General features: G+C 43.7%; 1 protein-coding gene, 1 non-coding gene and 1 pseudogene across 2 annotated transcripts; 2 read left to right on the forward strand and 1 right to left on the reverse strand.

Annotated features, from left to right (window-relative positions):
* Positions 1-39828: 39828 nt before the first annotated feature.
* On the reverse strand, positions 39829-188851 carry LOC124805395 (myrosinase 1-like). The gene is made up of 11 exons (XM_047265957.1): positions 188719-188851; positions 161869-162002; positions 154224-154358; positions 146961-147083; positions 146694-146877; positions 112240-112334; positions 105312-105459; positions 74993-75108; positions 66567-66701; positions 55967-56073; positions 39829-39964 (listed from the first exon to the last, which is right to left on the reverse strand). Exons 1-11 carry the CDS (start codon positions 188849-188851, stop codon positions 39829-39831), a joined length of 1446 nt encoding a protein of 481 aa, XP_047121913.1.
* Positions 69319-69393, forward strand: Trnat-ugu. Its single transcript has one exon. It is a non-coding gene; the product is annotated as a tRNA-Thr (tRNA).
* Positions 188852-262976: 74125 nt separating the features above from the next.
* On the forward strand, positions 262977-263094 carry LOC124709504 (annotated as a pseudogene).
* The last annotated feature ends 25264 nt before the right edge of the window (positions 263095-288358 follow it).

A 288358-nucleotide genomic window follows, 5' to 3' on the forward strand; every position in this document is an offset into this window, starting at 1 on the left:
CGGCAAGCCGTGTTTTACCCAGTCGTACTATATATTTATTTCTTTTTTATGTACACTAGACAACGAAAGGTACTGTACGTAATCACACTCATAAATCTTAAGTTCATATCTCGATTCGTAGTGCTTACGGTACGCGGGAATAATCTGTAGATCGTTGAATGTGAAAATCATCGGAATGCGGGACAAATTAGGCATTTTGTGAGACACTTTTATTAAGTCTTCCAGTGCGGGACGCTACGGCAGAATTCGGGACGGTCCCACAGAGTCTGGGACTGTTGGCAGCCTTAAGAAATGAGAAATATAAAACCACGTCACAAACAGTGCGACTGCACCGCCATTTACTGACACCGAGTTCACATGTTCCTCATCTTCCCCTTCCTCAGAGAGCGGTGTGGCGGTTCACCGGGCACGGCCCGCAGCCCAAATCTCATAATGAAGGTAATATAATGCAGCGTTCCATCGCCCCGTTAATGATCTACATCTACATCTACATGATTACTCTGCAATTCACATTTAAGTGCTTGGCAGAAGATTCATCGAACCACAATCATACTACATCTACATCTGCATCTACATCCATACTCCGCAAGCCACCTGACGTTGTGTGGCGGAGGGTACCCTGAGTACCTCTATCGGTTCTCCCTTCTATTCCAGTCTCGTATTGTACGTGGAAAGAAGGATTGTCGGTATGCTTCTGTGTGGGCTCTAATCTCTCTGATTTTATACTCATGGTCTCTTCGCGAGATATACGTAGGAGGGAGCAATATACTGCATGACTCTTCGGTGAAGGTGTGTTTTCGAAACTTTAACAAAAGCCCGTACCGAGCTACTGAGCGTCTCTTCTGCAGAGTCTTCCACTGGAGTTTATCTACGATCTCCGTAACGCTTTCGCGATTACTAAATGATCCTGTAACGAAGCGCGCTGCTCTCCGTTGGATCTTCTCTATCTCTTCTATCAACCCTATCTGTTACGGAGCCCACACTGCTGAGCAGTATTCAAGCAGTGGGCGAACAAGCGTACTGTAACCTACTTCCTTTGTTTTCGGATTGCATTTCCTTAGGATTCTTCCAATGAATCTCAGTCTGGCATCTGCTTTACCGACGATCAACTTTATATGATCATTCCATTTTAAATCACTCCTAATGCGTACTCCCAAATAATTTATGGAATTAACTGCTTCCAGTTGCTGACCTGCTATTTCGTAGCTAAATGATAAGGGATCTATCTTTCTATGTATTCGCAGCACATTCAACTTGTCTACATTGAGATTCAATTGCCATTCCCTGCACCATGCGTCAATTCGCTGCAGATCCTTCTGCATTTCTGTACAATTGTCCATTGTTACAACCTCTCGATACACCACAGCATCATCTGCAAAAAGCCTCAGTGAACTTCCGATGTTATCTGTCTCTCTACCATTCCACTCCCGAAGAGCGCGCGGGAAAAACGAACACCTAAACCTTTCTGTTCGAGCTCTCATTTCTCTTATTTTATTTTGATGATCATTCCTACCTATGTAGGTTGGGCTCAACAAAATATTTTCGCATTCGGAAGAGAAAGTTGGTGACTGAAATTTCGTAAATAGATCTCGCCGCGACGAAAATCGTCCTTGCATTAATGACTTCCATCCCAGCTCGCGTATCATATCTGCCACACTCTCTCCCCTATTATGTGATAATACAAAACGAGCTGACCTTTTTTGCACCCTTTCGATGTCCTCCGACAATCCCACCTGGTAAGGATCCCACACCGCGCAGCAATATTCTAACAGAGGACGAACGAGTGTAGTGTAAGCTGTCTCTTTAATGGACTTGTTGCATCTTCTAAGTGTCCTGCCAATGAAACACAACCTTTGGCTCGCCTCCCCACAATATTATCTATGTGGTCTTTCCAACTGAAGTTGTTCGCAATTTTAACATCCAGGTACTTAGTGGAATTGACAGCCTTGAGAATTGTACTATTTATCGAGTAATCGAATTACAACGGATTTATTTTGGAACTCATGTGGATCACCTCACACTTTCCGTTATTTAGCGTCAACTGCTGCCTGCCACACCATACAGCAATCTTTTCTAAATCGCTTTGCAACTGATACTGGTCTTCGGATGACCTTACTAGACGGTAAATTACAGCATCATCTGCGAAAAACCTAAGAGAACTGCTCAGATTGTCACCCAGGTCATTTATATAGATCAGGAACAGCAGAGGTCCCAGGACGCTTCCCTGGGGAACACCTGATATTACTTCAGTTTTACTCGATGATTGGCCGTCTTTTACTACGAACTGCGACCTTCCTGACAGGAAATCACGAATCCAGTCGCACAACGGAGAAGATACCCCATAGGCCCGCAGCTTGATTAGAAGTCGCTTGTGAGGAACGGTGTCAAAAGCTTTCCGGAAATCTAGAAATACGGAATCAACTTGAGTTCCTTTGTCGATAGCGGCTATTACTTCGTGCGTTGCACAAGAACGATGTTTTCTGAAACCATGCTGATTACGTATCAATAGATCGTTCCCTTCGAGGTGATTCATAATGTTTGAATACAGTATATGCTCCAAAACCCTACTGCAAACCGACGTCAAGTGATATAGGTCTGTAGTTCGATGGATTACTCCTACTACCCTTCTTAAACACTGGTGCGACCTGCGCAATTTTCCAATTTGTAGGTACAGATCTATCGGTGAGCGAGTGGTTGTATATGCTTGCTAAGTAGGGAGCTATTGTATCAGCGTAATCTGAAAGGAACCTAATCGGTATACGGTCTGGACCTGAAGACTTGCCCGTATCAAGGGATTTGAGTTGCTTCGCAACCCCTAAGGTATCTACTTCTAAGAAACTCATGCTAGCAGCTGTTCGTGTTTCAAATTCTGGAATATTCCATTCGTCTTCCCTGGTGAATGAATTTCAGAAAACTGCATTCAATAACTCCGCTTTAGCGGCACAGTCGTCGGTAACAGTACCATCGGCACTGCGCAGCGAAGGTATCGACTGCGTGCATCAATAATGTGTGATGTGCGATGCGTGTGAAGCAAAGCTGCCATAGTGCTCAGAGCCATTTGAAGCAAAGCTGAGAGGTCACTGGCATGGCCACAGATAGTAGGATTCAACACTGGGGACATATAGTACAATGATGTCGTATTGCAGTTGTTTTTTATTTTTCACTTTCTAATTTCCCTCACGTTCTTAAAAACTGTTGATCCTTGTTTAGCACTATTTGCAACTGCCGCAAGTATCTGCCGTGATGGTTTTTCAGATCTTTTTTACTAACACATAAATGATAGTGTGACACGTGTTTTCTCAGTTAGATATAACTCTCTTCTTATCTGAAATTGTCGTCCTCCAGCCCCAATTGTTGTTCTCGGTGGCATAGTTGATTAGTTGATGATTCAGTGCTGCGAGTGGTTTGTAAAGTTCACATTTTTGACAGATATTTTCATAGACGAAATGTTATGCCGTTTATTTCTCTGGACTTTGGTACTTGCGCACAGTTCTTCGCACATCTCCTCTGGTGGGAGTTGAAAACGGAACTGCCCCGAAAAAGTTAAATGTAGCGAGAGCTAATGGCACTGCCAACAAGTTGAACAGATGATAACTTAATTATATTCCAATACAAACATAGAGACAACGATTGTATATGTAACAGTTTTGACTCGAGTGGCTCCAATTCCAACATACGAGTAAATTAATAAAAAAATGTTTGAAAATCAACAATGGCATGCAATTCATTGTACTGATTGTATGACGTTCAGAGTGTTTTCTTTAATTTACTGTAGAAACGTTATTTTCAAATCTCACAAAGTGCATATAATTACGATTTCGTTTAAAATAAAACACAATTTTTAATTAAACATACCGATTAATTAAGGTCTCTAAAATTTACATCTATTACGTCAAAAAGACACAAATGTTGTTATTCAGGCAATGTTAGATTTGGATCTCTTGAGAGTTTGTGAAAAACTTTTGCTATACCCGCTGTATACAAAATTATCACTAATTCGTGAGCAAATAAAAAAACGATTACTGGGTGGAGATGAAAAGTGACATAGTACTCCAAAACCAATACTATTTAAACTAATTTATTTATTTCTTCCTTTGCAGCCTGTGACTTTAATTAAAACACAGGTTGTATTCTTAAACAAATTACGCAATATACTTTATTACATCCTACACAATACACACACATTTAAGCAAATCTAGTTCAAGGTCCACTTTCATTACAATAGCAGTGAACTGGAATATTATACCATAATGCAACTCATTGTTCTTAAAGTTCATATCCGACGGCATTACAGTCAAAGACTGTGAAGATTTATAAGAGTCTGTTTCATATTTTCAACAAAGATTAGGCTGCTCGCCTGAAACCTGGTCCCACTCCTCTTGAAGCTCTGGCCGGCCGATGTAGCCGTGCGGTTCTAGGCGCTTCAGTCTGGAACCGCGTGACCGCTACGATCGCAGGTTCGAATCCTGCCTCGGGCATGGATGTGTGATGTCCTTAGGTTAGTTAGGTTTAAGTAGTTCTAAGTTCTAGGGGACTGATGACCACAGATGTTAAGTCCCATAGTGCTCAGAGCCATTTGAACCATCCTCTTGAAGATGGTCGACGCGAATTACATTCCAAAACTACAGTGACTGACGAAAAAAGTGGAACACTCAGAAGACGGAATCAGGTGGTGGTGATGTGGTCTTTAGTCCGAAGACTGGTCTGATGCATCTCTCCATGCTATTCTATCCTGTGCAAGCCTCTTCATCTCCGAATAACTACTGCAACCTACATCCTTCTGAATCTGCTTACTGTGTTCATCTCTTGGTCACCCTCTACGATTTTTACCACCCCCCCCCCCCTCCCAACACTTCCCTCCAATACTAAATTTGTGGTACCTTGACGACTCAAAATGTGTGCTATCAACCGATTTCTTCTTTGGGTTAAGTTGTGCCACAAATTTCTTCTCTCCCCAATTCTATTCAATACCTTCTTATTAGTTACGTGATCGACCTTCTAATCTTCAACACCCTCTGCAGGACCACATTTCGAAAGCTTCTATTCTCGTTTAATCTAAACTGTTTATCGTCCACATTTCACTTCCATACGTGGCAACACCCCGTACAAATACCTTCACAAATGACTTCCTAACAATTCTATCTATATCTGATGTTAAGAAATTTCTCTTCTTCAGAAATGCTTTTCTTGTCGTTGCCAGTCTACAGTTTATATCCTTTCTACTTTGGCTATCATCAGTTATTTTTCTGCCCAAATAGCAAAGATCACCTACTACTTTAAGAGTCTCGTTTCCTAATCTAATTCCTCAGCATCCTCTGATTTAATTCGACTACATTCCATTATTCTTGTTTTGCTTTTGTTGATGTTCATCTTATATTTCCCTTTCAAGACAATGTCCATTCCGATCAACTGCCCTACCAAATCCTTTGCTGTCCCTGCTAGAATTACCATGTCATCGGGAAACCTTAAAGTTTTTATTTGTTCTCCCTGAACATTAATTCCTCCTCCAAATTATTGTTTGGCTTCTTTTACTGCTTGTTCAATGTAAAAATTGAATAACACCGAGGATAGGCTACAACCCTGCCTCACTCCCTTCTCGATCACTGCTTCCCTTTCAAGCCCCTCGACTCTTATTAGTGGTGTCTGGTTTCTGTACAAATTGTAAATAGCCTTTCGTTTCCTGTGGTTTGCACCTGCTACCTTCAGAATTTCGAAGACAGTGATCCATTCAGCATCGTCAAAAGGTTTCTCTAACTCTACAAACGCTATAAACGTAGATTTGTCTTTCCTTATCCTATCTTCTAAGGTAATTCGCTGTGTCAGTATCGCCTCGCGTGTCCTTAAATTTCTCCGGAATCCAAACTGATGTTCTCCGAGGCCGGCTTCCCCCAGTTTTTCTATTCTTCTGTACAGAATTCGTGTTAGCATTTTGGAACACTGGCTTATTAAATTGACAGTTCGGTAGTTTTACACCTGTCAGCAACTGCTTTCTTTGGAACTGGTATTACCATATTCTTCTTGAAGTCTGAGGATACTTCGCCTGTCTCATACATCTTGCTCAGCAGATGGAAGAGTTTTGCCATGGCTGGGTCTTCCAAAGCTATTAGCAGTTTTAACGGAATATAGTGTATCCCCGGGACCTCGTTTCGACATAGAACTTTGAGAGCTCTCAGATTCTTGCAGTATCATATCTCCCATCTCATCATCATTTACGTCCACTTCCCTTTCTATAATACTGCCTTTATCATCCTTGTATAGACACTCTATATACTCCTTCCACCCTTTAGTCTTCCCCTCTTCACGTAGGACAGGATTTCCTTCTGAGCTCTTAATATTCATACAGTTTTGTCTTTTTCCCAAAGGCATTTTTAATTACCCTGTAGGCAGTATCTATCTTTCCGCTAGTGAAATATGCTTCTAAATCTTTCCATTTGTCCTCTGGCCATTCCTGTTTAGCGTTTTTGCACTTCCTGTCAAACTCAATTTTTAAACGTTTGTATTCCCTTTTGCCTGCTTCATTTACTGCATTTTTAAATTTTCTTCTTTCATCAACTATCTCTTCTTGTTATCCGAGAATTTCTAATAGCCCTCGTCTTTTTACCTATTTGATCCTCTGCTGCCGCCGCTATTTCATCTCGTAAAACTACACATTCGTCCGCTACTGTATTCCTTTTCCATGTTCTAGCCAGGTGTTGCCTAATGCTCCTTCTGAAACTCTCAACAGCCTCTGGTTCTCTCACCCAGGCCCCTCTCCTTAGTTTGCTACCTTTTCCCAGTTTCTTCAGTTTTAATCTACAGGTAATAATAAATTGTGGTCAAAATCCACATCTGCATCTGGAAACGTGTTACTGTTTGAAACTGATTCCTAAATCTCTGTCTATCCATTATACAATCGATCTGAAACCTTCCAGTGTCTCCAGGTCTCTTCCATGTGTACAACCTTCTTTTAAGATTCTTAAACTAAGTGTTAGCGATGATTAAAATACGCTCTGTGCAAAGTTGTACCAGGCAGCTTCCTCTTTCATTCCTTTCCCTCAGTCCTTATTCAGCTGCTACATTTCCTTCTGCCCCTTTTCCTACAATTGAATTCGAGTTTCCCATCACTTTCTAAATTTTTGGATCCCTTAACCACGGGAATAATTTTTTTTGTCTCGTCGCACATTTCTTCAGTCTCTTCATTATCTGCGGAGCTAGTTGGCACATGAACGTGTACTAGTATGGTGGGTGTGGGTTTCCTGTCTATCTTGAGTGCAATAATGAGTTCACTATGCTGCACATGGTAGCTTTCCCACATTCCTATTTTCCTATTCATTCTTAAACCTAACCCTGCGTTACCCCTATCTGACTATGTATTTTGTAACTCTGTGTTCACCTTACCAGAACTCCTGTTCCTCCTGCCACCGAACTTTACTAATTCCCACTACATCTACCATTAACCTATCCATTTCCCCTTCTAAATTTTCTAACTTACCTGCCAGATTAAGGTATCTAAGGCTCCACGCACCGATCCGTAGGATGGCAGTTTTGTTTCTCCTGATAACGACATGTTCCTGCCTGGAGATCCGAATGGTGGAGTATTTTACCTCTGGAATATTTTACGCAAGAGGACGCCATCATCATTTAACCACAAAGTATGTCCTCGGCAGAAATTACGGTTGTAGTTTCCTTCAGCTATGACGTCAGTTATGAATGTAATTTCAAACATCGTCAGATGTTGAGTGATCACTGTGAAATACATAGAGATGCTGTGTATGAGAGAATGTTATCAGCACCTGACCGAATTTGAAAGAAGCCTAAATAAGGATCTCCATTTGGCCGACTGGTCGAATCGTGCAGTATCCTGCTCTCTGGTGCAATCGGGTGTGACAGTGGCCCAGTGTTGCACTGCATGGCGGCGTGCGGGGGACCACTCTGGCCTCCAGAAGGGTCAGTCGCTATACGGTTACACGCACATCGTAACACTTTTATATCTGAGTCTATTACCTGCAACCACAGTTGAACCTCGGACTAAACAGACTCTTTGATGTCAATTGAAGACATAAAGTCTGAAATTGAGTCCGTGATCATATATTTTGCACTTTATTTTAGAGGTTCATCTTGATCACACAATCTTTTACATTTCACTATTACCGGTTTCGGCTACTACAATCTTCAGATCTGTTACAAACAAAAACAGCGTGTAACCAACTAAGTTCAGTTTGCTTACGATAAATCTATGAAAGTTCTGGTGCTATACGAGAAAGATACCAGCCATACATACCACAAAATATTCTGATGTGGTGTCAATGTAAACTAAACATGTATTTACATATTAAGTGGTAATTAACAGCGAAACTGAGGCCAGCAGAGCGTACTATAGCTAGGGCACATGATTAACCAGTATCGCAAATGTAATGGTTAAAATGCGGTGTGGATAGTCATCAGTAAAATTACTTCACATGGAAAAAACGAGCGTCTGAAAATAAAACATGTACTGACATACTATACGTGGAGTTGGATCCATACTTAAAATCAACATAAAATTGATTGGCGTGCGGTAGTGTGCGCCGGCCTTCGGCGACGAGGAGACTGGGCCTTCCCCCTCAAGTTCCGCCGCAGGAAAACAACAATGTCATACAGAGAAGCCACGACGTGCCGCCATTGAGACCACACTCTGGATGTATTATCGATTATCGATTTTTTAACTTTTACTTAATAATCACTGTTTCGTAATTACCTTACAATTACGACGGTAATTGATCTGTCAGGTGGAAGAGTTTACTCTATAGATGTTTTTAATCTTATACTTTTTATACTGGCTTTTATACAATTGCATGTTTTACCTTGCTAGACTAGGGGCTTCACATTATTAGTATTTGCACTTTTTATGAGGATTTTAGGTATGGATCCAATTCCACGTATAGTATGTCAGTACGTGTTTTATTGTCAGACGCTCGTTTTGCCATGTGAAGTAATCTTAATTAACGACTATACATACCGCATTTTAACCATTACATTTGCGATACTGGTTAATCATGTGCCCTAGCTGTAGTACGCTCTGCTGGCCTCAGTTTCCCTGTATGAATACCAGACGCATTCTGATCATCACCAGCACTTATTATGTACCTACATGTTTAGTTGACGTTGACACGACATCAGAATATCTTGTGGTGTGTATGGCTGGTATACATGGCTGTTAATCATGTAAACACTTTTTATCTTTCTTACATTGCACCAGAGCTTTTATAGATTTTTCGTAAGCAAATTGAACTTAGTTGGTTACACGCTGTTTTTGTTTGTAACTGATCTGAAGGTGGCAGTAGCCGATACTGGTAATAGCGAATTGTAAAAGTTTGTGTGATCCAGACGGACCTGTAAAATATAGAGTCTTTGATGACATATTAGAGGTCAACGATTCCATCAAAAGCATGTTAATTATAATACAGTCAAACAAACTATCGTGCGTATCAGACAGAAGCAACCTGGTCAGCCTTTGTTAATATGGCTAACAGCCATTGCGCTGTAATACCCTCACAAACCCCACACGAGTGTCCGCTGTTGCTGCTACTATTTCCTCCAGGTCACCGTTAGTGCTATATTCTAAGTAGCTAGCGGGGCTGTTTCTGCTGCTCCGCCTACTATTAGTCCCTCATCCTCTACAACAAAATCTCTGCACAGTTCTCCCACACTCTCCGTTCCCTGGCCAAACTTGACACAAGGTTTCAGGAAGCTTGTGAGCGAGTGTCCTAGTCAGAGCTTTTATTGTGGAATTTGGCCAACACAGCTCCCATGATTGCTGCCACGCAGTAAGACTCTTTTCTTTCGACGTGGCTGTCGTCCCTAAGAGTCTACTGCAGTCTACTTTACTCAAAAAATAGTTGTTGCTATTCTCCTGTTCCAGGTAAAAAGTCAAATGATAGGTCTCCTGAAACGTGATTTCTGAGGTTTTCTCCTGTTGCCTATTGCTTATCGTCTTCTTACAGTTCCCACGATCTCTTTCCGTCTTCAACCTATCTAATTCAAAATACGCCATTCCTAATCATGCCTGAAGGCCACAAATCCTTCGACTCTGTTCCACACTTCCATTGTCTCGACTACATACTACGGGACCAATCCGAAGATTCAGTTTTGCCAAGAAGGAGGGAGAAGGTGGAAGGCTAAGTTTTCTTGATGAACTTGTTTTCAAGAAAGAAGATGATAGCTTGGGCCACACAGTCTACCAAAAACCCATTCACACAGACCGTTACCTACTCCGGGATTCGAACCACCACCCACAACAAAAGCGAGGCGTCATAAAAACGTTGGCTGATAGAGCAGGGAAAATCTTTGAACCAGAGCTGCTTGACACATAATTAAAACATCTCACCAGTGCATCGCTCAAGAATGGTTATTCTTTCGCTGAGGCGAAAAGAGAGTTAAGACCACCGCGTAGAAATCATAGTGATGCTCACGCGCCGGTGGAATCGGAAGTTTTCCTGCCATTGATTAAGGACGTGACTGACTGCATAGGAAAATTCTTGAGAAAGCGGAATATTGCGGTAGTTTACACACCCAGTCGGAAGATACAAGATGTAGATGTAGATCATCTAAAAGCGGCTAAGGTTGCTCGCCAGCCCCTGGAAAAAGCTGCAATTTATAGGATTCTGTGAAGTTGTGGAGAGCTGTACATGGATACTACAAAAAGAACTGATAAAAAACGACTCTAAGAGCACAAGGACAATTGCAGAAGAGGGCAGATTGACGGATCAGCCGTTGCGGAACTTGCCTCATTGCCAGGAGACCACCACATTCATTTTGACTGGGCTCAAGTATTGGCAGGCACAAGCGGATACGACGAAAGGATATACAGAGAGGTCGTAGGGATTGGGAAACATAACAGGAATGCAGTAGGAAGCAGAAGGGCGTGAAATGGAATGAAATTTGGATTTCGGTTCTGAAGAAGATTTGTACCGGTGTTTCACCATGGTATGACAGTAACAGCGGACGACGGCAGTCGACAACGGCCAGTTGTGTTCGCGTATTCAAAACACTTGACGTCACGCCACTGCGCGGAAGCGGAATTTTGCTGTTGTCACTAGCAAGCCAGGGTGTGAATCGGACTTCACCAAGCTACGATCCCCCTTGAAAATGTCATCCGAAACGTCGGGTTTTAAAGTGAAATCTCTTCCACCACGGCATAATAGCTCCAATTTTTTTATTAATTGTAGCCTCAGTATTTGCCTCACATGATGCTACTCTTTTCAATAAACTATAAAGTACTGCAACACATTTAAAGTGTAGTAAAGTAATAATTAGTAAAAACTTATGTTGTGAGCGTGTGGGGTTGCTATTCTGTCATTCTGCGCAACGGATTAATCTGAGATGTACCCTTTACCCTGTGCCTCCTGCAAGATCCAATTTCCACCGCCACACTACTACAGAAGTCAGACAGACGCTCCTAACGTTCTAAAGAGAAATGCCTGAAAAACTTTCAGCAATAAGTATCTTCTGGAGTCGTCTTCTGTAAGGAAATGACACAAAAATTCACAAAATTTCTTACGTAACTAGTGGGATACTTGGGTACTGGCGTAGAGCTAGTTAGTGTAAGAAAAACATGAAACTAACGAAAATTATTATTTATTTTGCAAAAATTCTGAGAAATCACAATGGCACTTAGTTATGAACTGAACAAGTTATTTCCGGGCTTTTTTCAGAATGTGAAGTTACCTCTTAAGGATAGGATTCGCTAATGAAATTTCTATACAAAGTTTAAGATTGTTATTTACTTGGCAGAATGGCTGAGAGCCACACCTAATCAACTTGAATAATTATCCGTTCGAATGTTGCTAGGTACGGTAGAGGCTGTCGCATGTGAAATACAGTGATGTGTACTGTTGTGGAGGAAATATGGAGCTCGCAAGAGCTGTAGCGCACAATACCGTAAGCTGTGATGACTGCTGTCTCCGCCGCTCGCTGCTGACAAATAGGATAACTCTCGTTCTATCTGGATTGACCTTCGCCAATCAAACTCTCCCTACGCCTTGATGAAGTCAAGGACTACTATACGCCCATAGTCTAACTATTGGCGTGGTACACCGGTCAGATAACCAGTCCACCGCGATGCCACTCAAAAATTCGCTCGCAGGCGTTTAACTATAACTCTGTCCGTTCACACCACACAATAAGTGTGGTGGCCAACACAGTGAACAAAGCTTAATCACAAGGACTCAGTATAGAGTCGCACTTCGATTCGCTCTCGACAGAGGTGCTCTCCCAGTGAAGTACTGAGGAGAGACTTGTTCCTCACTCTCTCGAGTACACGTACGAGCGTGCACGCTCTCGTTACATGTCCCCGCTCCAAAAGCGACAACACAACAGTCCCTCTCCACACCAGACGTGAAAGGGGTACATCTTTCGTTCTCTTCCATTACTCCTTCAGCTCAAGGCATCAGAAATATCGTCTGCCAATCAGCATTGCCCTTCTAAAACGGGAGGAGGACGTTTCGTTTAAGGTGACCAATCCGGAAATCTGTAGCATCGGCGTTTGGCGTTTGCTGTCTCCCTGTGAAAATCTCTGAAAGTGTGTGCTATGTGTAAAGAATGCATAGGCTGGCCGCTCCCACAGAATGTAGCGGAATTTGCTTTTAAGCTGAACACGGGGTCATTCCTCCTTTCACTCGGACAAACGCTGTCCGCTGCACGGGCAGCCACCGGCCGACATAGATAGGTTGGGACCAGCCTCCTGGCATGCGGTTACTCTCCCGATCTAAAAGCTCCTGTGACCATCGTGCCTGGAATGTGTGTGTGTATGCCAGCCTCGAGTATTTCAACCACGGTGCGCTTACTTGTTATTTGCATATCGTTGACATGAATTCATATAACATTGACTTTATCGAGTTTGGGTTCGAACGAATCGTCTTGATGCGCGGAATATGATTGTGAGGGCGGAATATGTAAGCAATGAAGGTCAGGAGACCACGACGTCTTACAAACTTGTGGGCGGATGGTTGTGTGATGGAGGGGTGGGGGGGTGATGTGGCATATTGTTAGCTGGGAGTCATGCAGGTTCTACGTGCCTTACATAGGTTTGTGTGGTGATGGTCTTGAAAATGGAAGGGATGAATGTGACATCATCAGTTGCTACTGTTGCTCAGTGGGTTGTTACTGGAGCGGCAGAGATAGATGTGGGGACATGGTTGAGAGAGGAATGGGAGATGTGGGAGGAATAAAGGTGCACATGTTGGTATTGTGATGGGGTAGAGTACTGTAGATAGAAAGAAAATGTGTAGGGTTGTGGACTGGATGACGTTCTCGTCGTGATGAGTGTGGGAGCTGGACATGAGGAGGTGTAGATGATGGACGTTGTGGGATGATCCGTGACGGCGGACAGTAATGAGAGGCGCTGATTGGTGTGGGCAGCCGCTGGAGGGACGCTGAGGATGATGGTGAAGAGCTGTGGTGGAACGTAAGTCGGTGGCTGACGACGGAATGTCTCTGATGTAACAAGGGAGATAGCAGCGATGTCCAGGATGATGTGATGGTGATGAAATACAGAGGAACTGGCAGTAGTGATGAAGACAAAGTGACGAGATGGAGGCTGAAATGATGAGTATGATCAACACACATGCACGCTTAGGAAAAACTAGATGATACAGATGAACCGTACGTACTAATGAAAGTGTAGGAGAGTCTGCCCTGGACTGAAAGGTGAGGTGAGCATGTGCGAACTATTGACACAGTACTAGGAAGTTCCTTAGCCAGGTTATGCCAATAACTGCAGGGAATGAGCGATTCCAAATCAAGCCCAAACTATTTACCAAAGTCATAGCCGCAACAAGGGGCCTCATTCTTCCACTGTTTTGGAGAGGACACAGGTGTTATTACTGGCTTTATGGTGTGGGGAGCCAGCGGGTACAGGGCACGGATGGTAGCGACTGAGGGAACACTGATGGCACAACGGTACATCGTGAACTTCCTGCTTCCTCATGTGTTACCTCTTATGTTACAGTATTGGGCTGCCATTTTCCAACAGGACAATGCCCGCCCACATGCGGTACGTCTCCCTATGAACTGTGTGCGTGATGACATGGGCCAGATAGCTTCATGAGAGGATAAAGCGGCTTTATAACACCCTTTCCAACCGAATCACTGCATAGATCCCTGCCAGACTGAGTGAGAATCGTACTGGTAAGTTTGCTCATACGGCCAGATTCTTTGTAAATTTGATTAGTTTTTGTAATCGCAGAAATATTACGAGATAACCTGTCATCGCGTTAATTTCCTTAGCTCGTAGCCCTGTATACTTCACTTGTTTTTATCAGCCAGTCGGATGATTTTTGGGTTTGACATGCGCCAAAGCATAATAGAAGTTAAATATTATATACTACTGGCCATTAAAATTGCTACACGAAGAAGAAATGCAGATGATAAATGGGTATTCATTGGACAAATATATTACACTAGAACCGACATGTGATTACATTTTCACTCAGTTTGGGTGCATAGATCTTGAGAAATCAGTACCCAGAACAAATACCTCTGGCAGTAATAACGGTCTTGATACGCCTGGGCATTGAGTCAAACAGAGCTTGGATGGCGTGTACAGGTACAGCTGCCCACGCAGCTTCAACACGATACCACAGTTCATCAAGAGTAGTGACTGGCGTATTGTGACGAGCCAGTTGCTCGGCCACCATTGACTAGACGTTTACAATTGGTGAGAGATCTGGAGAATTTGCTGATCAGGGCAGGTTATCCAGAAAGGCCTATACGGGACCTGCAACATGCGGTCGTGCATTATCCTGCTGAAATGTAGGGTTTCGCAGGGATCGAATGAAGGGTAGAGCCACGGGTCGTAACACATATGAAATGTAACGTCCACTGTTCAAAGTGCCGTCAATGCGAACAAGAGGTGACCGAAGCGTGTAACCAATGGCACCCCATACCATCACGCCGGGGATACGCCAGTATGCCGATGACGAATACACGCTTCCAATGTGCGTTCACCGCGATGTCGCCAATCACGGATGCGACCATCATGATGCTGTAAACAGAACCTGGATTTCTCCGAAAAAATGACGTTTTGCCATTCGTGCACCCAGGTTCGTCGTTGAGTACACCATCGTAGGCACTCCTGTCTGTGACGCAGCGACCAAGGGTAACCGCAGCCATGGCCTCCGAGCTGATAATCCCTGCTGCTGCAAACGTCGTCGAACTGTTCGAGTAGATGGTTGTTGTCTTGCAAACGTCCCCATCTGTTAACTCAGGGATCCAGATGTGGCTGCACGGTCCGTTACAGCCATGCGAATAAGATGCCTGTCATCTCAACTGATAGTGATACGAGGCCTTTAGGATCCAGCACGGCGTACCATATTACCCTCCTGAACCCACCGATTCCATATTCTGCTAACAGTTATTGGATCTCGACCAACGAGAGCAGCAATGTCGCGATACGATAACCGCAATCGCGATAGGCTACAATCCGACCTTTATGAAAGTTGGAAACGTGATGGTACGCATTTCTCATCCTTTCACGAGGCATCACAACAACGTTTCACCAGGCAACGCCGGTCAGCTGCTGTTTGTGTATGAGTAATCGGTTGGAAACTTTCCTCATGTCAGTACGTTGTAGGTGTCGCCACCGGCGCCAACCTTGTGTGAATACTCTGAAAAGCTAATAATTTGCATATCACAGCATCTTCTTCCTGTCGGTTAAATTTCGCGTCTGTAGCACGTCATCTTCGTGGTGTAGCAATTTTAATCGCCATTAGTGTAATTTTAAAATTTTATTTTATTGTGTAACTTTAATTTTTATTTTTATGAGTACTGCTCGTGTACATTTAGTATTCATATGTTTGCTGCTAAAAGCCCTGCGCCATATATTGATATTCATGGCATGCACTGCACATTATTTAAGTAATGACTAATGTAATATGGTGACTTAAACCGTTCTTATACTTATCCGTGAAGATGGACCGAAACGTGTTGATATTTTGGTTTGAAATAAAAGCAGCTGATGGTTCAAATATGGATTTTATAAACTTTCATTTGGAATGGTATAATGTGAATGCCGTTCTATGTATTCGTTCTGCTTTTATATTTTGCAGCATTTCCATTTAACAGTGGCCACTCTGTCGAGTGTTGCACAAACAAATAATTTTGCAGTGAAAAGGCCTCAATGATAACATTTACACTTTCTGCTGGCACACATTTGTATAACAGTAACTTTCTCGACTGACGTGCTTTATTTTCATTGTTCTAACATAAACTGGTCACAGATTCTTCTTTGGTTCGTGTGTCATATCATAGTCAATGAGGAATCATGGAACAAGCGTTTCAAACGTGTTTATTGTGTTAATTCCATGTTTTTCGTTGTAGTTAGCCACGAGATCTAACGCAGTGGCTTGGAGCAGCTGTTGTGGCAGCTTTACCCTCGCTCATTTGCGGGACACTCGAAGGCCTTGAGAATGACATCTGCCACCTGCGCTAATCCATTGGTTTAAAGCTTTTTCACTTTGCCTGTAACTCAGTAATGTCAACAGTAAGAGCGCTACGTTATAGTATCAGGTGCAATACTGTGACGGAGGAAGTCCGATTACCAAACTAGCCTCTAATACAAAGAAAACGACGCTCCAGGAAGGCTATGGTATGAATGGGACTGAAGTTGATAGATGTAATACACATGCTGTGACAAACAAAGGATTACAATACTTTTCAGCAGAAATTGATGATTTATCCAAGAGAAATTACTTCAAAAATTGAGCACGTCAATGACGCGATGGTCCACCTCTGGCCCATGTGCAAACAGTTAGTCTGCTTGGTACTGATCGTCAGAGTTGTTGAGTATACTCCTGAGCGACATCGTGTCATATTCTAAGCAACTGGCGCGTTAGATTGTCAACATCCCGAGCTGGTTTCACGGCCCTCCCGATAACGATGCAAAAGTTCTCAATTGGGGAGAGATCAGGCAATCTTGCTGGCCAAAGTAGGCTTTGGAAAGCACGAAGACAAGAAGTGGGAACTCTCGCCGTGTGCGGGCAGCCGTTATCTTGCTGAACTTTGAGCCCATGGTGACTTGATACGAAGAGCAACAAAAAGGGGGCGTATAACATCGTCGATGTCCCACTGTGCTGCAAGGTTGGACAACCAACGGGGTCCTGTTGTGAAATGCAATGTCACCCCCGACCACCACCACTGCTGGTTGTCGACCTGTGCGGCAGGTGATGGTCAGGTTGGTATCCTGTTCGCTAGTCTTAGGTGCTGAGTTCGAAGTGAGGCTCATTAATTCTGCCCTAGTCAATGAGATTCCACGCCGAAGATGTGTTTGGAGTCCCCCGGACAGCGATGGAGTACAAACATGACTGTCTCCCGTCATACAACCCGACAGAAAGGAGAGATGGTCTGGGGTCCTGTCTCACTTTGTAACAGAACCCCTTTTGTTATCATCCGCGGCACCCTTCAAACACAACGGTCTGTTGGCGATATTCCACGCCTCGTTTTGTTGCCCTTCATGGCAAGCCTTCGTGGGATTACACTTCACGCCCGCCCACGGCGAGAGTTTCTACTATTTATCTTCGTTCTTGCCAAATCCTACTTTGGCCAGTAAGTTTGTCGGATCTCTTCCCAATTGTGAACGTTTGGAGCAGTTTGGTCAGGGCCTACAACCAGCTCGGGATTTTGACGATTTAAGGGGCTAATTGAATAGAATTCGGCACTGTGTCCCTCAGCAGGACATTCAACAACAGTATCGATCAGTGCCAAGCTGAATAATTGTTTGCGTAAGGGCCAGAGGTGGACCGATGCGTTATTGACGTGCTCACTTTGTGAACCTATTTCTCTTGAAAAAGTCAGACAACTTTTCTGAAACTGTGATCATTTGTTTGTCTGTGCGTCTCATCAACTGATATCCGTCGCTTTTGGATAATTCATTCGTGGTGCGTCGTTTTTTCATTTATTTATTTTTCTTTTGTCTTAGAGTGTATTTTTGCAATGGTGAATAAAGTATAATTTTAACTTCAAAAAACAGAAAGAAGTCACGGTACTCGTTGTGCTGACAGGACGCTATTTTACAGCAGAAGTTAAGTGAAAGGCTTTTTGCCTCTCGGAGGGGTACCCTTCGATGTCACAGTTACCTTCGATCGGCAAGTTAGCTGAGTCATATACTGCTTTGTCTAAGTTCTGATCTTTTCTACAACGAAGTTTTTGTTGCTTTTACAACAAAGACCTTGAGTTGTGTCCAACTTATTTTCGTAGCGATAAAATGGCTGTGTTATTATATTTTTCTGGAAACCCTATAATCATTATATGGAAATGATAACTTCCAGCGCTTTTGAGGTTTCAAGAACTTCACCTTCCTTACTGTCTGGAACATTTCGTTCGAGACGTATTGACAGCCAATTATTCGGCTCTTTTGCTTACTTTCGTCTGCCTTTTACTGTAATATTGTAATGATCTGGGACATTATCCATAGTAAATACACATAGCCTGTTCATGTTTTGCATAAGTTATCCCTTGAACAATTATGAAAAGTCTCTTGTTTCAACTCTTAATTATTGTCACTTGATCATACGAGGCAGCTTTCATGGCCAATATTTGCATCCTTGTTGTTTTTAATTATTCAGGACTTAGACCGTGGTCTGGTCCGTTAATCTCCTTACGAGTTGTATTCGAAACCGAGGGTTCTGATACGAGGAAAGCGTTAATCAGTAGCGTAGCGCCGTTGTCTCTTTTCTAAAGAACGCTACAATCGACATGCCTGCGCACGATGAAAATGAACAGCCAGGTGAACTTTACGTTTGGCACCTGGCTTACTTCCTTATATTTGCTGATCTCTGCAGAGACTCGGGTTCGTAAGAGATGTACATCATACAGGGACAGAAAGCTCACAATGAAAAAGAATCACAACAATTATGAAAAGTGTGGCCAATGTTTAGCCAGCAAAAATGTATTCCCTGGAAGAAGCGTGAAAGCAATACTGCCAAGTCGTTGTGCTCTCCCTTATTGGCCTCAATTTGTTTGGGAGTCCAGGGCAAATCATTCCGAGTTACAGGCACCCAACAACTGATGGTGAAGAGTTGACTGAAGGTCCAGTTTTGGGACCTCCATTTCCAAAATCGGCAAAATAGCCAATTATTCCGTGGTCAGCACTTTCATTCCCTGAGGTTCCAACATGTCGAGGGGGCCCATACAACGACGACTGGCCGTCCAGCTTAATGTCGGTCAGAAAGAAGATCCTAGATAGTCGTGACTTATGGATGACGAGTGCAGTAGAATTCTATAGCCTGAAGGCTGGTCAAGGAGTCGCTTCAGATTTGAATCATCATGCCTGTGCAAGAACGAGCATCATAGGAGTTCGTTTGATGGTCATCAATTCATCAGTGAAGACATTGCATCCATTCAACAAGGAGTGTGGTTCACTGCATTTTGCAATCGGTTTGAACATCAACCATTGATCTGTCAGTGTATGCCACTTCCGAACCTGGAAATGCATCAAGGACAGCCATAAACAGGTGGTGAAACACCAGGGGGTCAATTGAATCTTTCAGTCCAGAGGATAAATCGAGACAGATCCAAGATCGAGGTACACGCCATTGGGGCGTACACAATTGCTCCCTGACAAGAGATAACAGTGGAGAAACTGGAGTTCAGAGCAGAGACACAGCAGTCGAGTTGCAATTGTGGCTCCAGTTCTGGGTCTCTGTTATGGGAGGTGGACTTCCGTATTAGGAAAAGGACGCAGTACTTTGCATGCTTAGGGGAGCTGCGAACATGTATAGCATAACTGAGTAGCTGTTGTTGGCACCTGATCCATCGTGGAGCGATCTCAGCCTCTAAGAGAGGACTGTTCACAGGACTAGTTCGAAAGGCTCATGTAGCATGTCAGGTCCCGCCATCGCGTATCGGGTCCAGTGACTGCAATGCCGAGGGTGATGCTGAACCATATGCCGAACTCCCATAATTAACACAGAACAGGATTAGTGCTTTCTAAAGCTGCAGAATGATAGTGCAGACTGCATCCCAGCTGGTGTTACTGAGGTAGCGAACTGTATTAAGGTGCAGCCAGCATCTTTGCTTAAGCTGGAAAAGATAGGGAAGCCACATCAGCCCAGCATCGAAGAAGAGTCCCAAACAGCGATAGGTCTCCACGACATTGAGTAGCAGGCTGTGAAGGTAAAGTTCTAGTTGTGGATGAACAGTACGACACTGACAGAAGTACGTGGCATGAGTCTTGGTGGCGAAAAACTGAAAGTCGTGGGTGAGGGACCATGACTGCGTCTTTTGAATGGCACCCTGCATTCGCTGTTCAGCAGCACCCACACCAGAGGAGGGATAGTAAAAGCAAAAATCGTCAGCATACAAGGAGGGTGATATTGAAGATCCCACAGCTTCTGCTAGACCCCATTCTCTTGGGTATGGGAGGTACTGTGGGCAACACCAACTCGAACGTGGGAAGTATGGTACAACAAGAAGTTCTGGACAGAAATCGGAAGTGAGTCTCGGATACCCCATGCATATAATGTAGCTAGGATGTGGTGTTTCCACGTGATGTCGGAAGTGTTTTGCAGGTCGAAGGAGGCATCAAGAAGGCGTTGATGTCGGTCAAAAGCTGTCCAGATGTCAGACTCCAGGCAAACCAAATTATCAGCAGTGGAATGGCCTTGGTGAAAACCGCCCTGGGACAGAGCCACAAGGCCCCAACAATCAAGGAGCCATCACAGCCACTGGCTTACCATGCGTTCAAGCAACTTGCCGAGAACATTGATGTAACTAATTGTGCGATAGCTGTCCATCTCTAGGGATGCTTAGCTGGTTTCAGTACCTGGATGCTATTGAGATGGGAGCTCACGCTCACTCCAGATACAGTTGAAGAGGGCAGGATTTCACGCAGATAATCCACTGCTAGGTGTTTGAGCATTTTCTGGTGGATGTGATCTGGTCCTGGGGTTGTATCAGAGCAAAGGGCTGGGGCACTGAAGAATTTCACTTACTGACCATTGCAGTGTTCAAGGTGGTATGTAGTGAAAGATAAGTGCAATCTGCTGTTTAAGGACATGGAAGGCAGGTTGATAGTTTTCAGATGAAGAGGCCCAAGCATAACTGAGCCGTGACGGACTGGCGCCAGCACGGGGTACGCACCTTATATCGTTAGATCGATTTTGGAGGGTACATGAGATCTCTGCATATCGTGTGGCTTTCTTCCGGGTTGGCGGGCTTCAAGAGTCGGCCGTTAGCTTTCAAAAGGAAAACGTAGAGAGACGTGGGACGTCTCCGGAGAGAGGTGTGTCGACTGCGACCGGGTGTGCCCTATCAGCATGATATACCGCGCAATTGTATTGGTCGGCAAGTCTGTGTTTTGGGGCAGCTCGGAGATCCAAGTTTCGTGATTTCTATGAAGGGAAAGGTCCCTGAAGGAATGTGGTTAAGTTGTTTGAGCCGCTGTGTTGTGCTGTGTGCAAACATCAAGTACGTTGGCCGTTAGTGTATGTGGCTGAGCGACGCGTTGAGAGGCGTTTCACTCGCTAGATGATTGTGGAACTTACACAGCCGTTAATTGAAAAGTATGTGGATGAACTCCGTGTGAGCTGGTAAAATGTCGGCTTCGCAGTGAAGTCTTAGTTATAACTGTATTAAGTGATTGAGAAGTGCACCTAAGTGATATTATTATTGTTGGTGAACCGTCCTCGTTTCAATTTAAAGGTCGTTGGTTACTGTGGACGGAATATTTTGTAGACTGATGCACGTATGTCTGATGCAAGGATTCTTCCCTGTATTTTGTGAGTGTTTCAGAGAGTTGCAGTTGTCCTGTGTTTGTCAAAAGCTGCTGTAAGTGCCAACGCCTTGGCGGGGAGTGAGGTGTAGCCCGCAGCCTAGGTCCTGCTGTGTTTACGTAACCCTGCCACGGCCGGATTGCTTTAGGCGAAGACCCCAAACAAAAGGATTAGTATATCTTTTCCTTCCACCAAAGCGGGTAAAACGCGTTTTGTAATTTGTGATTTTCTGATGTTTAAACAAATAGACCTGCAACTAAGTGTAATCTGGGTTTGTTTCACGGCAATCTTTCTTGGTTCTGTTACATATCTATGTTTCAAGGAAGTATGGTTAACCACATGAGGGGAAGTTGTCTGGGCAATGTAGGGCCGTGTAGCGTTCAAATGCAATTAAGTGGCTGGCCCACTCCGATAGGAACTGTACTGTCAGTTGTAAGCTTTCGTTAAGTGTGGCGAAGCCACGGCAATACTGTGTTTGCTAGTTGTTTCTGAACTGTTTTACATGCATTTTATGGTTATACTTGTATGTGTCAATAAGAACTTTTACCAAGTAACTGCTGCTTGTGGTGAATATTGTGGGGAATGATCTGCAGGAACCTTATGTTAATAAATTAAGTATGTGTAAACCAAAGTACGACTACCAACCATGATTCTCCATCCCATTTCCCGTCCTAATAATAGTTGTGGTATGGATTGTGCAAGGTCATATTAAAGGGGCCACGCACCAATAATGCAGACCCAAATGTTCGGCTATGGCTTCTGGGTCAGTGAAAACAGCACGATTCAAGGAAATACCCAGTACACCTGCAGAGGGCAGGTATCCAATGAGGTGTCTGATCTTCACCCAAACCTGCGAAAGGGGTATACGTGGTCCAATGATTGAAATATACCATTCAAAGCACTCTTGCTTCTGCTTGCTTGCAGACCCGGCCACAGAGCCATTTAAAGCCAATGAGGAGCTCCACTGATGTATGACACTTACACCGTTGAATATCCTGCCTGCAATCTGTAATGGCCTTGGAGTCTTCCAAGGCCCATCAAGGTAATACTATCCGATGGGGGAGTCCTGAAGAATAAGGGATCGCTAATTCAGCTGTCAATAAAATGGCTGATGTGGCATTCTGGACAACCCCATCAATGCCTCTATTTCATATGGAGCTCAGAACAGCAGTAGAGGTGGAAGCATCCCAGTCATCATTGTGTAGTGCTCATCTAGGAGGGTGCCCAGGGGAATAACGCTTAGGGAAGGACGGGAGGATTGGGATGTGGCCGCTCCCACACAGGTTGTCATCGACCCTCCAGTGGATGAATGGGAGGAAACCAGGACTGCAAGTAGAAAGATCAATGGTTGAGTAACTTCCATGTGCCACGCTGAAGTCAGTGGAGTCACCAGTATTCAAGAGACAAAGGTCGAGATCTACCAGTAAGTTTTTGATGTCTTCACTGTAGCCAGTGATCATAGTTACACTTCAAAAAGTGTTATGGGCATTGAAGTCGCCAATGATTAGGAAAGGTAATGGGAACTGAAAAACCAAGGCAGATAATATGTGCCGAGTCACAGCACTATCCACTGGAAGGGAGGTAAACATTATAGATGGTAAAATCCTGAAATGCCCCTACCTGAACAACCACTGCCTCCAAAATTGTATCAAGAGGCAAAAATTCGCTACACACGTAGTTCAGAACATACGTGCAAACCCCACCTGGCAATCTATCATAATCAGCAAAATTCTTAAAATAACCCCAGTAGCCACATGTTTCATGAAAAACAATGCAGAAAGTAGGGAAGGAACTTAAGAGATGTCGTACCTCGGTCAGGTGGTGGAAAACAACACTACAATTCCACTGCAGAATCGCGCCGTGAGGGTGGGAAGGGAGCAAGGAATTATGTTATGTCCCGCGATCAGCTGCTGCCACTGGTTGAGAGCACATGGTATCAAGGTGCATAGGTTCTGAGACACGTTTTGTGGTGCAGTATGAAGTCTCAGGGGCCACTGGAATCGCCGTCGCAGCCACAGAAGCAGAAGCAGAAGATATCCAGTGGCGCGGGGGCTACCGGAAATTTTCTTCGTCTTGGAAGGCTTCTTTTTGTCTTTTTTTCTATATGGGATTTCAATGACTGGGACGGCTTCCTTGAATTAGTTTCAGGGACTGAAGAAGATCATGAAGCCCTACTTCCAGCAGCTTGTGGCTGCTTCAGCCACTGGCTGGTATCCAGTTGCAGATCAGCAGAAATGTTGCAGGGGAGTATCCTCAGGAGGGACCCCTAGCTGGCATGAGAAACTCGACAAGGATGATGCATCTCCAGCTGGGAGATGGGGACTGGCGTACCTGGTGCTTGAGGAGCCATTACTCGCAAAGTCGGTGTGGGGGGAAGCAGACTCGGTTGGGTGCAGCCTGTTAAATGGGGAGAATGGTGCTCTCCATAGCTGACAGAGAGGAGCACAAGTAACATTCAGGTGAAACGGTTGTCCACAGCCCCTACAGACTGAGTTTGCGCTGCAATGCGAAGACATGAGCCCAAATTTCATACACTTGAAGGACTGAATTTGAGGTGGGAGTGGGACACATCGTTTCAGGTCACATTGGTACAGCATCACCTTCACTGTCTCAAGCAACGCATTGCCCTTAAAGGCCAAGATGAGGGCCCCAGTAGTAACCTTGTTTTTCTTTGCCCCCTAAGGAAACAATAGCGAAGACTGTAGCCTGTCGCTTCAAGACAGTGCGTAGCTCATTATCGTATGGCAAGAGGATGACGCAATGAAAAATGTTTCCTTGTACCATGATTAGATTATTAAGAGGGGGGGTGATAGTCACAAGAATACTACCCAGCTTGTTACAAGCAAGCAACGACCGTTCTGGATAGGGGATACTGTTTTAATCAAAATTTTGAAGATGGTTGCAACTTCCCAAAACTTGTCCTCAGTAGTCTCTACAAATAATAAAGGCTATCTGGCCCAAAAATAATCTCCATCCGTCCTTGTGCAAATCAGGTATTGGGCGGAGTATTTCTCTCCTTGTCACTTAGCCTGACATTCCTCTCACAGTGTAGCCAGCGAAGGAAACATTTTACGGTCATACGTTGAAAGAGCTCTTTCCTTCTGCTGAAGAGATTGCTTGGGGCCATATGAACCAGCAGTAGAAAGATTCGTCCGCTTCATATGTAAGTCATTCCCCACAGTGCCACACCTCCGTACAGGGGCTCTCCCCATGGACGCCACCCAGCCTGAGCATCAGCTGCCTGGCCAGTAATCCAGTTCTCACCGTCCCTGTGCCCCAGTCATGGTGAGCACATACTCATCGGGAGGTATCAGTCCGGGCAGCAACAGTGCGATCCCTGTGTGATCAGGAGGCTACTACTGTGCAGGTACTCGACAACCCTCCCACATCGGGATGGTTGCCGTACTGGGTTTTGGGTGCACTACCCTTTTGGAAAGGAAGGTGCTAGGGTGACAAGACACAAAGATGGAACAGACACCGCACTGAGTGACCTTCCTTGCACTATCCGCACTTCTGAAAAAAATTTGGAAAAGTGGTGGCAGGTCAAACCCAACAATGGAGACCGCGTATTTATTAATGAAAAGATGCAGAGAGCGCCAGAAGTGAAATGGAAAACTGGGTACTAAATCATGTACCAAGTTGGGTGTACACCACAAAGACGATCTGATGGAAAAGCACAGGGGGAAGGGGATAATGGAAGTATAGACTTGCAGCACACAAAGTGAAGTAGTGCTGCACAGGTTGGGGTCCCGTGGTAGCCAAGTGGGTTGCTGAGGGCTGCATTTGGTCCATATACCACCAGAGTTTCGCGGCGAATATGTAATTCACACGTTTTGCTCACAAGAATCATATTGAGCCGCGTACTTTAACTTTGGAATATGTTTCCAGTTACTGCAAAATTTCAATCTTACATTGTGATGCACTTGTTATCCACACCTCAACAGGATTATGTCTGCAGGAAACTGGGAATATGTGCACTAGTCTGACAATGCTCCACTCTTGTTTCACTACAGTCCTAGAGTAGAACTACATGTGTAACTTACTTTCTAAAGTTCCTAAGTTGTTTCCAACAAAGAAACTTTGTGAATTGTCTCAAAACCCAGAGAAAGTAGATCCGAAGGTTGAAATGGTAATATTATTTGATTTAAAAATAGAACTGGCTAAATTCTGTGTATTTGGCTTATCCTTGTTGCTACTGATTAGAAATTGGTCAAGTATCAAACCGAAAGACCTGTTATCGTCGTGACTACCACCCAATAGGCACACAGAATTACAGGAAATGGTGAATAAGGTGCTTCATAAATGTATTAACTGATTTTCTACAAATGAGTTTCGCCTTAGACAAGAAAATCGCAGAATATGCAGTTCTGCTTATTAAAGGCTACGGCGCCAGTGAGACACTTAAATCTTGGTCTTATTTTCATTCAACAATGTCAAATCAAATTATTTTCAGGATCTGGAGTAATTCTGGGACGTTTTCAGGCCACTAAAGTAGAAGTGAACATATATGGATTGCAGGTAAAGGTAGAGTGGAATATGTGAACTTTAATGATGATTGTATAATTTATTATCATAAATAAAGAAAAGAAAAAAGATTCAGAAGTGGAATTAAAATTCTAGATGAAAGAATATCAATGATACGATTCGCTGATGACATTGCGATCCTGAGTGAAAGCGAAGAAGAATTACATGATCTGCTGAATGGAAAGAACAGTCTAATGAGTACAGAATCTGGATTGAGAGTAAATCGAAAAAAGACGGAAGTAATGAGATGTAGCAGAAATGAGAACAGTGGAAAACTTAATATCAGGATTAATGGTCCCGAAGTAGACGAAATTAACGAATTCTGCTATCTAGGCAGAAAAACAGCCAGCGACGGACGGAGCAAGGAGGACATCAAAAGTAGACTAGCACTGGCAAAAAGAGCATTCCTGACCATCAGAAGTCTGCTAGTATCAAACACAGGTCTTAATTTGAGGAAGACATTTCTGAGAATGTACATTTGGAGCACAGCATTGTATGGCAGTGAAACATGGACTGTGGGAAAACCGGAACAGAATAGAATCCAAGCATTTCAGATGTCGTGCTACAGAGGAATGTTGAAAATGAGTGAGGATGTTCTGCGCAGCATCGGAGAGGAAAAGAATATGTGGAAACACTGACAAAGAGAAGGGACAGGATGATAGGACATCTGTTAATTCATCAGCGAATAACTTTCATGGTAGTAGAGGGAGCTGTAAAGGGCAAAAACTGTAGAAGAAGACAAGAGATTGGAATACATCGAGAAAATAGTTGAGGACGTAGTTTGCAAGTGCTACTCTGAGATGAAGCTGGCACAGGAAAGGAATTCGTGGCGGACCGCGTCAAACCAGCCAGAAGACTGATGTCTCAAACAAGAAAAAAGTGCGTCCCAAGAAACACTCATTCGGCCGGAAAATACTTGCTTGAGGAGCTATGTGTTGTTTGTATGAACTTTCAGTAATTAAATTTGTTTTAAGTGCACAATAATGACACCAATATTTACAGTACGAGTTGGAAAAATCAATTTCATACTTTGTAACAAAATAGACTTCAATTCAGAAAAATCTTCATACACTAACCAATGATGTTAAGCAACTGATAGACAGCATTGCTAGATCTAGAAATAAACTACAATACCTTCTTCCTTGATAACTAATTCTATTCAAAATCTGAATTTTTATTCAGATACTTGCAGCTAATTTAGATCAAAAACATTATATAGATATTTGTATATTCGCATAAATATTCTTTTGTGTGAGGTAACCTCATATTTAAATGGTGAACATGCAACTATATTTAAAAATAAATTTAGTCGATCATTAAAATCATTCACTGGGAACATGTAACTAACAAAAGCTAAAAATTGGCGGTGACGTGTTGTAACGTCTTCCTCTGGAGTTATCGCACCATTTTATTATTTACTTATGTGGACCAGAGATGACTTTTTTTTTGTCGACATTTTGACATAAGAATACTTGACTTCTGTACCTCTCGAGTATTTTAATCTACTGTCCAAAAGTCATGAAAAATTCATTCAGTTTAACTGATCTTGTATCCGTTTAACTGATTTTATCATTAGTTTTGTTGTTATTGTAAACAAGGTGAAGTATTTAAGTTCTTGCAGGATTGACTCGTGAAGTGTGCAGATAACGCAAGTCGAAGATAACGAAAGGCTATCATATGTGTAATATGGACGTGGTCATCGAGATAAGCATTTAATGAAGTAACAGTATAAAGGACCACTACAATTTGAAACATTCAGTATTTGACATATCTCGCTTTCTGGGAAACGCCCTTCCGTCCACCTGAAGAGAAAACTAAGTTAGCAATCGGTTTGGTCACGATAGCCTGCAAAATACCTCTAAATATACCAAGTACCTTTGTTTACTATGTCCAATAGTCTTTCCCTTACGAGCCGTAAAGCTCTTTACATAAAGATTTCTGCAGAAACAGTTGGAATGTCAGGCCAACTGAAGTAATGAACTGATTAAAGCTTACTCAACGGTATATGATTGTAAATGCTCGAAATATATTAAGGATAAAGTCTTTTATTCTGGACCTCATTTAACGTTTTGATAAGAATGAAAAAATCTTCAGTCTTCATTTTTTAATATGTTAACTTTTAGGAAGAACTACTACAGACTGCCTCTCCCTTCCCACCCTCATTCTCCTCCTCCACTTATCAACAGTCGAAGCAGATGAATATCTTGGCTTGTATGTTTAACTGCGCTTCTTAGGGAATTCCCGTGCTGCATCAGTCAGCAGTGAAAGATATGGGGCCATGGTGATACAGATTAACAGTTGATATACGAAAAAATATGCGTAGTTCTTCTACTGGAATTATACCCTGAGTAAAACGTCTCACAGAATCTGAAGTCGCCGTTACGGTGCCCAGACCTGACATAGTTGCCCTTTTTGTTCATCTCTTCCACCAAAGACACTCGTCTCTGAAAATAGAACGCACACATTTCTGCCTAGTTTAACTTATCCATATTACTTATTAAAGCTCTTTTAGTCTTCAAAGACAGTGCCTAATCCACTATTCAAATAAGACATACTTTTAGCATTCATATCATTCATTTTATTAAATCATCATCATAACCCCGTGCTAACTCCTAGAGGCGAGCTTTTGTTTTTCCGGAAACTCGACGTTCTTCATTCCTCTCTTAGCCATTCTTTTAGTTTCGCAGTGTAAAGACTGTAGGCTGATATTATCCATTAGGTGGTATTTTCTACGTCGCTGTTGTGTACATACTGTAGTTCTGTGTAGTCAGCGCGTACACAACTTTCCCAATAGAGCGCGCCCCGCTACATCTACATCTACATCTACATTGATACTCCGCAAGCCACCCAACGGTGTGTGGCGGAGGGCACTTTACGTGCCACTGTCATTACCTCCCTTTCCTGTTCCAGTCGCGTATGGTTCGCGGGAAGAACGACTGTCTGAAAGCCTCCGTGCGCGCTCTAATCTCTCTAATTTTACATTCGTGATCTCCTCGGGAAGTATAAGTAGGGGGAAGCAATATATTCGATACCTCATCCAGAAACGCACCCTCTCGAAACCTGGCGAGCAAGCTACACCGCGATGCAGAGCGCCTAACTTGCAGAGTCTGCCACTTGAGTTTATTAAACATCTCCGTAACGCTATCACGGTTACCAAATAACCCAGTGACGAAACGCGTCGCTCTTCTTTGGATCTTCTCTATCTCCTCCGTCAACCCGACCTGGTACGGATCCCACACTGATGAGCAATACTCAAGTATAGGTCGAACGAGTGTTTTGTAAGCCACCTCCTTTGTTGATGGACTACATTTTCTAAGCACTCTCCCAATGAATCTCAACCTGGTACCCGCCTTACCAACAATTAGTTTTATATGATCATTCCACTTCAAATCGTTCCGTACGCATACTCCCAGATATTTTACAGAAGAAACTGCTACCAGTGTTTGTTCCGCTATCATATAATCATACAATAAAGGATCCTTCTTTCTATGTATTCGAAATACATTACATTTGTCTATGTTAAGGGTCAGTTGCCACTCCCTGCACCAAGTGCCTATCCGCTGCAGATCTTCCTGTATTTCGCTACAATTTTCTAATGCAGCAACTTCTCTGTATACTACAGCATCATCCGCGAAAAGCCGCATGGAACTTCCGACACTATCTACTAAGCACAACAGCGCAGGCGCAGCGCTCGTCCGTCTCCGCACCACGAGATGGTGCTGTCTTTGAGACGGACCAAATTCTGCTTCCGTCGATCCGCATATTAATATTTAATGCAGCCAATGAGATTGCTGCTAACGCAGAACCTTTTCTCCTCGCGGATCACACTCGCGCAGTGATACCTGAACGCACGAGGTATTATAAAGAGGGTACAGACCTCCGATTAGTCAGTCTGCAATAGTCTGCATTAGTCTTCATCAGTCTGTAGTCAAGTTTAAGTCTGCGCCTAATAAGATTATCATATTCCTGTACATAGCCATGAAGATAAATGAATAGACACTTTGTCAAGTATCAGAGATATGTGAGAATAAGATTAACGTACCAAGACCAAAGTAACTTCAGAATGTCAATTGTAAATAGCATCCAGAACCAAGTTAAGTTATTTTTATGCTTGTTATTATTTTAATAAATGTGTGTGAAAATTAATCAAGTTCTGTTTAAAGTTGGTCACCGTCAATCTGCTACTCTAAGCGTGCAAGTGGCATTTCTGTCGTCTGACCTAACGGCAGAAGATAAACACGCCACGATAAGACCACGAGACATATTGCTGACACTCGCCTACTTCGCTAGAGCGACATGTCAAATAATCTGATGGTAAGTGTACCGAAGGTCTTACAGTACGCACACCACAGTCGCTTTGTCCATTTACACTTCAGTCTGTAGCAATCTTAGTTTTCCGAGATCTATTCACGCTGGATGACCCAACCATTTTTTTCAATCCTTTTTGTGATTTGCAACTGCCTGCTAATAATCCCTCTTTTTAATATGTCCATATACCCTCTTATGTCTCTCAATTTCACCTTCTCTGTCTCCTCTGATCCAAATTCCGAAATCGTCTAAATGTGCTCTTGTCATTCTCGCAGTGCTCGAATTCCAGCGCCGAAGAATTCTAATTTCAGTTTCCTTTGTCTTGTGTCGTTGCATACTGTTGCTTATGAAGAACACTCAGAAAATACTTTGTTCATGATGCGAAATGTATTTATCTATAGTTGCTCTCGTCTACACATTTTCTATGCATTACTAATTGCTACTTATTCTGCCATCAAACAATTAAATCTTGATTCTTCTTTTACCATATCTTTCATATTTATTTATTTCGCGTTGGAAGACACCATCATCTTAGCGTTTTTAAGATTTATCTTCATAGCACATTGTTCACGGCTATTCTTCAGTGCATCCAAACTGGTGCTAGCAATATTCATATCTTCAGCCAGCAAAGCTATGTCATCATCAAAACCTTATCTTTGTTTCATCTATTACTACTAATTATTCTCCCTACTGATAGTTCTCAATTCTTACCGACACAGAATGAGTTCACTGATAAACATCAGACTCTTTCCGTTGGAGATTCTTGTTCCTTTTCTTATTTCTGTTGCCTGATCCACCTTTCATTCCAATTACATATTTTTACATGTCCATTACGGGAGAGTTCTTTGGTATATCTTCCCACAGTTTGCTGGTCCCTTACGATATCTGCCTGCTACTTCGGAAGTGTTTACTTTTCACTACGGATCTTTGGAGTGAGGAACGCTTAGGGCGCGGTGGTGTCACGTAAGTGCGTTGTGTTTGAAGGAAGGACAGGGGGCAGTTGCAATGCGGCTTTTTTGAAGAGTCCGTTGTATGGATGGAGTTGAACGTGGCGGCCAGCCCACTGTCAAATGTGTGCAGTCCTCAGTGGACCCTACCATTTAGCGCAGCACACGCTGTTAAGTGTAGGCGGTGCCGAGCCGTTTTGTGCTTGAGGTACATGTCATTGTGAGTTGATGCGAGGAGCCAGTGCTGAGCCGAAGAGGCTGGTTGACAGTTTCCTGTATCGGACAAGCTGTCACCTGATAATTCTGTTGCCACTCGGTTGAAGGGAAGGAGTGCATGATATTACACTGTTGTTGTTGTTGTTGTGGTCTTCAGTCCTGAGACTGGTTTGATGCAGCTCTCCATGCTACTCTATCCTGTGCAAGTGTCTTCATCTCCCAATACCTACTGCAGCCTACATCCTTCTGAATCTGCTTAGTGTACTCATCTCTTGGTCTCCCTCTACGATTTTTACCCTCCATTCTGCCCTCCAATGCTAAATTTGTGATCCCTTGATGCCTCAGAACATGTCCTACCAAGCGGTCCCTTCTTCTCGTCAAGTTGTGCCACAAACTCCTCTTCTCCCCAATTCTATTCAGTACCTCCTCATTAGTTATGTGATCTACCCATCTGATCTTCAGCATTCTTCTGTAGCACCACTGTTCGAAAGTTTCTATTCTCTTTCTGTCTAAACTATTTATCGTCCACGTTTCACTCCATACAAACACTTTCAGAAACGACTTCCTAACACTTAAATAAATACTCGATGTTAACAAATTTCTCTTCTTCAGAAACGCTTTCGTTGCCATTGCCAGTCTACATTTAATATCCTCTCTACTTCGACCATCATCAGTTATTTTCCTCCCCAAATAGCAAAACTCCTTTACTACTTTAAGTGTCTCATTTCCTAATCTAATTCCCTCAGCATCACCCGACTTAATTCGACTACATTCCGTTATCCTCGTTTTTCTTTTGTTGATGTTCATCTTATATCCTCCTTTCGTGACACTGTCCATTCCGTTCAACTGCTCTTCCTAGTCCTTTGCTGTTTCTGACAGAATTACAATGTCATCGGCGAACCTCCAAGTTTTTATTTCTTCTCCATGGATATTAATACCTACTCCGAACTTTTCTTTTGTTTCCTTTAGTGCTTGCTCAATATAGAGATTGAATAGCATCGGGGAGAGGCTACAACCCTGTCTCGCTCCCTTCCCAACCACTGCTTCCTTTTGATGTCCCTCGACTCTTATAACTGCCACCTGGTATCTGTACAAATTGTAAATAGTATTTCGCTCCCTGTATTTTACCCCTGCCACCTTCAGAATTTGAAAGAGAGTATTCCAGTCAACATTGTCAAAAGCTTTCTCTAAGTCTACAAATGCTAGAAACTTAGGTTTGCCTTTCCTTAATCTATTTTCTAAGATAAGTCGTAGGGTCAGTATTGCCTCACGTGTTCCAACATTTCTATGGAATCAGAGCAGATCTTCCCCAAGGTCGGCTTCTACCAGTTTTTCCATTCGTCTGTAAAGAATTCGCGTTAGTATTTTGCAGCTGTGACTTATTAAACTGATAGTTCGGTAATTTTCGCATCTGTCAACTCCTGCTCTCTTTGGGATTGGAATTACACTGAGGTGAAGAAAGTCACGCAATACCTGCCAATATCGTGTCCTTAAGGCCGGCGTAGTGCAGCAGCTCCTCGTAGCAAGTCGTTGGAAGTCCCCTGCAGAAATACTTGCTTCTCTGGTCGACCGTAACAGGGAAAGCACTGCCGGTACAGGAATTTGTGCACGAGGTAACCTCTCGATGATGTCCTATAAATGTTCGACGGGGCTCAAGTCGGGAGATCTGAGTGGCCAAACCGTTCGCTCCATTTGTCCAGAACTTCTTTGAACCAGTTGTCAGATATCGTGCGCCTGTGATATGGCGCATTGTCATTCCATCGTTGTTTGGGAACATGAAGTCCAGGAATGCCTGCAATTGGCCTTCAAGTACTCGAAGATCCAGAAGACCGTGCCCATTCCACGTAAGCACAGCCCACACCGTTATGGAGTCAACACCATCTTACACAGCGCCTTATCGACAACTTGCATCCATGGTTTCGTAGGGTTTACGCCACACTCGAACCCTACCATAAGATCTTTTTTTTTTTTTTTTTTCATCAGTCTACTGACTGGTTTGATGCGGCCCGCCACGAATTCCTTTCCTGTGCTAACCTCTTCATCTCAGAGTAGCACTTGCAACTTACGTCCTCAATTATTTGCTTGACGTATTCCAATCTCTGTCTTCCTCTACAGTTTTTGTCCTCTACAGCTCCCTCTAGCACCATGGAAGTCATTCCCTCATGTCTTAGCAGATGACCTATCATCCTGTCCCTTCTCCTTATCAGTGTTTTCCACACATTCCTTTCCTCTCCGATTCTGCGTAGAACCTCCTCATTCCCTACCTTATCAGTCCACCTAATTTTCAACATTTGTCTGTAGCACCACGTCTCAAATGCTTCGATTCTTTTCTGTTCCGGTTTTCCCACAGTCCATACAATGCTGTACTCCAGACGTACATCCTCAGAAATTTCTTCCTCAAATTAAGGCCGGTATTTGATATTAGTAGACTTCTCTTGGCCAGAAATGCTTTTTTTGCCATAGCGAGTCTGCTTTCGATGTCCTCCTTGCTCCGTCCGTCATTGGTTATTTTACTGCCTAGGTAGCAGAATTCCTTAACTTCATTGACTTCGTGACCATCAATCCTGATGTTAAGTTTCTCGCTGTTCTCATTTCTACTAATTCTCATTACCTTCGTCTTTCTCCGATTTACTCTCAAACCATACTGTGTACTCATTAGACTGTTCATTCCGTTCAGCAGATCATTTAATTCTTCTTCACTTTCACTCAGGATAGCAATGTCATCAGTGAATCGTATCATTGATATCCTTTCACCTTGTATTTTAATTCCACTCCTGAACCTTTCTTTTATTTCCATCATTGCTTCCTCGATGTACAGATTGAAGAGTAGGGGCGAAAGGCTACAGCTTTGTCTTACACCCTTCTTAATACGAGCACTTCGTTCTTGATCGTCCACTCTTATTATTCCCTCTTGGTTGTTGTACATATTGTATATGACTCGCCTCTCCCTATAGCTTACCCCTACTTTTTTCAGAATTTCGAAGAGCTTGCACCATTTTATATTGTCGAACGCTTTTTCCAGGTCGACAAATCCTATGAAAGTGTCTTGATTTTTCTTTAGCCTTGCTTCCACTATTAGCCGTAACGTAAGAATTGCCTCTCTCGTCCCTTTACTTTTCCTAAAGCCAAACTGAACGTCACCAAACGCATTCTCAATTTTCTTTTCCATTCTTCTGTATATTATTCTTGTAAGCAGCTTCGATGCATGAGCTGTTAAGCTGATTGTGCGATAATTCTCGCTTTTGTCAGCTCCTGCCGTCTTCGGAATTGTGTGGATGATGCTTTTCCGAAAGTCAGATGGTATACCGCCAGACTCATATATTCTACACACCAACGTGAGTAGTCGTGTTATTGCCACTTCCCCCAATGATTTTAGAAATTCTGATGGAATGTTATCTATCCGTTCTGCCTTATTTGACCGTAAGTTCTCCAAAGCTCTTTTAAATTCCGATTCTAATACTGGATCCCCCTTCTCTTCTAAATCGACTCCTGTTTCTTCTTCTATCACATCAGACAAATCTTTACCCTCATAGAGGCTTTCAATGTATTCTTTCCACCTATCTGCTCTCTCCTCTGCATCTAACAGTGGAATTCCCGTTGCACTCTTAATGTTACCACCGTTGCTTTTAATGTCACCAAAAGTTGTTTTGACTTTCCTGTAGGCTGAGTCTGTCCATCCGACAATCATATCTTTTTCGATGTCTTCACATTTTTCCTGCAGCCATTTCGTCTTAGCTTCCCTGCACTTCCTATTTATTTCATTCCTCAGCGACTTGTATTTCTGTATTCCTGATTTTCCCGGAACATGTTTGTACTTCCTCCTTTCATCAATCAACTGAAGTATTTCTTCTGTTACCCATGGTTTCTTCGCAGCTACCTTCTTTGTACCTGTGTTTTCCTTCCCAACTTTTGTGATGGCCCTTTTTAGAGATGTCCATTCCTCTTCAACTGTACTGCCTACTGCGCTATTCCTTATTGCTGTATCTATAGCGTTAGAGAACTTCAAACGTATCTCGTCATTCCTTAGTACTTCCGTATCTTAATAACTGAAATCGGGACGCATCTGACTAGGCCACCGTTTTCCAATCGTCTGTGGCCCAACTGATATGATCACCAGCCCAGGCGATGTCGTGCTGTTGACAATGGCACTCGCGTCGGTCGTCTGCTGTCGTGTCCCATTAACGCCAAATTTTGTGTCGCTGTCCTAACCGTTACGTTCGTGGTACGTCCCACATTGATTTCACGCAGTGTTGCTAATCTGTTAGCTCTGACAAACCTACGCAAACGCCGCTGGTCTCGGTCGTTAAGTGAAGGCCGTCGGCCATTGCATTGTCCGTGGTGAAAGGTAATCCTTGACTCTGTGGATCGTGGGATACTGAATTTCCTAACGATTTCCGAAACGGAATGTGTCATGCGCCTATCTCCAACGATCATTTCGCGTTCAGAGTCTGTTAACGCCGTCGTGTGTCAACAATCACGTCGGGAACCTTTTCACACGAATCACCCGAGTACAAATGACAGCTTCGCCAATGCACGACCCTTTTGTACCTTGAGCACGTGACGCTACCGCCATCTGTATACGTGCATATCGCTGTCCCATGACATGTGTCACCTTAGAGTAGTATTGGTACAGAAGGTGGCTGCAGTATTAGTTTTGAGAGAGCAAGGTATGTTTTCTGAATTGATTCTCCCTACGTACTCTGCGAAGGATCCGTAGTAAGGTGTTACCACTTTCTTTTCTAGCGTCTTCGAATGTATCTGGTGGCAAAATGACTGAATTGGTTTTGTTGGTGAACCATGCAACAGAGTGACGATTACGCCGAATATTCAGTATTGGTTACTTTGATATTTAACCCGCGATAGGCAGTTTTCATTCACCATACATATGGGAAATATTACTTTATTTTGAAACTTCCGGGCTGATTAAACCTGTGTGCTGGACCGAGACTCGAACTCGGGACCTTTGCCTTTCGCAGGAAAAGTGCTCTACCATCTGAGCTACCCAAGCATGACTCACTCCCCGTCCCCACAGCTTTACTTCCGCCAGTACCCCGTCTCCTACTTTCCAAGCTTCACAGAAGCTCTCCTGCAAACCTTGCAGAACTAGCAGTCCTGGAAGAAAGGATATTGCGGAGACATGGCTTAGCCACAGCCTGGGGGATGTTTTCAGAATGAGATATTTACTCTGCAGCGGAGTGTGTGCTGATATGAAACTTCCTGGCAGATTAAAACCGTGTGTTGGACAGAGACTCGAACTCGGGACCTTTGTCTTTCGCGAGCAAATGCTCTATCATCCTTTCTTCCAGGAGTGATAGTTCTGCAAGGTTCGCACGAGAGATTCTGTTAAGTTTGGGAAGTAGGAGATGAGGTACTGCCGGAAGTAAAGCTGAGAGGACGGGGCGTGCGTCGTGCTTGGGTAGCTCAGTTGGTAGAGCACTTGCCCACGAAAGGCAAAGGTCCCGAGTTCGAATCTAGGTCCAGCACACAGTTTTAATCTGCCAGGAAGTTTCATATCAGCGCACACTCCGTTGCAGAGTGAAAATCTGATTCTGATTACTTTATTTTATTAATATTGCCGATTTTTGACAGGAGCGAAATGTAATTGTATTAAGTGTTCAATATGCTGTGTGTTGTACTAATTTATGCGATTGTTTGTTGTAGTAATTACTCTAATAAACCGTAATTTATTTGAATCTTTCCAGTTTCTTTACTTTGGTCGGACTAATACTCGTACCTCATGCTCTTTATGAAGTAATAATGAATGACTATCTTGTCACTAATGTTAGTGTGGATTATTAACTTTTAGTATGACAGAACAATATCTATGAGGAATCACAGTTGTATGTTAGGGTCAATTTTATATAAGTCCGCTAAGTCACGCTGCGGAACAGCGAAGTTGTGCCTGCCGAGTTCTTATCATATTGTTTTCAGATGGTGTGGCGTTGTCATTCCATGTATGATTAATCGTATCCGTGATTTAATTTTTTATTTTCATCCTCAAGGACAGGAACTGCCTACAGAAGTTGTTTATTAATCGAGTCATACCAGAATATCTCTAAAATACTGACAGATTGTTCCGTTGTGCAGTTCGTGTATTGGTTTCTGTCGAACCGCGTTTCGATTTAGTCGGCTTCTCATGTTGGATACAGTTTTCTGTTTTTAACAGACGCCGTACAAATTAACACTTTAATGTGTTGCATCAGATCAACATTTCTTGATAGCATTCTTCCTTTAGAGTCCGCAGTTAGCTTTTTCTGAATCTTCGTAAATTTTGTTCGTTTCACTCAGCGGGATTCTTTTTCCAGAATCAAAAATGTAATGTTCACTTCACTTAATGTGCCAAACTACAAAACTTTATCTTGAAAGAAATATTTTATTTTGCTTGAATAAAGAGTGTACCTTGTAGGGAAAGACATGGAAGCAAGAAGGACCATAATGGAACTAGTTTTCCAGAAAACCATAAACATGTACAGTAGGAATGCTCTCTCTTGGAACACTAAAATAAGGCATTATAGCACAATAATTAAGACGGAAACACTCCATGCAGCAGATACTCTAGTCATGGAAAGGGAAACGCAAATGGAGAAACTGGAAATCGAGGAGAGGAAAATTTTGAGGAAGATTATGGGTCCCAAATTCCAGAATGACAAAGACGTTTTCTGTAGAAACGAAGCCTTCTATGCAAAGTCGGACAGACTCTCGGAAACCGTGAGGAAATGGAGGATGGATTTCTATGGACACATACTCCGAATGAATCTCGAGAGACTAACTAAACAAATCTTTGATTTCTTTTACAAAAAAAAAAGACTAAACCCAAATGGTTTAAGGCAGTGGAAAAGGATTTGAGAGAACTCCAGATTACCGACGTCATGTTAAAGAACCAGGACCGTGACCAAAGACAAAACTAAGAGGTTCCAAGTTAAGATCACCACCAGGAAACCAATTCAGATATCAGAGGAAGAAAGAAATAAGAGATCAGATAGAACGAACAACTATGGGGAGTAAAGAGAGCACAAGCATCTAAGAAGTGATTGATCTGACTTCCCCAAAGATGGGTGATTCGAAGTAAAAAAAAAGAGTGTACAACGCGTGGTTTTATCTACAACGGTAAACTCTCGTCAACTGAGTTGAAAATTTTAGTCAGCATGCATGACGTAATGTGTGAACTCATTACCATACATATTGTGGTGTCACCGCCAGACACCACACTTGCTAGGTGGTAGCCTTTAAATCGGCCGCGGTCCATTAGTATATGTCGGACTCGCGTGTCGCCACTGTCAGTGATTGCAGACCGAGCGCCGCCACACGGCAGGTCTACAGAGACTTACTAGCACTCGCCTCAGTTGTACAACCGACTTTGCTAGCGAAGCTACACTGACCGATACGCTCTCATTTGCCGAGACGATAGTTAGCATAGCCTTCAGCTACGTCATTTGCTACGACCTAGCAAGGCGCCATAGCATTTGATATTTATCTTAAAGCATGTACAGTCAAGAGAGATGTTCTACAATTGTGGATTAAAGTTAAGTATTACAGCAACTGCGTCCGTTTTCTACGTTCTCATTTGCTTGTAATGTTCCAGATCTCACGCCAGCCTGCGTGAGCTTAACGCATGCCTTTCGGCTACCTCCGAGTGGCTTGGCTGTCTTGCCACGCCACTACACATATCTCACCCGTGATGAGAGGTGTTTCAATTGTTATTGAGACATCTGAACTGACTCATTATTTAAGGACAAGCTGTTAACACCCAAGCAAAATATTTTATTCTGAACGAAGCGCTGTTGTTGTTTCCAAGCCTGTTCGGTAATAATTTAGTACGTTGCGTGTGCTCAGTATCGCATACTAAGAATCTGAAATTCAGGAAGATTACACCATTTTGATTTACGAGAGACGACACCAGATTAACAACAAAGGAAGTACTTTATTGCAGGAGGATAGGGAGCAATCAACGAATAAAATGATACCTACGAGTACAGTATGATGACTTATTAACTCACACTTCGACTTTCACATTTTTACACGGGTGGAGGAAACATCAAAAGCGAAGATCAGAATGGGGTTCTGGCGTACTGTCAGGGCATGGAGAACTATAACAGTTTCACAGAGATTTACACAAAAGATCGCAAGAAGTCGGTAGGTAGCTGTTTGGTCCTGAAAATATCGCCCATCACGCCAGCGGATGCCTTTGGTGTCCTTGGCAAGTCTGGGTCGTCGAAGTCCACTTCGTACAGCCCGAACTTCACACTGTGTAAACAAAAAAAAGACAAAATTAGGTTTCATAGTGTTTACTATAGGCAGATGTGTTTAATAACGTAGCATTACACATATGTACATTGATTTGTATCTATAAGGGGCGGCCAAAAAGTTTTGCGTTAGAAGGCCGCGTGTCCAGATTCGGTATACAGATCAGGCAAAATTGTCGTGAGCATTGAGGTAATCATCGTATCGACGCCGCAGGCTAAAAATACCCGTTTGGTAAAACACTGTGTCCTGCTGCGTGAACGTTCGGAGCCGCCTGCTGGATATGCTCCTCCGACAACTATTCCACACAATATTCCTTCCAATGTTGCCAGCTAAACGTCCTGCAAAACGAAAGGAAAAGCTATACGTCACCTTCAAGAACTATTTTCCAACTTCATTCGTATTACTACACGAGAATTTCTATTTACGAGACTTGAAAAAATAAAAAAAAGAAGCGTCATGAAGAAATTATCCGAATGGGGCGGAAATCAGTAGATCTACAGACAAACAAATGATTACAATTTTAGAAAAATTGGACGATTTTTTGAACTGAAACAGCTTCACAATTTGAGCGAGTCAATAACGCATTGCTTCACCTCTGTCACTTATGCAAGCAGTTATTCGGCTTAGCATTGATCGACTGAGTCTTTGGATGTCCACCTGAGGGATATCGCGCCAACTTCTACCCAGTTCGTGCGTAGGATCGTCAAAATCCTGAGGTGATTGAAGGGCCCTACCCATAATGTTCCAAATGTGGTCAACTGGGCTATCTTGTTGGTCAAGATACGGTTTGGCAAGCACGAAGACAGGCGGTGGAAACTCTCGACCTGTGCGGGAGGGCATTGCCTTACTGAAGTGTAAGCCCAGTACGGCTTGCCAGGAAGAGTAACAAAATGGGGCGTAGAATATCGCTGACGTACCGTTGTGGTCTAAAGGTGCCACGGACGACAACCAAAGGGGTCCTGCTATGAAATGAAATGTCACCGCAGACCATCACCCCTTGCTGCCGGGCTGTACGGCTGGCGGCAATGAGGTTGGCATGCCACCACTGTCTGGGGAGCCACCGGGGCTCAATTCGAAGCGGGACACACCGTTGAAGACAATCCTACTCCAGTCAATGAGATTCCAGACGTGACTGGAGACGCCCAGGACAGCTTTGGATTGCCAACATAACTACCGCCCACCATACAACCCGACAACCAGCAGTGATGGTCTCAGTGCCACTTCTTTCCATAGCAGGACCCCATAGATGTTATCCACGACATCCTTACAGAACAGCGGTACGGCAGCGATATTTCACGCCCTGTTTTGTTGCTCTGCGCAGCAAACTATGCTGGGCTTACACTTCAGCAATATACTGCCTGCCCGTACGCGGCGAGAGTTTCTACGGCTTGTTTTCGTGCGTGTGAAATCCTACCTTGGCATGCGAGATCGCCTAAACTCTCTCCAGTGTTCCACATTCGGAACATTACTGGTAGGGCCCTCCAGTTAGCTCGGGATTCTGACGATACAACGCGCCAATTGGACATAATTGGACGCGATACCAGTCAGGATGACATCCAACAACTCGGTATATCAATGCCAAGCTGGATAACTGGTTGTTTAAGGGTCAGAGGCGATGCAACACTTTACTGACTCGCTCAAATTGTGAAGCTGTTTCTCTCGAATAAATCTTCCAGTTTTTCTGAAATTCTCAGCACTGCTTCGTCCGTATGTGCACATCACACGTACCGATTTTAGTCCCATTCGAATAACTTCTTCGTGGTGCTTTTTTTTTTAAAAAAAAAAAGAGTTCTTGGAGTGTAGAAAGGTCGAAAGAGTATATAGAGGGTCTATACAAGGGAGATGAATTTGCAGACAATATCATAGACATGGGAGATGACGTAGATGAAGAGGAGATGTGAGAAATGAGAACAATTTACAGAGCACTGAAATATAGCCTTGGGAGAGCCAGCCACGACAATATTCTTCCATCTGGTATGCAAGATACGTAAGACAGGAGAAATACCGTCAAACTTCAAAAAGAATGTGGTAGTTCCAATACCAAAGGAAGCAAGTGCTGACAGGTGTAAATATTACCGAAACATCAATTTAATATGTCATAGTTGTAAAGTACTAACACGAATGCCTTACAAAAGAACGGAAAAATTGATAGAAGCCGACCTCGGGGAAGATCAGTTTGGATTTCGCAGAAATGTAGGAACCCGTGAGGCAATACTGACCTTAAGACTTAGAGAATAGGGTGCTGAAAGGCGAACCCCCGTTTATAGCATTTGTAGACTTAGAGAAAGCTTTTGTCAATGTTGATTAGAATACTCTCTTTGAAATTCAGGAGGTAGCATGGGTAAAATACAGGAGCTGATCGGCTATTTACAACTGTTAATTAAATTTTGTTTGCCTCCTGCACAGTTATCAGGCACTGCAGTATAGTTAGCTGCTCGAAATTGCTCTTAGTAGACCATCTTCTCGAATCGTTTGATCCACTGGCTGAGGAAGATCGTTGGTTAGCACTTGTTCCCTTCGCTGACCGCCTGCATAGTGGAGCTCTGTACGTCCCGCTTCATAGTTAGTGCCCCACTGCCGCACATCACTCTCATGCAGCGGCGGATTTTCACTACTGGCCATTAAAATTGCTACACCAAGAAGAAATGCAGATGATAAACGGGTATTCATTGGACAAATATATTATACTAGAACTGACATGTGATTACGTTTTCACGCAGTTTGGGTGCATAGATCCTGAGAAATCAGTATCCAGAACCACCACCTCTGGCTGTAATAACGGCCTTGATACGCCTGGGCATTGAGTCAAACAGAGCTTGGATGGCGTGTACAGGTACAGCTGCCCATGCAGCTTCAACACGATACCACAGTTCATTAAGAGTAGTGACTGGCGTATTGTGACAAGCCAGTTGCTCGACCACCATTGACCAGACGTTTTCAATTGGTGAGAGATCTGGAGAATGTGCTGGCCAGGGCAGCAGTCGAACATTCTCTGTATCCAGAAAGGCCCGTACAGGACCTGCAACATGCGGTCGTGCATTATCCTGCTGAAATGTAGGGTTTCGCAGGGATCGAATGAAGAGTAGACCCACGGGTCGTAACACATCTGAAATGTAACGTCCACTGTTTAAAATGCCGCCAATGCCAAGAAGAGGTGACCGAGACGTGTAACCAATGGCACCCCATAACATCACGCCGGGGATACGCCAGTATGCCGATGACGAATACACGCATCCAATGTGCGTTCACCGCGATGTCGCCAATCACGGATGCGACCATCATGATGCTGTAAACAGAACCTGGATTCATCCGAAAAAATGACGTTTTGCCATTCGTGCAACCAGGTTCGTCGTTGAGTACACCATCGCAGGCGGTCCTGTCTGTGATGCAGCTTCAAGGGTAATCGCAGCCATGGTCTCCGAGCTGATAGTCCATGCTGCTGCAAACGTCGTCGAACTGTTCGTGCAGATGGTTGTTGTCTTGCAAACGTCCCCATCTGTTGACTCAGGGATCGAGACGTGGCTGCACGATACGTTACAGCCATGTGGATAAGATGCCTGTCATCTCGACTGCTAGTGATACGAGGCCGTTGGGATCCAGCACGGCGTTCCATACTACCCTCCTGAACCCACCGATTCAATATTCTGCTAACAGACATTGGATCTCGACTAAGGCGAGCAGCAATGTCGCAATACGATAAACCGCAATTGCGATAGGCTACAATCCGACCTTTATCGAAGTCGGAAACGTGATGGTACGCATTTCTCATCCTTGCACGAGCCATCACAACAACGTTTCACGTGGCAACGCCGGTCAACTGCTGTTTGTGTATGAGAAATCGGTTGGAAACTTTCCTCATGTCAGCACGTTGTAAATGTCGCCACCGGCGCCAACCTTGTGTGAATGCTCTGAAAAGCTAATCATTTGCATATCACAGCATTTTCTTCCTGTCGGTTAAATTTCGCGTCTGTAACACGTCATCTTCGTGGTGTAGCAATTTTAATGGCCAGTAGTGTACATATAGGCCCGCAGGCACGGGCATAGGGACCGGCATTTTTTGCTCTCTACTCATTTTAACCTTTTACGTTTTAAAATAACTGCGTTTACAAATGACTAATTTTTTTAATATTGTTAAACAGCTTGCTACTTTAAATAAGCCTTAAGAACAAAATTCGGCAGTACAAGCTTGGAAATATACATAGTTTACTTGGTGATGGAATGTAAATTTAACATTGGGTTTCTATCTTGTGTCATGTTCATGATTGTTCAAAGTATTTTGAAGTAAGCTGTCTGGACGGCAAACAATGTTTGAAACGTTGTTATTATTCCGAGAATGTTGTCGACTTCTGCTTAACCCTACCGTATTTTCCCCGTGAAAATACCAGGACCCCGTGAAAGCTGTGATAATCAACAATTTCTTAAATACTGTAACATGTGTGGGTCTCAGTATGTAAAACCCATCTCTACTTAAATTTCCTGTAGAAATTACGGGAAAGTATCAAGTCAACCCTCCATGACTGTAATTAATGTGAAACTCTGTGGTCTTCAAAACATGTTGATACTGGGAATGTTTTACATTTTTAAACATATGTTTATACGAAAAGAACATAAGCAGAATATCTGATAATGTGTGAAATACACTTCACAACAGTTTAAAAATTGTATTTATTTACTTACTTACTTTTTTTGGCGAAGAAAGAAGAAGAAACCAACTTTCGTTTGTCTCATTTATTGTGCTGCAGCATGCACGATATAAAAGTTCCCACTCTGTGGTATCGAATAGTATGTGGCATTGCGAATTTTATATTAAACTTCTTAACTAACTTTTTTCCATCGAGGAAAGGTTATTTTTATTTTATGTTGGAACAAAAGGTGCGTATGCGCGTAAACATAACAGCAATGTTCATACAAATGGCAACACACAACATCAACTGCCAACAACACTACTTAAACTTTATAGTCTGTCTTCTATGCCCACAGAAACCGCTAAAAAGTTATAAGAATAAGTGTAATATGAGTCGATCCAGCACACCTCACAGCAAGAAATTGCAAAAATTATTTGCTTTTTAAATTAGAAAGACAGCGTCAAGGATATTCAGAACATACTTGCGTCCCAGATAAAATTCCGGCGACGCGGGAAACAGAAGCCAAAAAAAGGGACCCGTTTTCTTTACGAGACGAATTCCAGCCGGCAGCTGTATTTCTACTGTTCACTGACAACGGAGAAACGGGCGACAATGAATCTTTGTGCTCGTGTACCGTATTTACAGTAAAAAGCTTTGTGCTCATGTGCAGTGTAGTACGACTGGAAGTGGCTACAGTCGTTCTTTCTTTCCTTTTACAATTTTTTTCTTTTGTTTTGACTGTTGGAGAGAAAAAAGCGAATATGTAAAATTAAGTGGGGCGGCATTTTGGAAATTGTCGAAGGAAAGGCGAGAACGAGAAGCAAATGTTCTAAAAACGCTTGGCAGAGTAGATAAATTTTTCGCAAAAAATGTTGCTGGTTCGACTTAGATTTCAAGTAGTACGGATGATATTTCTGGCACTGCAGCTGTTGTAAAAGAAGTAAATAGAAACGAAACAAAAGTGTCAAGTCAGACGTAAAAAGAAATAACGTCGTTAGTGATGATCCTGCAGTATGGTGTGAAAAAAAAACAAAAAAAAAACAAAGAAAACCACTCCGTCTACAGGCCGCAAGTGGTGGCCCATCGGGACTATCCGACCGCCGTGTCATCCTCGGTGGAGGATGCGGATAGGAAGGGCGTGGGGTCAGCACACCGCTCTCCCGGTCGTCATGATGGTATTCTTGACCGAAGCCGCTACTGTTCGCTCGAGTAGCTCCTCAATTGGCATGACGAATAATACTGAAAACGTCCACACAAACTTATAGGAAGAGCGAGGATGAACAGTCTACAAGTAACATGGGAGTTATTTCGCCTTTGGTGACTATAGAAATTCTTATTAGGATCAGACGCATTTGGCTCTATTTAAAGAGTCTCCAGTGGTTACTGTAAATATTCTAGACTCGTTTACAAAGTAATCGAGGAGAATGGGGATACATAATATATGAAAACGTGAAAATATTATTTATTAGTTTGTCGCAGTGCCTTAAAAATAGAATGTTGGTTTGTTGAAGAATGCACCGAGATAAAAACCTGAGTTGTAAAAAAAAAAAAAAAAGCAATTTTGAACTTGAGAAGAGTTTATGATCTAGGTACACTGATTTTTAAACAAAATCAAAATTATCAGAGCGACCGCGTAAACACAGTGTTCAAATAGTTCAAATGGCTCTGAGCACTATGGGACTTAACATCTGAGGTCATCAGTCCCCTAGAACTTAGAACTACTTAAACCTAACTAACCTAAGAACATCACACACATCCGTGCCCGAGGCAGGATTCGAACCTGCGACCGTAGCAGTCGCGCGGTTCCGGACTGCGCACTTAGAACCGCTAGACCACCGCGGCCGGCAAACACAGTGTAATGAGTCTCGTGCACGTAGGACTTTTCACAGTTCAGATGATGGAATAACCACGGTATCATTTGTTAAACTGTGACTGCAGAAGAGAAGTATCAAAAACAAAAGGAGGTGTAACAAACATCCTAATGCATATACAAAAATCATAACATTACATTTACCCTCACTTCGATCTACCATAGTTGACAACTCATCGCGAAGGCAGTGATACGCGCTGTCCATGCTGTCTTGCCTTCCAGTTTCGACAGTTCAGTGTTCGTGGTCATGTAAAGAATGTAGGACTCCGTGTTCTTGTTCATCGATCAGATCTCTCTCCCAGATTACATTATACATTTTCATGATCACAATTAAATATAAATTTGTATAAGAATACCGTTCGTAATTCTCCTGACACAATAAAACACTTAAGAAACGTACGAACGCCTCGTACACTTCATTCACTTGGACTCACACCAGTGAGATGGTTACATGGTAAACATTCAACAGGGAAGTAACCGATTTTGTGAAATTTTACGAACTCCTAACCAGAAGCGAATGATATAGTTTCATCTTTGTGGTTTGGTAGTCTAATTTTTGAATTTCTATGTGTTACTTTAATATTTACCATATTCCGTTCATAATAAGAGTAAACCTCATGTAAACATTGCACTGTGCATTCTTCCGCGTTTCTGGGACCTCACTGGGTCCCGATTCACGTGGCGCAGAAGCCAAGCTGTCTCGAGTACAGTCAAGTACGATAATAAGAATACGTTTTGTGCTGTGCATTACGCGTATACCTATTCAGCGACGATACGGGGCAATAACTTCACGGCTCTGAGCACTATGGGACTTAACATCTGTGGTCATCAGTCCCCTAGAACTTAGAACTACTTAAACCTAACTAACCGAAGGACATCACACACATCCATGCGACCTGCGACCGTAGCGGTCACGCGGTTCCAAACTGAAGCGCTTAGAACCGCACGGCCACACCGGCCGGCCGGCAATAACTTCACCGGCGCCTTTAACTTGGACAGCACTGGCCAGGCAAGTGACCCAACGAAACTGCAGTGAAGTGAACAGTTGCAGTAAAGACGTAAAAAGAGACGAGCAGAGAAACTATATAGCTTTGAATGTCATTCATTTTTTAAACAGGAGGAAATAATATATGGCAAAACTAAGGAGATACGCTTCTCAGGTAACCGTACGGAAAACATGACATGCTCTCGATTTTAGCTAACACAGTACTGTAATGAAAAACTAGAGTGATGAAAATTCCCGACTTTAACAAAGGTAATTTTTCTGCATGAGCTCTGTGGGGCGTAAAAGCGCACTGCTGATTTTCCATGTAGTTAAATATTGAAGCCTCTGAAGGTATTACTGTCATTCGTCTGGTAATCTCTGAACTCCTTTCATATCGGACACTGAGGAATACACTTCAGTACTGCTACGTTGATAACGAGGCGATCGGCAACAGAATCGCAAGCCACCAAAAAAAAAAAAAAAAAAAAAAATCCGCATTTCCTCCTCCTCCTTTATGATATGCTGTTCTGCATTTCGTCATCATTCGGCAGCGACGTGTCACGAAGCTTCGTGCATTACTTACAGCACGTTTGACGGCTTAAATGTCTCGTTACTTTTGGCGGCAAATACTTTAGCTTTGCTGCAGATCTGTTGGGTTCAGATTGCAGTGTGAAGATGACAACCGTGAAAATGAGGCGTTTGTACAGTGTACTCGGCGCCGTGGAAATTATTGTTTTCCGTGTTTCTACGACGCTTATCACTCTATGGGACTACATCTGTCCTACAAAACAAGGGGTATATTCAAATAAAGTATATCTGATTTTTCATTTTTCCCCAAAAAATTTAATTGTCTAATGTTTTCTTAACTTCAACAATCTTACATAAAATATCGATAATTAAAAATGTGTATTTGCAATGAAAACCAGAATTTTACGTGCTAATATAAGTAGAAACTAGGAAGACGTGCATTTTTGTTGAAAAATTATGGTTAAGTATGCGTTAATTAAAATATATATTTCATGAATTTCATATTTAAGTGATTGACATATACAAACCGAACAAAAAAAGCTGTACTCACAATGTGTTTCGAACCGCCGCCTACTTGCATACACGAGTGTCATTCCACGACGCTACAGTATACGGTATGCATACAATCACATCAGCTTTCTTAAATTTATTATATAGTCCACTAAATACGTCTAAGCTGGTTTTTCTCTGTAATATTGTGATAAACATTAAGAAAAACTTCTTTCTCGCCATTAAGAGTGTTTCACTACGAAGCAGGAAGCAGTGTCATCCATTTTCACGGTACGTATTAATTAACAGCGAGACAATCAGAGCACAAGTAGAGATTACAGAGACTGACGATTTTTGAAACAAAAATTATGTAAGCTAAGTACGATTAAGAAAGACTTTAGTGGCTGATAATACATCAGAATGTCTTAAAGTTTCATTTAGAGTGGCATAGTAATAAGATATCCAATACATAAGTTGGACCTACTTCCAAGAGCGGAACAACACCAGTGTACGAGAGCTACGGCTGCTTGACCAAACATCGCGTTTGTATTTATTTGCATCAGGTTTATTCTTATGATGAACGAGGTATAGACACAGTTCTCGCAATTTCGTTTGTGTCTGAAATATTTATGATTTTTACAAGTTCCTAACCAGGAGCGAATTATTTAGTCTCATCTGTGTGCTTTGGCAGTTTAGCTTTTGCATTTCTGCGTATCTATTTTAATTTACTATCCACAGTTCTTATGTTTGTTAGTGTCAAAAACAGAGATCGGCAGCGCGTGTTATAGTCGTTTGTTTGTTTAGTGTAGTTTTCCCCTGTCTTTAGTATGAATACGAACTGTGATTGCTGTGTGCAAATGCGAACTGCGTTGGTGACACTTTGCTGTCAGCCCCAGGCTGTGATGGCTTCTGTTACACAGCTTGAGGTTGTAGTGGACATGCATCACAGTTGGGGATCGAGCGTGGTGATCCTACGGACATCCAGCACTACCCACGAGTCCACTGATCGGTGTGCACTGGTGGCCAGCCCTGTACTGCTCTCACTGAGGTTGACCCCTCACCTGTGGTCGGGTAGGAGGTCACCACGCGGCATCGCAGGCTGCAAGAGACTTCCTGGTCGACTGTTAGCGCGGTTAGTCTAACTAACAGGTTCCATGTGCTATCTGTGCCTGACAGTGTCTCTCATCCAGATACAGTTGTTTCAGAAATCTCTCAGCCTGCAATATCTGGGCAGTCCCAGAGGGTGGGATTATTAGCAGTTGGGACCTGCAATTTCAGGCATGTTACGGCGCTTCTTAGGGACACGGCTGCCAAGGAGGGGAAGAAAGCCAATGTGCACTCCGCTTGCGTACCAGGTGGAATCATTCCAGACGTGGAACGGGTCTTTCCGGATCCCATGAAGAACGTAGAGTGTAGCCAACTGCAGCTGGTGGATCTCGTCGGAACCAATGCTGTGTGTTACTTTGGACTGGAAGGGATTACCTCTGGTTTCGAGCGGCTATCTGAAATGGTAAAGGTTGCCTGTCGGGCTTGTGAGACAAAATAGCTCACCATTTGCAAAACAGTCGACAGAACCGATTGTGAAAACTGCTACAGAGCAGAGTGAAGGGTCTGAATCAGAGGGTCAGACGGTTTTCTGACCGTGTAGGATGCAAATACGTAAACTTGAGCCACAGGGTGGTGGGGTTTCGGATTCTGCTAAATACGTCAGGAGACCATTACACGCAGAAGTCAGCTACATGGGTAGCTACATGGGTGTGGATTGGGCGGTTTCTTAGGTTAAAGTGTCTCGGGGAAACACAAAAAGTGCTTCAGTCTCAAAAGGTGCAGATCGAACACAAGAAGAACGTACATCTAGCTACCATCGGCATAACAGTTGTAAATTATCATAGCTGTGTTGGGAAAGTACCACAGCTCCAAGCGAAAATAGAAATCACTGACGCTCAAATCGTTATAGGCACTGAAAGCTGACCAAACCCAAAGACAAGTTCAGACGAAATTTTTACGAAGGAGCTAAAGGTGTTCAGCAAGGATAGGCTAAATACAGTTGGGCGGTGCAGTGTTTGTTGCTGTGAGAAGAAGTTTATATTGTAGCGAAATTGAACTAAATAGTTCCTATGAGTTAGCATGGGTAGAGGCCATTCTTGACAACCGGAATAAAATGATTGGATTCTTTTACCGACCGGATGATACAACTGCTGCAATGTTCAAAGAAAACCTGAGTCTAATTTCAGTGACTTAAACTGTCTCACACAATTATAGTTGGTGGTGACTTCAATCTCGATATCCTGGAGAAAATACATGTTTAAATCCGGTGGTACACGTAAAATATCATCCAAGATTATGCTAAGCGCATTCTCTGATAGTTATTTCGAGCAATTAGTTCATGATCCCACTCGAAAAGTAAACGGCTGTGAAACCACACTTGATTTCTTAGCGACAAATAATCCTGAGCTGATAACGAGCATCAGAACGGATACAGGTATGGGGTTGTCGTAGCGAGACTGAATACCGTAACTCCCAAATCCACCAACAATAAACGAAAGATGTATCTATTCAAAAAGCAAATAAAAATTTGCTGGATACCTTCCTGAAAGACAATCTCCTCTCCTAAATTAACAGTGTAGTTGTATATCGGATGTGACTTGAATTAAAAAAAATAGTATCAACAGCAATTGAGAGGTTTATACCAAATAAATTAACAAAGGACGGAGTTGATCCTCCATACTGCGCAAAACAGGTCCTAGTAAATAACTATGAATTACAATTACGAACAACTTAAACTGGAAAGGACACATTGAAAGTGTTGTGGGGAAGGCGAACCAAAAACTGCTTTTTATTGGCAGGACGCTTTGAAGATGCAAAAAATCTCCTAACGAGAATGTCTACACTACCCTTGTCGGTCCTCTTTTGAAGCACTTCTGCCGCATGTGGGATCGTTACCAGACAGGTTTAACGGAGTGCATCGAGATAGTTGAAAGAAGGGCAGCTCGTCTCGTACTATCGAGAAATAGGGGAGAGGGTGTCGCGGACATGATACGTGATCTGGGGTTTCTTGTTGCTGCCAGATCTAGGGAGAAACGGTCATCATAATAAAATAAGGGAAATCAGAGCTCGCAGGAAAAGATACAGGTGTTCGTTTTCTTTTCGCGCGCTCTTCTAGAGTTGATATGAAGGTAGTTCAATGAACACTTTATCAGAGTGCAAGTGTGATTTACAGAATAGCCGTATAGATACAGATGTATATTGCACAATAGTAGTCCATTCAGCACTGAATTCTGGGGTATTACTTTTGAAAACTATCAACATGTGAACCAATGTTGATGCACTGAAGGGAAATGTATTTTTTGCAACATTCTGGCGACAAATTGTATTGATTCTATCACTTACACCTAAGAACGGATGACTTACTGAAATGAAATTAACCATTATAGTGACTCTTCTGTTTATAGAAAAACATAAATAAATACCGGGTGATCAAAAAGTCAGTATAAATTTGAAAACTTAATAAACCACGGACTAATGTAGATAGAGTGGTAAAAATTAACACACGTGCATGGAATGACATGGGGTTTTATTAGAACAAAAAAAAAAGTTCACAAAGTGTTCGACAGGTGCGCGTCGTTTGGTGATGATCGCTTGCTCAGCCGCCACTTTCGTCATGCTTGGCCTCCCAGGTCCCCACACCTCAGTCCGTGCGATTATTGGCTTTGGGGTTACCTGAAGTCGCAAGTGTATCGTGATCGACCGACATCTCTAGGGACGCTGAAAGACAACATACGACGCCAATCCATAACTCCGGACATGCTTTACAGTGCTGTTCACAACATTATTCCTCGACTATAGCCATTGTTGAGGAATGATGGTGGACATATTGAACATTTCCTGTGAAGTACATCATCTTTGCTTTGTCTTACTTTGTTCTACATCTACATCTACATGATTACTCTCCAATTCACATTTAAGTGCTTGGCAGAGTCGTCATCGAGCCACAATCATACTATCTTTCTACCATTCCACTCCCGAACAGCGCGCTTTGATTTCTCTTATTTTATTTTGATGATCATTCCTACCGATGTGGGTTGGCCTCAACAAAATATTTTCGCATTTCGTAAATAGATCTCGCCGGGACGAAAACGTCTTTGCTTTAATGACTTCCATCCCAACTCGCGTATCATATCTGCCACACTCTCTCCCCTGTTACGTGATAATACAAAACGAGCTGCCCTTTTTTGCACCCTTTGGATGTCCTCCGTCAATCCTACCTGGTAAGGATCCCACACCGCGCAGCAATATTCTAACAGAGGACTAACGAGTGTAGTGTAAGCTGTCTGTTTAGTGGACTTGTTGCATCTTCTAAGTCTCCTGCCAATGAAACGCAACCTTTGGCTCGTCTTCCCTACAATATTATCTATGTGATCTTTCCAACTAAAGTTGTTCGTAATTTTAACACCCAGGTACTAAGTTGAATTGACAGCCTTGAGAATTGTACTATTTATCGAGTAATCGAATTCCAACGGATTTCTTTTGGAACTCATGTGGATCACCTCACACTTTCCGTTATTTAGCGTCAACTGCCACCTGCCACACCATACAGCAATCTTTTCTAAATCGCTTTGCAACTGATACTGACCTTCGGATGACCTTACTAGACGGTAAATTACAGCATCATCTGCGAAAAACCTAAGAGAACTGCTCAGCTTGTCACCCAGATCATTTATATAGATCAGGAGCAGCAGAGATCCCAGGACGCTTCCCTGGCGAACACCTGATATCACTTCAGTTTTGCTCGATGATTTGCCGTCTATTACTACGAAGTGCGACCTTCCTGACAGGAAATCACGAATCCAGTCGGACAACTGAGGCGATACCCCACAGGCCCGCAGCTTGATTAGAAGTCGGTTGTGAGGAACGGTGTTATGCTAATTATTGCTATTCTGATCTGATGAAGTGCCCCATCTGTCGGACATTTTTTGTACTTTTGTAGTTTTTTGGTTCTAATAAAATCCCATGTCATTGCAAGCATGTGTGTCAATTTGTACCTCTCTATCTACATTATTCCGTGATTTATTCAGTTTTCAAATTTATACCGACTTTTTGATCACCCGGTACATTTAAAAGTCATGAACTTGTAACCATAAACGTGCGTCGCTGATACTGAATGTAGCGATTATGAAATGTACACTTACCAGCCAGGACGTTATGACGACCTACATAATAGCCGGTGGGTGCACCTCCGGCAAGAGTAACAGCCGCGACGCGCCGTGGCATGGAAGCAATGAAGCCTTGCTAGGTCGATGGAGCGATTTGGCACCACATCTGCTCACAGGAGCCACCTAATTCTGGGGAGGGAGGCGATGACCTCTGACACCATGTTCAGTCACAACCCAGATTTCTTCGATCAGGTTCAGATCTGGCGAGCTGCGGGCCCAGCACATCATCTGGACCTCGCCACTGTGTTCCTCAGACCACTCCATCAGACTCCTGGCAGTGTGACACGGCGCATTATCTTGTTGAATAGCGCCAACGTCGGGAAACATGATCGTCATGAAGAGGTGTGCCTGGGCTGCAACCGGAGTGCGATACTGCTCGGTCATCACGGTGCCACTGCACCCATGGATGCACACGTGAATGTTCGCCAGAGCATGATGGAATAGCCGCCAGCTTGTCTCCGCCCCGCAGTACATGTGTCAAGGAGCTGTTCCCCTGCAAGGCGACGGATTCGCGACTTGCCATCGGCGTGATGAAGAAGGTATCGGAATTCAGCAGACGACGCAAGGCTCTCCCAATGCTCCAACGTCCAGTACCGATGGTCACATGCCCACCTGAGTCGTACTTTCGATGTCGCGATGTTGTGGTGTTAACATTGGCACATGTATAGGTCGTCGGCTGCGGAGGCCCATCCTTAGAAGTGTTCGGTGCACCGTGTGTTCAAATGGTTCAAATGGCTCTGAGCACTATGGGACTTAACTTCTGTGGTCATCAGTCCCCTAGAACTTAGAACTACTTAAACCTAACCAACCTAAGTACATCACACACATCCATGCCCGAGGCAGGATTCGAACCTGCGACCGTAGCAGCCCCGCGGTTTCGGACTGCAGCGCCTAGAACCGCACGGCCACCTCGGCCGGCACCGTGTGATCAGATACACTTTTATTCTGCCCGGCGTTAAAGTTTGGTGTTAGTTGCGCCATAGTTTGCCGCCTGCCCTGTTTTTACCTGCCTGCCTAGCCTAAGACGTCTGTCACCTCTAATGAGGGGTGGACGCCCAACCCCACGGCGTCTGGACGCGGTTTTACCTTGAAGATACTCACCACAGCACTCCTCGAACACGCGACAACTCGTCCGAAGTGCTCGTGTCGAACCTCTGGGCAATCCCAGTCTGCCCTCGGTCAAATTCAGACAGATCGCGCGCCTTTCCCGTTCTGCATAAGGGCAGCGCTCTCATTGATACTACATGCACTGTGCACGTGCCTAACTAGCAGCCATTTCTCTCCCTTTGACACTACTATCGTTTGGACGGCTTTATAACGACAGTACGTCGGTCGTGACACGGCTCTGGCTTATCACTATATGTGTTGTTGCTGACTCTCTGGGCACGAGCTGAACATGCCATTTATGAGACAATTAATCAGTCCTCAAGGAAGTAAACTGGAAAACCAGTTCAACATCTATAGAAGACAAGACGTCTGTATAGTAAATTCAGATATTTATTTTCCCACGTCATGCCAGAAAAATCTGTGACTAGGATTTTTTTGTTAAATCTTTTATCCTTACGTGTATGTTGTCATTACTTTGATCTGATTTTGTATAAAAAGTTTTAGTCCACAAACAGACTTCACACACAAGCAACTTTCTTTAATGATGGTATTCACCTCGAGTTTGCTGATAGATGCTAAAAGCAAGATGACTAGATATTTCAGCGATCAATTTGTCCACCTTCTTCAGGAGAGAGGCTATTGTTGCAGTGTCCCAGTGAACACTGATGCTAATGCTGGAAAGCTTCGTCCTATACAGACACCCGTATCGTACACGGCGCATGCGCCGTACAGCACAGGTGCTGGCCCAAAAAATGGGACTGTGGTGCTGCCCATAGTCGAGCATCGGCATCAACGATGTGTCACATCAAAGACTATCCTCAGATGCCCGGGTCATCCGCACCAAAGAACGTTGCGATTTAATGCAGCACAATACAAGGTTTCATGTCCTGCTAACAGGAAGTACTTCTCTCTAATAATCAAGCTGTCTCCCTACCTAATTCAAATTCACTGCTTGTAAACCGGACGCACCGGAAACTATTAGGGTCTCACCTGATTTCACGCCGTGACCCTCGTTTAAACAATGCTCCGCTACTGCCTACTTTTCAGGCACTTGTAGCTTCGTGCAGCCTTCATTAATGATGCTAGCACATTTTGTTAAAGTAATATCATCAAGGGTGTATATGAAGAAAACTGAAGGACGACCATAAATTGTAACAAATATTCTAGACAGTGGTTATTACTCACGAGAATCCGCCAGTCCATTCCAAATTGTCCATGAGGCTCCAGGCGACGTATCCAATCACTGGAACACCATCAGTGTTAACAGCTTGTAGGACAGCATCAAGATAAGACTGCAAGAGAGAAATTAATCTTGTACATAATCTGAAAATTTGTACCCTGTGTAGGAACATATTATAATGTCCATCTTTTGACCAAAATTTAACTCCATTTTCCTGGTTTACTCAATGTAATTTTGAGGAAACTACTCTCCCCGAGAAAACATATTTGCTGAAATTCGGTGATCTTTATCTCAGAAATGAAACCTGTACTAAGAAGTAAAAAAAATGATATCACCAAAATTTACGCAACATCAATAAACATACTGTGCTCATTCCATCTCCCTCAAGAAAGCTGTGTATAGATCAGTACTATACAGAACCTGGAAATTTCTATTTCAGTATACAGAGCCGCCGTAGGAAATGGAAATAGTAAAATGCACAGCCATAAACATTGGATATGACGCTATACTCATCACACAATGCCACTACATACAATAAGTAAACACAACAAAAACCAGCAAACTAAACTTGCAATTGACGGGACACCAAAAATTAAATATGTAAAAATGCCAAATCTTGATAGAATGTCTGATGAATTAGGTTGATAATTCAGAAACACATGTGTAAAAATGAGCTTAACAACCACTAGCAGTCTAAGTAGGAAGCTTATTCACCGTACAAAATCATTAATTACATATCTTGACATATGTGGCATTTAAACCATTACCAGTAGCCAACGCAACAAATATCATATACGTCAGACTGGAAGAAACATCAGAACTTCAGAAATCGATTTAAAGAGCATATATACGGCTGCATACTGAAGAAATGTAACAAATCACAGCAGCAGCACACATTAAAGACATGGACGACCCTTTGAAAACCACAGACAAGCTGGAAATTTTCCGCAAAAATCTAAAGAAAGTAAAATAATATGTGTAATGGAAGAAATGGAAATATTCTTCCGTAATACAAGAAAAAAGATATTCTTAATGAGTTAAGTGAACACAAAGCCTTAGAATTCTTCAGCAGCCTTAAGCCGATTCTAATGCAACAGGTTTAAGATGTGTGAATTTGAAACAAATGACTGTCAAACTGTCAGGCCGCCATATTGTACTAGTGTAAATTGTTCAAGTCTATGTAGGAACGTTGTGTACAGCTAAATACACCCAATCCTGTGCCAGCCTAAGCAATGAAATAATGCAATGCTACACAACAGTTTCATCAGTGTTTCGATAAGGCGAATGGAGCTTTGGGACCGCAAAATAGCAAGTGAAGAACTGATACAATAAAAGTGTATAGCACGCGTATCGCATAATAGCAACTGATGCAGAACTATGTGCATCTCACACAAGCTGTTCTGTCAGCTGCAAGAAACAACGAGGCACAGCTCCACACCATCAGAAGACATCAATGGACGTCTATTTCTCGCCACCCACTGCACCTCCTCCCTGCAAATATCCCAATAGCTACTCCAGCAGCAGAAAAGTAAACAAAACAATAGCGTACGTTAGTTCAGATTAAGACATCTTCTCTTTAATCAACACATTTCTGTACACATGGGCAAAACGCCCTGGAAACGTACTGCAATATGTTAAACTAAATATAAATTCTCTTAAGAGACTCTGGTGAACTGAATGGGAAACTCAGCAAGACTCTCCTATGCAACTATAGCCTATGTAACAAAAAGAAGAGAATCGCTGAACAGGAGGAAATGATTGGTGTCATTCAGGCTGAATTAAACATCCCAAATTTGAACTAGATAGGTTGAAGTGGGCAACAGATGGTGGTAACAGGATAAAGAGAACAATCAATGAGCGAAAGGAGAACAACTCTTCAATCACTTGGTACATGAAGTAGAAGGGGTTGGGCCTCATCCAGCTGTAGGCCACGGTAGGGTGTAGCAGACTTCTAGCAAAGAAACTAAGTGTAGGTCGGCAGCAGAAGAGATCAGGAAACATGGGTGTGCAGTATGCCCGATGGTGCAGTACAAATTAGGAACAGCATAACATCACAAATATTGTGAAACCAAGTGCTAGGATAACGTTACTGTAGTAGATGAGTTGGGAAATAGCATAGCTAAGGACAGAAATTACAGCATTAGAGGTAACCTGGATGAAACAGTAGTCGAAATTGAGTACGCTGCTGCTGACTGAAAACGAATCTCTTATGAGTAAACAGCCTGTTGCTGCAATTGGGAGATGTGTGTATTCTAGACATGGCCTACACCTAAACAGGAGAGGGGAAGATAGGTCAGCTGTGCTTCTTGCAGATAATATACAGGGACCACCATCACACAAAGCAAAACCTCTGAGATTACCTGTGTCACAGAGGTACCTTTTTGAGTTTAGACACAGGATTCAGGCACCCTGTTTTGAAAGAAGTCAAAATAACGGAACAGCCCCACAAAATGCTTAGTTAATGCACGGTAACGTAACGTTTGCTTATTTCGTTAGAGTATCTGAGGACAGTAATAAGTTAGAAGAGCGTCTTGTTTATTTCAAAACTTTTGAGACCTCTATGCCTATTTGAAGACCTCGTAACCACAGAGTTGGATAATGTACATATAAAAAATTACACTCGAGCAGCTTACTCAAGCAGAGCTAATATGGCAAAAGAGGAGATTTTACACACATCAACATAGAACACAAGTTCAAAAACATTGAGACAAGTAGATTTTGTAGCGTGTGTCCTCGTGAATTCACACTGAAAAATAGTTCACTTTTAATTGTAACTGTACATAGATCCTCACTGGGAAATTTTGATCTGTTTATGAAATTTGAATTCACTACTATGCTATCTGTGAGATAGCAGCAAGCTCAGTGTAAATTTTCTAAAGGACTCTGATAAGAAAAAGATCTGAAAAAGATATTTGGATCTTCAAACTTGATCTTAGTAATTAATTTTCTAACATGGATGAAGAAAGACAGAAGTACCCTAACTGATAATGTTTTCTTTGATGACGTTCAAAGCCAGAAAGTAAACGTTTACCCAGTAACAAATACTCTCTCTGATCGTTATGCGCAGTTAGGAGAGATAAGATAGTTCCTTAAAGCATTTATACTGATCAGTGGAAATAAGAATAATTAATGACTCCAGGACAAATGTTTCTAAGAATAATTTACGTGAGGTGAACTGGGAAAAGATTTATAATGAACCAAATGCTAACGTAAAGTTTAATCCATTCCATTAATAGTTCATATCATTATTTGAAAACATCTTTCCTCAAAAGTGAATCAGAAAGGACAATAAACAGGTATTAAAAAACCATAGATCACTAAAATGATTAAAGTATGTGGAGTAAGGAATAGAAAAACGTACCCATTGGTCAGAACAAGGAGATATCCTGTTGTAGTTGCACACTACAAAAACTACTCAAAATTGCTAAGATAAGTATTAAAAAATTAAGGAGCATGTGTATAACATAAGAAATCAGTAATTCCGACCGCAAACTTCACGCTCTGTGGAATGTAGCGAAACGAGAGACAGGACCACCAGCCGCAGAACAGGACCACATCACAACTGAGCTGAATGGGAGGGCTACAAGTGATGAGCCACATGCAACAAACATATTTAACAACCATTTCTTAAATACAGTAGAAATTATAAGGAAAAATAGTTAAAGAGAAATATCACAGCAGTATGTTAAAAAAATCAACTCTCATAAAATTCGGTTCTACGAATGTATCACCAACTCCTCCTGAAATTAAGAATGTTGTTCTCTCAAAAATCGAAACTCGTCTGGTTTTGATCATGTTTCCTAAACAGTACTAAAGATTTGTTTCAAAGTAATAAGCCCTGTCTTATCTGAATTACGTAAGTCATCACTAATTAGTGGCATTTTTCCAGAGAGACTGAAAGATGCCGTTGTCAGACCTCGCCATAAGAAAGGTGACAGGAGGGACGGTAATAAGTGCAGATCTGTTTCACTGCTGACATCACTTTCCAAAACTTTTGAGAAGGAGATGCATTCAGAGTAGTACCACACCTGAGCTACAGTAACATCCTCAGCAGATCACAGTTCGGATTTCAGAAGAGTTTCTCTACTGGGAATGCCATTTGTATATTCACTCACCAAATTTTACAAGGATTAAATAATGAAACAACGCCATCTGGTATTTTCTGCAACCTATCCAAGGCATTTTACTGTGGGAATCGCAGAATTCTCTAGATAAATTGAATTTTACTCTTATTGATGGTATACTCAACCATTATGTCTAACGGAAAGGATGCAGAAAGTTGTACTTATTAATTCAATCAGTGCACTGCACGGACATTATTCTAACACGGGAGAAATCACGTATTGGTTTCTCAAAGGCTTAGTCTTTAGTCCATTATTTGTGCTCATATATTTAAACGATCTCCTGTCTAACAGTCAGAAAGCAGGATTAGTTTCTTTTCGAGATGACTCTTGTATTGTACTCGAGCTGAACATACATACAGAAACAGAAGGAACGGTAAACAATTTTATTAAAAATATCATTGACTGGTTTTCTACGAATGGTCTCACCATCCATTTTAAAAAGACCCAACATATTTGGTTCTGCACTTCTGGGGGTACTAAACCGACGATAAACGCAACACACGGTGAGGAAACAAGAAATGGTCTGGAAACTTTAGAATCTTTAGGTGTCTCTCTTGATGAAAATTTAAACCGGAAAAAGCACATTTTGGAACTCATAAACAACTTAGTTCAACCATAACGACAGAATCGAGAACCGACTATAAGCGTTGGCAAAGACATTAGTTATGGATGCGCAGTAAAGCGTAGACAAATGACCGTAAAACATCATTCACTTTTTTGTACAAGATTTTGTTTCCCTCTCTCGTTTGTAGAAGTTTTGTTAAACTGTACTGCTCGGAGTATGACGGATACGAGTGTTTCGTATATTGTGTGCTTCTGAATAAGAGAAGACTTAACAACAGCATTAAGCATTTTTATTAAAGTGAAATAGAGCCAAGTTAAGAAGAATTTCTTCTTATTTTATATCATCTAGACAGGCTCTGGTGTTCCCTGTAGTCGGCTGCCTACATCTACAGTTGAAATGGATGAAAAGAAGTCCATGGTCATATTTTCGTAAAATTAACAGGAGGAGAAGTTTCAGAAGACGAGAAACATAATTAAAATATATATAGTGATGGACACAGAAAAAGAAACAACGCAAGGTAAGGGAATGAACAATACACACAGAACATCTCATAATAATGCAATTGTACTAATAGTCTCTTTTCATTGCAAGCGAAAGGACAATTACCGATCAAATTTCCTTCATTCTTTCTTTTAATTGTTTTTGTTTTTTATTATAATACAAATCGTCGCCAGAACTACTGCAGTTTTCAGGTTTCGACATTTTCAAAAAAGAATAGGAACCTTACATAATTGTAAGCCTATAATTAAACGAATATTGTAAACAATTCTGAACCACAAGAATAACATGAATGCACAAACCTTTCATTTGTGTATAAAATGCATAAAAATGACATCTACACACCTCACTGAGTTCAGTGTAGCGAAATTCTTCGTAATCAGTTTGTGAGATGAAAGCAGTTTCGGTATGTTCTTGGCTTCTCGCATAACAGAAAATAATATTATGTAAAAAATATGGTTATAATAAATGTTTCAACGGCAAAGAAGCAGACAGAGGAAAATTCCAGACGATACGTGGAAAAAGTATGTACATTTCACTATCACATTAGCCTACCATCAAATTCAATATCTGTAAACTTCTATTGGTTCATCACGCCTTTCCAAAGTTTTGGTATCTGATCCACGAAAACATTTTAAATAATTGAAGCATAATTGAAGGTTTTATTAAAACCCTATAGTTCTTTGTTTTTGCTAGTTTGACGCAGCCTCATTGTCACTGGCATAATCAATTAATTTTATCAATCACACGCGGCTAAAATAAGATTTGAGCAGCTGCAAATCAAGAAAGGGTGAGTCCAGAAAAACAGTCCGTGAAGAGTTTGACAGAGCACTGAAAGACCTGAGCCGAAACAAGGCCCCGGGAGTAGACAACATTCCATTAGAACTACTGACGGCCTTGGGAGAGCCAGTCCTGACAAAACTCTACCATCTGGTGAGGATGATGTATGAGACAGGTGAAGTACCCTCAGACTTCAAGAAGAATATAATAATTCCAATCCCAAAGAAAGCAGGTGTAGACAGATGTGAAAATTACAGAACTATCAGTTTAATAAATCACAGCTGCAAAATACTAACACGAATTCTTTATAGACGAATGGAAAAACTGGTAGAAGCCGACATCGGGGAAGATCAGTTTGGATTCCGTAGAAATATTGGAACACGTGAGGCAATACTGACCTTACGACTTATCTTAGAAGCTAGATTAAGGAAAGGCAAACCTACGTTTCTAGCATTTGTAGACTTAGAGAAAGATTTTGACAATGTTGACTGGAATACTCTCTTCCAAATTCTAAAGGTGGCAGGGGTAAAATACAGGGAGCGAAAGGCTATTTACAATTTGTACAGAAACCAGGTGGCAGTTATAAGAATCGAGGGACATGAAAGGGAAGCAGTAGTTGGGAAGGGAGTGAGACAGGGTTGTAGCCTTTCGCCGATGTTATTCAATCTGTATATTGAGCAAGCAGTAAAGGAAACAGAAGAAAAATTTGGAGGAGGTACTAAATTCCGTGGAGAAGAAATAAAAACTTTGAGGTTCGCCGATGACATTGTAATTCTGTCAGAGGCAGCAAAGGACTTGGAAGAGCAGTTGAACGGAATGAACAGTGTCTTGAAAGGTGGATATAAGATGAACATCAACAAAAGCAAAACAAGAATAATGGAATGTAGTTGAAGTAATCATGGGATGCTAACGGAATTGGATTAGGAAATGAGACACTTAAAGTAGTAAAGTAGTTTTGCTATTTGGGGAGCAAAATAACTGATGATGGTCGAAGTAGAGAGTATATAAAATGTAGACTGGCAATGACAAGGAAAGCATTTCTGAAGAAGAGAAATTTGTTAACATCGAGTATAGATTTAAGTGTCAGGAAGTCGTTTCTGAAAGTATTTGTATGGAGTGTAGCCATGTATGGAAGTGAAACATGGACGATAAATAGTTTGGACAGGAAGAGAATATAAGCTTTCGAAATGTGGTGCTACAGAAGAATGTTGAAGATTAGATGGGTAGATCACATAACTAATGTGGAGGTATTGAATAGAATTTGGGAGAAGAGGAGTTTGTGGCACAACTTGACGAGAAGAAGGGACTGGTTGGTAGGACATGTTCTGAGGCATCAAGGGATCATAAATTTAGCTTTGGAGGGTAGTGTGGAGTGTAAAAATCGTAGAGGGAGGCCAAGAAATGAATACACTAAGCAGATTCAGAAGGATGTAGGTTGCGGTAGGTACTGGGAGATGAAGAAACGTGCACAGCATAGGGTAGCATGGAGAGCTGCATCAAACCAGTCTCAGGAATGAAGACCACAACAACAACAAACAACAATTATTTGTTTATAGCGAGACCTCCATATTAATATGTATGTCACATTATCTAGATAGGTGTCTGACTGGACCGTGGGAGTGAATCCCATTAACGTGTTACATGAACTATATAAATAAGTGACGGATATTTTAATTATACTATGTGGATTTCATGGTCTGGCGTTTGTTCGAAATGAGGATGAGCAATTTTAGTAAACAGATAGCTGCAGCTAATATTAATGTGGAAAGTTGATCGTGCAAAAAGGCATCCACCTAAAAAAGTCTTTCAAGAACTAAAATGAAAGCTCAAGAAAAGCTGTGAATAAGAATTAGTGACCGCTGCATGTTTCTAAACCATGAAGTTTCTTCCTTCGCTACACTACCAACTAATAAGGTGTTTCGAATCAAGTACCTGGAATACTAGTTGACTAGGATTGAGTTACTACTAATCTCCATCAGCAATAACCAATTATCAGCACCTACTAAATACAGAAGTGAACGAAGTTTCTTTTAACAGCAGTTTATTCTTGAAAGAAAGCTATTAAACTCTGAGGAATGAGAGAATATAAAGTTGAGACGCACGTCAAATACATTTCCGTGTGGGACAGTTACCCAGGTGAACATTTAGAAAATGCAACAGATCTACTGAAGAGACTGCCTACACTACGCTTGTCCGTCCTCTTTTGGAGTACTGCTGTGTCGTCTGGGATCCTTACCAGATACGATTAACGGGATACATCGAGAAAGTTCAAAGAAGCGCAGCACGTTTTGTGTTATCCCGAAATAGGGTAGAGAGTGTCACGGACATGGTACAGAATTTGGGGTGGACGTCCTTAAAACAAAGGCGTTTTTCGTTGCGGCAGAACCTTCTCACGAAATTTCAATCACCAACTTTCTCCTCCGAATGCGAAAATATTTTGTTGACGCGCACCTTCATAGGGAGAAAGGATCATTCTAAAAAAAAATAAAGGAAGTCAGAGCTCGCACGGAAAGATACAGGTGTTCGTTTATTCCGCGGGCTGCTCGAGATTGAAATAATAGATAATTATTGTTACGGTGATTTGCAGAACATCCATGTAGATGGAGAACAAAGAGATTTCGCAACAGTTGCCTTTCTCCCAGTTTTTAACAAAAATTTTCATCGTGGCGCAAGGGAAACTGCATTGCTATGATGCCATAGGGGCTTCTAGTGTGTCTAGGACATTCAGAAGAAGACTGTATCATGTTATTAAAATAAAACTATTTTTCTCTACGGAACTATGTTTATTTTTACTGTAGGTGTTTTAGCGCTAGCTCCTTCAGTTTTTGAGTTCGTAAACGACAATCCCCATCACAGTGCCTTGTTTTTCGTACACGAGAATATAAATTTACAAAAATTGGTTCACAGTTTCAGTGCGGTATAAAATATCTTTTTACACAGTTTCGTTGAGAAATGTGCTGTTCTAACTGCGACTATATTTCAGCATCCTGTATATGGCAATTAACCAAAAATTGGTGCTATGCGATACTTCTCGCGATGAAACTTTGAAACAGTAAAACGAATTTTAGGCCGGCCTGTGTGGCCGTGCGGTTCTAGGCACTTCAGTCTGGATCCGCGTGACCGCTACGGTCGCAGGTTTGAATCCTGCCTCGGGTATGGATGTGTGTGATGTCCTTAGGTTAGTTAGGTTTAAGTAGTTCTAAGTTCTAGGGGACTGATGACCACAGATGTTAAATCCCATAGTGCTCAGAGCCATTTGAACCAATTTTAAACGAATTTTCTTCTGTGTATCATTAAAAACACATAACGTGCATGGAGAGGAAATGTGGCCTGTACCCGAAAAACTGTCATGGTGATCTCTCCATTGGCAAAATACTCCAGATTAATTTGCAATTCGGATATCCTGTAGAGGGCTACGAGAGGATAAATGAAAACAAAAAGGAGACGGAGCGAGAAATTTCAGACACCTGAGTTTGCTATCGAAGCTATAAAATCTGAAAAGGAAAATGGAACGGCTCAATGTAAATACAGTAGACGTCAGTCAAGTCAGATGCAAAGAAGACAAGGATTCCTGATCAGACTCTTATAGGGTAAGATCAACAGCAGCAGAAAACAGAATAATAGGAGTAGCTCGATATGGATAGGAAAGTAGAACAAAGAGTAAGTTACTGTGAACAGTTCAGTGACTGGATTATCCTCATCCGAATAAAGAACAAACGAATGCCAACGACTTTACAAGCATAAGACAAAATTTTACGCAGGCAGTTCACCGTTAATATGTAAAGAAAAATGAAAATCTAACAATTATTAAGGATACGAGTGCTATAGTAGTGGAAGAACTGAGAGACAGTTGACAGGAGAATACGGGCTCGGTATCCGGAATTAGAGAGAAGAATAACTTCTTCCGTTCTGCAATAAATTACAGGTAAACAAATCCTTGGAGACTCACACGAGAAGGAGGTATAGTTGCAGAAGGCCCGGAGACACGGGAAGATACCAACTGGATTACATCGTGGTGAGACAGACATTCCGAAACCAGATATTGGATTGCAAAGCGGACTCAAGAGAAAATGCAGACCACACAACAATTAAGTAATGATGGTAAGTAGGCTAAAGCTTAGGAGAATCTTCAGGAAAATTCACTTTATAAGAAAGTAGAGGACTGAAACGTTGAGGAATAATGATGTGCGTTTGAATTTCTCTAAGGTTGTAGGTCTGCGATAGTGAATACCAGAACAGGCAGCTTAGTTGAAGAGAATGGATACCTCTGCGAAGGCCAATGGAAGAAACCTAAAACAAAAATGACTCCAGGAAAAATTTCCGAAGGACAGCTTCAACGTAAGGAAAAGTCATTTCTCTCAAAAGCAAGTTCGAGCACATTAGGAGTGGAAAAGGAAATTCACACTTAAATGTGGAGGAGAGTGTGCATTGGCGGAAAGTGTACATTGGGAGCCTCTGCAGGGCAGATGAACTGTGCGTCGATATTGTAGAAGGAGAAATGGGAATCGATTTGGAAGAGGTAAGACATTTACAGTTTTTTGTTTCTTCCTTTGTTACGCACTAAGCACTCATTCTTTCAACACACGTTTGTAATTTTTTGTAAGGGCAGCGGAGAGCCCGTCTTCTCACTGTACTCACCACGTAGTACTCGATGCGGTCCGTGTCGTTGAGCCCTGCACCAGTCCGGAGGCCGTTCTCCGTGACCATGACCTGGTAGCCAGGGTACTCGGCCGCTATCCAGTTCAGAAGGTTGCGGAATCCCGTAGGGTAGTTCTGAAAAGCAAATCAAGTAAACTTCGGGACTGAGGCCAAGTTTTCAAGCTGCGCATTAGAAACCGTCAGCGAGAAACTGTAAGAGAGTCCTCAAGCCGAAATGCTAATGTACAGTGAATGCTTATTGCTTATCTGGACACCGTCAGGAATAAGAGTTGCCGGGAGACTACCCCCCTGAAACTAAAGTAGGTTCATCGTACCCATTTATTACTTAAGCATTATGTTCGAATTTGCGGAAGCAGCCCTTGGTATCTGGTTATCGTCGGGACCTACAAGCGCCGAGAGCACCGTTTCGATTACCGCTAACGACCCACATTGTTTTCAGCGTAAAGATCTCGAAGAACATCCACTCTGTCTTTTGGTGGTGACTAACAGGTCATTTTACATGCTAGCTGCTCACATGACAGGTGATGAGTTAAGAAACCTCGACAGAGCAGGTGTCCCACTGTTGTCCTTGTAAACGCATTCACTCACACATTGCAAATATTTGTTCATTCCTATATTGTTTTTCACTTAATTATAGACATTTTCAAAATAAAGTTAAAAAACTAATTACAAATTAGTTAAACTCAGGACATGCTAGAATTGAAGTCTGTATAGGTTCAAAAATAATTCACTTCACTTAATCTACCATACTAGACGAGAGGTCAGTAGCAGTATTGCATAGAGAATTTGAATATAAATATCGACACAAATTTCTCATATTTAGCATTGAAGATGGTATAGACTTACTGGTACCTACTTTTTAGTGGTGACTTTTTGCTTCAGAAGTTTATTTTTATTAAGTATCAAATTGCAGAAGCCCGTACAAGGCAGAAACTTTTCTGTTTCTAACTTGTGTCTGCTTCCTTTCCACCTGTTCACAAAGCTGTGATTACTAAAATCTCTTTTTGGATACGTAAATTAGAACATGGAATAGTTTGTGAAAATTCAACCAAGATGTACCAATAGGTAGTAATGTATGTTTGATCTTGAAGTTCCACTCTATGTTTGTTGGTCATAAGGTGAGCTGCGATGTTGGTGCTCCTTCATCGTCCAATGCTCAGCTTCGCACCACACTCAGCATTTTCACTGTGTCATTTAACAAATGAGGGTTCTTGCCGCATATACCGTTTAGCTTGCAGGTAATATTAAGATAAAAGTTATGTAAGTCACAGCCGCAAGCACTGGGAACGTTAAACTACAGAAAATAGTACAACTAAAATAGCACAACACACCGTTAGAAAACATGCAGTTTTACAAGATCGTGACACCATCGAGTTTCCGAAAGAATCTAAATTCAGTCTAAGGGGAAAAAAAAAATAAAATAAAAGTACCAGAAGGAATTATGCAAATGGGTTTGTTGGTTGGTTGGATGATAGACCAAACTACTTGGTAATCAGTCCCTTTGTCCTGGAACAGACAGTGCTACATATATGATTGTAGATTAGACATAGCTTGCTGTGGAAAGCCCAATGGAAGGAAACACTGGGGTCTACGAATGGTCAACGATGGCGAGATAAGGGACAAAAAGAAGAAAGACAGACAGAGGAATAAAGGCAGGCAAGGTGCCCCATCTAAAGAGCAGCCCCAAAAGCAGACTGCCATGAAGGGACATACATCCCACAGCCCTGCCACTTACCAGAGGTACTCCAATGGCGAGATAAGGGACAAAAAGAAGAAAGACAGACAGAGGAATAAAGGCAGGCAAGGTGCCCCATCTAAAGAGCAGCCCCAAAAGCAGACTGCCATGAAGGGACATACATCCCACAGCCCTGCCACTTACCAGAGGTACTCCAATCAGAAATTGCATAGGAAAGACTAACAACACCGACATGGCAAGAGAAGCACAGAATTCTTAGTCTCTTTTATCACCTGTAGATTGTTTGCTGAAGTCAGAGTGAACCATTCCATATTCTATGTTCCTAAAACTTGACATTTTAATACCGATAGGAAGTCTGTCTCCGGGATACCGATCTCAAGAGTCAGTTTACTGGTAGCCAGTTTGTCCAGGCTATCAGCGAGTTGATTTCTTAGGATCTCGACGTGGTCTGGGGTCCAGACGAAGGTCACTGAGCGTCCACATTCATCAAGGACATGCGGGGAATCTTGGATAGCCATGACCAAGGGATGGCGACGGTAACACTGGTCGTGACTAAACTGCTCAACAACTTACTGTCGACGATAAGGGACTCACCAATGCAGGAATGGATATCCTCAAGAGCATGAGGGATGACTACAAACTCTGCAGCAGAAACACTACAGCCATCCAGAAAAGGAGTGCAGTTCAGTGTGCCTCATATGGGTATAAGCAAAGACCACATGACCAGCAACCATTGAACCATCAGTATAGACTACTTCCGAACCCCAGGATGCGCCAAGGATTGACAAAAATTGGTGAAATGATAATTAAATAGACACCCTAGCTGCAAGCAGGCGTTGATACACTTCATTGGGGACATGTTGAAAATGCCCGAACTCGTACGGGACTTGGTAGATTAATCTGCCACGAGTAATGAGCATGATGGGCAAACATCTATTAGGCGCACTACGAATGTAGCGTTGTGGACATGTTGGGAATGTGGATCTCACGGGGATCGTGCAAGGGATAAGTCCCTGCAGACGCACTATCCTCTGTGCCCGCGGTGGCTCAGATGGATAGAGCGTCTGCCATGTAAGCATGAGATCCCGGGTTCGAGTCCCGGTCGGGGCACACATTTTCAACATGTCCCCAATTAAGTGTATCAACGCCTGCTTGCAGCTAGGGTGTCTATTTAATTATCATTTCATTTCTAGCAAAGCTGCATGGTCATCCACGGTAACTGTTCTTTCGGGAACAGATACTACCGTCATATATAGTTAAAAATTGGTGACGTAGGACCTCAGGACGGACAGAGTCCTTCGGACCATGTGATAGGTCAAAGCAAAGCTGTGGCCGACGGATGCACAACGGGAAAGTACGTGCGTGGGCCTGGAGGAGTGGTACAAGAGGAAACAACTGTTCAGATATGTGGGAAATGGATTTCTGTGTTTGGGAAGAGTAGATGGTACGTCAGATGTTTATGGGAGCTGGAAACATGGGTATCAAAACTGACAAGCTGTTGTTGGCGCCTAATCCACAATGGAGGGACTCCAGCCTCCATGTATAAGCTTGTTCAAACACTCCTGTCGCAAGTGGAATCACACAGTGGTGTATCTGATCCTATATCCACAATGCTGAGGGCGATGCCATACTGTAAACCAGACTCCCATAAACAAGATGGGCTTTGTAAAACTGCAGAAGCGTAGTGCAATGTGCACCCCAGCTGGTGTTACTCAGTGAAGTGTATTAATGTGCAGCGAGCAGCGAGCACTTTCGCATTATCTGGCGAAGATGAGGAATCCATGTCAATCAAAAATCAAAGACCAGACCTAAAAAGCGATAGGTTTCCGCAACATTGAGCACTTTGTCGTAGACGTAAAGTTCTGGTTATGGGTGAATAGTACGACGTCGATAGAAGTGCATCACTCGAGTCTTGGCGACTGGAAACCGAAAGCCATGGGTGAGGAAACATGGCTACGCCTTCATATGGCGCCTTGTGGCCGACGTTCAGAGACGCCCGCATTAAAGAAGAGGCAAAAGTCGTCAGCACACCAGGAGGGTGATACTGAGGACCCCACACCTGCTACTAGTCCGTTGATGACTACTATAAAGTGAGGGACATCCAGTACAGGGCCCTGCCGGACCCCATTCTCTTGTATATGTAGGCTACTGTGGAACGCATCAACTCGAACCTGATGTTCTGGATAAAGATCGGGAGCAGACCCTAGAGGCCCCACTCATGTAATGTAGCAAGCATATGTTGCGGCCATGTGGTGTCATAAGCCTTCTGCAGGTCGAATAAGTCGGCTATAAGGTGCTGACGTCGGGCTAAAGTGGTTAGCATGGTGGACTCCAGGTAAACCACATATTCAGCAGCGGAACGGCATTGGTGGAAACCACCCTGGGATGGAGACAGAAGACCCCGAGTCTCAAGGGGCTAACACAGCCGCTGGCTCACCATGTGTACGAGCAACTTACACAGAGCATTGGGGAGACTAGTGGGGTGGTAGCTGTCCATCTCTAGCAGCTCTTTACCAGGTTTGAGCACTGGGACGATAACGCATTGTGTGGCTCCAGGTGGCGTGTAGTAAACAATAATTGCTTTTGTTCTACCTGCTGTTCTAGGCCATGAAAGGCAAGTTGATAATTCTCAGATGCAGAGGCTCGAGCAGAATGCAGAGCAAAATGTTCAATGATGGAGTCTGGATCAGTGCAGACAGTGCCATTCTAGGTAATAGCAGATACATCAGCAGGTATCTGGCATCTGTAGAGATCCAAACCTGCGAGGGGGTGGGTACATGGTCTGATGGTTCAAACATGCTATTCCCAGAATTCTTGTTTCCATCGCTTTATTAGGTGGCTCACCTGGAGGTGGAGATGTTTAAACATAATGAGGTGCACCATCAGTGGGTGCCGCTTATGGCGCAGGAGAACCCACCTACGATCTCTAATGGCCTCTGCGATATCTGATGCATAACAAGGTACTGTCTTCCGATGGGAGGGGCCCAAGGAACAGAGTATCGCCAAATAAGGTGCCAAAACAATGGCTATAGTTGTATTCTTGACTTCCTCATTAATGTCTCCTTGAGGCTGGGAGCAAGGACGATAGCAGAGGCGAAAGCACCCCAATCAGCATTGTTGAGAGTCCATTTACGAAGGCGTCCACAGGAGCGATGTTGAGGGAGGGAGACGAAAATCAGGAAGTGGTCACTGCGATACAGTTCATTGTCGACTCTCCAGTGGATGGATGGAAGAAGTCTAGGGCTGCAAATGGAAGGCTCAAGTGTCGAGCAAGTCCTATACACCACAATGAAGTGTGTGGGTGTACCAATATTCGAGAGGCAAACGTCAAGCTGTCCCAGTAAATTTTCGATGTCTTTACCATGGGCAGTGAACCTGGTTTCACCCCAGAAAGGGTTATGCGCGTCGAAGTCACACAAGATTAGGAAATGTGGGGGAGCTGAGAAATCAGGGAAAACTATATGTTCTGAGACACATCACCTTCAGGAGGGAGGTAAGCATCGCAAATTATAATATCCTGAAATTCCCTTATCTGAACAGCCACAGCCTCAAAAGGTGTATTAAGAGGCACAAGTTTGCTATAAAGAGTGTCCAGAACATACGTGCAAATTCCACCCATTGCCCTGTCACAGGTAGCGCGATTCTTATAATATCCCCAGCATCCAAGAAGGGCCTGGGTCTACGTTGCTGGAAACCAAATCTTGTGAATGACAGTGCAGAAGTCAGACGAAGTGCTTAAAAGATGCAGTAGCTCAGCCAGATGATGGAAAAAAACGCTATAATTCCACTTTAGAGTAATGTTGTCGATGTCCTGTGAAGCCATGAAGGGACTAAGGAGACAGGTCCCTAGGGGCACCTGCTGCCACTGGTTGAGGGATAACCAACACACACAGGGTCTGGGTTCTGTTGTGTGATGAGGCCACGGGCCTCAGGGGTCGCCAGAACCTCTGCTTCGGCCATAGGAGTGGAACAGGCGGGATCTGGTGCTGTCGGCACCACTGGACTTTCCTTTTCCTTTGAGCTAGGAGCTGGCATTGCAACACAAAGATATCTGCCGAATTTCAAACACTTGAGGGGGGAGGGGGGCAACGTATAGTTTCACGCCACATTGGTATACCACCATCTCGACCTTTTCAGGCAAAGAACAGCCCTCAAAGGCCTAGATGAAGGCACTGTTAGTAACCCTATAGTTTTTGCCCCATATGTACACAAAGCACAAACTGAATATCCTGTTGCTCCAAGTTGGCACGTAGCGCGTCGTCAGATACCAAGAGCATGATGATAAATGGTGACCTGAATCACATTTAGACTATTATGGGGAGTGACAGTTACTGTTACGTCACCCAGCTTGTTACAGGTGAGCAACGCCTATGACTGGATGGGGATGTTGTTTTGATCCAAACTGACCCTCTGTTCATTTTAGAGACGGCTGCCGTTCCCAGAAACTTGTCTTCTACGTTCTCCCCAAAGAATAAGAGCTTTGTTGTGAAGAAGGAATTCCCACCAGCCCTTGTGCAAATCAAGTAATGGAAGGAGTACTCCTCCACTTGCCGCTTAGCCCTACATTCCTCCCATGGCGTAGCCAGGAAAAGGAAAATCTTAAGGTCATATCTCTCTACATTAAAAGAGGACTTCCCTTCCATTGAGATTGCTTGAGCCACATGGCCACTAGCGGGAGATAATTTCATCCACTTTATTTGCGACTCATTTGTGGCTTCATTTGCGGTGCCACCCACTCCAAACTAGGGCACTCCTCATGGACTAGCCTTAGCAACACCTACTTGGCCAATAATCCGTTTTTCAGTTCTCATGCCCAAGTCACGATGTGCACATACTCCTGGCATATATGGGAAGTTTTCAGCTCGGGCACCAGCAGTGCGAACCCTGCATGGCCTGGGAGGCCACAACTGTGCAGATACTTGACCCTCCCCCCCTCCCACCGATTACAGGATGGCTACCATGCTGGGTTTTGGATATATTACTTTCTTAATAAGAAGGGTGCAAAGATGCAAAGGCACAAAGGTAGATCATACACTGCACTGGGCAACCCTCCCTCCACGATCCGCACTTCAGGGAAATTTTAAAAATTGATAGTAGTTCAAACTCAACAATGGAGATCATGTATTTCTTTAATGAAACTTTGTAGAGAATACTGGAAGGGGAAACTCGAATCCAAAACATAAGCCAGATCCAAACAGGGTCTGCGCCAGGAAAACCTTTGGATAGAAGGGGAAAGGAAGAGTGGAAGTATAAGCTTGCAGTGTGGAAAGGAAGTAATACTGCAGAAGCTGGGGCCCTGTGGTAGGCAAGCAAGTATTCACAAAAGAATTATGAGCCCCATGGGGGGTATGCGAACTGGGCGGAAATCGGTAGATGTGATGTATTTGTACAGACAAACAAATGATTTCAGAAAAATTGTATGATTTATTTAACAGGAAGAGCTCCACAAATTGAGCAAGTCAATACTTGTTGGTCCATCTCTGATCCTTATGCAAGCAGCCTTGGCATTGACTGATAATGTTGTTGGACGTCCTCCTGAGGGATATTCTGTCCAATTGGCAGGTTAGATTGTCAACATCCAGAGCAGGTTTGAGGGCTCTGCCTATAGAGCTCCGAAAGTTCTCAGTTTGAGAGAGACATCGCGCCCTTGCAAGCTAAGGTAGGATTTAGCAAGCTCGAAGACAAGCAGTAGAAACTCTCACCGTACGCGGGCGGGCATTATCTTGCTGAAATGTAAACCTGGGTTGGCTTGCCGTGAACGGTAACAAAAATTAAGTTGTGTGTGTGTGTGTGTGTGTGTGTGTGTGTGTGTACACTTGCGTGAATACGATCGTGGGTATGTGCATATCATCCACACCGAAGAGTAAGCACCTGCATTATAACAGAACGTGTGATACAATGTACACTTTATTCAAAACCAATATACAGAAAATGAAGTACGTACCGGTGGCGAAATCGTTACAGAAATGGAAACTATTCACGTGACTAATTGCATTATTTTTTCGTAGCCTATGGTCCAGAACGTAATTTTTCTGTTTATTTATTAGCTTTTAGTCTGTTCTTTACAAGTTAAATGCAGGCTGTATTCATTATCACCGTACTCAAATTACTACTTCCAATAGCCAATATTGATGAAATTTGCTCGGGAACCCAACAGAGTAATGCGTTCGTTGTGAAGCGACGTTTTGACCGGTTTCTTGCTTGTTGTCTTCGGCTGAATGTGACGAATAAGAAACTTGTCATTCTTCAGTGAACTATCCTGGAATTCGCGTCAAGTGATTGTAAGCAATGACGAAAAACTTAAGCTAGCAAACGCTACAGGACATTTTTTCGAAAGCACGTCCATTACTTAGGGATTTTAAGGAAGTTTGGAGGGACTATTTGGCTTCGTGATGATAATGACACTATGATGATAATGACAGTATGATAATGACACTCAGCGGAATATTCGGCATTATGAGATCCATAGCGTGGAACAACGATAATCAGCATACTTCTTTCTTATCACAAACATAGTTTCCGTAACCGCAAAAAACTATAAGAATGTCCTACTACCTCTCTGCAGGACAACAGGCGTGTTGTATGTTAAAATATTGTATCATTTCCAAAGTCATTGTGAAAATGTGTTTTTTTGTGTTTAGTGTGTTGTTCTCCAGTAGAAATAACACAAAATGGCCGTCTAGGTGGTATATACAGTTTTTTTCCATACCTGCGTATCAACTAGGACGGTCCCCGTATCCCGAGTCATGGAAGGCGATACACCTTCCTCGCCGGATATCACGAATTTTGTGGCATAATGATTTATTCCGAAGAAGTCAGACGTTCCTGAAACACAAAGTCCTCATTAGGCACTGTAATATTGCTAACGTAGAAAATAGATCAGATCACATTATTATCTTTGTGGTGAATAGAGCCTGTAGAATTTCCGAGATGACAAGGTAAGAAATGAGGAAATAAGAGAATGGACACATATTCATTATATATAGACAACAGTTTAAGAAAACTGACCACGTGGTACAATAGTTAGCATCTATTTGCTAATTACGCCGAAGTGCCTGAATTGAATCATGGAGACTGCTTCACATTTTTTCCCTGATGGAAAGGTCTAGAGAAATCTATATCTCTGCGCCAAAAATCAAACATTTCTTCTGTCAGTGTTTTATTCCTCTACTAGGTAGCTGACGTTAATAACAGGCTGTCGCGGCCTACCACAGAGATATTTTCCGTGATCATATTTCGTGCTCGCACTGCGAGATAACAGTGCTCGCTACTTTGAACTGCAGCGTGACTGCACCTAGTGAAGCAACCCGCTAAGACTGGGTAACCAATTCGTCTTACCGGACAATAATTACCGCAACGCAGTTGTTTACTGACTTCAAGTACATTTTGAGACTGCTGGCGAACGACAGTATGCAGGAATGTACTCAGTCGAATGACGACTCGCAATAGCGTTACGTAGTAGCAGAGTTCTCATCTGTTACACCCACTGCATTACGCTATGCAAACTCGTCGTAGACATTCTTAAGAGTAGTGGTTGCAGCACTTGGGGAACGTAGTCACTCAATTTTTCAATCGCGTGTATGAGAAGCTCATCTCCAAAAGATACCGCATGCGAAAAACTGAAAAATGAGATAACAGGTGGGTGCGTTACTTAGAACCATTACCTATGTAACAGTAACTGTTATGTCTGTCAAAGTGTGTCAAAGCGTACCGTATCCGCTATATATTGCCCTTTAACACTTGCGATTCACGCCGGAGAGTATCAAATCCAGTCTTATTTCGTTTACGAAAAGTACCAAATCCCTGCAACCGATCGCTGCTCTTCTTGGTAATGACGTCAAACACAACATGGCCGACATTTTTTACATGAAATTCTTTTATGTTGCAAGGACATGTGTGAAATTCTTTTTTGTGAACTTTTTTTATTAAATTATGCAGTCTGGTATATCAGATGAGTACTACGAATCACCAACGGAGACTGGAAATCCAAGGAAAAGGTTGGCTACATGGCCCGAAAAAGTGGAACACAAATGTCGCGAAACAAAATAAGCATGCAAAAAGGCTAGTGTAGGGCCTCAAATGAGAGATAAGCGGGGAAGAGAGGACTACTTTACAGGCACAAATAGGTCTGGTTGATCTGCACCCATTCTAGGCGGAAACATCTCATTGTGAACAGAAAAGCATAAAAAACCTCAGTAAGATATGAGCACATTATGGCAAAGATTAAGAAACTTTATGCTAAACGCCATGTACAACTTACAAAAAGGAGTGGCAAAATTAAACTTCGGGGACTTGGGATATTCAGGAGGGGATTTGCCCTTTTATAATGGAGCACTGAATGAAGAAAAAGGTACAGAATCCCCAATGATGTTAGTGACAATGAAGTGATTAATAAAGACAATCTGCAGCACAGTAAAGCTGTTCTTTGTTTTGAAGCACGTTTACTTTTTGTTAATTAATTTACACAGGAACGAAAGTTATGTAGCATACATGTAGGGAAAAGATGTGAAGATGTCAGTCTCCTTAAGGGTGGTAGACGTTAGTGGGTTACATCCTTGTTGCCTGTTGTACAATACACTACTGGCCATTAAAATTGCAACACCACGAAGATGACGTGCTACAGACGCGAAATTTAACCGACAGGAAGAAGATGCTGTGATATGCAAATGATTAGCTTTTCAGAGCATTCACACAAGGTTGGCGCCGGTAGCGACACCTACAACGTACTGACATGACGAAGGTTTCCAACCGATTTCTCATACAGAAACTGCAGTTGACCGGCGTTTCCTGGTGAAACGTTGTGGTGATGCCTCTTGTAAGGAGGAGAAATGCGTACCATCATGTTTCCGACTTTGATAAAGGTCGGATTGTAGCCTATCGCGATAGCGGTTTATCGTATCGCGACATTGCTGCTGGTGTTGGTCGAGATCCAATGACTGTTAGGAAAATATGGAATCGGTGTGTTCAGGAGGGTAATACGGAACGCCGTGCTGGATCCCAACGGCCTCGTATCACTAGCAGTCGAGATGACAGGCATCTTATCCGCAAGGCTGTAACGGATCGTGCAGCCACGTCTCGATCCCTGAGTTAACAGATGGGGACGTTTGCAAGACAACAACCATCTGCACGAACAGTTCGACATCGTTTGCAGCAGCATGGACTATCAGCTCGGAGATCATGACTGCGGTTATCCTTGACGCTGCATCACTGACAGGATCGCCTGCGATGGTGTGCTCAGCGACGAACCTGGGTGCACGAATGGCAAAACGTCATTTTTTCGGATGAATGCAGGTTCTGTTTACAGCATCATGATTGTCGCATCCGTGTTTGGTGACATCGCGGTGAACGCACATTGGAAGCGTGTATTCGTCATTGCCATACTGGCGTATCACCCGGCGTGATGGTATGGGGTGCCATTGGTCACACGTCTCGGTCACCTCTTGTTCGCATTGACGGCACTTTGAACAGTGGACGTTACATTTCAAATGTGTTACGACCCGTGGCTGTACTTTTCATTCGATCCCTGCGAAACCCAACATTTCAGCAGGATAATGCACAACCGCGTGTTGCAGGTCCTGTACGGGCCTTTCTGGATACAGAAAATGTTCGACTGCTGCCCTGGCCAGCACATTCTCCAGATCTCTCTCCAATTGAAAACGTCTGGTCAATGGTGACCGAGCAACTGGCTCGTCACAATACGCCAGTCACTACTCTTGATGAACTGTGGTATCGTGTTGAAGCTGCATGGGCAGCTGTACCTGTACACGGCATCCAAGCTCTGTTTGACTCAATGCCCAGGCGTATCAAGGCCGTTATTACGGCCAGATGTGGTTGTTCTGGGTACAGATTTCTCAGGATCTATGCACCCAAATTGCGTGAAAATGTAATCACATGTCAGTTCTAGTATAATATATTTGTCCAATGAATACCCGTTTATCATCCGCATTTCTTCTTGTAGTAGCAATTTTAATGGCCAGTAGTGTATTTTCTGCAGACAGTGCCAGGGGATACCATTTAGTTCACCGTCCAGTTTGGGTAAAGATGAAAATAATGTGTAAAATACTTGATGAAATAAAAATATTCTCACAAATTTTCTTTTCAATACTTCTAAACCTTTAGGCTAATAACAGTTCAAAATAAGCCTGAAAAGTGTAAACTGCAGTACAAAACAATGCATATGAATCAGTCAACTATATTTTACTGCTTTTAGTAACATAATGTATCCCCAGAACAATATCTGCCAAACCTACACAATTTTCTGCTTAAAGGTACCAAATACATTTTTATTTGCGCAATAACAATTAAACAAATAAAAATTCAACAGAGATACTTTGCCTAATGTGTCTCAACATCTCTCTGTATATAGTAACAAAACTACGAAACATATTCTGTTGCTACTGTGGTTTGTAAACACTATCTGTCCCTCCCGTTAAATTAGATTTTATGGATTTGGTACCTTTCACAGATGAGCCTTTCGTACGTTCTCAACCATTTTGTGGTCGTTAGGGCACGGCCATTTCATATTAATACAAATAAACTGTCATTTTGTTTGTCGCTCACTTTATCTTCTCAAGCCTTAACGGTTATCGTAAGATGGAATATACGAGGTGCGTCTGAAAGGTACGGTGAATCCTCTCAGAAAATAAAGGAAACGAGAGTTACAGACAAAATACCTTTACTGGCCTCCAAACTAATCAGCGTCAGCTACAACATACTTCGGACATGAGTTGTGAGGCTGCAGGAAGCTGTCAGCAGTTGCTTCCTGTGGCATCGCTCGAGGCACGGGGCTCACGTGCTGTTGCATATCCGCAGCGCGTCTGCGCACTCAGCTCTCTGAATGGGTTTGTATGAGGAAACGATTGTAGAGCCTTATCGTAGGACAAATTAAGATACCAAACTTTAGTGTGTCACATACAAGCCGTTATCTACTGAAACATTTGTTTCCAGATGTATGGATTATGAATCTTCTCTATAAAATTGCCCTATATACTGAAAAAGTTATTTCTTTTTCGGTGGTTTTCCACGTTCGAGAAATATTCACAGGTAATCAATTCTTGAAATGATAATTAAATGGACACCCTAGCTGCATACAGGCGTTGATGTACTTCATTGGGGACATGTTGAAAATGTGTGCCCCGACCGGGACTCGAACCCAGAATCTCCTGCTTACATGGCAGACGCTCTATCCATCTCAGCTACTGCGGGCACAGAGGATAGTGCGTCTGCAGGGACTTATCCCTTGCACGCTTCCCGTGAGATCTGTGGTGTCACCGCCAGACACCACACTTGCTAGGTGGTAGCTTTAAATTGGCCGCGGTCCATTAGTACATGTCGGACCCACTTGTCACCACTGTGTGATCGCAGACCGAGCGCCACCACAAGGCAGGTCGCGAGATACGGAATAGCACTCGCCCCAGTTGTACGGACGACATTGCTAGCGACTACACTGACGAAGCATCGCTCATTAGCCGAGCAGATAGTTAGAATAGCCTTCAGCTAAGTCCATGGCTACGACCTAGCAAGGCGCCATTAGCCTTACATAGCAATTGATAGTTTGATAGTTATCGTATGAAATGTCTCATCAAGAACGCTGTATACAAATGGTGGATTAAAGTTAAGTATTCCAGCAGCAACGTACTTTTCTTTATAGTTTTCATTGAGCGTCCTGTTTCAGACCATCAAGTCCGCCTGCTTGCTTAATGGCCGCCTCCCTTAAATAATGTGCGTAGTGTTGGCAATCTGTCAACACTACAAATGACGACGAGGATTAGAAGAGGATTTCGTGTTCGTATTGCTCTAATTTATATCGCCGACGTTACAAACCGCCTTCTTTCTCTTTGATTGATTTACTTGTGTCATGGCTTCGCCACAATCTCCCGATGTACTGTCCGAATTTTATCGCTTGCAGAATCACCAGATGCAGGCGTTATTGGATGCCCTGGGACAGCTCGTCCAGGGTCAACGTGCCATTCAAACGGATGCGGCAGCAGCCGCTTCACCGCTACAGCAGCCACAACTCGCAGTTGCACCGCCTTTTAGGCCCTATGACCCTGCGCAAGAAACATGGACCGAGTGGTCACGCCAGTTTGGATTTCATCTCGCCGCCTACAGAATTCAAGGTAACGAGCGGCAGCCACATTTATTGGCGTGTGTAGGGGTGCATACGTACTGTGTGATAGTGAAATTATTTCCCCGACGCGAGGTAGCAACTCTGTCCTACGAAGAAATTTTGTTGGCATTGGACGCCTATTTCAAAGAAACAGTCAATGTCGTTGCAAAAAGGTATACTTTCTTTCATACAAAACGTACGGCCGGTCAAACTAATCGGGAGTGGGTTGCAACATTGCAAGGCCTTACTAGGGATTGTGCTTTTGAGTGTGAATGTGTACTCCCTTATTCAGATACAATGGTACGTGATGCAATTGCACAGAACTTTTCTAATGTTCGCATACGGGAACAGATTTTGAAACTCGTCAATCCCTCCCTTCAACAAGTGATAGACATATTGGATAGACAAGACACACTTAACTTTGCTCAGGAATCATTTGCAACTTCGCCAGCCGTGTGTAACATTAACCGGCCCGCCGGGCGCGCTGCACGGCCCGGTAAACTGCCCTCGCACACGTCCGCGCAGCTGCCGCCACGCTCTAAACCAGGTGTGCCGCGACAGCATACAAACGCAGTGAAATCATGCCCGCGGTGTGCTACTAGACATTCGCGTGAAAATTGCCCGTCACGCCAAGCTATTTGCTTTTTCTGTCATAAGAAAGGACATGTTCAAAGTGTTTGCCAGAAAAAGCTCAGATCAGACACTCTTAATCATTCCAGGCCCTTTGCTTCGCGCTGGAAGCGAACCAAGGACACTCAGGCTCGTGGACCTTCACCCATGGACATTCATGTAGTTAATTCCACTTCGTCCAGTGCCACTTTCTCTAACAGTGACTGTGTTTGTCCCACGAACAGTGTGCGTCGACGTCGCCGGAAGTCACGTCAATTAGCAAGTGATTCGGTACCAGCGTCAGTTCGAATTGCACAAGGCAGTCGCTCTTGTCGTCAGCAGGACAATAAACTTTTTGTAGATTTGGACTTTAATGGCAAGGTCATACCATTCCAGCTCAATACCGGAGCTGCTGTTTCATTGCTCAATCGCGACACGTACAAACAACTGGGCAACCCTCCGTTGTGTTCCGCAAATGTAAAACGAACTACATATTCAGGACAGCAGATCCCTGTGTTAGGACAGTGCAGCCTTCTTGCAACATACAAGGGACAAACAAAACTTGTGTCATTTTTCGTTCTTCGTACTTCTACTGCAGTGACCTTGTTTGGTTTGGATTTATTTCAGTTGTTTAACATGTCTATAGTAAATCAGGTCCTATCAGTGAATCAGACTGTGCCTTCAGACAGTGTTTCTCGTCTGTGTGAAGAATTTGCAGACATTTTTGCACCGGGCTTAGGTTGCGCTAAGAATTATGAAGCACATTTGGAACTGAAAGTAAACGCGCAACCGAAATTTTTCCGAGCGCGCAATGTTCCCCACGCATTGCGTGATGAGGTCGCAAGAACATTAAACGATTTAGAATCACAAGGTGTAATTGAACGTGTGCAAGCTTCTCTCTGGGCCTCACCCTTAGTAATTTTGCCAAAACCTTCCAGAAAGCTGAGACTTTGTGTGGACTTCAAGGCAACAGCGAATCCACAACTCGTGATTGCAACTTTTCCCTTTCCCCGCCCGGAAGATCTTTGTGATAAACTGTGCCCGGGTAAGTACTTTTCCAAGTTGGACCTAGCAGATGCATACTTGCAAATCCCAGTGGACGCCGAATCCCAGCGCGTCTTGGTGGTTAACACGCATCTTGCTTTGTACCGATTCAAAAGACTGCCATTCGGGTGTGCATCCGCCCCTGCATTGTTTCAGCAATATTTACAAACTGTTTGTGCGTCGGTCCCTACTGCTGCGAACTACCTGGACGATATTGTGATCTCCGGAAAGACAGCCGACGAGCATTTAGCACACCTACGAACATTATTTCAGGTATTGCGACGAAATGGTCTTCGCTTGCGGAAGTACAAATGTGTGTTTTTTGCTCGTGACTTACCATACCTGGGACATGTAATCAATGCCGAAGCATACATCCGAGTCCAGAGCACCTCCGTGCCATACAAGATTTGCCTTCGCCACAGAATGTGAAGCAGCTACAGAGTGTGTTGGGTAAAATTAACTATTATCATCGCTTTCTGCGCAATGCCTCTTCCATTTCAGCTCCGCTTCATCGCTTACGCCGTACGGGTGTTCCGTTCGTCTGGACGACGGAATGCGAACGCGCCTTTCGCCAGTTGAAATCGGCGTTGCTTTCAAATACTTGCCTTACGCCATTCGATCCCCAGAAACCCCTTTTGTTGATGGTAGATGCATCGGATTTCGGGATCGGTGCTGTGCTTGCGCACAAAGATGGATCGCATAATCGTCCTATTGCCTTTGCGTCCAAATTGCTCTCGTCTGCGCAAAGAAATTACTCGCAGATAGAGAAAGAAGCTTTGGCTCTCGTGTTTGGTGTTACTAAGTTCCATGATTTCTTGTATGGTCGTCACTTTACCATCATCACAGACCACAAACCTTTGACGTCGCTTTTTCTTCCGAACAAGCCTGTACCTCCGCGTACAGCGCAGAAATTCATTCGCTGGTCTATTTTCCTCTCGCAGCACCGCTACGATATCTTGTATCGGTCCACTGCTAAGCACGGAAACGCCGATGCGTTGTCCCGTTTGCCTGTTGCTGAGGATAGGGCATTCTATTCTTCCGAACTTGCTTGCATGTTCATTGATGCGGAAACCGATGAAGTGGTCGACTCGTTTCCGATTGATTTTCGTCGTGTAGCTACAGCCACAGCTGCTGACCCTGTCCTTGCTACCGTTTTGCGTTTTGTTGCTACGCAATGGCCTTTGTCAAAGTCTCGGATCGAGGATCCGTTGGTTCGCCGATTGTTTGCTCATAAGGAGAGACTTTTTGTACGACGTGGTGTTTTGTTGTTGCGTTCTGCTAATGATCAGTCCAGAGTCGTAGTCCCACGTTCGTTACAGTCCTCTGTCTTACGGCTTCTTCACCAAGGACATTGGGGTATAGTGCGAACGAAGCAACTTGCTCGTCAGCACTGTACTTGGTTCGGAATCGATGCTGCGATTACGAATATGTGTTCTTCTTGTATGGCGTGTGCCGAGCAACAATCCGCACCGCCGCGGAAAGTCTTTGCATGGCCAAAAGCCACTTCCCCTTGGCAACGCTTGCACATCGATTTTGCTGGTCCATTCTGGAATGCTCGATGGTTGGTTCTGGTAGATGCCTTCAGTATTTTTCCTTTTGTTGTCCGGATGTGTTCCACGACGTCCTCCGCCACCATCCAAGCGTTGTCTGCTATCTTTTGCATTGAAGGTCTTCCGCAGACTATTGTTTCCGACAATGGCCCACAATTCATGTCCGCAGACTTTCAGTCATTCTGCCAGGCCAATGGTATTCAACATCTGACATCCGCGCCGTTTTCGCCTCAGTCAAACGGTGCCGCTGAACGATTGGTCCGGACTTTCAAGTCACAGATGTTGAAGTTGAAAAAGTCGCATTCTCGGGAGGACGCATTGTTGCTCTTTTTGTCATCGTATCGCTCTCAGCCCCGAGATGGTCGCTCGCCGGCTGAGTTGCTCCACGGTCGGCCTCATCGAACCTTGATGTCTTTGCTGCACCCGCCGCATCAGGTTCCTGTGCAGCGGCAGACTTCTGCTTTTGCTCCAGGCGACGTTGTATTCTATCGCAACTATCGAGGTTCACGGCGTTGGCTCGCAGGGCGCATTCTTCGCTGCCTCGGCCGCGCGATGTATTTGGTTTTGGGGGCCTCTGGTGAGGTGCGTCGGCATCTCAATCAGCTGCGCCTCTGTCGTCGCACGGGTTCTGCCGCTCCCCGTCTGCTTTCAGCGACGGTGCCGTCCGGTCAGCGCCCTGGGGACCCATCTGCTGGCTCGCCTCATCCCCAGGTGTTACCGACGATGCCTTCCATTTTGCCCCATGGCGACGCCCCGCCGCAGCCGCCGCCGCCGCCGCCTGTTCTCCTGCCGGCGCCGCCCGCATTCGACGCTTCGCTGCAGCCGCCAAGCGCCTCCCTGGGTCACGCGCCGCCGATCGCTTCCCGTGACCAGCCGTCCTCCGCCATGGAACTCTTGCTCGCTCCGGACCACATGGCGTCTTCGCGCGTCGGATACCCCGACGCAATGGAGGTCGACCCTTCGGCCCCTCCTGTCTCTTTACGGGCGCATACACCGCATGTTGACGTGCACCCTGGACTAGGTTTTCAGGCGTTTCCTAGCTCCCCTCGGACCGAATGGCCGGGTGCGGGTGGCACAGCCTCGCCTGTTGTTAGGCTCCCCACCTCATCGCATACGTCAACATGGCGTCTTCCCCACGGCGGGCGGAAGCCTTATCACAGGACCGTTCGCCGATTTGCGGGGGAGGAGTGTGGTGTCACCGCCAGACACCACACTTGCTAGGTGGTAGCCTTTAAATCGGCCGCGGTCAATTAGTACATGTCGGACCCGCGTGTCGCCACTGTGTGATCGCAGACCGAGCGCCACCAGAAGGCATGTCTCGAGACCTGCGTCTGCAGGGACTTATCCCTTGCACGCTTCCCGTGAGATCCACATTCCCAACATGTCCACACGACTACATTCGTAGTGTGCCTAATAGATGTTTGCCCATCATACTCATTACTCGTGGCAGATTAATCTACCATGTCCCGTACGAGTTCGGGCATAGCGTGTGCGTTCGCACAAGAAGGTAACTGTTCTTTCGGGAACAGATACTACCGTCATATATGATCATTTCGTGCGTGGTATGAATGGATCTACGACGTATTATTTACCTCGAACATCTGATGTGGAATTATTAGATAGAGAGCAGAATAACAGAGAATCCTATTCTAGATGAGTTGGCGACAGCAACTACCTAATGGCATTACAATCGTATTTGCCCGCATTGATGGATGCAGATTTTGGTGAAAAGACACTTTTTTTGCCGGGCCCAGGGCGTACAATATGCCATAATATGACAGTATATAACGAATTATTCCAGGAAAGCTGCAAATAGTTTAATTATTAGCGGTACTTCCTTACTACCGGCTTGTTTCGATTATTGCGGCAATCCCAAGTAAACGTCTAGCTCGAACAGACGCCCACATTGCATCAGTGTTGTTGTTGTTGTGGTCTTCAGTCCTGAGACTGGTTTGATGCAGCTCTCCATGCTACTCTATCCTGTGCAAGCGTCTTCATCTCCCAGTACCTACTGCAACCTACATCCTTCTGAATCTGCTTAGTGTATTGATCTCTTGGTCTCCCTCTACGATTTTTACCCACCACGCTGCCCTCCAATGCTAAATTTGTGATCCCTTGATGCCTCAAAACATGTCCTACCAACCGATCCCTTCTTCTAGTCAAGTTGTGCCACAAACTTCTCTTCTCCCCAATCCTATTCAATACCTCCTCATTAGTTACGTGATCTACCCACCTTATCTTCAGCATTCTTCTGTAGCACCACATTTCGAAAGCTTCTATTCTCTTCTTGTCCAAACTGGTTATCGTCCATGTTTCACTTCCATACATGGCTACACTCCATACAAATACTTTCAGAAACGACTTCCTGACACTTAAATCTATACTCGATGTTAACAAATTTCTCTTTTTCAAACACGATTTCCTTGCCATAGCTCGAACAGACGCCCACATTGCATCAGTGAGTTAACTGTTGTTGTTGTTGTGGTCTTCAGTCCTGAGACTGGTTTGATGCAGCTCTCCATGCTACTCTATCCTGTGCAAGCGTCTTCATCTCCCAGTACCTACTGCAACCTACATCCTTCTGAATCTGCTTAGTGTATTCATCTCTTGGTCTCCCTCTACGATTTTTACCCTCCACGCTGCCCTCCAATGCTAAATTTGTGATCCCTTGATGCCTCAAAACATGTCCTACCAACCGATCCCTTCTTCTAGTCAAGTTGTGCCACAAACTTCTCTTCTCCCCAATCCTATTCAATACCTCCTCATTAGTTACGTGATCTACCCACCTTATCTTCAGCATTCTTCTGTAGCACCACATTTCGAAAGCTTCTATTCTCTTCTTGTTCAAACTGGTTATCGTCCATGTTTCACTTCCATACATGGCTACACTCCATACAAATACTTTCAGAAACATCTTCCTGACACTTAAATCTATACTCGATGTTAACAAATTTCTCTTCTTCAAAAACGATTTCCTTGCCATTGCCAGTCTACATTTTATATCCTCTCTACTTCGACCATCATCAGTTATTTTACTCCCTAAATAGCAAAACTCCTTTACTACTTTAAGTGTCTCATTTCCTAATCTAATCCCCTCAGCTTCACCCGATTTAATTTGACTACATTCCATTATCCTCGTTTTGCTTTTGTTGATGTTCATCTTATATCCTCCTTTCAAGACACTGTCCATTCCGTTCAACTGCTCTTCCAAGTCCTTTGCTGTCTCTGACAGAATTACAATGTCATCGGCGAACCTCAAAGTTTTTACTTCTTCTTCATGAATTTTAATACCTACTCGGAATTTTTCTTTTGTTTCCTTTACTGCTTGCTCAATATACAGATTGAATAACATCGGGGAGAGGCTACAACCCTTGTCTCACTCCTTTCCCAACCACTGCTTCTCTTTCATGCCCCTCGACTCTTATAAGTGCCATCTGGTTTCTGTACAAATTGTAAATAGCCTTTCGCTCCCTGTATTTTACCCCTGCCACCTTCAGAATTCGAAAGAGAGTATTCCAGTCAACATTGTCAAAAGCTTTCTCTAAGTCTACAAATGCTAGAAATGTAGGTTTGCCTTTCCTTAATCTAGCTTCTAAGATAAGTCGTAAGGTCAATATTGCCTCATGTGTTCCAACATTTCTACGGATTCCAACTGATCTTCCCCGAGGTCCTCTTCTACCAGTTTTTCCATTCGTCAGTAAAGAATTCGCGTTAGTATTTTGCAGCTGTGACTTATTAAACTGATAGTTCGGTAATTTTCACATCTGTCAACATCTGCTTTCTTTGGGATTGGAATTATTATATTCTTCTTGAAGTCTGTGGGTATTTCGCCTGTCTCATACACCTTCCTCACCAGATGGTAGAGTTTTGTCATGACTGGCTCTCCCAAGGCCATCAGTAGTTCTAATGGAATGTTGTCTACTCAGGTCTTTCAGTGCTCTGTCAAACTCTTCACGCAGTATCGTATCTCCCATTTCATCTTCATCTACATCCTCTTCCATTGCCATAATATTGTCCTCAAGTACATCGCCCTTGTGTAGACCCTCTATATACACCTTCCACCTTTCTGCTTTCTTTCTTTGCTTAGAACTGGGTTTCCATCTGAGCTCTTGATATTCATACAAGTGGCTCTCTTTTCTCCAAAGGTCTCTCTAATTTTCCTGTAGGCAGCACCTATTTTACCCCTAGTGAGATAAGCCTCTACATCCTTACATTTGACCTCTAGCCATCCCTGCTTAGCCATTTTGCACTTCCTGTCGATCTCATTTTTGAGACGTTTGTATTCCCTTTTGCCTGCTTCGTTTACTGCATTTTTATATTTTCTCCTTTCATCAATTAAATTCAATATTTCTTCTGTTACCCAAGGATTTCTATTAGCCCTCGACTTTTTACCTACTTGATCCTCTGCTGCCTTCACTACTTCATCCCTCAGAGCTACCCATTCTTCTTCTACTGTATTTCTATCCCCCATTCCTGTCAATTGTTCCCTTATGCTCTCCCTGAAACTCTGTACAACCTCTGGTTCTTTCAGTTTATCCAGGTCCCATCTCCTTAAATTCCCGCCTTTTTTCAGTTTCTTCAGTTTCAATCTGCAGTTCATAACCAATAGATTGTGGTCAGAATTCACATCTGCCCCTGGAAATGTCTTACAATTTAAAACCTGGTTCCTAAATCTCTGTCTTACCATTATATAATCTATCTGATACCTTTTAGAATCTCCAGGATTCTTGCAGGTATACAACTTTCTTTCATGATTCTTGAACCAAGTGTTAGCTATGATTAAGTTATGCTCTGTGCAAAATTCTACAAGGCTGCTTCCTCTTTCATTTCTTCCCCCCAATCCATATTCACCTAATCTGTTTCCTTCTCTCCCTTTTCCTACTGACGAATTCCAGTCACCCATGACTACTAAATTTTCGTCTCCCTTCACTACCTGAATAATTTCTTTAATCTCGTCATACATTTCGTCAATTTCTTCATCATCTGCGGAGCTAGTTGGCGTATAAACTTGTACTACTGTAGTAGGCGTGCGCTTTGTGTCTATCTTGGCCACAATAATGCGTTCACTATGCTGTTTGTAGTAGCTAACCGGCACTCCTATTTTTTTATTCATTATTAAACCTACTCCTGCATTACCCCTATTTGACTTTGTATTTATAACCCTGTAATCACCTGACCAAAAGTCTTGTTCCTCCTGCCACCGAACTTCACTAATTCCCACTATATCTAACTTTAACCTATCCATTTCCCTTTTTAAATTTTCTAACCTACCTGCCCGATTAAGGGATCTGACATTCCATGCTCCGGTCCGAAGAATGCCTGTTTTCTTTCTCCTGATAACGACGTCCTCTTGAGTAGTCCCCGCCCGGAGATCCGAATGGGGGACTATTTTACCTCCGGAATATTTTACCCAAGAGGACACCATCATCATTTAATCATACAGTAAAGCTGCATGTCCTCGGGAAAAATTACGGCTGTAGTTTCCCCTTGCTTTCAGCCGTTCGCAGTACCAGCACAGCAAGGCCGTTTTGGTTAATGTTACAAGGCCAGATCAGTCAATCATCCAGACTGTTGCCCCTGCAACTACTGAAAAGGCTGCTGCCCCTCTTCAGGAACCACATGTTTGTCTCGCCTCTCAACAGATACCCCTCCGTTGTGGTTGCACCTACGGTACGGCCCTCTGTATCGCTGAGGCACGCAAGCCTCCCCACCAACGGCAAGGTCCATGGTTCATGGGGGGAGTTAACTGTCGAAACAAAAAGCATCAACGAGAATAAACTGTCCGTCTAGCTGTCAAAAGCATTTCGCAAAAGCCGGCCGCGGTGGCGAAGCGGTTCTAGGCGCCTCAGTCCGGAACTGCGCGACTGCTACGGTCGCAGGTTCGAATCCTACCTTGGGCTTGGATGTGTGTGATGTCCTTAGGTTAGTTAGGTTTAAGTAGTTCTAAGTTCTAGGGGACTGATGACCTCAGATGTTAATTCCTATAGTGCTCAGAGCCATTTCGTAAAAACATTCTACACAAATAGAGATTACGTGACTTATAACGCTCTAAGGATCGACAGTTTACTCACTGATGCAATATGGGCGCCTTTTCCAGTTAGATCAGCTCCGGAAGGCTTACGCTTCGAATACGTTGTGCGTGAGCACAGTGCTTCGAACAATTTCACAAGAATCGCTTTCCAAGAGTTTCCAACAGCCTCACAACCGATGCCAGAAGCGTGTTGCAGTTGACGGTAATGACTCTGAAGGCAGTCCAAGGTGATTGTAAGACTCGATTCAATTTCTTAGGCCATTCACCGAACTTTACAAAGGCGCTTTGTATTTCTGAATCGTGGCTCGTATTGGTCAGGGGCGAATCTATTGAAAACAGATGTTGCATTGAAATGTAACGCCACGCCAGATGTGGAGGCTGACTCGGAGAGAGGCGGCAGCATTAGAGATGGGTAGCTCGCGAACGAACGGGTGCAAAGGAACGGTTCACCAAGATGAACGAAAGGACCGAGGAACGAATTCCAAGGAACGATCGGTTCATAGTTCACTTCGGTCGCGGTGGTCTACTTATAGTTCCCGGGAACGAGGAACGATCGGTTCGTATTTCAGTAGTTCACTTTGGTCGCGGCGGTCACTTCGGCAGTTCTCGTTCCAGCCTCGGTCGCGTGCTCGTCTCAATCTCGGTCTCCCTCGGCCGCACTCGTCGTTCTTCGCATGACCACCTGTCTCAGTTCAACTGCCGACTGGTCCTAGTTAGTTCAGTATCCAGTTGTTCGTTTCGTTCACTGCGCTCGCCTATTTTACATGTGTTCCAAACTGTTCTTGCACTTGCTTCTGGCTGTTCAGCGTCCATGACCGGTAATCAAAAAATATTTTATAGTTACGTAAATTGCATAACAATTACGTTGTATGTAATAGGTACGTCTTTTCAGGTAACAAAAGGGCATATCAGCTCACTTCATTATATCGATGAACAGCAGAAATACTTCTAACAAGGCAAGTTTTTTTTGTTATTCATATATGTTTTGGTTTCATCGACTTGATTTAGCAGCTAACTTCAATAATTTGCTTGGTTATTAAATGTAAGAAAATTCATATAAAACGATTTTCGTGTATCTTTCATACACAAAAAATTACATTTAGGAAGGCTCTAATTATTTTTAAGTTTGGTTGTTTCCAATTTGCGTTACTGCTACTTTTGTTACTTTGAAAAAAAAAAAAAAGACGTGCGTTGTGGGTCATTTTGGCTCAGTAGGAAAAGCGGTGCCTCTCCATTTGAAAAGACATAGATTGCCATAAAATCGTATTTACTTATTATCTCAAAAACATTTGTTCAGAAGCAGCTTTCAAACCAAAAACTTTATTACTGCGAACTTAGTTATTATTATTATTGCTGCATTAACTTTAATAATGCAACATAAAAACCTAATTTTTGCTAAGCGTGTGACGCAAGTATGGGACAGCCACAATTTATTTTACGCTTCTATAAAGTCTCTACTTCGCCTACGAACTCAAAGAAAACGTGAAGTATATGTAGGGTGTAAACGATTATTGTTTACAACGTAGCATAGCTATGTAGCGGAAGTTGAAACGAAGAATTTTATACAAGACCCTTGTGGTCTATTAAGTAGGGAACCAGCCACCAACAGGTTTACAAGACTACATGAGCTATAGCTTACGCGCGTCGCGTGAGATTTTCATGTTCTTGTTTGTTTGTTGTATCTGCTCGTAACGGACAACACATCGCCGGTAATTGGCGAGCAGTCTGTACTCGGGGCCGGTTTTCCGTGCGCCACCCTATATTATTTCCCTGCGATCAGCCGCACAAGGCTACGGTTGGCTAAACGAGAGGTTCTGCAGAATCACAGAAATTACTGCTAAAAGTGTGTAAAAATTCTGTACTGAATAAAAATTATATACTCCAGGGGGGGAGGTAAGTGCCCCCTCTTGGTGCCCTCCATCCCTCAGTCACCTACACTACTAGTTTTCAGTTTTTCATAAGAACCATATATCAACCACAAACGAACGGTGAACGAGTAAAAATGAACGGTTCCCAAAAAAGAACGATCAGCAGTGAACTAGTTCCCAAGGATGAACGAGTTTGCCCATCTCTAGGCAGCATTACCTCCACGGAGCACACTTCATCATTCGGCGGCCAGGAGCCCTGAGGACGCGTCAAACACGCCGCGCGGTGACGGCCGTTGTCCCTCCACAGGAAACAAATACGCGAACCGGCTGGCGGATCGGCAGTTCTTATCTCGCCACTGAAACTTTCGTTGCGCCGATTCTAGAATACGACTAACACATTGCTTTTCTGGACTCGATTTGAAAACTTGTTTATGGTTGTGCTCTTGACTGCTCCACGACGTTTCCTGAGTGCAGCTGAACGCCGTTTTCTACCACGCGCGATATTTCGCCTCTCCACTTGCCGGGCGCATCTGCGCACCTCAAGAGAGCCGGCAAAGACGCACGTCGGCTGTCCACGTTGCACAATGTATTAGCGCGCTGTGTCCGTCTTGCACTTTCGTCATGACCATTGTTGCAAGACTATCCACACTGCTAAAGAGGCTGTACTGCACACAGGGAGGGAATTGGTACGCCGTCATGGCGGCGATGTTGTTGTTGTTGTTGTTGTTGTTGTGGTCTTCAGTCCTGAGACTGGTTTGATGCAGCTCACCATGCTACTCTACCCTGTGCAAGCTTCTTCATCTCCCAGTACCTACTGCAGCCTACATCCTTCTGAATCTGTTTAGTGTATTCATCTCTTGGTCTCCCTCTACGATTTTTACCCTCCACGTTGCCCTCCAGTACTAAATTGGTGATCTCTTGATGCCTCAGAACATATCCTACCAACCGATCCCTTCTTCTAGTCAAGTTGTGCCACAAACTCCTCTTCTCCCCAATTCTATTCAATACCTCCTCATTAGTTATGTGATCTACCCATCTAATCTTCAGCATTCTTCTGTAGTATCACATTTCGAAATTTTCTATTCTCTTCTTGTCCAAGCTATTTATCGTCCATGTTTCGTTTCATTACATGGATACAGTCCATACAAATATTTTCAGCAACGACTTCCTGACACTTAAATCAATACTCGATGTTAACAACTTTCTCTTCTTCAGAAACGCTTTCCTTGCCATTGCCAGCCTACATTTTATATCCTCTCTACTTCGACTATCACCAGTTATTTTGCTCCACAAATAGCAAAACTCCTTTACTACTTTGTCTCATTTCCTAATTTAATTCCCTCAGCATCACCCGACTTAATTCGACAACACATTTAATCATACAGTAAAGCTGCATGCCGTTGGGAAAAATTACGGCTGTAGTTTCTGTGGTGTCACCGCCAGACACCACACTTGCTAGGTGGTAGCCTTTAAATCGGCCGTGGTCCGTGTCGCCACTGTCAGTGATTGCAGACCGAGCGCCACCACACGGCAGGTCTAGAGAGACGTCCTAGCACTCGCCCCAGTTGTACAGCCAACGTGACTAGCAATGGTTCACTGACAAATTATGCTCTCATTTGCCGAGACGATAGTTAGCATAGCCTTCAGCTACGTCAATTGCTACGACCTAGCAAGGCGCCATTATCAATAGATATTTAACTTGTGATGCCTGTAACGTCAGACCGATGTTCACCAATTATGGATTAAAGTTAAGTATTCTACCAGTTACCTCCTGTTTTGCTAATCTTATTTCTCTGACCTGTTCCAGACCTCACGCCAGACTGCGTGAGCTTAAATGCATGCCTTTCGGCTACCAGTCATAGTGGATTGGCTGTCTGGCCAGTCCACAACAGTTGGCGACGAGTATAAAAACGGTCTTCTTCTTTATATTGCACTAATTTACTTGTGTCATGGCTTCGCCACAATCTCCAGATGTACTGTCCGAATTTCATCGCTTGCAGAATCGGCAGACGCAGGCCTTATTGGATGCCCTTGGACAGCTCGTCCAGGGTCAACGTGCACTGCAAAACGATGCGGCAGCCGCCGCTTCACCGCTACCGCAGCCACAACACGCAGTTGCACCACCTTTTCGTCCTTTTGATGCGGCACTGGAAAGCTGGATGGAGTGGACACGCCAATTTGGATTCCATCTCGCCGCCTACAGAATTCAAGGTAATGAGCGGCAGCCTCACTTATGATCGTGTGTCGGCGTCCAGACGTACCGTGTGATAGTGAAATTGTTTCCCCGACGCGACGTAGCAACTCTGTCCTACGACGAAACTTTGTCGGCATTAGATGCATATTTCAACGAATCCGTCAATGTAGTTGCAAAAAGATATACTTTTTTTCGTACAAAACGTACGGCAGGTCAAACTAATAGGGAGTGGGTCGCCACTTTGCAAGGCCTTACTAGGGATTGTGCTTTTGAGTGTGAATGTGGACTCGCTTATTCAGATACTATGGTACATGATGCAATTGCACAGAACGTTTCTGATGTTCGTATAAGGGAACAGATTTTGAAACTAGTCAATCCCTCCCTTCAGCAAGTGATGGACATATTGGATCCGCAAGACACACTTGACTTTGCTCAGGAATCATTTGAAACTTCGCCAGCTGTGTGTCACATTAACAGGCCCACTGGGAGAGCTGCACGGAACGGTAAACAGCCCTCGCGCCGGTCCGCGCAACTGCCGCCAAGCTCTCCACCACGTGTGCCACGCAAGCAGGCAAATTCAGTGCTAAAGTCATGCCCGCGGTGTGCCACTAGACATTCGCGTGAGAATTGCCCATCACGCCAAGCTATTTGCTTTTTCTGTAATAAAAAAGGACATGTTCAGAGTGTTTGCCAGAAAAAGCTTAGATCGGACACTCACAACCATTCCAGGCCCTTTGCTTCGCGCTGGAATCGGAATCGAACCAAGAATACTCAGACTCATGAACCTTCGCCCATGGAAATTCATGTAGTTCATTCCACTCCGCCCAGTGCCACTCTCTCTAACAGTGACTGTGTTTGTCCCACAAATAGCGTGCGTCGAAATCGCAGGAAATCCCGTCAAGTAGCAAGTGATTCTGTACCAGTGTCTGTTCAAGTTGCACGAGACTGTCGCTCTTGTCATCAGCAGGACAATAAACTTTTTGTAGATTTGGACATTCATGGCACCGTGATCCCATTCCAGCTCGATACCAGAGCTGCAGTTTCATTGATCAATAAAGACACGTACAAACAACTGGGCACACATCCGTTGCATGCCACAAATGTTAAGTTAACTAGCTATTCTGGTCAGAATATCCCTGTGTTAGGATAGTGCAGCCTTCTTGCAACATACAAGGGACAAACAAAACTTGTGTCATTTTACGTACTTCGTTCTTCTTCTGCAGTGAACTTGTTTGGTTTGGATTTATTTCAGTTGTTTAACTTGTCTATAGTAAATCAGATCCTATCAGTGAACCAGACTGTGCCTTCAGCCAGTGTTTCTCGTCTATGTGAAGAATTTGCAGACATTTTTGCACCGGGCCTTGGTTGCGCTAAGAACTATAAAGCACATTTGGAACTGAACGTAACCGTGCAACCAGAATTTTTCAGAACGCGCAATGTTCCCCACGCATTGCGTGATGAGGTCGCAAGAACATTACACGATTTGAAATCGCAAGGTGTAATTGAACGTGTGCAGGCTTCTCTCTGGGCCTCACCCTTAGTAATTTTGCCAAAACCTTCCGGAAAATTGAGACTTTGTGTGGACTTCAAGGCTACAGTGAATCCACAACTAGTGATTGCAACTTTTCCTTTACCCCGCCCGGAAGATCATTTTGACCAACTGTGCCCGGGTAAATATTTTTCGAAGTTGGATCTAGTGGATGCGTACTTGCAAATACCGGTGGACAAAGAATCCCAGCGCGTTTTGGTGGTTAACACGCATCTTGGTTTCTATCGCTTCAAAAGACTGCCATTCGGGTGTGCATCCGAACCTGCATTGTTTCAGCAATACCTGCAAACTGCTTGTGCGTCGGTCCATACTGCAGCAAACTATCTGGACGATATTATGATCTCCGGAAAGACAGAAGAAGAACATTTAGCCAATCTCAGAACATTATTTCAGGTCTTGCGACAAAATGGTCTTCGCTTGCGGAAGGACAAATCTGTGTTTTTTGCTCTGGGCCTACCCTACCTGGGCCATGTACTCAATGCCCAAGGCATACATCCCAGTCCAGAGCACCTCCGTGCCATTCAGGACTTGCCTTCGCCGCAGAATTTAAGCAACTACAGAGTGTGCTGGGAAAAATCAATTACTATAACAGATATATGCGCCACGCCTCTTCCATTTCAGCTCTGCTTCATCGCTTACGCCGTAAAGGTGTTCCGTTCGTCTGGACGACGGAATGCGAACGCGCCTTTCGCCAGTTGAAATCGGCGTTGCTTTCTAATACTTGCCTTACGCCATTCGATCCCCAGAAACCCCTTTTGTTGATGGTAGATGCATCGGATTTCGGGATCGGTGCTGTGCTTGCGCACAAAGATGGATCGCATGATCGCCCTATTGCCTTTGCGTCCAAATTGCTCTCGTCTGCGCAAAGAAATTATTCACAGATAGAGAAAGAAGCTTTGGCTCTCGTCTTTGGTGTTACTAAGTTTCATGATTTCTTGTATGGTCGTCACTTTACCATCATCACAAACCACAAACCTTTGACATCGCTTTTTCATCCGAACAAGCCTGTACCTCCACGCACAGCGCAGAAATTCATTCGCTGGTCTATTTTCCTCTCGCAGTACCGCTACGATATCTTGTATCGGTCCACTGCTAAGCACGGAAACGCCGATGCATTGTCCCGTTTGCCTGTTGCTGAGGATAGGGCATTCGATTCTTCCGAACTTGCATGCATGTTCATTGATGCGGAAACCGATGACGTGGTCGAATCGTTTCCGATTGATTTTCGTCGTGTAGCTACGGCCACAGCTGCTGACCCTGTCCTTGCTATCGTTTTGCGTTTTGTTGCTACGCAATGGCCCTTGTCGAAGTCACGGATCGAGGATCCATTGGTTCGCCGATTTTTTGCTCACAAGGAGAGACTTTTTGTACGACGTGGTGTTTTGCTGGTGGTCCCACGTTCATTACAGTCCTCTGTCTTACGGCTTCTCCATCAAGGACATTGGGGTATAGTGCGCAAGAAACAAATTGCTCGTCAGCACTATACTTGTTTCGGAATCGATGCTGCGATTACGAGTATGTGCTCTTCTTGCATGGCGTGTACCGAACAACAATCCGCACCGCTGCGGAAATTCTTTGCATGGCCAAAAGCCACTTCCCCTTGGCAACACTTACACATCGATTTTGCTGGTCCATTCTGGAATGCTCGATAGTTAGTTGTCGTCGATTCCTTCAGTAATTTTCCTTTTGTTGTCAGGATGTCTTCCACGACGTCATCTGCCACCATCCAAGCGTTATCTGCTATCCTTTGCATTGAAGGTCTTCCGCAGACTATTGTTTCCGACAATGGCCCACAATTCATGTCCGCAGAATTTCAGTCATTCTGCAAGGCCAATGGTATTCAACATCTGACATCCGCGCCGTTTTCGCCTCAGTCAAACGGTGCCGCTGGACGTTTGTTCAGGACTTTCAAGTCACAGATGTTGAAGTTGAAAGAGTCGCATTCTCGGGAGGACGCGTTATTGCTCTTTTTGTCTTCGTATCGCTCTCAGCCCCGCGATGGTCGCTCGTCGGCTGTTACACAGTCGTCCTCATCGAACCTTGAGGTCTTTGCTGCATCCGCCGCATCAGGTTCCTGTGCAGCGGCAGCCACCTGCTTTTGCTCCAGGCGGCGTTGTATACCACCACAACTATCGAGGTTCACGGCGTTGGCTCGCAGGGCGCATTCTTCGCTGCCTAGGCCGCGCTATGTATCTGGTTTTGGGGGCCTCTGGTAAGGTGTGTCGGCATCTCAATCAGCTGCGCCTCTGTCGTCGCACGGGTTCTGCCGCTCCACGTCTGTTTTCAGCGACGGTGCCCTCCGGTCAGCGCCACGGCCCCTCCTGTCTCTCTGCGGGCGCATACACCGCATGTTGACATGCACCCTGGACTAGGTTTTCAGGCGTTTCCTAGCTCCCCTCGGACCGAATGGCAGGGTGCAGGTGGCACAGCCTCGCCTGTTGTTAGGCTCCCCACCTCGTCGCATACGTCAAGATGGTTTCCTCCCCACGGAGGGCGGAAGCCTTATCACACAACCGTGCGCCGATTTGCGGGGGAGGAATGTGGTGTCACCGCCAGACACCACACTTGCTAGGTGGTAGCCTTTAAATCGGCCGCGGTCCGTTAGTATACGTCGGACCCGCGTGTCACCACTGTCAGTGATTGCAGACCGAGCGCCACCACACGGTAGGTCTAGAGAGAGGTCCTAGCAATCGCCCCAGTTGTACAGCCGACGTGACTAGCAATGGTTCACTGACAAATTATGCTCTCATTTGCCGAGACGACAGTTAGCGTAGCCTTCAGCTACGTCAATTGCTACGACCTAGCAAGGCGCCATTACCGTCAGACCGATGTTCACCAATTATGGATTAAAGTTATGTATTCTACCAGTTACCTCCTATTTTGCTAATCTTATTTCTCTGACCTGTTCCAGACCTCACGCCAGACTGCGTGAGCTTAAACGCGTGCCTTTCGGCTACCAGTCATAGTGGATTGGCTATCGGGCCAGTCCACAACAGTTTCCCCTTGCTTTCAGCCGTTCGCAGTACCACAACAGCAAGGCCGTGTTGGTTAGTGTTACAGGGCCAGGTCAGTCAGTCATCCAGACTGTTGCCCCTGCAACAACTGAAAAGGCTGCTGCCCCTCTTCAGGAACCACACGTTTGTCTGGCCTCTCAACAGATACCCCTCCGTTGTGGTTGCACCTACGGCACGGCTATCTGTATCGCTGAGGCACGCAAGCCTCCCCACCAACGGCAAGGTGCATGGTTCATGGGGGGATGGCGGCTATGTTTCGTCGAATGTAGGATTGTAAGATGAAAAGTAATGCACACATGCTAGTAGAAAGCTATTTAAATGATATTGAGAAACGCGCCAAGTGCCACGCGGAAGATAAATCCCCCCTCCATATGCACGCGCCATTTGAATGTGTCGCAATTTTGAGAGCGGAAGAATGGTTCAAATGGCTCTGAGCACTATGGGACTTAACATCTGTGGTCATCAGTCCCCTAGAACTTAGAACTACTTAAACCTAACTAACCTAAGGACATCACACACATCCATGCCCGAGGCAGGATTCGAACCTGCGACCGTAGCAGTCGCGCGGTTCCGGACTGAGCGCCTTAACCGTGAGACCACAGCGGCCAGCGCGGAAGAATGGAGGCGCGTTCTAGTGCAATGTGAAAGCACGTTAAGCAGTGTGCTGTTGTCGAAATTTTAATTGCTGAAAAAGTTACTCCGTGTGAGATTCATCGTCGTTTAAAAGCTTCTCGTAGTGATGATCCTGTTGATAATTCTACTGTAACAGATGGGTAGTAAAATTTCGTGACTGTGAGCCTGGAAAAGACATAATTGTTGCTGAAACACGCAGCTGACGTCCGGTCTGCCACTGATGATAAACATCGCAAACTCGTCGGCGACCGGAGAATCACTGAAACCATATTGGGGTATGCAAGGAACGTGTCGGCTTCATTACTGAACAATGAGGATAACGTAAAATCTGTACATGATAAGTGCCAAGCCGTCCAACAGACGAGAACAGACAGTGTCGACTGGAATGTTGCAAGCAATCCCTCCAACAGACGAGAAGAGACAGCGTCGACTGCAATGCTGCGAGCATTTACTGTAGCGCTGCCGAGATGGAGGAGGCGACTTACTTTTGAATGTTGCGACGGGGCAGGAGTCAGAGGTCCATCATTTCGACCCAGAAGTGAAAAGACATCCATTTTCTCCTAGCCTAATAAGTTCAAATCACTACAATCCGCAAAAAATTCTTTTGATTGTGTTTTGGAAAGCTCGTCGACTTTACGTATGTGATTATCTGCTGCGAGTGACAACGTTAAATTCTTCTCAGTGTATACTGCAGACTGTCTTTAAACCTCCGATGTCGGATTCGTAGTTTTAGAGGCAGCGTGGCGCCTATAATCTTTCAACATGAGAGAGTTCGTCCACATACAACTGAAGAGGCTTTGCGAAACCTGGAGTTTGAAACGACTCGACACATTCCTTTCTCCATAGAGATTACGGCCTGAGATTTTAATCATTACATCTCGGACGATGAAGTGGAGGCCAGTATCAAGTCCTGGATTTAAGAAAAGTAGCGAGAATTTTTCTGTGACAGAACGAAAAAACTTGTTACAGGTTGAGAGAAACGAGTTAATCTTAACGGTTCAAATGCCTCTGAGCACTATGGGACTTAACTTCTGAGGTCACCAGCCCCCTAGAATTTAGAACTACTTAAACCTAACTAACCTAAGGACATCACACACATCCATGCCCGAGGCAGGATTCGAACCTGCGACCGTAGCGGTCGCGCGCTTCCAAACTGTAGTGCCTTGAACCGCTCGGCTACCCCGACCGGCAGTCTTAACGGTGACTATGTTTATTAATAAATATGTGGTTTTCCTAATTGTTTTAAGCATGTGTGCATTACTTTTCAACCTACACTCGTAGCTACGAACTGATAATAGCCCAGTGGAAAGTTCGTTGAATACCTCCGTCTTGAGACAATAACAGAAAATGAAATTGCGAGAAATATCGTGGTATGAAGTAATGCATCGTTGCTAGATTAATAATACATCTCACAAGTCCTATTGACATTTACAGTACATGGAGTTCATAAAGTGAATATAAAACTTATTTAGGTACTTAGATATTTCTGATTTGCTGCTTGTTTGAGACACAAATCTCTGCAGTAACTGCAATAATTAAATCAAAAAAGAAATATAAGAAGAAAACTCTGTATATACCACAGTGAATATTATTGATAAATATGTTCGTTTGGTATGTCACGACACTATAAAACTTTCCCAAGGCCATTTGCTCACGAAGCAACTCCATGTGGCCACTTACTTATAGTGAACGACGCTATAACAAACAACTACAAATACGAAAGAAATATGCTGACATTTCATTCCCTCCAACATTCAGCCGTAATTCCGAATCGAAAACAAACTCTGGTATTCTGGGCTGTAATAAATATGAGATTAAAAATTTACGTTACCAGCTAGGACTGGCAGAAACAGACTACATAAATCCTGATTGTCATATGAAAGAAACTTGAAAGACATGTTGCTCTTCAAAGAATCAGTACACGGCAATACTTGGTGGAGCGAATGATTTTTACAGGTACAAACTAAGACAATCATCCGAAAGTGTGAGAGTCACTATGAGTAACGTGAGGAGGCAAAGCTGGCATTGTATCTGATATTCATATTCCTTGTTTCTTTTATAATCAAATACATTCCGTACAAATGCTAGTGTTCTAATTTCGAAAGTGTGTAACTGGTGACGAGTATCTTCTTACGTGAACTTTAAAGAAATTCTCATAACCGGATCAAAGTTCAGATTTACGCTCGCAGCACAGAACGTATTAAATATGCTGTCTGACCAAAGCACACTCACTTAAAGGACTCAAATACCCAGCAAGCGTTTTCACAAGTCTTCGAAACAATGTTCCAACACCAGAAACTACTGCAGACGAAACACGCCGTTACAGCTATGAGCCAATCACGCGCGACTTCACCTGTTATCTGTATATACTGTTACGCCCCTGAATAATATCCCTGGTGGACAGTAAAAATACGTCCAAGTTCTATCTTGGCAGCTCCAGTAAGGCGAACCGCCTCTGTCGATCACTAGTAGACTGTCAGCTAGGGGGAAATGCCGAGTGAGTTGCGGCAAACACGGAAGCTGTCACAGCACGAGGGAACGACCGGGCACCCTAGTTTGCAGGCGAAGTATAACGACATCATGAAAGCCAAGAGAGGCCATCATAACAATGAGAAAGCAAAGTTTCGTAACAAAGGATAATGTAAAAGGCAACTTCCAGTGTTCAGGTGTCGAGCCAGTAGAAAAGAGCCTCTGAAATGTAGTTCCGAAAGTCTGAAGTCAGTAGGATAGATGACAGAGAGGGAAAAAGAGGGCACGTGATATCGCAGCCATCCCTACCGCCGCAGAGCGTACGAGAAGCTCCAACATAAATACACCACACTTCTTAATAAATGTCTGGTTACTGATTGACGAGTGCTGATTGCTGACTGCTCCTTGTGTCAGCTGCAGGTATCCAGCGTTGGGAGGAGATCGATCTTCAGCACGCCTAGCTCTCTTCTACTGTCTATGGAACCACTGCAAGGATGCTACAGCTGCCAGCTGTGCTTCGTACTTCCGAGACGACTCTGACGGAACGTGGAGGCAGTCATCACCCTGCAGGCCTGCTGGAGGCTTGACCTGCACGTTCAAATCTTCGACGTTCAAGAGAGCACTTCGGAGATCGCTACGCAGAGCTGAATGCCGCCAGATTCCAAGCGCCAATGGCAGTCCCGTGACGAGACAGCTGCCACCTGACGATTTACTGTGCTGATGGTACTGCGAATGGATCACACGCCGGCATTCCGCTGATGATAGTGCGCTACTGTGCAGGTCTGGCTGTGGTTCGATTCTACGTAATACATGTATTAGTGGCAATGTTTTCTTGGCGCTCTCTAGAATAATGACTTCGCCACCGTATCTCTCCTGGTTGTCTCCTGACAACTGTAGGAGTCTGGGACTGGACCCCTACAATACTCTCATCCAGAGTAGCCAGATCCCCCTATTTTACGAGGAATTGACCACTACATACGATGTGAGGCGAATCCACCGGTATAACAGTGAGGTGGGAAGCACTGTGTTGTCAGCAGACAAAGAGTAGCAGCAGAATAGGTCGATCAAGACAGCTCAGTGACTTGGGACGTCGACTAGTCGTTGAGTGTCAGCTGAATAAGAAGCCCATCGGCGACATTTCACCGCTTCTAAAGTTGCCAAATGCGGTTGTTGATGGTGTGCTCGTGAAGTGAAAACGCAAAGGAACGATCATACTCAAGTACTGAGGGACAGGGACCGTCCAGCATTGCAGAGGTCGGTTGTGAAAAATCGCGTGAATTCTGCGGGAGGAAAAACCCGTGACTTCCGAAGTTCTGCCAGCAGCCCAGCTAGGACAGTGGCTAGGATTCGGGACTTAAAACAGATGAGGTATAATGGCCGAGCATCACCTCACAATTATAAGTACAGAAAGGAACACTCAAACAAAGTAAAACATACTGAGGTGTTGAAATGTTGGTAAAATTGATAGATAGTCGAATATGCCGCATTAGCTGTTTTATTGTTCTCGCTCAGAGACTGGTACAATAGTTGCGCACAATACACGTACATCCCCAGGGGCATTTCCGCGTACAAAAACTTTCGTACAAAACTTTATAACAATGGTGCTACTGACTCACTAAGATCAGAATTGTTAATATGTGGTAAGTACCGTCTTTAAGTCATGTTTCCCTCGTAGTATTTAGGACAGTGAGAAATTTCGCCTCACCTAGACTTTTATTTTAGCAACACACCTACAATTTCCGATGTTGTAAAGATGGGAGTGGTACGCTCATTGTACAGATGCTCAATATTCTGTACGGTTTCACGTTACCACATGTGAGTCCGACACTACTGTAAAGATTATTGTTTCATTTGGATCTACTTGTGTCCCCTGTTGGACGTTCATCACCTACTTTTATAACACTTTCAATTTAGGGACGTCTGGCGCTCTCTGAACGTGAACTATAAATTATCAGTGACAGTTGACGTTATTAAATTTGACTTCTGTTGGTGCGCGTGTCGGTAGTGCTCTTCGTGGCACCGTAGTTCACGCGTTAAGCCAGTTAGTTAAAATGGTACATCAGACCTTACAAGTAATTTTATGACAGGAGCTCGTGCCTTTCTTTAATAATTCGCGTGCCATGATTTTAATCTTGACATTAAAAATCCTGGACTGAGTAAAAGTCTAGTAAGTTTGTTATAAAGGTTTGCATAATGTTTTTTACGCAGTAAAACTCTTGAGGGTGAACGCGTATGGTATCAAGCCGGTTGTATCAGTCCCTGAGCGACTACAATAAAACAGCTAACGTGGCAAATTGAACTTTCCACCAATTTTACCAGCCTCTCAACACCTCAGCATATTTTAATTTGTTTAGAGTTCCTTTACGGTATGTAAAACGGTATTAGGTGTGAACGCCCTGCTTACAAGATTGTTTGCAACCTCCTCATACGCCGCACATCTCAGTAGCCACAGTTTAGTAGATGACTGGAAGCGAGTGTTTTAGTGTGATAAATCACGCTGGATCTTATGTCGGTGAGATGAAAGGGTTTGGGTCAAGCGAATTCCTGGAGAACATTATCTGCCATCAGGTGTAGAGCCAAGAGTGAAAGACAGAAGAGTTGGTGTTACAGCGTTGGTACAGTCCCCTTGTTATGCTTAAGAAAACATTAAATGCACGTTTTACAGCTCTGTGTACTACATGCAGTAGAGGAACAGTTTGGAGAGGATGACTGCATCAACTGGCAGTGCACCGTGTCGTAAAGTAGCATGTGAGAGGCAATGGTTTGGTGACAGTTACATTCCTGAAATGGAATGGACTGCCCGAAGTCCCAATATGATCTCAGTGGAACACCTGTGACTTAAGTCATAACATCGACCTCTTTCCATATTCCAGCGTCCAATATCATTACCACAACATTCACTACCAATCACACACCTCACTGAAAATATCCGCAGCAGAAATCCAGCCCCAATAAAAGCCGAGGGTGAACACACCCAACATGAATGTCGACTAATCGGCGTCCAGATATTTCTTATGAAATGGTGTAGATGGTCTACACACGGTTAGCTGACGGCGCCCTCGATGGTTGAAATTCTAATCTCAGTTTTCATACGGGCTATTGCTCAACGTAATCCTCTGCGTACTCTGTCATCTTTGCTAAACGCAAATGATAGAAAAGGTGCGATTCCATCTGTGATAATTGGTAGCCTCTGTTCCGGTTGGTAAGGTTTTCAACCATGCGTATCTGCGAGGACACTTTAGTAATGGAATAAGAAAACGAATTCGCATTAGCTAGAATTGTTGATTTATCTACCGATTTGTACATTGTTGCTTCTATTTTTCTCGATATTGATTTAAGCTGTTTACTTACAGCCATAATTTCGCCATCAACTGTATTTCCGCCCACCGAGTTGGCTACGAGTTTGATCTTCACACTCTCGGCAGATCGTTGCCTTCATAGAAACTGGTGTTTTCTGTAGCGTTTTCACGTCACAGGATGCAAGTAAATATGAAAGGGTGAAACCTGTAAAATGTTTTTGGGCAACCTACATAACTCTTTCACACAAGCATTTTTCACGAAATCGACTCGGAGAATTAATTCAGTATGTATGATTTAGGGCAAAACTGTTAAGAGACAGTGAGCATTTGGTTAAAGCTCTTTGTCAAGACTGATTTTGATTTGTGGTGGTCTAACAGATGCAAATATAGTAACACAGATTCACCTAAAAAGCTTCTGAACACGTTCTGAACACGTTCACGTGTGTTTCTAAAAACCAGTCCAGGTTCAGGGAACGTCCAAATGTGTTAATAATCGGTGTAGTGATGGCTCGTTTCATGTGTAAAGGAAGGATACTTGAGATAGAATATTTGTGAGCGTTTTTAAAAATCTTTGAATGATGAAGTATCTATTGGACGTAGCACACTTCAGTCCTGTAACAGGTCATAATCTCAAAAGATACAGCTAAGAAATCTCTTACCTTTAATGTAGTCGACTTGGTCCTGTGTGAACGTTGGCAGCCGTGAGTGGGGCCTCCCCTCGGCTCGGCTGTTGGCGTCCACCCGCTGGCGCACCACAGCCGGGTAGTCGCCGTCCGGGCTGAAGATGGGGTGCGCGTACAGGCCGAGCTGCCGTTGGCGGGAGAGGACTCTGTTAGTGCTCATTGGGTACTTGACAAGAAACTGATAACGACGTAGCAATACTAGTGTCACATTTGGAACCATTTTTCTTTTGAGCGGTGTCTATAAATTTTAGAAACATTCTTGACCATTTTCTGCCTCCAAAGCTGAATATTCTAAACGTTAACAAACAACCTAAACATCTGACTTCTAGGTCACAACAGAGTAAGTTATAAACAAACATCTTTAGGTGAGGTGTGGTCTTCGGAACTAATTCTCACAAAGTGACTCAAACATCCTGACCCGGAATGTCTAATCTCCGAACATAGCGCCAGAAGATACATTCTGAAACACACCCAGCACACTGAATCGTGAATCACATAGCAGATACAGGAACGAGACACACACTGCACAGTGCTGGACTGTCTTTCACAGATGTATTACGATAATTTATGTTTCATCGTAGCGTCAGTGCTGATACCGAAACCTCGTATCGGAAGAGTTATTCCCTCACATATCATAGTCGGCGCTATGCATTCTTGTGTATAAGGTAACGACGACTAAAACTTTTGTGATCTGAGGAAACGAGTTTCCAATACAGTTAGTACTTAATGTAACCAGATTTATGTCAGCAAATGGCAGTAATAACTATAAGCCACGTTCTTACAAAGTATCAATATTTTTGTCCGTATTAGCTCATTTCCCTGATTAGATATGGGCTTGAGGTGCGAAATAGTTAAGAGCCCTTTACAACTCTTAAACTATGCCACGTTTTGAGGAAGAAGTAAACTTCTTCGAACGATACAGTTTATTTGACTTTTCCAAGGCATTATTCGAGCATTTAAGTATGATATCCATAATGCACTCACATGCGATAGGCAAAATAATGTGAACAGTAGTAGTAATGGGATGACTGTGTTTGACGGTCAACAACGCAGGTAAGGCACGTGTTGCGATGGACGAGTATCGCATACTTCATACTTGCATTCACAGGCCGAGGTCGGCGTGCAATGAAAGGCCGAACAGAGTTTCAGAGAGGGCACACTGTGGGATCCCGATTAGCTGGAGCGTCAGTAACAGCCAATTTATTGAATGTGTCAAGAGCAACCGTTTCAACACCCATGACAGCCTACACAGAACATGGAAAGACATCATCGTGTAAACGTAATAGTGGGCGCAAATCAAAACTAAATGACAGAGATCGCATCATACGCTAACATGACTTGTGTCAAAACAACACAAAACTACGGCGACAACAGTGACTGCAGAGCTCAATAGTCATCTTCGAGACCCCGTATCTACCGACACTGTACGCCGAGAACTTCATAAATCGAATATTCGTGGACGTTATACGGAAACCATTAATGGCGACAACCAACGCAAAGAAGCGTAAAACATGGTGTCAGGAGCATAAATCCTGAACTGCTGATCAGTGGATGCACGTTATGTGGTGCGACGAGTCAACGTTTTCGTTATTTCCAGCATCGGGCCGGGTTTACGTCTGGAGAACGCCAAAAGATGCCTACAGTCCAGATTGCTTGATTCCAACGGATAAGCATGGAGGGGGAAGTGAGATGGTGCGGGCAGCCATATCATGGTATTCTGCTGGTCCCATCATTACTCTCAAAGGCCGTTTTACGGCCAACGTTTATGTGAACATTTTTGATGACCTGGTGCACCCCATGATTCAAGTGTTGTTCCCAAACAATGATGCCATATTTCAGGACGATAATGCACCCATTCACACACCCAGGACAGTACAACTGTGGTATGAAGAGCATGCAACTGAACTGCAGTGTCTTCCCTGGCCAGCACAGTCCCCGGATTTCAATATTATCGAACCCTTGTGGGCGGTATTGGAGCGCAGACTCCGAAGCAGATTTCCACCTCCCTCTTCACTACAGGAGTTAGAAGAGATCCTGATCGAAGAGTAGCATAACATTCCGCTGAAGATTACACAGTCATTATATGCCTGTATCCCAAGAAGAATCGCAACTGTATTAGGGAAAAATGGGGGTCCAACCCCTTATTAACAAACCCAAGTAACTTCTTCCAAGCCGTCTTTCTTACAACACAGACAATTTCCGACGATGTGTTGGAGTACAGTTTGAAGTACGTAACTAAGACACATACAGTGTTTAGGCGTTTCTTTAGTGCATAAAATCAGAGGTTATTCTCCAACTTTTGCCTACAGTTGCATCCCTTGGATAATGGGCAGCAGCTCAACGGTGCAGGCCCTACGAATGAGGGGAAGTAGTATGTGTGCCTTTGTTAAAGGCACGTTTTCGGTATTATTGAGACGAACGCGTGAAACTCTTTGACACCTCATTGAATAGGTACATCTCAATAAATCGAGCTAAAGTTTACTTTGACATGATGTTAGTCTCCACTTCCCATTCTTTTTAATCCCGTAGATCCAATCGAGTTCGAAACAGAATGATGTACGCAATTACCATCATTTCCGCTACGACTGTGTAACATGCTTTTTTTGCTCCAAGGGAAACGAAGTACTTCCTAGATTTCATTACTAAGAAATAGTTTTGAAGTAAGGATAGAAGCTGCAGCAACGAATTAAAATTTGTGCCATGGCCTGGACTTGACTTGAACCCAGGTCGCCATCTTCCTAGACACATGTGCTAACAATTACAGCACCATGGTACTGTGGCTGTTACAGCTGCGTGGACTACCTAAGTTCAGTGCTCACCCTAACACAGTCCCAATTTCGTAGAGCCTTGGCAATAATGACAATCTGAGAAGGGGAAAGTGAGCTGAAAGTGTGAACTGAAGTTTCTGTTAGGGAAGACAATGGACTAGAGTGCTGTGTGCAGATGGGGCAGCCACAGTGCTGCAGTGAAGCAGTGATTAGCACATTTGCCTAGTAAGCAGGAGGCCTGGGTTCAAGTCCAGGCTAAGGCACAGGTTTCAATTCATTACTTCAACTTCTGTCCTTATCAAAGATAAAGTTGAGACTCACGTGTATCTGGGAAAATGTTATTTCATCAGTTCTATAGTTCTGAAATAGTTTAAAATCATTTTAAAGATTTTCCGGAGGGACATTGAGCTGAGTACAGACCTAATTGATAGGACAGCCACTGGGACCTCCTTTGTGTCAACCCATGTCTCCATAAGGCGCTAGCTGCATCTACAGGCTCCGTGCCTTCCTTCCTAGTAAGAGTCGTCCACAATAGCCACGATCCGGTAGCCGGCATGACTATTTTCTGTTTTTACTGGTACGCTAGAGAGGCTATCATGTCTGGACAGCCTGTGCAAGTTGTACTGCTCATGTGGTGTCTTTAAAAAAAACAAATTCCCCTAGGCTAGACTACGAGTAGCTACCGCCTCTTGAGATTCTTCTCAGTGAGCCAAGACATTCCTTGCCGGCGAGAAGCAGTGAAATCAAGTAACAGGAAGCCGAGATCTCCATTTGGCCAAAACTTCCTTGAGTGAAGACACAGATACGTTATTGAACCAGATATTTGTATTTTTCCACAAAAATATCACTAAGACAATATCAGTACGTATCTCAGCCGTGAAGGCACTACTTGTCGTGTTCTAAGTCAGAGCTAAATCTAAAGCAAAAAACAGAAATAGATGATACACTGTGTTACAATATGCGATCGAGAACAGATTTGTACAAATCTTGAACAGAATTGCAACTCATTGTTGTCCGCCATTAAAGGCATTTTTATTTTACTTTGCTATTTCGATGAACATGTTAAAGGTACTGAAGAGAAGAGACTCTAATTTTCCTCAACGATATAATACAGTGTTGAAAAGGAATTTAAATAAGTTTCATTTCATAAACGGTGCATTTCCAAGAGTGAACTTCTGTGAAAGGCTTCTGTAGGACCGTCGGACATTTTGTTCGTGATTTTTGCTGACGAGTCTGCATTACGGTCTTGAAGTAATCTGCTGTACTACTACGCATCGTCGAAACAAATGATAACTGGATCAGTTTTCGAAACTTCTACACAATGCCATAAACATTGCTAGCAATTTACAGAAGACCGGCGTAGATCTTCAGCTGCTTTTACACAACGAGATCGCTAATTCTCGGCACGGACTATTGAATTTTCAACGAAATACTGGAAAGAGTCTAATCCAGAGCAGACACTGAAGGGAATCTGTATTTTCAATTTTAACTCAGTTTAACTAATAAGAATCTTTCCTGTCACGAAATAATTTAATTTTGCAGAACCTGAACATTAGTTACCTTCATAACTAGTTACTCGAGTTGATTACTCCCTTCAGATGTAGGAGTAGTAAAGCAAGTAACAACAGTTAATTATTTATCTAATCACCTGGTCTCATTTGAATTACAATTGAAGGTAATATTATAAGCGTTACAGAACCATTAAAGCAAATGTTCTGTTAGTTACTGAAGGCCTTTAAAAGCATATACAAGGGCGAACACGATAGAAATATTTTTTTTCTCATGTGTTGTATTGAGTCCTCTATACATGTCATTAAAAATTAATTCGTAATAACACCGAAGTAATTCATTTTCTGTAACATAACTTAGCCTTCTTGCAAATTCTGTCACGCAATTGATGAAAAAAATGAAATGTGCTTATGTCTGATCTACACTGAAGCTCCAAAGAAACTGGTGTAGCCATGCGCATACAAATACAGAGTATCTAAACAGGCAATAAGCGTCTGGCGCAGTCATTAGATCGGTTACTGCTGCTACAATGACATGTTATCAAGCTATAAGTGAGTTTGAACGTGGTGTTATAGTCGGCGCACAAGCGACGGGATACAGCATCTCCTAGGTAGCGATGAAGTGGGGATTTTCCCGTACGAGCATTTCACGAGAGTACCGTGAATATGAGGAATCCGTTAAAAGATCAAATCTCCGACATCGCTGCAGCCGGAAAAAGATCCTGCAAGAACGGGACCAACGATGACTGAAGGGAACCGTCCAACGTGACAGAAGTGCAACCTTCCCGCAAATTGCTGCAGATTTCAGTGCTGGGCCTTTAGCAAGTGTTAGTGTGTGAACCATTCGGGCAAGTGTCAGTGTGCGAACCATTCAACGAAACATCATCGATATGGGCTTTCGGAGCCGAAGGCCCACTCGTGTATCCTTGATGACTGCACGGCACAAAGCTGTACGCCCCGCCTGAGCCCATTAAGATCGACATTAGATTGTTGATGACTGGAAACATATTACCTGGTCGGACGAATCCCGTTTCAAATTGTATCGAGCGGATGGACGTGTACGGGCATGGAGACAATCTCATGAATCCATGGACCCTGCATGTCAGCAAGGGACTGTTGAAGCTGGTGGAGGCTCTGTAATGGTGTGGGGCGTGTGCAGTTGGAGCGATATCGCACCCCTCATACGTCTAGATACGACTCTGACAGGTGACCCGTACGTAAGCATCATGTCTGATCACCTGCTTCCATACATGTCTCTTGTGCATTCCGACGGACGTGGGCAATTCCAGCAGAACAATTTGATGACCCACGCGTCCAGAATTGCTACAGAGTGGCTCAAGGAACACTCTCCCGAGTTTAAACACTTCCGCTGGACACCGAACTCCCCACACATGAATATTATTGAGCATATCTGGGATGCCTTGCAACGCGCTGTTCAGAAGAGATATGCATCCTGTAACGGGACATCCTCCTCCAGCATTACTTTTTCTTAACTGTAGTTGTGGATACCAGTATTTTGGACAGGTCAGTATTATCTCAGCTGCTTTTCTAAAAACTTTCATACAATTTTATACACAATATGTTATATTTCAAACTAAAATTTATGAAAAGGAATTACTTTATTTTCGATCTTACAATCGATAAGCAGTAGCTTTGAATATATAGTTAAAATTATCTTTTTTTAGAAACATTTGAAATCACGAATTATTTGGCACACTCAGAATTTCTATTTTTAATTTCACAATCTAGTACTGTTTACTATACTTGTTTCTGGATTCTGTTATGGCATGATAATCGAAACTAATAGAGATTAATTTGTCAAGAAAACTTGTAAATCCTTTGGAATATTGTATTTCGGCTTAGTGAGGTAAGTAGTAAGCATGCCTCTCATGTGATTGGACGTAATTTTGTATTTCGAACGAACAATGTAATTTCGGTTTGTTAATGTGAAAATTCAAGGGACTGTATGATATACTAAAATGCGACAAAATAAATTATCGTGACCATAAAGATTCAGCAATAACAAACTTCAAATTTATTTAGATCAAGAATCAGACCCCTAGAGAAGAAGAACTGAAGCCAACTGTACACGAAAATCTAAGTGAACTAGGAAGTTTGCTGTAATCTTCACTCTTCTCAAATTTTTGATAAAAGAATTTGCTTATTGTGGACAACAGCTGGAATTAGGAAGTAGGGGGGAAATTACAACTCCCTCGTACTCTTACGGATTTATGGACAACCCTGCAGGATTCATGGTGTCAATTCCCTCCAGCACTGCTTCAGACACTAGTCGAGTCTGTGTCACGTCTTGTTGCGGCACTTCGGCCTGCTCACGGGGGCCCTATCCCATATTAGGCAGGTGTACCAGTTTCTTTGGCTCTTCAGTGTATTTTTAACCACTTATAATATTCGTTATAGTATTGTACGTACTGTTTTCACCGTTTATTTACGAGCCTTGAATGATATCCAGCCCAGGACAGTGCTTCATTGAATTAAATTCGTTGGTGGAGCAACAGCAGATCCACAGAATATTTTTGCGTCTTTTAACGTGAGCTGCACTCTTGCTAACACGATGTGTTGCAATTACATCTCTGTACCTGCATTGATCAATTTATTCATGGAAATTACCTGAAACTGGAGACTCCTCTCAACTGCCTCCTCATCCGCTGTAGAGTTTGTGGCGGCCTCGTAGCCCTGACTGTTCAGCGTGATCCCAACAGTGCCTGGAACGAGATTGTGTTTAGACTGCGCAATTCGTGAGAGTTAGTGCACCACAAAATCCTAGACCTCATTTTTATTATTACTAGTTTCTCTTTTATTTAGAAATTAATTTTCGGTCTACATTAGTGATATGGATGCATGTGGTAGGCGCCCAACTCTTCTTCATCATAGAAACGGACATATATTTTTAATTATGTTGTATCTTTTCCTCTAGTAATAATATATTAATTGACAAGTGTTGCCTCTCCAACGTTTATCATTGTTACCTTACATCATTAGATAAAGTTCATATTTGTTAGTACTCAAGGGAATATGTAGGGGAAGGGGTGAGCATGATGGCAAGCAAGGAAAGCCAGCAACTTCAGTTTGTGAGTCCGTACATTGCCGCAATCCTACGGCAGCAGCGTACAGGTATCACTGGACATCTCCTCAGTTACGCATAGTCACTCCAAGAAGGCAGGACATCGTCTCACAGTCACGTTCAGTGCGCTTCGAAGGGCTTCTGATCAAAGTAGGTTCTCACTTCACGTAATTATTACAAACGTACGAAAGAAGTTAGGTTCTGCTACCATAATTGTGTTGAATGACCGATTACTTAGCGACAAATTTTCATTTTGAGGAGTGCTTCAGCGAAGGCCGCCATCAACTGTGAGGGGAATTTGATAAATAATGCTCCGGTCGATATTACTGTGGATTGTTAGATACAACAACAATGAAAATTACGTTAGATGTAGTTGGGAGCTTGAGGAAGAAGCACGTGTCTCTGTTTTCTCGCTGTGTACAATGACGTATAATTGACAAGAGTTGTAAATGGACCTTGCATGGGCTTCGGGTACTGTGACTGTTGAGGACCAGAGGTTGTACATCAAGCTCGAAACTTAACGCGGCGTAAACCCGAAAGAAATTCACAGTGCGTTAGGTGAAGTACGTGGTGAGTTTACAGTGGACCGTAGTACAATTTCACGTTGGGTTAATCGTTTTCGTGGTGGTCGCAAAAACGTCAACAGATGAACGAAGTGTGAAACTTGTGGCCCATGCTCTTGCAGAAGATGTAAGTGCTACTTGTGAGATACTCTCTGAAGCCACAGGAATTACCCCATCAGTACTCCGAATTCTGGCAAATGATTTGAGGAAGAGAATAATATCTGCGAGATGGGTCAAGGACAGAGCCAAAGGGCTGGCTTGTAAGGACTGGACACCCCCATCATCTTCATACGACGAAAAAGGGATACGCGCTGTCGAGTTAACAAGGCCATTGCTAGATTTAAGCTATCGCTAGCACTATCGGCTGTCACCCACCCGTATTTAAGCATAGACCAACTACTGAACATTGTTGACCTTACTTGAACTCAGTTGTTGTTTTGCTGATCAGTTCAGTTCTTACTTGCAGTTGAATTTAATGTAAGTCCTCCCTTACTGCTTTCGTGCTGGGTGTTGTTGTGATAGTTTCAAATTATGGATAAGTTTGTTATAAGAAAGAAGAAGAAAATCATTTGGGCTCGTGCACTAGCGTTATGGTAAATCAAAAATATTTACGGTCTAATTACCAATCTAGAGCAGTTATTTGGAAACTGACAGAACTTAGGGGTTGCAATATTTCAGTATTTTACAAGGCAGCGGAGGTATGAACACCATAACAAATGACATTAAATTAACATCACTGTTTAAAATTACCGGTACACTTGGATTTGCCTGTGTCGCCCAAAAATCGAGCTGATAAACAAAAATGTAGCTCAAACGGTGATGGTTGTATTTCATTAACAGTTTGCTCAAATTTGTCTCATTAGATAGCAAAATATCGCCCAATTTGGTCACCCAGGCGACATTCAATTATGAAAACCATTTCAGATGCGGAACGATGGGTAACGATTTGTGAAGAGTAGAAGGGGTTAGTTCCTTCGTTTCTAAAAGATATATTCGGGGGATTGCTTTAATTCATCCGAGCCTACTAAGTCCTTTATCCCCCTTCCCCCCTCCCTCGTTATCGTCCAAAATCTAGTTGCGATCTATGACTATCTTTAATCTGAACTGTTTTTAAGTTGTAGTAACGACATAAAAATCATATTTTCGTTACTTTGGTAACAGTTTTTAATTTGATTTATTGAATAGTAGTTTTTTTCAGGCAGACTGTGTTTAATTTTAATGTTGGTTTGAGTCGGATTTCCACAATATGTGTAGTTCAGGAATGTTTACATTGGAAGGCGGCTGGCAACCGTTATTTCGTACAGTGTACCAGTGCATTAAGATGGCTCAGTTGTGGGAAACATCACGTCTTCAAGTTTTACTACAAGAGCGATGCTCTATTGCAAAACGTCTTATTCGTAATATCCTTGAAACAGTGAGTTCAACCGTGACAACTATAACGTATTTGTAAACAATATTATGGAAAGGAAAGTTGCTACTCATCATACAGCAGAGATGCTGAGTCGCAGACAGGCACAACAAAAAGACTGTCAGACAATAAGCTTTCGGCCAACAAAACCTTTGTCAGAAACAAACGACAAACACACCCACACACTCGCAAACGCAACTCACACATACATGGCTGCACTGTCTGGCAGCTGAAGCCACACTCAGTGAAGCCGCACAAGGACTAAAACGAATTGTACAACCTGTAATCAACATTTGCGTTGCTAACAATAGTTTTACCGCACTTTAGGACTCAGGTAGCGCAATATCAGTTATCAGCAAGTCGGCATATAATAATGCACAAAAACTATACTTTGTCCGGAGTTGCCTCTTACGAAAATTGAAATACAAGGTGCCATCACTGCATCAACTGTTGTAGTTAAACATGAGACCTTTCTATAATTTACTTGTCAGGGACGTAGTTTTGCTATGAACTTTCTCATTGTGCCGTTGCTCTCTACTCAAATAATTTTAGGTGTCAATTTCTTTAATCAGTACAAAGAAGTAGTGAACAACAATGATGCAGAAATTAATCTAACAATTTTGGATCAACATGTTGTTATAAAATTTGAAGATTAGTTACGTTCACAGGGAGAAGAGATCAGCCGCGTATGTTTCCTGTATAATGATATACTCACCCGATTCTGTTGACAGCAAACAGCTTATCATTATACATAAATCGACAGTTAAGATCAGGTAATTATTTAAGTACACTAATTCATCAAAAGATGAACCAGAGAACTGTGATAAACATGATAGGAAAGACTTTAGCATAATTTTACAAGAACATGGGATATTGTTTACACATAGACCGATCACCTAAGGGATTTCAACACCAGTTTCAGGTTAGTGAGCATGACAAATTCTGTGTGAGACCTTCTGTAATACTGGTTCAAAAGGTGAATGCTGAAATATAGATGATGTTAGAGGCGCAAGACTCGAAATTCCACGTAGGACAAAAAGTTTGAGTCAAATCTCAACCAGTATCAAGTAAAGGTAAGTCTCTTAGTTAGAAATTCTTCTGTCTCTACATCGGACCCTACAGAATTAAAGGAACAGCGCACGAGTGTGCAAACGAATTTGAGTCACTATGTACACAGAAATGCACCGCATACCACACATAAATCGATTTGTTGAGTAAATACTATGTTGGCAGATGTGTGGAATGTTATGTAGCTCATTAGGGATACAATCAATTTTTTTCCACTAAGTTGGTACATGATAAACAACTATAGAGAAAGTTTGTATACAATTTCATGAAGTATGTAAGTAAACAGTGGTAAAATTGCTCAAGTTTATTGATTCTGAGTGAAGAATGGAAGTAGTACTATAAGTGATTTTCTTAGTAAGCAGCTAACGATGTAGTTTTTCGTATCTGCCAATTTTTGCAGACTAAGCAGAGAATAAGCGTTGTATTGGGAAATTGATAAGTTTTATGAGATATGAGGTTATTTGTGCGTTGAAGCCATTGTTGCTATATTTTGATGATGTGTGATGAAGTTTATGATGAGTAGTATGAGGATATATTTCACCGATATTTGAGGTAAAGGGATTGGTTAGGAGCTCTGTTTTCTGTTGAGACATATTCTTGGAATAATAGTACCTATAGCTTCGTATATTTATGTATCTTGTGAAATTTTCATAGTTTTCACATTGTAAGTCAACTTAAAAACGTACGAAAATTTTATCAAATGGGGTGGGGATTAAGAAAGGTGGACAGATATAGGTGGATTGGACATTTATTTACAGATAGTGTCAGAATGAGTGGAAATTTCATGTTACGAGAGCGAAGCAGTCGCGTGTGACATCTGTGGAATAGTCGACTTACGGCAGTGACAGTAGTATCTCTGAAACTGTGTATCTTTGGATTAGTTGTAGAGCGGAGTGTAGTCGAGTTTTGGACACGGAGGAAGTTAGCTGAACTTTCAGCATAGTGCATACTGGAAGAAGATTTTGATGAAGAAAGTTATTAGGAATCATTAATCTGATGGAAGGACTTACAGACGTAGCGTTTATGGAACAGAAAGAATGGATTTGCATCATGGGTACGTTTTTAAGTAATGGTTTTTGCTGATACCTACTAGTAATGTTAGCGATACTTGCATCAGAACATTTCACCACCCCACCTCGGCTGAGGTCATTTCAGTTTAATTCTTTTCCATTTACATAATCGTAAAAGCATTGCCTTGTAAGACCTCTGTAAAGACAGTGAAGTTTCTGTTTTTTTCTGTGAGGTTTATTATAATGAACGGATTAGTATTTTCATTTCAAGTATGAAGTTTTTCGTTTTAAATTGAGAAAATCATTCCAATCTTTCTTCCAATGCTTCAGTTTTACTGTAGTATAGTTTAGCTGCTGCGGTATCTTCATGCTGTACTATTGCCGCTGATTATGCTGTAATTTTTCAGGTGAAATTCTTTTCATATTTTGTTGATCCTTTCGTTTCTTACCTCACGTCTCCATAGCAAAAATTCTAAGCGTTTCCTTTGCAATTCAGATTTTTAATGGGCTAGTAAACAGTGTATGTTTTATAGTGTTGCTACGTAATTTCAGTGTTTGAGTTCTTTTGGGCTGTGCACAGTTTGATTTTGATAGTAGTTTTTGAGTAACAGATTTGATTTAACTTCCTGAATCATGAACGCCAAATAGTTTTATCTTCATGTTAATATGTGCACTGAGATACGCTGTCTGCAATAGTAATTTCAGTTCAAACTGTTTATAACAGAGGACAATAAAAAGCAGGGAACATTTTAATGCTCATGAACGAACGAACGATAGAGTCAGAGCAAATAACTTTCATTGTATATATGTATGTATGTATGTTCCACACCTCCTCCAAAACCACTGGACCGATTTCAGCTACACTTGGTACATATATTAGTCACAATCTGAAAATAAATACTGTTGGATTAAGAACCACCAGCCCCTTAACAGTGTGATAACATGGAGGGAGAAGGGAAGATGACGATATGGACAGACAGCGAGGGGGAAGAATGGTCACAACTTGGGGGAAGGAGATGGACAAAGAGAGAATACATGAGGGGATGGACTAGAGGCTGAGTGGAGACAGACAGAGGGGAAGGAGCAGATTGACAGATGTGGCTGGAGTAGATGGACAGAGAGAGGGGAAGAAACAGAGGGAGGTGGAGGAGGTTGGTAGAAGGAAGGGGTGAAGGAGATTGATGTAGTGGTGTGGCGATGGGCAGAGAGAGGTGGGAGAAGGAGATGGACAGAGTGTGGGAGGAGGAGATGGAGAAAGAGAAGGTGGAGGGGGAGACAAAGAGAGAGAGTGGGATGGGTGAGTTGAACTTAGATGAGGAGGATGAGGAGAGGGACAGAGGGGAAAGGAGCAGATGGACGTATGGGGTTGACAGACTGGACAAAGAAATGGGGTGAAGGACAGAGACAGCCAGGAGCAGATGAACTGGGAGTGGGGGGGGGTGAGGGAGTGGACAGAGGGGGAGGGGGTGGAGGAGGTGGATTAATAGTAAACTGGAGTAAATATACACCTGGGCAATGCTCACTACTCAGCTAATTCATAATAAATATAACTACCCAACAATATTAATAAGCATTATTATTAAATAATAGAAATATTTTTTTCCGTGCAGCGATGGCGTACACATGTAAGGACAACGGAACCGGTAAACCCTCGGATCCATGTGACATTGGGAGACCGGTACAGGCTGTAAAGTATTGCAGGGTTTTGAAATCCGCTCCATCGCCTGCCGAGTTCGGAACGACACGTTATATACGACGATTTTGAGGAAAATTTAAATGAGTTTGACATCGAGAAAGTATCTATAGGGTTTCAGTGCGTTTATACGTCAAAACAAGAAAAGGAAATCTATGATCATCTCGCGTTTTGCAAGAGAAGATTTTGCGGCATGACGGCATATGAAATGCTCGAAGGGGAAAAGCTTTCTCACATTTTTAATAAGCAGACGAGAAGGGCTGGAAAGGGGTGGATTGCTGGTTTCTGAAAAGGATTTCTACACTGAGAATGGGGTCAGGTCCAGGCATTTACAGTGTGGGCCCACGATTAGTGTGTGGCTATTGGTAGGAATGAAAGTCGCTATTCGTGCCAAAACGCTGCCTAAAATATTTTTAATCTGTTTACATTTTGTGGTGTCACTGCAAGACACCACACTTGCTAGGTGGTAGATTAAATCGGCCGCGGTCCATTTAGTACATGTCGGACCCGCGTGTCGCCACTGTGTGATCGCAGACCTAGCGCCACCACAAGGCAGGTCTCGTGATACGAACAAGCACTCGCCCCAGTTGTACGGACGACCTAGCTAGCGACTAGATGTACGAAGCCTTTCTCTCTCATTAGCCGAGAGACAGAATAGCCTTCAGCTAAGTTAATGGCTACGAACTAGCAAGGCGCCATTAGCCTTACAGTGATTGTAATTAAAGTCTCCTGTGTATAGTCAAGAGCGATGTACCACAATGATTGATTAAAGATAAGTATTAATCCAGCTACGTACTTTTCTTCATAGCATTAATTACGTAGCCTGTTCCAGTACTTCACGCCCGTCTGCGTTAGTCTAGCGTGCATTTTCAGCCATCTCGATCTACAAGGTGTTGGCCCAGCTGCCGACACATCACATGGCGACGAGTCTACAAAGGATCTTGTGTTTTACTTTGCCCTAATTTATTTGTGTCATGGCTTCGCCACAATCTCCAGATGTACTGTCCGAATTTTATCACTTGCAGAATCAGCAGACGCAGGCGTTATTGGATGCCCTTGGACAGCTCGTCCAGGGTTAACGTGCCATTCAAACCGATGCGGCCGCCGCCGCTTCACCGGTACCGCAGCCACAACCTGCCGTTGCACCACCATTTCGAAGTTTTGATGAAACCCACGAGACTTGGCGGGAATGGTCCCGCCAGTTTGCCTTCCACCTCGCCGCCTACAGAATTCAAGGTAATGAGCGGCAGCCGTTTTTTCTTTCTTGTGTCGGTGTGTCCACCTACCGTGTGATAGTGAAATTGTTTCCCCGACGCGACGTAGCAACTCTGTCCTACGAGGAAATTTTGTCTGCTTTAGATGCCTATTTCGAAGAAACAGTTAATGTGGTTGCAAAACGGTATACGTTTTTTCGTACAAAACGTACGGCCGGTCAAACTAATAGGGAGTGGGTAGCAACGTTGCAAGGACTTACTAGGGACTGTGCCTTTGACTGTGACTGTGGTCTTTCTTATTCAGATACAATGGTGCGTGATGCAATTGCACAGAACGTTTCTGATGTTCACATACGGGAGCAAATTTTGAAACTAGTTAATCCCTCCCTTCAACAGGTGATTGGATAGACAAGACACACTTGACTGTGCTCAGGAATCTTTTGAAACTTCGCCAGCAGTGTGTAACATTAACTGGCCCGCCGGGCGAGCTGCGCGGCCCGGTCAACTGCCATCGCGCAAACAAACGCAGCTGCCGCCGCGCTATAAGCCACGTGTGCCGCGCCAGCCCACAAATGCAGTGAAATCATGCCCGCGGTGTGCTACTAGACATTCGCGTGAACATTGCCCGTCACGCCAAGCTATTTGCTTTTTCTGTAATAGGAAAGGACATGTTCAAAGTGTTTGCCAGAAAAAGCTCCGATCAGACAATCACAATCATTCCCGGCCCCTTGCTTCGCGCCGGAATCGAACCAAGGACACACAGGATCGTGGACCTTCGCCCGTGGACATTCATGTCGTTAATTCCACTTCGTCCAGTGACACTTTCTCTAACAGTGACTATGTTCGTCCCTCAAAAACTGTGCGTCGACGTCGCCGAAAATCACGTCAATTAGCAAGTGATTCAGTACAAGTGTCTGTTCCAATTGCACAAAGCAGTTGCTCTTGTCGTCAGCAGGACAATAAACTTTTTGTGGACTTAGGCTTTGAAGGCAAAGTGATACCATTCCAGCTCGATACCGGAGCTGCAGTTTCATTGCTCAATCACAACACGTACAAACAACTGGGCGCACCTCCGTTGCGTGCCGCAAATGTTCAGTTAAAAAGTTATTCCGGACAGACAATTCCTGTGTTAGGACAGTGCACTCTTCTTGCAACATATAAGGGACAATCAAAACTTGTGTCATTTTACGTTCTTCGTTCTTCTACTGCAGTGAACTTGTTTGGTTTAGATTTATTTCAGTTGTTTCACATGTCTATTGTAAATCAGGTGCTATCAGTGAATCAAACTGTGCCTTCAGACAGTGTTTCTCGTCTGTGTGACGAATATGCAGACATTTTTGCACCGGGCTTAGGTTGCGCTAAAAACTATGAAGCACCATTAGAACTGAAAGTAAACGCGCAACAGCAATTTTTCAGAGCGCGCAAGGTTCCTCACGCATTGCGTCATGAGGTCGCAAGAACATTGAACAATGTAGAATCACAAGGTGTGAGTGAATGTGCGCAATGCCTCTTCTCTTTCAGCTCCGCTTCATCGCGTACGCCGTGCAGGTGTTCCGTTCGTCTGGACGACGGAATGCGAACGCGCCTTTCGCCAGTTGAAATCGGCGTTGCTTTCTAATACTTGCCTCACGCCTTTCGATCCCCAGAAACCCCTTTTGTTGATGGTAGATGCATCGGATTTCGGGATCGGTGCTGTGCTTGCGCACACAGTTGGCTCGCATGATCGCCCTATTGCCTTTGCGTCGAAATTGCTCTCGTCTGCGCAAAGAAATTATTCCCAGATAGAGAAAGAAGCTTTGGCTCTCGTGTTTGGTGTTACTAAGTTCCATGATTTCTTGTATGGTCGTCACTTTACCATCATCACAGACCACAAACCTTTGACATCGCTTTTTCATCCGAACAAGCCTGTACCTCCACGTACAGCGCAGAAATTCATTCGCTGGTCTATTTTCCTCTCGCAGTACCGCTACGATATCTTGTATCGGTCCACTGCTAAGCACGGAAACGCCGATGCGTTGTCCCGTTTGCCGGTTGCTGAGGATAAAGCATTCGATTCTTCTGAACTTGCTTGCATGTTCATTGATGCGGAAACCGATGAAGTGGTCGAATCGTTTCCGATTGATTTTCGTCGTGTAGCTACAGCCACAGCTGCTGACCCTGTCCTTGCTACTGCTTTGCGTTTTGTTGCTACGCAATGGCCTTTGTCAAAGTCTCGGATCGAGGATCCGTTGCTTCGCAGATTTTTTGCTCACAAGGAGAGACTTTTTGTTCGACGTGGTGTTTTGTTGTTGCGTTCTGATAATGATCAGTCCAGAGTCGTGGTCCCACGTTCGTTGCAGTCCTCTGTTTTACGGCTTCTTCACCAAGGACATTGGGGTATAGTGCGAACGAAACAACTAGCTCGTCAGCACTGTAGTTGGTTCGGAATCGATGCTGCGATTACGAATATGTGTTCTTCTTGCATGGCGTGTGCCGAACAACAATCCGCACCGCCGCGGAAAGTCTTTGCATGGCCAAAAGCCACTTCCCCTTGGCAACGCTTGCACATTGATTTTGCTGGTCCATTCTGGAATGCTCGATGGTTGGTTCTGGTCGACGCCTTCAGTAATTTTCCTTTTGTTGTCCGGATGTCTTCCACGACGTCCTCCGCCACCATCCAAGCGTTGTCTGCTATCTTTTGCATTGAAGGTCTTCCGCAGACTATTGTTTCAGACAATGGCCCACAATTCATGTCCGCAGAATTTCAGTCATTCTGCCAGGCCAATGGTATTCAACATCTGACATCCGCGCCGTTTTCGCCTCAGTCAAACGGTGCCGCTGAACGATTCGTCCGGACTTTCAAGTCACAGATGTTGAAATTGAAAGAGTCGCATTCTCGGGAGGACGCGTTGTTGCTCTTTTTGTCCTCGTATCGGTCTCAGCCCCGAGATGGTCGCTCGCCGGCTGAGTTGCTCCATGGTCGTCCTCATTGCACCTTGATGTCTTTGCTGCATCCGCCGCATCAGGTTCCTGTGCAGCGGCAGACTCCTGCTTTTGCTCCAGGCGACGTTGTATTTTATCGCACCTATCGAGGTTCACGGCGTTGGCTCGCAGGGCGCATTCTTCGCTGCCTCGGCCGCGCGATGTATTTGGTTTTGGGGGCCTCTGGTAAGGTGCGTCGGCATCTCAATCAGCTGTGCCTCTGTCGTCGCACGGGTTCTGCCGCTCCCCGTCTGCTTTCAGCGATGGTGCCGTCCGGTCAGCGCGCTGGGGACCCATCTACTGGCTCGCCTCATCCCCAGGTGTTCCCGACGATGCCTTCCATTTTGCCCCATGGCGACGCGCCGCCGCAGCAGCCGCCGCCGCCGCCGCCGCAGCCGCCGGAACTCCGGCCGGCGCCGCCCGCATTCGACGCTTCGCTGCAGCCGCCAGGCGCCTCCCAGGGTCACGCGCCGCCGATCGCTTCCCGTGACCAGCTGTCCTCCGACATGGAACTCCCGCCCGCTCCGGACCACATAACGTCATCGCGCGTCGGCTACCCCGACGCAATGGAGGTCGACCCTTCGGCCCCTCCTGTTTCTTTACGGGCGCATACACCGCATGTTGACGTGCACCCTGGGCAAGGTTTTCAGGCGTTTCCTAGCTCCCCTCAGACCGAATGGCCGGGTGCGGGTGGCACAGCCTCGCCTGTTGTTAGGCTCCCCACCTCCTCGCATACGTCAACATGGCGTCCTCCACACGGCGGGCGGAAGCCTTATCTCACGACCGTTCGCCGATTTGCGGGGGAGGAATGTGGTGTCACCACCAGACACCACACTTGCTAGGTGGTAGATTAAATCGGCCGCGGTCCATTTAGTACATGTCGGACCCGCGTGTCGCCACTGTGTGATCGCAGACCTAGCGCCACCACAAGGCAGGTCTCGTGATACGAACAAGCACTCGCCCCAGTTGTACGGACGACCTAGCTAGCGACTAGATGTACGAAGCCTTTCTCTCTCATTAGCCGAGAGACAGAATAGCCTTCAGCTAAGTTAATGGCTACGAACTAGCAAGGCGCCATTAGCCTTACAGTGATTGTAATTAAAGTCTCCTGTGTATAGTCAAGAGCGATGTACCACAATGATTGATTAAAGATAAGTATTAATCCAGCTACGTACTTTTCTTCATAGCATTAATTACGTAGCCTGTTCCAGTACTTCACGCCCGTCTGCGTTAGTCTAGCGTGCATTTTCAGCCATCTCGATCTACAAGGTGTTGGCCCAGCTGCCGACACATCACATTTCGTGGGCAATAATAATGATTTTTAAAATGATAATTACTTATGTAATTATTTTTTTACCCAATACCTGTAATTTGTTCTGTAAACAAGTTTTTTCCCTCTCTGTTTAATTTTTGATTATTAAAACTGCTTTTGTCAGTCGATTTAGTTCTTTCTAACGCGACATTAATGCACTATGCAGTAAAGCAGAATGCCCACTTGGGTATTTTTCGGATGAAAAAAAAAATGAAGGAGAAAGGGCGATAGTGTGACCTTACTCCCAGTCATTTTGAAATTGCAACTTAGGTGGGAAGTTAAAATTAAAATTTAAAACAGTCTTGATCGCAATCTTGTTAAAATATTTTTTTTTATTGGAGTGAGTGACCGGTTTCGACTCTATGAAAGAGTCATCTTCAGACTGTAAAGATATATTGCCAGAGTAGTATAGACGTTATAATAAGCATATAAAATATATATATAAAATAACATAAATAGTAATAAATTATACCCAGAGCGGTGGATGGACACTACTAGATGAGTTCCATTGACCCTCCACGCTCGTGTAACTGCATACTGCATAGAGGGCTCAAAATGGTTCGAATGGCTCTGAGCACTATGGGACTTAACATCGGAGGTCATCAGTCCCCTAGGACTTAGAACTACTTAAACCTAACGAACCTAAGTACATCACAAACATCCATGCCCGTGGCAGGATTCGAACCTGCGACCGTAGCGGTCGCGCGGTTCCAGACTGAAGCGCCTAGAACTGCTCGGACACACCGGCTGGCGTGCATAGAGGGACCAGGTATTAATATGGCTGGTCACACCCACCGTTCTGAGTAGGACATCATAAGTAGCCTATCAGAAAACGCTTTCATGATTAGATTACTTATTACATAACTACGAAGGAACAGTTAGAGTTGGAATACATCGTAATGTCAATTATTGATCGTTATTCGTCAATGAATATAAATTATACTATTAAAATGGTTCATATGAAAGAAGCCTTAGAGTATGCTGCCTTCTATACTCAGAACTACAAATCTGCACCAAAGATTGTCGTTGCCCCAGTGTTTACGTGGATAATCGAGGGTTACCATGGAAACGGTGTCCTGTTCCGCTGTGGACGATAGTGGTGCTGTCAAAGATTGTACTAGGGGGAGATACGTCGTATGTTACGATTATCTGATGCCATAGAAATACGGTTAATTTTGTTCTCTTCCGATGTCAGCGCCATAGAAAATAACTGAACTATGGCGGAACCACATCAACATTTCTGTAATAACAGCCGAACGATGTTACTAAAGTGCATCGATAGTTGCCATGGAAAAGGCGTCCTAGCCCGGTGAGGCAGGCATCAGATGATCACAGATTATTGTGTACTGCGAAAGATATCTCAAGGGTCGACATTTCGACCACGAAAACAGTGTTTGCATAGATATGTCGGCGGTTGCTATGAAAATAGCGTCTTATTCTCACTGCGATAATCTATGGTGCTGTAACAAGGTTATAATTGGCGGAATTTGACGCCTTTGTCAATATAGCATTGTATTATGACAAAATTATACGTCATAAAAGGATAAAATTTTAGGTTTATAATCAGCTTAAAATTACGTTTTTTTCTAAAATCTGTTCACAAGAAATTGTCTTTGTCAGGTTGAACATATTACAGGTTATAATATTGGCAACAGGATGCTAATGGAAGTATATGATGATTGACGGGAACCAGGTGCCTGATACCGCTATGGCAAAGTATAAAGCGGACATCAAAAATAAGCAACGACTAGCATCCTTTGATGGAAAAATATGGATAACAAAATAAAAAATAAGAAAAGTGTTAAGTGACAGTTTATATGCTGTTGTGTTGTGGTTTTTAACATAAGAACCATTATAAAAATGAGATACAGATAGTTAAAAAAATCATAATTGTAAAATGCTAATGATAAAACAAGCGTCAGCTTAATATAAAAAATTATATGAACGTTGTTGTTGTTGTTGTGGTCTTCAGTCCTGAGACTGGTTTGATGCAGCTCTCCATGCTACTCTATCCTGTGCAAGCTTCTTCATCTCCCAGTACCTACTGCAGCCTACATCCTTCTGAATCTGTTTAGTGTATTCATCTCTTGGTCTCCCTCTACAATTTTTACCCTCCACGCTGCCCTCCAGTACTAAATTGGTGATCCCTCGATGCCTCAGAACATGTCCTACCAACCGATCCCTTCTTCTAGTCAAGTTGTGCCACAAGCTCCTCTTCTCCCCAATTCTATTCAATACTTCCTCATTAGTTATGTGATCTACGCATCTAATCTTCAGCATTCTTCTGTAGCACCACATTTTGAAAGCTTTTATTCTCTTCTTGTCTAAGCTATTTATCGTCCACGTTTCATTTCCATACATGGCTACACTGAACGTAATAATACGAAAACGAAAGAGCAGTTCTTTATAATAGATCTTCAAAAAGGCCATAAAAATGTTTTTCCCTTAAGTCTAGTTGTTCATTGAGTAGAGCTAGGGGTTCACTTTTACGATGTGCATAGCTTTCAATTTCCTCTAATGCGTTAAGTAACGGATTTCGTATGAATTAATCCTCGGAATGGTTGCAGTCATTCAAATGTTGGCCAAATAAGGATTTATAACGACTGGTACCAGCCACATGTTCTTTAAACCGAATAGCAAAGTTACGGCCAGTTTGTCCGATGTATTGTTTTTCACAGTCATCACATTGTATTTTATATACTCCTGAATTTTGATATTAGGTATTGTGTTTTGATTAATATTGTGTCTGAGTCTATTTTGAAGCTGGTTATTGGTAACGGATACCCTATTGTGAGCTCGGTATTTCTAAATAATTTATTTATTTTATCGGAGATATACCCCATGTAACTCATTTTGGAGTATTTTCGATGACTGGATTCAGGTGCAATATGTGCATCCTGTATCTTATTAAACATGAAGTCAATGTCATTGGGATTTAAATCATTTACACTAGCAATCTGCTTCAATATTAGTCTCTCTTTCTGTAGTTCCTCTGTGGTGAGTGGTAATTTATTTAGTCTATTGATCATTGACTGGAAGAATGCCTTTTTCTGTCTCGATGGATAGCACGAGGTGGTGTTAATAAAGACATCTGTTGTCGGTTTTCAGTAAATTTGCAAATTGATGTTTATTCTCTTTGTTTGTAGTAGTCAGATCTAAAAAGTGTATACTTTTATGAATTTCATGTTCTACCGTAAAGATCAGTTTCGGATGTATACTATTTAAACAATTTTTCAAGGTCTCTATTTCATCTACGGTCCCATTGAAGAGTAAAAGTGTATCATCTATATATCGCTTATAGTAGATGATTTTATTAGCAATTTCCGGGTTTTGTTCAAAGCATTGCAATTCAACGTGATTAACAAAGATATCTGCTATGGTACCGGCTAGGTAATTACCCATTGATAGGTCATCTTTTTGGAAACAGATTTTACCGTTAAAAGAAAAGTAGTTAAAAGCTTATGTGTGTTCTAGTAGATCGATGAACTCTGTTACTTCTTCTGTGTCCATAATTTTATGTTGTAATAAGTTATTTTTAATAATATCAATAGTTTCTTTTATTGGTATTTTAGTGTATAGATTTTTTATATCTAGTGAGGCAAACCTAGCACCATCCGGTATATCTATATCATAGATTGTCAGAGCTAGTTCGTCACTGTTTTTGACACTAAAACGTTTTTCATAAACGTAAAAAGATTTTAAAAGCTCATTCAATTTTTTATTCAATTTTTATGAGGGGCTACTCATATTATTGACAATTGGGCGGATAGGCATATTTTCTTTATGGATCTTTAATTGATGCTTATTATAAGGTCTATACTACTTTGGCAATATATCTTTACAGAGCCTGAAGATGACTCCTTCATAGAGTCGAAACCGGTCACTCACTCCAATAAAAAAGTAAAAAATAAAAATTTAACAACATTGCGATCAAGACTGTTTTAATTTTTAATTTTAACTACTTTTAAGATCGCTATGTTTTCAAAAATTTCAAACTACCTACAACTTGCACCGCATGTACTGTGGAAATGGAAAGTTCTATTGATGTGCGGTTTTCCCATAGTGGATTGGCAGTCAGTGGCTCGTATTGCTAGGTAATAAACAGACTGTAATAATAATTTTTACTTAAAAAGTGTATTTTTGTGCAAACACATACTTTTTTAATGGAACAATGCCTACTGACATTAACGGACTAAAAGTTGGATTAATTAGAATGTCAGTGGTGTTTGTTGCAGGACTCTAGTTCAAGTCGTTTACAAGATATCTTATTGTGGAAAGTTTCCAGACCGCACTTGTTTGTGCCATTCAACCTGCGCAGTTGGTAGGTACGATGTTCTTATGTTTGCTTACAGTGTGCTTGTGTGTTTCTTGAGTGCATTGCGACTTGCTCGTCAGTGGTGTGACAGTCCAAATAACAGGTCGTGAGTCGACGATGAGATTCACCAGTGCAGAAAAAGCCGACATGCTCATGGTGTGTGTAGAGTATAGGAAGAACGCAGTTAGTTCTAGTACAATACGTGGCAAGATACCCCAATAGACCTCAACCATCTCAGCTATTATTTATCAGCTTCTTCAGCCAGTTAGTTGAAAGTGGTAGTGTAACATCTAGATAACGTAACAAATGGAAACAAGTGATGGATGACAGAAGAGGAGGAAATTAATGTTCTTGCTGCTATTGCAGTTGGTCCGTAAGTTAGCAGCTGCGCAGTCGCACGAGGAAGTGGCATTAGTCAGGCAAGTGTCCTATGCGTTCTCCATCGACATAGGTCCCATCCCCATCATGTATATATACATACATCTCCATCAAGAGCTGCGTGGAAACGACTACGAGAAACGTGTTAACTTCTGTACACGGGCATTAAGAGTGGATACTCCAGATGTACCCTGTATCTTGTTTAGTGATTAAGACACGTATACAAAGGATGGCCGCGTAAACCACTGAAACATGCACTATTGATCTGTTGGCAATCCCTGCTGGCTTCGTTACATGGAGTGTAAACGTATAGTGTGGGATGGTGAACCACCATCTCACAGGCCCGATTTCATAGGCGGAACACAGAATGCGCACTATTGCAGCCTACTAATTGACCACACCATCTTCCACGGATGCTAGAAGACGTTACTCTGCAGACTAAGAGAAACCTGTAGTACCAACATGATGACTGTCCTGCCCACAGCGTACGCAGTACTGCTATATTTCTTCACCAACTGTAAATTTAAAAATTTGAAATTTGTGGTGAGTTCCTGTGGGACCAAACTGCTGAGTTCATCGGTCCCTGGGCTTACACACTGCTTAATCTACTCAAACTAACTTATGGTAAGGACAACACACACACCCATGCTCAAAGAAATGGCTCTGAGCACTATGGGACTTAACATCTATGGTCATCAGTCCCCTAGAACTTAGAACTACTTAAACCTAACTAACCTAAGGACAGCACACAACACCCATTCATCACGAGGCAGAGAAAATCCCTGACTCCGCCGGGAATCGAACCCGGGAACCCGCACCCATGCTCGATGGAGGACTCGAACCTCCGACGGAGGGAGCCGCGCGAACCGTGGCAAGACGCCTTAGACCACGCGGCTACGCCGTGCGGCTTCACGAATTGTTTCCAAGTCGTTAGACTGGACGCAGACGACCTGTACTTCGGTTGGCCCGTTCCCCGGATTTGACGCCTGTGGACGCTTTTGTCCGGGGAAAGCTGGAAGGCGCTGTCTACGAGGACATACCACCTACGGCCAATGATACGCAACGACGTCTTACTGCGACCTGCTCAGACGTCTCCGCTGAAATGCTAGCACGTGTGCAGCAGGCGTTCCACACCACACAGGAAGCGCTTATTGCCGCTGCCAGTGTTCATTTTGAACACAGTCTGTGATGGTCAGTTGTCTCGTTACGATTCATAATCCATATAACTAGGTATGGAGGAGTGTTGTTCTTTAACGTTTGCTACTACGGATACTGTACAAGTGACGGTGTGGGAACTTTTCAAAATACGATATCTCATAAGTGACTCGCACTAGAATCCTGCAACAAACAGCACCGACTTTCTAATGTAGCCTACGTTCAGTTTGTTAATGTCAGTAGGCATTGTTGCCTTTTGAAAGGATATGTTTGTTCAAAAAATACACTTTACAAGTATCATAACAATCTGTCGATTAACTGACAATACGAACCGCTGACTACCAATCCATTCTGTGAAAGCGGCACGTCAGTAGCACTTTTCATTTCGGAAATATTTGCGGTGAAAGTTTTAGGTGAATTACCCTGTGTAAGATACCTATCACTTGCCATCTCGCATTTGAGCGTTACAGTTGGTGAAGAAATTCTGTAGTACTGCGCACACTGTGGGCAGGACAGCCATCATGTTGGTACCATCTCCTAGTCTGCAGAGTAACGTCTTCAGTAACAAGTGGTTGGGGTAGAGAGCTCCCACAAAGAAAAAGGGTTGACAGTTTGTGATGATTTTAATACTTGTTGTTACTAGGCACCGTTCCTACAGATAAGTGGAACGAACGAGAAATGTCTTCAGGCGAGTGGCATAGCCCCTTCAGAGCTCAAAAGCTAAACACAGATGCGCACAATTGGCGCACAAGGCCCACGCTTCTAATATTCCATTTCCTACTAGCATTTTCTCGAACTAAAGATTTTGTTTCAATAATTTTACAATTACCAAATTAATTTTTACAAAAGTATAAATTTTTAGAAATCTGTGAATTAGGGTTACAAGAATTCAAATCTTATTCAATTTTACAAAATAATATATTGAATCGAAAGTTTTTATCATCAATAACTTTTAAAATATATTAATTTTGGAGTAAATATTCGTGCTTTCAGAAGTGGAGAAATGGAGGTTTTAAAGTCAAGGGTAATACAAATATCTGTCCCCTGTGCAGTAATTTTAGGTACTGTACACTTTGTACATGTTTATCTAAACGTCGGCAGATGACGTTTATAGTGATTCTGTACGAAGAAGAAATCTACTGATACCTGTCTTTGAATGTTGGCCCCTATGTTGACCTCAACCAAGGTTGGCGTCTCCCTACACGTCAGTCAGGGGTCCTGAACTTGGCGTAAGAATTTGCCTAAACTGGTAGCCCAATAAAATAACAGTTTGGAAATCAGACGGCTGAAAGGTGTTTGATATTATGTTTAGTAAAATTCCCACAGCATTAGGAACGTATTGCACATTACATATTTAATAGACCGTATAAAAGAAAAATTAAGTGTTATTTATATCATTAGTTCCCACTTTTGTTTTTAACTACTTCGTTTAATTTAAAATAAATTGTGGAATGATGAACATTTCTTGCTGTGGATGAAACATGCGTTTTGCACTCAAACACCACTCAAAATAAACGCTTTTGTTAGTTACAACACTTGCTGAATCAAACAATTATTTATATGTGATCACATTGTAAGGCGTCCACATTTTTCGGACCTTACATGAGCTTCACAATTACGATACAGAATAAAATCCCCAGAAAATAACTCTATATTGTTAAGAGGAAGCAATTGTAATAACCTCATGTACCGAATAAGAAAACAGTATCTACCCTTATAACGACAGGGGCATGCATAAATGAGATAAAGTGAATGCAGTTTTGTGCACTTGGCTAATGGCGCTGGGAAACCCCAATTAACATTAACAACAAAAGGCCCAGTTGCAGCGCAGAAAGAAATAAGGCGAGAACAATATAATACCTTTTAAATAAGTGCATACGTCATTTGAAATGCGGAATGTGTATTTATGTGAACAGTCTAACCTGACAACGAGTATATTACCCAAAATTACTACACAGGTAATACAACCCTTGACTTTAAGACCTCCTTTTCTCCACTTTTGGCTGAACCGACTTTTTTCTTCAAAATTACTACATCTGAATAGTTATTGCTGGTAAAACTTTCGATTCTACTATATTATTTTGTGAAATTGCATAAGATTTGAATAACCAGTGCTATATTCTTGTAACCCTATTTCTCAGATTTCTAAAAATTTATGCTTCTATCAAAATTAGTTTGCTAATCACAAAATTATTGAAATAAACCGTTAATGTTCGAGAAAATGCTAGTGAGAAATGCGACATTAGAAACAGGGGCATTGCGAGCTAGTTCTGCGAGCCTGTGTTTGGCTTTTGAGCTGTGAGGATACTATGCCACTCGCCTGAAGATGTTTCTCGTTTTTTTCACTTGTCTGTAGAAACTGTGCCACGAACAGCTGATCTGATCCCAATAAATGGCGAAAAAGGCGAAGAAATGTGTCTGGCTTCACATAACAGGCAGAAAATGGAGAGAAGCACAAGTAAATCAGGATTTGATGCGCAATTGGTTCCTCCGAATGAAATCAAGTAGTGGATGAATGGTGAATACTTATAGCTAAAACGTAATTATCTTGTTTGATGTTTAACTTTCTTGCTTGCTAACTGGGGTGGGAATTTCAAGCAGAAGCTTGATCAGGCAAGGCACGAGAAAGTACTCGTCCGTGTTCTTTTCGAAGGGTCACGCTTGGCATTTCTCTTTAGCGATTTGTGGAAATCATGTAAAATACTCGTACTAAACATGTACAGCTATGTTTTGATTTGAACCACGCTTCTCCCTGGTTGCGACTCAAATATACTGACGACGTTGCTTCTCCCCCCCCCCCCCTTTCCCGATTTTTTCTCCATTCTTCTTACTGATTACATCTACATCTACATCTACATGGTTACTCTGCAGTTCACACTTTAGTGCCCGGCATAGGGTTCATTGAACCATTTTCATACAACTTTTCTACCATTCCAGTCTCGAATGGCGGGTGGGAAAAAGGAACATCTAAACCTTTCCGTTAGAGCTCTGATTTCCCTTATTTTATTATGATGATCATTTCCCTACGTAGGTGGGTATCAACCAAATATTTTCGCATTCAGAAGAGAAAGTTGGTGATTGAAATTTCGTAAATAGATCTCGCCGCAAACAAAACCGCCTTTGTCTCAGTGACTGCCACCCCAAATCGCATATCATACCAGTGACACTCTCACACCGATTGCGCGATAACACGAAACGAGCTGCCCTTCGTTGCACTATTTCGATGTCCTCCGTCACTCCCACCTGGTAAGGATCCCATATCGCGCAGCAATATTCCAGCAGAGGACGGACAGGTGTAATGTAGGCTGTTTCTTTAGTGGGTTTGTCACGTCTTCTAAGTGTTCTGCCAATTCAGTCTTTGTTTCGCCTTGCCCACAATATTATCTACGTGGTCTTTCCAATTTAAGTTGCTCGTAATTGTAATTCCTAGGTATTTAGTCGAATTGACAGCCCTTAGATTTGTGCGATTTATCGTATACCCAAAATTTATCAGATTTCTATTAGTACCAATGTGGATGACCTCGCACTTTTCTTTGTTTAGTGCCAATTGCCACTTTTCGCACCATACAGAAATTCTCTCTAGATCATTTTGCGACTGGTCCCGGCGGAGGTTCGATTTCTCCCTTGGTCATGGGTGTGTGTGTTTGTCCTTAGGATAATTTAGGTTAAGTGGTGTGTAAGCTTAGGGACTGATGACCTTAGCAGTTAAGTCCCATAAGATTTCACACACACAGATCATTTTGTAATTGGAATTGATCGTCTGATGATTTTACTAGACGGTAAATTACAGCGTCATCTGCAAACAATCTAAGGCGGTTGCGCAGATTATCACCTAGATCATTTATGTAAATGGCGAATAGCAGACGTCCTGTGACACTACCTTGCGGAACGGCTGATATCACTTCTGTTCTACTCCATGCTTTCCCGTCTATCACTACGAACTGAATTATGTGAAACTAGTTCCAAGTGCTGCCTCTACTCTCTCTGGTAATGTTATCAGTATCCAAAAAAAGTTAGATGTGTCTATTGCACAGTTGCATAGACCTATCCTAAACTTGGGCAGAGCCGCTTTGCTTTTCCATGGTGCGAGGCGACGCTCATCGTTCTGCTAATGGGAAGGCTGTCCTCTCAGACATGCGTAATACGTGAACACGAATACGTCGGTTGTTTTGTGAATTACGTACCTAACTTCGTCTTGAATGCAGCCTTAATATTCACATACGGCCATGACTCGTTATGTTATCCAGTTCGGTTTTTGCGAGTCATCAGGGACTCGTTCCGCCAGTTTAATTTGTAGTAGAGTTCTGTTGTATCCAGAAAACAAAGTATTAAAGGACTGAAGATCCTGCTCCATTTCCCATCGAATAATTATGTGATGAAAAATATCCGGACACCCCCAAAAACATTTTAAGTGCATTATCTCAGAACTATCTTGAGCAGTTAAACAGAGAACCGACTCGTGGCGATAACATATCAGACCTTGTGGTGACAAACAGACCCGAACTATTTGAATCAGTTAACGCAGAGCAGGGAATCAGCGATCATAAAGCGGTTACAGAATCGGTGATTTCAACTGTAAATAGAAATATTAAAAAAAGGTGTTTAGGATCAGTGGACAAAGTTCAAAACCATCGTACAATATGCGTTAGATGAGTATGTGCCAAGCAAGATCGTAAGAGATGGAAAAGAGCCACCGTGGTACAATAACCGAGTTAAAAACACTGATGCGGAAGCAAAGGGAACTTCACAGCAAACATAAACATAGCCAAAGCCTTGCAGACAAACAAAGATTACGCGAAGCGAAATGTAGTGTGAGGAGGGTTATGCGAGAGGCGTTCAATGAATTCGAAAGTAAAGTTCTATGTACTGACTTGGCAGAAAATCCTAAGAAATTTTGGTCTTATGTCAAAGCGGTAGGTGGATCAAAACAAAATGTCCAGACACTCTGTGACCAAAATGGTACTGAAACAGAGGATGACAGACTAAAGGCCGAAATACTAAATGTCTTTTTCCAAAGCTGTTTCACAGAGGAAGACTGCACTGTAGTTCCCTCTCTAGATTGTCGCACAATGACAAAATGGTAGATTTCGAAATAGACGACAGAGGGATAGAGAAACAATTAAAATCGCTCAAAAGAGGAAAGGCAGCTGGACCTGATGGGATACCAGTTCGATTTTACACAGAGTACCGAAGGAACTTGCCCCCCTTCTTGCAGCGGTGTACCGTACGTCTGTAGAAGAGCGTAGCGTTCCAAAAGATTGGAAAATGTCACAGGTCATCCCCATTTTCAAGAAGGGACGTCGAGCAGATGTGCAGAACTATAGACCTATATCTCTAATGTCGATCAGTTGTAGTATTTTGGAACACGTATTATGTTCGAGTATAATGACTTTCCTGGAGACTAGGAATCTACTCTGTAGGAATCAGCATGGGTTTCGAAAAAGACGGTCGTGTGAAACCCAGCTCGCGCTATTCGTCCACGATACTCAGAGGGCCATAGACACGGGTTCCCAGGTAGATGCCGTGTTTCTTGACTTCCGCAAGGCGTTTGATACAGTTCCCCACAGTCGTTTAATGAACAAAGTGAGAGCGTATGGGCTATCAGACCAATTGTGTGATTGAAGAGTTCCTAGACAACAGAACGCAATGGAGAGAAGTCTTCCGAAGTAAGAGCGATTTAAGGTGTGCCACAGGGTAGTGTCGTAGGACCGTTGCTATTCACAGTATATATAAATGATCTTGTGCATAACATCAAAAGTTCACTGAGGCTTTTTGCGGATGATGCTGTTGTATATCGGGAGGTTGTAAGAATGGAAAATTGTACTGAAATGCACGAGGATCTGCAACGAATTGACGCATGGTGCAGGGAATGGCAATTGAATCTCAATGTAGACAAGTGTAATGTGCTGCGAATACATAGAAAGAAAGATCCATTATCATTTAGCTACAATATAGCAGGCCAGCAACTGGAAGCAGTTAATTCCATAAATTAGCTGGGAGTAGGCATTAGGCCGGCCGCGGTGGTCTAGCGGTTCTAGGCGCACAGTCCGGAACCGCGCGACTGCTACGGTCGCAGGTTCGAATCCTGCCTCGAGCATGGATGTGTGTGATGTCCTTAGGTTAGTTAAGTTTAAGTAGTTCTAAGTTCTAGGGGACTGATGACCATAGATGTTAAGTCCCATAGTGCTCAGAGCCTTTTGAACCATTTGAGTAGGCATTAGCAGTGATTTAAAATGGTATGACCATATAAAATTAATCGTCGGTAATGCAGATGCCAGACTGAGATTCATTGGAAGAATCCTAAGGAAATGCAGTCCCAAACAAAGGAAGTAGGTTACAGTACACTTGTTCACCCACTGATTGAATATTGATCACCGGTGTGGGATTCGTACCAGATAGGGTTGATAGAAGAGATAGAGAAGATCCAATGGAGAGCAGCGCGCTTCGTTACAGGACCAATTAGTAATCGCGAAAGCGTTACGGAGATGACAGATAAACTCCAGTGAAAGACTCTGCAAGAGAGACGCTCAGTAGCTCGGTACTGGCTTTTGTTGAAGCTTCGAGAACATACCTTCACCGAGGAGTCAAGCAGTATATTGCTCCCTCCTACGTATATCTCGCGAAGAGACCGTGTGGATAAAATCAGAGAGATTACAGCCGACACAGAGGCATACCGACAACCTTTCTTTCCACGAACAAAACGAGACTGGAATAGAAGCAAGAACCGATAGAGGTACTCAAGGTACCCTACGCCACACTCCGTCAGGTGGCTTGCGGAGTATGGATGTAGATGTAGATGAATATACGTCTTTCATATTAGGTGCACTGTGCTGCCGCCTTCTGCCAGTGCTCCATATCAGCGACCTGAGTAGCCATTAGACATCGTGAGAGAGAGGAATGGGGCGCTCCGCGGAACTCACGGACTTCGGACGTGGTCAGGTGATTGGGTGTCACTTGTGTCATACGTCTGTACGCAAGATTTCCACACTCCTAAACATCTTTAGGTCCACTGTTCCCGATGTGGTAGTGAAGTGGAAACGCGAAAGGACACGTACAGCACAAAAGCGTACAGCCCGACCTCGTCTGTTGACTGACAGGGACCACCGACAGTTGAAGAGGGTCGTAATGTGTAATAGCCAGACATATATCCATACAATCACATAGGAATTCCAAACTGTACCAGGATCAACTGGAAGTACTATGACAGTTAGGCGGGAGGTAAGAAAACTTGGATATCATGGTCGAGCGGCTGCTCATAAGCCACACATCACGCCGGCAAGTGCCAAACGACGCCTCGCTTTGTGTAAGGAGCGTAAACATTGGACAGTGGAAAAACGTTGTGTGGAATGGCGAATCACGGTACGCAATGTGGCGATCCGATGGCAGAGTGTGGGTATGGCGAATGGCCGGTGAACGTCATCTGCCAGCGTGTGTAGTGCCAACAGTAAAATTCGGAGGCTCTGATGTTATGGTGCGGTGGAGTTTTTCATGGAGGCGGTTTGTACCTCTTGTTTTGCCTGGCACTATCACAGCATAGGCCTACATTTATGTTTTAAGCACCTTCTTGCTTTCCACTATTGAAGAAAAATTCGGAGATGGCGATTGCATCTTTCAACACGAACGAGCACCTGTTCATAATGCACGGCCTGTGGCGGAGTGGTTACACGACAATAACATCCCTGTAATGGACCTGCCTGCACAGAGTCCTGACCTGAGTACTGCAGAACACCCTTGGGATGTTTTGGAACGTCGACTCGTACCAGACCTCACCAACCGACATAGATACCTCTCCTCAGTGCAGCACTCGGTGAAGAATGGACTGCCATTCCTCAAGAAACCTTCCAATGCCTGATTGAATGTACGCCTGCGAGAGTGGAAGCTGTCATCAAGACTAAGAGTGGGCCAACACCATATTGAATTGTAGCAGTACCGATGGAGGGAGCGACGAACTTGTAAGTCATTTTCAGCCAGGTGTCTGGATACTTTTGAACACATAGTGTATTTACGAGAGACGGATATGCGATCTGGCGAGCGCCGGCGCACGGTGAAAAGGTAGCCCTGCTGTAGAGTGTGTTTGCTTTTGTGATCAGAGATCACGCGCCCCGCAGCGATAAGAGACGCATTACGTGTCGAATCATCGAGCATAACGTTGATAAAAAAAACGATAACGTATTGTGGATATTAAGAGCTCTCCTAAAATGAAATAAATACTGGGAATTCGGGTGATAAAAGAAACGTTAATTACATGGAAAATACGTTAAGTCATGCGTAAATGAAGACAGCAAACCGTTGGAAAATTATATGATCAACTGAACGGATGATGAACACAATGTCACCTTGTCACATTAGACCATCTGTTCTTCAGAGACTGTATGAAGGAAGTACTTGGGTGGTTTAAAACTATTCTCTTGGTGATAGGTGCGCGACGACATTTTCTGTACCATCATTATACATTTTCTCAAACTAGTGACGTTAGTTAGATAAATGAATCTGCGGTCAGCAGCTTGTGCTCTCACCGTACACTAAATAGACTCTCAGAATGTGAGAAGATTAATTTCTTAGTGTTGCTGTTGTTTTATAATTGAGCCTTCAACTTACAACGACTAAGAAAATAATCATACTATATGCATTTTGCGGACTGTGATATTATTGCTCTATGTTGAAGACCATAATAAGGCTGTACAGTTCAGCATGAAATGTACGATATTTATCGGGCCTTGGAGGGGAAGTAACGCATTAGTGTTGTGAGTTCACGGAAGTGTGTACAAATAAAAGAAGTCCGTTTTTCCGATGAAAAAATAAACTACTGATGGAATCGACAGAGCTACGAATATCAACATTATCAAGGGCTGCACCGTGTCTTGAGGTCTATATGGAGGATATCTAGCCAGCGCTGTCTCGGTCTCCCGAGGGGCCATTTGCTACCAGATTTGGTATTGCATCGTGGTCTGCTCGAAGTACGTGCCCCTACCACTCCAGACAGCTTTCCCTCATCTTCTCAACGACAGGTGCCACTGCATCCCACCTGCGTATTTCGTCATTGCCCACATTATCATGAAGAGTCAGGTCAAATGTCTACTGAAGCATTTTTGTTTCCATTACAGCTAGTCGGTATTCTGCTTTTTTTGTTGCGGGCCAACATTATGCATTGTGTATTGCAGCTGGGAGGATTACAGAGCAGCGTATTTTCGACTTGACTCGGTCTGTTGTATTATCTCCTTTTATGACCAAGATATAAAGATTCATACATAAAAAATATTCACACTAATTAACTACTAAAGTTACTCGCTGAGCAGCAATATGATGAATCATACTCCATGAGATATTCATTTTTTTACCATTATTGCGTGATTAACTCTCGATATATGAGTATCAGACTGGTTTTGTTTTCGTGAATGTAATTTTGAACCGAGTTCTGCCTGAAAAGATAACTGCTTTCTGTACTAAGCTGTACATAAAACTGGAAAAAACTGTAAGAAGGAAGTGAATGAGGAATTATACCACTGTTGTCCAAGGAATTATTTGGATTCAAGAATGGACGGCCTGAGCGAGACATGTCATCGACAGTTCCTGTATCTCCTTCATGTCTGAACAACTTGACGCATGGACACTTCCGTTGTTGACAGCCCTTCCTGGCACAAAGTAACAATGCAGACGCGATCGAACTGCGGTATTGACCGTCTAGGCATGGCTGAACTACAGATAACACGAGCCGTGTACCTCCTTCCTGGTGGAATGACTGGAACTGATCGGCTGTCGGACCCCCTCCGTCTGATAGGCGCTGCTCATGTATGATAGTGTACGTCTTAGGGCGTGTTTAGTGACATCTCTGAACAGTCAAAGGGACTGTGTTTGTGATACAATACCCACAGTCAACGTCTATCTTCAGGAGTTCTGGGAACCTGGGTGACGCAAAACTATTTTTGATGTGTGTATTTCTGCGCGCCGCTACGAGAAGGACGATTTCGATGTCGCGAAATACATTTATCTGTGTGTAATCCACCGGCAATACTAATTTGTTTTTATTTCAAGAACATCGAGAAAAGAAACATTCGTTTCGACATTGGTATCTTTACGAGGGCCGTCCAATAAGTAATGCAACACTTTTCTTCTGAAAGCAGGCTGGTTTTAGTCACGATTCCAGTACACCATATTATTCCTCACTCTTTTGTCTACGAAGACCTATTTTTGACGTAATCTTGGCTCAATGCGTCGGCCATAGGTCACCTTACTGGGAGGGCCTATATGCCCGTATGGTACCACTCTACTGGTGGACATCGGGAGGCGACATCTTACTACGTCAATAATCTCCCAAACATCCACGTACAGCTTTCCGCGCTGTTCGTCCTTCAGTGACCGGTACAGATGGAAGTCTGAAGGTGCGAGAACCGGGTTGTAGCGTGGATGAGGAAGAACAGGCCAATGAAGTTTTGTGAGTTCCTCTCGGGCGCACAGGCTTGTCAGCACTACCAACAGAGACGTCTGTCAATCACCTCGGATGACAGTATCCACACGTTCCAACATTGTGTCACAGCTGTGAGCTGCTGGTCAGTACGCGGGAGATCGGACAGGTTTGCTCGACGTTGTCGCGATGATGACAGACGTCTCGCCCAACGATTCAACGTGCTTTCGATCACTGCCAGGACTGCGGGAACATTCTGCAAACGCCTACGAAGATCTGCGACGCTCTGGTTTTACGCGAAAAGAATCTCAATGACAGCTGTCTGCTTGGAACGCACCATCGTTACAGACGCTACGTATGACGCCGCCAACTATCAGAACTTCATGAAACTGCAGTGGCTCAAACAGGACTATTCCACGATGTCTCGCAACAAATCCCCCTTTTTTCAACTGAATGTGGCCAGGAAGAAATATGTGTTACATTATTTACTGTCCCTCGTACATGCTCCCTCATATCTCTTGAGACGATAGTAATATCGTGGAGTCATTAAATACGCTCTCCATATCATCCAGCAAGGGCTGAAGTGTTGCTGGTGCATTCATCAATGTTAATAGCATCCTGTGATATTGATAGTCACCCCAGGGGACCAAAAATGGTGTCTTCGGCTGCTCCTCTGGAACCCCCTAACTGATCGTATCCACCCCTTAAATCCACGGTAGAGAAGTACAAACAGTAGCCCACCTAGTGCTTGAAGAGTTGTGGAGGCATGAAATTTCACCGAAATCAACTTCTCAGAAGGCACTCAAGTGATTGTTCACAGTTTAAGCCATGAATTGCTAACGCAGTTCATGATTTCAGGTACGAGTGAGTTTAGTTTTCTTCTAATAAAGGATTTCCGTATTCACAGTGATCCAGGAAAGCGGTTACGTCTTTTTTCGAGTTATGTATCACAGTCTTATAGAACAGGTCATTATTTTCGACCTATGATGGCGACATGGTGCATATAGTTTTACATGAAACTACGGAGCATTTCTGCCCAGTTATTTTCTGACTGTGCCATAGGTACTTCTGTTAGCCGGATGCGGTAAAAGAGTGTCTGTACACAGGTCGTCAAAGTGGTCATCATTGACCACTATGTATCACCTGCTGTGTTAGGACCATTGTCTGTTACTGGACTCCATGTTACTAAATCACTAAAACGGTGCAAGTTTTCAAATGAAAGTTGCCTGTCTATTGGCTTCCAGGCACACCAAAAACTGGATTTTCAATATTTGATACATTTGACCAAATTTAAACATTTAAAATGCTGTCGTAATCTCCTCATTAAGAGATGTAATCAACCGCAAAGATCTGACACAATAAATCCCACATTAAATGTAGAAATTGTGTAAGTTACATGCCTTGAGGCAGCACGACTCGTGGAGCTCAAATCACCCGGACTATATTCATCCAGACGGCAGTTTTAAGTGTCAAGGGGCATGAAAGGGAAGCAGTAGTTGAGAAGTAAAGTAAAGAAGTAAAGTGCCCTCCGCCACACGCCGCTGGGTGGCTTGCGGAGTATAAATGTAGATGTAGAAGTAAGTGAGATAGGATTGCAGCCTGTACCAGATGTTATTCAATCTGTACACTGAGCAGGCAGTAAAGGAAATGGAAGAAAAATTTGGAGTAGGGATTAGGGGGAAGAAATAAAAAATTTGAAATTTGGCGATGACATTTTAAATCTGTCAGAGACAGCAAAGAACTTAAAGCAGCTGAACGGAATGGACACTGCCTTGAAAGGAGGGTATACAAGATGAACACCAACAAAATCGTAACAGGAATAATGGAATGTAGTCGAATTAAATCAGGTGATGCTGAGGGAATTAGATTAAAAGCGAGACACCTAAAACAATAGATGAGTTACGTTACTTGGGCAGCAAAACATCTGATGATGGGTGAAGTAGAGAGGATATAAAACGTAGTCTGGCAATGATAGAAAAGCGTTTCCGAAGAAGAGAAATTTGTTAAAATCGAATATAGATTTAAGAGTTAAGAAGTCTTTTCTGAAAGTGTTTAAACGGAGTGGAGCAATGTATCGGGCTGAAACATGGACGATAAACAGTTTAGACAAGAAGAGAATAGAACCTTTTGAAATGTGGTGCTACATAATAATGTTCAAGATTAGATCGGAGAGACAAGAAATTTGTGCGCAACAAGAAAGGATCTGTTGATAGGTCACATTCTGAGACATCAACGAATCAGTAATTTAGTATTGGGGAGAAGTGTGGGGGTAAAAATCGTAGAGAGAGAGCAAAAGAATATAGTAAGCAGATTCAGAAGGATGTAGTTTGCCATAGTTATTCGGAGATGAAGAGGCTTGCACAGGATAGAATAGCATGGAGAGCTGCAGCAATCCAGTCTCTGGACTGAAGACGACAACAACAGTAACATATACAACCAGTATTTGAGAATGGGAGCACTTATCGATTTCCAACTCACTTTAATATAATTTCAAACCTTTTAGAAAGTTTATCCCTCTAGCAGCGTCTATAAAATAATGAAACGAGAAAAGTTTATTGCTTACTACACTTCCGCCATTTATGCAATAAAATTGCAGCCTCAGACATTACATTTTAATTTATTGCTTATTACCTATTAACTACTCGAAACACTTTTTACAAAAAGTATTAGCATAACCACTGAACGTACATGTAAAATCTTTTCTTGAAACGCAGCTCAAATCACTCATCAGAGTTTGATAATAACAGCAGTTAGCTACATGCAACAAATTTTCAGATATTTTCTAAGTTTTATGCATTTGATTATGTGGTGTCACCGCCAGACACCACACTTGCTAGGTGGTAGCCTTTAAATCGGCCGCAGTCCGTTAGTATACGTCGGACCCGCGAGTCGCCACTGTCAGAGATTGCAGACCGAGCGCCGCCACACGGCAGGTCTAGAGAGACTTCCTAGCACTCGCACCAGTTGTACAGCCGACTTTGCTAGCGATGGTTCACTGACAAATTACGCTCTCATTTGCCGAGACGATAGTTAGCATAGCCTTCAGCTACGTCATTTGCTACGACCTAGCAAGGCGCCATTATCAATTGCTATTTATCTTGTGATGCATGTACCGTCAGACCGATGTTCACCAATTATGGATTAAAGTTAAGTATTCCACAGCTACGGCCTGTTTTTGCTAGTTCATTTCCGTGTCATGTTCCAGACCTCACGCCAGCCTGCGTGAGCTTAAACGCGTGCCTTTCGGCTTCACCTCGTAGTGGCTTGGCTGTCTTGACAAGTCACAACAGATTATTTCATTAGTTTATTGGCGAATAATTTGCAACCAATAAAAGCAACATAATTAGTGAAACTTCCTAGCTGGTTGGAACTGTGCGCCAGACCGGAATTCCAACTCGGAACCTTTGGCTTCTACGGTCAGATGCTGTACTGGCTGAGCTGCCCAAGCACTACTCGCGACCTATCCTCACAGCTTTAGTTCCGCCAGTACCTCATCTCCTACGTTCCGAAGTTCAGGTAAGTTCTTCTCCGAAATTTACAGGAAGAAGAAAAGATATTACGGCGACATGCATGGCTTAGTCACAACCTGGTGGATGTTTAGAGCATGACATTTTCAGTCTGCAGCGGAGTGTTCGTTTATATGAAAGTTGGTGGCAGATTAAAACTCTGGTAGAGCACTTGTCCGCAAAAGACAAAGGTCTCGAGCTCGAGTCTCGTTCCGGTACACAGTTTTAACGTGCCAGGAAGTTTCGTTTCAGCGCACACTCCGCTACAGAGTAAAAATTTCATTCTAGAAATATAACTTGTCTCTGGCTCTTGAATGATACTTTATTTACATGCTTAAAGTCAAATATTGGACCCATTAATTAATTTGTTTAGTAATTAGACCTTTAAAATTCTTTTACACATTGGGAACCGATTTTTTAAAGAGTCCCGGTAGAGTGCGAGGTTAGTGGTGAAGGTCTAAGACTACAACGTCGCTTTTTACTGCTGCTTCCGTTGCCTAGCTAACTGCGTACCATAGTAGAGTGCCAAACAACGTAGCTCTTCTGTTAGTAAGGGATTATTTTATCCAATTTGCTTCGAGGACACCGCAGCTGTTTTCGTAAATTATACTGTTGGAAATACTGCAACCAGCCAGAAATTTTCTGAGATGATGTTATTGAATCGTCAGTAGTTTCGGGCCTGAACCCAGCGTCAGATCTTCAACATTCTTATGTAGCACCACATTTCAAAAGTTTCTATTCTCTTCTCGTCTAAACTGTTTACTCCATACAAATACTTTCAGAAATAACTTCCTAACTCTTCAATCTACATTCTGAAACGCTTTTCTTACACTTGTCAGTCTACATTTTACTGCTAGCTCAGTGTACAAATTGAATAACATGGTGTACAGCCTATAACCTCATCTCACTTACTTCTCAACTACTGCTTCGTTTTCATGCCCCCCACGACACTTATAACTGCCGTCTAGATGAATATGCTCCAGGTGATTCGGGCGCGACGAGACGTGCTGCCTCAAGGCATGTAACTTACACAACTTCTAACTTTAATATTTGACTTATTGTAGTAAACATTTAATGTAGATTATGCACTACGTGATCAAAAGTAGGTATCTGGAAACCTGGCTGAAAATGACTTACAAGTTCGTGGCGCACTCCATCGGTAATGCTGGAACTCAATGTGGTGTTGTCCCACCCTTAGCCTTGATGGCAGCGTCCACTGTCGCAGGCATTCGTTCAATCAGGTTTCTTGGGGAATAGTAGCCCATTCTTCACGGAGTGCTGCACTGAGAAGAGGTATCGATGTCGGTCGGTGAGACCTGGCACAAAGTCGGCGTTCCAAAACATCCCAAACATAGTACAAATGTCTGGACTCGGTGCAGGCAAGTCCATTACAGTGACGTTGTAACCACTCCGCCACAGACCGTGCGTTATGAACAGGTGCTCGATCGTGTTTAAAGATGCAATCGCCATCCCCTAATTGCTCCTCAAGAGTGGGAACCAAGAAGGTGCTTAAAATATCAATGTAGGCCTGTGCTGTGATAGTGCCACGCAAAACAACAAGGGGTGAAAGCCCTCTCCATGAAAAACACGACCACACCATAATACCAACGCCTCCAAAATTTTACTATGGCACTACACACGCTGGTAGATGACTTTCACCGGGCATTCGCCATACCCACACCCTGGCACCGGATCGCCACATTGTGTATCGTGTTCGCCATTCCACACAACGTTTTTCCATTGTTCAGTCGTCCAATGTTTACGGTCCTTACACCAAGCGAGGCGTCGTCTGGCATTTACTGGCGTGATGTGTTACTTATGAGCAGCCGCTCGACCATGATATCCAAGTTTTCTCACCTCCCGCCTAACTGTCATAGCACTTGCAGTGGATCCTGATACAGTTTTGAATTCCTGTGTTGTTGTATGGATAGATGTCTGCTTATTACACGTTACGACCCTCTTCAACTGTCTGTGGTCTCTGTCAGTCAACAGACGAGCTCGGGTTGTACGCTTTTGTGCTGTACGTGTCCTTTCGCGTTTCCACTTCACTATCACATCATAAACAGTGGACCTAGGGATGTTTAGGAGTGTGGAAATCTTGCGTACACATGTATGACACAAGTGACACCCAATCACCTGACCACGTTCGAAGTCCGCGAGTTCCGCGGATGGCCCCATTTTGCTCTCTCAGGATGTCTAATGACTATTGAGGTCGCTGATATGGAGTACCTGGCAGCAGGTAGCAGCACAATGCACCTAATATGAAAGACGTATGTTCATCTACATCTACATCTACATCTACATCCATACTCCGCAAGCCACCTGACGGTGTGTGGCGGACGGTACCTTGAGTACCTCTACCGGTTCTCTCTTCTATTCCAGTCTATGCCTGTGTGTGGGCTGTAATCTCTCTGATTTTATCCTCTTGGTCTCTTCGCGAGATATACGTAGGAGGGAGCAATATACTGCTTGACTCCTCGGTGAAAGTATGTTCTTGAAACTTCAACAAAATCCCGTACCGAGCTACTGAGCGTCTTCCACTGGAGTACTATCACCTCCGTAACGCTTTCGCGATTACTCAATTCTCCTGTAACGAAGCGCGCTGCTCTCCATTGGATCTTCTCTGTCTCTTCTATCAACCGTATCTGGTACGAATCCCACACCGGTGAGCAGTAGTCAAGCAGCACAATGAACCTAATATGAAAGACATATGTTTTTGGGGGTGTCCGGACACACACACAGTGTCTCTCTTAATAAGGAGATGATGACAGCGTCTTGAATGTTTAAATTTGGTCAATAATTCTTTGCAAATTTGTCTGTCTCTTCATGAATAGCCTTTCTTTACGTTTTATAAGACAGAGATTCGATTTTATTTTACAATCGACTCAGTTCAGTGAACTAGTGAAAGAGTGACTACCCCATTTCAGTACACCTCACGAACGCGTACACCACCTTCCGGTTTCTCGCTGGTGACTTGTCCAGTGCTGAGATGAGGAGCACGGAGAGTATACTGACCGTCCTGCGCAGCCCTGTACTGCTCGTCGTAGAGCCGGTAGGCGCCCGCGTGCGCCCTGAGCACGGTGTGGGCGGCCAGGTAGTCGCCGACGCCGGACGCGTTCTGCGACGGCGCCGCCACCCCCACCGACGAGTAGCCGCCGACGAACGAGGCCGGCTCGTTGAACGTGATCCACCAGCGCACCTGCCCCCACACGAACCGCCGCCTCCGCTCACTGCACTCCCACCACACCGTACTGACTGCAGCGCCCTTTGCGTCACACTCACCCTGTCTCCAAATTCGTCGAACAGTAGCCGGGCGTACTCGACGAAGTAATCTGCGAGAATCGGGTTGGGCCAGCCGCCGATGTACTGCAGAGCTTGTGGCAAGTCCCAGTGGTACATAGTCACCTGGACAGGCGGTCGGGTCGGTAATTAGTAATAGACTATTACTGCAGGCTACCGCCAGCGTGTACACATTTTAATACACTACTGGCCATTAAAATTGCTACACCAAGAAGAAATGCAGATGATAAACGGGTATTCATTGGACATATATATTATACTAGAACTGACATGTCGTTACATTTTCACGCGATTTGGGTGCTTAGATCCTGAGAAATCAGTACCCAGAACAACCACCTTTAGTCGTAATAACAGCCTTAATACGCCTAGGCATTGAGTCAAACAGAGTTTGGACGGCGTGTACAGGTACAGCTTCCCATGCAGCTTCAACACGATACCACAGTTCATCGAGAGTAGTGACTGGCGTATTGTGACGAGCCAGTTGCTCGGCCACCATTGACCAGACGTTTTCAATTGGTGAGAGATCTGGAGAATGTGCTGGCCAGGGCAGCAGTCGAACATTTTCTGTATCCAGAAAGGTCCGTACAGGACCTGAAACATGCGGTCGTGCATTGTCCTGCTGAAATGTAGGGCTTCGCAGGGATCGAATGAAGGGTAGACCCACGGGTCGTAACACATCTGAAATGTAACGTCCACTGTTCAAAGTGCCGTCAACGTGAACAAAAGGTGACCGAGATGTGTAACCGATGGCACCCAATACCATCACGACGGGTGATACGCCAGTATGCCGCTGACGAATACACGCTTCCAATGTGCGTTCACTGCGATGTCGCCAAACACGGATGCAACCATCATGATGCTGTAAACAGAACCTCGATTCATCCGATAAAATGACGTTTTGCCATTCGTGCACCCAGGTTCGTCGTTGAGTACACCATCGCAGGCGCTCCTGTCTGTGATGCAGCGTCAAGGGTAACCACAGCAATGGTCTCCGAGCTGATAGTCCATGCTGCTGCAAACGCCGTCGAACTGTTCGTGCAGATGGTTGTTGTCTTGCAAACGTCCCCATCTGTTGACTCAGGGATCGAGACGTGGCTGCACGATCCGTTAGAGCCAAGCGGATAAGATGCCTGTCATCTCGACTGCTAGTGATACGAGGCCGTTGGGATCCAGCACGGCGTTCCGTATTACCCTCCTGAACCCACCGATTCCATATTCTGCTAACAGTCATTGGATCTCGAACAACGCGAGCAGCAATGTCGCTATACGGCAAACCGCAATCGCGATAGCTACAATCAGACCTTTATGAAAGTTGTAAACGTGATGGTAGGCATCTCCCCTTCTTACACGAGGCGTCACATCAACGTTTCACCAGGCAACGCCGGTCAACTGCTGTTTGTGTTTCAGAAATCGGTTGGAAACTTTCCTCATGTCAGCACGTTGTAGGTGTCACCACCGGCGCCAACCTTGTGTGAATGCTCTGAAAGGCTAATCATTTGCGTATCACAGCATCTTCTTCCTGTCGATTAAATTTGGCGTCTGTAGCACGTCATCTTCGTGGTGTAGCAATTTTAATGGCCAGTAGTGTACTTCGTTTTGTGATATCTAGCACGTTTGTCATAAAATAGTGCAACGACTAAGAGTGAAGTAGGACAGAAAGAAAGCCAGTAGTCTGCGTTAGGGGCGGGAAAAACCGACCGGTAAAAACGGACAACGGTATTTAGTCCTGAATAATCCGTATTTCTCGGTATTTCCTTGCTCTCGGTTATAACAAGCTTCCTATTTTTTACTAATAACCGAGAAAAAAACCGAAATATCAATCAGCTGTAGCAGCTGTGCTAAAATTTTTCGTTTGAAAACAGTTAAAAAAGGCGTAATTTTCATTCGTAAAATTTACATTGTTTACAAATATTCCTTTATTATAGAAATTGGGAAAAGCGGATCAGAGGTATTTTAATAACGATGCCGATAGAAACGAGCAAAAACACATGACATAAGAATAGGTACGGCATTGCTGGGGCAACAATGTCCCTATTGCCGCGAGCACGTGCAGTGCGCAGGGCTTGCTCCCACATGGTCTAAACGGCAGTTCCTCGCCGTCGTCGCTGGACATCCGTTGTATTGCAGAATGGTACCAACCCTAGCCTGGAAATACTTTTACAATGTGACGTGGCAATGAAGAACAATGCTTAATTTATTTCAAAAGATTAAAGACATGTCTGCCAATTCTATGAAATAATGCAATTGAAAGGAAATTATCCTAATAGTAATAAATTAAAAATTTAACAACAATTCATTAATATTACACAATAAAAACAGAAAGTAGCCGCTCTGCTGTCTCTGTCTACTTAATATGCCTTTGTCTGCTTGTGCTCGTGTCAAAATATCGACGTCACCCAGCTGTGTTCCTGTATGTTATTTGAATATTTATGACCAGGTTTAACCTTAACGAGCTATCTCAAGCGGTTCATTAAGTAGTGAAACAATATAATTTTCAGGACCAATGATAGTGAAACGAGATTTGCTATGGGTTTTAACAACAAAATAAGTGAAAAAATTACACGTTTATTCTTATATCGAGGAAGTACAGTATTTCTTGATAAGATATTGACCTGATTCGTCCTCAGTTCCTTACTTAATAAACCACCGTTTCAGCAAGTTTAAGCCGCAGAAAAAATATCATGTTTCAGTACTACCCGCTCCTTATTAAAAAGACACTAGGTTCCAAGATTACTCTGAAACTGCACAAAAGGAACGATTTATCTTGGCCTCCCTTGTTATCCTTCCCTCTTTCCGAAAAGCATCACCAGTGGCGATTTATGACTAAATAAGTTTAACAGCTGAGATGAAAATAAATCACTAGTTCTGTTGTACTGCAGGGGAATCCCGTAACGCAGCATACGTCTAATGATAAACCGCTGGGGCTGAAATTTAAGAAAGGGAAGATTTATGCCCCTCATTTATATTTGACCCACGAAAACGTACAGCAAATAGCGAACCATCTTTCCACTCCTATCCCTGTACAAAGTGAGACAGTGAATTTTCTTACTAAAAATATCTTCTGATTCATCAGTGATATTCACTTTGGGTCTTTGGCGAATAGATGGCAATGTTCTCAAAGTCGCCAGTGTGTTCACACCTTCAATGTTACGAAGCTGAGTTCTACTCTGCAGCAAAAAGCCTTATTGTTCTATTAGAAATAGGAAATCTTTGTATCTATGGATAACAATGTTACAAAACATGATAGTCATTACTTTACGAACCGCTTGAGGCTACTCATTACAGTTTAAATAGATTATAAATATGTATAATTTAACACATTAAAAGATAATTATGGTGGATAGGTTCACCACCACTTCACTCAAAATAGAATAGGAACAGAAATAACGTACACTATTTACTGCGGAATATTTTCACATTTCTCAGATGAAAAACAAGGAGAAAATCCTCTGGTAACCTTCCACTCCAGTCGTTCACTACTAAAAATACAGGGGCTACACGCTTCCGCCCAAAATTGCAACAAAGTTGACGATTTATTTTTATCTGAATTGTTAACAAATTATCATTTGAGGAAACGCTATCAGTTATGAGGAATGGCTAAATTTCTTATGTTGGGAGGTTTTCTTTTCATTATTTTGCCAATACACAGTATAAACTACAAAACTCACCTTGCAATAGGTACTGCGACAGAATCTTAAAACACAGTGTCTTATTAAACAAGCAATAGACGACCAAAGAGGTCAATAGCTTATGGGAAATCCCATTTTGATGATTAGCTGTAACACAATTTAAGGAATTTCATTTTTATTTTCTCTTTTCACTAGCTGTTAACGACTTTTTTAAAAATTACAGCACCTGATCGAAAGAAACTTCAATAACTGTAACTTCGCCTATATCGACGTGGGTAAGAACGTTATGTCTGTTAACTACATGGCAAAGTACTCTCCTCATTGTGTGCTATCATTTGTCCAAATATCGTTTCCATATATCGACCAGTTTAAGAGATATGAGGTATTTTATGAATATTTCATGCAGTCGGAAGTGAAAATGCTACATAAACTCAATTTTCTCGATATTGGAGACAGAGACCTCGTTCAAAGTCCGAAGAAAAATTTAGAATCTTAGCTAAATTTTATTCGCAGCAGCATGTGTTGTAATATGCACCAAACGCAAAATCGCAAAATCATAGCAACCTGTATTTTTCATTGCAAACTTTTTCCAACTTCTTCCAGCGTCTTACCTAAATGAGAGTATCACGATAAGTATGACCATTAGCGAGACGATGGGCACTTCACCACAAACCCGTTGTATAAAGCTGTATGAAACTTCCTGGCATATTAAAACTGTGTGCCGGACCGAGACTGGAACTCGGGACCTTTGCCTTTCGCGGGCAAAGGCGAAAGGCAAAGGTCCCGAGTTCGAGTCTCGGTCCGGCACACAGTTTTAATCTGCCAGGGAGTTTCATATCAGCGCACACTCCGCTGCAGAGTGAAAATCTCATTCTATAAAGCTGTAGTATGCCGGATAAGGTGGCCGAGCGGTTCTAGGCGCTACAGTCTGGAACTGCGCGACCGCTACGGTCGCAGGTTCGAATCCTGCCTCGGACATGGATGTGTGTGATGTCCTTAGGTTAGTTAGGTTTAAGTAGTTCTAAGTTCTAGGGGACTAATGACCTCAGAAGTTAAGTCTCATAGTGCTCAGAGCCATTTAAGCCATATAAAGCTGTATGTATCACAAAAAATCTTTTTTAACCACTTAGTTTCTGTAAAATCGTTTGAGAAAGATGGCAGTGCGTGCGCCTCAGTTCTGTCAGCACAGCATATCGCCAACCGGCGCACCAAAAGCGGGCAAAGAATGTCTCGCAGATTCCGGCTCGGTTCGGCCACCCAGCTGCCGTTGCGTGCCAGTTCATTTCATAACAAGTGGATATTTCCCACGCTGGGTAAAGCCGCCTCGCACCGGGCCTCCCTGCACAGGTAGCCCGCTTTCTTTCCGTGTGCAGCCCAACACGTGACATCACAGCGTGTCGACAATGTACTGTAGCGCTGTTAGAGCTCCATGGATCACTACCAGTCTTAACTTGAAGTCGTACCCGATAGCTCACCACACCGTGACAACAGGAGTAAAACCTCTGTGTCCCTCCATAACATTGTAAGTATACGACCTCTCCCAAGGTCATTTGGGGTTGTGCAGAACTACAATTCATTGCTGAACACAATGCGATGACATTCGTCAGCATTGCACAGAAACACTCCAGATGCAGCCGTTCGTGTTGTGATGTTAAACGGCGCCCTGCGCGTACGTCAGGAATCCCTTTCGCGTGGCTGCTGCTGGACCCTGACGAATAGTGTGGGATGCTGCAGGGAGACCATTACTAGTTCTCAGGTGGCTGGCACAGGTGTGAAGAGGTTACAATATGCTCGATGCACAATCCGGCGATCCTCCGTTGTAGTGGTCAGACGTGGTCAACCGGAACCTAGATGACCAGTATGCCTGCCCTAATGTTTTGACAAGCAATCCAGCATCAGGCTATTTCCACTCCCAAATGCCTCACAGAGCAGGGTATTCCATCGCTGGACCTATCGGCCAAATGGAGGCCCACAAGGAGGTCCCATTGAAACACTGTAAGGTTCTGATAACGCTGTCTCACACGAGTAGGCGGCACTTCTGTGTCCTTCACAGCGTTCACTCAACGTCTGATGCTGTGAGCGCCCCTTACGTGCCTTACCAGGACTGGTATCAAAACTAAAACTAGTGCACTGTACTGGCAGTTCTACCTGTTACCGACAATTCCAACTCTAATCATTTACAATCCCACCGATGGTATGTACCTGTACGAAGGGAAAGTTTGCAATGAAAAATACAGGTTACTATGACTGGCGTTCAATTATGTGCTCAGCTTTTTTCTGTGCGCCTGTGAATTTGAAATGAAAGGGGAGCATTTATCACTTTCAAAAACAAACAGATAGTCCTGGAATAGCATAATCGATTTGACGTGTGGCTAAGTAGTTACTTGGCTAACACACAGACCCAATGAGAGTTTTACATCAGTATTTGCTCTACAGTAGAAGGAGACATGACGATACACGGCTTTTGACCCTCAGACTGCAAACTGTCCGCCAGTTTCTGAATTATTTGTAGGCACTTCTTCGTGAAGTACATAGATATTGGGTAGTTTTGTCTGTCTTATATGGATGTTCATCTAGGCGGACACTTTGGACAACTGTGTTCTTGACGAAATATTTCTCACGTTATTCTTACTTCATGAACCATTTTAGATGCAACAGAAAATTCAAAATGAAATACGTCACATTACAGCATAGCATCGGCTTGTTCAAGTTCTTTATTCGTAACCAATGGCACAATTTTCGCAGAAATTATGTAGAACGAGTCAATTTAAAGGGTAAGTACGTCTCATTCGTTTGTCTGTTTGGTATATGCACTCCCCTCACTGACATCACTAAATAGCACCGCAGCATAAACTCCATGAAAATAAACGTATTAATCTTTCATACTACTCATGTCACTAACGAAGCGTACTTACATTTGACAACAAAAGTGAACAGAATTGTCTTCTATACTACTAATGCTGTTGGTTTTGGAGTCTTGTCTATAAAATAGAAGAATTTTTTCGGAAGAAACGGTTCTTAAGCTATATTTAATTTTTTCTTTCCTTCTTGTTAGACAATATCAGTTGTTGGGTATATGATCAAAGATTTTTGTGGTTGTACACTATGATGAACATATTTCTGAGTCATTGACAAGTTTAGTCAAGAGTAAATGTGGGTCATACGCTGTTCTAGTATTGTAGCTGTGGATACTAGTACTGTTAAATTGAAGTGGAGTACTTCTAATGAATTTCAAAAGCGAAGATTTCTGTCATAGTGCGTTTATAACGCTTAGATTCCAGGACAGGCAACTACACCATAACTATGGGTCAACCACTTTTCTACAATAAATACTTTCCTTTTAAGTCAAGGGTTGTCCAAGAAAATATACCGTTACACAACCAAAACATTTCAATAATTTCCTCCATATACTGAATCAATTACTTGTGTTACATCACTATTGCTTTTTATTGTATTTGCTGTAGATATCTGAAAACACAGCGGGATTTTTTTGTTTTCAAAAATTACGGGAGCGTGCATTCTCTGAGAGTGAAAAACAACCATGTTTTGATGCTGTCTCTCCAGCCACATGGAGCAATTGTGAATAAAGTTCGCTGCAAGATACTTTATTACTTACCATAGGCTGAATTCCGTTCGCGAGCAGCTCGTTGATGAGGTTGTTGTAGTAGTCGATGCCCGGCTGGTTGATGACGTCAAGGTCCCCGGTGGGCAGGATGCGCGCCCACGAGATGGAGAACCGGTACACGTCCGCCTATTGCGGGTAGGTTCAGCTACTCAGCACCCACTCGCACGTATCGAAAGTACTTTATGGTTACCATAAATGCTAAGGAGGTTTAGAAAATGCTGTTTGCAGATCGGGAAATAACTGCGAGACTGAAAATTAATGCACAGGTAAACTGGTGCAGGTCGCGAATTATTTGGTCTATTTGACTAGTTTCGATGATCAGGCGCGAGATAAGTGTCACATCCAACTCAGACCATTTCGTTTTAATTATGGTACCGAACGGAGTTTTAAATCTCTGACGTGGTGTCATTAGGATAATGAACATCTAACGATAGTGACTGACGATAGAAAATACCTAAACTCAGCAAGAAGAAACCTGTGGCGTTTATCTGTGCATTACTTACATTTGTCGCTGTGTCCCCTCCATGAGATGCCAGCGTTTGCCAAGAACTGGAAAATGTCAACTTGTGTGTATCGTTCTTTGAAATAAACAGGGCATCACAAGGCTAAAATACACTGCCTGAAAAAACAGAGTGAAGCACGCAGAAGGGGATGAACGAATGGAACGAAACCTCGTGGGTTGAAGGGTATGTCACGTTATTAAAGCGATTAAAAACGCGCGTCAAATTTACAAGGAACATAGTAGTATGATAATGACGTAGGTAAGACTCTGGCACGGATAAATATACTGATTCACTTAGTAAGGGTGTCGTGAGTACTAAGTAGTGACGAAATATGCTTGAAGTTCTCTTAGGCTATACATGCAGCAACAGTGAATAGCTCAGGAGTCAGGAGGCAGTACAGTTAAAGAGGAATGGACATCTCTAAAAAGGGCGATCACAGAATTTGGAAAGAAAAATACAGGCACAAAGAAGGTGACTGCAAAGAAACCATGAGTTACAGAAGAAATTCTTCACTTGGCCGATGAAAGAATAAAGTACAAAAAGTTCAGAGATATTCAGGAATACAGAAATACAAATCGCTGAGGAATGAAACAAATAGGAAGTGAAGGAAATCTAAGACGAAACGGCTGCATGGAAAATGTGAAGAAATCGTAAAAGAAAAATCATTGTTGGAAGGACTGGCTCAGCAAATAGGAAATGAAAAGCAAGGTTGCTAACATTAAGAATGAAACGGCAATTTCACTGTTAAATGAAGAGGAGAAAGCGGATAGGTGGAAAGATTACATTGAAGCTCTCTGTGACGGTCAATATTTGTCTGATCTGATAGAAGATAAAACAGGAGTCAATTTTGAAGAGTTAGATGACCCTGTATTAGAATCAGAATTTAGAAGAACCTTGGAGGAATTAAGATCAAATAACGGAGAAAAGATAGAAACATTCAATCAGAATTTCTAAAATCACTGGGGGAAGTGGCAACAAAACGATTACTCAAAGTGTGTAACTTACCAGGATTGCTGGTCGCCAGGTAGATGAAGTTATGGAATTCTGCTACCTAGGCAGCAAGATAACCAATGACGGAGCAAGAAGGACATCAAAAGCAGAATAGCAACGGCAAAAACGGCATTCCTGGCCAAGTGAAGTATACTAGTATCAGACACAGGCCTTAATTTCAGGAAGAGATCTCTGAGAATGTACGTTTGGAGCACAGCAGTGTATGGTAGTAAACGTGGATAGTGGGAAAACCGAGAATAGAAGCATTCGGGATGTGGTGCTACAGACGATTGTTGAAAATTAGGTGGACTGAAAAGGTGAGGAATGAGGAGGTTCTGCGCAGAATCGGAGAGAAAAAGGAATTGTGGAGTACACTAACAAGGAGGACAGGATGATAGGACATCTGCTAAGACATCAGGAAATGACTTGCATGCTACTAGAGGGAGCTGTGGAGGGAAAAAACTGTAGAGGAAGACAGAGACTGGAATACGTTCAGCAAATAATTGACGTCGTAGGTTGCAGGTGCTACTCAGAGATTAAGAGGTTGGCACAGGAGAGGAATTCTTAGCGGGCCACGTGAAACTGGTCAGAAGACTGATGAATCAAAAAAAGAAAAAAAAAGTCATATCCTCTCCTGAGGGCAGCTGGCCCACAGCTTCCTAACTAGTCCTGAATCGTGACAGAGTTGGCACCCGAACTGGTCCACACATTTTCTATCGGTGACTGATATGGGACGTATTGCTGACCACGTGTCTGACTTAACATCACGCATTAATTCATAGAATACGTGCCATGTGTAGACGAGGTTTGACCTGCTGTAAAACGGCACCACGATACCGTCGCGTGAGAGGTAAACACGAGGACGAAGGACGTCTCTGACATCAGAGTTGCCTCTGTCAGTACCAGCTGTGTCGTGAAGTCATACCTCACAGTTCGCCGCACTATGACGTACAGCTGCGCCTCCGTAAGACAGTGGAAGAACGGGACCTCTCCGCAGGTCTCCGCAATACTTGACGACGATGGTGACCCGTGTCAGTACAGGACCACGCCGCAGTGCCATGTCACTCCCAACGGAGCCATTTCAGTGGTTAATGGCAGCCACCCTATGTATGGGACGATTATTTGCTAGTTCGGTTGCTGATAGCCTCCGACCAATGGTGCAGGATGACGATAATACACTCAGCAAAATACTTGCTCTCGGATGGCAGACGGATACATGAGAAGCTTTGCTATGTGATCGATGTAGAATACAGCGGTCCTTCCTTGCTGTCATCAGACGTGGTACACCAGAAACTTCACAACGAGTACTGTCCAACATCGGACCACTGTCACATCCGAATGCCCCACAAATTGATATTGCAGGGTTCGACGAGCTTGACAGTATCGATACCCTCTATAAAGCCCCATTGAAAGTGACACGAGGTGGCACGCTGTTTTACAGGAGTAAGAGACAGCTGTGCTCTTCGTCCGCAGCTCGTGGTCTAGTGGCTAGCGTTGCTACCTCTGGATCACGGGGTCCTGGGTTCGATTCCCGACCGGCTTGGGGATTTTCTCTGCCCAAGGACTGGATATTTGTGTTATCCTCATCATTTCATCATCATCGTCATCTTTCGTGACAGTGGCTGGATTGGACTGTGAAAAATTGGACTGTGAAAAAACTTCGGACTTTGTACGGTTGTTGATGACCGTGTAGTTCAGCGCCCCACAAACCAAACATCATCATCGTCTGTATTCTTCACAGAGGTCACTCCACATCTGTTCTCGCCACTTTTTTGGCCTAACAGGTTGTAATAACACGTAATACATACAAGAATAATACACTCTGGTCGCTGTCCTACGTGACACAGAGAATTACAGCTCTAATCCTTTACGAGGGGCATTCAGTTTGTAATGCAACACAATATTTTTCTCGGCCAGTATCGGTTGAAAAAATGAATTTGCTGTGGGACATCGTGGAATATGCCACGTGCAGACCCTATAATTTTGTAAAATTTCGATAGGTGGCTTTCGAAATGGCGATTGTAAAGCAGGTGCATTCCAAGCAGAGAGTCTCTCTTTACAGAAAATCAGAGCATCGAAAATATTCATGAGCGCATGCGAATGACTGCGGAGACCTGGGTGAGTCGTTGGGTGAGGCGTCTGTGATCATCGCAAAAATGTTGCTCGAACATGTTCGACCTCCCGCGTGCCATCCATCCGCATACACCTGTGACTTCTGCAGCGTTGGAACGTCCGGACACTCTCATCTTAGGTGATCGCCGGATCACAATCAAACTACTCGCTGCATAACTGAACATACCTGTTGACAGTGCTGACACATTTGTCTATCAGTTGGGGAACTCAAAGGTGTGTGCCCGCTAGGATCCTTACCGCCTAAAAGAAGACCGTAAAGAGCAAAGAACGACCATCTGTTCATCGTTACAGTTTTTGGTCGAACGTTGTCACAGGCAGTGAACAATGGGTTCATCACTTCTAATTGAATAGAATGGCGCCACACCAGCTGCCCTCCAAAGACAAAGTCAAAGCCGCATCCTCAGCTGGTAAAGTCATGGCGATGGTCCTCTGGAACTTTGAAGTGGTTATTCTGTTTGATGTCCTCCTTCACGGTGCAACGATCAACGCTGAAGTGTATTGTGCTGCCCTCATGAAACTGGTCAAACGATGTCAACGTGTTCCTTGTCGCAAACCAACTTCTACATCACAAGAATTCACGCAAGTTTGTGCCCCCCGAGAGGGGCCCACAAAACTTCACTGGACTTTTCTTCCTCATTCCACCTACGGGCCGGTTCCGGCACCTTCCGACTTTCATCTGTTTGGCCCAACGAAGGATGCACTCTGCGAGAAGCTGTACATGGGTGATGGGGAGTTTACTGATGCAGCAAGACGTTGGCTCCGACGTCGACCAGTGGAGTGGTAGCATGCGGGCATACAGGTCCCCCCTGTAAGGTGATGTAAGGCTGTCGCACTGAACAGAGATAATGTCGAGAAACGGGATGTTTAGGCAAAAGAGTGGGGAATAATATGGTGTGTTGGAATCCTGAATTGAAGCAAACTACTTTCAGGAAAGAATATGTTGCATTACTTATTGAACGCGTGTATATACTCGATAAAGATATGTACCTGTACGAAGTTACATTGAGTTCCGATCATGCCTTCTGAGTGCTTCACTGTCTTTCAGGCAGTGTAATACGTCACTTTTGGCGGTTATCTGTTCACTAATTACACTGATCGCTGTGTCCTCTCCTAGGAGATGCTTAAGTTTGCTAGAATCGGAAAATTTCAACGTGTACAAGGGTGAGTCAAATGAAAACTTTAAATTTGTAACAACAAATCGAAATTTAGCGCCGTTATCCTGTAAGTTGGTAAGCATGCTACAAACAGCGTGAAGAATGGCCCGTAGGTGGAGCATAGTGCAGATGCACACATACCGTCGCAGTATCAGTATAAAGATGGCCATCCCACTTGCGACTTGCACCAGGGAAGAACAGTGTTCTCTTATTCAGTTTTTGCGTAGTGAACGTGTGAAACCTATTGAAATTCATCGACGAATGAAGGTTCAGTACGGTGATCCATGTTTGTCACAGCAGCAAGTCTACGAATGGAGCAGGTAGTTCGCAAATGGTGTGACTTCAGTGGAAGATGCTCCTCGTCCAGGTCAGGTAGAACTAGTTGTGGCTCCACAGAACATTGCAGCAGTTGAAGCTATAGGCCTACTGAAGGAAAGCCGCAGAGTGACACTGAATGACACTGCAGCGTGTTTACAGATTAGTCATGGGTCAGCACACCACATTGTGCATGATGTGCTCCAATTTCACAAAGTGTCTGCAAGATGGGTGCCACGGCAGCTGACTCCTGAAATGAGAGAACGACGTGTTGATGCTTGTGAAGAACTTCTTTTGGCGCTTTGAACGAGAAGGTGATGGCTTCCTTGCAAGAATCGTTACTGGGGACGAAACCTGGGTCACATCCACCAACCGGAAACGAAGAGAGCGAGCAAGGAATGGCGCCATTCCTCATCACCAAAACCAAAGAAGTTTCGAACAGAACCATCAGCAGGGAAGGTTATGCTGACTCTCTTTTGGGACGAAAAAGGAGTCATTTTGGAGTATTACATGCCTAGAGGGACCACTGTTACCAGTGCATCATATACAGATCTCCTAAAAAATCATCGGCGACCTGCAATCAAATCAAAGCGACGTGGATTGCTATCAGCAGGTGTCCTTTAGCAACATGACAATGCCGGCCGCGGTGGTCTCGCGGTTAAGGCACTCAGTCCGGAACCGCGCGACTGCTACGGTCGCAGGTTCGAATTCTGCCTCGGGCATGGATGTGTGTGATGTCCTTAGGTTAGTTAGGTTTAAGTAGTTCTAAGTTCTAGGGGACTGATGACCACAGAAGTTAAGTCCCATAGTGCTCAGAGCCATTTGAGCCAACATGACAATGCAAGGCCCCACACTGCCCGTACAATAGTTACAACAATTACAGACCTGCATTTTGTGTGTCTTCCTCATCCACCATACTCACCAAACCTTGCCCCAAGTGATATACGTATGTTGAGACCACTCAAAGACGCAATGTGAGGAAAGAAGTTCCGTTTTGATGATGACGAACGCCACGTGGTGCATGAGCGGTTGCACGGACTACCAAAAGAATCTTTTTCTACAGGAAGCGCTGGAGGACTTGAGCGTGGGGGAGATTGTGTAGAAAAGTGATACAGCTTTGTACCACTCCTGCACAATAAATAATATTTAAAAAACTATTTAAGGTTTTCATGTGACTCACCCTCGTATGTATCATTTTTCCTGGCTGTAAAACTTATTCCTAAATAACTGTGCTACATACAGCTATGCGATTTGTGTGAAATGGTTGTTTAATGTATAAAGTTTTTTTGGATGCACTTCCACATGTCTTTCCATTGTTTGTCTATGGTAAATGAACTCCCTTTGGGTACACTTCTAGATATGCTCTGGCCGCATCTGCTCTCTCTCTCTCTCTCTCTCTTCCCTCTCTCCTGTCGCAGAGGCGTAATTTAGAAGTTCCGGTGACCACAATGGCATCAATGCAGTAGAGAGCACAATGTGTTTTCATGTTTCAGAAAACATGGTCACTTCAGCGACAGTTCCGAAGTGCGTATGCCCGAGATGTCCCAGATGTTAAGAGCATCGAAGGTTTGTATGAAAAGTTTAAAGTGACTGGCAGTGTGGTGACGAGGTGAGTGTCGACACTGCTGATAGCCGCGCCTACAGCGTTTTAAAACACTCCATGGAAATCGACGCGTCGTATAATCTGAGAAACAGGCATACCTCAGAGCACTGTGGTGCAGGTTTTACCCAAATGGCTACATTTCCACGCATACAAAGTGCAACTCCTTCGAGCTTAGATGCTAGACTCACATGTACAGCATTTTCTAGGAACATGCTGGTTAAGAATCAATGAAGATAATTAATATCTTAAGCTTTTCCGATGAAAAGGCTTTTCACATCCCTGGGAATGTAAGAAAGCACAATGTCCAGATATGTAGGGTGTAGAACCTGCATCTCATATTATGTTACAACAGATAAGGGACAGGCCGAAGTGAATGAGCTGAGTGGCTTAATGCACAACAAAATTATTGAACCGCTCTTTTTCATTTAGCTCAGCGTTACGGCAACAGTTCAACTGGACATGTCGCAGTTTCACTTTGCGCTCAGTTACAGAACTTTCAACAGAGGGTAGTTTTTCAAAACGATCTTGCACATCTTGCCTCGCGGTTAGATGTTAACCAGTTCTTGGATAGAATCTTTCCGGACAGATAGATCGGTAGAGACAGTCTAGCATCGTGGTCACCAGTTCATCAGACATAACCTCTCTTGACTCTTTTTGTCGGCTTATGTTACGATAAAGTGTTCAGTTCGCCAGTACCTGGTTTGGAAACTCTTACGCCAAGAATACGAGATGCTGTAGAGGCAAAGATGTGGAGAGAAAGTGAATATTGTCTAGACATTCTACTGGCAGCAAACGGAGCACATGAGGAAGTGCATCAATAAAAACCTTTATGAGTTAAGCTACCATTTGCAACGAACGGCATAGCTGTACCTAGCACAAATAAACTTTTGTAATCAAGAAAACACTTTACGCTCACCCGAGCGGAGAAGAGGACTCACCCCGAGCGCCTTCAGCATCTGCACGTCCTCCTGGTACTTGTGGTACGAATCGCAAGCCACGTCCCCATTGTCGCCGTTGGAGCTGTACTCTGGATGTTCGTGCAGCATCCGATCCCAGATGTTCTCGCCCTTACCTAGAAGGCACCGCAGCATTAATCCTAATGGTTGATTCCACATCAGCACTAGCTTCTTTTTGTGGTGCTGTAATTACCTATTCTATAAATATAAGACGTAACAGTCAGTGTTGTAAAGATTTACTGGAGGAAGAAGATATGGACTGATATTTGTAACCAGACTGCTTCACCAGGAGTACTGTCGTGCTATATTTTGTTTATTTATTTAACCTGGCAAGATTAGGGCTAACAGGCCCTCTCTTACATCTTACCAGGCATTCTACTTTTTTGCTTTCATATGTTTTAGTAGGCATGTTAAACTACATCTAGTAAAAAAAGTGAAATATACAATTACAAAGGTAGACTTAACTTATGAAGTCATCAGTCCCCTAGGACTTAGAACTACTTAAACCTAACTAACCTAAGGACAGCACACTTATCCATGACTGAGTCAGGATTCGAACCTGCGACCGTAGCGGTCGCGCGGTTCCAGACTGTAGCGCCTAGAACCGCTCAGCCACCCCGGCCGGCTGTACTCTGTGCCAATTACATACTTGTGGTGTCAGCTAACGGATAACTTGCAGAAAAGCAGCAGTTTGTCCACTTGAGGTAATAATAATATTTGGAAATAGCCTTAAAATGTCTTGAGACTCAAGCCTGAGGGATGTTTTTTAGCTACGTTCTGTCTGCATTCAGTTTTAGTTATCTACATGGAAATTCTTAACACGGACTCCAACAAAGAAGACGTAAGTATTGCTCCAAAGTACTATAGTAAAGCATGAGAAACGTACTTCTATCAATCCAAGACATTGTCCTCCGCAATACCGTCAGGTAACGAAATCACTGGATTGAGACTGATAACCAAAAACAATACTGACAACGGCAGATATGCGTGTTAGGCCACCGCTGCTGTCTTAACTGAATCATCTGGGTCGCCGTCGTCCAATCCTCGTAAGTAAATTAGTATGCTCGAGAAACATACTCTGTGCGATCAAAAGTATGCGGACACCTGGCTGAAAATGACTTACAAGTTCGTGGCGGCCTCCATCGATAACACTGGAATTCAGTATGGTGTTGGCCCACCCTTAGTCTAGATGACAGCTTCCACTCTCGCAGGAATACGTTCAATCAGGTGCTGAAGGTTTCTTGGGGGATGGCAGCCCATTCTTCACGGAGTGCTGCACTGAGGAGAGGCACGAAGTCGGCGTTCCTAATCATCCCAAAGGTATTCTACATGATTCAGGTCAGGACTCTGTGCAGGCCAGTCCATTACAGGGATGTTATTGTTGTGTAACCACTCCGCCACAAGCCGTGCGCTATGAGCAGCTGCTCGATCGTTTTGAAAGATGCAAACGCCATCCCCGAAATGCTCTTCAACTGTGGGAACCAAGAAGGTGCTTAAAACATCAATGAAGGCCTGTGCTGTGCTAGTGCCACGCAAAACAACAAGGCCTGCAAGCCCCCTCCATGAAAAGCACGACCACAGCATAACATCACCGCCTCCGAATTTTACTGTTGGCATTACACACGCTGGCAGATGACGTCCACCGGGCATTCGCCATACCCACACCGTGCCATCGGATCGCCACATTATTTACCGTGATTCGTCACTCCGCACAACGTTGTTCCACTATTCAGTCGTCCAATGTGTACGCTCCTTACACCAAGCGAGGCGTCGTTTGGCATTTACCGGCGTGATGTGTGGCTTATGAACAGCCGCTCCACCATGAAATCCAAGTATTCTTACCTCCCGGCTAACTGTCATAGTACTTGTAGTGGACCCTGATGCAGTTTGGAATTACTTTGTGATGGTCTCGATAGATGTCTACCTATTACACATTACGACCTTCTTCAACTGTCGTCGGTCTCTGCCAGTAAACATACGAGGTCGGCCTGTACGCTTTTGTGTGGTACGTATCTCTTCACGTTCCCACTTCACTATCACATCAGAAACAGTGGATCTGGGGATGTTTAGGAGTGTGGAAATCTCGCTTACAGACGTATCCTGATACTTTTGATCACGTAGTGTGTTTCTTCCCCCCTCTCAATGCGGAAGAGATGGGATGAACGTCTGTTTGTCAGACTTTTTACAGCTAAGGGTCTGGTATACGCTACTGAATCAAGACTGGAAGATATGGTTATTATTTATGGTTTCTAAATCCGCCTTAAGCGTCAAGTTCCCCAGAGGCTTTACTAGTGTTTTAAGAACATTGAGAGGTGAGGGGAACTGGTCAGAGTGTGTATAGATGTCTGAAGGACGTATCGAGCAGGTGTATGTTAGGTTGTTGGTAGCGTAGCGACACTATGTGATCAAAGGTGCTTCCATTTTTACTCAGATTTTGTTTTCTGTCGTTGGTACAAATGATCGTCATCCTGTGTTTACCATACACACATAAAAGATGACAGATGGAAGAGAGAGGTGTCAAGTACTAATACAGTTTGAGATGAGATCTAAAACACAAGATTCCAGCGAGTTCAAACAGATATGACGTGCAAAGAGGCACACGTATTACACACAATCAGCGCGAATAATTGGTTACAGAACTGTCACCCTATATTCTTAATTACTGAACGTGGTAACGTGCATTCCAGAGGTTGACCTACTTGTTAACAACGAAGTTGTAGATATACAAAATTACTAAGATAGACTGACATGGGATCAACTTACCGCCATTTAGAGTATTAATGTAGATTTGACTGGGTGGAAGCACGTCCATCCCCACTAAACTGGACCGATAAAGGGTCAACGAGGTACGGACAATAGCATTATGGTCTACAGCTTGCCGGCCGCTAGTGGCCGAGCGGTTCTAGGCGCTTCAGTCTGGAACCGCGCGACCGCTACGGTCGCAGGTTCGAATCCTGACTCGGTCATGGATAAGTGTGCTGTCCTTAGGTTGTCGAAACTGTGGGCTCCTGCCCAGTCGTCTCTTATAGGGTGCCTAAAGGATGCTGCCTTCTCGGATAGCTATACAAAAATTCAAGCAAAATACATTAATGGTTTTTATTACAATAAAGTAGACTGACAATACTTAACTTTGGTTATGTCGTGTCGCAAGCTATTGACAACGTGCAAATAATCAATTTCTTTCGCTATACAGAATGTTCATTCAAGTAATGGATATGGATCGCAAGTAAGAGCTCTTCTAGTGCTCACTTCGAGTCTACCAGTGTCCGTCTTTACTGTCCGGCCGAGGCTGGCAGGAGCGGTGCTTATACTCTCTTCGGATAGAGGTCGCTCCTGCTCTTGCCTTCTTCATATTCGTACTGGCATTTGTCGTTACGCCGGAACAGAAACAGTGGTAGAGATCGTAACCAAGAGGCACTACTATGTGAGCCGTATGATCTTTGTGTTACCAGAGATGTTACCAAGAAACGGGAGGTAGATATTTATTTAGCTACATGCTTAACATGTCCTTACGACACATGTTGGTAACTCTTACACGATTACATTGTAATAATTCATGTCCAGAGTGCAAATACAATCGCTTAGGAGACACAATAAAATCTTGATCCCGAAAAGATAGCGTTGCTGCAATATTTTAAAGTCGTAACTTACTAATTTGTGGAGACATAAAAGATTTCGCACTTGTGAAACAACTTGCACGTCACACCAATAGTAGCGGGACTGCCACAAAACTCAAAACAGAACACGACTCTTCAGTAGAGGAACAATGAAGATGGGTGGTAGTGGGCGTCAAGGGGAAGGGTAGGTGACAAGAGTGTGAGGATTGTGGGGAGTGGGGAGAGAAAGACAGCTGAGGGCGCGTCGGATGTCCTGGGGTGGCTGAAGGGTGGAATACTCTGCGAGGTGGGTGTGCTGGATGGCCGAAATCGTGACTGTGTAAAATAAACGGTTAAGTCAAATGGCGGAAATTTCATTAAAAAAAAAAAATTCTTTTGACTGTGGTCCCCCACGAAGGGGAAATTAGAAATTTAGTTTGTTCACTGCTCAGCTGGTGTCAGCTAAAACGATTTCCGCTCATCACGTCTCTCACGCAACGTGCATTGACAACAGAAAGCATCAGTTTGGTTCCCATCACAAACAAAATTATTTCAAAGTAGAATTGCACGTGCACATTCGATAGATTGTTCCCAAATTAGTCTAGTCCGATATTCGTATTATTGATATGTATTAACAGGGACGGTAAAACTCGAAGAACAACCAGTACTGCGGCAGCGACGGCGCTGCCCTGGGCCGCGCTGACTGCTGCCACCAAGCGTGCAGCGCTACTGAGTCGCTGCTGGAGTAGTAGTTACTCTTCGTCTCTGTTAACACATACCGACGAAGAAATATCGCACTAGACTAATAATGGAGCACTCTATCGAACAGGCACGCACAATTCTACTTTAAAAATAATTTTGTTTGTAATGGGAACAAACCGACGCCTTCCTTCGACATAGGGCATCCCATGAGAGAGACTATGAGGGGTGTTTGTTTCGGCTGACTGCAGTTACGCCAAGCAAAGGCAGCAGAGAAAATGTGCCTGACGACTCGGAGAAGAAGCATCCTGTACAGTAATGCCGACACGCGTTCTACTATGGCACTTAGGTTTTCTGATCTACAATAGCACTCCAGATAGAAACTTCTGCTTTTGGGCGTTTATTTTTGTGAGTAAGCCTCTGCAAGGCGTAATGAATTTTGTTTCCAACTTCGCTCTCTAGCAAGTTCTATGTCTTTATCTGCATTTCTTGGCAATATATATATATATATATATATATATATATATATATAAATTTTTTTTTGCTATATAGCTGTGTGCATTGTTGTGAATTGCTGTAGATATCTTGACAAGACCATTACAGCTATTGTGTCTTAACGATTTGGTAATTCTATCCACCAACTGGCGTTTCACATTTCTTAGGCTTAATTCCAGGGCATTATTAGTAGGGGACAAAGCTGGTGAGACCCAAAACTACTGTTATCCTAGATGGCGACCGTGACGTCAGCTGATGACATCATACAACATGGCGGCCGTGACGACAGCTGATGAGGCAGGTATGTGACATCACGTGATGTCAGCTGATGACGCGGCTGACGTCATTAGAGATGGCTGCTGTGAAGACAGCTGATGACACGACTATCATTATCCAAAACGATGGGAAAGTGCCATGCCCCCCTGGCAGGAAGTTTCAATTTTGGAGGGAAGACAGGCCAACCCCACCCTCTCCTTCCCCAGAAAATGGAGGGAAGTTCAAATTCCATCAGGAAAATGCAGTACACCACAGCTAGATCTACTAAGCTAAAAAAAAGGCAGGAAAATACCTAACTTGGGCTACCTCCACTAACTTAAGTCATCTGAACGCCACCTCTTCCTAGGAATTGGTGGAAAGAGAACTTGGCCTATGGTGGCCATAAGTCTTTATTTTCCTTGCAGTCTTTATTTAAACAATTTGAGGCAGTACCACCATCTGGTCTGTCCACCATGAGGTCTGAAGTCCAACTGACCTAGTACACAGTACTGCCACCAGAGGGCACTGTTATCCCTCCAATGACATAATCCTAGCTGGCGGTGTGTGGGGTAAAATGTTGGGAAAATGACTCAGCATGTGCTGGGCTGCTGGAGTGAGGAAGGAGTGCACTTTATTCATTTTCGAGCTATTTATTTAAGGACGGATTTCACATAGTTTATTTATTACACTGATACAAAATACATTATCTAACATGCTTCGGCCAGCCGGTGTGGCCGAGTGTTTCTAGGTTCTGGAACCGCGCGACCACTACGGTCGCAGGTTCGAATCATGCCTCGGGCATGGATGTGTGTGATGTCTTTAGATTAGTTAGGTTTAAGTAGTTCTAAGTTGTAGGGGACTGATGACCTCAGAAGTTAAGTCCCATAGTGCTCAGAGCCATTTGAACCATTTAACATGCTTTGGGTCACATCACACAGCCTACAGACCTGCAAACTACTCGTAAATTACCGAAATAAAGCATATTAATCGCTCTGCAGACATGTAAATAAATCCTAAATTTCTGAAATAATTCACTACACAGCACACAGAGATGCAAACTATTCGTAAATAATGCAAAAAATGGTTCAAATGGCTCTGAGCACTATGGGACTTAACTTCTGAGGTAATCAGTCCCCTATAACTTAGAACTACTTAAACCGAACTAACCTAAGGACATCACACACATCCATGCGTGAGGCAGGATTCGAACCTGTGACTGTAGCGGTCGCGCGGTTCCTGACTGAAGTGCCTAGAACCGCTCGGCCACACCGGCCGGCAGTACACTGATGTGCAGACACGAAATCAACTCTTAAGTTGCCAAAATAATGCAGTACACAGCATACAGACCTGCTTACTACTCGAGAATCACCGAAATAATGTGGTACACTAATGTGCAGATCTGCAAACTACTCGTAAATCACTGAAATAATGCATATATAACGCTCACAATGCTTAAACAGCCGGAAATGGTGCAGTGCACAAACAGTCTTTGCATGTAAAAACGCTTTCGAACTATCGTCAATGTGTCAGAGGCTCCAAAGGCCCGCATGCGTCGACGCCGCCGTGAGCCACCGCTGGACGCAAGTCGGCGCGAGCCATCACTGTCAGGCTGCTGCCGTCTACAGCAAGCAGATGAAAGTCGCGTCTATTTTTGGGTATACAGTTAGAGTTCTTAGAGTGTCATACTGATGTCACATAACACCAATGCACGCTCACACTGGTCCCATACGCCAAACGCCTCTGGGCAGCATGTGTGTTTATCGTTGCTGAAGCTATACCTGTGGATACTGACGTCACAGATCGCGCTATAGAAATCTGTTCCAGAATAGCACAGGCTGCTTTCTCCCTGGTGACCCTAATAGGACACACGAGCTGCGACTAGCCATGGCCGTGCACCCAGCATGGCTGACACATCACCGAGGAAGCATCTGCTTGGTGACTCACCATCTAAAAGGTTCTTAGTGTTACACTGAAATATGGCTATGTAAAATAAGAGCCAAGTCGACCTCTCGGAAAATGTATAGAGTCCCAGAAATAGTTAACGATCGCTTTTGTGATATCTCAGCTTGTCTGCATGGAAATTCTTGCCCTAACAGAACCTGTTTATGAAAGTAGTGCAGTACTATACTTAGTAGTAGGGGGGTGCATGATAATTTCGCCTTGAGCTTCAGGCTTATAGAGTATGTGTTTGTGTTCTGACATGTGCAAAGGAAATGACTATGCCCAGTCGTAAGGAAGGTATGGATTTGACGTGGAGTACTGTGATAGCAATGGGAAGAGTGTATCAAGTCATAACAATAGTACCGATATTTCTATTTGCAGAGCCACAGCTGTCAGCACAGTGTATTTCCAATCACTCATTGTCAAATGTCGTTCAACTGAGACCACAATCGTAACATTTAGTTGTAAGCACAGGAATGAACTATATATGAGGCCGGTTTTTTTCCTAGGACAATACTGTCTGTGCGTGCTTGGCGTCCTGCACCATTGAACTGTGGTGGGAATGATTCACGTTTCCCTTTAACGGTAGGAGCCGTCCAAATGCAGAGGCCTGTTGGAGTGTAGAATGTAACTAACTTGAGCTTCAGGCTTATAGAGTATGTGTTTGTGTTCTGACATGTGCAAAGGAAATGACTATGCCCAGTCGTAAGGAAGGTATGGATTTGACGTGGAGTACTGTGATAGCAATGGGAAGAGTGTATCAAGTCATAACAATAGTACCGATATATCTATTTGCAGAGCCACTAGACTAGGTATGGATTTGACGTGGAGTACTGTGATAGCAATGGGAAAAGTGTATCAAGTCATAACAATAGTACCGATATTTCTATTTGCAGAGCCTCTAGACTAGAGAACTAATACGTAATATGTGTTGGATAGGTTTCGTGATTGTGTGGAAATTGGAGAAGATTCAATATGGATGTGTGTTTGCGCTGGACCGTTATTCCCTCCCATGTAAATTGTTCGTTTGAGTGCTTCTGCACATTTCGCGCCTTTATTTAGTTGAGGGGACATCGATTGTGGTGTGTGCATCTAGCAGGTGAAATATGGGTGGAAGACACGTTTGCTGGTTTTCTTGACATGAGAAACACCTTAGTTGACTTTGTAAATTGTAGAGATGATTTGGAATCTGTTACATCACCAACATTGGTATTCACGAGTGGAAATACCAGCTTCCTCTATTTTTTTAGAGTTCTCACGTAAGGTTCTTCGCAGATATGGTAAGTTTCTACTTATTCAGTGGTTTACAGTGCGCTCCACCTCGCTAAAGTTTCGGGTTTATAGAGAAATAATTTCCAGTCCATATCTTCGGAATTATGTTGTGCAAGCGATCGGTAGGTTACTGCTGTGTGCTTGATATCGAGAAGTATTGCGAAAATGGTATAATATTATGAGAAACCAATGCGAAAATGCATGTGTTGTTGTAATCCCAGAGTGTGGAGATGGCTGTAGAAAAGCAAGCAAGCAGGTCCAGACCAGAAACAGTAACGCATTTGTGCCGAGGGCAAAACGAGCCTGAATTTCTAGAACAGTTCTGAGAATGACTTCGGTCTGCTGAGAGCACTCTGGTCACACGTCAGAGTGGATGACTTGTGACTGTTGTCTGCGGGAAAATATCTAGTGCTGCAAGGAGTATATACGGTGCTATCTGTCTTCGTGGTATATGTACGAGTGTCTGGTGGTCGATAGCTATACATCATATATTGCTGGGTTGGAGATCTGTTTCATGCTCTAATATTCAAGCTCATGTCCTCAGTGGCAGAGCAGTGTAATGGAATAAGAGTCTTTCCGTATTTGACGATCTGTAGGCCACTTTGCAAGGCTTACTTGTCGGTGCAAGATGGTGATCAGAGCGAAACAGTTTTTTGCCGCTGAAAGTCTCGTATGCAGAAAGGAAAAAAGAATGGCAGACGGCGCTTCCACACTGGCGGCATCCGTAATTCGATGGGTAAATTCAATAAGAATCATAATGCTCCATTTATTTCACAAGACATCCTTTGTGCCAGGATGTAGAAGCCTCTACACTGTGGTGAGAATGTTTGTGTTTTGGCGATGTTTGTTGAAAGTAGGACTTAACGATTTGCAGGAAGGGTAACACATGATGGACGGGGTGCCACGTTAGGACCATCAGGAGAAATGCATTCGGCGCTATTCTGCGCTATTCTCGTAAACAGCTTCTGTTAGGACAAGAATTTCCGTGCAGACAAGCTGAGACATTATAAAAGCTCCTAGAAAAGTGACTGTTAACTATTTCTGGGAGACTATACAATTTCCGAGAGGTCGACTTAGCTCTTACTTTACATAGCCATGTGACATAAGTGTAACATTGAGAACCTTTTAGGTGGTGAGGCACCATGCAGACATTTAGCGGTGATGCGTCAGCCACGCTGGGTACGCGTGCATGGCTAGACGCAGCTCTTATATCCCATTAGGATCTCTAGAAAGACAGCAGCCTGTGCTATTCTGGATCAGATTTCTGTAGCACCATATGTGACATCAGTATCCACAGGTATAGTGTCAGCAATGGTAAACATATATGCTGCCCAGAGGCGTTTCACATATGGGACCAGTGTGATCCCCACACCTCGGAGTTCTGTCACGTCAGTACAACACTCAAAGAATCTAACATATACCCAAAAATAGACGCGACTTTCATCTGCTTACTGCAGGCGGCAGCAGCGTGAGAGTGGTGGCTCAAGCTGGCTTGCATCCGGCGGTGGCCTGCGGCGGCGTCAACACATGCGCGCCCTTGGAGCCTCTGATATGTTGATGATAGTTGAAAGCGTTTTTACCTGCAATCAGTGTTTGTCACTACATTACTTCTGGCTGTTTAAGCGTTGTGAACATGTTGGAACGGCGTTACACAAGCATTACTTCAGTGATTTACGAGTAGTTTGTAGGTCAGCACATTAGTGTATGGCATTATTTCGGTGATTTTCGATTAGTTTGCAGGTCCGTATGCTGTGTACTGCATTATTTTGACAATTTATGAGCTGTGTGCTGTGTAGTGAATTATTTGTTGCCATGCACGCGTACCCAGCATGGCCGACGCATCACCGCTAAATGTCTGCATGGTGCCTCACCATCTAAAAGGTTCTCAATGTTACACTTATGTCACATGGCTATGTAAAGTAAGAGCTAAGTCGACCTCTCGGAAATTGTATAGTCTCCCAGAAATAGTTAGCAGTCACTTTTCTAGGAGCTTTTATAATGTCTCAGCTTGTCTGCATGGAAATTCTTGTCCTAACAGAAGCTGTTTACGAGAATAGCGCAGAATAGCGCCGAATGCATTTCTCCTGATGGTCCTAACGTGGCACCCCGTCCATCATGTGTTACCCTTCCTGCAAATCGTTAAGTCCTACTTTCAACAAACATCGCCAAAACACAAACATTCTCACCACAGTGTAGAGGCTTCTTAATTGTTGGTAAGGCGGGTACCAGGTTGAGATTCATTGGGAGAGTGCTTAGAAAATGTAGTCCATCAACAAAGGAGGTGGCTTACAAAACACTCGTTCGACCTATACTTGAGTATTGCTCATCAGTGTGGGATCCGTACCAGATCGGTCTGACGGAGGAGATAGAGAAGATCCAAAGAAGAGCGGCGCGTTTCGTCACAGGGTTATTTGGTAACCGTGATGCGTTACGGAGATGTTTAATAAACTCAGGTGGCAGACTCTGCAAGAGAGGCGCTCTGCATCGCGGTGTAGCTTGCTCGCCAGGTTTCGAGAGGGTGCGTTTCTGGATGAGGTATCGAATATATTGCTTCCCCCTACTTATACCTCCCGAGGAGATCACGAATGTAAAATTAGAGAGATTAGAGCGCGCACGGAGGCTTTCAGACAGTCGTTCTTCCCGCGAGCCATACGCGACTGGAACAGGAAAGGGAGGTAATGACAGTGGCACATAAAGTGCCCTCCGCCACACACCGTTGGGTGGCTTGCGGAGTATCAATGTAGATGTAGATGTAGATTTTGGAAATTTAGGATTTGTTTACATGTCTGCAGAGCGATTAACATTCGTTATTTCGGTAATTTACGAGTAGTTTGCAGGTCTGTAGGCTGTGTGATGTGACCTAAAGCATGTCAGATTACGTGTTTCGTATCAGTGTAATAAGTAAATTGTATGAAATCCGTCGTTAAATAAATTGTTCGAAAAAATAAGGTACACTCCTTTCTCTCTCCAGCAGCCCAGCACATACTGAGTCATTTTCCCACCAATTTACCCCACAGACCGCCATCTAGGATTACATCATGGGAGGGATGACAGTGCCTTCTGGTGGCAGTACTGTGTACTAGGCCGTTGGACTCCAGACCTCATGGTGGACAGTCCAGATGTTTAAATAAAGACTGCAAACAAAATAGAGACTTATGTCCGTCCTATTCAGTACAGGCAGAGTTCTTTTTCCACCATTTTCCCCAACCTCGAACTGCCATCTTGGATTATGTCATGGGAGGGCTACAAGTGCCCTCTGGTGGCAGTACTGTGTGCTAGGTCAGTTTGACTCCAGACCCCATGGTGAACACACTAGATGGAGGTACTGCCTATAATTATTTAAATTAAGACTTTATGCAAAATAAAGACTTATATTACCACAGGCTGAGTTCTCTTCTCAGCCATTCCTAGGAAGAGGTGGCGGTCGGATGATCTAGGTTAGTGGAGGGACCTCACATGACCTGTTTTCCCGCCATTTTCTTAGGTCAATAGAAGCAGACATGATGTGTTGCATTGTCCTGATGGAATCTGAACTTCCCGCCATTTTCTGGAGGAGGGGAGGGGGGAGTTAGATTAATGGAAGTGTCCCATTTCACTTATCTTCCCTCCAGAATTCAAACTTTCCGCCAGGGGTCGTGGCAGGGGGGGGGGGGGCACTTTCCCACCATCTTGGACAACGGTACCCGCGTCATCAGCTGACTTCACAGCAGCCATCTTGAACTACGTCGATCGCGTCATCAGCTAACGTCACATACTTGTATCATCAGCTGACGTCATGGTCTGTATTTTGGATATCATCAGATGATATCTTCAGATTTGCTCACCCTTACAAACACTTTCCCTCCCTTACCACTGTCCTTCGTAGGTTTGCCGTACTCTTTGCTGGGCGTTTCTACTTGGATAACGGTACTTTGGGGTGACACGAAGGATGTGCCCCTACTAATATTACACAAAGTCCTGCAAAAAGGGCACATGCACCTCCACAGCGGATAACTATTTTTTCAAGTGTTTCATATTATTCCCATATGTCTGCCGGAAACATTTATGTTTGACCAGAGATTATGTTGGAAGGTGGCAGTCATCCTCCTTTCACGTGAGTTTGCAATTTTGTAGAGGTCTGCAGAGCGTCTTTCCTTTGCCTGTGTTTTCTCAGATTTTTTTTTTTACCAAAGCCGGCTAAACAATCACACTGAGAACTGATCTGATTATTTTTTATTCCCTTATTTATTACGCTTGATATTCAACATCACACGCAGCTTTGTCCACCTTTTCTGCACATAGGTGCTTGATTGATTGCATGAATGTGAGTGTCATTGCAAACATACTCACGCTGCTTAATTCAGGTGGGGTTTCTTCGTCTCGCCTTGCAGCACGGCCTGTGAACAGCCGTCATGTTGGAGTTTCCGAGGTTGGTGCTTGGTGCTTCAGACCGATGTGTAACATGAACGCTTCTTCACAACTTCGATGTTGAGTCTGAGGGAAATGCTGAAGAGGTGAGCCAGGTGTTGTGTCTGCTATCTTTCGACTGGGGGAGACGCCTGGTACCACTGCTAACCCGCTTTGTCCACTGGTCACTTCCCCACCACAGAACTCCTTCCTCTCTCTGGCCAGGAGTCGGAGCAGGTTGAACTTTGTGCACATGCGCTGTTCGGAACTCTGATGAATAAGAGGGGCCACTGCTCTGTGCACCTGGAATGTGGTTTTGGACGGAAGTGAGTCAGTTTCCCCCTGTTAGGAAGTTTCTATAACTGTTAATACATTTGCCGAAAGCGTTTTTACAGAAATCTCACGAGTGATAATTTTCTTATTGTTTAACTATGAGGGCTGTTCAATAAAGAATTATCATTTTTTTTGACAACATACCTTTACTGATCCTCATAATTGTGATGGTCCTTCTCAAAGCAGTCTAACATGAATGCGACGCACTTGTCCCAGCGTTTCTGCCAGTCATCAAACACATGCAGGAAACCATTTTTTGAGAGGCCCTTCAAAGTCGCCTCCGATGCCTTCACCACTGCTTCTGATGATTGATAATGCCTCCCACGACGGCGTTTCTTCATTTTAGCGAATAGGAAAAAGTCACACGGGGCGAAATCCGGACTATAAGTAGGGTTAGGGATGCACTTCACGTTGATTTTTGCAAGACATTCAGCAACAACATTGGCAATATGCGGCCGCACATTGTCATGGTGCAGCATCCAGCCTGCTTCACGGAAATTTGGTCGTTTGCGCCTGATATGGACTTGTAATGTTTTCAGGACATCCTTGTAGTATCGTCCATTCACTGATGTGAGTGCAGGTACAACATGCTGATAAACCATTTCATGAATATCAAAGAATGAGATGACCATAACTTTGTCAGCAGAAACCACCACTTTTGCTTTTTTGGGGGGTTGGTGATGAAGGAGATTTCCACACTGAGCTTTGCTGTTTGCTCTCAGGTTTGCGAGTTGCCGCACCCTGGAAATATTCTAAGTTCAGAGTTGGCGGCCACTGCTTGGGCCGCGCGGCAGGGCCGACCTCCGAGCTCGTTAGCAACCACGTGGTGCCGGACGTTGGCCGAAGCAAGAGGGGTCCAGCCCGACCGCGTGGCTGGGAATTACATGGTGAAGCTGTCTCGATGAAGGAGACAATCCGGGACTGCCAAAGGTGGCGGACTTTGCGAATCCTTAGTGGAGACATTTCACTGTTCGTATAGAAATTAATAGTAGCCAGATGAATAATGATACCTCATAAAGAAACATGTACATTACCATTATTTACACTACGGTTCTGATGATGTAATCAGATTTTCAATATCTTTATTAATTTAAAGTTTAGTATCTGACGGTAAATTATACAAGTAACACCCAGCAACGAATTTCCAAAATCTAAATGCTTCATCCGATTTCGTCGATCGCCTTGTCTTTAGAAAGCTATAAGTGTAAACCTAAATTGGTATGAACTACAGACATGTAACATAAATAGTACATGATTTATTGGAGGTCAAAGTGGCCGATTATTATCGTTCGCATCAGGCCGTAAGTACTCCACAGTTACACGAAAAAACGGTAGCTGCATGTTTATAAATATACTTATTCATTTTTGTCTTTGTTTATATACGATATATACTATTCATGAAGAAATTGGTTAAATATTTACTGTGTTTTAGAAAGCACAGAGACAGTCTACTGGTCTACCTTTTGTTCTATTCTTTTGATATATGTTTATTTAATTTGTTTCGGTATCTAACAATGTGTGTTAGAGCGTGTTTATGGTCCAGCCGTAGGAATATTTATTTAATTTCAAGTTTTTTAAATGTAACTCCAGTATTTCGCATGTTTTATTGTGTTTGTGAGTGGGCGTTGGCTTGAAGACACGGCGGGAGGGCTCTAGCCAATCACAGCGATCGTCTCCGCGGAGGACACGAGGTAGTTCGGAAGAGTGCGGCGCGTGGCAGTCGCACAGGACACGTGGGTTGCTGGGACAGACGGAGAGTCGAGGGAGAGACTTGGAGAGTGTGGAGCGGTTTGCGCGTGGTCGCGGCAGATAGAAATATTTCGTAGTGCTGACTTGTGCACTTGTGAGATTTCTGTGGCTTCTACAGTGAAGACGTAGTGCGCGTTTGGAAGTGAATATCTAGCGAGCTATGTTGCTGTTCATAACTAATGACGTGCTGTAGGAATCTATTGTTTCTCTGTTATTCAACTTATATTTTATTTAATTGCTGGACCATCGACACCAATAAGTGTTTCGCAGAAATATGTCGCATTCTCAAAAGTACTTCTACTATCGTACTCATCATTTAAAGTCGTTAAGATAGTACCTGCAGATTTTATTTAATTGCAATTTTTCATTTATAAATTTATATGTTACTTTCATAATTCGCAATTGCCGAGTGATAGAAACCTTCGACCATTCGATTCATGTGTGAATTCTTATCATATACTGTACACTCAGCAGTATTTGGCCTGTAATGTGGCAACTACGTATCCCAGCCCCTAGACAACGAAACCAGCCAAAACTTAATATTTCAACTCTGAGTCAGAGGGTTATCTCACTAGGGGTAAGATAGATAATGCCTGCAGGAAAATTAAAGAGATCTTTGGAGAAAAGAGAACCACTTGTATGAATATCAAGAACTCAGATGGAAACCCAGTTCTAAGCAAAGAAGGGAAAGCAGAAAGGTGGAAGGAGTATATAGGGGGTCTATACAAGGGCGATGTACTAGAGGACAATATTATGGAAATGGAAGAGGATGTAGATGAAGATGAAAAGGAAGACATGTTACTGCGTGAAGAGTTTGACAGAGCACTGAAAGACCTGAGTCGAAACAAGGCCCCGGGAGTAGACAACATTCCAATAGAACTACTGACAGCCTTGACAGAGCCAGTCCTGACGAAACTCTACCATCTGGTGAGCAAGATGTATGAGACAGGAGAAATACCCTCAGAATTCAAGAAGAATATAATAATCCCAAAGAAAGCAGGTGCTGGCAGATGTGAAAATTACCGAACTATTAGTTTATTAAGTCACGGCTGCAAAATACTAATGCGAATTCTTAACAGACGAATGGAAAAACTGGTAGAAGCCGACCTCGGGGAAGATCAGTTTGCGTTCCGTAGAAATATTGGAACACGTGAGGCAATACTGACCCTGCGACTTATCTTAGAAGCTAGATTAAGGAAAGGCAAAGCTACGTTTCTAGCATTCTAACGGTGGCAGGGGTAAAATACAGGGAGCGAAAGGCTATTTACAATTTGTACAGAAACCAGATGGCAGTTATAAGAACATGAAATGGAAGCAGTGGTTGGGAAGGGAGTTATACAGGGCTGTAACCTCTCCCCAATGTTATTCAATCTATATATTGAGCAAGCAGTCAAGGAAACAAAAATAATTCAGAGTAGGTATTAAAATCCATGGAGAAGAAATAGAAACTTTGAGGTTCGGCGATGACACTGTAATTCTGTCAGAGACAGCAAAGGACCTAGAAGAGCAGCTGAACGGAATGGATAGTGTCTTGAAAGGAGGATATAAGATGAACAGCAACAAAACCAAAACTAGGATAATGGAATGTAGTCGAATTAAGTCGAGTGATGCTGAGGGAATTACGTTAGGAAATGATACACTTAAAGTAGTAAAGGAGTTTTGCTATTTGGGGAGCAAAATAACTGACGATGGTCGAAGTAGAGAAGATATAAAATGTAGACTAGCATTGTCAAGGAAAGCGTTTCTGAAGAAGAGAAATTTGTTAACATCGAATATAGATTTAAGTGTCAGGAAGTCGTTTCTGAAAGTATCTGTATTGAGTGTAGCCATGTATGGAAGTGAAACATGGACGATAAATAATTTGGACAAGAAGAGAATAGAAGCTTTCGAAATGTGGTGCTACAGAAGAATGCTAAAGATTAGATGGGTAGATCACATAACTAATGAGGAGGTATTGAATAGGATTGGAGAGAAGTTTGTGGCACAGCTTGACTAGAAGAAGGGATCGGTTGGTAGGACATGTTCTGAGGCATCAAGGGATTACCAATTTAGTATTGGAGGGCAGCGTGGATGGTAAAAATCGTAGAGGGAAACCAAGAGATGAATACACTAAGCAGATTGAGAAGGATATAGATTGCAGTAGGTACTGGTAGATGAAGAAGCTTGGTTCAAATGGCTCTGAGGACTATGCGACTTAACTTCTGAGGTCATCAGTCGCCTAGAATTTAGAACTAATTAAACCTAACTAACCTAAGGACATCACACACATCCATGCCCGAGGCAGGATTCGAACCTGCGACCGTAGGGGTCGCTCGATTCCAGACTGTAACGCATAGAACCGCACGGCCAATCCGGCCGGCGAAGAAGCTTGCACAGGATAGAGTAGCATGGAGAGCTGCATCAAACCAGTCTCAGGACTGAAGACCACAACAACAACAGTTTGTTCAAAGGGAAACAGAGAACTAGGGAAAATTCCAATTTATATGGCGAAAGTTCGTCCAACAGCAAACCAGCCGATCAAAACTTAGGTGATATCAATATTTTATAAACAGTGGCCAGTTTTTGATGTTGATACTGTACTTTAGTAGGAATAACTTTGTATAAAGACACTGATCAGCCAGAACAAAAATTGTTCAAATGGCTCTGAGCACTATGGGACTTAACATCTATGGTCATCAGTCCCCTAGAACTTAGAACTACTTAAACCTAACTAACCTAAGGACAGCACACAACACCCAGCCATCACGAGGCAGAGACAGCCAGAACATTATGACCACATACATACTATCGATCGTAAACCCGTCCAGGGGATAGCAGCGTCACCTGGCGCGGAATGACTGCCAGTCAGACGCACGCACTGTGCACGTGGTATCATTGAGCGTGCTGCCCGTGTGTAGAATGGGGAAGGTCCGTGATCTGAGTTTTGCCGAGGGCGGATTGTGATGGCCCGGAGGCTCGGCACGAGCATTTCGGAAGCTGCACGACTTGTCGGGTTTTCGAGGAGTGCTGTGGTGAGTGCCTTCAACAGGTGTTGAAAACAAGGTCAAACCGCGGCCAGAGGTCGTGGGATTGGGCGGCCATCCTTCATTACAGATGTCGGACGCCACAGGTTGGACAGACTGGTGAAACAGACAGGCGGCGAACTGTGGCGTAACTAACATCAGACTTTCACGATGGGTAGAGAACAAGTGTGTCTGTACACACAGTGCAGCGGACACTCATAACGGTGGGCCTCCACAGCCGACGACCCATGCATCTACCAGTATAACACCACGACATCAGTGACTACGACTGAAAGGGGCTCGTGACCATCGGCACCGGACGTTGGCACAGGGGCAGAGCGCTGCGCCGTCTAATGAATCTTGATACCTTCTTCATCATGCCGATGGGTGGGCGCGAATCCGTCGTCTATAGAGGTACAGCTCCTTCACACCTGTACAGTGGGACGGAGACAAGCTGGCGGCGGCTCCGATAGCTCTGGAGGATATTCATATGAGCATCCATCGGTCCAGTGGAGCTCGTGCCAGGAACCATGACAGCCAAGGAGTGTCGTAGACTGACTGCAGACCACGTAAACACCTTCACGATCATGTTTCCCGACGGGAGTGGTATTTTTAAATAACATAATCCGCCATGTCACAAGGCCAGGAGGGTAATGGAGTAGTTAGAGGAACACAATGGCGAGTTCCAATTGATGTGTTAGCCCCCCAACGCGCCAGATCTGAACCCGATCGAACACATCTGGGTCGTGATTGAACGTAGCGTCAGAGCTCATCGACCCCTTCCCCGGAATATATGGGAATCAGGTGACTTGTGTGTGCAGATGTGGTGCCAACTCCCTCCAGCGACCCGCCGAGGCCTCATTGCGTCGCCGCTGTTATCCGTTCCAAAGGTGGACATACCGGCTAGTAGGTAGTTGGTCATAATGTTCTGGCTGATCAGTGTAAGTTGGAAACAGAATGACTATCTGTATCATTCATTATTATCGGTTTTAATGAAGCTACATGGATTAGGGTCTAACGTCCCATTGACTCTTTCTTTATAGTTTACACCTTTGCTTCTCCTGCATGTAATGTCTCTACGAGGTTCTGTCTCTAATTCCCAGCCAAGAATTGATTAACATTTCCTCACACTCTTCGGATTAGGGGACCATTTCCTCTTCGGATTTGCTAACCCTTACAAGGGAACCTCCCCATCGCACCCCCTTAGTTTTAGTTATAAGTTGGCACAGTGGATAGGCCTTGAAAAACTGAACACAGATCAATCGAGAAAACAGGAAGAAGTTGTGTGGGACTATGAAAAAAGTGAGCAAAATATACAAAGTGAGTAGTCCATGCGTATGATAGGCAACATCAAGGACAGTGTGAGCTAAGGAGCGCCGTGGTCCCGTGGTTGGCATGAGCGGCTGCGGAACGAGAGGTCCTTGGTTGAAGTCTTCCCCCGAGTCAAAAGTTTAATTTTTTATTTTCAGACAATTATTATCTGTCCGTCCGTTATATTTTCATCACTTTTTTGGGAGTGATTATCACATCCACAAGAAAACCTAAATCGGGCAAGGCAGAAGAATCTTTTTACCCATTCGCCAAGTGTAAAAGTTAGGTGGGTCAACAACATATTCCTGTCATGTGACGCACATGCCGTCACCAGTGTCGTATAGAATATATCAGACGTGTTTTCCTGTGGAGGAATCAGTTGACCTATGACCTTTCGATCAAATGTTTTCAGTTCCCATTGGAGAGGCACGTCTTTTCATCTACTAATCGCACGGTTTTGCGGTGCGGTCGCAAAACACAGACACTAAACTTATTACAGTGAATAGAGACGTCAATGAACGAACGGATAGATCATAAGTTTGTGAAGATAAAAAAAGCAAAGTTTTCACTCCAGGGAGGACTTGAACCAAGGACCTCTCGTTCCCCAGCCGCTACCGCTAACCACGCGACCACGGCGCTCCTTAGTTCATGCTGTCCTTGGTGTTACCTATCTTGCTCGTGGACTACTCAGTTTGTATATTTTGCTTATTTTTTTCGTAGTTCCACACAACTTCTTCCTGTTTTCTCGATTGATCTGTGTTCCGTTTTTCAAGGCCTATCCACTATGCCAACTTATAACTATATCTGAGGGAGGTACGATGGGAAGGTTCCCTTGTTAGAAACACTTTCCCTCGCTTACCACTGTCCGTCGTAGGTTTGCCGTACTCTTTGCTGGGCGTTACTACTTAGTGCTATGACCACCATGTTTGACGACATTTTGGTGGTAATAAGGTCGTGTCATTCTTTAATTCCAACCGGCAAGTTCTCCATTCCTTCTACACTTTCTGTAGCAAAGTTTCGTGCACACTATTTATTCCTTATTTCGACTTCAAATATTTTTCGATTTTCCGTCGATGATCGCATTCTCAAAACCACCGGTTTTTCCGTTTCTTCTGGTACAGGATCGATGAGCATTTCCTGCTGTGATTGGTTCGTGCTGCTGTGAGTCAGTATTTTTTCGGTATTCTTTCCCGTTCAGCCGGCCGAAGTGACCGTGCAGTTCTTGGCGCTTCATCCTGGAACCGCGTGACCGCTACGGTCGCAGGTTCGAATCCTGTCTCTGGCATGGATGTGTGTGATGTCCTTAGGTTAGTTAGGTTCAAGTAGTTCTAAGTTCTAGGGGACTGATGACCTTAGAAGTTAAGTCCCATAGTGCTCAGAGCCATTTGAACCATTTTCTTTCCCGTTCCCCAAAATCAGTTGTATTCTCAAGATATTCTCTCATTCAATATGTGCCACAGTATTCAGTGTCACAATTTTCTTATTTTTTCGTATACCTGATGCTGCTTATTATTAACGTTTAAAAACACACGAAGCGACGTTGACACCACTGCGATAAGTAAGTAATAAGTAATTGGGTAACTGGGTGACAAATGTTGAATATGTGAAGTCATCAAGTAACTTTGTCGATCTTACTGTCGCCAGTAGGGGGTAGTACTACACATTTATGCACAACGGAGCAAATTTCGAATAAATTTGTAAACATGATCTGTTGTAAACGTAAAAGTCGCAAAACTGCTATCCTCGCTGTAACCAAGCCAAAGGTGTTCTTATTTTGTGTTTCTTTCCTTTCGTCCCATCTTTCTTTTCTTTACAGACATTATTTAGTTAAGAAAATGTAGATCATTAACTGGTGACGACGAAATTCTGAAGCCTATACTCGTCTCCTTGTGACGCAATACGACAGACTTTTGTTGTAATGTACTTCGCAATAAACCAGCGGAAACTGCAAGACTGGTAAATAAAATAACGAGTCTTACCTCAATGTAAACACATAATTGTCTAACGCAATGAAATGGATGCTGCCTGTCAGACGCGAAACTCGAACCCTGAGTGACAAGCGAGCTGGATTCGCGCAATTAGTTCCGGAACCACACCGACCTGAATACGTGAATTGGGTTGCGTAGATTAGGTTCGACAGACTGGTAAGTCCAACCACTGCACCGTGCGGCGAGGTACGTCATCTGGCGACGTCACATATTACTCATTTCTCATCCACTTTCAGGTTATTTCCCGATATTCGTGGGCCCTTGCGTCGATAAGTAATTACTTGTCTCAGCTTCATCTACGTTGCATCATAGGTTTTTAAACGTTAACAAGAATCACACTGTATACAGGGTGTTACAAAAAGGTACGGCCAAACTTTCAGGAAACATTCCTCACACACAAATAAAGAAAAGATGTTGTGTGGACATGTGTCCGAAAACGCTTAATTTCCATGTTAGAGCTCATTTTAGTTTCGTCAATATGTTCTTCCATCTACGCTCAATGGAGCACGTTATCATGATTTCATACGGGATACTCTACCTGTACTGCTAGAACATGTGCCTTTACAAGTACGACACAACATGTGGTTCATGCACGATGGAGCTCCTGCACATTTTAGTCGAAGTGGTCGTACGCTTCTCAACAACAGACGGATGGATTGGCGATTCCCGGCGGGGTCAGGGATTTTCTCTGCCTCGTGATGACTGGGTGTTGTGTGATGTCCTTAGGTTAGTTAGGTTTAAGTAGTTCTAAGTTCTAGGGGACTGATGACCATAGATGTTAAGTCCCATAGTGCTCAGAGCCATTTTTGATGGATTGGTAGAGGCGGACCAATTCCATGGCCTCCACGCTCTCCTGACCTCAACCCTCTTGACTTTCATTTATGGGGGCATTTGAAAGCTCTTGTCTACGCAACACCGGTACCAAATGTAGAGACTCTTCGTGCTCGTATTGTGGACGGCTGTGATACAATACGCCATTCTCCAGGGCTGCATCAGCGCATCAGGGATTCCATGCGACGGAGGGTGGATGCATGTATCCTCGCTAACGGAAGACATTTTGAACATTTCCTGTAACAAAGTGTTTGAAGTCACGCTGGTACGTTCTGTTGCTGTGTGTTTCCATTCCATGATTAATGTGATCTGAAGAGAAGTAATAAAATGAGCTCTAACATGGAAAGTAAGCGTTTCCGGACACAAGTCCACATAACATATTTTCTTTCTTTCTGTGTGAGGAATGTTTCCTGAAAGTTTGGCCGTACCTTTTTGTAACACCCTGTATATGCTAGAGCCAGTGTCAAGAATGAAACATCAGTGTTTTGTCATCTCATCTGTTAAACTGTATTCGCTTTGCTGGTTTTGTGTACTGTCGTCGTTGTTCCCGACATATTTGCTAGTGTACTCGATTTTTCTCCAATCTGATACGTAACACGTTTAGCCGTTATCGACCCTTTTTGTGCTGCATCACTTAGGAGGATACACATAAGACTGGCGAATAAGAAATGAAGAAATTTCCTATAAACTTATTTCCCATCGTACGCTGCGCTATTAGTATGCACTTTAGCCAGGGAGATAGCAATTCTTCGAATCCATCTGAAAAGTGTCTTTTGACAGGCTATCATCTCCTCGTTTAGCAAAAATTTTTCACCTGACAAGCCAAATTGTCACCTTAAGCAAAGGCCAAATTTTGACCGCAAAGCAAAGAGATCAATCCGAATCTGAACTGACAGTCTCTCGTGCTTGCGACCATTACAACGACGACTGGCACATTACCTTGAAGAAAGAGTGTCTCCATGGCACCAAATCTGATCCTTTTTCAACAAAGTTCTCGTTCCATTGATTCAAAAATGAAGCAAAGTGGTTAGCTACGTCTATGTTCACATAATGCCGTCTATTTCGGTTTTGTTCTGGTACATCCTTAAAAGATATTCCCATACACGTCACATTACTACAGCTTCCAACATTTCGTTCAACTTTCTATTACTGAAGTCCAACATATACGTCCAAGACCTACTTCCGTACCTGAGCGCGCTGCCACAACGGGTGTATGCTGTTCGTGTACGTTCGATATAGTATTCCTTGTCGTTCTACTTTTTCTTTACTTTTGTTCTTTAAGTATACAAACGTAGTCTCCCATTTCCATCCATACGTGTATGCATGTTATTTACTGCGATGTTTTGTCATTGACTAATTATTTACGATCATCCCCGACACCTCCACTGTTTCCGAGAGTTCACGTACATTTCCTTACGTTCACGCCAGCACACCAAACACGGTCACAATCATCACACAACGCACTGTAGATAGCTTTCGTATCACTGTACGTTTACGGATGACAATCTCAATTTTTCTAGGTACAGTAATGTCAGCTATTCAAGGTGTCTCCACCAATCTGGTTGTGCTACTGCAGAAGAAATAATGTTGTCTCTTAAAGGATGACACCGTACACCCCCTTCCACTTTATGATAGTTTTTCAATCAAAGAATAGCATGCTCAAAGACTCGGGGCTTATTAAAAACTCTATGACATGGAGACCCAGATTCAGGACGTAATATTATAGCAACGGAAATATCACAGCATACGTCAGAACCGATTACCACAGTATAGAGTCTTCACATAATCCCCCAAAAAACAAAATTATGATGTTTCAAATCAGATGAATGTTCTGGCAACGCAAGATGATTTGCACGATCTATCGAGCGTTACACTAAGTGGACAGGAAGCTGTAACTGCGTATCAACGTTGGAATATTCATCATGCTTCACTCAGCACAATAGTTTCGTAATTTTGGGCTGCAAAATCAGCTGGTAAGTCTGCTTGCAGACATACAGATTTTACAAAATCATTAACAACCATTACAGACTCTGACAAACCTTTGTTAATGAGAGCTACCAGCAATAGCATATTGGTTGATTTAGTTACAAATGAGACTATCGTAACTCTTAAAAATGTGTGGCACACATGAAGGAGGCCTCATTTGTGAAGAATACGTGTGTTGAACCTTAATACGGAAACCAATGGATTATATTCCACACCAGTTATTTCTAGTACATAAGTCTTCAAAAAAAGTTGTTCAAGTGGCTCTGAGCACTATGGGACTTAACAGCTGTGGCCATCAGTCCCCTAGAACTTAGAACTACTTAAACCTAACTAACCTAAGGACATCACACACATCCATGCCCGAGGCAGGATTCGAACCTGCGACCATAGCAGTCGCGCGGTTCCGGACTGCGCGCCTAGAACCGCGAGACCACCGCGGCCGGCCATAAGTCTTCTGATGCTGGTGCATATGTCGGCTGCAATAGCGTGCAAAGAGCTACGACCGTAGTACATGTCACTAATAGAATGTAGGTGGAAGCTACATTACTAAATCTCTTCATTGCGGCTTGCTCAAAATCCAAGATTCTCACATGACGATCTCCACTGCCAATGCTGACATTCTGTTTTTTGCCTTTGTCGATAAACTGTAAGGGGTATTCAGAAAGAAACGAGCCGGAGTCTGGAACGCGCAAACCGGTGACAGGAGGGTCATATCGTGGCGTGTGTAACGAGAGGTGTTTCCGAGCAGAGCGTGGAAATTCACAGCCCGTCGCTAGAGGGCACCAGTGCACGTCACGTGACTATCCAGAGCTGGCAGGAGCAAGCTGCCAGTCGCATTGCAAACAGCGACATGGAGGCGTCAACAGAAGAGCAAAGAGGTATTGCTAGTTTTCTGACAGCGGAAGGAGTAGGAGGAACTGATATTCATCGACGAATGTCACAAGGATACGCCGAAAACTGCATGTCCCTTGCTAGGGTGAAGGCGTAGCACAAGCGCTTCAGGTAAGGACGAGTGTCGTTAGCCGATGATGGACGGTCTGGAGCACCACACTGCATTACCGATGACATCGCCCAGCTGGTGGATGCTCTCATTACCCATGGACCGCAGAGTTGCAGTGAAAGCCATAGCCGCCGTGATCGGATTGAGCGACGGAAGTGTTGACATCATGATGAAGGAACGACTGCACATGCGCAAAGTCTGTGCCCAACCATACCAGGAACATATCGAATGGCCCACTGTCTTGTTCATCTGCAGCGCTATCCTCGGGAAGGGAATGCGTTCCTGTCACGAGTAGTGGCTGGAGATGAGTCAAGTCATCACTTCGAACCAGAATCAAAACGACAAAGTCTCCAGTGGAAGCATCCTGGGTCACCACCACCAAAAAAAGTCACGCCATCCACACGAGTTGAGGAAAGCTTATGCTCACGTTGTCCTTTGACCAAGATGGCCCCCTTCTGATTCACGTCCTGCTGCATGGGACAACAGTGAATGCCCAGCATTACTCGCAAACATTGACCACCCTTCGCCAAGCGATCTAATCAAAACGATGCACTCTCACCCGTGGGGTCATTGTGCTCCACGAATACGTAAAGCCTCATACGGCTAACACAGTCGCGGCACTCCTACAGAAATTCAAATGGGAGGTTCTCGGCCACCCTCCATACAGTCCGGACCTTTCTCCTGTGATTACGCAATTTTTGGTCCCCTTAAAAGTGCTCTGAGGGGCAAACGGTTCACCTCGGGCGACGACGTCCAGCTGCACGTGCGGAACTGGTTAACATCTCAGCCCCGGGCATTTTATGAGACATCCATTCACCGCCTTGTGTCACAGTGGGACAAGTGTCTCAACAGCCATGGCCCAATACTTCTAACATACAGGTACTGGTTTCTGTAATTACGCCTCGGGCTCGTTTCTTTTTTATCGTCCCTTATAATATCAGCTGCCAAGGTACACTTAAAGCACCGAATTAGAACGACTACTGACTGAGATTTGATTACCACGCTTTGTGTAATGTAAACAATGCACCTCACTCATGTGTGCATATAAAAAAATGAGAGGGAGGAAGGGATGTATTCCTTACAAGAAAATGATACCGTGTGTGTGTGTGTGTGTGTGTGTGTGTGTGTGTGTGTGTGTGTGTGTGTGTGTTTGTGTGTTTGTGTGTGTGTTTGTGTGTGTGTGTGTGTGTGTGTGTGTGTGGGGTCGATGAGGTCTCTTAACAGCCAGTCCCATCTTCAAGGCATCACGGAGGGTCTCCTGACATCCATGCGATGTTAGCGCCCTCGTGGGAACCAATAACACATATCCTACTTCCTGAAACTGCTAGAGCTTCGATACATAAGCAAGCAGTCTTACGTGTACTCTGAAAATGCATGAGAGATCAAATATTTAAAATGCGTATGTAACAGCTACGAGCACTTGTTCAGCTTCGAAAGCCATCTATTGTACTGCAAGGGTGTTTTCAATTTTTTTTTTTTTTTTTAAGGAGTAGGTGTGGACCAAAACAAGAGAAACATGCCCAATGAATACAGGCTCTAAAGAGCATGCCTTAAGAGCTGAGTCTCGTTTTGTGGAAAAAACGAGATTCACAGTAGCAGAAATGAACAAGAGCTCATAGCTCTTGTCCACACTATCGCTCTGAAAATGTCCTGCCCTACAATCTTAACAACAACGCTACCAGTGCATGTATACCACTGTCAGAGTTGTCAGAATGATTCTCGCAAGTAACTTTCTACTCTTTCGTTTCCGGACCGGGGTCCCTTACCTCAGAGTGATACATTTACCCTTCTCCACAGTCTCTGAAAGATTGTAAGATGATCACTGAATCGCCTTGTGCATCACGTTGGGGTAAATTTGTGGCAGAGATAGAACGTAATGTATTAATCACAGTAAGAGCAAACCTGAATTGGTCGTCACGCCCTGTGAGACTTTGCAAAATGTGGGTTCAGCCAAACAAAAATGAATGCTCAGACTGAATTTTTCTTACCGTCCTCGTTCCAGGCTCCTTCCACTTGATACGAGGCCGTAGCGGCACCGAAAATGAAGTCCTGAGGAAAGCTTGCGGTGGGCTGCTGCGTTACAGCTGTGCCCACCAAAGACAGTACGACCGCCAATATCATCACGGTAGGAACGTGACCAGGATCCGTGTAGCCTGCTGACTCAAAAAGCGCAAACTTCGTACAAAGCCAGGTAAATCTCTGCTGCTGCTATAGCGCACTATCTTCTCCGCTCTCAAGACATCGGCGACAAATCGATTTCATTTGAGATTAGCTCCGATGTCCTCTGATATCGGAGCTTACCGAGTGTCACGCTGATCGGCGAGACGCAGCTTGGCACCTTGTTGTAGCACACGTGCTCCAGGATTTTCATTTTTTTTTATTTTTATTTGTTTATTTTTTTTTCTTCACGTGTGTACTTTGTGGTGAGCGCCTCTTCCAGATGTCTGACATACACAGTAATGTTATTCCTACAATTCTTGAAATCATTTGAGAGCCAATTTCATGAAAGAAACTGATTCTTAATACACAGTTGTTATGTCAGTAACAAATAATATTTTAAGTTGTTCTGTCAGTAAGAAATAACCTCTAAGTATTTAAGAGCTTCACAGAGATCTAATGAAGCATAGTGTGCTGCCTCTGCAGATGATACCTTTGGATCTCTAGTGTGTGTATCAAGCCTAAGCTAACAAAAAAAATGCATGTGCAGGTGCTTGTGTTGTTACTGGACGAGAACAAAAGCGGAAGTGTGAATACGTGCAGTAAATCTAGTCCAATTCGTGAGTTTAAATGCCGTTTACAAGTCTTTGAAAGAACTGTAAAATGTATGGTAACTGTCTGTTATAAAAATGTGCTTCAGCAACTTGGTTCTGATAGTACGTTATCACAGGTAAGTGTATCATCTGAAAAAAACCTAAATTTATTAATAATATTGCCTCCAGGTCGTTACTATACAACACATATAACAGTGGTCCCAATGCACTGTCCTGGAGCACGCCTGAAGTTACTTTCACGCATGTCAGTGACTCTCCTCCCAAGACTTCATGTTGCTTTCGTTTCAGAGAGAGCTCCTCAGTGTAATCACAAATTTCATTTGATATCCCTTACCATCTTACATTCGTTAATAAACATAGATAACCGCCGTGAAAGCTTTTCGGAAGTCCAGAAAACCGTATTCACTTGTATGCCTTGACCCGTAACTTTCAGAACGTCACGTGCACGGCCGACTTTTGCGGAGTGGATCCTGGTTCTCAAGGAGGAGGTCATTCTGTTCGAGGTACCTCATTGCGGCTGAGCTCAGAACATGTTCTAATGTTCTGCAACAGGTGGATGTCAATGGCGACGGCGCGTAGTTTCGTGAACACCGCACGTACCCTTCTTATAGATGGATGTAAGCAGAGGTTTCCCTCTCACCGCTGAGCACAGAGTCATATTTGAGGGTTCTATGGCATATTACCGTGAAGAGGGAGCCTCATTCAGCTGCAAATTCTACACAGGATGTCGTAGGGACTGCGTCAGTCGCTGGGGTCTTGTTCAAGTTTAGTGATTTCTGCTGTTTCACAAAGACACTGACACATCTGTATCACTCATCTTTGCAGTGGAGCGAAAATTAAGCTCTGTTTGTACTCCAGTATCCCCATAATATAGGCTGCACGTGGCGTCATTTTACTGAAACAAATCTAAGTCACGCAATTCGGGGCAGGAAACCGAGTATGTCATTACGCAATTATAGCGCACAATTTATCATACTTTTGTTATAGATAAAATTTTGTGCTTTATACTAGAAGTAAAGACTTTCACGTATATTGAGATAAGTCTTGTGTTGTATCCTGCAGATTAGGTAAACTGATGGAAATCTCACGTGTGAGAGAGAACTACTTCAAAATGCTTGCTGAGATATATTGGAAGTTAGGATGTATGTTCATCCTTAGATAAAAAACTCGATGAAAGTCTAACGTTTTAAAATGACAGAAAGTTTGTATCTAACACACCACAGGAAATCTCTAGCGTAAAATACTTTCTACTATACTGTAATATGTCAATTGTTTTGGTATCTGTACTGGATTAAGCAAAAGTCATAAAATATAAACGCTTATAATGGGAAAAACGGACATTATGGATATAAACGGATTTCATTTGTCATAAAAGCGTAATAAGAAGAAAACAAATATGCGCTGTTGAAGAATCGACAGAAAACTGATGCTGCCTGCCATAGTTCGTCCTGTACACCTGAGGAAGCGGTGAATTAAGTTTGACAGTGCAATAAAACAGGGATTCACCAAATAAATATAAATATGACGTTTGTGAAAATAACTGTCAACAATTTTCAAATGGCCACGTGTAATAACAATAACCGTCACATTAATATTAGGTATTTTGGAAAAAGTAATTAACTGCACTGGTACATGATCTATAACAACAATGTGACAAGTCTTCTTTTGTTACAATTAAAGCTTTATTTCAGGAATAAATGAAAAAAAAAAAAACTGTCAGCTCAACTTCGTATAGCGCGTAATGACAGTGTGTCAGCTTGCTGCGACGAGTTTAGCGTGCTGCCCCGAGTCACGTGACTTACATGTTGGTTACAAACGTCATGGCAAGGACTGGTGTGTACGCACTCTGCGTTATCTATGATATATCCATTACCCCACATTGTAAAGGTACGTTTGGAACGAAGTATTCATTTCTTCTTTTCCTTTGCCAGTGTCAATCCAATTTCGGTGTAGTCCGTAAGTGACAGGCCACTAACTGTGGTGCCTTTGACAGCCTTCTCAAGTGATGTGAATTTCTTTGAGTTATATTGGAAGCATTTCAGTAAACCTCTCATAATGTACTCTCTGAGGCTTCATGCAGCCAAACGAGTGTCATTTAGCATCTCGCTACATACAGCGTAGATTCGACACAGATTCCGCTCCGCAGAGATGCTGCGCAGGATGTAAATATAGGTTCCTATCGCGACCAACCACTGTATGCGGATATGGTGCAAGTTGCTGGGATATTACGCAAACTGTAGCCGTTATGCGGCGGTGAGTACATATTTCCTTATGTTCATATATTGTTCATTATGTTGGCGCCACTTATGTTCATATATTGTATATTAAGTTGGTTTCACATGCTGCAATCAGGCGTTCTTAGTATAGAAGAAGTCATAAGCGTGACTGTAGTAGATCGTAAGCCTACTCTTCGCCATATTAGCCTTGAAGTACGATAAGAGTGTGTGGTGTCTCTAGTAGAGCTCTGCATCTCGATGAAAACAACCGCTCGAGCATTTCCCATTTCGTGCCGCTGCTCGACGGCTGGGAAAGGCCCACGCTGCGATACGGCTGTGGCCGCCTAATCCACCATGTGGCCGGTTGTCCTCCACCTCTCGGTTATCGGTTGGACTGTCGAGCACTGCCGGGCGCTCGAGCGTGCTCACAATCTCGACCGGTGACAGTACAACCGCCGCGCACTCTACGTTGCCGAATCGCAATAGAAACCGTGTGTAAACGCAGTTGAAGGCCTGGCTTTGAGCAGCGCAGACAGCGTTATGGATAAACCAAGTATAGGTCGTAAACGTTCCATTCGTGAAACAAAGAGAAGTATTATGGAGAGAATTAGGAGCGGTTCATTAGTCCTGAAGAAAAAAGACATGTCGGAAGAGGAGACGAAAAGTGAAGCTTGGAAATCGTTTGCACTTGTAGTGGATCCTGTCGCGCAGGCTTCTGCTGGTTTCGTGCAATGTACCACATGTGATACCATACTTTCGGACCAATCAAGCACAACAGGTATGATTCGGCACTGCAAAAGTAACTGCGGAGCAGAAGTCCACCGGCCACTTGCAGTACCAAGTAGCATAAAGAACGTTGTTGTTGATAGTTTGGTCGATATGAGTGGAATAGATTTGCTACCGCTAAATACTTGCAGTAAGATTGGCTTCAAGAATTATTCGCAGGAGCTCATCAATGTTGGCGCCACTTACGGCAAAGTCAGTGTAGAAGATGTTCTTGCGCACCCTACCACTGTATCGCGGCATATTAAAGAAAAGGCAGAAAAAATACGGCTGACAGTGGTGCCAAAGATAATATGTGCCTTAAAGACCAAAATGTGCGCTTTAGACGCTGATCTGTGGTCTGATAACTACAAGAAGAGAAATGTTTTGACTTTGACGTCGCATTATGTGAATGATGAGTGGCAGCTAGAAACGCTTGTTTTGATAACAACCGAGTTTCCGGACGTACCCAAGACAGGAGAGAATGTACTGGTCCGTGACTGGCAGTACCCAAGGTCGATTGACAACGACAAGGGATCGTAGTGTACCAACGCGTAGTGTACCAACGTCTCTGTGCCGTTATTGCAGAGTATCCTGTTGCGCAAAGTACTTAGGCCACCAGTCGACCAACACACCTTTAATTAGGCACAGTTTCTTATTTTTAACTAGATGTTAAGACTGCAGAACGCTATCTAATTGCAGAAGATTCCAGTTGGAGAGGAGCCTCTGATGACGACAAGAACCTAGCCCGCGCCGCAATCACACTGGCAATGAACTAATCGGACACGAAATCAGCCTTAGTACAATTACTATTGCAACCACCTCAACCGCTGACCATGTAAACAGCCTGTCTGCCAAATAATGGGAACAACACCCTGCCTAGACACGACGCCGAAATCGTACCAAGCCACGACAGAACTGCGAATAATCACTTAACAATATTCACACGCCAATGATTACTGAAGTTAAGCAGTAGTGAATAAATGGGCTTATTTAATGAACCACTCTCGTTGTCTACGGTACTGATCTCGTCAGAGCAACAAATTACTTTAATTTCAGTACCTAATTATCTTTCGTGATGATAAATGCGACATCCAACTAGCACTTGTTATCTTTCGCAACGAGCTCTTCACAACGCAGTACGTACTCTCTGACATAAACTCGGAACTATTTTATTACTTGTACTAAAATACCAATCTGTCTACCGTCTTGAAAGGATTATTCTGTTTATGGACACTTCCATCACTATTGTTAGGAATTAAAACATTTAATTATTTATAATTTCATTCGTTCAAGAACCTTTTACCAAACACATTTAAAAAACACCATATTATACGTGATATCGACTCCACTGTATCAATATTTCTAAATTACACTCGTTTATACTTCCGAAAATTCTATAGATATATTCACACTAGATACAAATTAAATAATCTTGAAGGTTTCCTTTAACTCCAATAAAATTGTATTTATTTTCCTTCTAGGTATCTCAATACACGTTGGTTATCATCAGTGAACGAGTGCCAGCAAATATATTATCAGTCCCCACAATACGGAAACAAGTAATAAAAAAAAATCCTAAATGTCACCGCCACTTTTCAACTAACCTTAAGTTACAATTTAAAAGCAAATCTTGACCTCTTCAGGCGTTGACCACACGCGAACCGCTAAGTTCCCTAACATTTAAATCGGCCACTCGTCACCTTGATGAATCAAGTTTTGGTTTAGCTACGTGTAGCTCGTTAAATGGTTCCTTCCATTTACAATCGATTGTCTACTCAGTGATACGTGCACACCATCAGCGTATAGTGAAACAGTTCGTCGTTCTTTGAGCCAATTCGCTGTCTGCTGCAAGCTAGTGGTCTTGAAAATACAACTACCAACACGTGTTCGAGGCTTCCCTTTCTCGATACACACACGCATGATACCCAAACCACCTCACCAAAAACGACAAGCAACCCAATTACCTCTGGGCGACCACTCAACATACAATGCAGACGGGATATCGGTCACACCGATTCCACAAAACTCAGCACCTAACAAAGCAATCTCTCAATTAAATCAGGCTCACGCGGGACTCACCCCAGCAAATTTTACTAACGAAACTGTTCCCACAACTATAATCAACAAAATTCCGTGCACTCTCCCAAGACTTAGGTGTCAACTGAGTAGCCTCACAACACCACGCAGTGAAACGCTGTAAGATCAGACCTGATATACATCACACCTTAACCCAAAGCATTTACTGACGTCAGCTACAAACACTGAAGTGTGAAAATCCGTCACTGCGCAGGTCAGGACACTATCAGCTACGACGGTCATTGCAAGAACTGGAAAGAACTCATTAAATTCAGAAACCAGACGCTGCTGTGAATGTTGGGAAAATTATTTCCTGTCCACAAAAAAGGTGACTGGATCCAAAATGTGAGCTGAAGCCAGTGGCTTCGTGAATCACGCTCTACATGTGTGGACATATGTGTAGATTGTGGCAGGAAGGACGCTAGAGAACTAAGTATAAAGAAAGAATCTATGTAAATGTGTATCTCGTACCTTGTACGCTGTAAATCAGTTCATGTTACCGCTCAGTTGTACGCATATTATTGTGTTATATGTTATAATGATCAGTTATATTAAAGTTGAAGAAATCAGTTTAAATTTGATTTTGTTATTATTTTACGCGTGGCGTTTCTCCCGAGAAAAGTCGGCATCTGTATCGCGTTCCAGGGACAGACGCCGCCCATGCAGCAATTCCTTTGGTTCTTCTTCTCCCCATTTTCTTTACATTTGCCCACGTTTTGCTCGCATGTGATCTAATGGAAACATTTTAAACCTACGCTCTATTAATTTGTAACAATATTTAAAGTAATTCTACCGCGACATAACAGAAGATATAAAATGTGCGGCCTCTGTAACGGATTTATTCTAGCCTTACACTTTGTTTGTACGCCTATTATGAAGTAGTCTATGTTCTACTAGAAATTCCTTTACAGACGCTGTAATTCATGGAGTGTCATCTCACCATGAACTGTTCTGCTATGTAAATAGCTCACCAGTTCTCGGTCCACTTTTTTTTTTTTTTTTTTTGCGGGGGGGGGGGGGGGGGCTTGAGTGACATTTCTGCACCAATCCAGAACTAAGTATTTCGAGCTCCTCATTGAGCTTTGTTGCCTGGCCTCTTTAATTAAAGTACTAGCTATTAAAATTGCAGCACCAAGAAGCATTGAAAATAACAAAATGTTAGTTACTATGCATGTACATTGTACTAGGAAGAAAACATGATTAAATTTGCGGGTGATCTGGGGGTACACAGGAAGCGAAATTGTTTACATGGAGCTGTCAGCTCTGGCAGCAATAATCGCTCTAACCTGGCTGTCCATCGAGCCCAGCTGATCTTGGGTGAGAGACACATGGGCAAGAGACTGAACGCTGGTTCAGCTCTATTCCAAAATTCGTCGGTTGTAGCGGCTGGCGAGTGCTGGGGTGCCAGTCTGTCGGCAACCCATGAGCAGATGTCAGTGAGCGCGCCGTGCAGAGCAAAGGTCCAACGTTCTGTGTAGAGAGGTGGGTCAGGATATTGCGTTATTTTGTTAAAAGGTAACGTCACGAAACCTCTAAGATAAAGCACACGCACTGGACTTCTGTAATATTTCTGGCTTTACAGTGATCATATTCAGCTACAAGACGCTCTTCTTAGAGCAGCTGAGAATGCAGCGGTGGGAAAAGGAATTAATGTGGTGTGAGGTACCAGTGATAGATGGTTTATCCAGTATGTGTAACGTAAGAAAGAGCGCCTAAACTGCGGTCCTCCTCCACGATTGACTGCTTTGTTCGCAAATAGCGCGCCAAAATGATAAACTTCTGTCACTAATATTAGAGAATCTAAACGGTGAATTTACTTGTCTTTCATATAAAAGCATCCCTCAACACCAGCTATCGTTCCATTACTTCGAAAGTATTGATTACCAGCAGAATAATGAACAATTGCTAAAGGAAAAGGCAGACGAAGCACTTCGGAAATCATAAAATCGCGCCTAACTTGGATGGCGGGCGAAGTGGTTCGGCCGTAAAACCACAAGTGGATCGGCAGCCTCGGAGGACAGACATGTTGTCTGAACCGGTCGGTATTGTTAAGACCTTAATTAGAAGTATCTGGTTTTTTGGACAAGTCATTGAGAAGTAATTTGATAGTACTTACTCAAACAAGTAGTTAATTGTATTTATTCTCTGTGAAAGTGTTTAGATGGGAAATTATTTGTGATTCGTAAAGTGGACTATAATTGTGCAGTTTCGCGTATTCTGTTAACAAAAAAAGAAAAATAAACCGGGTGGCATTCTATGTAGACAAACCAATTCAAAATTTAATAATATTTAATTATCTTTACGATACCAGTTCCTCACTAACAGTTTATTACAGCTTGAAGATGACGGACCCATGAACTACGTGCTTTCTCTGCGCAGCAGAAAACAACTATAGAAGACTACAGGTTGGTGAACATTATTCAGAATTTATGTATTCCACTCAGGGCGGTGGAAGCAAGTAGGCACCGCTCGTGTACTACAGTCTTAGTAAAAATGAGATCAGTGGCACGTCATCTGTGGCAGCACAGAGGAAGTATAAAGGAGGATATTTTCGAGGAAAGAGGTTTATCATACTCACCTAAATCCATCGCGCTATCTATACTCGCTCTCTTCCACTTGCCGTACTTAGCCAGTTAGAAATTTAATGGCTGCTGTCCGAATTACAAGCTGCGCAAAACAGACGTGGTCGTGTTGTACATGCAGTGGTTCGTCGTATCATCGTGTCAGGGCCTGCTGAATGAAACGTGCAAAAATTCGTCTTCCTCAGAGCCTCCTCCTGCAGTTTTGTCCACCTTGATGCCGTACGCAGAGCCGAGACACCTGTGAACACAAGACGTGCTAACACTCCCATGTCTGGTGTCGTCCAGCTCAGCACAGCAGTGTGGCTGTCTCCACTGCTGCATCGAAGGAAGCTGCTGCTGTGGTGGCCATGTGGCAGCCCACGGTTCTGCACACACAGTCGTTCTGGGTGTATGGATCTCTGCCTTTTCTCCAAAAGTTTCCTGACTCAAGGCGTGTGACATGGCGGTGAAGTCCCACACGGCATTGTGAGCTATATACCTCCACTGCCCTTTCGGGCACTACTCGTGTGGGACTGCTGAGAACCGGCATGGCGTAAAGTGTGGCCCTCCTGTGCCCATCAGTTCCGTGCCTGCATCTGTTGCGTCACAACCACTACCAGAAACAGTATTGCAGAATGGTAAGCTGATAGGTCACGATTCTGCCACTGTGGAATTCTGAATCGTAATAGCTGACTTTTCTCCCTGTTACACGAGTTGTAACCCGATCCTCTCACCAACAAACAATATTAAAATGCGATTTCTGAATGAGAAATGCGATGCATGATTTTTTTTATTACATACAGAATAAATCAGTGCTACTAGGAAAGTGAGATCCGATCATGTGCGAAATGGAAACCACAGTAAAAATCCTATGATGCTTTGCATAGATGTGTTGGACAGTGTCTCTAGTATGCTCGTCGATCGTGTCACGTCACTCTTTTCAGTTCTGCATGCACAGTGAGCACATCAAGATGCATATAACAACAGTGTCTCCCGCCAAGTATAAGGGGCTGCCAAGTATGAGGGCCTGATGTGAAATTTCGCCTGATGTCATGCAGCCCACATAACACAACTGCCATATGTTTCCTTCTGCATGACAATATTCTCGGCCACACTCTGAAGGGGCAATGAATATGCTCCTGCAGCATTCTCCATGGGAAGAGTTTGATCACTCAAAACAGAGCCCATAATTGACTTTCCCTCAGTTTCATCTTTGCTCACATGAACGGCAAAGTTCTGGCACAGACAACGAGCTGTAGACCAGGGTAGAGAATTGGCAGAAAGCACAGGCGGTTTTCTTCTATGACGAGGATGTTGGAAAGTTGGTACAAAGCTACGACAAATGCCTAAATCACAGTAGCAACTATGTAGAGAAGTAGCTGGAAGTTGTAGCTAACTGTTGGAAATAAAACATTTTTTATTTTGGCTCTCTCTCTGAGTAGTATGGGACTTAACATCTGTGGTCATCAGTCCCCTAGAACTTAGAACTACTTAAACCTAACTAACCTAAGGACATCACACACATCCATGGCCGAGGCAGGATTCGAACCTGCGACCGTAGTGGTCGCGCGGTTCCAGACTGTAGCGCCTAGAACCGCTCGGCCACTCCGGTCATTTTTTATTTTCTCGGCGGTTTCCGTTTTGCGACCGTTCGGACCTTACTTTCCGAATAAACCTCGTACATTGTGTTACTCTCGTCTAATTTATGGATTCGCATTGAAATTATTTGCAGATACATTCCCATAATGAAATTCATGCCAGTTTGACGTTTTTGCATGTCACCTTCATTATGTTGGCATTTTAATGGCTAGATTGCGTTTTAAGGGGAGTGTAGATGAATTTTACCAAACTTGTTTTGGAATGCTTTCCTTAGAATACGTAGATTATCTAATAAGGTGATATTCAATCTCAACTGTGTACTACTCGCTATCAATACAAGAAAGTTATTAAAGATGTCTGCTATCAGAGACAGTCAAATGAAAACCTAACACCGCCACAATGGGACCCTGGAATGATTCCATTCAAAAGTAATCACCACACTCTTTAATACGTTTATCCCATTGGGAAACGATGCCATCAATTTCTATTCCGCAGTACGCCGTCCGCCGCTGACGGAACCACAACCGCGCTCATTCTTGCACTTCCTCGTCTCACTGGAACCCACATACACGCATCTCTTTCTTCAGGTCGCCAAAGGTGTGAAAATCACACAGCGGAAGATCGGGGCTTTACTGAGGTGTTTCCCAGCCAAATAGCTGGACCGAAGTCTTCTTCCGATTGGCAGTGTCAGGCGCCCGACCGACAGCATTCCGACAGCCAAAGGGCAAACGACAAAGCCAACAATGGTAACATCCCACATATGTTCGACCAAAGAAATCCGAGGTAAGGTAAAGATGACCTCCTTGTTGGTCTGCAGATCCTCCGCTCCTCGAGCTCTTCGAGCGGAGGACCACAATCAATGATGACATTTTGCAGAAACTGCGACGCGCCATAATATCAAAACGCTCCCGAATGCTGTCGGACGGATTTGTCTTGTTGCACGGTAACGCCCACTCTTACACTGCCAATCGGACGACGGCAATTTGGTTTGGAAACACTGTAACATCCTCCGTACAGCCCGGAGCTTTCTCCATGAGATTTTCAACTTTTTGGCGACCTAAAGAAAGAGATGCGTGGCCGTCCGTTTCAGTAGGGCGAGGAAGTGCAAGTGTGAGCGTACTACGGAACAGAAACTGATCGCATCGTTTCCCAATGGGATAAACGTCTTAAAGTGTGTGGTAATTACTTTTGAATGGAATCATTCCAGGGTCCCATTCTGCCGGGTGTTCGGTTTTCATATGACTGCCGGTTATACATTAAGGCTATCTTTGATCAGCTCATTATTTACTTTCAAAGAAATTTCCACATTGTCCTCGTCTATTCGTTCTGTCTCATTTCTTTCCATGTTCACTGCTTATATTTTCATTAAAATAGACACATTTTGATGACCTGAGGGCACTGCTCAGAATACTTCGATAAAGTATGAAATATTAATCAATCCTGTCACATCTGTATCCTCTCATGCTAAGTACTGGTGTTCTCGTAATACACTATACGGTGATTCAACTTGTCGTTCAGTGTTTAGGGCTATTTAATCTACACTACTGGCCATTAAAATTGCTACACCAAGAAGAAATGCAGATAGTAAACGGGTATTCATTGGACAAATATATTATACTAGAACTGACATGTGATTACATTTTCACGCAATTTGGTTGCATAGATCCTGAGAAATCAGTACCCAGAACAACCACTTCTGGTCGTAATAATGGCCTTGATACGCCTGGGCATTGAGTCAACAGAGCTTGGATGGTGTGTACAGGTACAGCTGCCCACGCAGCTGCAACACGATACCACAGTTCATCAAGAGTAGTGACTGGCGTATTGTGACGAGCCAGTTGCTCGGCCACCATTGATGAGACGTTTTCAATTAGTGAGAGATCTGGAGAATGTGCTGGCCCGGGCAGCAGTCGAACATTTTGTGTATCCAGAATGGCACGTGCTGGATCTGTAACATGCGGTCGGGCATTATCCTGCTGAAATGTAGGGTTTCGCAGGGATCGAATGAAGGGTAGAGCCACGGGTCGTAACATATATGAAATGTAACGTCCACTGTTCAAAGTGTCGTGAATGCGAACAAGAGGTGACCGTGATGTGTAACCAATGGCATCCCATACCATCACGCCGGGTGATAACGCCAGTATGGCGATGACGAATACACGCTTCCAATGTCCGTTCACCACGATGTCGCCAAACACGGATGCGGCCATCATGATGCTGTAAACATAAATTGGATTCATTCTGAAAAAATGACGTTTTGCCAATCGTGCACCCAGGTTCGTTGTTTAGCACACCATCACAGGCGCTCCTGTCTGTGATGCAGCGTCAAGGGCAACCGCAGCCATGGTCTCCGAACTGATAGTCCATGCTGCTGCAAACGTCGTCGAACTGTTCGTGCAGATGGTTGTTGTCTTGCAAACGTCGCCATCTGTTGACTCAGGGATCGAGACGTGGCTACATGATCCGTTACAGCCATGCGAATAAGATGCCTGTCATCTCGACTGCTAGTGATACGAGACCGCTGGGATCCAGCAGGGCGTTCCGTATTACCCTCCTGAACCCACCGATCAATGTCGCGATACGATAAACCGCAATCCCGATAGGCTACAATCCGACCTTTATCAATGTCGGAAACGTGATGGTACGCATTTCTCCTCCTTTCACGAGGCATCACAACAACGTTTCACCAGGCAACGCCGGTCAACTGCTGTTTGTGTATGAGAAATCGGTTGGAAACTTTCCTCATGTCAGCACGTTGTAGGTGTCGCCACCGGCGCCAACCTTGTGTGAATGCTCTGAAAGCTAATAATTTGCATATCACAGCATATTCTTCCTGTCGGCTAAATTTCGCTTCTGTAGCATGTCATCTTCATGGTGTAGCAATTTTAATGGCCAGTAGATTAAAATATACTAGGAGTGGATTACAAAATACGTTACGTTATTTATTAACACTATGTACGATGTGTACATCTTTCCATTCCGTATAGCAGTTAATGCGTGTGAAACGCGAGCTGAGCAATGGCTGACCGGCGACGGGGCTTTGACCAATGGTTTCGTTAAAGTGATTAAAAAATGTATTATTCTATATAAAACAACATTTTAGAGAACAAGTGAAAAAACTTTATTGTATACATTATGTAACGTTATTTTAAGATTTTACGTTGTGTTCAGGACAGTACCGTGTTATACCGTCGTACAGTACTGTGTACGTTATGCACTCTACTTCGGTACACAACGTATTTATATATTTCATTCACTTGAAACAAGACCTTAAGTCCTTTTTTTTGTATTCGATTTTTTCTCCAAAAACTCGTTCCATATAGTACACAAATTTACAAGTTCTATAGTATTATATGATTCTCTGCTTTCAGCAAATAGTATAAACGGCAGCCGCTTCATTCCAGGAAGGTCGAGCTGTTGCGCTTGTTGCATCAGCCTCTTCTTCCTCATCGGATTACATACCTGCTGGCTGAAGTTCTAGTTAAGCTCCTGTCTCACTTTCTGCTGTCAGTTCGTCTTTCTTAGTGTTCAGGTTCTTTATTGACAATGTCTATACACAAAAACTTCATCCCGCAGTGAATTTTTAATTTCATTTGGTGCAGCATCTAGCAGTTTAACACAGCATCATTTTCGAGTGGAACAGCGGAATCTGTTTCCTCTTCGCACGCTCTTGGATACAGTTTACGCCAAAACTTACGATGAGTAGTAGGCTTAACTTTATTCCACACCAAAGCAGATCAAAAATAGCATTTTTAATGTTCAATTGTTTTGAAAATGCATCACTGAACAGTCTGGATTCATAAGCTCTTGAAGAAAATATGCTCTGTAAAAAACATATGAAATTTTGAAATACTCCCTGATCCACTGGCTGAATCAGGGAGTTTATTTTTGCTGGAAGGTAATAAGTTGCGAATATATTTCTGAGATCAGTTCAGACGCTTGAGGGGTGGCTGTACGGTTATCTAGGAACAGTACAGCCCTGCTCTGTTGAGGCAAACCAAATTTTTAAACTGTCTACTACAGGAATGGAAAGTACGGTTCTTAAACAATTCTGAAGTCATTCAGTGATTGAAATGTGCTCCCTACGCTGCAGGATAATTTAAAATGCCTTTAATAGCTCTTGGCGCTTTGTACTTGCCAAAAACACGAGGAGTCAACATGTGGTCACCTGAAGCATTTGAACACAGCAAAACTGTTAGCCAATCCTTGCTTTTTTTTTTTTTTTTTAAAAAAAAAGGAAGCATTGGCGCACTTTTCATCCTTACCTACAAAACTGAACTAGGCAAACAACGCAAAACTAGGAACTTTTCATCGGCATTGTAAATCGGACTTGCAGTTACGTTACGGTGTGTTTCTTTGTATTGTTCCGCTGCATTTGGACCTGTCAGTAGTAGATTGCCACCTACATCAAGCTTCCGAATTCCATGACGAGTATTGAATCGGTAGAGCCAACCGAAAGAAGAAACACATTCACCTTTTGATAATCCCAATTTATCACCATAATCATAGGCCCAGTTACAAGATTTCCTTGAGACATTTTGGCAAGAATCATTTGTACAAAATTTCGTCCAACTGATTTAGTTTGGGTTTCTTCAAAGCTTTTCCTGATTCGATGTCTTTTACTGAAACTGTCTGTGAAGCAAACTTATGAAGCTGATCATTTTTTTAATATCATAGTATGTTGAAGAACCTATTTTATATTCTTCCATAACTATTTTTTATTCTCACGTTTCTCAGTCCGATTAATAATGTCAAGCTTCTGTTTTATCGTAAGCATAACACGTTTACATACGATTTCCACTTTGTTTTGAGAGGCACTTGATCGAGAAAACATTCCCCCGACAATAGGCAGGACTACGCAGTAGTGCGAGGTGTCCTGATGAACACTCACCAGTCGACGTGCAGGCAGGGAAATCAGGACGTGCTCAGTGTAAAGACACTACAGCTATCAAGATGTTAGCAGCAAATTTTCAGAGTGTTCGGAATAAAGATCCTGAATTTACTACCTTCCAGGAAGCGTGTGGCGCGCAAATTATTCTCGGGACCGAGACCTGGCTGAACCCTGAGATAGGAAGTTCTGAAATATTTAGTGAGGGTTGGAAGACAGATTAGACACCGTAGAAGGTGGTGTCTTCATTGCAGTTGACAAAAATATTGTGTCTACTGAGGTCGGAATAGAGTGTGATTGTGAAGTTATCTGGACACGTTTAACAGGGCTAGGAGAAATAAAGTTAATTGTTGGGTGTTATTACCGGCCACCAGGTTCCACCGTGACAGTTCTAGAATCATTCAAAGGGAGTTTACACTTTGTATCGCAGAAGTACCCGGATTACGCTATATTAGTCGGAGGCGACTTCAACCTACCTAGTATAGACTGGGATGTCTATGGATTCATTACAGGTGGTACAGACAAGCCGTCATGTGAATTACTTTTGAACACATTATCCGAAGACTGTCTTGAGCAGCTAAATCGACAGCCAACGCGTAATGGAAATATTTTAGATCTGGTAGCCACGAAGAGACCAGACCTCATCGACGGTGTCATTGTTGAGACAGGGATTAGTTATCACGATGTTGTCATTACGACTACGGTTACGAAAGTTAAAAAGTCGGTCAAGAAGGCTAGGAGAGTATTCTTACTAGAAAGAGCAGATAAGCAATTGTTAGCATCCCACTTAGTAAATGAATCGACTTCATTTACTTCCGGTACGATGGACGTGGAAGAATTATGGGCAAATTTTAAACACATTGTAAATCACGTATTGGAGAAGTATGTGCCGAAAAAGTGGGTTAAGGACGGAAAAGACCCGCCGTGGTTTAACAGCGCAATTCGGAGAATGCTCAGGAAGCAAAGGCAGTTTCACTCGCGGTACAAGAAAGATTGGGAGAATGAAGAGAGACGAAAGTTAGTGGAGATTCGTGCTGCTGTAAAAAGAGCGATGCGCGAAGCATACAACCACTACCACCGTCATACCTTAGCAAAAGATCTTGCTGAAAACGCAAGGAAATTCTGGTCTTACGTAAAATCGGTAAGCGGGTCGAAGGCTTCCATCCAGTCACTCACTGATCAGTCTGGCCCGGCAACGGAAGACAGCAAAACGAAAGCTGAAATTTTAAATTTAGCATTTGAGAAATCTTTCACCCAGGAGGATCGTACAAACGTACCGCCGTTTGAGTCTCGTACAGGTTCCCGTATGGAGGACATAGTGATAGACATCCCTGGGGTTGTGAAGCAGCTAAATGGGTTGAAAATAAATAAATCGCGAAATCCTGATGGGATTTCAATTAGGTTTTACAGAGAGTACTCTACTGCATTGGCTCCTTACTTAGTTGCATTTATCGCGAATCTCTTGCCCAACGTAAAGTCCCGAGCGACTGGGAAAAAGCGTAGGCGATGCCTGTATATAAGAAGGGTAGAAGGACGGATCCTCAAAATTACAGACCAATATCCTTAACATCGGTTTGTTGGTGTCCATGCATCAGCACGGCTTTAGAAAGCATCGCTCCTGCGAAATGGAACTCGCCCTTTTTTCACATGATATCTTGCGAACCATGGATGAAGGGTATCAGACGGATGCCATATTCCTTGACTTCTGGAAAGCGTTTGACTCGGTGCCCCACTACAGACTCCTAACTAAGGTACGAGCATATGGGATTCGTTCCCAAATATGGAAGTGGCTCGAAGACTTCATAAGTAATAGAACCCAGTACGTTGTCTTCGATGGTGAGTGTTCATCGGAGGTGAGGGTATCATCTGGAGTGTCCCAGGGAAGTGTGATAGGTCCGCTGTTGTTTTCTATCTACATAAATGATCTTTTGGATAGGGTGGATAGCAATGTGCGGCTGTTTGCTGGTGATGCTGTGGGAAGCGTGTGGGAAGGTGTCGTCGTTGAGTGACTGTAGGAGGATACTAGATGACTTGGACAGGATTTGTGATTGGTGTAAAGAATGGCAGCTAACTCTAAAGATAGATAAATGTAAATTAATTCAGATGAATAGGAAAAAGAATCCCGTAATTTTTGAATACTCCATTAGCGGTGTAGCGCTTGACACAGTCACGTCGATTAAATATTTGGGCGTAACATTGCAGAGCGATATGAAGTGGGACAAGCATGTAATGGCAGTTGTGGGGAAGGTGGATAGTCGTCTTTGGTTCATTGGTAGAATTTTGGGAAGATGTAGTTCATCTGTAAAGGAGACCGCTTATAAAACACTAATACGACCTATTCTTGAGTACTGCTCGAGCGTTTGGGATCCCTATCAGGTCGGATTGAGGGAGGACATAGAAGCAATTCAGAGGCGGGCTGCTAGATTTGTTGCTGGTAGGTTTGAGTGTTACGGAAATGCTTCAGGAACTCGGGTGGGAGTCTCTGGAGGAAAGAAGGCGTTCTTTTCGTGAATCGCTACTGAGGAAATTTAGAGAACCAGCATTTGAGGCTGACTGCAGTACAATTTTACTGCCGCCAACTTATATTTCGCGGAAAGACCACAAAGATAAGATAAGAGAGATTAGGGCTCGTACAGAGGCATATGGGCAGTCATTTTTCCCTCGTTCTGTTTGGGAGTGGGACAGGGAGAGAAGATGCTAGTTGTGGTACGAGGTACCCTCCGCCACGCACCGTATGGTGGAATGTGGAGTATGTATGTAGATGTAGACGTTCTGTAATTGCGATTCAGAACAGCACTAATGGTGATTACACTTCAGAACAACAGTTTTTAATCGCTACAGACGACTGGTGCACGACAGAAGGTGGTAGACAGGTGACGGAAACAACCTGCACGACCTACACCACTCGAAATTATTGACCATTACCCAGCTCGACCGAATTCGGCGGAACGCGACCAAAATGTTCAGTATATTTGACGTGTTGTTTCAGCAGTCAAATAATATTTGAAAATACTTAATACATCTATATGGTCTGTAGGCTGAAATTTCTATACACTCTGCCATCACTGTTACATATCGCTGTGTGATGTCACTTCATACGACGGCCCACATATTTTTCCATCATGTACTTCAACCTGTTCCAACAGGTGCCCTATTTGTGTGAGTGGTGTACAGAATGTGGATCTAAATCTATGATAGAATGTCTACTCATATGATCTTTACTCGCTATAGGATTCCATTTCCCCAGACGATGTAACTGGTACAACATACTTTTGCAGTTGCGAAAACTGCTCAGTGTCTTGGAATGATTATGGAAGATAGGCTAAGATGGGCTTCTCATATCCAACATACATTACCATATGTGAAGAATCCTGCAATCCCGTCAGAGCTACAGCGAGAGTGTGATGGGGCTGTGGCTGGCGGACAGCGATGTCTTTATGCCGATCACTACTAAGGGTGCACTTTGATTCCCGACACTTATGCCAAGGATCAGAATCAGACAGCACTATCCAAAGACTTGACACTATGCAGTACGAAGCTTTGCATATAGTTAGTGGCGTGCTCATGTATGTCAGACCTACAGCAGATTAGAAACCACCATAATAGTTGTACCAACCTCATAGTTGCAGCAATTGTCGACATTGTGTTAGGGATGCAGAGGAACTGTCGCAACTTCGTGATGGTATGGAGGAAAAGCCACTCTGGGATAAATATGACAGCCATGCTCAAAAAGCGGTTGACTTCTGACTGGCAAGAGAAATGATCGTGAACAACCAAAATCAAAGGCAGTCACTACCCATTAGTTCGTCGCACGATTTCAAGAGTACCACGGTATAATAAAGCGCAGACTTCAAGGAGCTTCACGACAAATATAGCGCGGCTAAAATTTAATCATCTGAACTTCAATAAACACCTCTATCGGCCCAACCCAAGCACCAGCTCTCCATGCGTTTGCGGAGCGGAAGAACATACAAATCATATATTTCTACAAGGTCCTCGGGACATGTATAACATAAACTTCTTTGCAAGTAACCTTCGGGCCGTTGGTTTTCAGTTCACAAGCAGCCTCCAGACCTTGTTAGCATCGGACGATGTTGCAACGTATCAGCCACTGTCGTCAACAGTGCCAACATGAAGCTACAGCTCCCCGCGCTGTTAATCTGATGCTGCTGGTACTTAGAGTGCCGGATGAAGACCAAAGCTCAATTATGTGACTGTATCCCCACGTGCTACACGGCAGAATATGGGACGCTCAGCCCCTAAATGTATGTCACTATGTAGCTCTCTGAATAGTGGTGTACCTACACATGTGGCTAGAATACACAACTCTGGCTCTTGTAAACTGTTGTGCTGTTTGTTCTCTCTAAATAGAAACTCCGCATAAAGACAATCTTTAGTTACGCGTAGCACGTAATTGTGAGTTTAGAATTAACAGAAAGCAAGCGTGATTTCATTGCTTCTTGTCTTTTTTTTTCAGAATCTACAATAAAAATTCAATAAAACGTGGCGTCGTTTATCGTTTCATGACTGCGTAGCAAATAAATGACCTATTTTGTAGGTTTTACTCGCTATACTAGCGAAGTTTAGTCTTTTACGCAGTGAAAACTTTGTAAATTCTTAGTGCTGCGTTCACACCCACACATCCAGACGTTTTCGGTAAATATTTGACCTCTCTGGATTCTTTTTCTAGACAGTAACAAATAGTACTGATACCAACTGTTATAAACAGCTTTATCTGAAGCTACATGTTTCGATTTTCCATTATCGTCAGGCGTCTTACTGTCAGTACAGTTGTTGTTCTATGCAACTTGACATTTCGCCGAAGTCCTCTTGCTAGCAAACAGTGCCATGTGTCCTGTTTGCCGTTTTTATTGGGAGCCTGCGTATTTCCGTCATCATGATATAGCACTTCACTTATTGTTGAAAGGCGCTAGGTTAAGAACGTTCAATTATGTAAGTAGTGCACGTGTAGTACAACGATTTTTTTCTCCATTACCTACACATTCATTGTGCCAGACAAGCATCGTCTGATATCCAATTTTGGTTTTCTGAGGCGAGGAACTTCTGCCCCATTCATATGTAGAAACAAAGCAATTTCCTAACCAATTTTTTTTTAAAGCAGCATCTTACTTCTGCTGGTCAACCGAACAGTGCAGCGGTAAGGTATATCTCTGTATCTCGAAGAAGCCCTTCGAACTGACGATGATTGACGCAGTGCCTTCTTACAAAGTTTATAGACTTCGCCGCAACGTCCGTTAAATGATGAAGTTCCACAGATTTAGCATACAATGCCTGCTGATGAATGAAATAGTGTATACCGCAGATGTTTTTCCAGAATCATTCTCCATTTTATTTTTTAAGCGAGAGACGAAACCTTGCTGAAGCCTGCCCTCTGTGGTACAGCATCTTTGGCCGCAGAATGAAGGTTTTCCCAAGGCAAGTTCATGACTACACGTTGTTTGTTGTTGTGGTCTTCAGTCCTGAGACTGGTTTGATGCAGCTCTCCGTGCTACTCTATCCTGTGCAAGCTTCTTCATCTCCCAGTACCTACTGCAGCCTACATCCTTCTGAATCTGCTTAGTGTATTCATCTCTTGGTCTCCCTCTACGATTTTTACCCTCCACGCTGCCCTCCAGTATTTGTGATCCCTTGATGCCTCAGAACAAGTCCTACCAACTGATCCCTTCTTGTAGTCAAGTTGTGTCACAAACTCCTCTTCTCCCCAATTCTATTCAATATCTCCTCATTAGTTATTTGATGTACCCATCTAATCTTCAGCATTCTTTTGTAGCACCACATTTCGAAAGCTTCTATTCTCTTCTTGTCTAAACTATTTATCGTCCATGTTTCACTTCCATACATGGCCACAATGCATACAAATACTTTCAGAAACGTCTTCCTGACACTTAAATCTATACTCGATGTAAACAAATTTCTCTTCTTCAGAAACGCTTTCCTTGCCACTGCCAGTCTACATTTTATATTCTCTCTACTTCGACCATCAACAGTTATTTTGCTCCCCAAATAGCAAAACTCCTGTACTACTTTAAGTGTCTCGTTTCCTAATCTAATTCCTTCAGCATCACCGGACTTAATTCGACTACATTCCATTATCCTCGTTTTGTTTTTGTTGATGTTCATCTAATACCCTCATTTCAAGACACTGTCCATTCCGTTCAACTGCTCTTCCAGGTCCTTTGCTGTCTCTGACAGAATTACAATGTCATCGGCGAACCTCAAAGTTTTTATTTCTTCTCCATGGATTTTAATACCTACTCCGAATTTTTCTTTTGTTTCCTTTACTGCTTGCTCAATATACAGATTGAATAGCATCGGGGAGAGGCTACAACCCTGTCTCACTTCCTTCCCAACCACTGCTTCCCTTTGATGTCCCTCGACTCTTATAACTGCCAACTGGTTTCTGTACAAATTGTAATTAGCCTTTCGCTCCCTGTATTTTCCCCCTGCCACCTTCAGAATTTGAAAGAGAGTATTCCACTCAACATTGTCAAAAGGTTTCTCTAAGTCTACAAATGCTAGAAACGTAGGTTTGCCTTTCCTTAATCTTTCTTCTAAGATAAGTCGTAAGGTCAGTATTGCCTCACGTGTTCCAACATTTCTACGGAATCCAAACTGACATGAGTAGATAAGACTTCAAAAATATATTTTTTTTTCATGACTACATACGACTTCAAAAATATCGACCCGTGTTGTCATATAATTCCGTAGTACCATTTGTAGAAGATCCTCGTAACTTCCAGTTGCATGTCCGAATTACGTATATAATTAGCACTTTGAGCTCAAACAGATATATCTGTGCTCTAATAGTGCCAGAAAAAAACTGTGAAACTCTGGCCTTTATTCCTGAGTCGTACCTCGAAATTAACTGCTGTGTCGAGGATTCGATGGCACTTCGTTTGATTTGACAGACAAACGCTTTCAGAAGTTGTTAATTCGCTTGGAGCTATGCATTCTGCTACTTCTAGACATGATTTAACAGCAGGTCTCAAAATGAACAGTTTGCTGTTCAGTGCTACGATGTGAGCTACTTGTTAAACAGCATCCAACTGAAATGAATTACAGTAGGACAAGAAGTTTTTACGGTTCTAAAAAGTCACCAGTTACAACATTTTTTAACTTACATCTTTCTGTACGTTTCCCTTCAAATTTCTTTCCAACCACTCCCTTCTATTCGATCGAAATCTACTGCGTGAAGGTGTTTGTAACGATGCTGTAAATTATATTTCTTTGTGGAAGCAAGCGCTTTGTAATACAGCTGGCAGACTGCGGACGCCCGTCTCTGTCACGTCACTGAAGAGATGTTTCTTATAATGGATCAGGCGGTGGCCTTCCGCCACTTGACATTTTTGCTTCCCATCACATCCACAAGAAGTAATCAGTCGGAGGCGCAACTGTTTACTCGTGCCCGCGCAGTACTGGCTTGCGTGACGTCACCTCCGTACTCTATGTAACAGAGCTGGGGCACCTGCTTCTTTTTTTTTTCTTTTTTTTTACCTTGTCAGTTTATTGGCTCTCGGAACGTGCACATACAGAAAATGTTATCGTACAATTCGTTTTGATACTTCACGGTAGACATTATTTAAGTCTTACCCTAGTACAATGTAACATAGGATTAACAAATGACTGATTCCACATGTAATGAGATTTACAACAAGAGTACGCGGAACCATGGAAATACGACAAAAATGGAACACGAGATACATACTGGTAGTATACTATAAAAATCCTACTGGTAACAGAATGAGAGATGATAAATCGCCTTTGGTAAACATTTGATTTGGGATATTCCCAATCCAGTCCACATGAATGACTACATAGAGGGTCGGATACAGAATTTTTTCTGGGAGGGAAGAGGGGAGGAGGGGGGGGAGGGGCAAGGATCAGATGGATGAACACGTTCTAACAGGCTTTGTGAGATATGATGCAAAAAAAGTTTCCTCTTGTGTTTGCTACACAAAATATCAAAATGGTTCAAATGGCTCTGAGCACTTTGGGACTTAACATCTGAGGTCATGTCCCCTAGAACTTAGAACTACTTAAACCTAACTAACCTAGGGACATCACACACATCCATGCCCGAGGCAGGATTCGAACGTGCGACCGTAGCAGCAGCGCAGTTCCGGACTGAAGCGCCTAGAACCGCTCGGCCACAGCTGCCGGCCAGAAAATATCCAACACTTCCTCAGCTTCATCGTTGATGCAGTATCTTGATGGATACGCATCAGTGCCACTCTGTTTAAACGATCTCCTATCATCCTGCTGCGAAGACACAGTATGTCTTCACACACCGTAAGGTTGAGACAGATCTCTCCGCAGTACTGGCTGTTACAGGAAATGTGCACAACAACAGACACAAGCTCTAGCATTTGGCAGTGCCTTTGCTCCAATGTAGGCCGCTACTGGAGACTTTGTCAATTTTCTTTTATTTGTTGCCACATTTGTAGCTCTCCGTTCAAATCTATAAAACATGGGAGATCTTCTTTGTGTGCTACAGCACTTTGCGAAACATGCCCTATACCTTTATCACTAAACTTCTGCGACAGCAATTTTTGTAGATGTCGGGTTGTTTGTAGTCGAGTTGCAGGGAATCTTATATTCCATTTAATTAAAGATCGAGAAAAGACATGAATACCTACAGACAGTAATGCTCTTCTACAGACTGTGTCTGAAAATGGGGTCTGCTGGTCTGTCCAGGGCATAGCTGTACATTGCTACGTAAACAGAGCGCCACCTGCAATCATTTCGGAAAGTTCTTAATCTATAAATACGAGCGTCTACTTGTCCATATATTCGATGAACTTATACCCGTGGCTCTGTTCGCGAGTCAGTAGTAATGCTGCGACGAATATCGGAGAATCAAAACGCGATGTACGCCGCCCCCTCCGTTGCTACATAGCACGAAGTTATGTGCTCCAAGTATATCGTCTTTCCGTGTCTACCACAGCTCCGAAACTAATGCATAGATTTCAGTATAGTTTTTTTTTATTTGCAAGCACGTTTAGTCAGAATTAAATTGAAAGTTTGATCAACCGTTTAAAGGTAATCTGCTATATAAAGTGAAGACTTTGCTGGCAGTAACAGGCTGTTACATAATTTGATGTCATATACAGATCTTAAAAACATTTACAAAAAGCTCGAGAGAACATATGTTTATCTTCTATGATTCATCCACCATCACCATTTTTGCCTCTCGGATTCGCTGCGCCAAGCGCAATGAAAAGACAGAAATGGTGATTATGGGTGAACCGTAAAACACAGACATATGATCTAGTGGACTGTTGTGTAGTACTTTCCGTTTTGACGTATCTCTTAGCGGCTGCGCAACGTGTTGCAAAAGTGTGCCTTGCTAACAAATCTTTTGCTGCTTTGATTCACTATTATCGACCGTTATCACTTCTGCCGTTCGATTCCCGGCTGGGTCGGAGATTTTCTCCGCTCAGGGACTGGGTGTTATGATGTCCTTATCATCATCATCTCATCCTCATCGACACGCATGTCGCCGAAGTGGCGTAGACTCGAAAGAGTTGCCCCAGGCGAACGGTCTACCCGGCGGGAGGCCCTAGCCACACGGCATTTCCATTTTTACCTCTGCCTACTGATTTAATTTTTTAAGTAGCCTATGATCTTCCTCAGGATTCAAGCTATCTCCGTACCAAAGTTCATCAAATTCTATTCAGTGGTGAAAAGGCGACAAAGTTGCTTTCACATTTATAATTTTTGTGTGTGACGTGCCATTGGAAACCTTATAATTGTAGCTAACTGCTGGATAAACTATAAGTATGACTTCCTTTGAATAAACTGTGGAGCAGCAAATTTACGATGGTTTAGTAACAATGTAAAATTTCCCCTCCGCCTCCCCCCCTCCCTAATGTTCAAGGGTTAAAGGATAGTTACACTACAGTTATTTGAATTTGTTTCAGTGATATCAAACTGCAAAGACAGAAACATTCCCCAGGAATAGAGGTGGGATGGATCTATTCTTTGCAACGAAGAGGGTAAAAACCTGGCCAAGTGCGAGGTTGCCTCGCGCACTGCGATACCCGTGAAAACTTAATTATGTATATATTTACACAGGACCATCCGTCCTGAAAATTAAGAGTTCCAACGACTTTCGCCGTATAGTTACTGGCAAGATAACGGTCCCGCGAATTCCAAGAAAGTATTAAAATCTCTACAATAGTTTCTCAGAGTTGCCCTGACATGCAAAAAGAAGAGAGCAGTTTATATTGTAAATATAGAAGATTTAATAAAATATTTTTTATTTACTTAGTAAATCGTGAGTACAACTTACATTTTATATTTGCATGTATTCTTTTGAAGGATGTTGACTGTAATGTGTGTTGTAATGACAAAAATATATTTTTTATGGGAGGTAGTTATAGTTCAACAATCTTCGTATTTTTTTTTTACTTTAGTTGTACTGTTAAACTTTGAATCTTGCCAGATTTCATAATTCTAAGTCAACTGGAAGTCCCCTATACGTTTTGACGAGTGTATTTGCGTGTATCAAGAACTATGACATAAATGGACGAATCTTTTGATTGCATTGACTTAGAAGCTTACATGTTTAACACAGCCAAGGGACCATAGACCCGAGTAAGTCACATTAATTTGAATTTGATACACGAACTTGTTAACTAGAAGAGACGGACAGACAGACAGAAGTATAATAAATTGATAAAAAATAGTTTTTCGTACTATATAATCACAAATTTGAACTTGATGCGCCTTCCTTCTGCAGAGAAAAAGGGATTTTAACAGACGGACAGATAGACAGACGGATAAAAATGATAAAAAGTGTTCTTTTCATGTGATATAATTACAAATTAAAAATTGTCGGGTTTTTTGCTTTTCTTGTAGTGTGAGACTATGAGTCTTCACGAATTTCATAATTCTAGGGTAGCGGAAAGTACCCTAAACATTTTTTTGAGGGTTGAATTTTTGAATATGAGAATATGTGCAATAATTAGCCGTATCATTTGATTGCGTTGACTTTGAAATTCTTACACGAAGAAAGAATCATACGCCATAGTACGTGACGTAAATTTGAATTTTATACGTCAGCCTGATCAAGAGAACAGCCGGATGAAAAAAGACAAAAACGTACTTTTTCGTCTTATTTAATTAGAAATTAACAGCTTTCGGATTTTTTCTTTTAATTGTATTGTGAAACCTTCCTTCTTAGCGAATTTCATGATTTTAGGTCAACGGGAAGCATCAAATTGGTGTTGATGAATGGATTTTCGAGTATCAGACTATGTGACATAAATGGCCGTATCTTTTGATGTAATTGAGTCAGTAGCTCAAAACTTTTATACTGCCTATGGACCACAGACCTCAATATGTGACACAAATCTGAAATTGATTCGTCAACCCCTTCCTGAGAAAAAAAAACTTCTAAACATCACGATAGACAGAAAAACAGTGAGACAGACAACAAAGCGATACATACGGGTACCGTTTTTGCAGACTGAGGCAAGGAATTGTAAAAACAAAGAAAGATCATTGGTTCAGGACCTCACAATGAACAGTGTGCTGCAAACCTCTGCAGCAAATAAGGTATCATTTGCTACAAGTGTCCTTGTCTCTCAAAAAAATCTGTAAACAATAAAAACATCGATGAATCTTTTGTTAGTTGTCCAGAAGTTACTCATTAAATTGTTCTGATCGCACATCCACACAGCCACGTCGTTCGTTAATGACTGTATGGCATTCAGTTTTTCATTCTGACTAACTCCATGTATATTACGTTAGAGCGATTTCACAAACAGCCGCGTACCAGGCGGGATTTGTGCACTGCACTCCAAATCGCGGGTGGTACGCGGCTGTTCCTCGTGTCGTCACGGCCGGGCGGGTCCGTTCACTTGTACAAGACTAGTGTTCGCCTTAGCCTTGTGGGCCAGACAACCGAGCAATCCAGCTGTCAACAGGTGGCGCGCCTCTGGCAGCTGGGCACTATACTGTGTTCATCATTAGAATAAACCAGATGTAAACATTGCACCATGAATCTTCTGCGTTTGCTCGAATCTCATTGGATTTCGTTTCACGTGGAGCGGAAGCCAAGCTGTGTCCAGTACCGTCTAGCACGATCATAAGGATACGTTTTATGCTGTGTTACACGCACGTGGATTAAGCGATAATGCACGACAACAGCCGGCCGCTGTGGCCGAGCGGTGCTAGGCGCTTCAGTCCGGAGCCGCGCTGCTACTACGCTCGCAGGTTCGAATCCTGCCTCGGGCAACAATGAGTGTGATGTCCTTAGCTTAGTTAGGTTTAAGTAGTTCTAAGTTCTAGGGGACTGATGATCTCAGCCGGCCGCTGTGGCCGATCGGCTCTAGGCGTTTCAGTCTGGAACCGCGCGACTGCTACGGTCGCAGGTTCGAATCCTGCCTCGGGCATGGATGTGTGTGATGTCCTTAGGTTAGTTAGGTTTAAGTAGTTCTAAGTTCTAGGGGACTGATGACCTCCGATGTTAATTCCCATAGTGCTCAGAGCCATTTGAACCATTTTTTGATGACCTCACATGTTAAGTCCCATAGTGCTCAGAGCCATTTGAGCCATTTTTTTTCGAGACAACAGTTTTAGCGACGCATTCAACTTGGACAGCACCGGCCATCCAGCAGATCCAACTAACCTGCAATTCTGTGGTCAGTCACGGTTGAGACGTAAAAAGAGACGAGCAGAGAAAATAATACTTGTATAAGATGCATGTTTCACCACAGCTGCTTTCATTTTAAACCCGAATATCAACCGGTTTCACTCATGGATCATCTTCACGGATATGGGCTAAAATGGTTTAAGGCACCACATCGCATTTCTCATTACTTAAGTAATGTGTAGAGTATGTCATGAATATCAATATACGACACAGGACTTTTAGAAGCAAAGTTATTAAGTGTATACAGTGCAGTACTGAAGAGAAGACCCGGAGTGTACTTATTACGGTAGTACATTGTACAAAATTATATTTGACAAAACTCCAGTACTACCGCGTCCTTCTTAGTAGACTGGATGGAAACAATATAATGCTCTCGTTCTCACCTGACATAATATTCTAGTTAGAAACAAGAGTGATGAAAATCCCTAATTTAAACACCGGATAATTTTGCTGAGCGTGCTACAGCGCGTGTGATGCGAAAGCGTACTGCAGGGATTTCACAGTACTGTTGAATACTGAAGCTACCGAACGTATTAATTACAGCCAGTCACCAAGTAATCTCTTAGTTTCTTCCTTATCTGAATCCTTGAGATACGTTTCAGTTCTGGAACGGGCATATGTGACGTTGATAAAGAGTCGATCAACAACAGGATCCAGGAAATCAGTTAGGTGCCGCATTTTCTCCTCTTCTTTTATGACGAGCCGTATTGTATGCCGCCAGCGTTCGGCAGTAACGTGTGAAAAAGTTGCGTGCGTTAGTTCCAGCACGTCTGGCAGCTTAGCAGTCTTGTTGCTTCTGTGCTCAAACCCTGTAACTTGGCTCCAGGTCAGTTCTGTTCATATTGTAGTGGTATAGTGGCAAGTACAAAATACAGCATTTGTGTGGTGTGCTCGATGTTGTGAAAATGATTGTTTTCCGTGTTTCTACAGCACTTATCTACATCTGTGGTATAAAACAATGGACATAGTCCAAATAAAGAGTATTTGGTTTCCTTTTTTCTCCGAAAAATTAAATTGTTATGTTTTCTTAATTTAAGCAACCTTTATTAACAATATTTCGTAAAATATTGACAATTGAGAATTTATGTTCGAAATGAAAATAGGAATTTCGCGTGCAATTTTTAACTAGGAACAAGGATACGTGCATTATTCACAAAAAATTTTGGAATTACAAGATGTAGGGATTTAAAACTGATCGAAAAAAAGTTATGATGACAGTGAACCTTGAACCAGGGATCCATGAACTGCAGCATTTTATCTTTCCACTCCACTACCGATTCTGCTCTACGTTCGGTTACATTTTAACCTCAATTATATCACATATAGTCCCTCCAGAAACGTCAGAGCCAATTTTTTCCCGCAAATTTATGAAAAACGTTGAAATGAAATGTCGTGTGGCTAGGGCCTCCCGTCGGGTAGACCGTTCGCCTGGTGCAGGTCTTTCGATTTGACGCCACTTCGGCGACCTGCGCGTCGATGGGGATGAAATGATGATGATGATTAGGACAACACAACACCCAGTCCCTGAGCGGAGAAAATCTCCGACCCAGCCGGGAATCGAACCCGGGTCCTTTGGATTGACAGTCTGTCACGCTGACCACTCAGCTACCGGGACGGACACGAAAAACGTTAATAACTACCTATATCTCGGCACTTGTAACCGTGTTCTACACGCGTGTTTCACGACGGAGCGGGAAGCAGCCTCAGCTATTTTCATACTGCGTTTTAACAGCGCGGCAATCAGAACACAACAGTACAGAGACTGAGACTGTACAACGATTTTTGAAATAAAATCTACATAGCTGGAGCGTGTTTAAGAACAACGTCGATCGCTGTTAATATATTAGAATATCTTAAAGTTTCATTTAACGTAACTTAGTAATAAGGTACCTAAAAGATAAGTAGGACCTACTGCCAAGAACCTCATAACAACACCAGTGTACGTGTGCTACGACTTCCGAACTATCATCGCGTTTCTTTTTGTTTACATCACGTTTATTCTTATGATGAACAGAGTATGGATGGTCTCTCGGACTATTTGCTACAAGAGAAATGGGGACCGATCACCTCAGCAGTTTGGTCCCTTAGGAACTCACACACACACACACACACACATTTCTAGAAGAGAAAGCTTCGCTTTCTACTGTCCGTGACAGGGCGAGGTAGCGTGGCCTGTTGTAGCAACAGAGAACACGTCGGTAAGTCTTAGTGCGTCAGCCACGCATCCTTGGCGGTCGTCCTTCCCTTGGCTGGCGTCTCAACGTCCCTCGCGAGCGGCGCCGAGGTGGGTAGCGGTGACCGCGACTGCCTTGCCACCCCTTGGAGATAAAAGTGGCTACTATAATTGGCTACTCGGTTCCTGCATCTTACGGTCCCATGGATTGGCGCCAGTTGCTCCAAAATTTCACTCCACATGTGATTTTCGAGAGGTTGGAACGTGAGCAGCAGGAAGGAATTTTTCGAGCAGTCGGAGACGCATTGTCAAGGGACACGTTCGGTGATTGACAGCGTCGATAGTTGACGGCAATTATTTACTGTTCGCTGCACTCTGCTGCCTTGGAGCAAAGGGTAAGTTCTCGCAATCCGTGCTAGTGGGATCCGTAATCTGGGCAGCTCGTTTGTCATATGTATCGGTTGCGCAACCTTAGTTTCCGACTTAACTTCATTTTGAATTCTGATTCTTTAATCTCCCGTCAACGAGGTGCACAGATGAGGATATCTCGGTGCGATAGCCTCCGTGCAGTCTTCCTTCCGTAGTGTTTCTCCAGCAGTGTTAGTCTCGCCCGTGTTGTTAACCTAATTCGAGGTTCATTTGATGATATTTCATTCCTAACATACGTTTAACATTTGCTTCAGTCAATAGGAAGTACGTTTCTGTGAAAGACAGATTACTTCTGATTAACTTCTGTTTTACATAAAAATAAAAATTAATTTCTGTTGAAGACAAATAACTTTTGACTCACCTCGTTCCAATTTCATGAAAAAAAAACCTGTTAAAAGCAGACTTTAGTTCCATTCTAACATGCTTAACTTGTCCTATAACTTTTCTGAGTAGTATAAAGGTAACCTGGTGCACTGTCAAGTTGTGCTTTGCTGTGTCGGCGTTGTTCTTTGCGTACGGGGTCCAGAATAGACAGGAGTACACTGTTATTTTATTAGCTGCAGTTGGAGCAGTTTGAGGACATATGCTCCACCATGCATTTAAGACGACCTCCTTTCAAATCAACTTAAAGGTTCATTCGTTTTCATTTTTAAACCTCTTTTATTTTGCTGCAATTGTTTTACTTTAACCACTGACTTGCTTTCGTGAGTTTAACGTCCAAGACATTTCAATACAGAACGTTTCTCTGAGTCCTCCTAGAAAACTGTAGTCCTCATAAGAATCACCAAAAGTACTGCTATAAGTGTCAGTCTTTTTCCCTTAAAGTGTCTGTCTAGGACAATTCCTCCAAAGGTGAAAATGTAGTTGATCGTGGATTCCAAGACAAACTTAAAAGACTACATTTGACATAATTCTCCACGGGCTTACGTAAGCAGGAAACATGCAGTCCTTTTCATTGTTCAAAAGGAGGATCAACAATGCATGCATTCAACCAAGATAGGAAGTAACTACAGTCCGATTAAAATTACTTGATAGTTGATACTTCACCTATCAGAGCGCTCAACGTTACGCCGAACTGCAGCAACAATTGGTCAGTTCACTTCCAATTCCTTGTCCGGTTTTCTTGATTGATGTGTTTGACTCACAAACCTGGATGTGCCTCTTTTCATTTCGTATTTGCCCTCACCTAAAACCCACACCAAAGCACCACACTGACACACACACACCCACGCACACGCACACACACACACACACACACACACACACACACACACACAACGTTGCTAATGAAATACACAGGTTTCATACACTGCACTAACCAAGCGCTACTGGATATTTCCCAACTAGACGCGATTCAGCCTCACATATAGAATTATTATAATCACAGAGATAGGATTACATTAGATAAGCTTCGCACTACATTTCATGAAGCCGAAATTTTGAAGGGTGCAATTCGTCGATTCGAATGGGTCACGACAGTCATAAACTTGACAACACAGTATACTTGCGTGGCACAATGGTTAGCAAACATATCTAATGCGCAGAATGTCGTCTGTATGAATCTGGTCAAATGCAGAGAAGTTATTTTTATTTCTAAATCTAATCAAAAGACTATTACTTTTATTGAGTTAATTGGTTTAAATGTTTTTTTTTTGTTATTTCTAGTGCTTTCCTGTGTGTTTTCATCATCGTATTCACTTATTTATTTGTTCTTGTATTTCTTCCTATCGTTCTTTTTCGTTTGGAATCTGCCTGTGTCGCCTATAATTTGCAGTTTTGTGCCAACCAGGATTGCTCATTGATTGGTAACGTGACAGCTCTTGTAGCCAGCGTGAGGACAGTTTCAGTAACCAATGATAACGAGAAATTACAGTTTCCTTGTAGCGCTCAAACTGAATTTTTTTCTGCCTTTAGTTTGCTCGTGGAGTTTAGCTTCAGTCGCCGTGAAGAAAGCGATCGTGATATTTGTTCTGGCGCAGATTGTTGACCGCCTTTTCCTCGAGTGCATTCTACATCACGAGGTTGTGGTGTGGTTGGGACATGAGTTTAACTTGAGGGCTGTAAAGCGCGTCGTCTGCCGCAGTTAGCCACTGGTCACTTAAGATCGGCTGTCGGCAGAGCACCTGCCATGACTTCACACCTCGCGACGGCCGCTTCCGAGACTGCTCCGCCTTACACATTAACAGCATTTGTGAAGTGACCTGCCGTGCTTGTGTATTTCACCTGTGCGTGAGCGGTAGTCGGAAACACGCGTGCCAACGCTGTACCAGCAAGTGACTGACGTCAGCTGTCAACTGTAGTCACTCAGATTCAATTACAATAGCACACAGGCAGTTCGTTGAGTGGTCGGTACTATATGTTGTTATTATGTTAACCGGGGACCTGGAAACGACGGAGAGGCCCCGTCCGCGCCGCAGCCGCAGTGGTCCGCAACCCCACGACGACTACCGCAGTCCACTTCACCCTTCTGCCGCCCCACACCGAACCCAGGGTTATTGTGCGGTTCGGTCCCCGGTGGACCCCACAGGGAACGTCTCACTCACACCAGACGAGTGTAACCCCTATGTTTGCGTGGTAGAGTAATGGTGGTGTACGCGTACGTGGAGAACTTGTTTGCGTAGCAATCGCCGACATAGTGTAGCTGAGGCGGGATAAGGGGAACCACCCCGCATGTGCCGATGCAGATGGAAAACCGCCTGAAAACCATCCACAGACTGGCCGGCTCACCGGACCTCGACACAAATCCGCCGTGAGGATTTGTGCCGGGGACCAGGCGCTCCTCCCCGCACGGAAAGCCGTGCGTTACATCGCACGACCAACCGGGCGGTCGGTCGGTACTATACCTTGTGTAACTGAAAACTGCTGATACATATTTCCTCAAGAGGATCTTTTCAGATCACTGAGCAAAGAAAACTAGAAAGTAATTCGGATTAATGTAACTTAAAGCGATGACCTTTGACTGATGCAATTGTATATTATTTATACCGCCGTTGCTGATAAGCTTCACAAACCAACGCAAAAACTTAATAAAGTTAGATTGAAAATGGTTCTGGAAGTGAGTTATAACGCCATTACATTAAGGTGCTATTATAACACTTGAAAAATAATACTATATAAGTACGGAATAACAGAACCAGTTGCCAACTTTTAGTGCCTAGATTAGCTAAAAATAGCTTTTTGTTTTTGTTGTTACGGTATAGATAACTTCTTCTCAAGATACTGCGCCTTTCTCCTTTTCCGTCTCTGAAAATTACAGCGTCAACGATAAACTGCAAAGTTTTAATTTCTTCTCCCTGAAAGGTATTTCTCTTTGAAAACTTCTCCTTGTTTTCCATTACAGCCTCATTCACAGATAACACTGGGGACGGGTTACAAACCTGTCTCTCTCCCTTCTCCCTGTCATCCTCCCACTCACAACTGCAATCTGCTTTCTGTATAAGTTGCAGATAACCTTTTGCTCCCTCTCTTTTTATCCCTGCTACCTAAAGAAATTCGGTGTATTTCAGTAAACGTTGCCAAAAGCTTACATGGACTCCACAAATACTATAGATTTGTCGTTCTTCAGTCTGTCTTCTAAGATAAGTCGTATGCCACATTATTGCCTTACTGCGGCTTCCTTCAGTTATTGACCACCCAAACCGTTTTCTTCCCAGTATGGATTCTACCAGCACTTTCGTTTGCCCGTAAATAATTGTATTTTTGTTCTGTTGTCCCTAATAACCGTTGGCATTGCAATATCTTGGCTCCTGGGCCTGAGGTAGCGTTCCAGCTGACTGGTTCAACGAACTGTCTATGGTTTGAACGATAAATTATGAAACACGTTCCACCTGCGATAAAGATGCATTTACTCTTTGCACTACATTTGCTCCTCGGAGAGCTAAATCTTTAGCTAAACGCAAAGATAGAGGACACACACTGTTACGGTATGCGATCGAGAATAGACGTCTACAAATGTTGAACCGAACTGGAACTCATTCTTGTCCGCCGTTAAAGACAATTTTACTTTACTTTGTCAATGTGCCTGATGTGTTAAAAGTACTAAAGAGAGCAGACTGTAATTTTCCTCAAGGATATAACAATGTGTTGAAAAGCTATCTAAAGAAGTTTCATTTTATAAACGGTGCATTTCCAATAGTGAATAAATGTGTAAGGGTTCTGTAGGATCTTTGTTCGAGGTGTTTCCTGATGAAATTGGATCACGGCCTTAGGATACATCGGGAGGCGTTTTTACCGATGACTGAAGTAATCTGCTGTCCGGCTACTCATCGTCAATCAAATGATAACTGAACTGCACTGGAGCAGATTCCCAAGCTCCTATACAAAGTCCTAAATATTATCGGCAGTTTACGGGCGACCGGCGGAGACCTGCAGCTGCTTGTATACAGTGAGATCGTCGATCACCATTACAATTCTCACAGGAACTGTAGAATTTTAGACGACGTGCAGTAAGGACTCTAATTAAGAGCACCCACGACAGTGAAGATAATCTGTATATTCTCTGAACTGATAGCAGTGAACGATTTTAACTCAGCTGAATTTTTATAAGAACCCTCCCTGTCACGAAAGAATTTTGTTCAAAGGAACTCACACATTAGTTAACTTCGTAATTAGTTACTTCAGTTGGCTATTTCCAGCAGATGTAGGAGCCGTAAAGCAAGTAAGGGCAGTTAATTATTTATCTAATTCCGCGGCCACATTTGCATAACAATTAAATGGTTCAAATGGCTCTGAGCACTATGGGACTTAACTTCTGAGGTCATCAGTCCCCTAGAACTTAGAACTTCTTAAACCTAACTAACCTAAGGACGTCACACACATCCATGCCCGAGGCAGGATTCGAACCTACGACCGTAGCGGTCGCGCGGTTCCAGACTGTAGCGCCTAGAACCGCTCGGCCACCCCGGCCGGCCATAACAATTAATACCACGGTATTTTGCGCACACTAAATGCTTCCTGCTCTCCTAAGGTGTTGGGCGCTAGACTTGTTTCAGTGAATATAACACGTCTACTTTATCGCCCCTGTCTTTTCGCGTTTCTCTACGGGGTCGGCATTGCTACATGGAGTTTGGCAAGTGTTACTCACTGTTGGTGAGCTGACGCCCTTCCTAATGCAAGTAACCCTCCCTTCGCCTGGGGCGGAATTTGTGTACCCCACCTATCTGCATCTGAAGTAAATCTCACGTTCAAACGACTGAACGTTATCGCATAGTACGTAATTAAGGCAGGACGTGGCTACCTGACCGGTGCTCACCCACTTGAATGTGGGAAACCGCTCAAAGATTACATCCAGGTTGGCTGACAGGCTATCTCTCATCGGTAATCCACGAGGCGGCTTCGATCAGCGACAGATTCCCCGAATCTGGGAGAAATAGTCTGAAATACTCTATTAAGGAGATGGAAGCTCTTTTATATATTTCTTGTTGTTTAATTTGACGGAGAAGATTTTGGAGGAATTTTAAACTTGTGTTTGCAGTTCCTTTGTTATGAGAGAATTTTGTAATTGCTGGAGTCTTCTTATGCTGTGCAGTCTCTTCGTCAATAATCAGTGTTTTATTTCTCTAAAACAATTTTCTTTAAAGTGAAATCCACCTCCATGAATCATTCTAAAGTTTTAAGTATTCTGTCGTGTGTGGATTGCACCTTAGGCCACACGCAGCGACAGGTTGTTTCCGACAAGCAAAAAACTTTAGAATAGATTATTTATCTTCAGCTGCTGCATTTGCTGATTTGTATTTGCTTGAAAGAGCATCAATACTCTAGACACAAAAACAGCATGCTAAGTAAAAGGCAAGTCACTTTTATTTCAGGGCAGGCCTCGCCTCGGAGTCTTGAGTAAACAGTGTGTAGTCAGGATTGTCAGGTGTCGTGCTAGCGAGCAAGTTAATTTTCAGTGAAGAGTATTTTCTTCCGAGTAGAATGGTAATTAATTTCTGTAGTTATTCGAATTCAAATACTGCACTCACATCACGCTACGTTCGTAATGTACTTCGGTATTGAGTTTTAGTTATATAGTTTTCACCAAGAACGCAGTTAGCTTCTTTTGGCATTTAATTAGATTTCAAATTTTGCGTTTCATGAAGTTTAAAGTTTTATTTTACGACACTGTTACTATGCGCAACACAGGAGCCAACCAACAGTCACCTTTGCTCAGTAACTGAATACGTTACACGAGGAGAAAGTTTTCGAAATCAGTGTATTCAGCTCTCTCACATACACCCAATGTTTTATGGAAGGCTTACAGTGTTATCCAAAGAATTCTACTGGCCCTTGTCTCCTTACCTTTCACATCGTCTGCTGCACTCACCACTGTCTTTCGCTAGTGGTGTAATGTTTAACGACGCTGCCTCGACATCGTGTGGTCCTAGGTTAGATTAGGTCGTCTTCGGTAATTTTCTGCGTTAGGAGACTGCGTGTTTGTGTTGTCCTAATCATTTCATCTTATCTTCATCGACGCGCAAGATGCCGAAGTGGCGTCAAAAAGAGAGTTCCATCGGGCGGCCGAACAAACCCCAGACGGGTCCGGGCGCTGATGACCGCGCAGTTGAGCGCCCCACTAACCAAACATCATCATCATCATCATCACCCGGACGGGTCCTCCTGACCAGTGCTGCCACATCATCATTTCATTTCACTATTTCGTCTGCCAAAGCTGTCCATTCGTCTCCTATTGCAAAGCTGTACCCTGTTTCAGTCAGTCGTCACCTATTGGTACTTTTGCAGCTTCCGAAAGTTCTGTTTCTTCCAGCTTACCCAAAACCATCTGCTTAACTTCCTACCTTTCTACATTTTCTTGAATTTTAATCTCCAGTTCATAACCAATAAATGATATCTAATCGTACATCTGTTCCTGGAATTTTCTTCTTCTTCTTTCTCTTGGCGTTATCCCGTATCTTCAAGCGTCAGCAAATCATTTATTGCGTTTGCCTGTGTTAGTGGTTGAGAGTGGTGGCCAAATGCCCCTGCTGTCATCAGCCCTTATCTCCACGGGATCTGACTTCTGTACGGCATCTACACTCCTGGAAATTGAAATAAGAACACCGTGAATTCATTGTCCCAGGAAGGGGAAACTTTATTGACACATTCCTGGGGTCAGATACATCACATGATCACACTGACAGAACCACAGGCACATAGACACAGGCAACAGAGCATGCACAATGTCGGCACTAGTACAGTGTATATCCACCTTTCGCAGCAATGCAGGCTGCTATTCTCCCATGGAGACGATCGTAGAGATGCTGGATGTAGTCCTGTGGAACGGCTTGCCATGCCATTTCCACCTGGCGCCTCAGTTGGACCAGCGTTCGTGCTGGACGTGCAGACCGCGTGAGACGACGCTTCATCCAGTCCCAAACATGCTCAATGGGGGACAGATCCGGAGATCTTGCTGGCCAGGGTAGTTGACTTACACCTTCTAGAGCACGTTGGGTGGCACGGGATACATGCGAACGTGCATTGTCCTGTTGGAACAGCAAGTTCCCTTGCCGGTCTAGGAATGGTAGAACGATGGGTTCGATGACGGTTTGGATGTACCGTGCACTATTCAGTGTCCCCTCGACGATCACCAGTGGTGTACGGCCAGTGTAGGAGATCGCTCCCCACACCATGATGCCGGGTGTTGGCCCTGTGTGCCTCGGTCGTATGCAGGCCTGACTGTGGCGCTCACCTGCACGGCGCCAAACACGCATACGACCATCATTGGCACCAAGGCAGAAGCGACTCTCATCGCTGAAGACGACACGTCTCCATTCGTCCCTCCATTCACGCCTGTCGCGACACCACTGGAGGCGGGCTGCACGATGTTGGGGCGTGAGCGGAAGACGGCCTAACGGTGTGCGGGACCGTAGCCCAGCTTCATGGAGACGGTTGCGAATGGTCCTCGCCGATACCCCAGGAGCAACAGTGTCCCTAATTTGCTGGGAAGTGGCGGTGCGGTCCCCTACGGCACTGCGTAGGATCCTACGGTCTTGGCGTGCATCCGTGCGTCGCTGCGGCCCGGTCCCAGGTCGACGGGCACGTGCACCTTCCGCCGACCACTGGCGACAACATCGATGTACTGTGGAGACCTCACGCCCTACGTGTTGAGCAATTCGGCGGTACGTCCACCCGGCCTCCCACATGCCCACTATACGCCCTCGCTCAAAGTCCGTCAACTGCACATGCGGTTCACGTCCACGCTGTCGCGGCATGCTACCAGTGTTAAAGACTGCGATGGAGCTCCGTATGCCACGGCAAACTGGCTGACACTGACGGCGGCGGTGCACAAATGCTGCGCAGCTAGCGCCATTCGACGGCCAACACCGCGGTTACTGGTGTGTCCGCTGTGCCGTGCGTGTGATCATTGCTTGTACAGCCCTCTCGCAGTGTCCGGAGCAAGTATGGTGGGTCTGACACACCGGTGTCAATGTGTTCTTTTTTCCATTTCCAGGAGTGTATCTGTGTCTAGTGGTATCGCACGTCAAAGTGTGATAGCGTTTTCCACATATCTGCGAATCGTGTGACGTGGGTGCCAGCCTGGTATTCACCAAACCAGGTGTGGAAAACAGGCTAAAACCGCATCCAGGCTGTCCGGCGCACTGCAGCACTCGTCGCTAACGCACCTCGGAGGTCTGCCAGAATCCCGGAAGCGGCCTGTTAACGCACGCGGGCGTCCGGATGGGTGCTCCTGGAATTGTTATGCAGACTGAAAACCGGATTCAGTATCTCCGTATTAGCGTCAAGTAACCTGCCTGAAACTTTCCGAAGTGGTTGCACGCTACGGCTATCTGTAGTTTTTTGGTAAACAATTCACCCCACTGCGGCAATGTTAGTGTTTCGTGGAGGAACATCGACCCTACGGATAGAAAAACAAAAACACCATAAAAATTTCATTCCTCGTATGCAACCTCCTTTCATGCTCTCATACCATGTACCACTAATGACTGAATTGTACCCTTTGCAAAATTCTGCCATACGGTTCCCCCTTTCATTTCTCTCAAATGGTTCAAATGGCTCTGAGCACTATGGGACTTAACATCTGTGGTCATCACTCCCCTAGAACTTAGAACTACTTAAACCTAACTAGCCTAAGGACATCATACACATCCATGCCCGAGGCAGGATTCGAACCTGCGACCGTAGCAGTCGCGCGGCTCCGGACTGAGCGCCTAGAACCGCGAGACCACCGCGGCCGGCTTTTATTTCTGTCCTCCAGTCCATTTTCTCGTACTACTTCACCTTTTCTCCCTTTTCCTACAATCGAATTCCAGTTATCCATCACTAGCAAATTCCCGTTTCCCTTAGTGATCTCACCAATTATCTCGTGGTAGTGCACCGTACACAAAGTACAAAAGGGCACTGCATTGACGGAGCTGTTATTTGAATTCAGGTGACTCGTTTGGATTGGATTTTCAACGTGATTATGGCCGCACGACGGGAAACAGACTGTGAACGCGAAATAGTAGTTGTAGCAGACGCATGGAACATTTCATTTCGGAAATCTTTAGGGGACCAATATTCCGAGATCCACAATGTCAAGCGTGTGCCGAGAAAACCAAATTTTATGCATTACCTCTAACCACGGACAACGCAGTGGTCGACAGCTTTCATTTAACGATCGAGAGCAGCGGCGTTTCCTTAGAGTTGTCAGTGCTAACAGACAACCAACAGTGGTAGAAATCACCACAGAAATAAATGTGGGTCATACGACGAACGTATCTGTTCGGACAGCGAGGCGAAAGTTGGCGTTATGGTCTATGGCACCAGCCGACCGACGCGAGTGCCTTCGCCAACAGCTCTCTTGTACTCGTGAACATATCGGTTGCCCCAAGACCTGGAAATTCTTCTCCTGGACAGATGAGTCCCGATTTCAGTTGGTTAGAGCTGGTGGTAGGGCGCAGGCCCAACGAATCCATGGACCCAAGTTGTTAACAAGGCACCGAGCATGCTGGTGGTGGTTTCATGATAGTGTGGATTATGTTTACAAACAATGGACTGGATCCTCTGGTCCAGTAGAACCGATAATAGAAAGTGGTTTTGTTCTCTTACTTGGGACCGAGCGAGGTGGCGCAGTGGTTAGCACACTGGACTTGCATTCGGGAGGACGACGGTTCAATCCCGCGTCCGGCCATCCTGATTTAGGTTTTCCGTGATTTCCCTAGATCACTTCAGGCAAATGCCGGGATGGTTCCTTTGAAAGGGCACGGCTAACTTCCTTTTCCATCCTTCCCTAATCCGAGCTTGTGCTCCGTCTCTATTGACCTCGTTGTCGACGGGACGTTGAACACCAATATCCTCCTCCTCTCTTACTTGGAGACCATTTGCAGCCATTCGACCACGGGAGTGTTATGGATGACAATGTGCTATGTCACCGGGCTATAATTGTCCGCAATTGGTTTGAAGAACGTTCTCGACAGTTCGAGGGAATAATTTGACCTCCCAGACGGCTCGATATGAATGCTATCGAACTTTTATGGGGCATAATAGAGAGGCCAGTTCGTGCACAAAATCTTGCACTGGCAATACTTTGGCTACAGTGTCAGCATGGTTCAATATTTCTGCAGGGGTCTTAGAACGACTTGTTCAATCCATGCCACGTCGAGATGCTTCCTACGCCGGGTGGAAGGAAGATGCGACATGATATCAGGAGGTAGGCCATGACCTTTTCACCTCAGTGTGCAGTCACTCTATCTGTTCATCATTCCGGAGCTAGTAGGTTTGTGCTATTGTGGTGGGTGTTGACTTAGTATCTGTCTTGGATAGGATAACGCGTTCACTATGCGTTTCATAATAGCTCTCCCACATTCACATTTACATATCCATTGCTAGACCTATTCATGCATAACCCCTATTTTATTTTGTTTTCATAACCTCGTGTTCGCCTGACTAGAAGGCCTGTCCTTTCTGCCACAGCACTTCATTAATGTCCACCAGATACAACTTCAATCAGCCCAGTTCCCTTGTTAAATTCTGTGACCTACATACACTATTAACTGCTCTAACACGCTATGACGAGTGGAACGGTAGATAAGTTGCTTCTATTGACGACAGCCTCCGGCGATTCAAATAGGGGACTATTTCTTAAGGAATATTTTGTCGGAGAGAATTCCATCATCATCAGCATCATCGTCATCGTCGTGCTATACAACAGTCACATGCCATCGGAAAAAAGGATTTTACAGTCCCATTAGTACGAGCACAGCAAGGTCACGTTGGCTAATGTTATAAAGCAACAAGAGCCAATCATCCAGACTGTTGCCTTGCCCCTCTTCTAACCAGGTGTTGATCTGGCATCTGCGCAGACACCCTTCAGATGTGGCTGCTCCTGCGGTATGGCTACCTGTAAGTCTGACGTATGGGTGGGGAATCATTGACCTTTTTTTCTTTGTTTTGGTCATCAGTCTTCTGACTGGTTTGATGCGGCCCGCCACGAATTCCTTTCCTGTGCTAACCTCTTCATCTCAGAGTAGCACTTGCAACCTGTGTCCTGAATTATTTGCTTGACGTATTCCAATCTCTGTCTTCCTCTACAGTTTTTGCCCTCTACAGCTCCCTCTAGTACCATGGAAGTCATTCCCTCATGTCTTAGCAGATGTCCTATCATCATGTCCCTTCTCCTTATCAGTGTTTTCCACATATTCCTTTCCTCTCCGATTCTGCGTAGAACCTCCTCATTCCTTACCTTATCAGTCCACCTAATTTTCAACATTCATCTATAGCACCACATCTCAAACGCTTCGATTCTCTTCTGTTCCGGTTTTCCCACAGTCCATGTTTCACTACCATACAATGCTGTACTCCAGACGTATATCCTCAGAAATTTCTTCCTCAAATTAAGGCCGGTATTTGATATTAGTAGACTTCCCTTGGCCAGAAATGCCTTTTTTGCCATAGCGAGTCTGCTTTTGATGTCCTCCTTGCTCCGTCCGTCATTGGTTATTTTACTGCCTAGGTAGCAGAATTCCTTAACTTCATTGACTTCGCGACCATCAAACCTGAAGATTCTCGCTGTTCTCATTTCTACTACTTCTCGTTACCTTTGTCTTTCTCCGATTTACTCTCAAACCATACTGTGTACTCATTAGACTGTTCATTCCGTTCAGCAGATCATTTAATTCTTCTTCACTTTCACTCAGGATAGCAATGTCATCAGCGAATCGTATCATTGATATCCTTTCACCTTGTATTTTAATTCCACTCCTGAACCTTTCTTTTATTTCCATCATTGCTTCCTCGATGTACAGATTGAAGAGTAGGGGCGAAAGGCTACAGCCTTGTCTTACACCCTTCTTAATACGAGCACTTCGTTCTTGATCGTCCACTCTTATTATTCCCTCTTGTTTGTTGTACATATTGTATGTGACCCGTCTCTCCCTGTAGCTTACACCTACTTTTTTTAGAATCTCGAACAGCTTGCACCATTTTATATTGTCGAACGCTTTTTCCAGGTCGACAAATCCTATGAAAGTGACTTGATTTTTCTTTAGCCTTGCTTCCATTATTAGCCGTAACGTCAGAATTGCCTCTCTCGTCCCTTTACTTTTCCTAAGCCAAACGGATCGTCACCTAGCGCATTCTCAATTTTCTTTTCCATTGTTCTGTATATTATTCTTGTAAGCAGCTTGGATGCATGAGCTGTTAAGCTGATTGTGTGATAATTCTCGCACTTGTCAGCTCTTGCCGTCTTCGGAATTGTGTGGATGATGCTTTTCCGAAAGTCAGATGGTATATCGCCAGACTCATATATTCTACACACCAACGTGAATAGTCGTTTTGTCGCCACTTCCACCGATGATTTTAGAAATTCTGATGGAATGTTATCTATCCCTTCTGCCTTATTTGACAGTAAGTCCTCCAAAGCTCTTTTAAATTCCGATTCTAATACTGGATCCCCTATCTCTTCTAAATCGACTCCTGTTTCTTCTTCTATCACATCAGACAAATCTTCACCCTCATAAAGGCTTTCGATGTATTCTTTCCACCTATCTGCTCTCTCCTCTGCATTTAACAGTGGAATTCCCGTTGCACTCTTAATGTTACCACCGTTGCTTTTAATGTCACCAAAGGTTGTTTTGACTTTCCTGTATGCTGAGTCTGTCCTTCCGACAATCATATCTTTTTCGATGTCTTCACATTTTTCCTGCAGCCATTTCGTCTTAGCTTTCCTGCACTTCCTATTTATTTCATTCCTCAGCGACTTGTACTTCTGTATTCCTGATTTTCCCGGAACATGTATGTACTTCCTCCTTTCATCAATCACCTGAAGTATTTCTTCTGTTACCCACGGTTTCTTCGCAGCTACCTTCTTTGTACCTATGTTTTCCTTCCCAACTTCTGTGATGGCCCTTTTTAGAGATGTCCATTCCTCTTCAACTGTACTGCCTACTGCGCTATTCCTTATTGCTGTATCTATAGCGTTAGAGAACTTCAAACGTATCTCGTCATTCCTTAGTACTTCCGTATCCCACTTTTTTGCGTATTGATTCTTCCTGATTAATGTCTTGAACTTCAGCCTACTCTTCATCACTACTATATTGTGATCTGAGTCTATATCTGCTCCTGGGTACGCCTTACAATCCAGTATCTGATTTCGGAATCTCTGTCTGACCATGATGTAATCTAATTGAAATCTTCCCGTATCTCCCGGCCTTTTCCAAGTATACCCCCTCCTCTTGTGATTCTTGAACAGGGTATTCGCTATTACTAGCTGAAACTTGTTACAGAACTCAATTAGTCTCTCTCCTCTTTCATTCCTTGTCCCAAGCCCATATTCTCCTGTAACCTTTTCTTCTACTCCTTCCCCTACAACTGCATTCCAGTCGCCCATGACTATTAGATTTTCGTCCCCCATTACATACTGCATTACCCTTTCAATATTCTCATACAGTTTCTCTATCTGTTCATCTTCAGCTTGCGACGTCGGCATGTATACCTGAACTATCGTTGTCGGTGTTGGTCTGTTGTCGATTCTGATTAGAACAACCCGATCACTGAACTGGTCACAGTAACACACCCTCTGCCCTACATTCCTATTTATAACGAATCCTACACCTGTTATACCATTTTCTGCTGCTGTTGATATTACCCGATACTCATCTGACCAGTAATCCTTGTCTTCCTTCCACTTCACTTCACTGACCCCTACTACATCTAGATTGAACCTTTGCATTTCCCTTTTCAGATTTTCTAGTTTCCCTACCACGTTCAAGCTTCTGACATTCCACGCCCCGACTCGTAGAACGTTATCCTTTCGTAGATTATTCAATCTTTTTCTCATGGTAACCTCCCCCTTGGCAGTTCCCTCCCGGAGATCCGAATGGGGGACTATCCCGGAATCTTTTGCCAATGGAGAGATCATCATGACACTTCTTCTATTACAGGCCACATGTCCTGTGGATACACGTTACGTGTCTTTAATGCAGTGGTTTACATTGCCTTCTGCATCCTCATGTCATTGATCATTGCTGATTCTTCCGCCTTTAGGGGCAATTTCCCACCCCTAGGAAAAGAGAGTGCCCTGAACCTCTATCCGCTCCTCCGCCCTCTTTGACAAGGCCGTTGGCAGAATGAGGCTGACTTCTTATGCCGGAAGTCTTCGGCCGCCAATGCTGATTATTTATCAAAATTTAGGCAGTGGCGGGGATCGAACCCGGGACCGAAGACGTTTTGATTATGAATCAAAGACGCTACCCCCTTTTTTTTAAATCTCATTTTGTTCGCTTCTGTTCGTTGCATCCGCTCGGGGCGGACGTCGTAAGACATCCTTTTATGTTCGTTGTTGGTCGATTGACTGAGTTTTTTTATTACAGAGGGCAGCTAACCCCCTGACCGAACACGCTGAGCTACCGTGCCGGCTCCCTAGACCAACAGAGAAACAGAAAAAAAAGCAGAAAAAATGTACTTGAATGTCGTGATAAACTAAGGGGAGAGTTTTGAATACGAGGACTGCAATACATGTCAAACGAAAAGTTTACAGCTGTCGCGTAATACCACGTCTGACGTATGGCACTACAGGAGAAGACATTTTAATGCGAAAACCTAACAACTACGTACCACTGTTGACGGAAGAATGGGTGGATGCACGGTGGAAATTGTGAGAATAGACAGAAAAGAAAGCAATCGATCAAGGAATAAAAGAAATATGATTGTAATAACAATGAAATGTAAGTAGGTAGTACATCCATTAATTCGTTGCTCGATTCCAAGAGTAAGAAAATACGAGATGTCAATCATGGCGGAAAATAGAAAGATGACATAACACAATGTGCAGCAGTATTCACTATCATCTTCAGTCAACTTAAAGTATACTAAATTTACCACCATCTTTGTGTGGTTGGTGTACATACTCCACTGCAAATATAGGTTATCTTGTTAGGTTTGAAAATAGTTAAGTTGGCAATTGAGCTATAGCGAATTTTTTTATGTATATACAATTTATTTGTAACTTCACGTTTTTCAAGGGCAGTTTTCTGGCTTTTCTTTGATAAGAAGTGTTAGTTTCTTTTTTTGAAAGAAATTGTCGCTTGTTTGATTACACTCAGGTGAAATGATTTTACGCACTTGTATGACGGTTTTTTCCTATTTTTCGTTTTTTCTAGTTGGCGCCAATTGCTTGGCTTGTCTGAATTGTAATTCTCTCATGTAGAGGTCTGAAGAGTATGTGTGTTATGTACCGATGAGTTCGTTCTGTTGACCTTGTTTAAGGAAGGGAGATAGAATGCCTACTTCTGTCGAAAAACACCAAATAGAATGTCTTCATCTGATCAGCAGATCGCCATCAGTTCTGAGTTGTGTCCTCACTTCGGCATACAATCCGAAGAGGTTTGGCGCAAAACCCTCTGATCAAGAATTTTTAACTATTAGCTGCCACATACCGGAGATGATGTGTTTTCCGCAGCCAGAGTAGGTTATGTAAGGCAGAACGACACCACACAGTCGTATATAATCGACCTCACTTTCAGTGAGCAGACGAATACGCAGCACGACTGCTCTCTGCCATCCTGATGCGACCCAATGAGATCTGTCAATCAACGAAGATAATCAAGTTAATTTGCAAAACTTCACAAAGAAAGGCCACTGTATTGCGCAATATGATGCGAGAATGAACCAATAAAACGAAAACATCTGAAACGTTTTATGTAAGCTGAAGAAGTTTTTTCTCTAATGTCTATGTTTTTGTAAGGAAATCAAGTGACTCACGAACTTTATCTATAAGTGAGTTTCGCTGACTGTCACTCTAGATTACTCTGCGATAAACAGCTAATCACTGTGCGAGTAATCAAAAAAAGGTCCATCAGTCTTTAAGTATTATATTTTTTTTAGTAATCAAGTATTGATACTGCACTGACAATTTTTCGATACGTTACACAGTTGATCATGTAGAGAAGGTCGCAACCGGTTTCTTTTAGAAAGAACTAGTATTTCATTTTTACTACGTACTCATTATGTTTATAGGTTTGCGAACGAGATAAGTTAGGTGAGTAGAATTAAAAACAGAAAATTTCACGGTCAGATTTCATAACTTATTTATTAAATCGACGTTTAATTTGTGTTCGTATCTTGCGTCCATAATTCCGTGAGCCACACGACACATTTAACACCATTATTCAATTTCGAATATGATTGAACTTTTAATGTTGTCGTTGCACTTGACCCTCCTCACGGCTCTCTTGTTAAGGGTTGTATTCAGCACCCCGTAGATGGCTTTCTGCCTGTAGTTCTGGTGGAACCGTGGACAAATCAGTGTGCCCAGAAACAAACTACTGTAAGAAGTATCTGCTCCGTTTGCACCTGCGTTGAAGAAACAGCTTCCACGAACTCAACTGCTCATTACAATTGTTACACAATGGAAATTAATTATTTTAATGACACAAAAATGTAGGTGAGTAACTGGGTTATGGTGTCGATATCTCTACATTTACAATATCTATCATGAAGTGGGATAAACTTTCTCAATACATAGATTAAATTCAAGGTCCAGTGAATTAACAAAATTTAATTGCTCTTCGTGTATTCCATGAGATCAATATGGAACAACGAGATAATACCACATAAAAATATTGATGCAATTGATTAGTATAATTTAAGGGTGGCAAGACCGCACTGGCAAATGGGCAACACCACACTTTGATGGACAACCACAGAATTCAGTGGGTAGCTGCATGAGCGATTATACTAATCTGCCCATGGTGCTGTACATGGCCCCAGGCACCGTGTTTTGCCCCATCAATCATTGGTGACTCATGCACAAAGAAGATTTCAGGTTGAACGTAATCCATGGTCCAGTCACCCACAAACTTCATCGAAGTCTCGAAAACCTGCGGTCGATAACTATAGTTGGAAGATGTATCTGGTCCCAACGGGAAGAGCCCCAAGCACCAGTTGCAGGGTGGCCAGATGTTCCTCGTCTCCAACGTACTTCCGCCCTCCGCAGTTCATCAGCACAAAATTTTGTAAGTCCAGAGCGAACGGGAAAAAGTACTTCAAGAAAGCCAAGACCTGCAACAATATTACCGCAAGAGTGTCTACCATACAACCCCCGTCGTGACTCCCCTGCTTCAACCCTCCAGAGTCCGACATTGTAATTTCGTACGCCTTCCTCCACCAAATATAAGGCTACCTACAAATACTCTATTAAGTCTGACGCTTAACAACCAAGATACTGTTTCCACACGCTCTGCTCCCCTGTAAAAGTGGGGCGCTCCACTTACACAGTCTCCCCAACACCTGTTAATGCAGCAGTCAGCGACAGGTGTTGATTCTATGTTGACAAATCCCGGCTGGGATAGGAATCTCTGAGACGCCCGCCGAGCAATCTGTGATGAACTTCTCCCTTTCAGTTGTTCCCACCCGTCACATAGAATCTTGAAACTAGCATGGAGATGGAATTGCTAACAGAGATGCACAATAAAGTGATCAGCCAGAACATTATAATCACCTACCTAATAGCTGGTATGTCCACCTTTGACATTGATACCAGCGGCGGCGCGTCGTGGCATGGAAGCCATGAGACCTTGGTAGTTTGCTGTAGGAAGTTGGCACCACATCTGCACACACGTCACCTCATTCCAGTAGATTTGGTGGTGGTGAGAGGGGGGGGGGGGAGGGAGGCTATGAGCTATGACACAACGTTCAATTACATTCCAGATGGGCTCGATTGGTTTCAGATATCCCGAGTTGGGAGGGGGGTGGGGTCCAGCACATCAACTGGAACTCGCTACTGTGTTCCTCGAACCACTGCATCACATTCCTGGACTTGTGATATGGCGCATTATCTCGTTGAAAAATGCTACCGCAGTCAGGAAATATGATCGTCATGAAGGGGTGTAAGCGGTCTGCGACCAGTGTACGGCACTCCTCAGCCGTCGTGGTGCGTTGCACGAGCGCCACCAGCCCCACGAATGCCCACGTGAAAGTTCCCCAGAGCAAGACGGAGCCGCCGCCAGCTTGTCTTTGTCATGCAGTACAGGTATCGGGGAACTGTTCCCCTGGAAGACGACGGATTCGCGTCTTTCCACTGGCACAATGAAGAAGGTTTCTGGATTTATCAGACCATGCAATGCTCTGCCAATTGTCACAAGCCCATGTAGCCTGTCGCTTACTTTAATCATCTATTTATGTTTGAGTGAACCTAAATGTTACTATCTTTACATAAAAAAGATTAGTTTGGCAATAACTTTCAAATCATGTGCTACTCACATGAGCCTTCTCTATCAATTAGTAAATTTACTCATGGCTCTTTTGTTGCCCTACGCATGTAATCACTTTAAGTAGTCAAATCAATAATCAAATTAATTAATTTAATAATGTTGAACATTACACTACTGTTGTATATATGTAGCACCACAATAAAATGAAAACAGTGAATAGCCGAGGGAATGTGAATGAGAACAGTGGAGTATTTAAGTTTCCAAAATTATGGCAAATTTACAATTTAGCTGCATACAGGAGTTGATATAAGTCAAGGGGGACAGTTGAAAATGTATGCCCCAACCGGGACTCGAAACCGGGATCTCCTGCTTACATGGCAGACGCTCTTCTTTTATCTCATTTTGTTCTATATTGTTCGTTGAATTTGTTCGTGACGGACGTCTGATGACACTCGTTCAGGTTGTTCGTTGATCTGTGTTATTTATTACAGAGGGTAGCTAAACCCTCTGACCGAACATGCTGAGCTACCGTGCCGGTCAAAAGAGGTTGATTAGGAAACACAATATCCAGTCCCGGAGCGAAGAAAATCTGCGACTCAGCCGGGAATCGAACCCGGGCTCTGTGGATTGACGGTCTGTCGCGCTGATCACTCAGCTACCGGGGTCGGACGTCTATCCACCTGAGCCACCGAGGACACAGATGATAGTGCGACTGCAGCTATTTATCTCTGGCACGCCTCCAGTGAGACCCACATTCCCAACTTATTGTCCCGCACTATGTTCATAGTGCCCCTGCCCATTATACTCATTACTCGCCGCTTTTTGCCGATTCCCGTAAGAGTTCGGGCACTGTTTGTGCATTCGCACAGAAGAAGATGGTAAAATATCCGGTGAGCCTTATATATATGTGAAGATGGTACCTGTTCTTTCGGACATGTCCGAAAGAACAGATACCATCGGTGACCATGCAGCTCGTTAGAATGAAATTGCAATGAAATGAATACCCCAAGCTTGATGACAAATTTTATTAAAAGTTTAGTAACTACAGCTTCTCGGACAATCAAATGGTTCAAATGGCTCTAATCACTATGGGACTTAACATCTGATGTCATCAGTCCCCTAGACTTAGAACTACTTAAATCTAACGAAACTAAGGACATCACACACATCCATGCCCGAGGCAGGATTCGAACCTGCGACCGTAGCAGATGTGCGGTTCCAAACTAAAGCGCCTACAACCGCTCGGCCACAGCTGCTGGCTCTTGAACAATCAACTGATAAATCTTACACAAAAATGACAAACACAAATCAGTCAAGGAATAGTATTTGAGAGATAGAGCATACATTGGTGTGGAAGCTGTAAAAATTCTCCGCCGATTAAATCCATTTTACAACTCAATCAGCCTTTTGTTTACATGAATCCACTGTGAAGCCCAAATTTGTAAAATTGCGATGAACTACGACCAGCTATACCACATACTGTGGTTCACCTGAGAACAGGGAGGTGTCAATATCATTTAACAATCCTGCTCTGGTGCGGAAGTACTTTAACCTTTCACGTTGATTCACGCAGCAGCAGAAAAGAGATCGCTGCGGGCGAGGAGAAGTGTACTGAGGCAGCTGGAGTGTTCTGACGCATCTATCAAAACATGCAAACTACGCGGTCTGGCGTTCTGATTGCCAGAACGCAGGGGACGTCCCTATCATAGCCCTGAGGTCCCAGTTGATGCCAGTGTGAGGTGGATCCATTCTCTTGTCTGGCCAGACCACTTCGACTCACAGGCACGAAGGCACGTGGTGGAATTCTAAAACGTCAGACGGCCGTCTCAACACAAACAAGTTCATCCTTGTGACACATGATGTGTCCGAGATGATGGGAACTACCACAGGCTCTTCGTCCACCACAAGATACAGACCACAGTACTCACCCACTTGGGAAAGAGCTGACGTTCTCAACCAGGGGAGGACCAGAAGACGAAGTCCCCCGAATCCTCACAACCACCTTCCACCAAGCCCAATCAGCAAAACGGAACCACCCGCACATTGCACAGGCCGACCAAACTTTGCTCCCACTCACTGAATCTCTCCTCTTGAGTGTTCTGTTGGCCTGGTCCGACGCTGGGGAGCAAGCCTCTAACTTGCATATACTTAGAGGAGCCAGTCAGCGCCTCGAAATCTCTCTCGTACGTAAAAAGAAGATTATAGATTGAGAAAGCGTCGTTGTACCCGTAAGCATGGCCATGTTTTGGCAAAAAAAAATTCTTCCTAGATAGGACCACTTCTCTCATTTATGGAGTGACCTAATCTTTCTGGGTCAACCATTTTCAGTTCCTGAAAGAAAGCTGTTAAGCCTCCCAGACAGTGGTGCCCTTGAAATATAAGGTTATGCCGTTTACTAAAAAAACTGGCGACTTCCTGGCGCCAGGGTTTCTCTGTCTGTCACATCACAGCTTCTAACATAAGAATTCACTGAGATTTATGAGTTTCCCAGCATTTGCACAAAAGCTCCGTTTACAGCAGTCTCTCTTAAATAGCTTCCTCCACACACTTTCAGCCATCTGGCCGTCTTCCACGATGGACTGGCGCCTGGCCCGGGTAAAATGTTTTGCGAACCGTCGCCCTTATGTCCGACCCTAAGCGGAAGGAGGAGAGAGCTTCGATCAGGAGTCCCCCTGCAGCTAAGAACCACTGAAGACTGTTTCTCAGAAGCAGTCGCATGGGCAGGGCACTGCACTCAGTATTTATGGCCCCCCAATTCAGGTCGCTCCCTGTTCTCAGTCCCTTCCTCTATGGCCCCACGTGTACAAGCTCCGTCATGGAAGATAACATTCTTATTTCCATTCTACTGATGGCTCCGCAATTACCAGATTCACGCAAATTACTTGGCAACAGAGTAGGAAATAACACCTTTTCACATTAATTTAACAGTGTTCAGTAGCTCCTACTAATCATTCTATAATTTACTCACAGCTACCGAAATGCAATATTGACAACATCAGCAAGCAAAATCCGCCAGAATTATTGAGACACATAGACAGAGTAAAAATAGTGTTGACTAACAAACACTAACTGAAGCCGGCCGGAGTGGCCGTGCGGTTCTAGGCGCTACAGTCTGGAGCCGAGCGACCGCTCCGGTCGCAGGTTCGAATCCTGCCTCGGGCATGGATGTGTGTGATGTCCTTAGGTTAGTTAGGTTTAATTAGTTCAAAGTTCTAGGCGACTGATGACCTCAGAAGTTGAGTCGCGTAGTGCTCAGAGCCATTTGAACCATTACTAACTGAAAATGAATCGAAAGGCAATTGCTAACATCAAAATAGCTACACAAAAGAATCCCCTAACACACTATACCAATCTACATAACATGGAATAACACATGTGTGATGTCCTTAGGTTAGTTAGGTTTAATTAGTTCAAAGTTCTAGGCGACTGATGACCTCAGAAGTTGAGTCGCATAGTGCTCAGAGCCATTTGAACCATTACTAACTGAAAATGAATCGAAAGGCAATTGCTAACATCAACATAGCTACACAAAAGAATCCCCTAACACACTATACCAATCTACATAACATGGAATAACACATATTAATTGAATCATATGTAAAACGAAACGCTAGTTATCAATGAGACCAAAATATAACCTAACAGAAATCGTGCGTATGTGTCTCTTTCGACTTTAAATGATCTTGACTGAAATTCATATGAATAGTAATGTACTTTAAGGTGTATCCAAGCCAGTTAGTTACGCTACGAGTTCGCTTGTATCTCTGTTTATGCAACAAGAAGTTAAGTAACCCTTTGTCGCATTGCTAACATGAAATACACAAACATAAATTCAAGTAACAAACATGGACTTTAGAGATTCCTTTTTCTTAAAAACTACATGATGTCTTGGTGTTAGAAATGAAACCAGAACGCAAATCTTAGTACTGACCATTTTCGGTTCTATATTCTGTGAGTACACTGTCACATCTTTTATCGATGAATGAGACACATATTCGTTCACATGCCCTGACGCTCACTTAACACTGTGCAGACGAAGCAAACCATATCGAGAGCGTCCATTCCGTGACGGACGGTATCTTCTGCGTCGTTCCAGTGGCATGAGGGGACTGGCAACGCTATAGAGGAAAGAAAGGAACGTTAGGATTTAACGTCCCTCCGAGATTGATTAGGATGTTGTTGTTGTTGTTATTGTGGTCTTCAGTCCTGAAACTCGTTTGGTGCAGCTCTCCATCCTACTGTATCCTGTGCGAGCTTCTTCATCTCCCAGTACCTATTGCAGCCTACAGCCTTCTGAATGCTTAGTGTATTCATCTCTTGGTCTCCCTCTACTATTTTTACCCTCATGCTGCCCTCCAGTACTAAATTGGTGATCCCTTGATGCCTCAGAACATGTCCTACCAACCGATCCCTTCTTCTAGTCAAGTTGTGCCAGAAACTCCTCTTCTCCCCAATTCTGGTTAATACCTCCTCATTAGTTATGTGATCTACCCATCTAATCTTCAGGGGACTGGCAACACTATAGGGGAAAGAAAGGGACATTAGGATTTAACGTCCCTCCGAGATTGATTGGAATAAAGATCATAACGATCATATGGAGATTGAGGCTTCACAGACTGGTGCGACTGGCACTCACTGCTACAGTGACTGGTTGGCGACATTGTGGGCGAAATAAGGCAGGCTACTCCGGTCACTTGCTTACTGGCCCAGAGTGAGAATTGTTCTCGTAAAGAGAAGGGTAGCTTCACTGTGTACCCTGCTTGATGCCCACAGCAAGGTGTTCCAGTAATGTTCTCACAAATAGAAGTAGAGGTGTTGAGCACAGCAAAGTGCCACTATTCTCAGTATCTCCATAAATGTCGATTCTTTCATGGAGAAAATGTGCTGTTATTACTCTTGCGTTACCGTTTTACTTTGTAAGTGGTACATGACCATCGTCCTCGCAAGGAAGAAAACGGTAATCTAGGTTTTAGTACCTCCAATTTGCATCAGTTGCAGGACTACCAGATCTCCCTCGTCTCTGAAGGCCGGAGCGAGTGCGAAAAGTGCTAAAGAAAGCACTCTAAGTGTGCCTACCAAATAATGCCCCCGCTTCCACACTCCAGAGAGCGATATTGTAATTTCATGCACCTTCCTCCGACAATTGGAGGCCTAGCTCCAATGGCAAGTGAAACATGTAAGTTACATCTCCCACCAATGGAAATTTTATGATTGAAGGTATGTGCTGCATTCTTGCTTACAGAGAAATGAGTCGTCAAATTTTTTCCCAGGTTCGGTACTGTGCCTTCCGCTCCTAAAAAAACGGGAACAAAGAATAGCCCAAAGTAGCGACTGCTTCCCACGTGACGTAGAAAGATGCTATCCTAGTGAAAGCATTTTCAAAAATGCACCATTTCAAAGCAAAACTGATTTCCTATCTTCAGAGACCGGTGGGCATTCGGGGAGAAAGACTATATATGCCCCAGCCCAAGCGTTGTCCGCCTGTACGTTTGTTGAGAGAGCCCCACACCCACAGGCACTGCTATCTTGTGGAAGTGAGGTGCCCCACTGATAGTGCCATCCCGGTACCTGCTAATGGAATGTTCAGTTTCAGATGTTGACTCTAAGCTGGCAAACGCTTGCTGCGCTAGGAAACTCCTCTTCGGGATGGCTGACAGGGAAACTACGACCGACTTCCCTCTTGCCTCTTCCAGTTCTTCCCACTGCGATGGCAGGGTTCCTTTTGTCCTGCACCTACATGTGAACTCGTTGCAGCAGATCGCCAGTAGGAACGCCGAGCAGAACATACCGTATTGCAGCTTGCACCAGGCTGCATACAACGCAACTATCTCAGACATGGGTAAAGGTCGTAATTTTGAATGAAAGGTGGAAATACTGGCAAAACTTCGGTATATTCTGAAGCTGAGAATCACAAGTTCACTGCCAAGCTGGTGCTAATCCTAACAGCTATGCACAAACCCTTTCATTCACGTTAGCAAGTTTATGGTAACGTATTTCCCGAAATGTAGACAGCTACTAAGCATGGATTGTTCTTAAATGAAAATGCTTGCCACACTATCAAGTTTATCGGTGTCTAATGCACTCAGGTTTTTGGTCACCGATCTGCTCAATACTGTCTTTCCTGATACACAAAATTACTTAAAAAATTCGTACTTTCTAAAAGACACTCACGAATAAATATGCCTTCACTTCCAGACACTTTTGAAGCATGTAGCACAAATAAAACCGGCAAACTATAACTTCCTATGGAGCTCATACTACACACGACTGTACCACTGAGAGGCTGGGCTCCGACTACTTATAACCATTCTGTATCTCCAAGAGAGAAGACGTGCGAAGAATACTCCGTTCTGATTGGTCAGTATTCTTTAAGGCCAATAGAAAAACATTATTCTCCCGCATTAGTCCGCGCTTTTCATGCCTAACCAAGCAACAAATAACACACTTTCGAACTGTACTTTTTCCCGAAATAAATATTTAATATTCTGGTATTTTGTTTATACTTTACGTTATTAACTATTTTAAATTACACTCGAATTAGCTTTCCTTTTACCATAAAGTTTCTTAACTTACACACATCAAAAAAGGTTTTGCATCACCCCAGTTCCCAGATGTCCTGAAGATACACGTTTACTCTGGATATTGTATCACAGACACAGTCCCTTTGACTATTCAGAGATGTCACTGAAGCCGCCCACCGAAGTAAACAACCATGCATGAGCAGCGCCTATTAGACGGAGGGTGTCCGACAGCCGATCAGTTCCAGTCATTCCACCAGGAAGGAGGTACACGGCTCGTGTTGTCTGTAGTTCAACCATGCCTAGACGGTCAGTACCGCGATTCGATCGCGTCCGCATTGTCACTTTGTGCCAGGAAGGGCTCTCAACAAGGAAGTGTCCAGGCGTTTCGGAGTGAACCAGAGCGATGGTGTTCGAACATGGAGGAGATACAGAGAGACAGGAACTGTCGATGACATGCCTCGCTCAGGCCGCCCGAGGGCTATTACTGCAGTGGTTGACCGCTACCTACGGATTATGGTTCGGAGGAACCCCTACGGCAACGCCACCATATTGAATAATGCTTTTCGTGCAACCAGAGGGCGTCTAGTTAGGACTCAAACTGTGCGCAGTAGGCAGCATGATGCGCAACTTCATTCCTGACGTCCATGGGTAGGTCTATCTTTGCAAGCATAACACCATGCAGTGCGGTACAGATGGGCCCTAGAACAAGCCGAATGGATCGCTCAGGATTGGCATCACGTCCTCTTCACCGATGAGTGTCGCATATGCCTTCAACCAGAAAATCGTCGGAGACGTGTTTGGAGGTAACCCGGTCACGCTGAACGCCTTGGACACACTGTCCAACGAATGCAGCAAGGTGGAGGTTCCCTGGTGTTTTGGGGTGGCATTATGTGGGGCCGACGTACGCCGCTGGTGGACATGGAAGGCGCCGTAACGGCTGTACGATGCGTGAATGCCATCCTCCGACCGATAGTGTAACCATATCGGCAGCATATCGGCGAGGCATTCGTCTCCATGGACGACAGTTCGAGCCCCCATCGTGCACATCTTGTGAATGACTTCCTTCAGGATAACAACATCGCTTCGCTCGACTACAGTGGCCAGCATGTTCACCAGACATGAACCGTATCGAACATGCCTGGGATAGACCGAAAGGGGCTGTTTATGGACGGCGTGACGCACCAACCACTCTGACGGATCTACGCCGAATCGCCGTTGAGGAATGGGACAGTCTGGACCAACAGTGCGTTGATGAACTTGTGAACACTACGCCACGACAAATACAGGCATGCAAGAGGACGTGCTACTGGGTATTAGAGGTACCGGTGTGTACAGCAGTCCGGACCACCACCTCTGGAGGTCTGGCGGTATGGTGGCACAACATGCAATTTGTGGTTTTCATGCGCAATAAAAAGGGCGGAAATGATGTTTATGTGGATCTCTATTCCAATTTTCTGTACAGGTTGCGGAACTCTCAGAATCGAGGTAATGCAAAACTTTTTTTTGATGTGTGTATTATGATACAAAATTCCCCGTCGTCTGCATTCACACTGTCTTGAAACTTTCTCACACTAGAGCGTTCATTAGTAGAACAAGGATCTACATATTTACCTTAGACCACATTCAAGCATCATTCACACTTCTAAAAGCGCACACAAAACTGTACAAACACAAATAAAGACCCCCTGAAGAAATAAACAAAACAATTTATAAAAACATTCTCTTGACCTGTTTCTTGAAAGTCTCTGTTCTCCACTGTATTCTGGTGGATGAAAATTAGAGCTACGTAATCGATTGAACCCACTTCAGACCATCTGTCACTGTGCAGGCGTGAGTCACTTCCCCGATACACAGGCTCTAGACGGGAGCGACATAAAGCACCACGCCTCACCACAGCTCACAAAGAAACGCAATACTAGCAGGCAATTGGCATTGCTAAAAAACATGCACTAAATGAACTCGAATCTAAAGGAAACTAGAAGGCAGAGACGTAGTGAAAACTGCGTATGGACCATGCAACCACTCATCGGTCTCCAGGAATCAGTTTAACACTACAAGGATGATTTGGTTTATTTTAAAAGTAGCAGATGAAAATGAAGAAATGAATTAAAAATTAGAGGAGGTAGCCCAGTCTGCGCATAATGGCTCTCAAACTAGTCTAGTCATAGAAGTTTGGAGTTTCCAACCGAAAGAGAACATAATCAAGATGGAAACTGTTTTTCCTAGAATCCGCAAAACTTAGTGGTTCGTTTGAAAGTATTAAGGCGATGGAATTTATTTTCCTGTTGAGATCTCCCTAAAAATGAGTAACATATGCAGTACTTGTAAATAAAGTTAACGTATCATACATGTAAAAAAACCGTAGAGGTAAAGGTGATGACACACTGTGCTACCTCCGAATAGGAGAAACACTTTAGTTGCAGCGACATGCACCCGCCTGCATCCAGCTTGTTAGCTCTCTTCCTATCTAGAGGTCGGTGGAGTACCCTCGCACATGTTTAGAAATCTATGACTTGATGCTTTTAATACACAAAAACGTCGTAAATAAATAACGGTGGCACACTCAAATTTCAGTCAGCAATTTTTCTGTGTCGGGCCAGGTGACAAAATGACAGGGAAGGAACTGAAGTAGGCCTCAGGAGGTGACAATTCCGAATGCCTGTGCGGCAAGTCTGATATTAAGTGAGGCAGAGTGGCGGATAGGATAGTACCTTGAGCAAGGAAACGGTTCTGATTACTTTTGCCGATCCCGTGCAACAGTGACGTCAACGTTACAGTGAGTCTAAACTTAAAACTTTATTTTATGTACAGTTTAAGAATGTAAGCTTGAAATCCGACAGTTTCCTGAAACTGAGTCGAATAATAGGATTGTACCACTAAAGAGGAAACGGGGGATTACTATTCTCAGCTTTGAGCAACTTGGCAGTGTTTCCAACGTTACTGGGAATGTAGATTTTAATCTCCCTTCTTTTGGTACTGTTCTTGAGTTTAAGCATGAATTTCTTTTGTCTTAGTCTAAAGATTAGTAGAAATTGCCTCTGTTATATTATCTAATACGGTCTCTGCAACTACTTTATTCAGCGTAAGTCTGATTACATGTGAACCACCTTCCATGTTTTGAGCACAGGAATTGCAGAACTAACTCTTTCTTTGAAGAAATATATTAAAACATAATTTCTATGTGATTTTAATTCGTGTCGTCTACAGTCATGTAGAAAACGAATATTCATCTATTCATCAGCCAGAAGCACTATTACGCGATATTCCTTTAATCGGAGTTTCATGGACTTGAAAGCTGTATCAAATGCATCTTTAGAAATATATGTGTAAGTGGAAACATTCCTGTATTTCGTGCAACTGGCTGCGGATACTTACCTAAGTATTTACTTTTGGGAAGACATTCGTCGGCCTGGCATGGTCAAGTGCACAGAATATGAAAACTGAAGTTGCGACTTCCATCAGGCGGTGCTTTATTTTGTTGATATTTCAGAGTTATAACCTAAAGTGTCAAAGTAGACCGTAAACAATAATAAACAAGGGTGTAGCCAGTGAAAGGGAAGCTTTCTCCTCCCCACAGGACTCGCCAGTCTTACTAAAAAAGCTACTACCTCGAGCTTATTTTTCTTTAAGAATTTTTAACATTTTGGAGTCCTATCAGCAATTGTGATAATTTAATACGTCAAAAATCCGCCTCAGCTGCTAAATGTTACTGGTCTTTACCCAGGTTTCAGCTAGAGTAATCTAGCATTCTTCAGAAGCATAAAATAAATTAATACATGCCAGAATAAGTCACGGTCAAACATAAAACGCTAAAGTACCGTGGTACCATGTCAAGCTTTCCAACGTAGCGTCCGCGGCTAACCGACCGCTTTCCACGAAGTGGGGCCGGGGCTGTTTCTCAGCTAAGTAACGTAGCTTGACATGGCACCACGGTACTTTAGCTTTTGATGTGAATGCTGTGCTATGTCGGCGGGGATAGGTCTCCCGATGCTAACCTGATGCCCGCCGCCCATTGCCATTTTCATTTCCGTAAGTAAACACCGTGTCGGCTATCTCTCGATTCGAATACGGAACCATTGTGTACAGCGCTGTATCACATCCACTAAAAGGTGAGTCAGCAAGAGAAGTGAATCGGACAGAACAGTACCAATTACTATGGTAGGAGAGGGCGCTAGGGAATGACGTACGAGGAACAGTACCGCCCTCTAGGAGGAAACCATGCATGTGGCTGTATGGTACAGCGAGTATTAGACCGCAGTCTCTGTAACAGAGATTGAATAAATGGTCTCTAGCATGGAAACCGTTCATTTCCGGACATGAGTTCATTAGATTTTTTTTGTTCCGTATCCTGTCATCGATGAAACCCTAGAGTTTGTAAACGATGCAAAAAAATCACCCTGTATATTGATTACTGCTACGGGAGGGAAGTTGCCGCGCCATAGACATCCAGTGTTGCCCTTGGGAAGCGGGGAGAGGCCGCCAGTCCCGTGTAATACGAGGAAGATACCCGAAAAGATTTCTACGTTGTCCAGACACCTGTAAGAAGCGATTGAAACCAGATGGCAAAGCGAGACACGGTTCGCCGCCTTGTACACTCAGGGCGCTCGGCAGCCGCCGGTCCAGCCTGTTGTACATCTCGCCTTCCTTCCCCACTTGCTGCAGTTTTTCCGTCAGGGGATCCAACCACCAGGCGAATGTTGGGGGCAGCTGAAGTGCAATCGGGTATAGGGGCGAAACCGGGACCCCTCATAATTCTCTTTACTAGTCGGTAATGTTGTTCTTTGACCATTACGCCATGAAGACAGTCGGCAACGCCAGTACCGCCACGAGGCTTGGCAGTGTTACGTTTCCGTGGTTGTGTATCTTACTTTGTGATATTTTGTGTTCAATAAGGAACTTATACAGTCGTGTTACAAGCTGAAACTAGTAAAACAATGAATAGTACTTTTAACAGGCTTTATGAGCATATGCCATGTTAAATTATTCCTTAACTTCATTCTTAAACAGAAGGAATTTCACAGATAAGGTACAGTTGATGTAAAATCTGCTGGAAGAAACGGGGTAAAACCGGAACTAGCAGATATTACTCCATGATGAGATTTTCACTCTGCAGCGGAGTGTGCGCTGATATGAAACTTCCTGGCAGATTAAAACTGTATGCCGGACCGAGACTCGAACTCGGGACCTCTACCAAGTGCTCTACCAACTGAGCTACCAGAGCACGACTCACGCCCCGTCCTAACAGCTTTTACTTTTGCCAGTACCTCGTCTCCTACCTTCCAAACTGTAAGGTTCGCAGGAGAGCTTCTGTAAAGTTTGGAAGGTAGGAGACGAGGTACTGGCAGAAGTAAAGCTGTGAGGACAGGGCGTGAGTCGTGCTCAGGTGGTTCAGTTGGTAGAGCACTTGTCTGCGGGAGGCAAAGGTCCGGAGTTCGAGTTTCGGTCTGGCACACAGTTTTAATCTGCCAGGAAGTTTCATTACTCCATTACTTCGTTATATATAACGTAATTTGTACATGCTTTTAATGGTAAGCCACTTGTGTGAACACATTTTAACAACAACAATTACATACACAGTTTATAATTATTTTACACCAATTTCACATTATTTTGTCACTAATAATGTGATTACTTATCTCTTATCGAAGAGGTGTAATCTCATTTGAGATGAGACCATTACGCACTCTATACAGTTAGTAAATTAAGACATGCCTTAACAGCCATTCGGGAAGAGTGGCAACCCAGTAGCAAATAGCTCAGTTGTTCGGACTTGCATGCACTAGAGCAGCACCAATGCAAAATGACCTATATGGGTTCTAAAAGACAGGTATTTTCCAGCTTAATGCAAATGCATATGACAAAGAGGAGTTTGCACCGTGAGACACGACAGAAAGCATGATGCCAGGTTCCGAGAACACAACAGAGTTGGTTACCACTTCTTCTCCAGATCCTGGTCCGTCGACCGCTGTGCAGACACAGTCTTCAGCCACTGTATCACCGGAGAGTGTAAAGTCCGTTCCTCATTACGAGAGACCATCATCAACCAGGTGGAGAGGGAAATGCGATGTGATCACGGAGTCTCCCTACAAAAACGAACTCGTTGCAACGAAAGTACCTTCGTGGCAAATTAATAGAAAAAATTCTATAACTCCCGGTCTAGACCATAAAAAAGACTCAGAAGAGCTTGAAGACGTGTGAGACAAACAGCGGTTCTGAAAATGAGAATGAAACGCCTTCACGCCTGAAAACCGAGAACGTTTTATTCATGTATGCCGTCGCGAAAGACTCCGAGGACACATAATAAATAAAGTGTTTACATCAAGGATGATCTCTTCAGCGCACACTACAGACACACACACACACACGCACACACACACAAGTAATGGACGAAAGAAACCATCCCACCGCAATCGGAGAAAGGCGCACTAGTCCCCCTATGCGAAGTCCGTAATTTACCACTCAGTTAGCCGAGCACGTTTTCTGCAAAGCAGATGCATCCGGTAACCTTATCCTAGCGCCAAGTAGCTTGTAGCTGGTGGTAGAGACGAGCACAGTTTCCGAGGAAGCAAATTACTGAAAAGTACTGTTAGACATGGAGCACAGTGATACTGAAGGCAGGAAAATTACTAACAAACACAATGAAATAACGTTGCTTGACCCATGAGGACGTACCAAATGCAGTTTTGATTTAAAGAACATCTTTCGGCCAGACGAATCGAGCGATGTTTGAAGAACAACAAAAACTTGCAAGTGTTTCTAATTTTGTTTTAATACTTGTTTCAATCGGTCACTCGAACATTTTCAGTTTTGTAGCTTGAGAATAGTACACACACACACTTACACTTGTCGAAATGGGTTCGGTTAAAGATCCGCACCAAAAACCAAAGAAATACAGGTATTCACTCAGAATAAAATTTTGTAGCGGAAAAATGGGAAATGTACGTACAGCACTCTTTCAAGTGTGTTTCGTACAAATTTCAAATGTTTTCGTTAGCGTAACCATACCTTCTGATAAGGCTACTTGCAATTGGTGGCCGTTAGCAAAAACTTTCTTTCATTTAAAGTTTTTCGTTATCATTCTGTCCGTTAAAGTAATGAAGACAATGATTTACCTCTTTGTAAGTTTTGTGATAAAAATGTAATTATATTCATTAGATTAATATTGCTACACTCGTAGAATATGCGTTACTGATATGTTGCGGAGAGTGATCAACAGAAAACCACAAGTCTGTCGCTAGTTGCGGAGGTCCTAAACAGGCGGTTGCAGACGTTTAGGACAAGTTGCCGAGTTTGGCTAATGGGCAGCTGAAAGCAGCGGAGTTTATGAGAATAGGAGTCAGGATGGGAGACCTCATCTGCCGCGACTGGGGCTGATCCTCTTCAAAGGTGCGAACAAACGCTGAGGGTGGCATTTCTAGTAGAGGAAGTTGGGGACTAATCTGGTAGCTAAGGATGGAAATTTTTATTGTTGGAACTTCAAATTAATTTCGGTGAAAGATAAACAAGACTTGAAAGACGTATATGAACTATGAGGACTTATTTCACGTGCCGCAGATGATATTTAATATTCCTCAGCGCTGTGCAACATACGGTTATATACCCTACACCTTGGGGTAAAAGCTGGTACTCTGTGGCACACAAAAGGGCAAGTCTGTAGATGGGCGAACTGATTGTACTAACAGTGGGCCTCAGAGGGGCCGACAAAGGGAATGCCACCGTGGTTCTGAACTCTGCAGACTACCACCTGAAGGTGCTACATGTATTAGAAGACACCACGTACCACAAGCTTAGTCGTGATCCCACACAGGGCATTGTCAGAGAGACAGGGAAGTTACTAAAGGATTCTTCACCACTTCATCTGGTGAAGAAACTAATGCCTCGTGCCGCCAGACCTCCCAGGCTTTGTGGATTACCCAAAGATACACGAGGAAAGTTTTCCTCTGAGGCCCATTGCTAGTGCAATCAGTTTGCCCACCTACAGACTTGCTAAACATCTGGCAGGGTTATTAGCACCAAAACTGGGACACTGCGAACACCATGTTGTCAACTCGTGTAAATTTGTTGAGACACTCAAGAGAATGAAGATAGGCCCAAACGACCTAATGGTTAGCATGGACGTTGTGTCACATTTTACAAGCGTGCCAATACAAGATACGCTGGATCTTTTGGCCCAACATTTTCCATCTGGAATCATTAAGTTGTTCCGTCACGTCCTAACGACAACGTACTTTTTGTACTGCGATGAATATTATGAGATGACGGACGGCACAGCCATGGGATCACCACTGTCTCCAGCAGTCGCAAATTTCTTCATGAAGCACTCTGAGGACCAGGCTCTGCAAACTGCGACATTACGGCCGTCTTGCTTTCTACGATAGCCTGTGACACCTTCCTGATATGGTCTCATAGTGAAGATACACTACAGCAGTTCGTCGATCATACGAATGGTGTCCATCCCAACATCAAATTTACTGTCGAGATGGAGAAGCACGGCAAGCTACCATTCTTGAATGTTTTGCTTGAGCGGAAGGCAGGAGACGAGCTTGGTCATTCGGTGTTCCGGAAACCAACACACACTGATCGTTACTTGAACGCCAATAGTTTCCACCACCCTGTACACAAGAAAGCTGTCCTGAACGCGTTGGTTCATAGAGCCAAGATTATCTCTAACGACGACCACCTGCAGTCTGAATTGCAGAACTTACAACGTGTTTTCGGGGAAAATGGATACAGCAAAAGAGACATCGCAAACGCTTTCAAGGGCCGCCGACGAAAGACACCTGGTGAATCAGTAGAAGAGGCCAAACGGACTGTATTCCTGCCATACTGTGGAGCAACTAGCAGTAAGTTAGGACGTCTGCTTCAGAAACATGGGCTAAGACCAGTGTTCCGGCCCTCCCCCCAAAGGTACGAGATATGTTGCGCCCTGTTAAAGACGACATTGCTCTTCGAGTGTCCGGCGTGCATGACGTACCCTGTGAATGTGGCAGCATATGTATCGGACAAACAATTCGCACGGCTGCGGAGCGTTGTACTGAGCACAAGAGCCATATAAAACAAAGGGGGCTTCACAAGTCGACAATAGCGGAGCATTACGTAGAAAATGGATATAAAATACAGTTCGAAAATACAAAAGTGTTGGCTCATGCGTCTACATATTGGGACTCCGTTATAAAGGAAGCGATCGAGATTCGTTTAAACAACAACAATTTCAACAGAAACCAGGGATACACACTCAGCAGGGCATGGGGGATAGCGTTGGATATCGAAAGAAAGCAGAGACAGATGCGCGACGCGGGAGCGGCAGTTTCAAACGTGGCGCCTGCCGCTGGCGCCACCTGACGTCACCGGTGCTGCCACGGGCAACAGCTCCGCCAGCTGGCCGGGCCGACTTACGCGCGCGCGCCACATTGGGCCTATCTGATTGGCTACTGATGATGTCATCATGCCTGTATAAGCGAGAAACCGTAGCAGCCCCGGCAGTCAGTGAAATCCTGAGGTTTTTATTCGAACAGACGTGGTTTGAAAACCGAGAACATTTTATTCACTTTACTCATTACACATTCAGTTAGGCTCGGGCACTCGATGGGTCCTTTAGCCTGCTGTCTTTGGTGATGTCTATCTCCTGTGGAGGATGAGATGTGTCCAGGCTGTTATGTATGACCTCTTCCTGTTATGACAGATCGCCTATGGGGGGTGAAACGTTATTGACTTCGGTACTCGATACTTGTGCCACCTTGCAGGGTTTACCGTTCCTACCGATTCTAATTGTCGAACTTAGTCCCTAAGGGCATCGATTTTGTCAAAAACTAGTAGATCCTTGTCATGGACCTTCTCTTTTATAGTGGTCTCGTGGAGTGCGGTGCGGATGTCGACGTTTCTTGTCCACCATGGAGCTCTTGTTATCCATCGGTAGCAAATGCTTTGCAGCGCTTGGAGTTTGTTGTAGTTGGAGACGCACGTAGTTCCCCACGAGGTGGAGCCATACAACATTGTGGGTTCCACCGTTGCCTTATACCATTGGAGCTTAGTCTTAGGGTTGAGATCCTTACTCTTCAGGAACGGAATCAATGATCTGGCCATCTTCTGGGCTGCTGTCTTCTTGTCGTCAATATGCTGCGTAAAGAGCAATTTTTTGTCAAAGTAGACACCGAGGTGGCGACCATGGAATAAACTGATCAGCTATTTTGAGTCTGTCGTTCAGAACTGGTTTCCTCCGTGTGAACATAACGGCTGCCGTCTTCGTCGGGTTGATCGTTATCTTATTTTGCAGCGCCCAGCGTTCCATTACAGCAAGTTGCCGTTGCATCCTAGCGATTAGCTGGTCCAAGTGTCGTCCAGTCGTCAGAAATGCCGTATCGTCCACATAAAAACTCGCCGTATCAAGGGGGACTGTTGGGATGTCATTTATATGTAAGTTGAAAAGCAGAGGCGAAATGACAGAGCCCTGCGGAATTCCTGCGGAGATCAGTTTTATTTCGGAGTTTTTATCGTCGACTCGGACATACAGTTTCCTGTTCTGTAGAAAGTTGTCTATGAGTCCAATGTAGTGCGATGTAGTTTAACGATAAGGTTGGGCCGCCACACCTTATCGTATGCTTTGTCGATGTCAAGGAACACACCAGTTGTGAAGTGCTGCTTCTTGTATCCTTCTTGTATCCGTTCGGTGATCCGTAGAAGTTGAAGTTCGGCAGATAACTTGCCCTTGAAACCGAATTGTTCAGGTCGTATAACATCATGCGCTGTAAGCGTGTCATGGAGCCTCTTCAACAGCACCCTCTCGAGTACCTTGCCAAGGGTCGGCAAGAGGCTAATTGGCCGGTAACTGCTGGGTTCTGCTAGGTCTTTACCTGGCTTTGGTATTGGAACTATTCGAGCCGTCTTCCATGCCGCAGGAAAATATCCCTGCAGGAGAAAGCTGTTGAAAATTCGGGTAAGGAGCGCAGGTGGATTCTTGGGCAACTGTTTCAAATCGGTGTTGCTTATGAAGTCGTTGCCTGGCGCGTTATTCCGAGTCTTCCGGATAATTTTACGGATCTTTGCTGGTGTCGTGAGATGTGGGCGGCTCTGCACAGGCGTAGTACGAAAAGCAGCCCATTCTGCTTTAACGATGACTTCCTGTTCTTGCAGGCGGACGTCATTCACGGGGGTCGCTGGTGTAGACATCTGTTCTTGGTAAGTCGTAGCATACAGCTCAGCCTGGGCGAGTTCGTTATAGTAGAGGCCATCTGGTCCTCTGATGGCTCGTTTAGGTGGCCGCTGGTGTCGTATGTTATTGACTACCTGCCATTCGTTCTTGGTTCGAAGTAAGAATTCATCCATCTTATCTTCCCAGACCTGCTGTCGCCACAGTGCCACTCTCCTGTGTAGTTCTCGTGTTAAGACGTGTGTTTCTCGTCGATAGATCGGGTTTCTATAGCGGAACCAACGTCGCCTGCTCCTGTTTCTCTGTGTCTTCAGATATTGGAGTACAGGCGGGAACTCGTCGAAAGCTACTACAGGGTAGTCCGTGTGAGTAGTTGCCCTCCGTTTGGCTACCTTTATGTTCTCCGTCAAAGTTTGTACGGCGATGTCGATGCCTTTCGGTGTTGAAACGTCCTACGACGGGCGGATATTGTTGTCAAGATGTGTCCGAAATTGATCCCAATTCAGAGTTTGTGAACTGGGGGGGGGGGGGGGGGCGGAAGGTTGGCCGTTGCGTTTTCCACTATGCTGAGAACAGGTGGGTGGTCCGACGAGAGATCTTCGACGGTGCGGAGCTGGAGGTTCGTCTCAGTGTCTTTGATGAGAGCAATATCTAGGACGTCTGCTTCTTGCCGATCGAAGTGAGGAATCCGTGTGGGCTCTCGTGGGCCATGGACTGTGATGCCCAGTTCTTCTTCCATGGCAATCAAAGCTAGTCCACGAGGGTTCGTACGCCGGGAATTCCACGGAACGTGCTTGCTGTCAAGGTCGCCTCCTAGGAAGAATTTGTCAAAATTGGTGAAGATACTCCGTAGGTCGTCTGGCTCCAGTTGATTACCGGGGCTATTGTACGCCCTGATGAAAGTGATATAGCCTGCCGCCGGTCGAACCGTTACTGCTGTTGCCTCCAGATGTTGGAGGTGCGGTAGTGTTTCATGATGGTGCCGCAGTTCCCTTTTAAGGAGAACCGCTGTCCCTACACCAGTTGTTGGACGAAGGTGCGTCTCCAATACACGTGCGATGTTGACTTTTTGACTTCGTAAAAATTCAGTAAATTCTGCTTTCTTGTGTTTCAGTCCGTTGGCGTTCCATATAAAGATTTTCAGGTCTCTCGTGATCCCAGAGCGATCCATCTTAAGGTGTTCCAAAGGCCTTCAATACACTTTCGATTAAAGAAAGTATCCCCAGTAGTTGTTGCTGCACGGCGGTGAGAAGTTTCGCAACATCAGAGAGCGCTGGAGCTATAGATTCCATCAAATGAGCTGGTGAGACGTAGGTTTCCGGTTCCGGTCGGCGTGGTGATGCTGCGTGGGCGTATGAATAATGCTGGCGTTGCTGTCGTGGTGGGCGTACTTCAGGAGGAGGCTGTTCTTGTGGTGTTTGCTGACGGTGCGGCGGTAGGTGTGTCGTCAGGTTGGAGTTCCGTAGTACAATAGTCCGTTGAGTGGGCTGCGGTGGAGACCGTTGTCTATATTTAGTGAGAAGTTCCTGGTACTTCTGCCAGCCATGCCATGTGGTATGATGGTCCTTTTCACAGTTCGTACATTTCGGTGGAGCCCCTCTGGGATGAGTAAATGCTGAAGATCTGTGTTGCCCTCCACATCGAACACAGCGAGCAGGCTAGCTGCAATAATTAGCTGTATGTTCGAATCGCTGGCAGTGGCGACATTGAACAGGTCCTTCTTGTTTGTTGTAGGTTTCAATGACGACTTTAGTACACAGAACGTATTTGATGTCGTAAATCTTGCAACGTGACACAGTAAGTAGCTGGAGGTCGTAATTCCTTGGTGTTGTCTAGATTTTTAAATTGGTGGACGTTGATGACTGGGAAACCCTTCTCTATCATGCGTCTTTCAGTTCTTCCTCCGTAACTTCGGCAGGTAGACGTTTTACAACCACTTTGAGGTCCTTGTCCTCTGCGGCCTGATGTGTGAAAAAGTGCATGTCCTTCGACACAAAGAAATTGATGGCCCCTCGTTGATCTTCATAGGAGTCAAAGTGATATTTGATCCTGTCTGGTTGGTAGACGGCCTTAAGACTGACGTCAATATTCTCCTTCAGCGACTTGTTGAGTTCTCTGTAGTTCTTGGCATGGTAAATAGTAACGGGCGGGAGTTAGCGTAGTGAGTTCCGGCGAGAGCCATCTGTCCCCTCTTTATCTGCTTCTAGATTGACGTCAGTCGTCTGGTCCATACGTTCTGGAGCATCCGTACTGTCTTCTGTCGCAATAGCCGCTTAACGGTCCGAAGTTTTCGGTTTTTCTGGTCGTTGCTTCTTGCGAGATTTGTTCTGGTTAGGAGACGCGTTGAGTCGTTTTCTTCGGCGAACTAGTGTAAAATCGCCCTCTTCGTCGTTGGGCTGCATGGTCCAAGCTTCTTCAGAGGAGACTCCCTCCATTTCGTCGTCGTCTTCTGGTGTTCCAGGTCGTCTTTTTGTTCTTCAGGCTTTGAAGTAGGAACTGTACTAGTGCGTTTGTCGTATACTTCCTGACTTTGCAGAACCATGTGTTGTATTTCACGTCTGAGTTCCCGTTGTTGCCGATCGTCCTGTGTTATCTGACGTCTCTCTTCATAGGAGTTTGACGTATGGTGTCCTCTTCTCTGCATTCGCACAGCGCTCGTCGTGGTCCTGTCCTCATTATCCTGCCTTTCAGAATCCGTTCTCGTTGCAGTGGTCGTCGCCATTGTATTCGTCCTGTGGGGGCTGGCTCGGACGCGCGAACTTCCATTTCCGCACTCATCGGCATCGCGTGCTCAGCTCGTCCATTACCTGCACCTACCTGTGAACTCGTTGCACCAGATCACCGAGCAGAAACCCACCGTACCGCAACTTACACCAGGCTGCGTACAACGTAACTACTTCAATAATCTGGAAAAGGTCTTAAGTTTGAATGAGAGGTGTAAATACTGGCAAAGATTCGGTATATTCTGAACCTTGATAATGTGCATGTTAACTGCCAAGCTCGTGCTAATCTTAACACAGTCATCAACAAGAGCTAAGATGCGCGAAGAATACTCCGTTCTCATTGGTCATTTTTTTAAAGCCAATAGAAAAACATTATTCTCCCGCGTTAGTCCGTGCTTAAAATGACTAAAAATCAACAAATAACACACTTTCGAACTGTACTTTTTCCCGAAAGATATATTTAACATTTGACGTATGTTTGTACTTTACGTTATTAACTACTTTCGTTTGCACTCGAATAATCTTTTCTTTTACCACAAAGTTACTTAACATATTATGATACAAAATTCCCCGTCGTCTGAATTCACACTGTCTTAATACTTTCTCACACTAGTTCGTACAGCATTCATAAGTAGAACAATGGTCTAGGTATTTACTTTAGACCCCATTCACGCATCATTCACACTGATAAAAGCTTATAAAAAAACTGTACAAACATAAATAAACAAAAAATCCTTCAAGAAATAAACAGAACAATTCACAAAAACATTCTCTTGACCGGTTTCTTGAATGTCTCTGTGCACTACTGTCATCTAGCAGATGAAAGTTTACTCGACTGAACCCGCTTCAGACCATCTGTCACTGTGCACGCATGAGTCATTCTCCCGATTCAGAGGCTCCAGACAGGACCGATACAAGGCGCCACGTCTCACGGTATTTTCGGAATTGCTGGCCGGAGTAGCCGAGCGGTTCTAGGCGCTACAGTCTGGAACCGCACGACCGCTACGGTCGCAGGTTCGAATCCTGCCTCGGGCATGGATGTGTGTGACGTCCTTAGGTTAGTTAGGTTTAAGTAGTTCTAAGTTCTAAAGGACTGATGACCTCAGAAGTTAAGTCCCATACTGCTCACAGCCATTTGAACGATTTGATTTTTTGAATTGCTGCGTTACTGCCTGCCCAGTAGCTCAGACGCATTTTCAGTAACGGCAAAGACCCTCAAAACTGTTTTGAAGACATTACGATGCAGCAGTGAGTCTGCTGCTTTCACTTTCCACTCAGAGATTCGCAACCCCACCAGTGTCCACAGTTCATTCGCAGGTCGCGGAGTAGCCGCGCGTGGCTACCCCCCCCCCCTCCCCCACCGTCGGAGGTTCGAGTCCTCCCTCTGGCATGGGTGTGTGTCTGTCTGCCTTAGCGTAAGTTAGTTTAAGTTAGATTAAGTAGTTTGTAAGGTTAGGGAGCGATGACCTCAGCGGTTTTACCCATTAAGACTTTACCACAAATTTCCAATTTCCCTTCCACTGGGCTCCTAGCTGACGCTACAAGCAGCGTAGCCTCCGCCGCAGACGACTTACCCCAGGGCAGAAAACTGAACGCAGATTTCACCCATATCTGGCAAGTATCCCTGCATCGGTGCGCAAAAGGCGCAGGCTTTGTGTATCTCTAACTGCGTTAAGCTGTAGAAGAAATTCTGTCTGTTACTAGCGTAAGCCCCCCCATGAACCATGGACCTTGCCGTTGGTGGGGAGGCTTGCGTGCCTCAGCGATACAGATAGCCGTACCGTAGGTACAACCACAACGGAGGGGTATCTGTTGAGAGGCCAGACAAACGTGTGGTTCCTGAAGAGGGCAGCAGCATTTTCAGTAGCTGCAAGGGCAACAGTCTGGATGATTGACTGATCTGGCCTTGTAACAATAACCAAAACGGCCTTGCTGTGCTGGTACTGCGAACGGCTGAAAGCAAGGGGAAACTACGGCCGTAATTTTTCCCGAGGGCATGCCGCTTTACTGTATGATTAAATGATGATGGCGTCCTCTTCGGTAAAATATTCCGGAGGTAAAATAGTCCCCCATTCGGATCTCCGGGCGGGGACTACTCAAGAGGATGTCGTTATCAGGAGAAAGAAAACTGGCGTTCTACGGATCGGAGCGTGGAATGTCAGATCCCTTAATCGGGCAGGTAGGTTAGAAAATTTAAAAAGGGATATGGATAGGTTAAAGTTAGATATTGTGGGAATTAGTGAAGTTCGGTGGCAGGAGGAACAAGACTTTTGGTCAGGTGACTACAGGGTTATAAACACAAAGTCAAATAGGGGTAATGCAGGAGTAGGTTTAATAATGAATAGGAAAATAGGAACGCGGGTAAGCTACTACAAACAGCTTAGTGAACGCATTATTGTGGCCAAGATAGATACGAAGCCCACACTTACTACAGTAGTACAAGTTTATATGCCAACTAGCTCTGCAGATGACGAAGAAATTGAAGAAATGTATGATGAAATAAAAGAAATTATTCAGATTGTGAAGGGAGACGAAAATTTAATAGTCATGGGTGACTGGAATTCGAGTGTAGGAAAAGGGAGAGAAGGAAACGTAGTAGGTGAATATGGATTGGGGCTAAGAAATGAAAGAGGAAGCCGCCTGATAGAATTTTGCACAGAGCACAACTTAATCATAGCTAACACTTGGTTTAAGAATCATGAAAGATGGTTGTATACATGGAAGAACCCTGGAGATACTAAAAGGTATCAGATAGATTATATAATGGTAAGACAGAGATTTAGGAACCAGGTTTTAAATTGTAAGACATTTCCAGGGGCAGATGTGGACTCTGACCACAATCTATTGGTTATGACCTGTAGATTAAAACTGAAGAAACTGCAAAAAGGTGGGAATTTAAGGAGATGGGACCTGGATAAACTGAAAGAACCAGGGGTTGTACAGAGTTTCAGGGAGAGCATAAGGGAACAATTGAAAGGAATGGTGGAAAGAAATACAGTAGAAGAAGAATGGGTAGCTCTGAGGGATGAAGTAGTGAAGGCAGCAGACGATAAAGTAGGTAAAAAGAGGGTTAGTAGAAATCCTTGGGTAACAGAAGAAATATTGAATTTAATTGATGAAAGGAGAAAATATGAAAATGCAGTAAATGAAGCAGGCAAAAAGGAATACAAACGTCTCAAAAATGAGATCGACAGGAAGTTGAAAATGGCTAAGCAGGGATGGCTAGAGGACAAATGTAAGGATGTAGAGGCTTATCTCGCTAGGGGTAAGATAGATACTGCCTACAGGAAAATTAAAGAGACCTTTGGAGATAAGAGAACCACATGTATGAACATCAAGAGCTCAGATGGAAACCCAGTTCTAAGCAAAGAAGGGAAAGCAGAAAGGTGGAAGGAGTATATAGAGTATACAAGGGCGATGCACTTGAGGACAGTATTATGGAAATGGAAGAGGATGTAGATGAAGATGAAATGGGAGATACGATACTGCGTGAAGAGTTTGACAGAGCACTGAAGGACCTGAGCCGAAACAAGGCCCCCGGAGTAGACAACATTCCATTGGAACTACTGACGGCCTTGGGAGAGCCAGTTCTGACAAAACTCTACCATCTGGTGAGCAAGAAGAATATAATAATTCCAATCCCAAAGAAAGCAGGTGTTGACAGATGTGAAAATTACCGAACAATCAGTTTAATAAGCCACAGCTGCAAAATACTAACGCGAATTCTTTACAGACGAATGGAAAAACTAGTAGAAGCCGACCTCGGGGAGGATCAGTTTGGATTCCGTAGAAATACTGGAACACGTGAGGCAATACTGACCTTACGACTTATCTTAGAAGAAAGATTAAGAAAAGGCAAACCTACGTTTCTAGCATTTGTAGACTTAGAGAAAGCTTTTGACAATGTTGACTGGAATACTCTCTTTCAAATTCTAAAGGTGGCAGGGGTAAAATACAGGGAGCGAAAGGCTATTTACAACTTGTACAGAAACCAGATGGCAGTTATAAGAGTTGAGGGACATGAAAGAGAAGCAGTGGTTGGGAAGGGAGTAAGACAGGGTTGTAGCCTCTCCCCGATGTTATTCAATCTGTATATTGAGCAAGCAGTAAAGGAAACAAAAGAAAAATTTGGAGTAGGTATTAAAATCCATGGAGAAGAAATAAAAACTTTGAGGTTCGCCGATGACATTGTAATTCTGTCAGAGACAGCAAAGGACTTGGAAGAGCAGTTGAACGGAATGGATGGTGTCTTGAAGGGAGGATATTAGATGAACATCAACAAAAGCAAAACGAGGATAATGGAATGTAGTCGAATTAAGTCGGGTGATGCTGAGGGTATTAGATTAGGAAATGAGACACTTAAAGTAGTAAAGGAGTTTTGCTATTTGGGGAGCAAAATAACTGATGATGGACGAAGTAGAGAGGATATAAAATGTAGACTGGCAATGGCAAGGAAAGCGTTTCTGAAGAAGAGAAATTTGTTAACATCGAGTATAGATTTAAGTGTCAGGAAGTTATTTCTGAAAGTATTTGTATGGAGTGTAGCCATGTATGGAAGTGAAACATGGACGGTAAATAGTTTGGACAAGAAGAGAATAGAAGCTTTTGAAATGTGGTGCTACAGAAGAATGCTGAAGATTAGATGGGTAGATCACATAACTAATGAGGAAGTATTGAATAGGATTGGGGAGAAGAGAAGTTTGTGGCACAACTTGACCAGAAGAAGGGATCGGTTGGTAGGACATGTTCTGAGGCATCAAGGGATCACCAATTTAGTATTGGAGGGCAGCGTGGAGGGTAAAAATCATAGGGGGAGACCAAGAGATGAATACACTAAGCAGATTCAGAAGGATGTAGGTTGCAGTAGGTACTGGGAGATGAAGAAGCTTGCACAGGATAGAGTAGCATGGAGAGCTGCATCAAACCAGTCTCAGGACTGAAGACCACAACAACAAAACTAGCGTAAGAAGTTGTTAGGTAGAACCTAAGTACAGTTCAGAATAACTGAAATCGTAACACTCTTTTTGTCTGTCCTGAGTAACATTTATTATTTTTCGTAATTGTTTGCATATGGGCAACGGCCTTGTCACAGTGGATACACCGGTTCCCGTGAGATCACCGAAGTTAAGCTCTGTAGGGCGTGGTCGGCACTTTGATGGGTGACCACCCTGGCGGCCATGCGCTGTTGCCATTTTTCGGGGTGCACTCAGCCTCGTGATGCCAACTGAGGAGCTACTCGACTGAATAGTAGCGGCTTCGGTCAAGAATACCATCATAACGACCGGGAGAGCGGTGTGCTGACCCCACGCTTCTTCTATCCGCATCCTCCTCTGGGGATGACACGGCGGTCGAATGGTCCCGGTAGGGCACTCGTGGCCTGAAAACGGAGCGCTTAAATTGTTAGCATATTTTGTGAGTTCCGTGAACTGACTTTCGTAGTTAAGTGATAAACGCCAGGTTAAACCTTACAGAAAAACTAGTATAGGGTGTTCAGCATGGACAAAAAGACGCTTACTGTTCAGTGCTTTTCAGAAGCACGTACGAGAACAACTAAACCAAGCTTTGTATACAACGAACTGCTGCTCCGGGCAGCTGATCATTGGTCGATAAGCAAATGGCTACAAAGTATCTTGTCCATGGTGACAGGGATAGGTGCCGAATGAGTAACTATTCGATCTGTATTTCAATCTAACGAACAACGTCACTAGCTGTAATTGATGTATCGTAGATCTTCAAAACGCGTACTAAAATCCATGGAAGTTGGGACACTCGCTTAATAGCAGCCTTACAGGGTTTTCTCATATCCTTGCATGCTACAGGAAGGGTTTTAATGTTAAACTTACCTTGACATAAAGGCAACTTGCTTATTTTGGCAAAGTTGGTTGTGAGTGGGGTTTCCTTTTCAATACCTGTAAAAGAGGCAGAACCAATGAAAATACCGTGATCGGTAAACAAGCCTAGCGTAAACATAAGCTCTTTTGAAACTTCTTAGCCATAAAACTCTCTGCCAGTATCCGGATTTTTCTTCAGCCTTGCATCCATTATCTGGTCTCTCTGGTACCCTTATCTCTCCTGAAGCTAAACAGTCTCTTAGTTGTCTTTCCATCTGTTGTATATTACTCTTGTTATTAAGCTCGATGCGATAGTTTTAACACTTATTTGCCCTTGGAATCTTTTAGGTTCTCCCAAGCATGATCTCTGCCTCAGGATCCAAGGTGTGTATAAGATTCCTTGTGAGTGTGGAATGACGTACGTTGACCAGACTTCACGTACATTGCAAGACCGATGTCATGAACAGTATCGTTGTACACGTCTGGGGAAACAGGATGAATCTGCAAAACCAGAGCATTACCTTAGCTCAGGACAATGAATAACGTACTGGGCAGAGACAGGCAGTTGCCCGTTGGAAGCGGTAACCAGCTGACAACACCTGACGATGCCAAGCAGCTGCCTCGAAGAAACACTTACTGTGGGATACACAAAACGTGACCCGGCAGCAGGCACGTGGGTCTTTAAAGGAACTGATAACTGGCGAACCCGGAGCAGCTTACTGTGCTCCCGTGTTAGTGAAAACAGTTAACGAGAGGGGTCGACAGCCTGCTGTAAGTGGCGATGAAGCGTCAAAACTTTGACAGAACAGATCACTCACTCGGTGATTACCGAAATTCGACCACTGGACTGGAAATATACAGTGGCAACAATCTCCGTTCAACCTCCTAGACGCTACCTCCGACATCGCCCGTAATTTCAGGAAAGAAAAAGTGCAATAAATACATGCTGGTAACAATGTAACTCCCAAACGAAAGGCTCCATTTTCTTCAGAAACCGTAGGGATTACTCTGCTTCGCACCCATCTCCTTCAGTTAACTATTGTCTCGCTGATGCCATAAAAAAGTGCTGGCGTATAATAAAACTTAGCATAGACTAAATCATCGTACCCTCGGTGTTGAACGTCTCAACTGAAGTAAAACAACGTACATCGTCTTCCTGGGATATTAAAATTATGTGCAGGGACTCGAAACTGGAACCTCAGAATTTTGCGGGCAAGTGTTCTACCTAGTGAGCTGTCCAAACAGTATTCACGACTGATCCTCACAGCTTTACTTCTGCTGATGCCTCATCTCCTACCTTCCTGATTTCACAGAAGTTCTCCTCCAAAACTTGCAGGACTAGAGCTCCTGGATAAAAGGAGATGCTAGATGCTCAAAATTCTCAGAAAAATTGGTATAAGTTATAGAGAAACAAGAGAAATGTACAGTTTGTAAAAAAAAAGAAATAGGGAACAATAAGAATGGTGGACCAGTAACGAAATCGTCAAAGTTGGAAAGGATGTAGGAGAGGTGTGAAGTCATTTGCCCCTGTTGTTCAATCCATATATTGAAGGAGCAATAAAGCAAGAGTTTAGGACAGTGATTTAAAATTGGTTACTACGTTTGCTGATGACATCGCTATCCTCAGTGAAACTGGAAGAAGAATGACGGGACTTGGTGAATGGAATGAATAGTCTAATGAGTACAGGATATGTGTTGAGGGTAAACCTAAGAAATACGGTGAAATTGAGAGTAGCAGAAGTGAGATTAACGATAAACTTAACACCAAAGTAAGTGATCGTGAAGTATATGAAGTGAAGATGAAGTGCTAATTTGGAAGCAAAGTACCATGTCAGGGACGAAGCATGAATGACATAAAAAGCAGACTAGGGGCACAGCAGAAAGGGCACTTCAGGTCAAGAGAAGTCTACAAGTATCAGACTAGTTTTAATTTGAGGAAGAAATTTGAAGCATAGCATGCAATGTGGAAGACAGGAACAGAACACAGTCTAAGTATCTGAGATGTGGTGGTGTAGAAGGATGTTGAAAGTTATGTGGACTGATAAGAAGTGGGTAGGTTCTCCATAGAATCAGCGAGCAAAGGTAAATGTGGAGAACAGTGTTAGGAAGAAGGAACAGGATGGGCAGACATGTGTTAAGACATGAGGGAATAACTTCTATGGTACTAGAGGGAGCTGGAGAGAGTAAAAACTTTAGAGAAAGACAGAGACTGGAATACATCCAGCACATAACTGAGGATACTGGGTCTAAGTGCTACTCTAAATGAAGACTTTGTCACAGGGGAAGTGGTGGGATCAACATCAAATCAGTCAGAAAACTGATGACAAAAAAATCTTCAGTTTCACTGGAGGCCGAAAGACAGATTTAATTTTGTGTCTGTTTAGGAATGCATCTATTCAGTTTATGGTTGTAATGGATTTTCAACGTGAACGAGTCCCACTGAAAGAGAAAAAAAATGAAGAAATGGAAAAAGCTGTTACTGCAATTTCCTTGTCATACTTTGGTGGCAGTAGTAGAACAACAGGTGTGCCATCCCATTCTCCATTGTTGCCAGATGTATCCAGATGGGGGTAATGGCGTCATCGAAGATGGTAACCTGTAGACCTGGCAACAGCGCATGATGTAATCCAAGATGGCTGCCGTGACGTCAGCTGATGACACGAGTACCGTTATCCAATATGGCGGCTTTTGGCAGGAAAGTGCCTCTATGCCATGCCCCCTGGTGGGAAGTTTGAATTTTGGTGGGAAATTGAATTATGTGCTTCTACATTTCACCTGGCAGTCCTCCACTCCCCCTTACTGACTTTTTTGCATGATTAATTTCGAATTTTGTTCTAAGAGCTTACTCCTGCAACTGAGGAGAGTCAGTATGGTGTTGCTGCCACTAGAGACTGCTCATTATGTCGCTCAATTCGAATATAATTTGTTTAAATTTGTATAAATTTGTTTAAATATTTTTAATTTGTTCTAATTTGTTTAAATTTATTATCTACCTACAACAGTATTGGATTAGGGTGGTGTTATCACTACAAGAGGCTGAGATATCAGTGCTTGTTGAGCTGTTGGTGTGGAAGTAGCATGTGTTCTATCAAAGAGCTATTGGTGTCTGACCAGGAGGAGTTTAACAGCCATATTACCTGTAAGCATACAGCTGAGAACTACACCCATAGCTTCCTCCATGAAGGATGGAAATGAGCATTAATGCTTGAACATATGAAGAGGAAGAATATGGTCCTGCAAATAAATGCTTTGCATTGAACATGCATAACACAATGCATGGTAACATCTGTCTCAGCTCCCACCCCACAAGAGACAACTGCCTCCGATCCAGCAGACCAAAAAACTGAGCTAGTTCGCGTGTTCACTGCTAGAGGGCGCCCACCGGTGCTGCGACACATACACCGGAGCGTCCAACTGCACTGTTACCTGTAAGAACAAAAGATTCGCCTGCTCCCAGTCCCGCTGGCGCCACGACACAAACACCTGTGCATCCAACTGCCTGCGGGAGTCTGAGAATGCTTTCATAATAGGTAACAGCGACAACAAAGGCATCGCGAGCTCCTTAAAAGGGTTGATATGTTGATCTTTCCCAAAACAGGAACAATGTAAACGAAGGCGATGCGCTGCTAGGGAACACAGGCAGATGTTCTTAACAGCAATGAACAAAGAATTCCTTCAAAGCTCTTCACATATGGGTCTCGACTTTTTGAAGTGTTGAAAGACTTAGAAAGGTGTCTATTAAACAATTTAGATATTTAACTCCAGCTCTAAAGAGTTCGAAACGTATAACACTTCAGTACAAACTATGCATTTTGAGAAATTTTTTTCCAGCATCCTGCTAAGTGCGTGGTAGAACGAGAGAATAATAATTTACAGTGGACTATATCTTTCTCTTTAGCGTTCATTACTTTATTATTCTCTTGCACGTTTTACTCTATGACTCTTGTAAGATGATATTCACCTTTGAGAAAATTTCCAGACATAACAAGACATCGAAAGACATATATTCAACCCATTAGGTATTTAACTCCAGCTCTGAAAAGTTCAAAACATACAACACTTTAGTACAAACGTGTGCAAACTTAGTTATAACTATACATTTCGAGAAATCTGATGTAAACATTTTCCAGCATCATGTTAGAATAATTTACTAAACTTTCAGCGGTCATATAAGCCGTCGATTCCACCAATAGCGCTACTTGAAATTTTATCTTTATCACTGTACACCTTTCCTAAATAGTAAAATTTCCATTTTTTATCATCCGACGACTTTGTAAATCATTTGCTTCAGATTTTACAAAGCTAAGCTAAATGTAAGAAACACTACATAAAGCACTCAAAGCTAGTATTAATACTAGCAACATAGAATTTCTCGTATTTAACATTCACCATAGAAAATCACAAAGTTTGCAGACTTTGAGGGAGTTGCAATATCTCATCAACCACCCGATAAGTGTTGAACGCATTCTCGCGTCCAGTAAAGTTTGTGAAAAATACTCGCTTCCTTCATCCAGCTATTTGCCAGAATATTTCTAAAGTGTTTGGAGCCCTAATTGCATTCTTTGCAGCTGAAACTTCTGATGGAAATATCTGCTGAATACACTGAGCTGGTTATATACCGTGGTTAATTAATAGAATACACATAATGATTTCAGTTGTAGAGGCTGAATTCAATATCATCCATCATGCATTAGAAACAGTTTTGTTACTTACAGTATGAATTGTATCGCTGTAAATCTATAAATGATCAGAGACTCAGGTCTCTTCGAGGTTTTGGGCAGATCTGGCTAGTTCAGGCTCCAGTCGCCAGGGATGCTAGTGGGCTCACCCCAAGAAAGTCAACACACATTGGTTCACATCTTGGTGACGTGGGAGGAGGCTCGGCCTCCTATCTGAACCCTAGCACCCTTGTGTTCTCCTCCATTCCGATACAGTCAGCCAGTCCGTCTGCCTGCATTTCGTTGTCTTATTCACAGTTATCATAAAGAGATCTTCAGCCAACTGCAGTGGTGAGGGCAAGCGCCCTCACCTGAACGAGGTCCCACATAAGGTACTGCTATCGTATGAGTGTTATTTAGTGTGTGAAACCCCGTTTAGAATACAGGACTGCTCTGTGCATGCGTGAAAGTGAATTTGTTTTCTCCTCATTTCAGCATTCGTCGCTGAGGTGCTGGACGCGCTGGATGGTGCGCTGGGAAGAGAGAATCCGACCCTGATAGCTCAAAAACGCGAATATGAAATTTGTTTTGTGTTTTTGCAATATGTTGAGTGTGTGGTAACACCGTAATATAGTGTATACTTCATTGGTGGTGTTGCAGATGAATCGGCAGAGGGTGCAGCGCAGCCCTCTAATTCAGAGGACGGTGTTCATCGCCAGGAGGAGGAGCCATCTCTCCTGTGTAAGATTCGAATCCATCGATATGTAAACACATTTTTGTGCACATACATTTTCTCTAATTCTAATCTCTTTTTTATGCTATAGGTGATTTGGATTGGCTTGATTATTTAAATGTGCACTTATAGCATGAGGCATTCATCGACGCACAGTTTGTGGTAGGTGGGGACTTCAATTCTGAAATTCACAAAGAAGGGCTGGCTGCTGTGACTGACCCGTGGCCTGGGAACAAATAAGGTGAGTATTATTATATCTTTCATATTCTTCTGATTATTATCATTCATATTTCCTTATCAATCTATTTATAATTATCTAAACATGCTCTATAATGCAATGCTTATTATTTTTTCACGGAGGTGAAGCCTCAGATGGCCACAGCAGGTGTCAGCGCGTGGCGCACTGTCTTTAGAGATCCAGTACAACGAGCAGAGCCATGAGTCGCGCCAATCACCACAAAGCTATCGGCCGAGGTTCAACCTACCTAGACCTGTGCATCAGTCGTCAACCATCACTGGGTCCCCAACTTCCTTCCGCCCTGCCCGTGGTCATCCGTGGAGGCAGGCAGCAGCAACAGACGGCCACTGATGCCTCACCAATTGGTGGTGGACTGTCTAATTCTGGGGTGAGCCTGCAGCGTTGGCCCAGCGTTATTCACTACACCCCGCCCACAGCTAGGCCCAGCTGTTCCAACTGACCTGACAGCGGCGCCTCACCCTTAGCTCCACCCACCCACCACCAGCAATTACAAGACAACTGCAGGCATGTCACCCCCAGCTGTATGACACTGCAGACCACCATGCGAACTCAGTCATCGACTGGGTGGACAACTCAGCCTAGTAGTAGTAGTAGTAGTAGTAGTTTTAGTATTAATGATAGTGAACCCATGGCTAGAGGCAGTTCCCTCTCCCATCCTTTTAGTGAAGGACATCAGGTCAGTGATACCATACTGCAGTTAGAGTACTCGGTGGTTGCAGATGCTTTTGAGGAGCGAATCTCATTCACCAGGATCATGACCCTGGCAAGAGGGTACCACAGCCCTGTTTGTTTTCTAAGGGCATGCCTTCCTCCTGTGTAAACGAAGCTTCTCAAGGTAGTCAATAATCTGCAATATCCCGCCATTAAATGCAGTGCGGTGCTTTGCATCAAATTATCACCCCCCCCCCCCCCCCTTTGTATGGTCTTGAAGAGACTAGTATTCATTATCTTTGCTCCCAAAGATAATGAGCACATCAATCGGAGCACATCAATCGCCGAGTGGTTTCGTAAATTCACCTTGATTGCTATATTGGGCCAGTTTTCAGATATGGAAGTCAGAGGGTCAGCTAAAGCACTCAGCTGAATACTACACCTGAACAACCATATACATATCTACGATCTGGTAAATGGAGGGTCTGGCTATATGAAGCTCCCTAAAGATGTAGCTAATAAGCAGACATGCATTAATGTCGAAAATACAAAGGATAAGGTTTATTTTGCGTGGTCAATCCTGGCTTGTGAAAGAAACTACAATTACAGAGATCATCCTGGGCATCTGAGCACATACCATGTAAGTGAAAATATTCATGGGTGTTATAACTTCGATGGTATCGATTTCCTCATCAATATCTAGGATATGCCTAAATTTGAGGTGCAGAACACCAGCATATCAGTTCATGTTTATGGCCTGGAGAAGAAAAGCAAGTCAGATGAGCAAGACATGCATATTGTCGTCGGCTCCTCCATCTCAAAATTTGCGGGTGAGTGTGAGCTGCATGTAAACAGGCTGCTCTTCTCTGAAAGTGATAACTATGTTTGGATCAAAGACATCTCCTGACTCCTTTACAGCAGACTGAATAACTATAAGCATAAAAAGCGTATTTGCTTAAGGTGTCTTAATTATTTCTTCTCTGACGAGTAATAAATGGTGCCTCTAATAGACTGTGCTTCCAAGGACCCAGTACGTGTTATTATGCCTACTGAGGAAAACAAATTCATAAAGTTCCAGCTGCTCACCACCAGGACCAATGCCAATTTGTAGTCTATGCCGACTTTGAATGCCTCCTTGCTCCCATGATCAGCTGTGAAGGTGAGCTTACAGCCTCACATACCACCTTTACAAAAAAACATGTACCATATGTGGCAGTGTACCAAATTGTATCGTCCTATGATTCCAGTTTTAGCCGCTACAAATCTTACATCAGGGATAATTCTGCAGTTTGGCTGCACACTAAGCTCGAAAAATTTTCATGGGAGGTTGATTAGCTTCACAGCGGCACGTTCCCATGACAAAATCGAAGGAGAATGAAGATTTGTATACTAACACGGTTGATTGTCATATTTGCAGGTGCCGTTAGACAGAAAAGTGGAAACTCCACATAGGGACCACTGTCATTTTACGGGGAAGTTCCATGGCACAATTCACAACACGTGCAATTTGAAGTATCAGCTACCTAGACACATACCCGTTTTCTTTCATAATTTAAGCAGGCATGACACTCACTTTCTAGTTTAGCAATTGGCTGATTTCTGTTGGGAGAAAAATCAGTTCAGTGTCCTATCTGAGAGCGTCCTGAGAGACATTTCATTCTCCAAACGAATGACGCCAAGAATTACGCTCCGCTTCCTCGATACGCTGTTTTATACAGACGCCACTCCAGAAACTCATTGAAACTCTACCCTGGGGGGATATGCATATCTAGGGCTGCATTTCCCGATGAGGAAAAGTTTCAACTTGTGTCTAGGAAGGGGGTTTTCCCATATGAGTATGTGGATAGAATGGCGAAACTCAACGAAACCAGGCTACCCACCATAACTGCATTCTCCAGCAACCTTACAGGCAATGCCATAACGGATGCAGAGTATGAGCATGCCGTGAATGTCTGACGGGAATTCAGTATTTCCACTTTAGGGAAGTACGCACGGCTTTACACGGGCACAGACGTGCGCTTGCTTGCTGACGTTTTAGAGAAATTCCAGAGTCTATGCATGACCACATATTCTCTCTTTTGTTACATGGCACCTGGGTTGTCTTAGGACGCAATGCTCGAGCAAACGAAGTGCACCATTTAATTATTGACCGATGCTGACATACTTCTTTTCTTTGCACAAGGGATCTATGGGGGAATTTTCCAATGTGTCCATAGGCACATGAAAGCAAATAACCCGCAGATGGGTGACAGGTTCAACACATCCCTTGATTTGCATTACAGAATGTAAATAACTTATACGGGCATGCCAAGCAGCAATTACTGCCAGTTGATGAGGTTCGATGGGTGCCTGAAGACGAATGAAAGGGATTAGTTGGAAAAATCATGGGGGGTCGGGTATGGCAGCTGATCCTCATGTAGGATATGTGGTGGAGGCAGAACTCACATACCCTATTAGTTTGCATGATGCGCACACCGATTTGCCGCTGTGTCCAGAGCAACTAGTTCCATGAGGAGGCTCCATGCCAAAACTGATGACGATTCTGGAGGATATCATCATTGTCTCCAGCAGTGTGTCATCTTGGGTATGGAGCTTGTTAGAATCCCCTTCAAGCAGTCTCCCTGGTTGAACGAGTATATTGATTTGAATACGAGACGGAGAGCATCCATGACGTGTGACTTTAAGAAAGATTTTTATAAATAAAGGAATAATTCAATATTCGGAAAAGCAATACAGAATTTGAGAGAACAACATTAAATTTTGGTTACAACCGAATGGAATGGGTGTTAAGGCGTAAGAAAATGCATTGCCAGACCAAATTTTAAGCAGGTCACCATGTTCAATACGAACTTTGTTGCTGTGGAGATGACAAAGACTGTAGTAGAGTTTACGAAACCTATTTATGTGGGGATGTGCATACTAGACCTATCCAAACTCCACATGTACCACTTTCATAATGAGTTTGTCAAAACTCATTCCGCAGATCCTAAATTACTTTATATCGATACAGATAGCTTTATCTATTGGGTGAACTGTTATCCATATGAAGCAATTGGGTGCCACAGTAATGAATTGGACATTTCCTTATTGAATTATTCCACAGAACAAGAAGGTTATCAGTCTTATGAAGGACGAGGCGGACGGATTGCCGATTGTGGAGTTTGGGTACCACATATTGGAAGGCGCCACCCATAGGCCACTAGGTGTACACTGTGGTGCAGTCCAAAACCGGTCTGTCGCCTCATGACGATAAAAGGGACATTTGTGATGACGAGATTGAAACTCTCCTGTACTCACACTACTCACATTGTAGCGAGAGAAGGGGTGGGAAACTCTGATTGAGTGATAGCGAGAGAGAGAGAGAGGGAGAGAGACAGAGAGAGAGAGAGAGAGAGTGTCCACGGAGTAGTAGTATGACTCTTTTATCGTAGTGTAAGTAATTTTGTGTGTGTGTGTTCGTGGGTCTGTGTGTGTGTGAGTTGTGTAAATATTCTTGTGTAGTATTTACAAGTGTATGTGCATACATAGAGAGAGAGTGAGAATGTGTGAAAAACAAAGAAAAAGAACAAAATTTGTATATATGGACACCATGTGTGTGAAAGAAAGAACAAGAATAAACAAATAAATATTGAAAAAGCATATTGATATATCTGTTCACATGCAAAATACACTCCTGGAAATTGAAATAAGAACACCGTGAATTCATTGTCCCAGGAAGGAGAAACTTTATTGACACATTCCTGGGGTCAGATACATCACATGATCACACTGACAGAACCACAGGCACATAGACATAGGCAACAGAGCATGCACAATGTCGGCACTAGTACAGTGTATATCCACCTCCCGCAGCAATGCAGGCTGCTATTCTCCCATGGAGACGATCGTAGAGTTGCTGGATGTAGTCCTGTGGAACGGCTTGCCATGCCATATCCACCTGGCGCCTCAGTTGGACCAGCGTTCGTGCTGGACGTGCTGACCGCGTGAGGCGACGCTTCATCCAGTCCCAAACATGCTCAATGGGGGACATATCCGGAGATCTTGCTGGCCAGGGTAGTTGACTTACACCTTCTAGAGCACGTTGGGTGGCACGGGATACATGCGGACGTGCATTGTCCTGTTGGAACAGCAAGTTCCCTTGCCGGTCTAGGAATGGTAGAACGATGGGTTCGATGACGGTTTGGATCTGCCGTGCACTATTCAGTGTCCCCTCGACGATCACCAGTGGTGTACGGCCAGTGTAGGAGATCACTCTCCACACCATGATGCCGGGTGTTGGCCCTGTGTGCCTCGGTCGTATGCAGTCCTGACTGTGGCGCTCACCTGCACGGCGCCAACACGCATACGACCATCATTGGCACCAAGGCAGAAGCGACTCTCATCGCTGAAGACGACACGTCTCCATTCGTCCCTCCATTCACGCCTGTCGCGACACCACTGGAGGCGGGCTGCACGATGTTGGGGCGTGAGCGGAAGACGGCCTAACGGTGTGCGGGACCGTAGCCCAGCTTCATGGAGACGGTTGCGAATGGTCCTCGTCGATACCCCAGGAGCAACAGTGTCCCTAATTTGCTGGGAAGTGGCGGTGCGGTCCACTACGGCACTGCGTAGGATCCTACGGTCTTGGCGTGCGTCTGTGCGTCGCTGCGGTCCGGTCCCAGGTCGACGGGCACGTGCACCTTCCGCCGACCACTGGCGACAACATCGATGTACTGTGGAGACCTCACGCCCGACGTGTTGAGCAATTCGGCGGTACGTCCACCCGGCCTCCCGCATGCCCACTATACGCCCTCGCTCAAAGTCCGTCAACTGCACATACGGTTCACGTCCACGCTGTCGCGGCATGCTACCAGTGTTAAAGACTGCGATGGAGCTCCGTATGCCACGGCAAACAGGCTGACACTGACGGCGGCGGTGCACAAATGCTGCGCAGCTAGCGCCATTCGACGGCCAACATCGCGGTTCCTGGTGTGTCCGCTGTGCCGTGCGTGTGATCATTGCTTGTACAGCCCTCTCGCAGTGTCCGGAGCAAGTATGGTGGGTCTGACACACCGGTGTCAATGTGTTCTTTTTTCCATTTCCAGGAGTGATATATATATATATATACACTCCTGGAAATTGAAATAAGAACACCGTGAATTCATTGTCCCAGGAAGGGGAAACTTTATTGACACATTCCTGGGGTCAGATACATCACATGATCACACTGACAGAACCACAGGCACATAGACACAGGCAACAGAGCATGCACAATGTCGGCACTAGTACAGTGTATATCCACCTTTCGCAGCAATGCAGGCTGCTATTCTCCCATGGAGACGATCGTAGAGATGCTGGATGTAGTCCTGTGGTACGGCTTGCCATGCCATTTCCACCTGGCGCCTCAGTTGGACCAGCGTTCGTGCTGGACGTGCAGACCGCGTGAGACGACGCTTCATCCGGTCCCAAACATGCTCAATGAGGGACAGATCCGGAGATCTTGCTGGCCAGGGTAGTTGACTTACACCTTCTAGAGCACGTTGGGTGGCACGGGATACATGCGGACGTGCATTGTCCTGTTGGAACAGCAAGTTCCCTTGCCGGTCTAGGAATGGTAGAACGATGGGTTCGATGACGGTTTGGATCTGCCGTGCACTATTCAGTGTCCCCTCGACGATCACCAGTGGTGTACGGCCAGTGTAGGAGATCGCTCCCCACACCATGATGCCGGGTGTTGGCCCTGTGTGCCTCGGTCGTATGCAGTCCTGATTGTGGCGCTCACCTGCACGGCGCCAAACACTCATACGACCATCATTGGCACCAAGGCAGAAGTGACTCTCATCGCTGAAGACGACACGTCTCCATTCGTCCCTCCATTCACGCCTGTCGCGACACCACTGGAGGCGGGCTGCACGATGTTGGGGCGTGAGCGGAAGACGGCCTAACGGTGTGCGGGACCGTAGCCCAGCTTCATGGAGACGGTTGCGAATGGTCCTCGCCGATACCCCAGGAGCAACAGTGTCCCTAATTTGCTGGGAAGTGGCGGTGTGGTCCCCTACGGCACTGCGTAGGATCCTACAGTCTTGGCGTGCATCCGTGCGTCGCTGCGTTCCGGTCCCAGTTCGACGGGCACGTGCACCTTCCGCCGACCACAGGCGACAACATCGATGTACTGTGGAAACCTCACGCCCCACGTGTTGAGCAATTCGGCGGTACGTCCACCCAGCCTCCCGCATGCCCACTATACGCCCTCGCTCAAAGTCCGTCAACTGCACATACGGTTCACGTCCACGCTGTCGCGGCATGCTACCAGTGTTAAAGACTGCGATGGAGCTCCGTATGCCACGGAAAACTGGCTGACACTGACGGCGGCGGTGCACAAATGCTGCGCAGCTAGCGCCATTCGACGGCCAACACCGCGGTTCCTGGTGTGTCCGCTGTGCCGTGCGTGTGATCATTGCTTGTACAGCCCTCTCGCAGTGTCCGGAGCAAGTATGGTGGGTCTGACACACCGGTGTCAATGTGTTCTTTTTTCCATTTCCAGGAGTATATATATATATATATATATATATATATATATATATATATATATATATATATATATATATAGCACCATGTGCATGTTGTGAATGGAAAAGCTTTTAAGTTTTTCACCTCCGACTGGGCATCCACGTCAGAATAGTTTTTAAGTGTATATACCACAAAGTCCATCAGAATTGTTATTGTAAAAACGTTTGCTTTTGTGGACTGTTGAAATTAAGATTCTAAGCATGCACAGACCATCAGAATTATTGTAAAAACTACGCTACTGGGGCTGTGGAATATAGTTGTAGTAGTAAAGAAAGTATCTCCACATAAGTTTTTAGTGTAGATTTATAAAAAGAAATTACTACCAGTGTTAGTGTTGTAGAATGTAAGTTAAAAGTATTTCTGCACTTGAATGGTAGAGTCAATTTGTACCTCAAGAATACCGTATTGTACCTCAAAAAAACTACATTGTACATCAAGAATTATATTGTACCTCAAGAACTATATTGTATTTGTGTAAACTCAATAAACCAAGAAAAAATTAGTCACCATACGTCTTTGTTGTTGTTATTTACATAAAACCATATCCCCTGTTGCATTATTCATGTATATGTATACGAAGAAATATATATGAATATAAGGGAAGGCAGAAAGGTGGAAGGAGTATATAGAGGGTTTATACAAGGGCGATGTACTTGAGGACAATATTATGGAAATGGAAGAGGATGTAGATGAAGACAAAATGGGAGATAAATACTGCGTGAAGAGTTTGACAGAGCATTGAAAGACCTGAGTCGAAACAAGGCCCCGGGAGTAGACAACATTCCATTAGAACTATTGATGGCCTTGGGAGAGCCAGTCATGACAAAACTCTACCATCTCGTGAGCAAGATGTATGAGACAGGCGAAATACCCTCAGACTTCAAAAAGAATATAATAATTACAATCCCAAAGAAAGCAGGTGTTGACAGATGTGAAAATTACCGAACTATCAGTTTAATAGGTCACAGCTGCAAAATACTAACGCGAATCTTTACAAACGAATGGAGAAACTGGTAGAAGCGGACCTCGGGGAAGATCAGTTTGGATTCTGTAGAAATGTTGGAACACGTGAGGCAATACTAACCTTACGACTTATCTTAGAAGAAAGATTAAGAAAAGGCAAACCTACGTTTCTAGCATTTGTAGACTTAGAGAAAGCTTTTGACAATGTTAACTGGAATACTCTCTTTCAAATTCTGAAGTAGGCAGGGGTAAAATACAGGGTGCGAAAGGCTATTTCAATTTGTACAGAAACCAGATGGCAGTTATAAGAGTCGAGGGGCATGAAAGGGAAGCAGTGGTTGGGAAGGGAGTGAGACAGGGTTGCAGCCTCTCCCCGATGTTATTCAATCTGTATATTGAGCAAGGAGTAGAGGAAACAAAAGAAAAATTCGGAGTAGGTATTAAAATTCTTGGAGAAGAAGTAAAAACTTTGAGGTTCGCCGATGACATTGTAATTCTGTCAGAGACAGCAAAGGACCTGGAAGAGCAGTTGAACGGAATGGACAGTGTCTTGAAAGGAGGATATAAGATGAACATCAACAAAAGCAAAACGAGGATAATGGAATGTAGTCAAATTAAATCGGGTTATGCTGAGGGAATCAGATTAGGAAATGAGACACTTAAAGTAGTAAAGGAGTTTTGCTATTTAGAGAGTAAAATAACTGATGATGGTCGAAGTAGAGAGGATATAAAATGTAGACTGGCAATGGCAAGGAAATCGTTTCTGAAGAAGTTTGTTAACATCGAGTATGGACTTGGGTGTCAGGAAGACGTTTCTGAAAGTATTTGTATGGAGTGTAGCCATGTATGGAAGTGAAACATGGACGATAACTAGTTTGGACAAGAAGAGGATAGAAGCTTTCGAAATGTGGTGCTACAGAAGAATGCTGAAGATAAGGTGGGTAGATCACGTAACTAATGAGGAGATATTGAATAGGATTGGGGAGAAGGGAATTTTGTTGCACAACTTGACTAGAAGAATGGATCGGTTGGTAGGACATGTTTTGAGGCATCAAGGGATCAGAAATTTAGCATTGGAGGGCAGCGTGGAGGGTAAAAATCGTAGAGGGAGACCAAGAGATGAATACACTAAGCAGATTCAGAAGGATGTAGGTTGCAGTAAGTACTGGGAGATGAAGAAGCTTGCACAGGATAGAGTGACATGGAGAGCTGCATCAAACCAGTCTCAGGACTGAAGACCACAACAACAACAACATGTATATAAAGGCTGTGCATGTCTCAAATGACATTAGTTTTGCTGACGATGAGTGCTATTGAGGAGGTGAAGTTTAAGATGTACGACAACAAAATATATGTAATGACTGCATGGCATTTCGCCTGTCGGGCTGCACGTATATGTTTTTGGGAACAAGCGGCGCGGGATCGTGTCCGCTTCCAAAGACATGTAGCAAATATGCCTGAAATTATATCACATGTGCCTGAGCAAAGCCGCAGACATAGGATGTGGCCAAAGCTATGTGCTATCTAAGTAGGAGTTAGATAGAAAGGAAAAGCCGAATTTGAGTCAGAAAATTCATTCATATTTATTAATCCAACTTAAAAGTTATTATACATTTTCATAAGCAGACACAACACTATTTTCACACATTTTCTTCTTCTTGAGCTTGTAGATAGCAGGGCACCTGTAGAATTCTAGGTCTTGAATAGATACAAACTTAAAGATTCGCTGCATCCATGCGATCTTCTCCTCGCTTTTGACATAGATGATGGTGTCAGGATGATCGAATAGTCAAAGTGACGTCACCATTTCTTTATAAGGTATACCAGGATCGTCCAAGTGGAGTCCATGAAAGAAACGTGTTAGCCATTTTGCGCTTCTCCTTGTTTTAACGCAATTCACACCCTTGAAAGGTTTCGGCGATGCAATGCTTGCTGCGAATGTTTCTATTACTCCATCACTTTGTGTGAATGCTGTTATCGCACAGTCTTTCATTATGAATCGCTTGCGTTCATTGTAATAGAACCCTTGAATGTCAGCTACGATCCTTACACCCTGGGGTAACATCGTGGACTGTGCTGGACCTACCAGAGCACCAATTATTTTATACAATTCGCTGTACAAAACCTGATTTAATTATGTCATTCTGTTTTGAGCAGTCAATCACGATTATTAGTGAAAGCTTCTTGAAATTCTGTGGACTGAGTAGGAATCCCTCATTTTCAACTCCTTCATAGTAAGATGCACGTAATCTTGCAGACATGTCAAATGCCAGACTGTATACATTGCTGTCCCACTGTAGATGTAAATTATCGTATGGATAGTATTTCGAATTCAAGTAGACTATGGCGTTAGTTAACTTGTATTGGTCAAATTCACTTGAATCTTTTGATGTATTCCCTCGCCTTTGAGTGTGAAATGCAACTATGATGAATCGAGGTGCCTCCAATTGCGCTAATGTTTTAATAGCCCATGTATGTGTTGATTCTGCAGGTAAGACAGGGTATTCAAGAAGCTCCCATGATCGGAATGTTGCGGCAGATAAGTGCCGGCATTCAAAACTTATAAAAATTACAAGCGTTCCTCGTCAGCAACACTGATGTGGGGCATTTTCCATACTACACTATTAATCTTGATTTCGACATCCTCTGCCCCTGTTTGAGTGTATAAATTCTCATCAGTTGCACTCCGTACCAAAAGAAGTTCCTCTTTGGCATTCATAATAATTCGTTGCATGTCCTCAGAGTAACCCATAAGGACTGTTAGAGGCACGCAAGAAGTAAATCGAGTATATCCGACATCCGGCGCGTTATGAACCACCCTGCATTTTCCAAGCCGTTCGAAACGCAGGTTGAGGCTGAAACGTACGTCTTAAAGGTTGATGCTAGCCCGACATTACATGTGCGATCGATTTATATTCCATTAAGTTCATAGCGGATCTCTTGACACAGGAATGCTGGAGCATTACGAGTCAGCTTCGAGAGTGTTATCGCAGCGCCATCAGTTTTCTAAAATGCGCAGTCCAGATGTAAGAAGCTCTTGCAAGGTAGTGTTAAAGCGTCCTGCTGCTGAACAACAATCCTAACTTCATAATTTTTGTTAAATGAAGTTGAAGCATAGGGCTTTTTTTTTAATGGAATTCATGACGTATAATTCGATCATCCTACTCCACTGACTGCGCTACGTTGAGTAACGTCATCGCACGGCTTGAGACCAAATGAAATAATGAACCCCCTTGCGCTTCTGTGGCACACCGATTGACTGTGAGCTCTTGTCTTAGATGCAGACGTACAATGATTTCTTCACCCCGAAGGTCGACAAGTCGATTATTCTGATCCACAATACGTAGCTCCAGGTATTTCAATGTCTGAACTGTCACTGGGAGGTACATCGCGTTTTTGGGAGTCTGAACTGTCTTATACCCGGTTACAAATGCAGGGAAGAATCCGTAAATACAGTGAATCAACTTATCGTTGAGATATGAGCATGTAGCTACATTAAACTCAACCTGGATTGTGCTCACTGGTAGTATGTCCACAGCCTGATCTGATGCGTAAAATTTACTGGAATCCTTCACCAAAACACTGTCTTTCGCAAAACCAAGCATTGAACCTGCTGAATCTTTCTGCCTAAAGCCGATCGTCGCGTTCTCTGTACGTATTTCCTTATCTTTGGCCTAGTTTTACAAGCTGTTTCATCAAGGATGTGAGGAGGAACATGATGCAGAGATATCCACACAAGTATGTGTTAAAGTACTGATATCGCTGAAAATTGTAGAAGACTCGTCTTTTGCTGGTGGAGTATTGTTGCAATTTTTCAGGTGGCTGTAAATCTCCAAATGAATAAAAGTAATAAACTGTATTTGCACTGTCCGCAGCTCGTGGTCGTGCGGTAGCGTTCTCGCTTCCCGCGCCCGAGTTCCCGGGTTCGATTCCCGGCGTGGTCAGGGATTTTCTCTGCCTCGTGATGACTGGGTGTTGAGTGCTGTCCTTAGGTTAGTTAGGTTTAAGTAGTTCTAAGTTCTGGGGAACTGATGACCATAGATGTTAAGTCCCATAGTGCTCAGAGCCATGTATTTGCACTTTCCTTGACATATGAGACCCAATGGGTTCCTGGACCTCCTACAACATCTAAATTTACAATTCCGCATTCATTAGTGAGCCACACTGTCTTCGGTAATGCATCTCGCATGAAGACACCACGGAATCCTTGAATGTGAACTTTTTCTTTAACAACCTAAAGCAGACCTTTATTCGTGAGCACTCGATTATGTAGAATAGCTAACGGGCTTTTTTTTTTAATTTCTGAAGAGGCCGAGTCCTTTCTTGTACGGTTTCAAGTACAGACCCTTTGCAGTGGCTGCAGCTTCCATGGCAGGATTATGTCTTCTTTCCTCCTCTAGCTGCGCTTAGGCGTTTTGAGCATTCTTGACTGTATCCGCTACAGCTGCAGCCCCTCCTGTGAGGGAGCCTATTGATGATACAGCCTCAAGGACTGGAACGAGGAACGGAATAATTCCGCCTGATGTCTTGGGTAAAGGAAGAATGCGAGGTGGTTTACTTGTACCCTTTTTCTTGTTCTTCTTCTTCTTACTCACCATTGCGTGCTTAGCTGAACACATCGAGTGAGAATGTAGCTTTCCAGGCAGCCTGATTACTTCTTTTTCTTCCCCAAAGCGGACCGCGCTGCTTTCATAATTCATTTGAAATTCATCTCTCCTAAGCCTAACTTAATTTTACCGCGATGGTTTTATCAACAACGAATGCAGCCAAACATTGACCTACACCAATATCTTTTATTCGCCTTATTTCCTTGGCTCTATCAGCTAAAATTTTGTCTGCGACGTGATGTGCTGGGAGATCTTTATTCGCGGCGTAGGTTAGGTTGTGCTCCAGGCAGTTTCGTCGAGTAGGTTAGTACCTCAATCGCCACATGCCAAGCGTTTCTGAAGCGTTGTTCCTGGTCCACAGAAGTTATATCCCGGAATGTGTAATTCAACTGGTAATTTGTCGAGAATACCACCTCCACCTCTTACTATGGTGTGTCTCCTACCATGCATTGTACGCTACTGAGGTGACTGAGGTCTACGCATACTATTGTACACTACTGGCCATTAAAATGCTACACCACGAAGATGACGTGCTACAGACGCGAAATTTAACCGACAGGAAGAAGATACTGTGATATGCAAATGATTAGCTTTTCAGAGAATTCACGCAAGGTTGGCGCCGGTGGCGACACTTACAACGTGCTGACATGAGGAAAGTTTCTAACCGATTTATCACACACAAAAAACAGTTGACTGACGTTGCCTGGTGAAACGTTGTTGTGATGCCTCATGTAGGGAGGAGAAATGCGTACCATCCGTTTCCGACTTTGATAAAGGTCGGATTGTAGCCTATCGCGATTGCGGTTTATCGTATCGCGACATTGCTGCTCGCGTTGGTCGAGATCCAATGACTGTTAGCAGAATATGGGAATCGGTGGGTTGAGGAGGGTAATACGGAACGCCGTGCTGGATCCAGACGGCATCGTATCACTAGCAGTTGAGATGACAGGCATCTTATCCGCATGGCTGTTACGGATCATGCAGCCACGTCTCCATCCCTGAGTCAACAGATGGGGACGTTTGCTAGACAACAACCATCTGAGGCAACCATCTGCACGAACAGTTCGACGTCGTTTGCAGCAGCATGGACTATCAGCTCGGAGACCATGGCTGCGGTTATCCTTGACGCTGCATCATAGACAGGAGCGCCTGCGATGGTGAACTCAACGACGAACCTGTGTCCACGAATGGCAAAACGTCTTTTTTTCGGATGAATCCAGGTTCTGTTTACAGCATCACGATGGTCGCATCCGTGTTTGGCGACATCGTGGCGAACGCACATTGTAAGCGTGTATTCGTCATCGCCATACTGGCGTATCACCCGGCGTGATGGGATGGGGTGCCATTGGTTACACGTCTCGGTCACCTGTTGTTCGCATTGACGGCACATTGAACAGTGGACGTTACATTTCAGATGTGTCACGACCCGTGGCTCTACTCTTCCATCGGTCCCTGCGAAACCCTACATTTCAGCAGGATAATGCACGACCGCATGTTGCATGTCCTGTACGGGCCTTTCTGAATACAGAAAATGTTCGACTACTGCCCTGGCCAGCACATTCTCCAGATCTCTCACCAACTGAAAACGTCAGGTCAATGGTGGCGAGCAACTGGCTGATCATAATACGCCAGTCACTACTCTTGATGAACTGTGGTATCGTGTTGAAGCAGCATGGGCAGCTGTACCTGTACACGGCATCCAAGCTCTGTTTGACTCAATGCCCAGGCGTATCAAGGCCCTTAATACGGGCAGAGGTGGTTGTTCTGAGTACTGATTTCTCAAGACCTATGCACCCAAATTGCGTGAAAATGTAATGTCAGTTCTAGTATAACATATTTGTCCTGAATACGCGTTTATCATCTGCATTTCTTCTTGATGTAGCAATTTCAATGGCCAATATTGTATACTAATTCGTCAGCATCAATTCAGCTGTTTTCTGATAATGGAAATCCCATCCATTTAACTAGCGCTCTATTCCCGCGACATCCTATTACACGTTCGATGAGGAATACATCTGGTACAGAGCTCTCCTGCAATTCCTCTGTGTAAAAGCATCCTGCAATTTCTTCACCCTTGCTATCCTTTAATATATATGTTCGGCGGTTCGTTCTCTGCACTTTGGATATTGTGAATATTTCAGCTGACCAGTTTTGTAAGTACGATTTCTCAAATGTAGTGTTGTGCTTTGAAATGCGTACTTAGTCACCTACATTAAACCTTTGTTTGCGTGGATCCAGCATTTTAATACGGAAATGTACCGACTCCTTGAGTGAATTTCACGAACATCAATCGGTCTCTTTTTTATTCTACTATGTTTGTTTCGATTATACTTTGCTATTAGCTGCGGTCGGATATCCGTCCATTTGTACGACCCACGAAGATCAAATCGCTTCCACATTTGAGCTTTCACTGTTCTGTTCATGTTGTGGACTGACAAGACAGCCAGTCCACAGTGACGGGTAACCGAAAGGCACGCGCTTAAACTCACGCAGGCTGGCGTGAGGTCTGAAACAGGATACGTAATGAATGCTATAAAGAAAAGTACGTAGCTGCTGGAATACTTAACTTTAATCCACAATTGGTGAACATTGGTCTTGTTACTGTACATGCTTCATTAGATACATAGCAAAGGATAAATGGCGCCTTGCTAGGTCGTAGCAATTGACTTAGCTGAAGGCTATGCCAACTATCGTCTCGGCAAATGAGAGCGTAATTCTCAGTGAACCTTTCCTAGCAACGTCGGCTGTACAACTGGGGCGAGTGCTAGTAAGTCTCTCTAGACCTGCCGTGTGGCGGCGCTCGGTCTGCAATCACTGATAGTGACGACACGCGGGTCCGTCGTATACTAGCGGACCGCGGCCGATTTAAAAGGCTACCACCTAGCAAGTGTGGTGTCTGGCGGTGACACCACAGTTCAGACGCTCCACAACACTCGCTTTCATGTGGGTAAATATTGGGTAGTGGTGTATTCCGTACCGCTCCATCACAATCTCGAAATATTCATTGCAAAACTTTCCACTATGATCGGTTTGAAGGTTGTCTGGACATCGATTCGTTCCTGTTTGCAGCAAACGCTCGAACACCGCAGCTACATCTCTCCCTATCTTTGTTTTTTCAGGTAATGCCCATGCGAATTTAGAGTATTTATCAATGACCATTAAAATATACTTGAAACCTTTATTCTGACTGTTGTACTGACCCAGTCCACAAGATTCGTCTGCCATAAGTCATCCAGTCCTTTAATCATCACATGACTGCGAGGGTATGTTCTGAATGCTGGTTTATGCAGCTCCATAACTACTGTTTCCATACTTGCTATTATTGTTCGATGATTCCTCTTTCTCTAAGTTGTGAAATTATTGAGACAACCTCATTCGAATGTGCTGTATTACCGGCTGCAGCCGAAGCCGTCAACCGAAGTCCATCTATTAGTTCATATGCTCACTGGTTTATGTTGAATGTCAAGACCTACACCAATGCTTTGGGGCTGCTCACTCAGTAAAGGTTGTATAATGCTACTGTATTTAGAGTTCAGTGGACTTTTCAGTGCACCGTCTGCATTCTTATATACTTCAGTCAACAGTAGTATTTCTCCAAACACCTTGCGATCACGGGCGGAGTATTTTAAGTTTTTTGAGGCTCTTAGGAAGATGAGTTTCACTAAGCCAGGTGTTCTTTTATGCTCCTTATCCCCGATCCATATTGTGCTATCAGTTAAACTGATTGAGCGACGAGCATGTACGGTCTCTCCCTGTTGACACCGAATCTTCTATCTGTTCTAGTCGTGTACTGATTAGTGAAGTTAGAAATTGGATGGTTCTCAACACTGTCATCATCTCGTGATGCTAGCTTTCTGATAGATTCGATAACGGGTTTAAATGTCTCTCTTAGTGTTATCTCCCGCTCCATATGCCCCGTTGTCAAAACACGTAAATTCTCTAGAACAGCTTTACGCGCCTGAATGACTTTATGCTTAGTCTATATCTTGACGCATACGAATCTGAGCTCTGTATATCGCGAAGCTTTATATATGCTTTGTTATTCTATTTCTTCTTCTTCTTTCCCGAATCCTCCTCCTCCTCAATAATAAGAACCTCACCTTCTATTTCAAAATGGTTCAAATGGCTCTGAGCACTATAGGACTTAACATCTGAGGTCATCAGTCCCCTAGAACTTAGAACTACTTAAACCTAACTAACGTAAGGACATCACACACATCCATGCCCGAGGCAGGATTCGAAGCTGCGACCGTAGCGGTCGCGCGGTTCCAGACTGAAGCGCCTAGAACCGCTCGGTCACCCTGGCCGGCCTTCTATTTTCCCCATAAATTGCGCGAATTCTTTTCTCTAGCTGGTGTTGGTCAAGCACAAAAACTACCTGATTGTCCTACAATTCCCTTACAGCCTTATCAAGTATGCTGTCTTCCCTCAAGAGTTAGAAATTTCATATCAGTATACATGGGATCATTTTGTCTATGTAAACCTAACCTCTCAGACTGAGCGTCCGACATGTGTGCGAACTTGTCCATGGTGTAGAGTATACTGATGCATTCACCTATTTTGTACGATTATATATGGGGAAACTCCTGGAAGTTCTGGGTGTATCTACCATCAGTCAAGTTTCGAGTTTTATCAATAACGGGAAACCTGCACAGTGAGTGAATCCAGCAATCTCGACATATGTTTACAAATTTATTGTACAACATGTCAGTCCCTACAAGAGCCTCGTAAATGTGTTTTAAACTGAGCTTGTCTTGTATGAATGCTATAAAGAGGTTGGAGTTATCCCTGACCAACTGTTTTGGGATCCTGGGATCTGTTTCACTCAGATTAAATACGTCAGCACCCATATGACGACAAAAGCAGAAATATTTACAGATCTGGTCCTGCTTTCCAACAGCTACATCGTCAAATATGAAGACCGTGTTTGACTTTACTTCTTTAGATGGAGGCAAGTCTTCACTTTCACTGAATGCCCTGTATGTTACACTAACTACGCCATCTCATATTGTCTGCAGTAACCGATACTTGGGCTGAAATAGTGTTTTGGAGAATATGTAGATATGCTCGAAGCGGACTCCTTCAATGTCTGTTAGCAGAGCCATGAGAACTTTTGTTTTGCCACAGTTTGAGGAACCTACAATAGGTCATACGCTGTTGGGAAGCAGCACTACACGAAGTCCTTTTTGCGAAGGTGCTTCACCCAGCCTGCCATGATACCTACTGTGTTAGGTCGTGGCGTGCAATAGGCTTTTATATAAAAAAGAAAATGAGCATGTGGCGTTATATGCAGGATCATTGTGTCTAGAGAAATAACACAAACACAAATGTAAGATAATAAATATATTTGTTTATTCACCATTGACAATTATACATAGCATTATCACCATAAAAAAGATCACTTTCTTCTTTTTTCTTTAATCGGTCTAGCAGTGCAGTATTTGAAAAATAGCTGCTTCATATATCCCTCAAATTCTGCACATATATCCTACAGTGTTATCGGTGCATTGGAATATCTGATATTCCATCAGTAAATTTAATTTCAACATTTTCCACACCTATTCAACGAATAGCGCGAGACTTCAGCACACCACTTATACAGGTACTAAAACAGTGATCCATATCTTCTTTCTGAATGCTGCATGTGTGAAGCCAATTCTTGATATCAGTGTATACAGCTTGAACATAAGGGAGCCACCTATTTAGTCCTTACATCATAGTAGTTATCGCAGAGTGCACATTGAACAAGTTGTCAACTGTTGAGTGCTGCATGTAAGTACTCTGCCCGTCAGCACTTTTAACTCTTAGTGTAGCATCATCATACATTGATAATTTACTCACCGTTAGGCCTCCACAATAGATGTCCTGGTAGAATTGCGCTTGAACATATTCCGTAGTCATATGCTTCTTGATGTAAGCTTTTGTGCGATAAAGTTCATCCCACTCATAGTCTGAAAAACGCACTTTAATATTTTTGGCACATTTTCAAACACTAACACAGCTGACTCATCTCCATCTTGTGAAACTTCAATTCCTAGACGAATACGTTTTGAACTGCTAGTTGTTAAGGTATAGCATGAGGCAAATAGTAAAGGTGGCAGTGCACTGGGGGTAGGTAGCTTCTCATCCACAACATTCACACCAGCACAGTTAGCCATCTGTTCTTTCACTGATGCTGGAATGTCTCTTGCACTTGGCTCAATG

Source organism: Schistocerca piceifrons, chromosome 7 (assembly GCF_021461385.2).
Source record: "Schistocerca piceifrons isolate TAMUIC-IGC-003096 chromosome 7, iqSchPice1.1, whole genome shotgun sequence".
NCBI classification, from domain to species: domain Eukaryota; kingdom Metazoa; phylum Arthropoda; class Insecta; order Orthoptera; family Acrididae; genus Schistocerca; species Schistocerca piceifrons.

Bases quoted from the DNA above. Each gene is read 5' to 3' on its own strand.
- LOC124805395 (XM_047265957.1), bottom strand. From the start codon at position 188,851: ATGATATTGGCGGTCGTACTGTCTTTGGTGGGCACAGCTGTAACGCAG. The intron at 66,702-74,992 runs GTATGGAAAAAA...TTTGCTTTTCAG, and splicing joins CCGTCCTAGTTGATACGCAG to AACTACCCTACGGGATTCCG. The intron at 39,965-55,966 runs GTGAGTAATAAC...TTGTTTACACAG, and splicing joins GAATGGACTGGCGGATTCTC to TGTGAAGTTCGGGCTGTACG.